The sequence below is a fragment of the Oncorhynchus mykiss genome, chromosome 3 (assembly GCF_057628025.1).
Source record: "Oncorhynchus mykiss isolate SJ-2025 chromosome 3, ASM5762802v1, whole genome shotgun sequence".
Classification (NCBI taxonomy): Eukaryota; Metazoa; Chordata; class Actinopteri; order Salmoniformes; family Salmonidae; genus Oncorhynchus; species Oncorhynchus mykiss.
In genome coordinates this window covers 78,664,680-78,953,037 of record NC_143024.1, presented here as the reverse complement: position 1 = coordinate 78,953,037, position 288,358 = coordinate 78,664,680, and the positions used below count along the sequence as shown (strand labels likewise).

General features: G+C 44.6%; 3 protein-coding genes across 4 annotated transcripts; 2 read left to right on the top strand and 1 right to left on the bottom strand.

Moving 5' to 3' along the window:
• The first annotated feature begins 47,674 nt into the window (after window positions 1-47,674).
• On the top strand, window positions 47,675-60,921 carry LOC110520437 (atypical chemokine receptor 3-like). 2 transcript variants are annotated; one of them, XM_021597757.3, is made up of 2 exons: window positions 47,675-48,132; window positions 58,942-60,921. In XM_021597757.3, the coding sequence occupies exon 2, from the start codon at window positions 58,992-58,994 to the stop codon at window positions 60,117-60,119; it is 1,128 nt and encodes a 375-aa protein (XP_021453432.3). In that variant the 5' UTR covers window positions 47,675-48,132; window positions 58,942-58,991; the 3' UTR covers window positions 60,120-60,921. The 2 variants fall into 2 exon arrangements, with proteins under 2 accessions (XP_021453432.3, XP_021453433.3); XM_021597758.3 differs by having other exon boundaries at window positions 47,940-48,106.
• Window positions 60,922-100,112: 39,191 nt separating this feature from the next.
• Window positions 100,113-105,614, top strand: rpe (ribulose-5-phosphate-3-epimerase). The gene is made up of 6 exons (XM_021597756.3): window positions 100,113-100,630; window positions 101,059-101,138; window positions 101,552-101,691; window positions 101,887-102,021; window positions 102,489-102,575; window positions 102,690-105,614. The coding sequence occupies exons 1-6, from the start codon at window positions 100,509-100,511 to the stop codon at window positions 102,810-102,812; spliced, it is 687 nt and encodes a 228-aa protein (XP_021453431.1). The 5' UTR covers window positions 100,113-100,508; the 3' UTR covers window positions 102,813-105,614.
• A 13,027-nt stretch (window positions 105,615-118,641) lies between these two features.
• On the bottom strand, window positions 118,642-273,889 carry LOC110520435 (immunoglobulin superfamily member 3). The gene is made up of 9 exons (XM_021597754.3): window positions 272,733-273,889; window positions 245,442-245,819; window positions 191,510-191,929; window positions 177,374-177,760; window positions 168,319-168,726; window positions 163,991-164,422; window positions 131,762-132,172; window positions 127,281-127,730; window positions 118,642-126,625 (listed from the first exon to the last, which is right to left on the bottom strand). The coding sequence occupies exons 1-9, from the start codon at window positions 272,770-272,772 to the stop codon at window positions 126,375-126,377; spliced, it is 3,177 nt and encodes a 1,058-aa protein (XP_021453429.2). The 5' UTR covers window positions 272,773-273,889; the 3' UTR covers window positions 118,642-126,374.
• Between the last annotated feature and the right edge of the window lie 14,469 nt (window positions 273,890-288,358).

The window sequence follows — 288,358 nt, the reverse complement described above, 5'->3', positions numbered from 1 at the left end:
AGGAGGGTGAGGCTGGGTGCTGCAGACAGTTCTTGTGTCCTTGCCAATTTGTTGATATATATGTTGAAGAGGGTGGGGCTTAAGCTGCATCCCTGTCTCAACCCCCAGCCCTATGGAAAGAAATGTGTATGTTTTTTGCCAATTTTAACAGTACACCTGTTGTTTTTGTACATGTGTACATGGAATGTGACATGTTTTTCCCCCAACAATTAGGATGTGTGGGGTGAATACATGGTCTGTGGTATGGTAATTTGGTAAAAAGCCAATTTGACATTTGCTCAGTACATTGTTTTCTCTGAGGAACTGTACGAGTCTACTGTTAATGATAATGCAGAGTATTTTCCCAAGGTTGCTGTTGACGCATATCCCCCGGTAATTATTGGGGTCAAATTTGTCTCCACTTTTGTGGATTGGGGTGATCAGTCCTTGGCTCCAAATATTGAGGACGATACCAGAGCTGAGGATGATGTTGAAGAGTTTAAGTATAGCCAATTGGAAATTTGTGCTCTGTATATTTTGTCATTAATTTAGGATACCATCAACCCCACAGGCCTTTTTGGGTTGGAGGGTTTGTATTTTGTCCTGTTCATTCAATGTAATTGGAGAATCCAGTGGGTTCTGGTAGTCTTTAATTATTGATTCTAAGATTTGTATTTGATCATGTATATATTTTTTTTGTTTGTTCTTTGTTATAGAGCCAAACGATTGGAGAAGTGGCTTATCCATACTTCATCTTTTTGGAAAGATAACTGTTCGTGTTGTTGTTTGTTTAGTTTTCCAATTTCCCCAAAAGTGGTTAGAGTCTATGGATTCTTCATTTACATTGAACTGATTTCTGACATACTGTTCCTTCTTTTTCCGTAGCGTATTTCTGTATTGTTTTAGTGATTCACCGTAGTGAAGGCGTAGGCTCAGGTTTTCTGGGTCTCTGTGTTTTTGGTTGGACAGGTTTCTCAATTTCTTTCTTAGGTTTTTGCATTCTTCATCAAACCATCTGTCATTGTTGTTAATTTTCTTAGGATGTCTGCTTGAATTTTTTTTTAGATTTGATAGATATTTTTGGTATTAGCTGAGGGAATCTGAGAGGTCAAATAAAAAGTTTACACCTTCGTTATTACCTTTTGTCCAGGAAATGATCTAGAAGGAATTTAATTTGTTGTTGCCTATTTGTATTTATTAATTATTCTTTTTTGGGGGGGAGGGGTAGAGTTCTGCACTATTTTCCCTCCATCTATAGCATTTCTTAATATTAATTAGTTCCTTTGGCTTTGATGCCTCATGATTGAGCATAGCTCTGTTCAAGTAGAGTGTGATTTTGCTGTGATCTGATAGGGGTGTCAGTGGACTGACTGTTAATGATCTAAGAGACTCTGGGTTGAGGTCAGTGATAAACTAGTCTACAGTACTACTGCCAAGAGATGAGCTATAGGTGTACCTACCATAGGATCCAACCTCGAAGCCTACCATTGTTAATCTGGCGCCAGAAAGAAATGGCAGCAGTTTTACGGGCACCTAACCAATTGTGCTATTATGTGTTTTTTTTAAAAAATTATTTGTAACTTATTTTGAACATAATGTTTCTGACACCGTATCTTATGGCATAAAATAGCTTCTAGATATCAGGACAGCGATCACTCACCTCTGATTAGACAAAGATTTTTTTCTTCAACTGCGAACACCCAACAAGGCCGACATCCCCGTTATTGGCAAGAGAAAGAGACTCAGGTCATGAGGACACAGAGCGGGGTGCCTCGTAAGGATCCGGAGAAGGCGAGTGGGAAAGCAGCCGTTACCATCAATATTACTCGCCAACGTACAATCATTGGACAATAAATTAGACGAAGTAGGCTCACGAATATCCCACCAACAGGACATCAAAAACTGTAACATCTTATGTTTCACGTAATCATGGCTGAATGATGACTTGGATATTCAGCTAGCAGGATATACGCTGCACCGGTAAGAACAGGGAGAGCTGTCTGTGCATATTTGTAAACAACAGCTGGTGCATGAAATCTAAGGAAGTCTCTAGATTTTGCTCACTTGAAGTAGAGTATCTTATGATAAACTGTAGACCACACTATTTGCCAAGAGAGTTTTCATCTATACTGTTCGTGGCTGTTTATTTACCACCACAGACAGACGCTGGCACTAAGACCACACTCAGTCAGCTGTATAAGGAAATAAGCAAACAGGAAACCGCTCACCCAGAGGCGGCGCTCCTAGTGGCCGGTTGACTTTAATGCAGGGAAACTTAAATCAGTTTTACCTCATTTCTATCAACATGTTAAATGTGCAACCAGAGGGAAAAATTCTAGATCACCTGTACTCCACACACAGAGAAGCATACAAAGCTCTCCCTCGCCCTCCATTTGGTAAATCTGACCACAATTCTATCCTCCTAATTCCCGCTTACAAGCAAGATTTTAAGCAGGAAGCACCAGTGACTCGGTCTATAAAAGGTCAGATGAAGCAGATGCTAAACTAGAAGAAGATATTAAATTAGAGGACTGTTTTGCTATCACAAACTGGAACATGTTCCAGAATTCTTTCGGATTGCATTGAGGAGTACATCCCATCAGTCACTGGCTTTATCAATAAGTGCATCGAGGACAACGTCCCCACAGTGACTGTATGTACATACTCCAACCAGAAGCCATGGATTGCAGGCAATATTTGCACTGAGCTAAAGGGTAGAGCTGCTGCTTTCAAGGTGTGTGACTCTAACCCGGAAGCATATAATAAATCCTGCTATGCCCTCCGACGAACTATCAAACAGGCAAAGCGCCAATACAGGGCTAAGATTGAATCGCACTACACCGGCACCGATGCTCGTCTTATGTGGCAGGGCTTGCAAACTATTACAGACTACAAAGGGAAGCACAGCCGCGAGCTGCCCAGTGACACGAGCCTACCAGACAAGCTAAATTACTTATATGCTCGCTTCGAGGCAAGCAACACTGAGGCATGTATGAGAGCATCAGCTGTTCCGGACGACTGTGTGATCCCGCTCTCTGTTGCCGACGTGAGTAATACCTTAAAACAGGTCAACATTCACAAGGCCACGGGGCCAGGCGGATTACCAGGACGTGTGCTCCGGGCATGTGCTGACCAACTGGCAGGTGTCTTCACTGAAATTTTCAACATGTCCCTGATTGAGTCTGTAATACCAACATGTTTCAAGAAGACCACAATAGTCCCTGTGCCTAAGAACACTAAGGCAGCCTGCCTAATGACTGCAGACCAGTAGCACTCACGTCCGTGGCCATGAAGTGCTTTGAAAGGCTGGTAATGGCTCACATCAATACCATTATCCCAGAAACCCTAGACCCACCTCAATTTGCATACCGCCTAAACAGATCCACAGATGATGCAATCTCTATTGCACTCTACACTGCCCTTTCCCACCTCGACAAAAGGAGCACCTACGTGAGAATGCTATCATTGAATACAGCTCAGCATTCAACACCATAATACCCTCAAAGCTCATCACTAAGCTAAGGATCCCTCTGCAACACCTCCCTCTGCAACTGGATCCTGGACTTCCTGATGGGCCGCCCCCAGGTGGTGAGGGTAGGTAGCAACACATCTGCCACGCTGATCCTCAACACTGAAGCCCCTCAGGGGTGTGTGCTCAGTCCTCCACTGTACTCCCTGTTCACCCACGGGTCAGGGTTCCATAGCCGCAGGCAGAACAGTTGTAACTGGAGCAGCAGCATGTTCAGGTGGACTGGGGACAGCAAGGAGTCATCGGGCAAGGTAGTCCTGAGGCATGGTTCTAGGGCTCAGGTCGAGAGAGGTCGAGAGAGAAAGAGAGAGAGAAAGAGAGAGAAAGAGAGAGAGGTGGAGAGGTCGAGAGAGAGAGATCGAGAGAGAGAGCTCGAGAGAGAGAGATCGAGAGAGTGGTCGAGAGAGAGAGAGAGAGAGAGAGAGAGAGAGAGGTAGAGAGGTAGAGGTAGAGAGGTAGAGGTAGAGAGGTAGAGGTAGAGAGGTAGAGGTCGAGAGGTAGAGGTCTAGAGGTAGAGGTCTAGAGGTCGAGAGGTCTAGAGGTCGAGAGGTAGAGGTCGAGAGGCAGAGGTCGAGAGAGAGAGGTCGAGAGGTAGAGGTCGAGAGAGAGAGAGAGAGAGAGAGAGAGAGAGAGAGGTAGAGAGAGAGAGGTAAATAGGTAGAGGTAGAGAGGTAGAGGTAGAGAGAGAGAGGTAGAGAGAGAGAGAGGTAGAGAGAGAGAGAGGTAGAGAGAGAGAGAGGTAGAGAGAGAGAGCGGTAGAGGTAGAGGTAGAGAGGTAGAGAGGTAGAGAGGTAGAGGGGTAGAGAGGTAGAGGGGTAGAGAGGTAGAGAGAGGTAGAGAGAGAGGTAGAGAGGTAGAGGTAGAGAGAGAGGTAGAGAGAGAGGTAGAGAGGTAGAGGTAGAGGTAGAGAAGTAGAGGTAGAGAGGTAGAGGTAGAGATGGTATAGGTAGAGAGGTAGAGGTAGAGAGGTAGAGAGAGAGAGGTCGAGAGAGAGATCGAGAGAGTGGTTGAGAGAGAGAGAGAGAGAGAGAGAGAGAGGTAGAGAGGTAGAGGTAGAGAGGTCGAGAGGTCGAGAGGTCTAGAGGTCGAGAGGTCGAGAGGTCGAGAGGTCTAGAGGTCTAGAGGTCGAGAGGTCTAGAGGTCGAGAGGTAGAGATTGAGAGAGAGAGAGAGAGAGAGAGGTAGAGGTAGAGAGGTAGAGGTAGAGAGGTAGAGAGAGAGAGAGAGAGAGAGGTAGAGGTAGAGAGAGAGAGAGACAAAAAGGCAGGATATAACCCCACCCACTTTGCCAAAGCACAGCCCCCACACCACTAGATGGATACATTCAACAACCAGCGTACCATCCTGAGACAAGGCCGAGTATAACCCACAAAGATCTTCGCCATGGCACAACCCAATTGGGGGTGCCATCCAGACAGGAAGATCACGTCAGTGACTCAACCCACTCAAGTGACGCACCCCTCCTGGTGACGGCATGGAAGAGCCCTAGTAAGCCAGTGACTCAGCCCCTGCAATAGGGTTAGAAGCAGAGAATCCCAGTGGAGAAAGGGGAACCGGCCAGGCAGAGACATTAAGGGCTGTTCGTTTCTCCAGTGCCTTTCTGTTCACCTTCACACTCCTGAGCCAGACTACACTCAATCATAGGATCTACTGAAGAGATGAGTCTTCAATAAAGATTTAAAGGTTGAGACCGAGTCTGCATCACTCACATGGGTAGACAGACCATTCCATAAAAATGTAGCTTTATAGGAGAAAGCCCTGCCTCCAGCTGTTTGTTTAGAAATTCTATGGACAGTTAGGAGGCCTGTGTCTTGTGACCATAGCGTACGTGTAGGTATGTACGGCAGGACCAAATCAGAAAGATAGTTAGGAGCAAGCCCATGTAATGCTTTGTAGGTTAGTAGTACAACCTTGAAATCAGCCCTTGCCTTAACAGGAAGCCAGTGTAGGGAGGCTAGCACTGGAGTAATATGATCAAATATTTTGGTTCTAGTCAAGATTCTAGCAGCCGTGTTTAGCACTAACTGAAGTCTATTTAGTGCTTTATCCGGGTAGCCGGAAAGTAGAGCATTGCAGTAGTCTAACCTAGAAGTGACAAAAGCATTGATTCATTTTTCTGCATCATTTTTGGACAGAAAGTTTCTGATATTTACAATGTTACATAGATGAAAAAAGCTGTCCTTGAAACAGTCTTGATACAGTCAGGAGGCCTGTAAACAGTAGCTATAAAAAGTGATTGAGTAGTCTGCATAGATTTCATGACTGGAAGTTCAGAAGACAAAAACGTCTTTTTTTTTGTAAATTGAAATTTGCTTTCATAAATGTTAGTAACACCTTTGCCTTTGTGGGATGCGCAGGGAATATGGTCACTGGTGTAACCAGGAGGTGAGGCCTCATTTAACACAGTAAATTCATCAGGCTGTTTCAGTCATGCCAATCACATCAACATTATGATCAGTGATTAGTTCATTGACTATAACTGCCTTGGAAGTGAGGGATCTTACATTAAGTAGCCCTATTTTGAGATGTGAGGTATCAAGATCTATTTCAATAATGGCAGGAATGGAGGTCTTTTTTCCAGTGAGATTACTAAGGCGAACACCGCCATGTTTAGTTTTGCCCAACCTAGGTCAAGGCACAGACACGGTCTCAATGGGGATAGCTGAGCTGACTACATTGACTGTGCTAGTGGCAGACTCCACTAAGCTGGCAGGCTGTTAGGGTGCGGGCCAGGCAGCAGGCAGGCTATCTCATTGTGGAGCTAGGGGAGTTAGAGCCCTGTCTATGTTCGTAGATAAGATGAGAGCACCCCTCCAGCTAGGATGGAGTCCGTCACTCCTCAACAGGCCATGCTTGGTCCTGTTCATGGGTGAGTCCCAGAAAGAGGGCCAATTATCTACAAAATCTATATTTTGGGAGGGGCAGAAAACAGTTTTCAGCCAGCGATTGAGTTGTGAGACTCTGCTGTAGAGCTCATCACTCCCCATAACTGGGAGGAGGCCAGAGACAATTACTTGATGCAGAAAAAACTTTCTAGCTGATTTACTCGCTGAAGCTATGTTGCGCTTGGTGATCTCTGACTGTTTCATCCTAACATCGTTGGTGCCGATGTGGATAAGAATATCCCTATACTCTCTACACTCGCCAGTTTTAGCTTTAGCCAGCACCATCTTCAGATTAGTCTTAACATCGGTAGCCCTGCCCCCTGGTAAACAGTGTATGATCGCTGGATGATTCGTTTTTAAGTCTAATACTGCGGGTAATGGAGTCGCCAATGACTAGGGTTTTCAATTTGTCAAAGCTAATGGTGGGAGGCTTCGGCGTGTCAGACCCCGTAACGGGAGGAGTAGAGACCAGAGAAGGCTTGGCCTCTGACTCCGACTCGCTGCTTAATGGGGAAAACCGGTTGAAAGTTTCTGTCAGCTGAATGAGCGACACTGTAACGGGAGGAGTAGAGACCAGAGAAGGCTCGGCCTCTGACTCCGACTCGCTGCTTAATGGGGAAAACCGGTTGAAAGTTTCTGTCAGCTGAATGAGCGACACCGTAACGGGAGGAGTAGAGACCAGAGAAGGCTTGGCCTCTGACTCCGACTCGCTGCTTAATGGGGAAAACCGGTTGAAAGTTTCTGTCAGCTGAATGAGCGACACCGTAACGGGAGGAGTAGAGACCAGAGAAGGCTCGGCCTCTGACTCCGACTCGCTGCTTAATGGGGAAAACCAATTGAAAGTTTCTGTCGGCTGAATGAGCGACACCTGTTGAGCATTCCTACAGCATTTCCCTCCAGAAGACATGAGAAAGTTATCCGGTTGCGGGGACTGTGCGAGGGAATTTGTACTACTGTCTGTACTTACTGGTGGCACAGACGCTGTTTCATCCTTTCCTACACTGAAATTACCCTTGCCTAACGAGTGCGTCTGAAGCTGGGCTGCAATTAGAAAGCATCATGTTAATGTTTCTACTTAGCTTCGGCTGGTGGAGGTCCTGACCAACCACGTCCAGATAAAGCATCATGTTAATGTTACTACTTAGCTTCGGCTGGTGGAGGTCCTGACCAACCACGTCCAGATAAAGCATCATGTTAATGTTACTACTTAGCTTCGGCTGGTGGAGGTCCTGACCAACCACGTCCAGATAAAGCATCATGTTAATGTTACTACTTATCTTCGGCTGGTGGAGGTCCTGTAGAACCATGTCTAGATAAAGCATCATGTTAATGTTACTACTTAGCTTCGGCTGGTGGAGGTCCTGACCAACCACGTCCAGATAAAGCATCATGTTAATGTTACTACTTAGCTTCGGCTGGTGGAGGTCCTGTAGAACCACGTCCAGATAAAGCATCATGTTAATGTTACTACTTAGCTTCGGCTGGTGGAGGTCCAGTAGAACCATGTCTAGATAAAGCATCATGTTAATGTTTCTACTTATCTTCGGCTGGTGGAGGTCCTGTAGAACCACGTCTAGATAAAGCATCATGTTAATGTTTCTACTTATCTTCGGCTGGTGGAGGTCCAGTAGAACCATGTCTAGATAAAGCATCATGTTAATGTTTCTACTTATCTTCGGCTGGTGGAGGTCCAGTAGAACCATGTCTAGATAAAGCATCATGTTAATGTTTCTACTTATCTTCGGCTGGTGGAGGTCCTGTAGAACCATGTCTAGATAAAGCATCATGTTAATGTTACTACTTATCTTCGGCTGGTGGAGGTCCTGTAGAACCACGTCCAGATAAAGCATCATGTTAATGTTTCTACTTATCTTCGGCTGGTGGAGGTCCAGTAGAACCATGTCTAGATAAAGCATCATGTTAATGTTACTACTTATCTTCGGCTGGTGGAGGTCCTGACCAACCACGTCCAGATAAAGCATCATGTTAATGTTTCGACTTATCTTCGGCTGGTGGAGGTCCTGTAGAACCATGTCTAGATAAAGCATCATGTTAATGTTACTACTTATCTTCGGCTGGTGGAGGTCCTGTAGAACCATGTCTAGATAAAGCATCATGTTAATGTTTCTACTTATCTTCGGCTGGTGGAGGTCCTGTAGAACCATGTCTAGATAAAGCATCATGTTAATGTTACTACTTATCTTCGGCTGGTGGAGGTCCTGTAGAACCATGTCTAGATAAAGCATCATGTTAATGCTACTACTTATCTTCGGCTGGTGGAGGTCCTGTAGAACCATGTCTAGATAAAGCATCATGTTAATGTTACTACTTATCTTCGGCTGGTGGAGGTCCTGACCAACCACGTCCAGATAAAGCATCATGTTAATGTTACTACTTAGCTTCGGCTGGTGGAGGTCCAGTAGAACCATGTCTAGATAAAGCATCATGTTAATGTTTCTACTTAGCTTCGGCTGGTGGAGGTCCTGACCAACCACGTCCAGATAAAGCATCATGTTAATGTTACTACTTATCTTCGGCTGGCGGAGGTCCTGTAGAACCACGTCCAGATAAAGCATCATGTTAATGTTTCTACTTAGCTTCGGCTGGTGGAGGTCCTGTAGAACCACGTCCAGATAAAGCGCCCGGAGTGAAAAAGTTGAATGAAAAAAAGTGTTGTCAGGTAGCAAAGTAAGGTTTGCAGCAAAATGCTGGTTATGTTGGTTATGTTGTCGTAGTTGTGTCTAGGGGGGTGTCACGCCCTGACATTGGAGATCCTTTTTATGTCTCTATTTTGGTTTGGTCAGGGCGTGAGTTGGGGTGGGCATTTATATGTGTTATGATTCTATGATTTTCTATCTCTGTTTTGGCCGGGTATGATTCTCAATCAGGGACAGCTATCTATCGTTGTCTGTGATTGGGAACCATACTTAGGTGCCTTTTTTCCCACCTGTCTTGGTGGGAAGTTGACTTTCTTTATGGCACTTTGCCTTTGAGCATCACGTTTTTTTTTATTTTATTGTGTTGTCGGCGTCATTTTGATCATTAAAAGATAATGTACTCTCACCACCCGCACCTTGGTCCTCTCCTTCAAACAGCCGTGACAGGGGGCATATGGGGGAGGGAATGCTGTCACCTCCAGGTAGGTGTTTGTCCCCCTGTGTGCTGAGAGTGTAGGCTTCTTGTCCAGTTCTCGCATTTAGGTCGCCACAGACTAGTACATGTCCCTGAGCCTGGACATTGTTGATCTGCCCCGGTAGGGTGGAGAAGCTGTCATCATTAAAGTATGGGAATTCTTTGGGAGGATATAGGTAGCACCCATGAGGACATTTTTCTATGTTGAGATAATGTCCTTATAATTTTATAGCCAGATGTAATAATGTTCCTGTTTTGACTCATTTAATTGAGTGGGTTAGGTCTGCTCTATACCAATTTAGCATACGCCCTCTTCCCTGTTTCACACCTGGTAGTTTGGTGGATGGGACTACCAGCTCTCATAACCTAGAGGGAAACCAGTGGGTCTGTCTCCTTTATACCATATTTGATGACAATATATGTAATTCCAATTTATTTGATGAAGTCTGGGTTCCTGGTCTTTAGGCCAAAGGCAGATGACCTCAGACCTTGTATATTCAAATCAAATCAAATCAAATTTTATTTGTCACATACACATGGTTAGCAGATGTTAATGCGAGTGTAGCGAAATGCTTGTGCTTCTAGTTCCGACAATGCAGTAATAACCAACAAGTAATCTAGCTAACAATTCCAAAACTACTACCTTATAGACACAAGTGTAAGGGGATAAAGAATATGTACATAAAGATATGTGAATGAGTGATGGTACAGAGCGGCATAGGCAAGATACAGTAGATGGTATTGAGTGCAGTATATACATATGAGATGAGTATGTAAACAAAGTGGCATAGTTAAAGTGGCTAGTGATACATGTATTACATAAAGATGCAGTAGATGAGCTAGAGTACAGTATATACATATACATATGAGATGAATAATGTAGGGTATGTAAACATTATATTAGGTAGCATTGTTTAAAGTGGCTAGTGATATATTTTACATCATTTCCCATCAATTCCCATTATTAAAGTGGCTGGAGTTGAGTCAGTGTGTTGGCAGCAGCCACTCAATGTTAGTGGTGGCTGTTTAACAGTCTGATGGCCTTCCTGTGACATCGGGTGGTGTAGGTGTCCTGGAGGGCAGGTAGTTTGCCCCCGGTGATGCGTTGTGCAGACCTCACTACCCTCTGGAGAGCCTTACGGTTGTGGGCGGAGCAGTTGCCGTACCAGGCGGTGATACAGCCCGCCAGGATGCTCTCGATTGTGCATCTGTAGAAGTTTGTGAGTGCTTTTGGTGACAAGCCAAATTTCTTCAGCCTCCTGAGGTTGAAGAGGCGCTGCTGCACCTTCTTCACAATGCTGTCTGTGTGGGTGAACCAATTCAGTTTGTCTGTGATGTGTACGCCGAGGAACTTAAAACTTACTACCCTCTCCACTACTGTTCCATCGATGTGGATAGGGGGGTGTTCCCTCTGATGTTTCCTGAAGTCCACAATCATCTCCTTAGTTTTGTTGACGTTGAGTGTGAGGTTATTTTCCTGACACCACACTCCGAGGGCCCTCACCTCCTCCCTGTAGGCCGTCTCGTCGTTGTTGGTAATCAAGCCTACCACTGTTGTGTCGTCCGCAAACTTGATGATTGAGTTGGAGGCGTGCGTGGCCACGCAGTCGTGGGTGAACAGGGAGTACAGGAGAGGGCTCAGAACGCACCCTTGTGGGGCCCCAGTGTTGAGGATCAGCGGGGTGAAAATGTTGTTCTAGGATGAGATATTAAAAGCTTTGTGTTCCATAGTGTCTAGTTGTCACGCCCTGGTCAAAGTATTTTGTGTTTATCTTCATTTATTTGGTCAGGCCAGGGTGTGGCATGGGTTTTTGTATGTGGTGTGTTGGTATTGGGATTGTAGCTTAGTGGGTTGTTCTAGTTAAGTCTATGGCTGTCTGAAGTGGTTCTCAATCAGAGGCAGGTGTTTATCGTTGTCTCTGATTGGGAACCATATTTAGGCAGCCATATTCTTTGAGTGTTTTGTAGGTGATTGCCCTTAGTGTCCTTGTTCCTGTCTGTGTTAGTTTGCACCAGTTTAGGCTGTTTCGGTTTTCACATTACGTTTATTGTTTTTGTACAGTTCCTGTTTCATCATTGTTAAATAAACATGGATCGCAATAGCCACGCTGCATTTTGGTCCGACTCTACTTCACCCAAAGAAAGCCGTTACACTAGTGTTGTTTTTGTGTGGTTCATGCCCGGCCCTCTGTCTCGCTCTCTCTCCCTGTTTAGCTCTGTCTGTGTGCCAGTATCTCTCTCTCCCTGTTTCTCTCTACATGTCTGTATGTCTGTCTCTCTATCCCTGTTTCTCTCTGTCTGTTTTTCTGTCTGTCTCTGTCTCTCTGTTGGTCGGTCTGTCAGTCTAGCTCTCTCTCTCTCTCTCTCTCTCTCTCTCTCTCTCTCTCTCTCTCTCTCTCTCTCTGCTGATGCATATCACAACATAGTATAATACCACAAAACACTACGTTGTCCTTCATATCTTCTTTCTGTGAGTAATGGTTGCACGGTGGTATTACTGTATTTACAATTCAACATAAGTGAAGCGCTTTTTTTATATACAAGCCCAGAGGGAGGAACAGAGAGAACAGAGAAGAGGGAGGATGGATGGATGAATGGGAGTGTTAGCTTTCCTATCCCTCACTAGGAGCTCCATGCACACAGGGATTGACTCCAGATCGGGGTTGGGTTGCCATATCCTGGAAGTAATGCCCCCATAGCGCTGCGTTCGCACAGCGTGGACCATCAGAGGGTAAAACCGTGACTGGGAACTAAATGGGATGGAGAAATAGCCAGAGGTAACTTCCCATCGCATGATGTTGCCCTGGACTAGATTGTTCTGAAAACTGTGTTATTAGTACAGGTTTGGGTCCAGCTATATGATCCGTTCCCATAGCTGGGTGTATGCCAGCTGTATGATAAGTCCCCATAGCTGGGTGTATGCCAGCTGTATGATAAGTCCCCATAGCTTGGTGTATGCCAGCTGTATGATAAGTCCCCATAGCTGGGTGTATACCAGCTGTATGATCCCTCCCCATAGCTGGGTGTATACCAGCTGTATGATCCCTCCCCATAGCTGGGTGTATGCCAGCTGTATAATCAGTCCCCATAGCTGGGTGTATGCCAGCTGTATGATAAGTCCCTATAGCTGGGTGTATACCAGCTGTATAATCAGTCCCCATAGCTGGGTGTATACCAGCTGTATGATCCCTCCCCATAGCTGGGTGTATGCCAGCTATATAATCAGTCCCCATAGCTGGGTGTATGCCAGCTGTATAATCAGTCCCCATTGCTGGGTGTATACCAGCTGTATAATCAGTCCCCATAGCTGGGTGTATACCAGCTATATGATCCATCCCCGTCTCTGGGTGTATCCATTTCTTTATGTTATTTATTATATCCAGCTGTTCTGAGCCATGTAGGTTTATCCTGTATTTCCTATTAGCCTTCAGTGTTTTTATAGTCTATGTATGTTTATGTCAGCTGTTGCTAAACTTTCTGTTTGAATAAGGAATGTCCCGATTCACATCTCAAAGAAGAGATGGTCTCTTTGTTTGTACTTAGACAACATTCTGTTTAGATGCCTGTGTAGATGTTCATAACTCACCAGTGACTAGTTAGTTTATCCAGGCAATGTAACACAACCTTGAGCCCTCTGGGCTGTGGTGACATTGTATCTGTGGCTGTGAGCAAGGCTTATGATGTTTCTTCTGTCACTGTCAAGACAGTTAAGTTCTGTGGTGGTTCATTTCTCATTCACTGTTTGACAGCACAAAATAGCCACCTTATCCATGAACTCTCTCTGTCTGCAACATGGAAAGGAAAACTGGCTTTGTCAGGGGCAGACATCCGGATTAGGGAATTAGTGCCGTAAGCGTATGAGGAACGGTGTTTGAGCGTACTCCATGTCCTGTCCTGAGTCTGTCTGTCAGTGCTCACTCACTGATCCATAGTGGATACAATATGAGCCCTCAGGGAACACCTGTCCATGACCTATTATCTACATGGGCAGGATATCATATTGAGTTACAGATCATAAAGTTGTGTGTCTGTGTGTGCTTGTGTTTGGTGTGCGTATGCGGGGGCAATAAAGGGTAGGCTACACCCAGCTACGGGGATGGATCATTCCACCAATTCGGTGCCTTTTGAGAAGTGTACCTTAGTCATAAAAAAAGTGTGACTTCACCTAGGGCTGTTGCGGTGATTGTATTACCGCCACACCGCAGTCATGAGCCGTGACCGCAGTCAAATTCCACTTGACTGTTGAGTCACAGTAATCTCCTCTTATGCACTCCGGACATGCGTTGAAAGGACCCAACTCGCTAATGACAGTCCGGTCGCTAATGGCTTGGTACTCAACACTCTATTGTCCCTCTAACCACTCTGACATTAATGTCAATGAAAAATTCATCAAAACAGTACCAAGCTTTTAAAACTCACCTCACTGTGATTGATCAATTTGAAGAAAGAAGTTCAAAAACAGGATGAAACTGAATGGAAAACATGGTCGTTGTGGATGTTGTTTCAAAGCCAAACAATGAAATGGACAGCACTTTCAAAGGTGATGATTAATTCAAAACACCCATACACATATTACAGCTTAGAGCTTAGGCCTATATATGACCCCAAGCCCAAACCCCCCCAGAATTAAAGTAATGATTGTGCTAATGTATGTGCCTAGCACATACAGTGGCAAGAAAAAGTATGTGAACCCTTTGGAAATACCTGGATTTCTGCATAAATCTGATCTGATCTTCATCTAGGTCGCAACAATAGACAAACACAGTCTGCTTAAACTGATAATATACAAGCAATTATACATGTCCATGTCTTTATTGAACACACCGTGTAAACATTTACAGTACAGAGTGGGAAAAGTATGTGAACCCTAGGATTTAATACCCTCAACCAAACGTTTTCTGTAGTTGCAGATCAGACCTGCACAACGGTCAGGAGGAATTTTGAACCATTCCTCTTTACAAAACTGTATCAGTTCCGAAATATTCTTGGGATGTCTGGTGTGAACTGATCTCTTGAGGTCATGCCATAGCATCTCAATCGGGTTGAGGTCAAGACTGGGCCACTCCAGAAGGCGTATTTTTTTGCTGTTGAAGCCATTCTGCTGTTGATTTACTTCTGCATTTTAGGTCATTGTCCTGTTGCATCACCCAACTTCTGTTGAGCTTCAATTGGTGGACAGATAGCCTAACATTCTCCTGCAAAATGTCTTGATAAACTTGGGAATTCATTTTTCCATTGATGATAGCAAGCTGTCCAGCCCTGAGGCAGCAAAACAGCCCCAAACCATAATGCTCCCTCCACCATACTTTACAGTTGGGGTGAGGTTTTGATGTTGTTGTGCTGTGCCTTTTTTTCTCCATACATAGTGTTATGAGTTCCTTCCAAACCAGGTTCGCTGTCTCCTGCCTCCAATTAGCTTTTGGTGAAGTCATTAGCCTAGGGGTTAACATACTTTTTCCAGCCTACACTGTGAATGTTTAAATTATGTATTTAATATAGACAAGGAAAATTATGCATGGTAGACAAAAACATGGATTTAAGATGTCTTTGGCACATAATTGCTTTAGCCTATATTCCATAATTAAACCAATTCTAGTAATTACCTTTGAATGTGGACTGTATTATGCATACTGGATGGACTGGTTACCTTATGCTACGTTCTAAACGTTCTATCCATGAGTCTGTGAGAGAAAGCTGTTGGTTAATTGATTGTGCAGGGCAGCTTACAGAGTTCGCTACAACTATAGTGAATTTGCATTTGATTTTGAATAGGCTAGTAATGGGGCATTTTTTATATTTTCATAATGAATAGGCTGACATAACCTTTAGCTACAGAATATCTCACCACCGTGCGTTTATATCTCCTCTCTCTCCTTCATTCCTTTTTCGAGCGTGCAGTTCAAAATATATTTAAAGAAATATATTTTGTCGTGAGAAACAGATTTGTTCCCGAACTTTGTACCCAAACTAAACACTGGATAGCTGCAGGAACAGGGTTGGAGAGCCCATGGCATACAACATTTGGGTGAAATATCCAGCTAGGTCACCTGTGACACAAGAAACATGGATGAATGTCTAACTCTGACGTGAGTCTTTCAGAGCTGGTAGCAGCATCACCTGTGCTCAGTGAGGCTGCATGCTCCTCTAACAATGGTTGATACATTGAGTGAAATAAGTGTTCTTATAAGCCCAGACATTTCTATATGCAATTCTGTGTGAAAGCAGAGTTTTGAAGGTTTCCACTAAAAGAGGAGGATACCCGCCTTCTACTGCTACAATATTTATTTCTCAGCTTCTGATATTAAGCATTGTCCCGCTATAAAACCAGAGGAGCCTGGTTGAATCAAATCAAATCAAATCAAATTTTATTTATATAGCCCTTCGTACATCAGCTGATATCTCAAAGTGCTGTACAGAAACCCAGCCTAAAACCCCAAACAGCAAGCAATGCAGGTGTAGAAGCAAGGTGGCTAGGAAAAACTCCCTAGAAAGGCCAAAACCTAGGAATAATAATACGGCAGAACAGTTGAAACTGGAGCAGCAGCACAGCCAGGTGGACTGGGGACAGCAAGGAGTCATCATGTCAGGTAGTCCTGGGGCATGGTCCTAGGGCTCAGGTCCTCCGAGAGAGAGAAAGAGAGAAGGAGAGAATTAGAGAACGCACACTTAGATTCACACAGGACACCGAATAGGACAGGAGAAGTACTCCAGATATAACAAACTGACCCTAGCCCCCCGACACATAAACTACTGCAGCATAAATACTGGAGGCTGAGACAGGAGGGTCAGGAGACACTGTGGCCCCATCCGAGGACACCCCCGATGACGTGTACTTTTTCCCTACACCTGTTCTTGCCCGTTTGATAATGGGACATTCTAAATCAAAACGAATTGTATATATTAAATAGTTAAATTGAGAATAGTTGTATGGGGAAAAATATGACTGCTTGATGAGAAAACAGCGTGTGCAGCCTAAGGAAAGAGTAACAGTATTGCTTCGAGTGATGTCATCATTTGAAGCGCTATTAGCGTGCACCCCACTAACCCCCTTTGACCTGATCCTTTTCCGCGGCAACCAGTGATCCAGGTCAACAGTATCAATGTAACAGTTTCGCTTCTGTTCCTCTCCCCTAACTGGGCTCGAATCAGGGACCCTCTGCACACATCAACAACTGCCTCCCACGAAGCATTGTTACCCATCGCTCCACAAAAGGCACGGGAACTAACTACTTCAAGTTTCAGAGCGAGTGGGCGAGTGACGTCACTGATTGAAACGCTATTAGCGCGAACCCCGCTAACTAGCTAGCCATTTCACACCGGTTGCAGAAGGAACAGAGCGCAAGCCTTTTAAAAAGTTTTTATATCACTGGCATATAGTCGCATCATGCAGCCCATATTAGTTTGGATTTCTAAGACATTTCAGAGTTTGTATCATTCACAAATATATTTGCCAAGTAACTCTACATCTGGAGTATAGGACCCGTTTCAAATTATGACTTTTAGGCACAATATAGTTACTTCTTAAGCTAAACAGTAATGGACCAGTTTCAAATGATATACTTTTACGCTCAGCATATAGTCACTTCATATGCGCACCCACTCTGGAATGGGAAAAATTATATTTATATTTTATTCAGCTATGTTCAAGTATATTCTTCATACTATAAAGTCATATATTAATTAATGGCATGGGACTTATAAGCATACCTTGTCTGCTAAGTAAACTAGCCTACAGCCTATGGCATGGCACTTACAGTAGCCAGCATAGTCAGCTAACTCATATTCTGTTCTTCTGGAATACATTTCTTCATATCATAATGTTTCTTTAGACCAGTGGATGCACCTCAGAGGAGGAAGAAGGGAGGACCATCCTCCTCAGTCAATTTCATAAAAATAAAAATGGCAAAACATTTAAAAAGTTTTCCTTTTTTAGATAAAACTATACTAAATATAATCAAGTCACCAAATAATTGATTAAAACACACACTTTTGCAACAGCACTCTATAGGGTAGCACCATTGTGTCACCGGAGGACAGCTACTGTAACTACCGTCCCCCTCTGATTACATTGACTAAAATACAAAACCTAGGTGGCTCATGGTTCTCAGCCCCTCCCATAGATTTACAGAGTAATTATGAAAACATCCAGAGGACATCCTCCAACTTATCAAAGCTCTTGTAGCATGAACTGACATGTTGTGCACTCAATTAAAGGTGAGAATGAATCTAGTACTGAAAGTATAAGCATTCAGTACTAGATAGAACTGCAGTGCATAATATGTTTTTATTTTATTTTACCTTTATTTCACCAGGTAGGCAAGTTGAGAACAAGTTCTCATTTACAACTGCGTCCTGGCCAAGATAAAGCAAAGCAGTGCAACACAAACAACAACACAGAGTTACACATGGAATAAACAAACATACAGTCAATAATACAATAGAGAAGGTCTATATATACAGTGTATGCAAATGAGGTAGGATAAGGGGGGTGAGGCAATAAATAGGCCATAGTGGCAAAATTATTACAGTACAGCAAATTAAACACTGGGGTGATAGATGTGCAGAAGATGAGTGTGCAAGTAGCGACACTGGGGTGCAAAGGAGTAAAATAAATAACAATATGGTGATTAGGTAGTTGGATGGGCTATTTAAAGATTGGCTGTGTACATATGAAGTGATCTGTGAGCTGTTCTGACAGCTGGTGCTTCAAGCTAGTGAGGGAGATATGAGTCTCCAGCTTCAGTGATTTTTTTAGTTTGTTCAAGTCAAGGATGAATTGGCTTTGATGGTGACCAGTGAAATATACCTGCTGGAGTGCGTGCTGCGGGTGGGTCCTGCTATGGTGACCAGTGAGCTGAGATAAGGCGGGGCTTTATCGAGCAATGACTTTTAGATGACCTGGAGCCAGTGGGTTGGCGACGGATATGTAGCGAGGGCCAGCCAACGAGAGCATACAGGTCACAGTAGTAGGTAGTATATGGGGCTTTGGTGACAAAACGGATGGCACTGTGATAGACTGCATCCAATTTGCTGAGTGTTGGAGGCTATTTTGTAAATGACATCGCCGAAGTCAAGAATCGGTAGGAGAGTCAGTTTTACTAGAGTATGTTTAGAAGCATGAGTGAAGGATGCTTTGTTGCGAAATAGGAAGCTGATTCCTCCTTTGGTCGTCTTTTCTTCCAGTTCTCTGCTGCCCATGACTGGAACGAATTGCAAAATCTCTGAAGCTGGAGACTCACATCTCCCTCACTAGCTGTAAGCACCAGCTGTCAGAGCAGCTTACAGATCACTGCACCTGTACATAGCCCATCTGTAAACAGCCCATCTATCTACCTACCTCATCCCCATACTGGTATTTATTTATTTATTTTGCTCCTTTGCACCCCAGTATCTCTACCTGCACATTCATCTTCTGCCAATCTACCATTCCAGTGTTTAATTGCTATATTGTAATTACTTCGCCACCATGGCCTATTTATTTCCTTAACTTACCTCATTTGCTCTCACTGTATATAGACTTTTTGTTTTCTTTTGTTGTACTGTATTATTGACTGTATGTTTTGTTTATTCCATGTGTAACTTTGTGTTGTTGTATGTGTCGATTTGCTACGCTTTATCTTGGCCAGGTCGCAGTTGCAAATGAGAACTTGTTCTCAACTAGCCTACCTGGTTAAATAAAGGTGAAATAAATAAAATAAAAAAGCATACAAGTATTTCACACCATTTTAAATTAAAGATTAAATTATCGTTAATCCAGCCACAGTGTCTGATTTCAAAAATGCTTTACAGCGAAAGCACCACAAACGATTATGTTAGGTCACCACCAACTCACAGAAAAACACAGCCATTTTTCCAGCCAAAGAGAGGAGTCACAAAAAGCACAAATAGAGATAAAATTAATCACTAACCTTTGATGATCTTCATCAGATGACAATCATAGGACTTCATGTTACACAATACATGTATGTTTTGTTCAATAAAGTGCATATTTATATAACAAACTCTCATTTTACTTTGGTGCGTTACGTTCAGTAGTTCTAAAACATGCGGTGATTGTGCAGAGAGCCACATCTATTTACAGAAATACTCATTATAAATGTTGATGAAAATACAAGTGTTATACATGGAATTAGAGATATACTTCTCCTTAATGCAACCGCTTGTGTCACATTTAAAAAAACTTTACGGAAAAAGCAAACCATGCAATAATCTAAGTACAGCGTTCAGACAACAAAGCAGCCAAAAAGATATCCGCCATATTGGGTGGTCAACAATAGTCAGAAATAGCATTATAAATATGCACTTACCTTTGATGATCTTCATCAGAATACACTCCCAGGAATTGCAGTTCCACAATTAATGTTTGTTTTGTTCGATAATGTCCATCATTTATGTCCAAATAGCTTCTTTTGTTAGGGCGTTTGGTAAACAAATCCAAAAGTTCAGGTCCAGCCGAACATCGGAGGAAAAGTTCAAAAATGTCAGTTACAGCCCGTAGAAACTTGTCAAACTAAGTATAGAAACAATCTTTATGATGTTTTTTATCATAAGCCTTCTATAATGTTCCAACCGGAGAATTCCTATGTCTGTAGAAAAGCAATGGAACGAGAGCTAACAGAGAGCCTGTGGCACTCTGCCAGACACCTGGCTCATTCCTCTCTCATTCGGTCCCACCTCACAGTAGAAGCCTCAAACAATATATATAACCAATATCCCACTGTATCTACAATAGGGGCTGAGTTTAAAAAAACTACAAGCCTCAGATTTCCCACATCCTGGTAGGATTTTTCTCAGGTTTTGTTTATCTCAGGTTCTGTTATACTCACATACATCATTCAAACAGTTTTAGAAACTTCAGAGTGTTTTCTATCCAATACCATTGATATGCATATATTAGCATCTGGGACAGAGTGGCAGGCAGTTTTCTCCGGGCAGCTTATTCATCCAAGCTACTCAATACTGCCCCCCTGTCACCAAAAAGTTAACACAGTATCCAAAGAAGGGCCAAAAGGATATGGAATGATGTCGTATGTGTAGAGGTGGATCTGTCTGAGAAGTAGTTGGTGAACCAGGCAAGGCAGTCATTTGAGAAACGAAGGCTGTTGAGTCTGCCAATAAGAATGTGGTGATTTTAGGTCGATGAATATAGCTGAACAGTATTGTCTCTTATCGATGGCAGTTATGATACTGTTTAGGACCTTGAGCGTGGCTAAGGTGCACCCATGACCTGCTCGGAAACCAGATTGCATAGCGGAGAAGGTACGTGAGTAGTTTTGGTGAGTAGTTGACTCAAAGAGAGAGAAAGACAATAGTTTAACAGTTTTGAACAAATTCAATTCTTCCAAAATGAAGGAGAAGCAAGAGAGAGATAGAGAGAGAGTACATTTTTCCCACTTTCAGTTTCACTTACTTAGCTAGCAAATGCAGCTAGCTAGTTTAGCCTTCTCAAACAACCAGCTCAAACAAAGGGATGCTATGTTAGCTAGCTGGCTATGACTATCCAACACCGGAACTCTTCCAAGTCAAGGTAAGCTTTTGGTTTTACTAATTTATTGCCACCGGGGCCCACCGGTGTAAGTGCTAAACTACTTACACTGTAATGTTACTGCATGATTGTAGTGGGTTTACTAATGCGTTAGTTCTATTAGCTATGTTGACTATGACGTTACATTAGCTAATATGGTGACAACTATCTAGGCTGTGTGTAGTGGTTATGATATGGTTTGGCTTGAAAGGTTTTTTCGCCTGGTCACATACAGTTGATGTAAGTCCACAATCGAAGGGAAAAAGTGAGAGGAGGACAGTGCATAGATGCGAGAAGGCATACAACGAGGCTGCTATGAAAGTAAGCTGTGTTTACTCATGATCAGGGGTGTATTCATTCCGACGATTCTGTTGAAAAATGTTTCTTAAACGGAAGCAAACTATTTTTTGCAACTGTTGGAGTACTGATTACACCCTATATCAGCTAGATGCAAGCAAGAGTGTATTGAATATGTTACTGTCTGTCCATGTGTCACTGTCTGTCACCTTCGTGGTAAACTTTCTTTCATAGGCTAGGTTGTAGCATGATGGGTATAAAGAAAATGTTTGTATCATGTAGTAGCCTAAATCTATTACTGCTACATTGAACTGGGTGAATGGAATATGAATGACAGTCATTCAATATGCTGTAATAGAAATAAGGCCATGCTCATGAAAAAATAAAACTGATTTAGACCTGCCTAAAGAAAATAATGGATTTATTGTGATGGTGTAGGGCAGGCTATATTCAATGGATTTATTATACTTTTTAAATGAAGCTGTTCCAAAGTTCTGCATCAGCGGCTTTGGGGCATGGAGGCCTGGAGATGCTAAATGTGTTTATGCTCATTAATAGTAAATGACCATGAGACCGGCAGTCATTTTTAAAATAACTAGTTTTACCGTCTCAAGAGGTTAAATAAAAAATTACTATAGTAAGTGCCTATTAAGTGCCAAATAAAATAAAATAAAATTGAATTAAATACTTTTTTGTTTACATAGTTGAATGTGCTGACAACAAAATCACACAAAATTATCAATGGAAATCAAATTTCTCAACCCATGGAGGTCTGGATTTGTAGTCACACTCAAAATTAAAGTGGAAAACCACACTACAGGCTGATCCAACTTTGTTGTAATGTCCTTAAAACAAGTCAAAATGAGGCTCAGTAGTGTGTGTGGCCTCCACGTGCCTGTATGACCTCCCTACAACGCCTGGGCATGCTCCTGGTGAGGTGGCAGATGGTCTCCTGAGGGATCTCCTCCCAGACCTGGACTAAAGCATCCGCCAACTACTGGACAGTCTGTGGTGCAACGTGGCGTTGGTGGATGGAGCGAGACATGATGTCCCAGATGTGCTCAATTGGATTCAGGTCTGGGGAACGGACGGGCCAGTCCATAGCATCAATGCCTTCCTCTTGCAGGAACTGCTGACACACTCCAGCCACATGAGGTCTAGCATTGTCTTGCATAAGAGGAACCCAGGGCCAACCCGCACCAGCATATGGTCTCACAAGGGGTCTGAGGATCTCATCTCGGTACATAATGGCAGTCAGGCTACCTCTGGCGAGCACATGGAGGGCTGTGCGGCCCCCCAAAGAAATGCCACCCCACACCATGACTGACCCACCACCAACCAGTCATGCTGGAGGATGTTGCAGGTAGCAGAACGTTCTCCACAGCGTCTTCAGACTCTGTCACGTCTGTCACGTGCTCAGTGTGAACCTGCTTTCATCTGTGAAGAGCACAGGGCGCCAGTGGCGAATTTGCCAAGCTTGGTGTTCTCTGGCCAAACGTCCTGCACGGTGTTGAGCTGTAAGCACAACCCCCACCTGTGGACGTCGGGCCCTCATACCATGGAGTCTGTTTCTGACTGTTTGAGCAGACACATGCACATTTGTGGCCTGCTGGAGGTCATTTTGCAGGGCTCTGGCAGTGCTCCTCCTGCTCCTCCTTGCACAAATGCGGAGGTAGCGGTCCTGCTGCTGGGTTGTTGCCCTCCTACGGCCTCCTCCACGTTTCCTGATGTACTGGCCTGTCTCCTGGTAGCACCTACATGCTCTGGACACTACGCTGACAGACACAGCAAACCTTCATGCCACAGCTCGCATTGATGTGCCATCCTGGATGAGCTGCACTACCTGAGCCACTTGTGTGGGTTGTAGACTCTGTCTCATGCTATCACTAGAGTGAAAGCACCGCCAGCATTCAAAAGTGACCAAAACAACAGCCAGGAAGCATAGGAACTGAGAAGTGGTCTGTGGTCACCACCTGCAGAACCACTCCTTTATTGGGGGTGTCTTGCTAATTGCCTATAATTTCCACCTGTTTTCTATTCCATTTGCACAACAGCATGTGTAATTTATTGTCAATCAGTGTTGCTTCCTAAGTGGAATTTCACAGAAGTGTGATTGACTTGGAGTTACATTGTGTTGTTTAAGTGTTCCTTTTATTTTTTTGAGCAGTGTAGTTGCAGAGAGTCCCTGTAATCCTGGCTCCAGATCATTCACGCGAGAAAAAGCATCACCCAGATAGGCCAGTCATGTGAGAACTCGTCATCATGCAAGCAGTCAGACAAGTGAAAATGATGGTCAGTAAAGAAAACTTTAAGCTCGTCTCTCAATTTAAAAAAACATGTCAATACTTTGCCCCTTGATAACCAGCGCACTTCTGTATGTTGTAAAAGTCTTACATGGTTGCTGCCCATATCATTGAGCATTGCAGTAAATACACAAGAGTTCAGGGGCCTTGCTTTAATAGAGTTAACCATTTTCACTGTAGTGTCCAAAACGTCTTTCAAACTGTCAGGCATTCTCTTGGCAGCAAGAGCCTCTCGGTGGATGCTGCAGCGTACCGAAGTGGCGTTGGGAGAAACTGCTTGCATGCGCGTTACCACTCCACTATGTCTCCCTGTCATGGCTTTTGCACCATCAGTACAAATACCAACACATCTTGACCACCAAAGTTCATTTGATGTCACAAAGCTGTCCGGTGTTTTTTAAATATCCTGTTGTCCTAGTTTCCAATGGTTTGCAGAAGCGGATGTCTTCCTTAATTGACCCCCCATAAACGTAACGGACATATACCAGGAGCTGTGCCAGGCCCGCCACATCTGTTGACTCATCCAGCTGTAACGCATATAATTTACTGGCTTGTATGCAAAGCAGTAATTGTTTCAAAACATCTCCTGCCATGTCACTGATGCGTCGTGAAACAGTGTTGTTTGATGAAGACATTGTCTGTATAGTTTTTTTGCCTTTTCCCCCAGCATTGTTCCAGCCATATCCGCGGCAGCAGGAAGAATTAAGTCCTCCACAATAGTATGGTGCTTGCCTGTCCTAGCCACTCGGTAGCTCACCATATAAGACGCTTCTAGCCACTTCTTATGGTATCTGTTGCTTTTATAAATGTCTACTACTCGAAAGTCATCTTAATTCTTGCTCAAAAACCCACGTGGCTTATTTTTCATATTGGCATGTTTTGTTTCTAAATGTCTGGGCAACAGTGAAGGTTTCATTGAGTTGTGAGATAGTACTTTCCTCACTGTGGCTGAGGAAAGGCCCTACTCCCAATATAAGTGAACCCCAAATCAATGTAGTTCTCATCATATTTGCACCTCTTCGATGGCCCGACGTCTCTGTCTGTTGTTCGGTGCTTTCCCGGGTAAAGGACAGTTGCTCTTTGGCTGCATCAGAGTCACAACTGTCAGTGTCCATAATAGCTGGGCTACAACAACAAATGTAGCATTACTGATGCTAGCATTGGATGTACTCGTGGAAGCAAAACAACTTGTGTCTTTGACAGGTGCAGGTGTAGTACTGCTGCGAGTAGTAGTACTACTAGTAGAGCTGGTATGTGTCTCTATGGACATGGTCCTTACTTTTCTAAACTATTTATCCATTTTCGAGCAAAAGGAATGAGCAGCAGCTACGTTTGGCTACATTTGGCAGTGAAACGAGGCTACTCAGGAGCGGAAAAAAAACCTCACCCAAATGTATAGCTCAGTTTGGAAAATATAAATGAACTTTTCGAAAATGTGAAGACAAAAATAAATGTGAATCACATTTGTATTGGGTGTACCCCCGACGGCATTGCGCGTACCCCTCTCTTGTAACTTTCTCTCAGCCTCCTCTACCTCACTTCTCTATCAGCCCCTCTACTGTAACTCTCTCTCAGCCTCCTCTACTGCACTGCTCTATCAGCCCCTCTACTGTAACTCTCTCTCAGCCCCCCTTACTGTAGCTTTCTCTCAGCCCTACTGGTATACAGGGTGGGAGGACAATGGGGCGGCAGGGTAGCCTAGTGGTTAGAGATTTGGACTAGTTCATGTTCAAATCCCCAAGCTGACAAGGTACAAATCTGTCGTTCTGCCCCTGAACAGGCAGTTAACCCACTGTTCTTAGGCCGTCATTGAAAATAAGAATTTGTTCTTAACTGACTTGCCTAGTTAAATAAAGGTCAAATAAAAATAAAAATAAAAATGCTACGCTGAAGAGGGCTTAACATGAAGGACTCTTCACTCCTTCTCTTTCTGGTTTCTTTCTCTCGCTGTCTGTCCTCCATCTCTCCCTGTCTCTGTCTCTAAACCATGATGACCTTGAGCAGTGCCATATGAGGATAGTTTACAGTGACCACCCTGTCCACTGTTGAACATTACTAAACTACAAGATTGCAGATAAAAACAGCTCCTGTTGAACTAGTGTATAAGTAAACCCAAACTGGGAGAGAATGTCTTGTATGCCAGTTGAGAAATAAACAAACCTTTCCAGCCCGCAGGCCAACAGAAACAGGTGCCTGGGCTTAGACTGAGACACTACTTTGGATTTCCTTCTGTGTCCTACTGTCTCTAACTCTGTCTCTAACCCTGTCTCTGTCTCTGTCTCTAACAAGGTTGCATATTCAGAGGTGGAAACTTTCTGTGGGAATTAACGAGAATTAACGGGAATATATGGGAATTAACGGAAATATATGCAAATTAATATTATTACCATTTAAATGTCGATGGTTTTTGCATTGGATATATTTACCATATCATATGGAGACAGAAACATAAACCTTTTACCTTATCATAAGTAGACATAATTGCAAATGATGAAATCCTTCCAATAGACATTTTTAAAAACCGTTAAGTTATGAATTTAACTTCAATTAAATGAGTTGACTCTTTACATGGGATGATTTTACTGAACAACAAAAGAAAGGGAATATTGAATGATCCCCAAAGATCCACCGCGTCTCCCAAAAACGTTTTCAACATACATCTGTAAAATGATAGTCTAGAAACTAAATCTTTGGTTGTCTTCCTCTCAGGCTTCCAAGTCTTCTCCTTGGATCTCCTCAATGTCCACCTCTTGAACATCAGACTCTGAGGCCTCATCTTCACTGTCACATTCCAACCTTGTTGAGGATGGCTTGTTGTCAGGCTGAAAAAGCCTCAAATTTGCCCGGATGGCTCCAATTTTTCCACCCCTGTATTGGTCAGCCGTGTTTTGGTGTGTGTGTTCCCAAACAAGGACCAGTTACGCTCTGAGGCGGCTGATGTTGGTGGGATTTGGAGGATGATGGAGGCAACAGGGGAAAGAGCCTCAGATCCACAAAGTCCCTTCCACCAGGTGGCTGATGAGATGTGTTGGCACAACTGCCATATTGCATCTCCATCTCAAAGCCCTGGCTTGAAAGTGTACTTGGCCAGACTGCCAATAACCTTGCCCTCATCCAGGCCAAGGTGGCGAGACACGGTAGTGATAACACCATAGGCCTTGTTGATCTCTGCACCAGACAGGATGCTCTTGCCAGCATACTTGGGGTCCAACATGTACGCTGCGGCATGTATGGGCTTCAGGCAGAATACAACAGGTAGACCTTACAGTGAATTGCTTACTTATAGACAAAAATAAAACAACAGTAAAAAGACAGGCTATGTACAGTAGCGAGGCTATAAAAGTAGCGAGGCTACATACAGACACCGGTTAGTTAGGCTGATTGAGGTAGTATGTACATGTACTGTAGATATGGTTAAAGTGACTATGCATATATAATGAACAGAGAGTAGCAGTAGCGTAAAAGAGGGGTTGGCAGGTGGTGGGTGGCGGGACATAATGCAGATCGCCCAGTTAGCCAATGTGCGGGAGCACTGGTTGGTCGGCCCAATTGAGGTAGTATGTACATGAATGTATAGTTAAAGTGACTATGCATATATGATAAACAGAGAGTAGCAGCAGTGTAAAAAAGAGGAGTTGGGGGTGGGGGAGCCACACAATGCAAATAGTCCAGGTAGCCATTGCATTACCTGTTCAGGAGTCTTATGGCTTGGTGGTAAAAACTGTTGAGAAGCCTTTATGTCCTAGACTTGGCGCTCCGGTACCGCTTGCCATGCGGTAGCAGAGAGAACAGTCTATGACTGGGGTGGCTGGGGTCTTTGAACATTTTTAGGGCCTTCCTCTGACACCGGCTGGTGTAGAGGTCCTGGATGGCAGGCAGCTTAGCCCCACTAATGTACTGGGCCGTACGCACTACCCTCTGTAGTGCCTTACCAGGCAGTGATCTCTTTTTGATGTATTTCAGAACTGCAGTTTTCTCTGCTTGGAGCAACAGTGAAGTGGGCAGGGCAGTACGGATTTCTTCTCTTACATCTGCAAGCAGAGTCTGAACATCAGACAGGATGGCATTGTCTCCCTCATTCCGTGCAATGGCTACTGCTGTAGGTTTCAGGAGTTTCAGGCTGGTTATCACTCTCTCCCAAAATACATCATCCAGGAGGATCTTCTTGATGGGGCTGTCCATATCGACAGACTGTGATATGGCCATTTCTTGGAAAGACTCCTTCCCCTCCAGGAGACTGTCAAACATGATGACAACACCACCTCAACGGGTGTTGCTAAATACGGCTGCTAGAATCCTAACTAGAACCAAACAAATTTATCATATTACTCCAGTGTTAGCCTCCCTACACTGGCTTCCTGTCAAGGCAAGGGCTGATTTCAAGGTTTTACTGCTAACCTACTAGGATTACATGGGCTTGCTCCTATCTATCTCTCTGATTTGGTCCTGCCGTATATACCTACACGTACGCTACGGTCACAAGACGCAGGCCTCCTAATTGTCCCTAGAATTTCTAAGCAAACAGCTAGGAGGCAGGGCTTTCTCCCATAAAAATGGAGCTCTATGGAATGGTCTGCCTACCCATGTGAGAGACGCAAACTCGGTCTCAACCTTTAAGTCTCTGCTGAAGACTCATCTCTTCAGTGGGTCATATGATTGAGTGTAGTCTGGTCCAGGAGTATGAAGGTAAACGGAAAGGCTCTGGAGCAATGAACCGCCCTTGCTGTCTCTGCCTGGCCGGTTCCCCTCTTTCCACTGGGATTCTCTGCCTCTAACCCTATTACAGGGGCTGAGTCACTGGCTTACCAGGGCTCTTTCATACCGTCCCTAGGAGGGGTGCATCACTTGAGTGGGTTGAGTCACTGATGTGATCTTCCTGTCTGGGTTGGCGCCCCCCCTTGGGTTGTGCCGTGGCGGAGATCTTTGTGGGCTATACTTGGCCTTGTCTCAGGATGGTAAGTTGGTGGTTGAAGATATCCCTCTAGTGGTGTGGGGGCAGTGCTTTGGCAAAGTGGGTGGGATTATATCCTTCCTGTTTGGCCCTGTCCGGGGGTGTCATCGGATGGGGCCACAGTGTCTCCTGACCCCTCCTGTCTCAGCCTCCAGTATGTATGCTGCAGTAGTTTATGTGTTGGGGGGCTAGGGTCAGTTTTTATATCTGGAGTACTTCTCCTGTCCTATCCGGTGTCCTGTGTGAATTTAAGTATGCTCTCTCTAATTCTCTCTTCCTCTCTTTCTTTCTCTCTCTCGGAGGACCTGAGCCCTAGGACCATGCCTCAGGACTACCTGACATGATGACACCTTGCTGTCCCCAGTCCACCTGGCTGTGCTGCTGCTCCAGTTTCAACTGTTCTGCCTGTGATTATTATTATTTGACCATGCTGGTCATTTATGAACATTTGAACATCTTGGCCATGTTCTGTTATAATCTCCACAAGGTACAGCCAGAAGAGGACTGGCCACCCCACATAGCCTGGTTCCTCTCTAGGTTTCTTCCTAGGTTTAGGCCTTTCTAGGGAGTTTTTCCTAGCCACAGTGCTACACCTGCAATGCTTGCTGTTTGGGGTTTTAGGCTGGGTTTCTGTACAGCACTTTGAGATATCAGCTGATGTACGAAGGGCTATATAAATACATTTGATTTGATTTGAATGTGGTGCTCTTATTCTTCTCACTATACTTGGTGAGGTAGATTGCTGATGACCCTTCACATACCTAACCATTTCCTTGGTTTTCGTGTAGTGTATCCATTGTTCAGTGCCATGATGTCCTTCAGGAGCAGATTCAATGCATGAGCAGCACAGCCAATGGGTGTGATGTGAGGGTACAACTCCTCTACTTTAGACCAAGCAGCCTTCATGTTCGCAGCATGTTCTGTCACTAATACAAATACCTTCTGGGGTCCAAGGTCATTGATGACTGTCTTCAGCTCATCTACAATGTAGAGACCGGTGTGTATGTTGTCCCTTGTATCTGTGCTCTTTTAGAATACTGGTTGAGGGGTGGAGATGATGTAGTTAATTATTCCATGCCCACAAACATTCGACCACCCATCAGAGATGATTGCAAAACAGTCTGCTTTCTCTATTATTTGCTTGACCTTCACTTGAACTCTGTTGAACTCTGCATCCAGCAAATTAGCAGATAAAGTATGTCTGGTTGGAGGGGTGTATGCTGGGCGAAGAACATTCAGAAATCTCTTCCAATACACATTGCCTGTGAGCATCAGAGGTGAACCAGTTGCATACACAGCTCGAACAAGACATTCATCAGCATTTCTCTGACTGCATTCCTCAATTGACTCAAAAATAAATCTGTTTCCAGATGTTGCTATTGATAAGGTGTCTGATTCATCATTTTCACCTCGATTAGAAGTAGAGGGACTTTTGTCAGAGGTTGCTTGTTGTGAGCGCTGAGGGAACTTTATACACTTGGCCAGATGATTCTGCATCTTTGTTGCATTCTTCACATATGATTTGGCACAGTATTTGCAAATGTACATAGCTTGTCCTTCTACATTAGTTGCAGTGAAATGTCTCCACAAATCAGATAGTGCCCGTGCCATTTTCCTGGAAAGATTAGAAAACAAATGAGTAAAAAAAACAAACAAATACAATTCCCTGTACATATAAATAGTCAAGCAGTTAGATTAATAAACAATTAATTTGTAAGATAAATGTTTTAAAATGAAACATGTATGGAAACAGGTGAATTAACTCCTCAGTTAGCAAGCTCAAGCAAGCTAAAACCCACATGGTAGCAAAAACTAACTAGCAGAAATTGTTAACAAGTTCGAAATGATTTAAACACACTTTTCTGTAGGCTACTATCAACTTGATAATTAACAAAAAAGCATATATGTCATATACAATATATTCACCCCACCCAGTATTGTCATCAAAACTTACCAGAAAGCATGTTGTCCTTGGCTCAGACAGTGTAGTAGTGTGGGCTCAAAGCATCTCATTAGTGTGCAAGATCTTGAGAATCTTGTGATGTGATGGAAGAGTGCACTGCACATGTGATGGAAGAATGCACTGTGCATGCAGAGGGTTGCAATTCCATTGAATTGGGGATAGTTTAACCAAAACATGCCACAAGACCTAGAATTGCCTTATGTGTATCCCACAAAAAAAGGTTCACTGTTATAAGCTTAACTTCCAATGGAAAATGTCCTGCAAAATGTATGAAATTTACTGTAAATTTTCCGACCCTTTGCAAACCTAGTCTAACTCGGTCTCTAACTCTGTCTCTGTCTTTAACTCTGACTCTATAGCTAGTACATGGGGTTGGATAAATGGAGAGGCACCCTCTGAATGGAGATTTGTACCTCTTTCTCAGCCCCCCTTAATAATATTTTATTCAACTCTCTTTCAGCTTCCTTTACTGCACCGTTCTATCAGTCTCCTCTACTATAACTCTTTCTCAGCCTCCTCTACTTTACCGCTCTATCAGTCTCCTCTACTGTAACTCTCTCTCAGCCCCCTCTACTGTAACTCTTTCTCAGCCCCCCTCTACTACACCGTTCTATCAGTCTCCTCTACTGTACCGCTCTATCAGTCTCCTCTACTGTAACTCTCTCTCAGCCCCCTCTACTGTAACTCTTTCTCAGCCCCCTCTACTGCACCGTTCTATCAGTCTCCTCTACTGTAACTCTTTCTCAGCCTCCTCTACTGTACCGCTCTATCAGTCTCCTCTACTGTAACTCTCTCTCAGCCCCCTCTACTGTAACTCTCTATCAGCCTCCTCTACTGTAACTCTCTCTCAGTCTCCTCTACTGTAACTCTCTCTCAGTCTCCTCTACTGTACCCCTCTATCGGCCCCCTCTACTGTACCCCTCTATCGGCCCCCTCTACTGTAACTCTTTCTCAGCCTCCTCTACTGTACCGCTCTATCAGCCCCCTCTACTGTAACTCTTTCTCAGCCCCCTCTACTGCACCGTTCTATCAGTCTCCTCTACTGTAACTCTTTCTCAGCCCCCTCTACTGTACCGCTCTATCAGTCCCTCTACTGTAACTCTTTCTCAGCCTCCTCTACTGACCCGTTCTATCAGTCTCCTCTACTGTACCCCTCTATCGGCCCCCTCTACTGTACCCCTCTATCGGCCCCCTCTACTGTAACTCTTTCTCAGCCTCCTCTACTGTACCGCTCTATCAGCCCCCTCTACTGTAACTCTTTCTCAGCCTCCTCTACTGTACCGCTCTATCAGTCTCCTCTACTGTAACTCTCTCTCAGCCCCCTCTACTGTAACTCTCTCTCAGCCCCCTCTACTGTAACTCTCTATCAGCCTCCTCTACTGAAACTCTCTCTCAGACTCCTCTACTGTACCCCTGTATCGGCCCCCTCTACTGTACCCCTCTATCGGCCCCCTCTACTGTAACTCTTTCTCAGCCTCCTCTACTGTACCGCTCTATCAGCCCCCTCTACTGTAACTCTTTCTCAGCCCCCTCTACTGCACCGTTCTATCAGTCTCCTCTACTGTAACTCTTTCTCAGCCTCCTCTACTGTACCGCTCTATCAGCCCCCTCTTCTGTAACTCTTTCTCAGCCCCCTCTACTGAACCGTTCTATCAGTCTCCTCTACTGTAACTCTTTCTCAGCCTCCTCTACTGTACCGCTCTATCAGTCCCTCTACTGTAACTCTTTCTCAGCCTCCTCTACTGTACCGCTCTATCAGTCCCTCTACTGCACCGTTCTATCAGTCTCCTCTACTGTAACTCTTTCTCAGCCGCCTCTATTGTACTGCTCTATCAGCCCCCTCTACTGTAACTCTCTCTCAGCCCCCTCTACTGTAACTCTCTATCAGTCCCTCTACTGTAACTCTCTCTCAGACTCCTCTACTGTACCCCTCTATCGGCCCCCTCTACTGTAAATCTTTCTCAGCCTCCTCTACTGTACCGCTCTATCAGCCCCCTCTACTGTAACTCTCTCTCAGCCCCCTCTACTGTAACTCCCTCTCAGACCCCTCTACTGTACCCCTCTATCGGCCCCCTCTACTGTAACTCTCTCTCAGTCCCCCTTAATAATACTTTATTTAACTCTCTTTCAGCTTCCTTTACTGCACCATTCTATCAGTAACCTCTACTGTAACTCTTACTCAGCCTCCTCTACTGTACCGCTCTATCAGTCTCCTCTACTGTAACTCTCTCTCAGCCCCTTCTACTGTAACTCTTTCTCAGCCCCCTCTACTGCACCGTTCTATCAGTCTCCTCTACTGTACCGCTCTATCAGTCTTCTCTACTGCAACTCTCTCTCAGCCCCCTCTACTGTAACTCTTTTTCAGCCCCCTCTACTGCACCGTTCTATCAGTCTCCTCTACTGTAACTCTTTCTCAGCCTCCTCTACTGTACCGCTCTATAAGTCTCCTCTACTGTAACTCTCTCAGCCCCCTCTACTGTAACTCTCTCTCAGCCTCCTCTACTGTAACTCTCTCTCAGTCTCCTCTACTGTACCCCTCTATCGGCCCCTTCTACTGTACCCCTCTATCGGCCCCCTCTACTGTAACTCTTTCTCAGTCCCCCTTAATAATACTTTATTTAACTCTCTTTCAGCTTCCTTTACTGCACCGTTCTATCAGTATCCTCTACTGTAACTCTTACTCAGCCTCCTCTACTGTACCGCTCTATCAGTCTCCTCTACTGTAACTCTCTCTCAGCCCCTTCTACTGTAACTCTTTCTCAGCCCCCTCTACTGCACCGTTCTATCAGTCTCCTCTACTGTACCGCTCTATCAGTCTCCTCTACTGCAACTCTCTCTCAGCCCCCTCTACTGTAACTCTTTTTCAGCCCCCTCTACTGCACCGTTCTATCAGTCTCCTCTACTGTAACTCTTTCTCAGCCTCCTCTACTGTACCGCTCTATCAGTCTCCTCTACTGTAACTCTCTCTCAGCCCCTTCTACTGTAACTCTTTCTCAGCCCCCTCTACTGCACCGTTCTATCAGTCTCCTCTACTGTACCGCTCTATCAGTCTCCTCTACTGCAACTCTCTCTCAGCCCCCTCTACTGTAACTCTTTTTCAGCCCCCTCTACTGCACCGTTCTATCAGTCTCCTCTACTGTAACTCTTTCTCAGCCTCCTCTACTGTACCACTCTATCAGTCTCCTCTACTGTAACTCTCTCTCAGCCCCCTCTACTGTAACTCTCTCTCAGCCTCCTCTACTGTAACTCTCTCTCAGTCTCCTCTACTGTACCCCTCTATCGGTCCCTTCTACTGTACCCCTCTATCGGCCCCCTCTACTGTAACTCTTTCTCAGCCTCCTCTACTGTACTGCTCTATCAGGCCCCTCTACTGTAACTCTCTCTCAGCCCCCTCTACTGTAACTCTCTATCAGTCCCTCTACTGTAACTCTCTCTCAGACTCCTCTACTGTACCCCTCTATTGGCCCCCTCTACTGTAACTCTTTCTCAGCCCCCTCTACTGCACCGTTCTATCAGTCTCCTCTTCTGTAACTCTTTCTCAGCCTCCTCTACTGTACTGCTCTATCAGTCCCTCTACTGTAACTCTTTCTCAGCCTCCTCTACTGCACCGCTCTATCAGTCCCTCTACTGCACCGTTCTATCAGTCTCCTCTACTGTAACTCTTTCTCAGCCTCCTCTACTGCACCGTTCTATCAGTCTCCTCTACTGTAACTCTTTCTCAGCCTCCTCTACTGTACTGCTCTATCAGCCCCCTCTACTGTAACTCTCTCTCAGCCCCCTCTACTGTAACTCTCTATCAGTCCCTCTACTGTAACTCTCTCTCAGACTCCTCTACTGTACCCCTCTATCGGCTCCCTCTACTGTAACTCTTTCTCAGCCTCCTCTACTGTACCGCTCTATCGGCCCCTTATACTGTACCGCTCTATCAGCCCCCTCTACTGTAACTCTTTCTCAGCCTCCTCTACTGTACCGCTCTATCAGCCCTCTCTACTGTAACTCTTTCTCAGCCCCCTCTACTGCACGGTTCTATCAGTCTCCTCTACTGTAACTCTTTCTCAGCCTCCTCTACTGTACCGCTCTATCAGTCCCTCTACTGCACCGTTCTATCAGTCTCCTCTACTGTACCCCTCTATCGGCCCCCTCTTCTGTACCCCTCTATCAGCCCTCTCTACTGTAACTCTTTCTCAGCCCCCTCTACTGCACCGTTCTATCAGTGTCCTCTACTGTAACTCTTTCTCAGCTTCCTCTACTGTACCGCTCTATAAGTCCCTCTACTGTAACTCTTTCTCAGCCTCCTCTACTGCACCGTTCTATCAGTCTCCTCTACTGTAACTCTTTCTCAGCCTCCTCTACTGTACTGCTCTATCAGCCCCCTCTACTGTAACTCTCTCTCAGACTCCTCTACTGTACCCCTCTATTGGCCCCCTCTACTGTAACTCTTTCTCAGCCCCCTCTACTGCACCGTTCTATCAGTCTCCTCTACTGTAACTCTTTCTCAGCCTCCTCTACTGTACCGCTCTATCAGTCCCTCTACTGTAACTCTTTCTCAGCCTCCTCTACTGTACTGCTCTATCAGTCCCTCTACTGCACCATTCTATCAGTCTCCTCTACTGTAACTCTTTCTCAGCCTCCTCTACTGCACCGTTCTATCAGTCTCCTCTACTGTAACTCTTTCTCAGCCTCCTCTACTGTACTGCTCTATCAGCCCCCTCTACTGTAACTCTCTCTCAGCCCCCTCTACTGTAACTCTCTATCAGTCCCTCTACTGTAACTCTCTCTCAGCCCCCTCTACTGTAACTCCCTCTCAGACTCCTCTACTGTACCCCTCTATCGGCCCCCTCTACTGTAACTCTTTCTCAGCCTCCTCTACTGTACCGCACTATCAGCCCCCTCTGCTGTAACTCTTTCTCAGCCCCCTCTACTGCACCGTTCTATCAGTCTCCTCTACTGTAACTCTTTCTCAGCCTCCTCTACTTCACCGCTCTATCAGCCCCTTTACTGCACCGTTCTATCAGTCTCCTCTACTGTAACTCTCTATCAGCCCCCTCTACTGTAACACTTTCTCAGCCTCCTCTACTGCACCGTTCTATCAGTCTCCTCTACTTTAACTCTTTCTCAGCCTCCTCTACTGCACCGTTCTATCAGCCCCCTCTACTGTAACTCTTTCTCAGCCCCTCTATTGTAACTCTTTCTCAGCCCCCTCTATTGTTACTCTCTCTCAGCCTCCTCTACTGTAACTCTCTATCAGCCCCCTCTACTATAACTCTCTCTCAGCCCCCTATACTGTACCGCTCTATCAGCCCCCTATACTGTACCGCTCTATCAGCCCCCTCTACTGTAACTCTTTCTCAGCCTCCTCTACTGTACCGCTCTATCGGCCCCCTCTACTGTAACTCTTTCTCAGCCTCCTCTACTGTACCGCTCTATCAGCCCCATTCTACTGTACCGCTCTATCAGCCCCCTCTACTGTACCGCTCTATCAGCCCCCTCTTCTGTAACTCTCTCACAGCCCCTCTACTGTAATTCTCTCTCAGCCCCCTCCTGTAACTCTCTCTCAGCCCCTCTCCTGTAACTCTCTCTCAGCCCCTCTACTGTAACTCTCTCTCAGCCCCTCTATTGTAACTCTCTCTCAGCCCCTCTACTGTAACTCTCTCTCAGCCCCTCTACTGTAACTCTTTCTCAGCTCTTTCTCAGGTTCAAAACAATAAAGACATTACAAATGTCATATTATATACAGTATATATACAGTGTTGTAACAATGTACAAATGGTTAAAGTACACAAGGGAAAATAAATAAGCATAAATATGGTTTGTATTTACAATGGTGTTTGTTCTTCACTTGTTGCGCTTTTCTTGAGGCAACAGGTCACACATCTTGCTGCTATGATGGCACACTGTGTAATTTCACCCAGTAGATATAGGAGTTTATCCAAATTGGGTTTGTTTTTGAATTCTTTGTGGATCTGTGTAATCTGAGGGAAATATGTGTCTCTAATATGGTCATACATTGGGCAGGAGGTTAGGAAGTACAGCTCAGTTTCCACCTCATTTTGTCTTCTCTTGAGAGCCTTGTCTGCCTACGTTGTCTTTCTCAATAGCAAGGCTATGCTCACTGAGTCTGTACATAGTCAAAGCTTTCCTTAAGTTTGGGTCAGTCACAGTGGCCAGGTATTTTGGCACTGTGTACTCTCTGTTTAGGACCAAATAGCATTCTAGTTTGCTCAGTGTTTTTGTTAATTCTTTCCAATGTGTCAAGTCATTATCTTTTTGTTTTCTCATGATTTGCTTGGGTCTAATTGTGTTGCTGTCCTGGGGCTCTGTGGGGTGTGTGGTGTGTTTGTGTTTGTGAACAGAGCCCCAGGACCAGCTTGCTTAGGGGACTCTTCTCCAGGTTCATCTCTCTGTAGGTGATGGCTTTGTTATGGAAGGTTTGGGAATCGCTTCCTTTTAGGTGGTTGTAGAATTTTACAGCTCTTTTCTGTATTTTGATAATTAGTGGGTATCGGCCTAATTCTGCTCTGCATGCATTATTTGGTGTTCTACGTTGTACACAGAGGATATTTTTGCAGAATTCTGCATGCAGAGTCTCAATTTGGTGTTTGTCCCATTTTGTGAAATCTTGGTTGGTGAGCGGACCCCAGACAACACAACCATAGAGGGCAATGGGTTCTATGACTGATTCAAGTATTTTTAGCCAGATCCTAAATAGATCCAGCGAGCTGAGATAAGGGGGGACTTTACCTAGCAGGGTCTTGTAGATGACATGGAGCCAGTGGGTTTGGCGACGAGTATCAAGTGAGGGCCAGCCAACGAGAGTGTACAGGTCGCAATGGTGGGTAGTATATGGGGCTTTGGTGACAAAACGGATGGCACTGTGATAGACTGCATCAAATGTGTTGAGTAGGGTATTGGAGACTATTTTGTAAATGACATCGCCGAAGTCGAGGATTGGTATGATGGTCATTTTTACAAGGGTACGTTTGGCAGCATGAGTGTAGGATGCTTTGTTGCGAAATAGGAAGCCAATTCTAGATTTAACTTTGGATTGTAGATGTTTGATGTGGGTCTGGAAGGAGAGTTTACAGTCTAACCAGACACCTAGGTATTTGTAGTTGTCCACGTATTCTAAGTCAGAGCCGTCCAGAGTAGTGATGTTGGACAGGCGGGCAGGTGCAGCCAGCGATTGGTTGAAGAGCATGCATTTAATTTTACTTGTATTTAAGAGCAATTGGAGGCCACGGAAGGAGAGTTGTATGGCATTGAAGCTTGCCTGGAGGGTTGTTAACCCTTTCACACGTACCATCACACGGGTGTGATCGTTCTACAGTGGTCCCTGAAGCGTACGATCGCACCCGTGTGTTTAGAACACTCATTTAGAATGCTCGTTTAGAACGGTTTTCAGAAACTATTTACACAAACACAGTCTTTACAAAGTTATGTCCAGAATGTCAGCAGTTTATTTTTGGATGCATTGTTCAGATATTCACAGAAGTAAATATAGCATAACACAATCATCCTAACCGGAAAAATGTAGGCTACATTTGTCCTAGCGCTGAGGAAAGATTGACCCAACACAAGCAGTCATATTTTCTAACTCTCGGCTGACATAAACTACAATATGAATTAGCTAATAGCAATATATAATTAATCACATCACGGGTGAGCTCACCATTGATCGAAATAACTAGGTAAAACACTTTATAGAAATCGAAAGTAATCCGACGATTAGTTTCAGCGCGCAGCCATGCATTTTTTCCTCACAGAAACCGAAGATAATAAGAGAAGACGAGATGAGTTTGGTCTGTTTATAGTATGCATGTTGAAGGGGTGTGTCATCTATTTCCGGAAGTCCTCAAAAAAATTTGTGAACTCTTACTCACCTCATTTTCTTATAACATCTTTGGTCAAACAGACGTGAATCCCAGAATGCATTGTATGTCAACAAACATGGCTACACAGCTGGAATTAGCTTAGCTCATCATAACCAGTACAACCTTCAAAAAATTATTTTACACACATAATATGTGCCCATTACAATCTGTGCAAGAATCGGAATGCATGATTTGTCACCTAGAATTGAAAACATGTGAATAAAACCGTAAATACACAAATAATTGCCACACAAAACAGTTTCTGATGGTGATTTATTGATACAAGTGGCGCGTGCTGGCAGTCAACCACATAACCTCCCACTCTGCGCCATTCAGTGTTGTTGTTTATGTATGTTGCTAGTGAGCTAAGCTGTAGCATTAACAATGTCTTTCAAAAGGAGACAACTCACAAATGTGGAAATTCTGGAGATTTTTTAAAATTCTGACAATGAGTCTGAGTATGAAAGTCAGGAATCAGATTCTGACAGAGGAGCTGCCCCCCAACCTTGTAGTCATTGAGAACCCTGAATCTGAATTTCCCTTGTCCATTGAGGAAGTACCAGTTCCCTTTGAAGATGCTGGTGGTGATGGAGGCAGACCGACAGTGGATAAAGTACAGGAGTTCTGTGGTAGCTGGAAGGCCACCAGTCATTTCTCCCCTCCTGGCCCTGCTGTTTGCTTTGACGAGTCCCAGTCTGGAGTGCAACGCCCCTTGCCATTTCCAACTGAGGCAGAGTGCTTCAAGTTGTTTCTGACAGAGGAGCTGGTGGGAGACATAGTTGAGGAGACCAATCGCTATGCCTTAGAGCTACAGGAGAAGAGAGAGACAGGAGTGAGGGGGAAACTCGCTAAATGGGTGACAACCACAATTAGTGAAATGTATACCTTCCTGGTGACAGTCCTTCTCATTGGAATAGTAAAGAAGAACTCCCTAAAAGAATACTGGTTTACACAGGGTCCACCACTGACATCCAACATTATGAGGGGCTTGGGGTGTCCGGGTCCGTGGTGATGACCATGCTGGCTCCTCATCTCGGCAAGGGACACACTTTGTACGTGGACAATTGGTACAGCAGTCCCACATTCTTCCAGCATCTGCAGCAATAAGTGACTGACTGACCTGACAGGTGATCTGACATGTGACTTGCCATGATACTATGCCTTTAGAGATGGGGGTGGAAATGCAGTTGTTGTTCAGTCACTGCATGAATATTAAATATGGGTTATGCATATTCAGTTTTTTGTCCTCTAGTAAAACAAGTTGTTGAACCAACTACCAATACTGCAATAAAATAGATGACTATTACATATTGGCATGTGTTTTCTTGCTGTGTTTTCATCCAGTAAAACTGTTAAAGAGTGTACGTTAGCATACAAAAGCTGTCCTCATTCTTCAGCTCCAAAGATGTCCAGCTCCAGTTATAATATTGGCAAATAATGTTTCTGGTTTCTGAAAGTACAGAATAAAGAGGAATTATTCATTAGAATACAATATAAGGATATAGCAATAAAACAATACTACAAAGAAGTAACACAATAAACACTGCTATAAAAAATAGTTTATTGCATTGACAAAATCACAGATTTGAGTTATAACAGTAAGAAACTAACTTTTGAGCTCCACAAGGGGCAAGGCAGGGCAGAACAGAGCTATGCTGAATAGACCAAATAAACAAACCATGGTCATATTTTTATTTTATTTAACTAGGCAAGTAATTTAAGAACAAATTATTATTTACAATGATGGCCTACACCGGCCAAACTCGGACAACGCTGGGCCAATTGTGCGCTGCACTATGGGACTCCCAATCACAGCCAGTTGTGATACAGCCTGGATTTGAACCAGGGTGTCTGTAGTGCCATAGACCGCTGCGCCACTTGGGAGTCATAAGGCCAGGGTAGCTTCAAAATACAACACAAGCTAATAGTTTTCTGACGCAACTAGCATTGTTTTACAGAGCTAATAGAATAATGTAGCTAGGTAAGCATGATTGACAATAACACCACAAAGGTTATAAAATGTGTAACGTTACCTCACGTGTCCGCAGTTATAAGGAATATATTATGATCTACAGCTACAGCAGAAACGGCATACGGAAACTATAACTATTATAACGTAATAAGGCACTTACTTTGATAGAAACGCAGCCTGGATTTGAACCAGGGAGTCTGTAGTGACGCCTCTAGCACTGAGATGTAGTGCCATAGACCGCTGCGCCACTTGGGAGTCATAAGGCCATGGTAGCTTCAAAATGCAACACAAGATAATACTTCTCTGACGCATTTAGCATTGTTTTACAGAGCTAATAGAAGAATGTGGCTACATAAGCACGATTGACTATAACACCATAAAGGTTATACAATGAGTAACGTTACCTCACGTGTCCGCGGTGATAAAGAATATACACAAATATATTATGCTCCATACATACAGTACGCTACAATAGAAATGTGGAATGGAAAATGTGAACACGTGTGCAGATCCTGTTCTGACGGGAGATGAGCTGCAGACGTGAACTGCACAAACAATTGGGAAGTGCTTGGGGAATTTTGTCCGTGTCAGAAATGTCCCAAAAATGTAATTATCCGCAAAAGTAAAAATGACTATTTTTATGTGAATGAATGAGGAGGCGGAACACACCTAAATTCAAACTGTTTTTAGAAAATAAAAACTTGTTAGAAAATCATTTGAAATTGAAGTTAAAACAACCTATACATATAAACAGTCTGCGTGCTTTAGTTTGAGGGCAGCGCGGATAAAATGTACTGTTACGTATCAATCACATTCTGGAATGGAGAGGACATTCTAACATCACGTGCATAAAAAAACTCACGCTGGGGTGACCGCTAGAGATATTTGGAACTCACGCATGAAAGGGTTAATAACACAGTGTCCAAAGAAGGGCCAGAAGTATACAGAATGGTGTTGTCTGCGTAGAGGTGGATCAGAGACTCACCAGCAGTAAGATCGACATCATTGATGTATACAGAGAAGAGAGTCGGGTCCAAGAATTGAACCCAGTGGCACCGTCATAGAGACTGCCAGAGGTCCGGACAACAGACCCTCCGATTTGACACACTGAACTCTATCAGAGAAGTAGTTGTTGAACCAGGCGAGGCAGTCATTTGAGAAACCAAGGCTGTCGAGTCTGCCGATGAGGATGTGGTGATTGACAGAGTCGAAAGCCTTGGCCAGATCAATGAATACGGCTGCATAGTAATGTTTCTTATCGATGGCGGTTAAGATGTCGTTTAGGACCTTGAGCGTGGCTGAGGTGCACTCATGACCAGCTCTGAAACCGGATTGCATAGCAGAGAGGGTATGGTGAGATTCGAAATGGTCGGTAATCTGTTTGTTGACTTGGCTTTCGAAGACCTTAGAAAGGCAGGGTAGGATAGCTATAGGTCTGTAGCAGTTTGGGTCAAGAGTGTCTCCCCCTTTGAAGAGGGGGATGACCGCATCTGCTTTCCAATCTTTGGGAATCTCAGACGACACGAAAGAGAGCTAGGCTAGTAATAGGGGTGGCAACAATTCCGGCAGATAATTTTAGAAAGAAATGGTTTGTAGGGGTCCAGATTTTGCAGCTCTTTCAGAACATCAGCTGACTGGATTTGGGAGAAGGAGAAATGGGGAAGGCTTGGGCGAGTTGCTGTGGGGGGGTGCAGTGCTGTTGACCGGGGTAGGGTTAGCCAGGTGGAAAGCATGACCAGCCATAGAAAAATGCTTGTTGAAATTCTCAATTATAGTGGATTTATCAGTGGTGACAGTGTTTCCTATCTTCAGTGCAGTGGGCAGCTGGGAGGAGGTGTTCTTATTCTCCATGGACTTTACAGTGTCCCAGAACTTTTTTGAGTTAGTGTTGCAGGAAGCAAATATCTGCTTGAAAAAGCTAGCCTTGGCTTTTCTAACTGCCTGAGTATATTGGTTTCTAGCTTCCCTGAAAAGCTGCATATCACGGGGACTGTTCGATGCTAATGCAGAAGTAGTAGGGTGAGGGAAGGGTGAGGCCGGGTGCTGCAGACTTTTCTAGTGCCCGCGTCAATTCGTTGATATATATGTTGAAGAGGGTCGGGCTTAAGCTGCATCCCTGTCTCACCCCATGGCCCTGTGGGAAGAAATATGTGTGTTCTTTGCCTATTTTAACCGCATACTTGTTGTTTGTGTACATGGATTTTATAATGTCGTATGTTTTACCACCAACACCACTTTCCATCAATTTGTAAATCAGACCATAATGCCAAATTGAGTCAAAGGCTTTTTTGAAATCAACAAAGCATGAGAAGACTAAGCCTTTGTTTTGGTTTGTTTGGTTGTCAATTAGGGTGTGCAGGATGAATACATGGTCTGTTGTGCGGTAATTTGGAAAAAAGACAATTTGACATTTGCTCAATACATTGTTTTCATTGAGGAAATGTACGAGTCTGCTGTTGATGATAATGCATAGGATTTTCCTAAGGTTGCTGTTGATGCATATCCCACGGTAGTTATTGGGGTCAAATTTGTCTCCACTTTTGTGGATTGGGGTGATCAGTCCTTGGTTCCAAAAATTGGGGAAGATGCCAGGGCTAAGGATGATGTTAAATAGTTTTAGTATAGCCAATTGGAATTTGTTGTCTGTATATTTGATCATTTCATTAACGATACCATCAACACCACATGCCTTTTTGGGTTAGAGGGTTTTTATTTTGTCCTGTAGCTCATTCAAGGAGAATCCAGTGGGTTCTGGTAGTCTTTAATAGTTGATTCTAAGATTTATATTTTATCCTGTATATGTTTTTGCTCTTTGTTCTTTGTTTTCGAGCCAAAAAGATTGGAGAAGTGGTTTACCCATACATCTCCATTTTGGATAGATAACTGTTTGTGTTTTTGTTTGTTTAGTGTTTTCCAATTTTCCCAGAAGTGGTTAGAGTCTATGGATTCTTCAATTACATTGAGCTGATTTCTGACGTGCTGTTCCTTCTTTTTCCGTAATGTATTTCTGTATTGTTTTAGTGATTCACCATAGTGAAGACGGAGACTCAGGTTTTCTGGGTTTCTATGTTTTTGGTTGGACAGGTTTCTCAATTTCTTTCTTAGATTTTTGCATTCTTCATCAAACCATTTGTCATTGTTGTTAATTTTATTTGTTTTTCTATTTGAGATTTTTAGATTTGATAGGGAAGCTGAGGTCAAATATACTGTTAAGATTTTCTACTGCCAAGTTTACACCTTCACTATTACAGTGGAACGTTTCACCCAGGAAATTGTCTAAAAGGGATTGAATTTGTTGTTTCCTAATTGTTTTTTCCCCGTAGGTTTCCAAACTGCATTCCTTGCATCTATAGCATTTCTTAATGTTACTCAGTTCCTTTGGCTTTGATGCCTCATGATTGAGTATTGCTCTGTTCAAGTAGACTGTGATTTTGCTGTGATCTGACAGGGGTGTCAGTGGGCTGACTGTGAATGCTCTGAGAAACTTTGGGTTGAGGTCAGTGATAAAGTAGTCTACAGTACTACTGCCAAGAGATGAGCTATAGATGTACCTACCTACTAGGAGTCCCCTCGAAGCCTACCATTGACTATGTACATTCCCAGCGTGCAACAGAGCTGCAGGGGTTGAGACCCATTTTTGTTGGTTATGTTGTCATAGTTGTGCCTAGGGGGGCATATGGGGGAGGGAATGCTGTCACCTGCAGGCAGGTGTTTGTCCCCCTGTGTGCTGAGGGTGTCAGGTTCTTGTCCGGTTCTGGCATTTAGGTCGCCACAGACTAGTGCATGTCCCTGGGCCTGGAAATTATTGATTTCCCCCTCCAGGATGGAGAAAGTGTCTTCTCCATCCTGGGGATTCTAGTGAGGGGATATAGGTAGCACACAGGAGGACATTTTTCTCTGTTAAGATAATTTCCTTTTGAATTTCTAGCCAAATGTAAAATGTTCCTGTTTTGATTAACCTCTCTGGGATATGTGGGACGCTAGCCAAAAGCCAGGGAAAATGCAGAGCGCCAAATTCAAATAAATTACTATAAAATCTAACTTTCATTAAATCACACATACAAGATAGCAAATTAAAGCTACACTTGTTGTGAATCCAGCCAACATGTCAGATTTCAAAAAGGCTTTTCGGCAAAAGCAAATGATGCTATTATCTGAGGATAGCACCTCCGTAAACAAAGAGAGAAAAGCCTATTTCAACCCTACAGGCGTGACACAAAACGCAGAAAAAAAATATAATTAATGCCTTACCTTTGACGAGCTTCTTTTGTTGGCACTCCAATATGTCCCATAAACATCACAAATGGTCCGTTTGTTCGATTAATTCCGTCAATATATATCCAAAATGTCAATTTATTTGGCGCGTTTGATCCAGAAAAACACTGGTTCCAACTTGCACAACGTGATTGCAAAATATCCCAAAAGTTACCTGTAAACTTTGCCAAAACATTTCAAACTACTTTTGTAATACAACTTTAGGTATTGTTTTACGTAAATAATCAATCAAATTGAAGACGGGATGATCTGTGTTCAATACAGCAGGAAAACAAACTGTATCTAGCTTTCTGGCCACGCGCCTCTATCTAACAGTACACATCAAGTGACCCTCGTTCAAGATGGCCGTACTTATTCATTACACAAATGAAAAACCTCAACCAATTTCTAAAGACAGTTGACATCCAGTGGAAGCGATAGGAACTGCAAAAAGGTCCCTTAGAAATCTGGATTCCCAATGAAAACCCATTGAAAAGAGAGTGACCTAAAAAAAAAAAAAATCTGAATGGTTTGTCCTCCTGCCAAATAAGTTCTGTTATACTCACAGACATGATTCAAACAGTTTTAGAAACTTCAGAATGTTTTCTATCCAAATCTAATTATATGCATATCTTATCTTCTGGAGATGAGTAGCAGGCAGTTGAATTTGGGCATGCTTTTCATCCGGACGTGAAAATACTGCCCCCTGTCACCAAGAAGTTAATTTAATGGAGTGAGTTAGGTCTGCACTATACCAAATTAGCATACCCTTTGAGTCCCTTCCCTGTTTCACACCTGGTAGTTTGGTGGATGGGACTACCAGCTCTCTGTAACCTAGAGGGCAACCAGTGGGTCCGTCTCCACTATATCAGGTTTCTTGCAGGATGACAATGTCTGTATTACCGATTTCTTTGGGGAAGTCTGAGTTCCTGCTCTTTAGGCCAAAGGCAGATGACCTCAGGCCTTGGATATTCCAGGATGATATAGTGAAGGCTCTGTGTTCCATAAAGTGTCCAATGTTGTTGGTCGTGTGGTTTGGCCTCAGGCCAGTAAGTGTGAACAGAGCCTGCTGAGCATCTGGTACATGCCATTGGCTTGGGCTAGTGTAAGAGTGGGGTTTGGGCCTGTTTGCCCTCTCACTGCCTGCGCATATGTGTGACTTCTAAGTTGAGTCCCTCTTTGCGGGGGTAGGGTGCATGGGGTGGGCAGGACAGGCATAGGTCTGAACTGAGGGGGCCTAAATAGTGGGGGTGTTTATTGGTTGGAGTGGGGGTGTGGATGTGGCTGGTGTTGCTGTGGTCTGGATGTAAGTCCTCTTGGCGTGGGTCCTCTATGTGTAGGTCCGCAGATCTGGGTGGGTGTCTCGCTCGTCTGGGCGGGATGTCTATTGATCTTTTGCGCCTGTGTGAAGTGTTGGTGATACGTATGAGAGCGATGTCCTTTAGAGTCCGGGCAAAGGTGGGCACTGCTGCCTTGTAGAGGTGGACCTGGTCATAGAGGCTATTCAAGTCCAGGGTGGAGTGGTGGGCCAGGAGAACATTTGGTTTTGAGGCACAGTCACGGGAAATACTTGCCTTTACCCGCTGTATTGTGGCAGGGTGGAACTCTTTTCGTGGTAGCAGGGTGGAGATAACCACTTGTGCGTTGGGGAAAGTAGAAGAAGCTTTTTCAATCACTCCCTTCAGTGTTGTGGCCACCCTTTCCTGCTGTGCTCTCAGGCCGTTTGTCCCTGTGTGTATTATTATGTGGCTGGGTGACCCTAGTTGGTCCTCAGACAGAAGGACTAGGGCGCGCTGGGTGTTTGGACACCAGAGTTTAGACACTGTGTTTGGGAAAAAGTGTTATCTTGTATATATTTCCCATTTCTCTGTCTCTTTCTCTAACTCTGTCTCTAACGCTCTCTGTCTCTAACTCTCTCTGTCTCTAACTCTGTTTCTTTCTCTGTCTCTAACTCTGTCTGTGTCTCAGTCTCTGTTTTTGTATCTAGCTCTGGCTCAAACTCTCTCTTTCTCTAACTCTGTCTCTAACTCTCTCTTTCTCTAACTCTGTCTCTAACTCTGCCTCTAACTCTCTCTGTCTCTGTCTCTAACTCTGTCTCTGTCTCTAACTCTGTTTCTTTCTCTGTCTCTAACTCTGTCTGTGTCTCAGTCTCTGTTTTTGTATCTAGCTCTGTCTCTAACTGTCTCTGTCTCTAACTTCTTCTCTGTCTCTAACTCTGTCTCTGTTATTTACTCTGTCTCTGTCTCTAACTCTGTCTCTAACTCTGTCTCTGTCTCTAACTTTCTCTGTCTCTAACTTCTTCTCTGTCTCTAACTCTGTCTCTGTTATTTACTCTGTCTCTAACTCTGTCTCTGTCTCTAACTCTGTCTCTGTCTCTAACTTTCTCTGTCTCTAACTTCTTCTCTGTCTCTAACTCTGTCTTTAACTCTTTTTGTCTCAGTCAATGTTTTTTGTGATATTTTGTCACATGATTTTGCCAGTGTTTCTTGACTATACCACATCCACTGCGTTTGACATTGTACTCAGGATGTCAGACAGACCTCAAAGTAATAGAACGTTTATAATTGCCATACATTTTTTTCAGTTGGTACATCTTTTAATCATATTGGGTGGTTTTGGTCTCACATGTCTGGGGAGGCTTGGTTGAGACGATCTTGTGGTTGCTCTGAGTGAGTGGAGGGCTGTGGGTGTGAGTCTATGGGTAGCTTTATGTTGTTGAACTCAGTTTCATAAATAGTCACTAACAGTTGAGAGGAACTGAGAGAAGACGGGTGTGGACTGTGAACTTTATTTGTGTGGAAGGGAACACATTTTCATACTCACAACGGAATAACACAGTTTAAATACACTATTCATGGTATAGGGTACAACCACAAGCTTGAATTGGCAAATGCAATACATGTTATATGAAGTTAGATGGGTCTATCACCTAAACCACAAGAATGAAAATGACAACAAAATCAGTCTAGTTGCTATACATTTTGAAATAAGGAATGTGCACACAAAAAAGTGTAAATTTCTATCATAAACATATCTAGGATGATATATGAATACTATTAGCGTATCTCTTTGGCAGTCTCTGCACACCAAAAATGCAGCTTTGTACAAAGCACAAACAAACGTGTTTCAGTCTGTTGGGCAATTGTTTGTGGGATGTAAAGTGGAAGGAAATCTGACGCCTTTTCCACTCTTGTAAGAAACATCAATGAATGTGTTGACTTGCCTTGAAAGGCGTATCACTCACTACGCAGTATATTAATAAGTGCAGTGGGAGGTATGAGGCCAGGTTCACTATCGCTGGGAGGAGACCGGACACTCACCCACTCAGTCAAGCCAGATATCGGAGAGCTCACAACCACCATCTCTCCCCATCTCGGACAAAGCATAACATAACTGGACATCACTTCGCACTAGAGACACTGTGCCATTTCTTCGAAGAGGCAACAAGTAAGGGATGTTTTTCTCAATTACAAGTAAGGCATTTTACATACATGTTAGTTTATTTTGCTAACCACTTGACTAACCACTAACCATCTCCATAACAAGAGGCTGCGGACCAAAGAGCTGCACTCCTAAAATGTCGGTTCCAGAAACACTTTTTGTTTAACCAAATGCCCAATACGCAAGTTTTATGTTTCAGCAAACACTGCATTTGTTAGCCTAATTGTGTATTGTTGCAGCGGAGTTTTTGGTAACATATTAGCCTAATGTGACTACTGGCCTCTGAAACTGTTCAAGTCATTCTAGTCATAGATAGAGACATCCTCTTTCGCAGCGTGGCGCGCGGATTAGCTGTGCGCATTCAATGAGCGCCGCCAATTTACTACACCGAGTCCCCTGGTATTTGATAAGGATTGTGGTTTGTTGTTATGGGACAGACAATGGGACTGAATTGAATGTGCACTCAGATAGGCTTCAGGTCGTGTGTAAATGTGTCGTTCCACGAAATGAGTCCCTTTTGCGAACCGTTAATATTTTGGGGGGTAGAAATTGTGCACCAATATTGCATTTTAAAAGCCTGTCATATTAAATGTGAAGTGCCCGTTAATATACATGGACAATTCTATAAATCAGATTTATAATATGAACAGACTTCATAAAGTGCAAACATTTTCTCCCTGTGCAACCTCTGTGACTTCTAAGATTTTAACCCACTCAACCCCAACATTTCTCCAATCATTTTAAAGCCCAATAATATTTTTTGCTTTGTCAAAGTCATTTCTGAAGATTATTCTTTTTTTCATGCAGTTAATAATTCATTTAAAACTGTCACTAATTTTGCAAACTGGTCTCAGTGCATTTTGTATTATTCTGTACGTAAATCCGAGACACACCCTTTAGTATGATATGAAGGGTTGGGGAGTAACGGATTACATCTAAGGGATTACAAAAATTACCCCCACATTTTTTACTGTAATCCGGTACGTTACCAACAAAAATATTGTAATCAGATTACAGATACGTTTGAAAAACTAGATTATTATTTCGAGGATTACTTTTAAATTCAGAAAGGATGTTTGCGAGAAAAAAAATACATTTGACACTTCTCTGTTTTCTGAAAGACATTCAAATCAGCATTGAAAAAAAGCGCAAATTTAAGTTTGTTCCGCCTGAGCGAGTTTGACCACAAGTCAGAGACCACTATAATGACACACCAATTTGAATAAACGCTTGGAGGTAAGGAAGACAGTAGTGGTGTAGTCTACGGCGATACAGATATCACTTATTATTGATATCTACATAGCGCATTGATGTAAATCATTGCTGCGCTCTCATTTAGCTATTTGCGATTTACGGACTGTGGTTGTTGTGGATAGCTGTTCACAAATCTAAATGAGTATTTGAAACCAATAGTCGTTGAATTCAAGAAGTTTAAGCTGCCTATCAATCATGGTTTTTGAAATCAGTGGACAGCCAATGAAAAATGCGCTCTTATAACAGCTGCATAGTGCGGATCCAAGCCTGTGGAATAAAAGTGGGGCTTTTATTGCTCCATCTAATTCATGCTGATCAAATAAATAAATCCATAGGACTAATGGACACATGCTCAAACTCGCACACTTTTGATAGACTTAAATTGGCAATCTGTAGTTGCTACATCAATTTTTGGAGTAATAAATATCTATTGATTGCTGAAGAATATAACTTAGAAATGCCTCATGAGCTTAGTTCAACTGTCACACTCCATGAGAACCCAAAATATAAGCTTGTTTTTCTCCAATGTTTGTAAACACTGCAAATGTAAACAAACACTGTATAGCCTCATAACATGGTTAAAACAATAATTTTAATATCATGGATGGTCAGTCCTCGCATCCATAGCTCTGACTATTAATCTGAGAGTGAATACATTTCTCCAGGCCCATCCCTCAGTTTTTTACCAAAACAAAGGCGGGGCAACTGTTTTGTTATTGTTTCATCTGTGGATTTGCCCTTTAAACAGCTGCATATTATCAAGATATCAAAGTGTCACCAACAAAAAGATTAACAATAGACCTATAGCAATTGCAGCATATGGCATTCATTTTTCACATGTAAATAGCACTTTTCAGTGGTGCTCAAAGCATGCCACTCCATGAGCACAGCATTTATTTTTCAACTCGATTCAATGACCCCAATCAGTCCTCCATGACAACAAAATCATAAACAACAGAGTAGGGCTGGCTCATAAGTCCTTAGTTTTGGGGTCATACTCAGGTAAAACAATTAGGCTAATCTATACTTCCTTATGTCCAAGTCCTATTATTGAAGATCAAGGGATATAACATTTATACGAATGACTGGAGTTCTGATAGATAGTTTTTAATGTAAAGATAACATTTAATCAAATTATTATATGTAGTAAAAAGCCATGGGTTAGAAGAAGCCAACATAACCAACCCATAAAGTCAAATGAATCATCCATATATGGCCAGCTATATGAAGTTTAACATTGATTTACCCTGCAATAGATACCGTTCAATTAGTAACATACATTTGTGTCTTCTTCTAATGCCTCTTAAGGGGAAAGTAATCTAAAGTAACGGAATGTAATCAGATTAAGTTACTGAGTTTGGGTAATCCCAAAATTACGTTACTTATTACAATTTTGGACAGGTAACTAGTAACTGCAACGGATTACATTTAGAAAGTAACCTACCCAACCCTCATGATATGTTACGTTTGGCATGGTTACATAAAACAGATGGTTACTTAAGGCAAAATCAAAAGTAGGGTGGTTGGTCGGATTGTATGGGTAGGTGTATAATGCAAACGTCTAGCAACCCAAAGGTTGCGAGTTCAACTCTCATCACGGACAAATCCTAAACTTAACCTTAACTCCCAGCTACCGTTAGGCACCTAGCTAGAATTTGTAACATATCATATGGTATGCAAATGTATAACATTGTATGTTTCGCAAATTTGTTACATATTGTACGTTTTGCAAATTCGTAACATCCTGTTATGTGAACTGAACTCTCGTTTTAATATGATGACACTAACGCTTAAAATAAAAAATCTAAAGAAGCATTGAACTTCTGTTAATCAAATGTAAAAGCAGGTGAACTGTTTTGCCATTTTCTGGTGTTTTGTGGTGGAAAACTGAGTGGGTTAAGCATAATATGTCAACCCTGTTACCCATAGAATGACGGGCTAGAAATGTTTGAACAAGAAAAAAACATTGTGAGCCTTGCATTCAATTACTGCTGGCTGTTGCACACAAGCTTCCATTCCCCTAGTCACAAGGGGCATGTTCACATCGTACCTTAGCCCAGGACTAAGAGCCTCACCAGCCCTGGACTAACGGAGATTTTATGCCGTGGCTAATGCAAGTGTTCACACTTTCACATTCTAATGTGGGATAGCACCAACCCTAGCCCAGAAGCATGGTGCCAAAGCAGCCCGTGTGAAACGCGGTCAAGAACAACACATACAATGTTCTCTGTCCAATCACAAACACATAAAATGTTCTCTGTCTAATCACAAACACATAAAATGTCCTATGTCTAATCACAAACACATAAAATGTTCTCTGTCTAATCACAAACACATAAAATGTCCTATGTCTAATCACAAACACATAAAATGTTCTCTGTCTAATCACAAACACATAAAATGTTCTCTGTCTAATCACAAACACATAAAATGTTCTCTGTCCAATCATAAACACATAACATGTTCTGTCCAATTACAAAAGCTGCACTTAATTTGCACATCCTGTGATGCGTTCCTCACACTATTTTAATAAGTCAATGTATACGATTTCCTCCTTCCATCTGACAAAAACTTGACAAAAAAACAAAATACTTTGTCCATGCAAAACATTTGTTGCTATGGTTAACAAAACGGTTGCTATGCAGGCTGGCTGACATCTTCTAATTTTTCTAGCCAACTGCTCAACAAACTCTACAGCTGAACGGGCAGAAAACTCTCAATTGTCATCAGTTTTCATAGTTTTTCTATTGATATTTAATTGGATATATGCTAGCAAACCATTATAATAATATTGTTGCATGATTTCGCATAGATCTGAAAAGTTTATGTCTCGTTCATGCACAGCATTCTCTGTACAGGGGCAACATCATATTTCAAAAGCGAAACATTGTTTCCGAGGTCTGACAGGCAGACAGGAAGGTTTATACAAACCATCGCTGTTGGAAATCGAAGTCTAGAAGCAAGACGAAATAATGGGTTAATAAATGCCTTAATGCTTATAACATTGGTCGCTTGGTAGAGATAGAATGTTGGTTGCATGTGTGTTCGTCTGTTAGCCCAGGACTTTGGTATAGAAGTGTGAATCCTTAGCCCAGGGCTAAAGTTTAGCCCGGGTTAATAAATGCTTATATGTACAGGTTAAGCTTGGGGCTATGAACAATGCAGTGTGAAAATGCCTAAAGGGATTTATGGCTGATTTAAGATGAAAACTCCAACCCTGTTACAGTCAACCCTGTTACTTTATTTGGCAATTAATAGGCATGTGTTATAGTCCTTTTTTATTTATTTAACCTCTTGGTGGGATGTGAGATGGGAAAACATGTTTCTTATGATTATTTTTTAAAATCCACCAAGTTACACTACCCTCAAGGGACTCATGTCATGGAATTACCCAAGACAATTTTGTGTTTTACTCAACATAAGTGTGTGTGTGTCTCACTGATTAAAATGTAGTAGTTCCCTTGCCTATGAACAATTATTTTCTGATAGAATTATAAGGCATTTATAAAATAATAATTGTGACATGGATAATCTATTAGCATAGTAAAAAGGTAAAAAATGTGATTCGATTTGAGGTGCTTGGGTACTAAAGGTTCCCAATATAGCAAATATATAACTAAAACTAAAGAGTTCCTCTTCCTCTTCCTCATCTCATTTTGCTTTAGCAGCTACACTATATATACAAAGTATGTGGACACCCCTTCAAATTAGTGGATTTGGCTATTTTAGCCACACCTGTGGCTGACAGGTGTATAAAATTGAACACCCCGCCATGCAATCTCCAGAGACAAACATTGAATGGCCTTACTGAAGAGCTCAGTGACTTTCAACGTGGCACCTCTATAGGATGCCACCTTTTCAACAAGTCAGTTCGTCAAATTTCTGCCTCGTTAGAGCTGCCGCGGTCATCTCTATGTGCTGTTATTGTGTAGTGGAATCCTCTAGGAGCAACAACAGCTCAGCCGCAAAGTGGTAGGCCACATAAGCTCACAGAACGGGACCCCTGAGTGATGAAGTGCGTAGGGCGTAAAAATCATCTGTCCTCGATTGCAACACTCACTACCGAGTTCCAGTTTGCCTCTGGAAGCAACGCTAGCACAATAATTGTTCGTCGGGAGTCTCATGAGATGGGTTTCCATGGCCGAGCAGCCGCAAACAAGCCTAAGATCACCATGCACAATGCCAAGTTTCTGCTGGAGGGGTGTAAAGCTCGCTGGCCTGCACAGAGCCCTGACCTCAACCCCATCGAACACCTTTGGGATCAATATGGAACGCTGACTGCGAGCCAGACCTATTCGCCCAACATCAGTGACTAACTTCACTAATGCTCTTGTGGCTGAATGGAAGCAGCAAAGAGGGGACCAATTCCATATTAATGGACATTATTTTGCAATGAGATGTTCGACGAGCAGATATCCACATACTTTGAGTAATTTAGTGTATATGGATGTTTGTGGGCCCTCCCATGATCCCTCTCCTTTGAGTCCTTTCTTTTACAACACAAAAGCCTAAACCAACAGGAGAGAACTCTTCCAGCAAGAGAGACCGTTAATCTTTTAATGTCGCACCTGCAGCATTCTCTGGTCTTGGGTTAACACAGGTAAACAGCTTTCATTGCTCCCTTTTTGTCTTGTATTGCAATGCATCTTCGGCCCTGCATGCTGCTTGCCTAATGTGTAATCATCAGCGATAATAAGATACAGCCACCCTTACAGTGGTGCCAAATATAATAACATAATGCTCAAGTTCATACATACTGGCTTTGATGCAGGGCATAACATTAACTTTTTGGCCTTACTTACCGTGTCAGTTAGATTTAAAAATGACACAAACGAAACACAAACTGATGATCATGCTTTGTAATGTTTCTAGAACAATAACTGTGTTACTAGTAAGAAGTAATGTGGTATATTGTTTCATTTCATTAAAAAACATTTTGTTTAAACAAAATATCATAGAAAATATATTTGTGTAATGTAACTCTGTGTTGTTGTTTTTGTCGTACTGCTTTGCTTTATCTTTGCCAGGTCACAGTTGTAAATGAGAACTTGTTCTCAACTGGCCTACCTGGTTAAATAAAGGTGAAATAATATATATTTTTTAAATCACAGATGAGACCAACATGTTCACCTGCCCCCTTAACTGCGGGAGGTTACCGTGGTAGCACGATTTGAGTCATGTTTGCACTTGTGAGATCGAGTCTGACTAGACTAGAGGCATTGTCTTCTCATCCGTAGCAGTTGAATCTCAAACCTAGAAAAACAAGCTAGCTTGTCAACAAAACAATGTAAATAGCCAAGAAACACAAGGACAAAATCTCACTTCTATAGACTTTTGTATCAAGTAAATTACACCAACTGTTATGCCTGTGCACAGCGCTTCTAAAAATCTTTCAATCAGCTCTTCACGTGTTCACAGCCGCCAGCCGCCAGTTGTAGTGCGATTCATTTATCAGCTATGAAACAAAACGGCAGAAATACTTTAAAAACAGCTACTGAGGCATTTCTTTAACTATAAATGTGATCTTACTTGACTATACATGTGATCACACTTGACTATTTTTATTCACAAAATAATGTGAGTGAAATTCTCGCAATGCCAGTGCTAAAATCTATCCGCATGTGGCAGGTGTTAATTTTAGGCCCTGCTAGCTCTCATGGTACGTAGTCTATCTATGTTGTAACCAGCTCAGCCTCATTGGGTGTTTGGAGTGTGGCAAAACTAAAGGTTTGTGATCTGAATATTCCCCTTTTGCTTTGGGGGGCAGATGAAAGGGGGAGTAAGGAGAAAGAGCAAGAGCAAGAGAAAAGTGTGCAGCTGCTGCTATTAGGGAGAATGACAAAACTACTGAAGTAAAGGGCATGATGTCACGGACACCGACGTCTCACTTCCAGACAAACTAAACACCTTCTTTGCCCGCTTTGAGGATAATACAGTGCCACCGACGCAGCCTGCTACCAAGAACTGTAGGCTCTCCTTCTCCATGGCCGACGTGAGTAAGACATTTGAACTTGTTAATCCTCGCAAGGCTGCCGGCCCAGACGGCATCCCAAGCCGCGTCCTCCGAGCATGCGCAGACTAGCTGGCTGGTGTGTTTATGGACATATTCAATCTCTCTATATCCCAGTCTGCTGTTCTCACATGCTTCAAGATGGCCACTATTTTTCCTATACCCAAGAAAGCAAAGGTAACTGAACTAAATGACTATCGCCCCGTAGCACTCACTTCTGTCATCATGAAGTGCTTTGAGAGACTAGTCAAGGATCATATCACCTCCACCTTACCTGTCACCCTTACCTGACCCACTTCAGTTTGCTTACCGCCCAAATAGGTCCACAGACGATGCAATCGCCATCACACTGTACACTGGCCTATTCCATATGGACAAGAGGAATACCTATGTAAGAATGCTCTTCATTGACTATAGCTCAGCATTCAACACCATAGTACCCTCCAAGCTCATCGTTAAGCTTGAGGCCCTGGGTCTCAACCCCGCCCTGTGCAATTGGGTCCTGGACATCCTGACGGGCCACCCCCAGGTGGTGAAGGTAGGAAACAACATCTCCAATTCACCAATCCTCAACACTGCGGCCCCACAAGGGTGCGTGGTCAGCCCCCTCCTGTACTCCCTGTTCACCCATGACTGCGTGGCCATGCACGCCTCCAACTCAATCGTTACGTTTGCAGATGACACAACAGTAGTAGGCTTGATTACCAACAATGACGAGACAGCCTACAGGTAGGAGGTGAGGGCACTCGGAGTGTGGTGCCAGGAAAACAACCTCTCACTCAACGTCAACAAAACAAAGGAGATTATCGTGAATTTAAGGAAACAGCTGAGTGAGCACCCCCCTATCCACATCAACAGGACAGCAGTGGAGAAGGTGGAAAGCTAAGTTCCTTGGCGTAAACATCATGGACAAACTGAAATGGCCCACCCGCACAGACAGTGTGGTGAAGAAGGCGCGATAGTGCCTCTTCAACCTCGGGAGGCTGAAGAAATTTGGCCTGTCACCTAAAACCCTCACAAACCTTTACAGATGCACAGTTGAGAGCATCCTGTCGGGCTATATCACCACCTGGTACGGCAACTGCACCGCCCACAACTGCAAGGCTCTCCAGAGGGTGGTGCAATCTGCACAACGCATCACTGGGGGCAAACTACCTGCCATCCAGGACACCTACAGCACCCGATGTCACAGGAAGGCCAGAAAGATCATCAAGGACAACAACCACCCGAGCCACTGCCTGTTCACCCCGCTACCATCCAGAAGGCAAGGTCAGTACAGGTGCATTAAAGCTGAGACCGAGAGACTGAAAAACAGCTTCTATCTCAAGGCCATCAGACTGTTAAACAGCCATCACTAACACAGAGAGGCTGCTGCCTACATACAGACGCAAAATCATTTTCCACTTTAATAACTGGATCACTAGTCACTTTAATAATGCCACTTTAATAATGTTTACATGTCTTGCATTACTCATCTCATATGTATATACTATATTTTATACCATCTATTGCATCTTGTCTATGCTGCTCTGCCATTGCTCATCCATATATTTATATGTATATGTTCGTATTCCATTAATTTACTTAGATTTGTGTGTATTTGGTAGTTGTTTTGGAATTTTTAGATTACATGTTAGATATTGCTGCACTGTCGGAACTAGAAACACAAGCATTTCGCTACACTCGCAATAACATCTGCTAACCATGTGTATGTGACCAATGCAAATAATTTGATTTGAGGTTGTGTGCCAGAGGTGAAGGGGTCAAGTGCCAAATAGCAATGAAAGGGGCTATCGATTGAATAGCGCCACTATCGCTGAAAGAATGAGCTGAAACCACAGGCAGCCCTAACATAACACACACATGTCTGTTGGCCACTGCTCCAGGTACATGCACTAACACACTCAGTCACAGATATCGCAGACCGCTTGGCGTGGGCAACGTGGTATTCTGCGGTCACACACTCTCACACAGCTCTCACACAGCTCTCACACAGCTCTCACACACTCTCACACAGCTCTCACACAGTTCTCACACAGCTCTCACAGCTCTCACACAGCTCTCACACACCCAGCTGCTCTAAGCGGTCCCGTTTTAATGCACTTTAACACGCTGTATCGCCCAGCGGCGCTGATTGTCTTTGACCGTGACTGGACCGGGTCTAAAGTAGTTAAACCCCCTGGTAACCCAGTGTTTTCCAGAAGCACACAGAGTAGCCAGCCAAATAGAAAAAGTAGCCAGCCAGGATCCTGAAAATGTATTCATTCAGTGTATTGTTTGTTTTTTTGGGATATCTTCTAGGCTTATATGATCAGGACTATTTTCTAGGTAAGAAAACATAAACCTTTTTTAAACAATTAACCTGTCCTCTCTTGAGATGAAAGTATTTTATAGCAAGATATGAATTTCCACAATTATGTCTCCCCCGTGGGTGGGCCTGGCTGCCAAGTGGTTGGGCCTATGCCCTCCCAGGCCCACCTATGACTGAACCCCTGCCCAGTCATGTGAAATCCATATACTAAGGCCTAATGAATTTATTTCAATTGACTGATTTCCTTATATGAACTGTAACTCAATAAAATCTTTGAAATTGTTGCATATTGCGTTTATATTTTTGTTCAGTATAAGTGGAAAATGTACCCGGCTGGAAATTAGTGTGTAACCGGTTGATATAGCCGACAGCTGGCGCTAGTGGCAAACACTGATAACCCGGCTCTGATGTCTCCCCATGTCTCAGTCTGTGGACATATGTGCCAATCCAGAGGAAAAGGAGAGGTTATATTATTCATGGTTTTCATGTCTAGGGTTTGTTCTTCAATCCCTCACATCCCTCCCGTCATGTTGTGACTGTCAGGGGAAGAGAGACATACCTGAGTGTAAGAGGACCAATCATAATCAGACATACAGAGAGGTCAGAGGTTGTGCTGTAATAAAATAAAATATTGAGCTGTGTGTGTAAGTGTTCATGATGCATGTTGCATGAGTGTGTAGGATCCCTTTGTGTGTGTGTGTGTACTGTATGTGATCAGTCTCAAATGTTTTCAGATTACATAGTTGTGGTTATGACAGAGCTGTCCTTTGATCCTCTTGCGATGCGACCCTCTCTTAATCTGGATGTTGTGTTTTTTGGACTAATGGCAACATAGCTGGTGCTGCCCTATGACTGGATGGCAAAAGATAGCTTTGGCAGTCATTCCTCAATCATCCCAAAACAACAGAGCCATTATGAATTAATAAATAATTTTTTAAAGAGTTAACTACATGTAGATTTTTTTCAGATCTGGTGGCGTATAATAAAAAGTTATGTGTTTTGTTTTGTTAATTTCATTTGGGTGCCTATTAGATCTCATAACATACTGTAGAATGCAGGGCTCTGTGAAGAAGTTAATTGCTTTTCTGATCTAGCTCTGCCCCAGGAACAGAGTGAGGTCAGGACTGATGGGTTGAGATCTTAACAAAAGTCAAAGGAACTCAGGGCAGCGCTCTCTAAATATAGTTCAAACATTTACCGTGACATGGCAAACAGACAGATTGAGATCAGGACTGATGGGCTGCTGTCTTCTTGTCTTGTCTTCAGATCCCAGATCAGTGAGGTGTGCGTGATCGTTCCCAGCAAACGGCAGAAGGATGAACAGCTTCGATCTGGATGAGCTGTTCGACACGTGGGAGGACCTGAACCTCACAGGCCTCCTGGAGAACGGGACGCGCGTGGAGATGGGTGGCTGTCCCACAGCCTTCGACCGCAGCGCCCTGCTCCACTCCATGTGCATCCTCTACGTCTTCATCTTCGTGGTCGGTTTGGCCGCCAACAGCCTCGTCCTCTGGATCAACATCCGCGCCCAGCGCACCACCTCCCCTCGCCACGAGACCCACCTTTACATCGCCCACCTGGCGGCGGCTGACCTGTGCGTGTGCATCACGTTGCCCGTGTGGGTGAGCTCCCTGGCACAGCACAGCCACTGGCCCTTCAGCGAGTTGGCGTGTAAGCTCACCCACCTGCTCTTCTCCGTTAACCTCTTCAGCTCCATCTTCTTCCTGGCCTGCATGAGCGTCGACCGCTACCTGAGCATGACACGGCCGGCCGACAGTGAGGATGGGGGCCGGCGCCGGAAGCTGATTCGCCACGGCGTATGTATGGGGGTGTGGCTCCTGGCTCTGGTGGCTTCCCTGCCGGACACATACTTCCTGCGGGCTCTGAGGTCATCACAAGGGGAGGTAGTGCTATGCAGGCCGGTGTACCCAGAGGAACACCCTAGGGAGTGGATGGTAGGGGTCCAGCTGAGCTTCATCCTGCTTGGCTTCATCATCCCCTTCCCTGTCATCGCTCTGGCCTATGCCCTCCTGGCCAAAGCACTCTCCTCCTCCTCCTCTTCCTCCTCGGCAGTGGAGCAGGAGCGTCGTGTGAGCCGCAGGATGATCCTGGCCTACATAGTGGTGTTCCTCGGCTGCTGGGGGCCCTACCACGGGGTGCTCCTGGCCGATGCCCTCTCCCTGCTGGGCCTGGTTCCTCTGAGCTGTGGGCTGGAGAACGCCCTCTACGTGGCGCTGCACCTCACCCAGTGTCTGTCCCTGCTCCACTGCTGCGTCAACCCCATCCTCTACAACTTCCTCAACAGGAACTACCGCTACGACCTGATGAAGGCCTTCATCTTTAAGTACTCCACACGTACAGGCCTGGCCAGGCTCATAGAACAGACCCATGTCTCTGAGACAGAGTACTCTGCCGTCGCTGTGGAGAACACACCACAGATCTGAGACTGAACTCTAGAACACACTCTGGAACTCAAAAACACATCAAGGACATTTAGAACATAGTCTAGATCTGTGGTCACCAACTGGTCCATCTCCAAGGCTTTCCTAGTCGATCGCCAAACATTTCTGTAAAAAGCCCAACGAGAAAGCCTTGCGTTCTTAATTGTTTCGCTCTGTTTGCGGTAGGTGCACTTCATTCAGCTGCCCTGCTTGCCAGGTAGTCGAAGTGTTCCCATTTTTAATAATTTAAGGTACAAACTCTGCCAACCCAGTGGTCGTGGAGATCAAATCAAGTACACCTATAGGCCTACCACTGGCCAATCAGATATACTATATATACAAAAGTATGTGGACACCCCTTCAAATGAGTGGATTCGGCTATTTCAGCCGTTGCTGACAGGTGTATAAAATCAAGCACACAACCATACAATCTCCATAGACAAACATTGGCAGTAAAATTGCCTTAATGAAGAGCTCAGTGACTTTCAATGTGGCTCCGTCATAGGATGCCATCCTTTACAACAAGTCAGTTAGTCAAATTTCTGCCCTACTAGAGCTGCCCCAGGAAAATGTAAGTGCTGTTATTGTGAAGTGGAAACGTGTAGGAGCAACAACGGCTTAGCCGAGAAGTGGTAGGCCACACAAGCTCACAGAACGGTCTGTCCTAGCATTGCCTGTATTTGAGCTGCAGCAATGATTGTATATAGAGTTCACCCAATAGCTGCATTATTTTTTAAACTGCTAGGGGTGTGTGTGTGTGTGTGTGTGTGTGTGTGTGTGTGTGTAGATATCTTTTTTCACACACGCACACACACACACACACACACACACACACACACACACACACACACACACACACACACACCCCTAGCAGTTTAAAAAATAATGCAGCTATTGGGTGAACCTTAAAGTCCACTTTGTAAATAGTTAGAAGGGCATTGAAATACTGTACAATAATTATCATTATGAGATTGTTATTGTTCAACTTTAGATATCTTTTTTGTACATATTATAACATATTTATGGTATGCTTCAACTTTCCAATTTTATATTTTGTATGTTTTTAATCATTGTGTTGTGGATTCAAAAGTCCATTTCAGTAATGTCTATGCGTTCATAAAGCTGCCTCGTTGTAAATGAGAGTCCCTTGCTCTGTGACACCAGTCCTGCTGTCTACTTCAATTTCATAATACTTTGAACCAGCTCCCTTTCCTCTTCTCCCTCCTTGTGTGACCCCTGACCTAGAATGACCAGAGATGTCCCGGAATTGTCTCAGAAAATGTTGAGTTTTCAGAACAGTGATCATTTAAGGAGAGGCGACAAGGAAAGGAAGCTAGGTAGGAGTGTTGACAAAGCCTCGATGTCTCTATCACCACATATAGCATAGCTGTAACTATACAATACGTTATGGCTACTATTAGCATTAGAGATCATAGTGAGACACGTGTGCTTCATATGGCAACAGGGACGCTGCATCAGCACACAGACCACACCACAGCACAGACAGTGAGGGCTTTATGACCAATAACCAAACACAGCTTTACTGCATCCATGTGTAGGCAGCCACAGCCACAATGCTGGACAGATGTGTATAAATGCTGCAGTCTATCAATACGAAAAAGAGGAACTACATTCTGAATCTTTTATTGGGATATATCCTGTGTGTGTCTGTGTATGTCTGTGAGTGCGAGAGAGACAGAGCTCGTATGTGGGCGTGCATGTGTCTGTGTGCGCGTGTGTGTCTGTCTTCATGTTGTGCGCCACGGTCCAAACAGTGTGACACACAGTGTTCCATGCCAAATGATGATGTTGGATATAGAGATGAGCATGATTATTTAAATATTCAAATATCCGAACGGATGTTAGTATTTGAAAACTTGTGTGAATATACATTTCTGATAGAAAACAAATGTATAGGTCTATTTTAAACACCCACAACAGTAGAAATCAACTTCTCGAGCTGAAAGACAATGACCAGAGCTTACCCGTGATGTTGCACAATGATGTAAATAATTCATCTTTTTAGTCATAGTACATTATGATATATTTGTGCTTGAAATGCCAAATCCAAATGTGTGACTTTGGATGTTTCTGTGAGTCTTGTGCCTTTTTTCTTATGGGATGACGTGCAAATTCTTTACAGCCTATGTTTTGTTTCAGAGCTGGGTTTTATTTAAATGTTACCACCCACCAACATGGCAATGTTAATTAATCAGAAACACCTGCTGTAAAGTTCTCCCTATTCGCAAGTCATCTGAGAGCCTAACAGCTTTTCTATGTAGCAAAAACATGGGTTTCTACTAGATAAAACAGCCACAAAGTCAAAATTGTCGATATTATACAAATTTGTGAAAACAAAAATGTGCTTTTTGGTCTTCATTTAAGGTTAGGGTTAGGCTAAGGTTAGGAGTGTGGTTAATGTTAGGGTTAAGGTGAGAGTTAGGTTAAAAATCAAATTTTAAGATGTGAAAATGTAGAAATAGATGGGGTTCATGACTTTGTGGCTGTGTTAACTAGTGACGACCCTACACTTGGCCGCCTTGCCAAGGAGCAAATTAAATTAAAACAAATTCATGTTTTTGCATCTCCCCTTTTTTTTACAAGCAAATTATCATAATCCATTGGATAATTTGTCAAGTTTCACTTATTTTTCTGCATTCCAGTTCCACCTCAGACACCGCCAAAACAACCACTATGCGGATGCCAGCTAAAGCGGAACTGATTGAATAGAGTCCTTAAGTTAAAAAAACACAAGTATTTTCAATATCCGGATATCCAACAAAAATGACTGATACTATTCAAATATTGAACAGATGTCAAACCCCTATCCCTAGTTGGATTTGTCCTAAACATTTATGTGTACAATGCTATTTCTGTCTGTCGTAGAAAACAGATTTATTTTGATACGTTGTCATGAGTCATCGTGTTATCTGATTGGATGCATATGTATCCTATTACATTGTAAGGGTTCCAATCCTAGCAGTGATTATTAAAACAAAGAAACAAAGACCGACATGTCTACAAGAAGAGGCATTCCAATATATTTTATAGAGATATTTTCTGTTTAATGTATGTTATGGATTTTGTTACTCATTAAATACCTAAAATTAATACAATGTCTGAATATCTTTTGCTTATAGCAGTATAGCAGCTCTGACTGGACACCTCCGGTGGATAAGGTGAGCTATATTTGAGCAATAAGGCTTGAGGGGGTGTGGTACAGTGCATTCGGAAACTATTCACACCCCTTGACTTTTTCCATATTTGTTTACGTTACAGCCTTATTCTAAAATTGATTCAATTGTTTTTTTCCCTTCTCAATCTACACACAATACCTCATAAAGACAAAGCAAAAACAGTTTTTTAAAAATGTTTACACATTTGTAAAATAAATAAAAAACTGAAATATCACATTTACAAAGGTATTCAGACCCTTTACTCAGTACTTTGTTGAAGCACCTTTGGCAGCGATTACAGCCTTGAGTCTTCTTGGTTATGAAGCTACAAGCTTGGCACACCTGCATTTGGGGAGTTTCTCCCATTCTTCTCTGCAGATCCTCTCAAGCTACGTCATGCTGGATGGAGAGTGTCACTGCACAGCTATTTTCAGGTCTCTCCAGAGATGTTTGATTGGGTTGAATTCCGGGCTCTGGCTGGGCAACTCAAGGACATTCATAGACTTGTCCCGAAGCCACTTCTGCGTTGTCTTGACTGTGTGCTTAGGGTCTTTGTCCTGTTGGAAGGTGAACCTTCACCCCAGTCTGAGGTCCTGAGCGCACTGGAGCAGGTTTTAATCAAAGATCTCTCTGTGCTTTGCTCAGTTAATCTTTGCCTCGTTACTGACTAGTTTCCCAGTCCCTGCCACTGAAAGACATCCCCACAGCATGATGCTGCCACCACCATGCTTCACCATAAGGAGAATCTTGTTTCTCATGGTCTGAGAGTCTTTAGGTGCCTTTTGACAAGCTCCAAGCAGGCTGTCATGTGCATTTTCCTGAGGAGTGGACCTGTAGAACAGGTTGATATGCAGTTTTTCAGAAAAACCAGGTTAATATATACAGATCGGTGCTCAGTAAGACAGTAACACAGACACATACGTCACACACACACACACACACACACACACACACACAGTGTAAAACATGGTCGTAAGGGGTGTGCCGACATGGCCATACTTGTATTCGTAAACGTATTTGTAAATTGACAGTTGATAGTCAGATCGGATTATACTCATGATCAGATTAATTTATTTAAGGCCTAAGTAGATGTTGGCAAAATAACTCTCTCCCTGCATGTTTATAGACTTAACAAGCTGAAGATTAGGAGCCGTGGAGGGGTGTGTGTATGTGTGCTCAACTTGCAGCGGGCAGACAAATTTGCTATCTGTCAGAATGCGTTTCTGTGTTTCAGATTTTTCATTACCCTCGCCCCGCTTGTTAGATACAGTGCCTTGCGAAGTATTCGGCCCCCTTGAACTTTGCGACCTTTTGCCACATTTCAGGCTTCAAAACATAAAGATATAAAACTGTATTTTTTGTGAAGAATCAACAACAAGTGGGACACAATCATGAAGTGGAACGACATTTATTGGATATTTCAAACTTTTTTAACAAATCAAAAACTGAAAAATTGGGCGTGCAAAATTATTCAGCCCCTTTACTTTCAGTGCAGCAAACTCTCTCCAGAAGTTCAGTGAGGATCTCTGAATGATCCAATGTTGACCTAAATGACTAATGATGATAAATACAATCCACCTGTGTGTAATCAAGTCTCCGTATAAATGCACCTGCACTGTGATAGTCTCAGAGGTCCGTTAAAAGCGCAGAGAGCATCATGAAGAACAAGGAACACACCAGGCAGGTCCGAGATACTGTTGTGAAGAAGTTTAAAGCCGGATTTGGATACAAAAAGATTTCCCAAGCTTTAAACATCCCAAGGAGCACTGTGCAAGCGATAATATTGAAATGGAAGGAGTATCAGACCACTGCAAATCTACCAAGACCTGGCCGTCCCTCTAAACTTTCAGCTCATACAATGAGAAGACTGATCAGAGATGCAGCCAAGAGGCCCATGATCACTCTGGATGAACTGCAGAGATCTACAGCTGAGGTGGGAGACTCTGTCCATAGGACAACAATCAGTCGTATATTGCACAAATCTGGCCTTTATGGAAGAGTGGCAAGAAGAAAGCCATTTCTTAAAGATATCCATAAAAAGTGTTGTTTAAAGTTTGCCACAAGCCACCTGGGAGACACACCAAACATGTGGAAGAAGGTGCTCTGGTCAGATGAAACCAAAATTGAACTTTTTGGCAACAATGCAAAACGTTATGTTTGGCGTAAAAGCAACACAGCTCATCACCCTGAACACACCATCCTCACTGTCAAACATGGTGGTGGCAGCATCATGGTTTGGGCCTGCTTTTCTTCAGCAGGGACAGGGAAGATGGTTAAAATTGATGGGAAGATGGATGGAGCCAAATACAGGACCATTCTGGAAGAAAACCTGATGGAGTCTGCAAAAGACCTGAGACTGGGACGGAGATTTGTCTTCCAACAAGACAATGATCCAAAACATAAAGCAAAATCTACAATGGAATGGTTCAAAAATAAACATATCCAGGTGTTAGAATGGCCACGTCAAAGTCCAGACCTGAATCCAATCGAGAATCTGTGGAAAGAACTGAAAACTGCTGTTCACAAATGCTCTCCATCCAACCTCACTGAGCTCGAGCTGTTTTGCAAGGAGGAATGGGAAAAAATGTCAGTCTCTCGATGTGCAAAACTGATAGAGACATACCCCAAGCGACTTACAGCTGTAATCGCAGCAAAAGGTGGAGCTACAAAGTATTAACTTAAGGGGGCTGAATAATTTTGCACGCCCAATTTTTCAGTTTTTGATTTGTTAAAAAAGTTTGAAATATCCAATAAATGTCGTTCCACTTCATGATTGTGTCCCACTTGTTGTTGATTCTTCACAAAAAAATACAGTTTTATATCTTTATGTTTGAAGCCTGAAATGTGGCAAAAGGTCGCAAAGTTCAAGGGGGCCGAATACTTTCGCAAGGCACTGTATTATGATTTATCATGGTATCAGGCTAACAGAAGGTAGTAGCAGTCTAAATGATCACACCAAAACAGAAGTGAACACGATCGGGTGAGATTACGAAGTGAGTGGACAGAGAAGTACAGCTTCACTCTATCCAATCAGAGAAGCAGGATCAACGTACAGCCCGCTCTTCTCTTTACAGACAGGCAAACTACCAAATGGAGTTATTTAGACCACCTAGCACCTCACTAGACTGACTGACAGAAGAAAGATGGTGACACAAACATTTTTTTTTCTATCACAGATAATTACAAAAAATACTCTGATCACAACCTTATCCAGAAAATTGCCCGTTATGATACTTGTTTTGTCCGACTACTCGGCACAACTCTAATAGACATTGTTCTCTGCACCACCACCAGAATTATGATGACAATCGTAACATTTACTGTAGCTATAAAATCTAGGTGGAGTGATACCTCTATGGTTTAAAAAGTCCATCAACATTAGTAGAGAACAGAGGGCCTCCATGTGGTTCTACAGCATGTGTTCAGCCTCTCATATGGTTCTGATTCTTCAGGCAGGGCCGGAAACACACTGATTGGGCTAAACTGCAGTAACACACAGTAACACACAAACTCCTGCTGCTTCACAACTCTGACTGAAGAGCATGTGCTTTCTTTGGCTCGCACTGTGTCGAGAAGTGTTTTTGCTTCCCTTCACGATTCGTCAGTTCTGATTCACTTTTGATTTTCTAACATGTGCCGTTGGATGTGCTTAGTGCTTACACAGGACGAGGCAAAGTGTAATATTCCAGATCCAGCCATCATTACATAACTAAACACATTGATTCTCGGTAACATACGCAGACCATCCACTCTGGGGGCAAACTCTGTCAAGTGTCCTGTCAGAGATGTCTACTTTAGAGACAGCACGCTCGCTTATAAGCAGGCTTCTGTTCTCACCATTATGAAAACACACAGGAAATATCTGTGAAATACTCCTCTATTCACATGGCTCACCCACAGATAGAAAGGATATACAGCACAGTCACAGTACATAAAGCACAGCAAGGAGGCTGAGTACGGTACTGGAAGTGCCACATATGGTTTGTATATGTTGAAATCATCTGTTGTTTGACTTGATGTAAGCCATTCTCTGTGTGTGTGTGTGTGTGTGTGTGTGTGTGTGTGTGTGTGTGTGTGTGTGTGTGTGTGTGTGTGTGTGTGTGTGTGTGTGTGTGTGTGTAAGACTTACAGTACAGCCTGTTTGATTTAATATGGACAGATAATGGGTCAGATAAGATATTGGCGGAGGGAGGTTTATTTTACATAGCTATGGAGCAATAGATATCATGGTTCATGCCCTGCTGATGCCCTGCATATGTAAGGGATACTTGATTAGTTAGGATTGCCTCTTCGCTGACCCAGTCAATCAGTTAACAGAACCAAGACATTCTAAGGAAGGTCCAATAAACCTCCTTCCGTCTGGCCACTCTACCGTAAAGGACTGATTGGTGGAGTGCTTCAGAGATGGTTTTCCTTCTAGAAGGTTCTCCCATCTCCACAGAGGAACTCTGGAGCTCTGTCAGAGTTCTTGGGTTCTTGGTCACCTCCCTGACAAAGGCCTGACCAAGGCCCTTCTCCCACAATCGCTCAGTTTGGCCAGGCGGCCAGCTCTAGGAAGAGTTTTGGTGGTTCCAAACTTCTTCCATTTAAGAATAATGGAGGCCATTGTGTTCTTGGGGACCTTCAATGCTGCAGACATTTTTTTGGTACCCATCCCCAGATCTGTGGCTACAAAATCCTGTCTCGGAGCTCTACGGACAATTCCTCATGGCTTGGTTTTTGCTCTGACAAGCACTGTCAGAGCAAGTGTTGGACCTTATATAGACAGGTGTGTGCCTTTCTAAATTTTGTCCAATCAATTGAATTTACCACAGATGGACTGCAATCAAGTTGTAGAAACCTCTCAAGGATGATCAATTGAAACAGGATGCACCTGAGCTCAATTTCAAGTATCATAGCAAAGGGTCTGAATACTTATGTAAATAAGGTATTTCTGTTTTTATCTTTACTAAATTAGCAAACATTTCTAAAAACCTGTTTTCGCTTCGTCATTATGGGGTATTGTGTGTAGAATGATGAGGAAAACATTTAATTTAAACCGTTTTAGAATAAGGCTGTAACTTAACAAAATGTGGAAAGTAGTAGTACGTATCAGTTTATTACTATGCATACTACCTCTTATTACGTGTTATTTATTATTATTGATATTGGTTATTGTACTGCAATGTTCAGGAAACTAGCACACAAGCATTTCACTGCACCTTTTATACCTGCTGTAAACTGTGTATGTGATGAAGCAATCATTTGATTTGATGCACGCACGCACAAACAAACCACTTTAGACCTACATTACTTCTGGCTGAGATCCAAGAATTTACCTTAGATTCAATTCTCAGTCAAGCCCATACTTGCTTCAGTGGGTCCGGGATGAATTCCACATGAGAATGTATGGCTGTGGAAGGTCTTGAATTATTAATGATGTTGAAGAGGATTTTGTGGTGTGAATTTGAGGAGAAGAGACTATTGCGATAGGGGATAGGGATAGTTTAGCATCCCAGGATGCCTCACTCCTCCAGGAGAGCAGAGGATGTCCAGTCATACTGCCAGGCAGATGTTGGACAGATGTTCTGCAGAGAGAGACAGGGAAATGAGAGGTGAGAGACCATGAAATCCTGAGTGTTATCAAACATCAGTAATCATGCATATTCATTTACACAGCCACGCTTCATTTAACCTCCTGATCAGGCTTTATAGCATTTGATTGGTAGTGCCTAAATGTTTTTGGCTGAGTACGCTTGGAGGTGGAGGACTGCAATACTTTTATTGAGATGACCTTGTCCACACCTTTAGACTTTGGGATTAGTGAGAGTAGACTAGTGAGAGTAGTGAGAGTAGTGTGTAATTTCCTAATTTGTATGTCAGCATGATTTACTTTGTATCCAGAGAAGGTAAGGGGAAGGAAAAGGGGGATAACTAGTCAGTTGTACAACTGAATGCATTCAACTGAAATGTGTCTTCTGCCTTGCAGAATCAGAGAGGTGCTGGGGGCTGCCTTAATCGACGCCCGGGGAACAGTGGGTTTACTGCCTTGCAGAATCAGAGAGGTGCTGGGGGCTGCCTTCATCGACGCCCGGGGAACAGTGGGTTTGCTGCCTTGCAGAATCAGAGAGGTGCTGGGGGCTGCCTTAGTTGACGCCCGGGGAACAGTGTGTTTGCTGCCTTGCAGAATCAGAGAGGTGCTGGGGGCTGCCTTAGTCGACGCCCGGGGAACAGTGGGTTTGCTGCCTTGCAGAATCAGAGAGGTGCTGGGGGCTGCCTTAGTCGACGCCCGGGGAACTGTGGGTTTGCTGCCTTGCAGAATCAGAGAGGTGCTGGGGGCTGCCTTAGTCGACGCCCGGGGAACAGTGGGTTTGCTGCCTTGCAGAATCAGAGAGGTGCTGGGGGCTGCCTTCATCGACGCCCGGGGAACAGTGGGTTTGCTGCCTTGCAGAATCAGAGAGGTGCTGGGGGCTGCCTTAGTCGACGCCCGGGGAACAGTGGGTTTGCTGCCTTGCAGAATCAGAGAGGTGCTGGGGGCTGCCTTCATCGACGCCCGGGGAACAGTGGGTTTGCTGCCTTGCAGAATCAGAGAGGTGCTGGGGGCTGTCTTAGTCGACGCCCGGGGAACAGTGGGTTTACTGCCTTGCAGAATCAGAGAGGTGCTGGGGGCTGCCTTAGTCGACGCCCGGGGAACAGTGGGTTTGCTGCCTTGCAGAATCAGAGAGTTGCTGGGGTCTGCCTTAGTCGACGCCCGGGGAACAGTGGGTTTGCTGCCTTGCAAAATCAGAGAGTTGCTGGGGGCTGCCTTAGTCGACGCCCGGGGAACAGTGCGTTTGCTGCCTTGCTCAGGGGCAGAACAACAGATTGTTTGTCACCTTGTCACAACTATCCTGCACATTATCCTGTTTCACGTCTTTTTCTCACATTAACCACTGAATTGTAAACTGATTGTACCATCCTTCTTTATCCCATTAGCTATAGCCTACCAGCTGTGCACCATACCCAGTGCTTCATCCCCTCATAGATATCGTCACGTCTCATGTATGTGTAAAGTATGAGCTTAACCAGATCAAAAGGCTATGGTGTGGACAGGACACATGGTTTTGAAAGCCCGGGCTAATAATGTTGATATATATTGCTCATATGTGCAGAGGCTATGGATCCTGTATTTAGACATCGCTTAATTCACCCGACCCCCCCATTCCACTATAAAGCTCTACTGGCACTCTCATACACTTTCTGTCACACCCTGATCTGTTTCACCTGTCCTTGTGCTTGTCTCCACCCCCTCCAGGTGTCACCCATCTTCCCCATTATCCCCAATGTACTTATACCTGTGTTTTCTGTTTGTCTGTTGCCAGTTTGTCTTGTTTGTCAAGCGTACCAGCGTTTGTCCTGTCAGCTCCTGTCTTTTCCCAGCCTCTCTTTTCCTCGTCCTCATGGTTTTTGATCCTTGCCTGTCCTGACCCTGTACCTGCCCACCTGACTACTCTGCCTGTCCCTGACCCTGAGCCTGCCTGCCGTCCTGTACTTTTGTCTCACCTCTGGATTACCGACCTCTGCCTGACCTGACTCTGATCCTGCCTGCTGTCCTGTACCTTGGCCTCTACTCTGGATGATCGCCCCTGCCTGCCTTGACCTGTCGTTTGCCTGCCCCTGTTGTTACAATAAACATTGTTACTTCACACAGTCTGCACTTGGGTCTTATCTTGATTCCTGAAACTTTCCCTCTTGCACTCTATCCTGCACACCCACACATTGTCAGAGCAGCATGCTAGTGTCAGGTTTAATGACGGAACTTCAGTTTCAGCGCCTGTGAAGAGATGGTAGCTGTTTAAACCTTTAAGAAGACACGAAACTTGAGCAAAACCATTTATATGATACTCTTCCATCACATTATCAAAAATGTAATTTTGACTATTGCCTATTTTACTCATCCAGCTTATTCTTCGTTATATTTTATTTTGGATAGAAAGAGATAATGGGAAATATATTAAAAGTCATATTAATGAAGGGACAGTAGGGGACGGATAGAGACCATAAGTGAGCTGCCAGCCAAACTCATATAACCCCTTTCCCCTCACACCATAGTAACCCTATGCGATTCCATATTCTTTATCTAAAACATTTTTTTTTTAATTCAAACAACTTCAGCCACTAAGATTGACACTTAATGTAACTGTTACAGTATAATGAATGGCCTACCTGGTGTGCTGGAAGTCTTTGTGTGACAGCGATACTAGAAATAGAGCACAGAACAGTGTGAAAATGACAGTGAGGTTTATGTTTAACTTCGGACTCATAACTCTTGGGTATGTGGAAACAGACTTTGAGTGACATGACGTCCGTGGTGAAAAACAACACACTGTATTTTATGGGCTCCTCTGAAGTCTTTAAAGAAACACAAAGAGATGTTTGGCTTACGTTCACACATCAGTCGGGTCCATAACAATATTTAAGCAGACAAATGTCCTCCTCTCTTGCTGTGTTCCTGTCTGGGACAGGGTTTGGTTTCCCCCAGTAAAAACAGCTCTGTTTGCTGAGACACACACAGACAAACAGGCCAAACCATGCAGTGTGCAGACAGATTTTCTTTCTGAAAAAGGTCTGAAAAACAGCCAAGCCATAGAAGAGAAGTGTCTGTCCCGCTCACACTGTTACACAGAGTTACTCACACCAGCAGGCCCACACACACCATCAGCATGGTAAATGAAACCAACAGAGTTACATGTACACTAACACTGACTCCTGTAGAGATAACCTGATTACTGTTGGTGATTACATATTCTCCTATGGATGCTTTGAGTCACGTTACAAGAATTTACACACTAACAATTTACAATTTACATGGTGCTCAGATAGGAATGAATGCCAGTATCCACTTTGGAATAAAGAAATGCACATCCAATGCCAGAAACCTCATTCATGTTATTGGCATTTTGCCTGGAAATGATTACACATATTTAAACCACTAGAAACATCATGTAAATCAATTGCTTCCCAAATCAGGCGGGTCGGAAAAACGCTAATGTTATTGACCTTATAACACGAGGGCAATAATTACAACCTAGGAAGATGATCCCTGGTATTCTGGTGAGATGTACCCCTCCCAGTTACTGATAGTTTCCCCAGATTCCCTCCTCAAGCCTCTTTTGTCTTGCACTCAAGCGTCCCTCTATTCTCATGTTGTTGTCGCAGCTCCACACTCGCCGAGGCGCTCAGTGTTACACCCTGTGCACCCCACTGTGATAAGATTGTGCGCAAACACACACACACATGCCCGAGTGAACGCACACACATACACACAGAGAATAAAGGCTGAACCCCCTGTAGTGTGGTTTCCTCCTGTGCTCATAATAAAAGGGACTATTTCCTCTCCACTGTTGCTGTGGGCTTAATATCTGAGGAAGTAAAAGTTAGACAAATTAGTTTGCAAAAATCTCCATAGAAATAACAGTGAATTGAATTGAGATGAATGGAGCGGAAGCTGTAGTTTTTGGGGAGGGGGAAGGGGGATGGGGGGTTAGAGTGGGGGAGCCGTGTATTTGGATGGTATGTTACACCCAACACATCCGACACCGAACGCTATTGAGATAGGTTAAAACACACATCACTGTTGGAATCTTCGATATAACAGGTTATTAATCAAGCCTATGGTACAGTATCTTAACCCCAACCACATCTCTATGTTAAGTTATATCTCTCCACTCTACACACACACAGTGCTTCACACAGGTCGGACACGTGATTCCCAGTATTCCGACTTAGAGGAATTAGATGAGTGATCGTGATAACCCGTAGTGTTTCCCTGCCAACAGTTACCAGGGCTACCCAGCACATCAAAGGCCCTCCGGTGACCAGAGCCAAGAACTGTCGGAGACAAAGGAAAAGAAAGATGGAGGGAATGAGAGATGGAAGGAAAGTAAGCCCTTATCTTTCCCTACAGAGTCCATATGGGGAGTCTGCTACTGAGAACCCCTTTGGGGAAAAAAACAAATAATTAACTATCCTGAAAGCACAATTTAATTAAAGGACAGTTCAGGAAGTAGTTTGAACCTGGAAACTTTAATTCCAAGCTTGAACCTAGAATGATGTACTTCACCACTTCCTTATTGTGAAGATTCTTTAGGAAATAAAATCTCCATTATTACTCAGAATGACACTGGTATTCTTTGGAGTCCATGGTCTCCTGGCCTTGTCATCTTGCATACCAACAGGATCATCACAAAGCCAGCTAATGAGGCAAACGGGAACACCTACAAACAGTCCCTTGTTCATTGTTGTGGGCTGTAAAGTCATACCTGCCTCTGTGTCTCTGTCTCAGTCATGATGAATGACCACTACCTGCTCTCTGCTCTCTCCATCCTGACCTTGCTCTTGATTCATGATCAAGCGGTGTTGCAGTAACCGTATCTGAGCAGAGATGATTGGGACAGACACCAGTGTGTGTGCTACCTCCATGTCTCCCAGTGATTAATGGGCTTCCTTCACGTGTGTGTCACCTTGGGTTTCGATATAGCCAGAATCACAGCGTCCACAGTACAACGGTCATCAATAATTTCACACACATATTACAACACACACACACACCATCAATAGGCCTGACTTACCTGCCAACTATGACAAAGTCCACTACTGACTCTCCCAAACACAATCATCCATAACTGTCTGCCAACAGCACACCTACAAAACACACAGCTCCAGAACCTCAGGGCATCATTCAGCCAAAACCTTTGATACGGTAGATCATTCCATTCTTGTGGGCCGGTTAAGGAGTATTGGTGTCTCTGAGGGGTCTTTGGCCTGGTTTGCTAACTACCTCTGTCAAAGAGTGCAGTGAATAAAATCAGAACATCTGCTGTCTCAGCCACTGCCTGTCACCAAGGGAGTACCCCAAAGCTCGATCCTAGGCCCCAAGCTCTTCTCAATTTACATCAACAACATAGCTCAGGCAGTAGGAAGCTCTCTCATCCATTTAAATGCAGATGACACAGTCTTATAGCTGGCCCATCCCTGGATTTTGTGTTAATAAACGCTCTACAACAAAGCAGTCTTAATGTCCAACAAGCTTTCTCTGCCCTTAACCTTGTTCTGAACACCTCCAAAACAAAGGTCATGTGGTTTGGTAAGAAGAATACCCCTCTCCCCACAAGTGTGATTACTGCCTCTGAGGGTTTAGAGCTTGAGGTAGTCACCTCATACAAGTACTTGGGAGTATGGCTAAACGGCATCCCTAGCCTCGTCCTCCTGTTTACGGACATATTGAATCTCTCCCTATCCCTATCCCTATCACCTCTACCTTACCTGTCACCCTAGACCCACTTCAATTTGCTTACCGATCCAATAGATCCACAGATCCCATCACACTGCACGCTGCCCTATCCCATCTGGACAAGAGGAATACCTATGTAAGAATGCTGTTCATTGACTACAGCTCAGCATTCAACAACATAGTACCCTCGAAGCTCATCATTGGGGTCAAGGCCCTGGGTCTGAACCCCGCCCTGTGCAACTGAACCTGGACATCCTGACAGGCCGCCCCCAGGTGGTGAAGGTAGGTAACAACACCTCCACTTCGCTGATCCTCAACACTGGGGCCCCACAAGGGTGCGTCCTCAGCCCCCTCCTGTACTCCCTGTCACCCATGACTGCGTGGCCATGCACGACTCCAACATCATCATTAAGTTTGCTGACGACACAACAGTGGTAGGCCTGATCACAAACAACGATGAGACAGCCTACAGTGTGGTGCCAGGACAACAACCTCTCCCTCAATGTGAGCAAGACAAAGGAGATGATCGTGGACTGTAGGAAAAGGAGGACTGAACAGGCCCCCATTAACATCGACGAGGCTGTCATGGAGAGGGTAGAGAATTTCATGTTCCTTGGTGTCCACACCAACAAACTGTCATATTTTTAACACACCATGACAGTCATGAAGAGGGCAGACAACACATTTTCCCCCTCAGGAGACTGAAAAGATGTGGCATTGGTCCCCAGATCCTCAAAACGTTCTACAGCTGCACCATCGAGAGAATACTGACCGGTTGCATCACCTCCTGGTATGGCAACTGCTTGGCATCCGACCGTAAGGCGCTACAGAGGGTAGTGCGTACGGCCAAGTACATCACTGGGGCCAAACGTCATGGCATCCAGGACCTATACACTAGGCGGTGTAAGAGGAAGGCCTAAAAAATTGTCAAAGACTCCAGTCACCCAAGTCATAGACTGTTCTCTCTGCTACCGCGCAGCAAGCAGTACCGGAGCACCAAGTCTAGGTCCAAGAGGCTCCTTAACAGCTTCTACCCCCAAGCTATAAGACTGCTATGCAATTAATGAAATAGTCACTTTACCCCTACCTACATGTACAAATTATCTCGACCAACCTGCACCCTCGCACATTGACTCAATACCAATACCCCCTGTGTATAACCTTGTTACTGTTGTGTAATTTTATTGTTTTACTTTTCATTATATTTTTTACTTTAGTTTATTAAGTCAATGTTTTCGTAACTCTATTTCTTGAACTGCATTGTTGGTTATGGGCTTGTAAGTAAGCATTTCACTGTAAGGTCTACACGTGTTGTATTCGGCACATGCAACAAATACAATTTGATTTGAACAACAAATACAATTAGGTTTATTTTTCTTCTGTTCTTGTTCTTACATTCCCTATCTCCCTCTCTCTACTCTCAGTATATACATCCTGCTCTCCTCTCCTTCCCTATCTTCCTCTCTCTACTCTCAGTATATACATCCTGCTCTCCTCTCCTTCCCTATCTTCCTCTCTCTACTCTCATTATATTCATCCTGCTCTCCTGTCCTCCCTCTCTTCCTCTCTACACTCTCATTATATACATCCTGCTCTCCTGTCCTTCCCTCTCTTCCTCTCTCCACTCTCATTATATACATCCTGCTTTCCTGTCCTTCCCTCTCTTCCTCTCTCCACTCTCATTATATACATCCTGCTCTCCTGTCCTCCCTCTCTCCCTCTCTCCACTCTCATTATATACATCCTGCTCTCCTGTCCTCCCTCTCTCCCTCTCTCCACTCTCATTAAATACATCCTGCTCTCCTCTCCTTCCCTATCTTCCTCTCTCTACTCTCAGTACATGCATCCTGCTCTCCTCTCCTTCCCTGTTTTCCTCTCTACACTCGCATTATATACATCCTGCTCTCCTGTCCTCCCTCTCTTCCTCTCTCCACTCTCATTATATACATCCTGCTCTCCTGCCCTTCCCTCTCTTCCTCTCTACACTCTCATTATATACATCCTGCTCTCCTGCCCTTCCCTCTCTTCCTCTCTACACTCTCATTATATACATCCTGCTCTCCTGTCCTTCCCTCTCTTCCTCTCTACACTCTCATTATATACATCCTGCTCTCCTGTCCTTCCCTCTCTTCCTCTCTCTACTCTCAGTATATACATCCTGCTCTCCTCTCCTTCCCTGTTTTCTTCTCTCCACTCTCATTATATACATCCTGCTCTCCTGTCCTTCCCTCTCTTCCTCTCTACACTCTCATGATATACATCCTGCTCTCCTCTCCTTCCCCATCTTCCTCTCTCTACTCTCATTATATGCATCCTGCTCTCCTCTCCTTCCCTGTTTTCCTCTCTACACTCTCATTATATACATTATGCTCTCCTGTCCTTCCCTCTCTTCCTCTCTACACTCTCATTATATACACCCTGCTCTCCTGTCCTTCCCTCTCTTCCTCTCTCTACTCTCAGTATATACATCCTGCTCTCCTGTCCTTCCCTCTCTTCCTCTCTCCACTCTCATTATATACATCCTGCTCTCCTGTCCTTCCCTCTCTTCCTCTCTACACTCTCATTATATACATCCTGCTCTCCTCTCCTTCCCTCTCTTCCTCTCTCCACTCTCATTATATACATCCTGCTTTCCTGTCCTTCCCTCTCTTCCTCTCTCTACTCTCAGTATATACAACCTGCTCTCCTGTCCTTCCCTCTCTTCCTCTCTACACTCTCATTATATACATCCTGCTCTCCTCTCCTTCCCTCTCTTCCTCTCTCCACTCTCATTATATACATCCTGCTCTCCTGTCCTTCCCTCTCTTCCTCTCTACACTCTCATTATATACATCCTGCTCTCCTATCCTCCCTCTCTTCCTCTCTCCACTCTCATTATATACATCCTGCTCTCCTGTCCTTCCCTCATTTCTCCCCTGCTCTCCCAGCTATGTGGACTATGTCTGCAGACTGGCTTACAAATAGAGCTGAGGAGGTGCTGTCATAATGGAAACACTGATATAGTGATACCAAAGGCTTCCCCCCTCACTCTCACGCTATACTCATTCATCAATTGAGGGAATATATATTGTAAAAGTGTGTGTGTTTGTGTATGTGTGTGAAAGTATGTGTGTTTTATGTGCTCATTGCACCTCGTGTGTGTGTATGCGTGTGTGTGTATATGTTATCCAAGCGGGTGAGAACATTATGGCTGGACTGTTTACACTTTCTCACACAGGCAGATTGGCTAAAAGCCTCTGGTGGGCCCTTAGCTGTGACACATTTTAACAAACGACCCAGAGTGCTTTGGGGCCTCTCGCTCATTACTGACTTCCCTGAACTACAATATGAAGTTAACCCCAACTCTGTAATCTTAAGATACCACAATGTCTTACTTAGTGGATCATAGGTAAAGATGTATGTGATGAATAGCACTGTGTTGGATAGAGAACAAGCGCTTTGTTGCCATTAGTCATGGTGGGAAATGAACTGTATTATTAGACCCTGTTAACCTCTCTCCTCTCTGCTTCCCATGTTCTGTTTCTCCTAAATCCCATACTGGCCTGTCACTCTGATCATCTGACATTTTTACAGTCTGTGTGAAAAACTGTCTCCTTTAGATAGATGAAGATACGCTGAGATATACCGAGATACGCTGAGATATACCGAGATACGCTGAGATATAGCGAGATACGCTGAGTTAGGATTTAGATGCCACTGGGGTCTAATTGGAGTTCAGCAACGGTGTAGTTTAACTGTCTATCATCCACTGTTCTGCCTGGGTCAGGGCTCAGGCTGACGTGTGTCAGTCACCTACTGCAGCACTGCTCTCTGGGTCACTACTGGGACCTTTAAACACAGACCAGAGAGCAGAACAAATAGTCTACCAGAGTCTTTATGGGCAGTGGGTCGCATTGTGTTCATTGTTCATTGTGTCCATTGTGTGTGTGTGTTCTCGCTCTCCAGGCCACATGGAGGGCCTGTAAAGTTCTATAAAGTTTGATTGACAAAGACAGTGACTTTGTGAGGTACCTTTGTGCGTCTTATTCCTTCTGCTTCTACACCTGCATTGCTTACTCTTTGGGGTTTTAGGCTGGGTTTGTGTATAGCCCTTTGTGACATCAGCTGATGAATACATTTGATTGATTGATTGATTGCTTACGTGTGTGTGTGTTTGTGTCCCAATCATGCTTAGATGTGTGTGTTTGTGCGTGTGCACTGTCTGGACTCTTGGAGAGCCAGCAAAGTCTCACACAGTGAGATTGACAGGAGCAGTAGTGACATGGAGGTCTGGAGTGTGTGACGAGGAGGTCAGGCGTGTGGGTTCAGGGACGGGTCACTTGACCTCACCACAGTGGTAGTCTCTCTCTGACTCTATCAAGTAGCTAGCGGGGTCCTGAAAGAGCTGCCTTCTGTTAACTTTGTGGTGCCTGATGAAAAATAGCCTATCAAGAAAGAGAAGGTGTCATGATTCAATAAGCAAACAAGAACCACATCAGTACATTTCACTGCTTTTAACATGGTTTGTGATGTTGTTAGTTTCACCCTTGGTATTGCATAATGTTTTGTTTCTGCTCTTCTGGGGTTGATTTATATGGGCAAATCTTGGCAAAGCACTTCTAAAGTGTGTAGTGGCTGAAATTTGCTGCTATAAATTGCTTTATTCGAGTGTTGGGGTGATAAAGCGGTGCCATAGAGAGCTGGTAATGCTGGGGAACAGTGGTGATGGACTAGCAATAACCTCAGCTACACAGACAGAGAGCTAAGGCAAGGCTTTCATCCTTATATCGGCGTGCCCTAGTAACTATCCAATAGCTAAATATCAAACAAAGTCTTTATGGTCTTTATGGTGTTCATATATGTCTCACTTCCCTGCCTCTGTGGAACCAATAGGATAATCCAATATGAGGCCCCTCTCCCTCCAAGTTCTGTTATAATCTCCACCCGGCACAGCCAGAAGAGGACTGGTCACCCCTTATAGCCTGGTTCCTCTCTAGGTTTCTTCCTAGGTTTAGGCCTTTCTAGGGAGTTTTTTCTAGCCATCGTGCTTCTACACCTGCATTGCTTGCTGTTTGGGGTTTTAAACTGGGTTTCTGTACAGCACTTTGAGATATTAGCTGATGTAAGAAGGGCTATATAAATACATTTGATTTGATTTACAGAGAGAGAGAGAGAGAGAGAGAGAGAGAGAGAGAGAGAGAGAGAGAGAGAGAGAGAGAGAGAGAGAGAGAGAGAGAGAGAGAGAGAGAGAGAGAGAGAGAGAGAGAGAGAGAGAGAGAGAGAGAGAGAGAGAGAGAGAGAGATATGCATGCATATGTAGATATGCATGCATACACACACCCACACATAATCCACACACGATGGAGAAGAGCATCTAACACAATGCCCTAACCGGACATGTCGCAAGTTACTTACCCAAGTGTTGCAAAATAAATATACACATGCATGTTATTCAATCATTGCACCCACACTGCTCGCGCACGCCAACGAGTATCTGCGTTGCCAAGCGCAAAAATATTATATTTGTGACGCAGAACGCGTTGCAAGTCCTGACTTTCCCATCTCCTCATTGGTTTTTAGAAGCAAATACCCACTTGGGTGATTAAAAGATGAACTGAGGTCGGTTGTGGTAATGCACCTTATTATGAACGTTAGTTGCCAATCACCATATAAAGACCAAAGAAGAAAAAGAAGCCTGGAAGGAAGAAGCTTTGTCCTAAATAGGATAAATTAGCTAGCAACTGCAAGCTAGCTATCAAAATTGCCATAAATGTTTAATGCTTCTCGACTTGTCCCCAAATTAATGTCATTGGTTCAGAGTTTGATTTGATACTTCAACTTGCATGTCATGATCGCATTTGGTGTGGGGGGACAAAATCAATTTGCACGAGGACGCACACGCGCGTCCGGTTTGGGCATTGTAAAAGAAAGAAAAATACATGCAAATTATAAGATTCCCTTTCAGATTCCAGATTTGGTAGGGATAACTATCCCTCAACCACAGGAAAAGTAGAAACAGGTCTAGATGGATGATTGGTTGTGTTTTATCTCAGTTCCTGTACCCAAATAGAATAGAATGGCGTAGGTTAAGACTGTTGCTGTGTCGCATGTTGCATCAACTAACAACTCCTGCTCGTTGATTAGAGTGAAATCTCCTAGGAAGCTTTCGGCTCTCCCTTCCCTCCTTCCTGTACTGTTACACTGCTGCCCCAACACACAGCTACACACACACACACACACACACACACAACACTGTCATGTCTTTACTATCATTAAATTGAAGACTTAGTTTTTTATCAAAGATTCTCTGTTATTAGTATTACGCGATCAAACTGATTAATCATGTAACTGTAATTAACTAGGAAGTCGGTTATCATTTCCTAATAACTTTTCAGATATTTTATATCTGATCAACTAGTCTTTGAATTATTGAATTATTTACTTTACCTCACATTAGTCTCATTCCAAACGTCGTAAATTGTTGGTTATCTGCACGAACCCAGTCTTCACTATGAGTCAACCATACATCAATTGTCTTAAATAATTTATTTATTAACCAACTAAACAATCACAAAAGTGCACACACAAACAAACAAAGTAAATATGGTTACAAGAAATGATAGGAGAATGTGCCCTAGTGGGCTAAACTGGCATGGCGGCTTGTTAGACAAAAGGGGAAGTGAGGGTCGACTGAGAAATCACTACAGAGTTAATAATTATAGCAATTGAAATGCTAATCCTTTGCACATGAACGCTCACTCATTCGGTAACAATTGCAATCAATATATATATTTACGCTCAGTGTGTCGTCTTGATCGCTGTTGAAAAGTTTGTTTCTTTTGTAGAATTATCCGTCTCTCGCTCTCTCTCTCCGTCTGTCGTGGTTAGATGGGATAGTTCAGAGCGACATTCATGTTGTTGTAGAATGGATGTTTCGACAGTTGTCGTTCTTTGCGTTCGATGATACCGAATTCCTAGCTGCAGATCAGTAATTAGTAAAAGACTTGTTCTTATTCTGTCGGTATCGATAGTATAAGAGTTTAACGACGTGGGATGGTTAAAAGATTCAGCAATGGTCTGCAACCTTTGTCCCCTCGTGATGGAGAAAAACATGGTCTGGTGAGAATTTCTCAAAGTTGGGGTTTTATTTGGAATTGCAGAAAAGGGCCTGTCCCAGGATGCCTGACCCTAACTGGGCTCTGATTTAGTTAAACTCAAAAGGGAATTGTATTTTCCTTCATTAAACAGTCCAAAATCACATTACACAATTTTACAAACAGTGTCATCCTCACTCATTCATCTTATACAACAATTAGATGTAAACCTCATATCTGAGGGTATTATATAAACAGCGTTATGGTAATGTGGCCGCACAAACGGACCAGTTCGTAGCTTGATTCTTCACCGATCTTTTATACCTTCTCCGGAACATAAATGTTGTTCGGACCTCAAGTTCTGTGAGGTGGAAGAAATTCCTTTGTTCTCGATGAAAATTCACTCTGTCTCTATACTGTGTGGCCATGAGGCAGGGTCTTCCCTAGGAATTTACGACCTCTCTGACCACAGCAGCCTGGTTGTAGGAGCAGAGAGAGGGGGATGGTGCTCGCTGTACCCAAAGAGGGCAACGTCATGACAATGGATATCCCCATCAGATGAGAGAACAGGGCCCAGTACCATCACCAGTAGTGTCCAGTGTGTCACGCACTAGACAACCAGTTCTTATAGCCTTTAGCGTACATACTGATCCTCTGTTCCTCTGGTGATGTAGAGGTTAACCCAGGCCCTGCAGCCCCCAGTTCCACTCCTATTCCCCAGGCGCTATCATTTGTTGACTTCTGTAATCATAAAAGCCTTGGTTTCTTGCATGTGAACATCAGAAGCCTCCTCTCTAAGTTTGTTTTAGTCACTGCTTTAGCACACTCCGCCAACCCTGATATCCTAGCTGTGTCTGAATCCTGGCTTAGGAAGGCCAACTAAAACATTTTCCGCCAAGATAGAACTGCCAGGGGGTGGAGTTGCAATCTATTGCAGAGATAGCCTGAAGAGTTCTGTCATGCTATCCAGGTCTGTGCCCAAACAATTCAAGCTTCTACTTTTAAAAATCCACCTTTCCAGAAATAAGTCTCTCACTGTTGCCACTTGTTATAGACCCCCCTCAGTCTCCAGCTGTGCCCTGGACACCATATTTGAATTAATTGCCCCCCATTTATCTTCAGAGTCTGTACTGTTATGTGACCTAAACTGTGATGTGCTTAACACCCCGGCCGTCCTACAATCTAAACTAGATTCCCTCAATCTCACACAAATTATCAAGGAACCTACCAGGTACAACCCTAAATCTGTAAACACGGGCACCCTCATAGATATCATCCTGACCAACCTGCCCTCTAAATACACCTCTGCTGTCTTCAACCAGGATCTCAGCGATCACTGCCTCATTGCCTGCATTCGTAATGGGTCCGCGCTCATGCGGTCACCCCTCATCACTGTCAAACGCTCCCTAAAACACTTCAGCGAGTAGGCCTTTCTAATCGACCTGGCCCGGGTATCCTGAAAGGATATTGATCTCATTCTGTCAGTAGAGGATGCCTGGTTATTCTTTAAAAGTGCTTTCCTCACCATCTAAAATAAGCATGCCCCATTCAAAAAATGACGAGCACAAAAACATCCTGTGTTGTACTGCATTAGCATTGAATAGCCCCCCCATATACACAGTTAGTTAGGAAAGCAAAGGCTAGCTTTTTAAAACAGAAATGTGCATCCTGTAGCACAAACACCAAAAAGTTCTGGGACACTGTAAAGTCCATGGAGAATAAGAGCACCTCCTCCCAGCTTCCCACTGCGCTGAGGCTAGGAAACACTGTCACCACCGATAAATCTACGATAATTGAGAATTTCAATAAGCATTTTTCTCCGTCTGGCCATGCTTTCCACTTGGCTACCCCTACCCGGTCAACAGCTCTGCACCTCCCACATCAACTTGCCCAAGCCTCCCCATTTCTCCTTCAAACAAATCCAGATAGATGATGTTCTGAAAGAGCTGCACAATCTGGACCCTACAAATTAGCTGGGCTAGACAATCTGGACCCTGTCTTTCTAAAATTATCAGTTGCAATTGTTGCAACCCCTATTACTAGCCTGTTCAACCTCTCTTTTGTATCGTCTGAGATCCCTAAAGATTGGAAAGCTGCCTCAGTCATCCCCCTCTTCAAAGGGGGAGACACTCTAGACCCAAACTGTTACAGACCTATATCCATCCTGCCCTGCCTTTCTAAAGTATTCAAAAGCCAAGTTAACAAACAGATCACTGACCATTTCGAATCCCACCGTAACTTCTACACTATGCAATCTAGTTTCTGAGCTGGTCATGGGTGCACCTCAGCCACGCTCAAGGTCCTAAATGATATCATAACCACCATCGATAAAAGACAATACTGTGCAGCCGTCTTCATCGACCTGGCCAAGGCCAGGCTTAACAGCCTTGGTTTCTCAAATGACTGCCTCGTCTGGTTCACCAACTACTTCTCAGATAGAGTTCAGTGTGTCAAATCGGAGGGCCTGTTGTCCAGATCTCTGGCAGTCTCTATGGGTGTGGCACAGGGTTCAATTCTCTAGCCGATTCTTTTCTCTGTATACATCAATGATGCCGCTCTTGCTGCTGGTGATTCTCTGATCCACCTCTACACAGATGAGACCATTATGTATACTTCCGGCCCTTCTTTGGACACTGTGTTAACAAACCTCCAGATGAGCTTCAATGCCATACAACACTCCTTCCGTGGCCTCCAACTGCTCTTAAATGCAAGTAAAACTAAATGCGTGCTCTTCAACCGATCGCTGCCCGCACCTGCCAGCCCGTCCAGCATCACTACTCTGGACAGTTCTGACTTTGAATATGTGGACAACTACAAATAACTAGGTGTCTGGTTAGACTGTAAACTATCTTTCCAAACTCACATTAAGCATCTCTAATCCAAAATTAAATCTAGAATCAGCTTCCTATTTCGCAACAAAGCATCCTTCACTCACGCTGCCAAACATACCCTTGTAAAACTGACTATCCTACCGATCCTTGACTTTGGCGATATCATTTATAAATAGCCTCCAAGACTTTACTCAGCAAATTCGATGCAGTCTATCACAGTGCCATCCGTTTTGTCACCAAAGTCCCATATACTACCCACCACTGCGACCTGTTTGCTCTCGTTGGCTGGCCCTCGCTTCATATTCGTCGCCAAACCAACTGGCTCCAGGTCATCTATAAGTCTTTGCTAGGTAAAGCCCCGCCTCATCTCAGCTCACTAGTTACAATAGCAGCACCCACCCGTAGCACGCGCTCCACCAGGTATATTTTACTGGTCGTCCCCAAAGCCAACTCCTCCTTCGGCCGCCTTTCCTTCCAGTTCTCTGCTGCCAATGACTGGAACGAATTGCAAAAATCACTGAAGATGGAGTCTTATATCTCCCTCACTAACTTTAACCATCAGCTGTCAGAGCAGTTTACCAATCATTGCACCTGTACACAGCCCATCTGTAAATAGCCCACCCAACTACCTCATCCCCATATTGTTATTTATTTTTTGCTCCTTTGCACCCCATGTCTCTCTACCTGCACATTCATCTTCTGCACATCTATCACTCCAGTGTTTAATTGCTAAATTGTAATTATTTCACCACTATGGCCTACTTATTGCCTTACCTCCCTAATCTTACTACATTTGCACACACTGTATATAGATTTTACTACTGTGTTATTGACTGTACGTTTATTTATCCCATGTGTAACTCTGTGTTGTTTTTGTCGCACTGCTTTGCTTTATCTTGGCCGGGTCGCAGTTGTAAATGAGAACTTGTTCTCAACTGACCTACCTGGTCAAATAAAGGTGAAATTAAAAATAAATTTAAAAATGATGACCCCCCTGCCTGTTTTAGTGACCCTCAGGCCATAGGGACGATAGGTGTTAATGCTTCTGTACATCTCATGTCTGCAGTGGATTAGTTGAATTCCCCCCACACATTATAAAGCACCCTGAGACATGACGAGAGGAGCTATATAAATGTAGTCCATTATTACACCGTTATAAATATTGGACCTCTGCCAGCTCCAATTTGGCAGCTGGCTCGCCGCGGTCAGGGCGAGCCAAAGCCTTCAGCTTTCCCATGCCAAACAAAAACACATCAGCAAAGTTAATATTAGCCTTTTATACTGCCAACCAGCAGGAGGAGAACCAGTCAATATTAGCCTTTTTTACTGCCAACCAGCAGGAGGAGAACCAGTACAAAAGGATGGTGAATACCTCATAGGATAATTAAATCAGCAGGAGGAGAACAAGTACAAAAGCATGTTGAATAGCTCACAGGAGGTGAACCAGTACAAAAGGATGGTGAATAACTCACAGGATATTTAAACCAGCAGGAGGAAAACCAGTACAAAAGGATGGTGAATAACTCACATGATATTTAAACCAGCTTCTGTCTATTCTCTGGCTAATTGGACAGAGAGAGCCACTGTCTGTCTGTGTGTGAGTGAGTGAGAGAGACAGAGGATGGAATCACTCGCTGAGGACCGCTTTAGTTTAACAGGCAATTTTCTCTGATAACAGCAATCCAGTGGTGTCCATGGTGATGTTTCCACCAGAGAGTAGGGTACAGTTGACTCTACACTACTTCACCTCTACAGGGTGCCGGCAGAGATTAGCGTTTTCCCGCCACACCACAGACATACCCTTTCCTTTCCCACTCATTCTCCCTGCAGATGGATATTATGGTGTGTGTATCATGTGTTAGGGTAGTAGACATGATTTGGCCTAGCAGATGGATATTGTGTGTGTTTATGTCCCAGTGCATGCGTGCAACCCTGTACAAGCAGCAGACCCTGGCCCACAATCCAGCAGAAGGATAAGGTCTGTGTGCTATAAGAACAGGCCCAGGGAGGACCCATTGCGTGTCTGAGTGTGTCTGGACAGCCAGCTGCAGGAGTTCATTACAACCTTGCTAGCCAAACTAGACACAGCTGCTGTTGCACCCTGGGATAGAGCTCCACAGATGTGGAGTTCCCTGCAGGCAGGAATTACACACATACTGTTGTATATGTACAGCTCATAAATGCTTGTGTTATTATGATGGTTAACACGACTGTGTGTGAGAGGGTGGCCTACCATGAACATTATTGAGACACATTTGTGTGTATGAGTGGTTAGGTAGTTGTGAGAGGCAGTGTGTGTATATGATGTGTGTATGAGTGGTTAGGTAGTTGTGAGAGGCAGTGTGTGTATACGATGTGTGTGTATGAGTGGTTAGGTAGTTGTGAGAGGCAGTGTGTGTATGCGATTTGTGCGTATGAGTGGTTAGGTGGTTGTGAGAGGCAGTGTGTGTATACGATGTGTGTGTATGAGTGGTTAGGTGGTTGTGAGAGGCAGTGTGTGTATACAATGTGTGTGTATGAGTGGTTAGGTAGTTGTGAGTGGCAGTGTGTGTATACGATGTGTGTGTATGGTGTGATTATATGGGTAGCCTAGTGTGTGTGATTTGTGGCTTCGTTGGGAAAACCCTCTGCTTTCTGTCATCCCCAGAGGGTCATAGTGGACAGATCCTACACGGAGACTATTACAGTCCATCTCAGGGACAGGAAGATAGACTATCAAGGCAAGTTAAGCGAATGTGTGTGTGTGTGTGTATATGCGTGTGTGCGTGCTTAAACTCACAAGTCACACAAAGAGAGATTTAGGCTACTACACTTGACGGGGCAATGCTTTCTATGACATCTGCAAGCTTGGCTTGAACATTAGTCAACAGTAACAGTTAGTTACATTTAGTTACAGTACTACACCTGTGGGTGATCCAATAGCTTCTCTGACGTGGACACAGTACAGTCAGCATTCAGACATCCTCTACCATTAATGCTGTTATGAATTGGTGCCTAAATGAATCATTTGTTAATGTTGTTAAAGCCTCTATAGCTCATCACAGTGGGTCTACAACAGCTGGTTAAGCTACGTGGGGCTGGGAACTACTCCTCTCACTACATCATGTGATACTAATAACATTTTACCTCTGCAAAGGCGGTTCACTTTTGCACCCAGTTGGTTCCCGACATGTTTCTGCTGAGCTATGGTGGCTGATATCAGTCTCCCTCTCAGAACTACCAGGTCTAACAGAAGATCAAACCCCCATTGTTTTGACTTGAACCTGAAGAATGGTAAAGGCCTGACACGCATTGAAGTGTTTGTAGAGGAAGGCTTCAAAGGGATGTGTACGTGTACTGTGTGTGTGTGTCTCTGTGTCTGTGTGCACATGAGTGAGAGCGAGAGGGAGATTAGAGATCAGAGATTGAAAGAGATGTCAAATGAAAGTAGGAACGGAGACGTATTCATAAAAGTCTTGAGTGTGGAAGGCTGTGAGTCTGTGAGTCTCTCCGCAATCATTTGACCTGTAAGGATTTTATGAGACCTGGATTTTCTCTCCTTTCATAAACAACCCTTCAGTATCCAGAGTCCCTGCTGGGAGTTTAATATGAAGACTGCCCGAGTGTGATATTCAGTAGATTGTTCTAATTAGTGGGAAAATGCCAAAGGGTTATTCAGTTGGATTAACATTCTACTAAGAAAAGGGGTTATAAAAATGCATGACAATCCATTGTGGCTTGAAATATATATTTTTCCACCAATAATTTAACTAGGGGGATTTACAAATACAAGGTTCAAAAGATCGCCCTAGTAAAGTCTGTATGAAGCTTAGCTCACCCTAACTAACCCTATAATGCAGGATTTTCTGAGCTGATGTACACAGGAAAAGCAATGAATTCACTTGACGGACACAGGCTGAATGAAGCAGCAGCTCTTATTCATTTTAATCATTTAGATGTATTTGGAGTAAATGCCCATTCAGCAATAATTTGGCAATGTATCATTTGAGACCAGCACTAAATCCTTTCTCATTCATACCCTCCCTTTCCGCCTCTTTGAATGACACATTCCAGTGCTTAAAGTGAGTAGAGTTATGACTCATGGAACAATCCATTTCTCCCTGGAGGGGGTTTACACAGATGATTACATGCTGGGCCACAGCAGCCCTGTGAAGTGGTGGGGGACAGTCAGGGCAGTTTAAACTGGAATGTAGATGTTCTGGTCACGTTGAAAGAAGCAATGAGACGGACCGTGACATGACCCGGTCATGATTTAGGGTCCTTGCAATGACCACTGAGTAAATAATCCTTAAGATACACAGTGGGAGATATATCGGCCCTATAACTGGTACAAACACAGACTAAATCTTACTAGAGAGACTCAGTGCATGTAAACTTAAAACTTAGGAGAAAAGAGCTAATAGGTCAAATGGCTCAAATTCCACTACTTAGTCCAAAGTGAAAACTCATACTGACAGGAGAAGAGAGGAGGAATATCAGCAATATCACAATATTCATCATTCATTCCCTTTATCTCTATCTGTCTCCCTCCCTCTCCTCCCAGTAGCCTCTACAGGATGTGGTGACACCCCTCACACAACCCGCCCTGTGCATCCTGCCAATCTTCATGGATATCCCCTAATCAAGAACACTGCTAACGAACGCCTCACAAGACTCCTCCGTAACGAGGGCTTCCCTAACGAGCGTCTCATTAACGAGAGAAAATCCCAGCGCAGGCCTCATCAGAACATACGCCCAGGAAGACAAACATAAGATAAATCTGGACAATCAGACTTGGGGAGGGAGATATGATATCTCCCATTCCATCTCCTCTGTCTCTTCCCCCTCCGGGCCCCCGACAGGGTTGATACTCCTCGAGACCTTCTGAAGACGTAGATCCATCTCAGGCTGTTTGCTCAGGAGGCTGGAGTCAACCCCAGCAGGAAACCCGGAGGAACACACTGATCAACCTGATTGTACAATAAGTCAGATGACGACTGTACATTGTTTGATCATTAAATCAACCACCATCCAGAAGGTACAGTAAAGAACACTGTTGCTGTTCCTGTTCCTGCATGGAGAATGGTAGGGGTCAAAGGTCAGATAAGCCCCACGCTGGACATATCTGTGTAACATCACATAAATCAAACACATCTTGAGGAACACTTATTGTAGTGTTAGCAGAGCCTGAACAGCTTCACTTCACTGTTATTACTGGAATTACTTGGAAGACAATGCAAATCTTATTCTTTTTCCCCATCTAATATTTTTTTTAAGTCTGGCTTCTATCCTGGGAGGTCTGATATGTCTGTTTTCACTGAGACTGCCTCTGTTGTTTCAGGCTTCACATTTGGAGAGAGTTTGGAAATAATATGCCAGCTGAGTTGAATTAATAGCCAATAAATCAATGTGCTTTAGAGGCGTGTAAAATGAGTTCAAACCCATCCGACATATATGCTGCTGTTTAGACCTTAATAAGCCACCTGTACCATGTTAACGTGGAGCCGAAGTGATAAAAGGGAAGTGCTGACGTGTAGATATCTACTGCAGCCTCAAAGTTGGTTTGAAATAACCACTGAGACCCGATAGGAGAAACATCCCATCTGAAACCATAATATTGTATTGGAGAAAAATTCCCATCCAGATTTTGATCTGGAAAAATAAGCATCAATGTATATTGACTAATATTGTGTACTTAAAAGGGTTTGATTGTATTGGTAAAGCTCAATGTTTTTAAAGAGCCAGAATAATCAGACATAACAGAATCCATTGAAAAACCTAATGAAGTCGATATAGGGGGTATGGGCTGAATTAGACTCCCAATTCTATCGATGCCGATAAGCTTTTCATTCCCCTACGCTTGCAGTCAACAGGGAGTCACCTCATTTTGTCCCGACAAATGACAGAGAACCAAGCACTCATTTAACAAGGAGCTCTTTGTTTTCAGCTGATTACGATAGTACACTATCGTAAGTCACGGATCACAGAGCAACAAGCCTTATAGCTAGTTTTTACTATATTACCCACATACCTCCCTCCATCCCTGCATCTGATATCCTTATACTACCCTTGTGTGGTACGTTAGGAGGACTAACAGAAGACTATAGGCCAAGCACCAATCTCCTCCACCTGCACCTGGTCTACTAGCAAGATAGAAGGATAGAAGATATTGCTTATAACAATCAAGCCCTTTCTGATCTGCGAAGTGAAGCCAACACGGCCTTAGGGATGGGAGTGAGTGGTTGGATTAAAACCAAAGGACATGCCATGCCATCATTAGTAGAGTGAAAGATATCTTGGCAGACTAACCGCGCCTATAAGTGACCTCAGAGAATTTGGGCCAGAGGAAGAATGAGCTGGACTGAGGGCTGGAAAGTGAAGTGAAGGCAAAAACATCACAGCCACATTCCAGAGCTAGTCCACCTGGGGTAAACAAACAAATGAAACAGGGATTTTTATAAAGACAACCAGTCACCAGTACCAGATGTTGACTGAGACAGGGCTTCAGTGTTGCTTATGAGGTAGTAAAATATGTTTACAGTAAAGGTAAGGAATGTTGAGGCGTATGAGTTCCAGTAATAATATGTTAATAATAATAACAGTTTTGCATTCAGACACATTACAATGACTTACGTATTTGTATTTATTATTATTATTATTATTATTATTATTATTATTATTATTATTATTATTATTATTATTATTATTATTATTATTATTATTATTAAGGATCCCCATTAGCTACTGCCAAGGCAGAAGCTACTCTTCCTGTGGTCCAAACAATATGGTTTTCACCACTTCCGAATTTGTCAGATGAAGATCCTCTCCCATTCATTTTCAACGTGAGCACGCGGATCAAGGGGATTATGGGAAGGTGAGCGGTGCGAACCCTACTAGTGGAGCGATAGAAAAAGACAGCTCTGCTCTACTTTACGCAAATTGCAAGCAGCCACCGCTGCCATTATCCAATCAGCTAAGGAGCAGATGTTTGCTTGAAAATCTTCCATTCGTGAAACATAGTTGCGCGTGTCATTAGTTCCCGGGCAAGCCCAATCAAAAAAGATGGTGGAGAGCCAATAATCGCTGTGTCTGATTTTCCAATTGTGTATGATGTCGCTTTGCTAGAATACAGAGACAAAATCAAAAAAAGTAAATGGCATGGAGAAGGATTACAAGGAATGTTGATGTTGATGGTGAGTGAAGAGAGATTTGCACAACAATGTTTGCTTGTGCTGCTAGCTTGCTATGAACATCAATCAACCTCAAAACTGATATCAAAGCCACCATTTGTGAATGTGTTGACTAAATTAAATTGTGACATTTGCCCACCAAAATATATAAATCACCAGTAACATTATAACATTGTAAATGATACATTGAGCATTGCATTTCCCATGTAATAAGCTACCAATTGGATTATGGTATCTTAACATTATTATTCTCATATATTATAGTTTATTATACCTGTGTCATGACATTGATGATTATAGCTCACTAAAAATTGACTTTTTCCACATTTTCTGTGTTACAGCCAGAATTTAAAACAGATTAAAAATATAATTATTTTTGTCACTGGGCTACACACAATACCCCATAATGTCAAAGAAGAATTATGTTTTTCAATTTTTTTACAATATAATTAAAAAGGAAAAGCTGAAATGTCTTATGTCAATAAGTATTCAACCCCTTTGTTAAGGCAAGCCGAAATAAGGAGTACAAATTTGCTTAATAACTTACATAATAAGTAGGGTGAACTCACTAATAGTGTTTAACCTGATTTTTGAATGACTACCTCACCTTTGTATCCCTCAGTCGAGCAGTGACTTTCAAACACAGATTCAACCACAAAGACCAGGGAGGTTTCCCAATACCTCGCAAAGAAGGGCATCTATTGGTACTGTAGATAGGTTGCCCAGCAACAGCCCCAAAACATCACTGCTCTAGAGGAGATCTGCATGGAGGAATGGGCCAAAATACCAGCAACAGTGTGTGAAAACCTTGTGAAGATGTACAGAAAACGTTTGACCTCTGTCATTGCCAACAAAGGGTATATAACAAAGTATTGGGATAAACTTTTGTTATTGACCAAATACTTATTTTCCACCATAATTTGCAAATAAATTCATAAAAAATCCTACAATGTGATTTTCTGGATTTTTTTCTCTCATTTCGTCTGTCATAGTTGAAGTGTACCTATGATGACAATTACAGGCCTCTCTCATCTTTTTAAGTGGGAGAACTTGCACAATTGGTGGCTAAATACTTTTTTGCCCCACTGTAAGTACACATACATCCCATGGCATACAAGGATGTGCCAGCAGTCTCTTGGGACATTCGTTTATTATTTTATTTTACCCTTATTTTACCAGGTAAGTTGACTGAGAACACTTTTTCATTTACAGCATTTAAAAAAAAAACATAGATACAATTTGGCTACATAAGCCTACAAACATTTACAATAGCAAAATCACAATAATCACAAGAATGGCTTCAGATCAAAGTCTACGTTGAGACCGAAGGGAGCAAGTGTCACGCCCTGACCTTAGAGCTTTTTACGTCTCTATTTTGGTTTGGTCAGGGTGTGATTTGGGTGGGTATTCTATGTTCCTTTTTCTATGTTTTTGTATTTCTTTGTTTTGGCCGAGTATGGTTCTCAATCAGGGACAGCTGTCTATTGTTGTCTCTGATTGGGAACCATACTTAGGTAGCTTTTTCCCACAGGGTTTTTGTGGGTAGTTCATTTCTGTTTAGTGTTTTGCACCTTTCAGGACTGTTTCGGTGATTCCCTTTGTTATTAGTGTTCAGTTTTAATGAAGAAAGCATGAACACTTACCACGCTGCGCTTTGGTCCGATGATTCCTCATCTTCCGACGACGAATACCGTTACAGCAAGGGTCTTTAAATTAAAGATCCAGGCAGCCACTTGTTTTAACAATACATTGTCGAGGTCACTCCCTCTCCTAGGGAGGGTGACATGTTCGATGCCAATATAACGTAGAGACGAAATCGAGTGGTTTTCTTCCAAAAAGTGGGCCGCAACTGGGTAAGTCGAGTTTTTGCACCTAATGGTGCTACGATGCTCTGCGATACGTACTTTTAATTCGCGCTTTGCTTAACCCGGTGTCCTGGCTAAATTCCCAATCTGACCATCACGGTCACCTAATAATCCCCAGTTTACAAATGGCTCATTCATCTCCATCCTCTCCCCTGTAACTATTCCACATGTCATTGCTGCAACTGAGAATGTGTTCTCAGTCAACTTACCTGATAAAATAACGGATATATTTCTTTTTTTTATAAAAAGAAACACGTAATTTTTACCACAAGGACAAGATATAAGATAAAGAACTGCCTTAGTGGAGCACGTAATAACACCTTTGATTGGGATCTGTTTCCCTGTTTGGGGGTGTTTGAAGGATCAACATTTACAGTATAAATGCCATTGAATTGAGCACAGCCATTACACTTGTAGTTTCCATCCAGTAGGGGCGCAAATACATTGTGCAGGGATATCTTGGGGTGGTAAATCAGTTTACCAATTGATCTCTGAGGTTTCTGCCCCGGGAGAATATGACCAAGGGAAGGTCACATTACCGATACTATCACCGGATCTTAGAATGTGCCAATGTTTGTGAACGATTCCCTTAATTTGTTCAGAGCTCTTTGAATAGCGGGTAGTTAGAACGCAAGAATGTGTCTTTTTGCGAGACTGACCTTGAAAAAGGTCATGTCTCGTTTTGTTTTGAATTTTCTCAATAGCAGTATTAATCTGACCATTTTTGTACCCCCTCTCCTTGAATTTTCTTTGCGTCTCAGCCATACTTCGAAATCTGATTTTATTTACAAATTCTTATGATTCGACAAAATTGGTTGTATGCCAAACTGTTTTTCAAGGGAAGTGGGTGACAATTATCAGCCCTCAAACTGTTACGATCAGTAGGCTTCCTGTAAAGATCAGTGTATAGAACATTTTCTTCACACAAGATCAGAAGATCAAGAAAACTGATTTGATGTGTATCAGATTGCATAGTAAATCTCAGAACATGTCACCCTCCCTAGGAGAGGGAGTGACCTCGACAATTTGTTAAAACTATTTATTGTTAGTCATTCTTGTGATTTTTCTATTGTAATTGTTTGTAGGCTTATGTAGCCAAATTGTATCTATGATCGTACGCTATCCATTTGTTTTTTGTATGCTATTTTAATATGAGAATTAACCAATGATATCAAGCCACACCCGGCCATGGTTACAGACACCTGTGTGTCTTTTGACACTATATGAATGAGTCATCCCACAGTGTTTTCATTATATCCTGATGAAGACAGCTTGTCTGTCGAAACATTGGACATAAATATTTTTGCATCTAAGCTCCTAGAGTGTGCGGCTCTGCTTTATTTTTTAAAAAGTCTTCCACTCTGCTAGCCAGCACCTCGCCTAAATAGGTGTGCGTTTCTTTCGCCTCTAGATTACACAGCATGGTGGCAACACCACATGACAACATGGTAGCAGCACAAAACATGGTACAAACATTATTAGGCACAGACAACAGCACAAAGGCAAGAAGGTAGAGAAAACAGCGAAGCAGCCACAACTGTCAGTAAGAGTGCAGCTTTTCCAATCGCTAGCTGCAGCGAACTGAGAAGAGCAGCGACCATAGGATGTGTGTGCTTTGGGAACATTTAAAAGAATGTGACCGCAGAACAGGTGTTGTATGTGGAGTATGAGGTCTGCAGTAGATATCTCAGATAAGGGGGGGGGGGGGGGGTGAGGCCTAAGAGGGTTTTATAAATAAGTAGTATTGGATATAAGGAGTATTAAGAGTAATAAGGAGTATTGGTAGGCAAATAGAAAAGAGGGAGGAGCATAGGGGCTAGTCACATTAGAAGGATTGGGAGTTGAGGAAATGTTGGACATTCAATGAGGCATGGATGAGTCACAGGGGCTGGAGGATGGGGGATGAATGAGCCAGTTGGAAACTAGGGATGATTAGGTGGCCATGATGGTATGAAGGCCAGATTGGGAATTTAGCCAGGACACTGGGGATGACACCCCATGGGATCTTTCTTGACCGCAGAGAGTTAGGACACCCGTTTAACGTCCCATCTGAAAGACGACACCCTACACAGGGCAATGTCCCCAATCACCTCCCATACATACAGTTGAAGTCGGAAGTTTACATACACTTAGGTTGGAGTCATCAAAGCTAGTTTTTCAACCACTCCACAAATTTCTTGTTAACTAACTATAGTTTTGGCAAGTCGTTTAGGACATCTACTTTGTGCATGACACAAGTAATTTTTCCAACAATTGTTTACAGATTATTTCACTTGTAATTCACTGTATCACAATTCCAGTGGGTCAGAAGTTTACATACACTAAGTTGACTGTGCTTTAAACAGATTGGAAAATTACAGAAAATGATGTCATGGCTTTAGAAGCTTCTGATAGGCTAATTGACATCATTTGAATGAATTGTAGGTGGACCTGTGAATGTATTTCAAGGCCTACCTTCAAACTCAGTGCCTCTTTGCTTGACATCATGGGAAAATCAAAAGAAATCAGCCAAGACCTCAGAAAAAAAATTGTAGACCTCCACAAGTCTGGTTCATCCTTGGGAGCAATTTCCAAATGCCTGAAGGTACCACGCTCATCTGTACAAAAAATAGTACTGTCAGAGTCGTGTGTATAGAAGTCAGGCACAGGAGACTCAAACTGAGTGTAATGGAGTTATTTAATAACAATAAACAAAACATACTCCGAACACGAAATGTAACAATAAACAAAGTGGGTACGAGGACCCGTCGCGCACCAATACAACACAACACTGAAAAACAAACAATCTCTGACAAAGACATGAGGGGAAACAGAGGGTTAAATAAAAAACAGGTAATGAATGGGATTGAAACCTGGTGTGTAGGAAGACAAGACAAAACCAATAGAAAATGAAAAATAGATCAATGATGGCTAGAAGACCGGTGACGTCGACCGCCGAGCACCGCCCGAACAAGGAGAGGCTTCGACTTCGGCAGAAGTCGTGACAAGTACACAAGTATAAGCACCATAGGACCACGCAGCCATCATACCGCTCAGGAAGGAGACGCGTTCTGTCTCCTAGAGATGAACATACTTTGGTGCGAAAAGTGAAAATCAATCCAAGAACAACAGCAAAGGACCTTGTGAAGATGCTGGAGGAAACAGGTACAAAAGTATCTATATCCACAGTGAAACGAGTCCTATATTGACATAACCTGAAAGGCCGCTCAGCACTGCTCCCAAACCACCATAAAAATGCCAGACTACGGTTTGCAACTGCACATGGGGACAAAGATCATACTTTTTGGAGAAATGAACTATTTGGCCATAATGACCATGCTATGTTTTGAGGAAAAAGGGGGAGGCTTGCAAGCTGAAGAACACCATCCCAAACGTGAAGCATGGGTGTGGCAGCATCATGTTGTGGGGGTGCTTTGCTGCAGGATGGACTGGTGCACTTAACAAAATAGATGGCATCATGACGAGGGACAATTACGTGGATATATTGAAGCAACATCTCAAGACATCAGTCAGGAAGTTAAAGCTTGGCTGGAAATGGGTCTTCCAAATGGACAATGATCAGGCATACTTCCAAAGCTGTGGCAAAATGGCTTAAGGACAACAAAGTCAAGGTATTGGAGTGGCCATCACAAAGACCTGACCTCAATCCTATAGAAAATGTGTGTGCAGAACTGAAAAAGCGTATGTGAGCAACAAGCATACAAACCTGACTCATTTCCAACAGCTTTGTCAGGAGGAATGTGCCAAACTTCCCCCAACTTATTGTGGGAAGCTTGTGGAAGGCTACCTGAAATGTTTAACCCAAGTTAAATAATTTAAAGGCAATGCTACCAAATACTAATTGAATGTATGTAAACTTCTGACCCACTAGGAATGTGATGAAAGAAATAAAAGCTGAAATAAATAATTCTCTCTACTATCATTCTGACATTTCACATTCTTCAAATAAGGTGGTGATCAGGTCTTTCCTGCATGCTTTCCTGGTTTCCTGTTTCTCAAGTGTTGTTTCCTAGTTTTCCCGGTTCTGACAATTCTGCCTACCCGTCCTGTATCTGCCTGACTCTGACCTGATTACAAACCTATGCCTGCCCTGTCCCCAAGCCTGCTTACAGTCCTGTATCTGCCTGACTCTGACCTGACTACAAACCTCTGACGGTCCTCGACCTGCCCTTTGCCACGTGCTATAATAAATGATTGAGAACTGTACTTTCCGCCTCCTGTGTCTGCATCTGGGGCGTATCCTGAGGCGTGATACCAAAGCGCTTCCTAGAACTAGCTGCCCAGCCAAACTGAGCAATTGGGGGCGAAGGGCCTTGGTCAGGGAGGTGACGAAGAACCCATTGGTCACTCAGACAGAGCTCCAGAGTTCCTCTGTGGAGATGGGAGAACCTTCCAGAAGGACAACCATCTCTGCAGCACTCCACTAATCAGGCCTTTATGGTAGAGTGGCCAGATGAAAGCCACTCCTCAGTAAAAGGCACATGACAGCCCGCTTGGAGTTTGCCAAAAGGCACCTAAAGAACTCTCAGACCGTAGGAAACAAGATTCTCTTGTCTGATGAAACCAAGGCTGAACTCTTTGGCCTGAATGCCAAGCGTCACGTCTGGAGGAAACCTAGCACCATCCGTACGGTGAAGCATGGTGGTGGCAGCATCATGTTGTGAGGATGTTTTTCAGAGGAAGGGACTGGGAGACTAGTCAGGATCAAGATACAGATGATCGGAGCGAAGTACACAGAGATCCTTCATGAAAACCTGCTCCAGAGCGTTCAGGAACTCAGACTGGGACGAAGGTTCACCTTCCAATAGGACAACGACCCTAAGCACACAGCCAAGATAACATAGGAGTGGCTTTGGGACAAGTCTCTGAATAGCCTTAAGTGGCCCAACCAGAGCCCAGCCTTGAACCAGATTAACATCTCTGGTGAGACCTGAAAATAGCTGTGCAGCGACGCTCCCTATCAAATCTGACAGAGCTTGAGAGGATCTGCAGAGAAGAATGGGAGAAACTCAGGTGTGCCAAGCTTGTAGCTTCATACCCACGAAGACTTGAGGCTGTAATCGCTATTTTTAATCAATTAGCAAACCTTTTTAAAAAACTGTTTTTGCATTGTCATTATGGTGTATTTTGTCTAGATTGATGATAAAAAAATATATTGTAATCCTTTTTAGAATAAGGCGGTAATATAAAAAAAAATGGAAAAAGTGAATGGGTCTGAATAATATCCGTATGCACTGTAACAGTCTGATGGCATTGAGAACAGAGGCTGGTTTTCAGTCTCTCAGTCCCAGCTTGATGCACCTTTACTAACCTCTCCTTCTGGATGATAGCGGGATGAACAGACAGGCTCGGGTGTCCTTGATGATCTTTTTGGCCTTCCTTTGACATCAGGTGCTGTAGGTGTCCTGGAGAGAAAGCAGTGTGCCCCCGATGATGCGTTGGGAAGACCGCTCCGCCCTCTGGAGAGCCCTGCCCTTGTGTGTGGTGTAGGATGTGTTACTCTTTCAATTTGTCATCCTGTTGTTTTTGTTGTAAATACACGTACAAAAAGCTTTCAATCTGGGCATTGCACCAGGAATCTTGTCTGCCTTCCCACTAAAACCTCCACCGCCGAGTGCACCATTTTACAATGTCACCTCATGTAAAGTCAAGAACATTAACTGACTGGGCAAACACTAACGTTGTTTCCACGTCATTTCATTGCAATTGAAACTATGTGGAATAGTCGTTGAATTGACGTCTGTGCCCAGTGGAAACCCTCTTAACCTCAGAGAAACAATATATATTATAGAGCAGACAGGTAGATTTGTATTCGTGACAAGCCTATCTGGGCTCTTTACAAATGGCCTTCATTGTACCCTTGCAGGACACTACTTTATCACATCTAAAGCTCTCAAGATGGCGTCTGAGAGAGAGAGATGTTTTAGACGGAGTGATGATATGGCGGCCTGTCAGTGACGTGTGGACAGACAGACATCTACAACAAACACTGTTAAGTGTATCAACCTTGCTGAGGGCCTGTGTGTGTGTGTGTGTGTGTGTGTGTGTGTGTGTGTGTGTGTGTGTGTGTGTGTGTGTGTGTGTGTGTGTGTGTGTGTGTGTGTGTGTGTGTATAGCGAGGCTGTCATATCCTAAGTCTTTACAGCTCTCCCTCAGGAGCTCTTACTTAAGGCTCCCATTCACCATGACAACCACACTTACTCTAACTCAAGCCAACTTGAGGATAACATATTACCTTCCTGTCCCCTGGTGCATACCATGCCACCACAGCTCACCATCATCTCTACAGCAGAAACGCAACCCGCAGCCCAAACCCATTAATGTCACATTGGTGTTTACCCTCATGGATGTGACTGGGTCTGTAGTGGCCACAGAAAATGCTGCTGGAACTACCAAGGATTCATTTTTCACATTCTTATAAATCATTAAAAGTTGGAGGTTGGACTGCGGATGAACTCTTCATAACTTTTAAACCACTCCAAAAGCAAGCCTCTGACCACAGAAAGGCACAGAGTCAAAACCCTTTCTACAAAAAAAGTGTGTGTGAGAGAGAGAGAGAGAGAGGGAGAGAGAGAGAGAGAGAATAAGAGGCAGAGGTCTATATAGAGGTAGTATTGGTCTCTCCCACAGTACTTTGTGTGACCATTGACCTCGGTCCTGTCTTGCCCTGCCTCCTGTTCTCAAGTGGCTGCCAATACTCACACACACTGATACGGTCCCCCACATTTTCAGGGATTGGACCCAACCCAGCTCATCTCTTCCTGTCAACCTTCAGTCAAATGCCCTGCCCACTAAATCTTACAGCCAGCTAAGAAAATATATGAGCTGTGTGGGCAATATAAAGTATTTTTTCAACACAGGAAAATATGTGAAAGTGGTGTCACTTCAGTATGATTTATACGCCATCCAGTGGCAACATTTGGAACAGAAATTATTTTGAAAGCAGCGTTGAACACGGAAGTAGCAAACTCGCACGTTGGAGTACTTCTTGAACTGCAATCGAGCACACAGAGCAGAGACCTTCAACATGTCTTACAGCGCAAAGATAGGCCCGTCCATCCTCAGCAGTGACCTCGCATGCCTGGGCAGTGAATGCGTCCGAATGATGGAGTGCGGAGCTGACTACCTGCACCTCGACGTTATGGACGGGTGAACAAATCCAGAGAGCACGCTAGCTAACTAGCATAGCCTCAGTCCAATAGGATTCACAGTCAGGCAGTTAACTAACGTTAGCTAGCTGTAACACTGTGAATGTATGCACATTTTAGTTAACGTTAGCAATCACTGCTGTTTTTGTTGACTTGTGTTAATATATTGTTAGAAGTCAAGCTAAAAGTCATTATGGGTGATGTCAACATCACGGCAGATTGCAATACCAGTCCACATTGCATAACATTCTGCAACTCTGTTTACGACATCCACAGTTTACTTATCTTTTTTTCAGTTTTAGTTTTATTCAGCACTGATAGTTAGCTAGCACATAGCACGTTTTGTTATTGATCAGCCTGCCTTGCATCAGCGTGACTGGAGTAGAATCAGTCACATAAGGATAATGATTGTATCTTGTTCCCTTGAAGTAATTTTGTCCCCAACATCACCTTTGGCCACCCGATGGTGGAGTGCCTAAGGAACTGCGTGGGGCCAGACCCTTTCTTTGGTCAGTAACACAACCTTACTCTGATATGGTTACAATATGTCCCTGTTGTTTTTTTTTTTTACCAGGCAAGTCAGTTAAGAACAAATTCTTATTTTCAATAAAAGCCTAGGAACAGTTTGTTAGCTGCCTTGTTCAGGGGCAGAATGACAGATTTTAACCTTGTCAGCTCGGGGATTTTAACTTGCAAACTTTCGGTTACTAGTCCAACACTCTAACCACTAGGCTACCTGTATGACAACACATTGACCAGTACCTATTTATTCTAGCTGAACGTGCTGACCACAGCTACCATTATTACTGACACTGGTGCCACCATAATACTTTGTTCTAAGTAGGATTATGGTTTGTTCAGCTTTGCATAGAAGCCATCTCAAAAGTGTGTGTGTGTGTGTGTGTTTGTGTTTCTCTTATAGACATGCACATGATGGTGTCGAGGCCGGAGCAGTGGGTGAAACCCATGGCAGCAGCAGGAGCTAATCAGTACACGTTCCACCTGGAGACCACTACTAATGCTGGAAACCTCATTAAGGAGATCAGAGAGAGTGGCATGAAGGTGAGACAGAGAGGCATAGTTGACTATAGAGAGAGACCAGAGGTGAGGTCCTGATATGGGAGGTCAGAGATTGCGAGAAGTGGATGGTCACAGATTCACACACAGTCAGAGAAAGTTCACAACTATGTGTTGTCTAACAGTTGTGCGTCTTCACCCATGTACGGTAATGTAACACTGTGTGTGTGTGTGTTGTAGGTGGGCCTGGCCATAAAGCCCGGGACCACAGTAGAGGAGTTGGCCCCATGGGCAGGACAGATTGACATGGCACTGGTCATGACTGTGGAGCCTGGCTTTGGAGGCCAGAAGTTCATGGAGGACATGATGCCCAAGGTAGTGTGTTGTGTTTGTGTGTCTGTCTATCAGGCTGCATTTACACAAGCAGCCCAACCAATTCTGTTATTTTTTTGCCACTAGTTGATCTTTTGACCGATCAGATCAGATCTGTTGGCCATAATTGGGCTGCCTGTGTAAACACATCCTATGTGTTATTTTGTGGCTTATGTTTTTCTCGCTAGAGAGCATGTGTCTGATAAGCTGCATGAAAAAGATTCTTTGTCATCTGTGATCTGTTTTATACACAAGGTCAGTTTATTTTGAATGCAGAGGTTTGTTACAATATCTTCAGTTGACATTGTGTCATCTGAGTAATGTGTTAGAGGGGTTCTCTGTGTGTCTCTCTGTTTTGTTTGATTCTCACGGTCTGTGGATTTGTGTGGTTTGATTATATATTTGCCGTGTCTGTTTTGGACATGTGGGGCATGTCATTGACATTTCATTGTCTGTTTCTGTGTGTCTAGGTTAGCTGGCTAAGGAGTCAGTTTCCCTCTCTGGACATTGAGGTGGACGGAGGAGTGGGTCCCTCTACCATCCACAAGTGTGCTGAGGTGTGTACATGCCTCCCCATACCATGCACCCGTGGGCCCTGGTGCTTAACTACGTTGTCTCGTTGCTTGTGTTCACTGTGTGTGTGTTTATCTTTCTGTGTGTGTCTCTGGTAGGCGGGCGCTAACATGATTGTGTCGGGCAGTGCGGTGGTGAGCAGCGACGACCCTCGCTCTGTCATCACAATGCTGAGGACTGCCGTCTCTGAGGCCATACAGAAACGCTCACTGGACCGTTGACACGCCCCCTGCCTGGCGATCATCACAGTAATTCCTCACACCAGAACGCCATAGCAACATGCTAATACACCCTAAAGTGGGACAGTCAAAATATGTTTCTCTTTGGTGGTCAGGGAGGGGTGGAAGTTGGTGCTCTGCAGACGGGTGTGCTGATGTCACAGTTTGATCCAGTGAAGCTGCGTCCCTGCCCCTCAATACCCCAGAACATCAGAACCAACCCCAAATCCCCACACTCAGCCAGGATCACTACTCAACCAATGATTTACCCACCACCCAGCTTAGGCCTGTGGATAAATTAACACTTTAACGAGAGTGGAACAGTGGTTACGTTGATTGCACACAATAATTGTAAACATTCCTGAATATTTTTTGGAATACTGTTATGTCGAACTAATGATAAAGATATGTCTGACCAAAAAATGTAACTGAATTGAAGGTCTTTTTTTTTTTTTGCTAGTGCTGAGAGAGAGAGTGAGAGGTGTTAGATACAGGACTGCAGAATTAGAGGCCATATGATGAACAAAGTTTCTTTGGACAGGCTAGTATTTTGTCACTGCCGGGGTGAAATACCTGTTACTATTTCACCCAGACACATGAAGCATGGAATCCCTCCTCTTGATCTGCCAAGCAGTATTTTACTCAGCGTTGTAGTACTCAACACCACATTGAGAGTCTCTGTGTCAGATACATTTTTACTCGGTCTTGGACATTGAGGACTCGTAACTTCTTCCCGAGACCAGCGGAGTAAAATAGCCTTTTCATAATTAAAAGTTTCCATTCAGTCAGTGTATAAAACCACGTGAAATATATACAGTCCTTTTTTAAAACAATATCTTAATGCCTATTGGTATCTGGGATATCTATTTTATTCTTAACATTAGTCTTTTTACTTTTGTTGAAAAAAATTCTCAAACTTTGTCAGAATTTCCAAAACACAATGATATCTTTTCAATTTAGTCATTTTTAACTACCAATTAATCCAATAGCAAACAATGCAAGATATGCGTTTCAAATCGCCCTTAGAAGTGCTGAAAGTAATATGCTACAGTACTATAAATTCGTTTTCACATTATATACACTTACATGACATTGCCCAGCAAAATTGACAGAAAATCTATCATTTGTGATCAATGAAGACATCCTCTACCTTTTATTTTTATTAAATCATAGAAATAAATATTTTTCAGATATAATTGCAACAATCTAGGTGGCGGTGATACCTGGCCATAATTGGGCTACAATCTTCGGCAAAATCATTCGCAAGGAGATTCCTGCAAAAATATTATTTGAAGATGTATCTGACACATTACTGTCTGTAATCAAGTGTAAGAAATGAAATGAAACAAGTTAAAGGAATGAAAATGAAACAACCTTTAACACGTATTCATTTGCATCAAGCCTGTCTTGAGCATTTGGCCATACATTCTAATCCACATCACAGTGAATGTCCTCATTGTTCATGCACCACGGGAAACACCTTTTGGCATGGCAAATCCAAGCTTGACATTGGTTCTGCATTGATGTCATCGCATGCCTCATCCATGGCCAGAAGAATAGTGGCACGCTCATTGGGATGGCGATCGTACATCTTCCACCTCTATACTGAAAAGGTCCTCAGTAGGGTTGAGGAAAGGAGAGTATGGGGGCAGGTATAGGGTCAAGAATCAGGGATGGGCCTGAAAACTATGCCTGCATGATGGAACCTGACATTGTCCCTCAAAATGACATAGGTGACCCTTTCACCTTGATAGGCCTGCTCAATTGTATTGAGAAACACAATGAGGTGTGCAGCTTTGTTGGATTCAAGTAATGGCTTACATCCTACCACACCATCTTCAGAGATAGCTGCGCACATGGAGCTGTTTCGCCCATGTTTTCCAGGCACTTGAACGATCTCCCCTTGGCCGATGAGGTTTGGCCAGGTTGAAGCCCGCGTCATCAACAAAGATATACTTGTGACGGTTCACAGCAGCATCAAGCACCATCACCCTCTAAAAACACATTTTGGTTAGTTATTGTTTACAGTATAGTTGTGATATATTGTGAAGTAGCATGTGGATTAAATAGTAACAGTAATACAGTATATAGTGCTGTACTTGAACATATGCACCCCGCCGTTGTATCACCCAGTCATTGTTCTTCTCAAAATGCACCAGGTAAATGTGTTTGGCAAAATGTTTCATCGTTCTCCTCAATGGCAATGTCATTCCTGGCCCTCACAATTGCCCACTCCTGCTGCTCGGTCAGCACATGGCCACCACCATGGGGTCTTCTGTCAATTCTGAGGTTAGAACAGAGTATACTGTCAATAGATCATACTGGAAGAATGAATTTACGTGCGTTACAATATTGTTTACTGTAAATGTAGTGGTAAAGCATAGTGCATATCCTGCAGAGTTACCGCTTTTCTTGGCAAAGTTCTCACGATCGAATTGACAGTCGATCTTTTCAGATTGGGGTGAACTAATCTGGCAGCCTCTGGTAAGGCCTCTGTTTACCACATGGTCAAGGACGATGGCCGGACTTCATTAGACATCTGCTCCCCTCTCTAGAAGCTGTGTCTAGACTTGGCATTTCATGCAGCTTTAGTATTCTGATCGTAGAGTTCTGATCATGGAAATCCAAATGCGTCATGAATCTACACCTACAGTACCAGTCAAAAGTTTGGACACACCTACTCATTCAATGGTTTTTCTTTATTTTTACTATTTCCTACATTGTTGAATAATAGTGAAGAAATCAAAACTATGAAATAACACATGGAATCATGTAGTAACCAATAAAGTGTTAAACAAATCCAAATATATTTGAGGTTCTTCAAAGTAGCCACCCTTTGCCTTGATGACAGCTTTGCAACCTCTTGGCATTCTCTCAACCAGCTGCTTTTCCAACAGTATTGAAGGAGTATTCACATATGCTGAGCACTTGTTGGCTGCTTTTCCTTCACTCTGCGGTCCAACTCATCCCAAAGCAGCTCAATTGGGTTGAGGTCGGGTGATTGTGGAGGCCAGGTCATCTGATGCAGCACTCGTATCACTCTCCTTCTTGGTCAATTAGTGAGCGTTGCATATATGAAATGCATTTCTAGATGAAAATAGTACCAAAGCTATTGCTGAAAGGACAGCTACTGTAATACCATCATGTGGGTGAGGGCACCTTTTGTAATACACAAAGGGCCAGTGGTGTAGAGGAGGCTATAGGCAGGTACAGTGTATTCAGACCCCTTGAATTCAATTGCTTTTTCCCCCCTAATCAATCTACACACAATACCCCATAATGATAAAGCAAAAACAGGTTTTCAGAAATGTTTGCTAATTTATAAAAAATGAATACTGAAATATTACATTTACATAAGTATTCAGATCCTTTACTCAGTACTTTGTTGAAGCACCTTTGGCAGTGATTACAGCCTTGAGTATTCTTGGGTATGACGCTACAAGCTTGGTACACCTGTATTTGGGGAGTTTCTCCCATTCTTCTCTACAGATCCTCTTAAGCTCTGTCAGGTTGGATGGGGAGCATCGCTGCACAGCTATTTTCAGGTCTTTCCAGAGATGTTCCATTGGGTTTAAATCCAGGCTCTGGCTGGGCCACTCAAGGACATTCAGATACTTCTCCCGAAGACACTCCTGCGTTGTCTTGGCTGTGTGCTTAGGGTCGTTGTCCTGTTGGAAGGTGAACTGCCCCAGTCTGAGGTCTGCCTCCACCATGCCTCACCGTACGAATTGTGCCAGGTTTCCTCCAGACGTGTTGCTTGGCAATCAGGTCAAAGAGTTCAATCTGGTTTCATCAGACCAGATAATTTTGTTTCTCGTGGTCTGAGTCCTTTAGGTGCCTTTTGGCAAACTCCAAGCGGGCTGTCATGTGCCCTTTACTGAGGAGTGGCTTCCATCTGGCCACTCTACCATAAAGGCCTGATTGGTGGAGTGCAGCAGAGATTGTCGTTCTGGAAGGTTCTCCCATCTCCACAGAGGAACTCTGGAGCTCTGTTAGAGTGACTGGTTCTTGGTCATCTCCCTGACCAAGGCCCGTCTCCCCCGATTGCTCAGTTTGGCTGGCGGCCAGCTCTAGGAAGAGCCTTGGTGGTTCCAAACTTCTTCCATTTAAGAATGATGGAAGCCACTGTGTTCTTGGGGATCTTCAATTCTGCTGAAATGTTTTGATACCCTTCCCCAGATCTATGCCTCGACACAATCCTGTCTCATAGCTCTACGGACAATTCCTTCAGACCCCATGGCTTGGTTTTTGCGCCTTTTTATAGACAGGTGTGTTCCTTTCCAAATCATGTCCAATCAATTGAATTTACCACAGGTGGACTCCAATCAAGTTGTAGAAACATCAAGGATGATCAATGGAAACAGGATGCACATGCGCTCAATTTCGAGTCTGAATACTTATGTAAATAAGGTATTTCAGTTGTTTATTTTTAATACAATTGCTAAAATAAAGTGACTGTTTTCGATTTGTCATTATGGAGTATTGTGTATAGAATGATGATTTATTTTTTTGAAAAATTCAAGAGGTCTGAATACTTTCCAAAAGCACTGTATATGGCATATACCCACTTTTTTATTATTATTTTTTATTTTCCCAGAGGGCATTGCCTATACCCACTTCTTAATCCCTACTGTTGCATATCACATTAGTGTAGTGGGGTATAAGATTTATGTATTGTACTATTGTACTTATGTAGTACAATAGGGAAATCATGCACAAAGTAGCCAACATAACTGCAAAGCATGTGAAGTACGCTGTATATACCAAAGTATGTGGATACCCCTTCAAATGAGTGGATTTGGCTATTTCAGCCACACCCGTGGCTAGGAAAGACGTTTCAATTCATGATATCTACCATTAAATGCTAACTAAGGCAACAATGGGTATGCAAAACAGATATTGATAAAGTTTGATCTTGGTCTTGTCTTGGTTAGTAGGCTATTTGCAATGCTCAATTCAGTCATCATGGGCTGTCTGTATGAACATTTCTAAAGGCTTTCCCCCAAAAAACATACAAAAAAAATGGACTGCAATGTAGGCCTACCTGACAGTGATATAATCTGATTTGTATCATGTGAGGGCATTTCTTTTACACAATTGAATTAAAGGGAAACTACACACTTCAAAAATATTTTTTTCCCAGACCTCAAAATGGTCTCCTGATGTGGTGTAAGCATTGTTGTGGACATAGAACATCATATTTTTTTATAAAAAAAAAAAAAAGTGTGATTTTGAATAAAAATCTGTACAATTCGTCGGAAAACGTACTGCATAGCGCCGATGGAAAGACAGCAGTCACACACAGCATGACGTTGAAGAATAAGTAGCCCATTCACTCAGACATACTGCTAAGCCAGTTGGTCCCAATCACAATAATACAAAAACACAACCTTTATGCTAAGTATTTTCCAATTGAAATGTATAATTATTACTTCCCATTGCAAAAAACATTTCACATTTAGCACTCAAAGTAACCGGTGATCTAAAGTTTAAATGCAACCATGTTTCACACACACAAGTTATTTTCAAAGAGATGGCTAACAACAGCATGTGAGCTGCAATAAAAAACACAGTTCCACTCAATGGATGAGTTATTCATGAAAAGGGAGAAGCTAATAAATTAGCAACAGCATCCATCCTCTTTGATAACACCTGCTGCAGTTGCTGTAAACTAGCCTACAACAAAAGCTAGCTAGCTATACCTACTAATGCTTGCTATACCTACTACTTCTTACTGGAAGCCACTCCTCAGTAAACGGTCCCCCCCATTATAAGTCAATGTGATTGGTTAATTCCAATGGCACTCCAAAATGTTGCTTTAATACAGATGAATGGCAGATGCCTTCTATCAAGCTTATGATGGCCTAGCCAATGGCTTACTTAAATAGCTAGATTTATCTCCCCAGAGATCACCAAAGATAAATCCTGATTGGATCATGTTCTCTTCAGCGTTAACCCTTTCCTTTCTAACAAAACTGAAGAGTAAATCAAAACATAATTAAAAACAATATAATTAGAATTATTTTATAAATCCGTAGCCCTTCTCTGAAGGCTTAGAAGGCCCTCGTTGTTCCCCACTGTGTTTGGGTTAGTAATAATTTGTAGAGTGGCTCTATTTTCCCTTAGCATACATTTTTTTTACAATTCTGAATGTCTAAAGAATCCATATGTTGTTCTGAAATATGAACACAGAAATACTGGACATTTTGAACTCTTATTATGGTGCTGATTTGACAATTACAATCATGGTCTTGTATTGGACTTTTATGACTTGAATTTGACATTTTTCTGGTTATGGTCTTGACTTAGTCTTGCCCTTCCCAAAGGCTTCTGGTCTTGGTCTTAAGTCGGTCTCACTTTAGGTGATCTCGAACACAACACTGATTTTAATACTTAGACACTAGAGGGCAAGCTTGCTCAAACTATTCATCCTGATGTTTGTAAGCCGGAGACTGTCATTCTTATTTTTTTCAGCTCCCTGTTTTATGTATTATCTTGTTTACTTGTGATTTATTACCAAGGTTGAGGAGTAATGGATTACAAGAAAAAAGGTAACTGTAATCGGTTAAATTACTAGTAAAAATATTGTAATCAGATTACAGATACTTTTGAAAAACTAGATGATTACTTCGAAGATGACTTTTAAATTCAGAAAAGATGTTTGTGAAAATAAATATGACACCTCTGTTTTCGCAATGACATTCAAATCAGCATTGAAAAAAGGCGCAAGTTAAAGTTTTTTTTATCATCTGAGCGAGTCTGATCACAAGTCAGAGACCACTATGATGACAAACCAAATGTGTTTGATGGATTACGGGAAAAGAGCAGGAACAGGCTTTTGTAGGCTACAGTCCAAGCTATGTCTTCCAATGATGCGGCTGCTATCGGCATGCAAAGATTATCCAATTTGAATAAACGCTTTGAGGTAAGGATGACAGTAGTGGTGTAGTCTACGGCGATACGGATATCACTTACTATTGATATCTACATAGCGTATTGATGTGAATCACACTGCTGCTCTCTCATTTAGATATTTGCACCTTAAGTATTGTGGTTGTTGTAGATAGCTGTTCACAAATCTAAATGTTTATTTGAACCCGATAATGGTTGAATTCAAGAAGTTTAAGGTGCCTATCTATCAATCATTGTTTTTTAAACCAGTGGACAGCCAGTGAAAAATGCTCTCTTGTAACTAAATGCTCTCTGATCCAAGCCTGTGGAATAATAGTGGGGCTTTTATTGCTCCATCTAATTCATGCTGGTCAAATAAATAAACCCGTAGGACTAATGGACACATTAGTTGCTACATCCATTTTTGGACTAATAAATATCCATTGATTGCTGAAGAATATAACTTAGAAATGCCTCATGAGTTTAGTTCAACTGTCAAGCTCCATGAGAACCCAAAATATAAGCTTGTTTTTCTCCGATGTTTGTAAACATTGTAAATGTAAACAAACACTGTATAGCCTCATAACATGGTTAAAACAATAATTTTAATATCATGGATGGTCAGTCCTCGCATCCATAGCTCTGACTATTAACCTGAGAGTGAATACATTTCTCCAGGCCCATCCCTCAGTTTTTTATCAAAACAAAGGCGGGGCAACTGTTTTGTTATTGTTTCATCTGTGGATTTGCCCTTTAAACAGCTGCATATTATCAAGATATCAAAGTGTCACCAACAAAAAGATTAACAATAGACCTATAGCAAATGTAGCATATTGCATTCATTTTTCACATGTAAATAGCACTTTTCAGTAGTGCTCAAAGCATGCCACTCCATGAGCACAGCATTTATTTTTCAACTCTAATCATAAACAACAGAGTAGGGCTGGCTAATTAGTCCTTAGTTTTGGGGTCTTGCGCAGGAAAAACAAATAGACTAATCTATTTTTCCATATGTCCATGTCCTATTTTTGAAGATCAAGGGGTATAACATTTATTGGAATGACTGGAATTCTGATTGATAGTTTTTAATGTAAAGATATAATTTAATCGTATTATTATATTATATGTAGTAGAAAGCGATGGGTTAGAAGAAGCCAACATAACCAACCCATAAAGTCAAATGAATCATCCATATATGGCCAGCTATGTAAACTCTAACATTGATTTATCCTGCAATAATGTCATTCAATTGGTAACAGACATTTTTGTCTTCTTTTAATGCCTCTTGAGGGGAAGGGAAAGTAATCAGATGTAATGTAATGTAATCAGATTACGATACTGAGTTTGGGTCATTTAAAAGTTACGTTACTGTTACAATTTGATAGTTAACTAGTAGGGGATTACATTTAAAAAGTAACCTACCCAACCCTGCTTATTACCTACTGATATTAAGTCATGAGATTATTGATAACAGTGAATTATCCATAAATGACTAACATGTGCCATAGGTGAGCATTAGTGATCTTCTTGATCCATATGTAATTTTAATGATGTGATGTAAAGTTAACACCTGGCTTTGAATGCATAAACCAACAGAGCGTTAGGCTGAGACAGGGGTTTATTTAATCACAACAAATAGTTGCAGGATAAATAGAAAAACAATCCTCTCCCTGCCCTGATAGGAAGACTCTTTGTATTTAACACTATTTAACTCTGACAATATTTTTTTCCAGTTAGTAACGCAAGAAGTATGTCAGGTGTTTTCCCCCCTTTAGTTACCTGTTTTTACTGAATAGTGCTCACTGCTCAAAGCCCTTCTACCGCCAGCAGTCATTTTGTCTGAGAGATAGAGGTCATCTCTACATCTCTATGCCCACTGGGACAAACGTCTTGGCAATGAGAATCACACATGACATACTTTAAGCTGCAAGCCGCTTGTTCTAAATAATGCAACATGTCTGGAAGATGATTCAATTTCTCCTGCAATATTGATTTCAGAATTCTGTATTTCCATTTCAGTGTCACATATCACACAAGACAGAGGTTCATATGAGACAGAGAACAGATAGTTTATTTACAGAAATGGTAATACCGGGTGGCTTTTGAGGTCTATGTGTGTGTGGTAGGGACATGTAAGAGGGTCACCTGTGTCTATTTTTCTCTTAATAGATCCTGACAAGGTTTATCCTACAGTTGGATCTCTGCTACGTCTCATCATTAGTCATGATAGTATCTGGGGAGAATGCTGTGAGTCATACGTGAACACTATTCTCTACATGTATTTATGAGACACTGCACATTTATGTTTGATGAAGTGCTTGTCATCTTTAAGAGAGGAAAACTGAGAAGTGTGATGATGCACTATAACTTCCATTCTATAAATTGCCCATTAACAAGGGAATCATAGATACAGGTAGGAAAACTCTTGACAAAAGGGAAAATGTGAAATTCCACAAGGTTTAACCAAACCAGACTTACACAAGGTTTAACCAAACCAGACTTACACATGGGCAAATTCACACCAAGCAGACTTATACATAGGCCTACTGTCCTACTGTGCTGTGCGTATAGCCAATGCTACTCAAGGGAATGGAAGAGTTATGCCACTGGTGCCATAGCAACCATATCCAGATGCTGCCATTTACTGAGAGAGAGTGAAAGATTATGTAGCGTTGGTTGGAGCCTTATTCTGACGCGTCCTCTCCTCCTCCACACTCGATCAAGTCAGGGTGAGCTGCCTACTGTACATGTTCCACTGTATGTCCGCAGGCACTCACAGGGGAGAACATTGATTGTTGGGTACACATACACAGAAGCTTATTATAACCCCAGTAACGTGTACACACATACATGTATGCCATACACACACACTGGCAGCTGTCATGTCGTGGAGTTTTTGATCCTGTCTTCAGAGACCTGCAGTCTGAGTCTGGCTGGGTTGCTGTCTCTGGTGTGAAGGCTGGAACAGAGTAGTACACGGAGGACACGACCCCGGAGGACACAACCCCGGAGGACATGACCCCAGAGGACACAACCCCAGAGGACACGACCCCGGAGGACACGACCCCAGAGGACAGGACTCCGGAGGACACGACCCCGGAGGACACAACCCCGGAGGACATGACCCCAGAGGACACAACCCCAGAGGACACGACCCCGGAGGACACGACCCCAGAGGACAGGACTCCGGAGGACACGACCCCGGAGCCCTGCAGAGGGCCCTACTGTGCAGGGTTTAGTAGTCAGAGCCTACATTACACATTGGAACACACTATCACTGCTAAACCAGAAACCAGGGTTGTATTGATTACGTCTTACAACAGAAGCTGTTTACTGTTTACCAAAAAGGAAACAAAACGGGGCGGGACCTACCAGAATTTGTCCAATAGAAACTCTTGTTTTTGTTGGCAAAAAACAGATGAAACGTTTTTCAACAGAATTGACGTAACGAATACATCCCTGCTCTTCTCATAAACACTATCTACTGGGAGGAAGTGGCATCCAATGCTTCGAATTCCAATGTGAATTAGATTTAATCACATTCATGATCATCTAAATCAAAACTTATTGATATGTAGACTAGAGATGTAACATTTCTCATCCATCATGCAATCACATTAAATTGATTATTCAAAACCATCGGTCCAAAGATAGGCTAGTGTATAATGAATCTGTTAATGTAAGAGAACATGGTGCTGCATGCATTCTCCTTTATTATGTCCCCCTTTCATCTTCCCTTTTTATTCTCCCTCTCGCTTTCTTCACCTTTCCCACTACTCTTCATCTATCTCTTTCTGGTGGCTAGAGGTGATATCTCTGCCCTCCTCTTCTCCCTGTCCTATTCAACACCAAAAGCACATTACTTCACTCGTCGCATCGCATGTTCAGCTTATTCATAATCACCCACAATCCCACAGGAGGCAGGAAGTGTGGCGCTGATTAGCTTACTGTTGTCAGTCGGAACTAGGAAACTCAAAAATGTCCGACTTGCTAACTGGCTGAACGGGGCACGTGTATAACTACAACCACTCAGAAACAAGTCGGAAATGTCCAAGTTTCCAAGTTCTAACTAGCCCACGAACACGGCATTATTTATGCATAAACTCCTCCCCTCTGATACAGTGTGTGTGCTAGCTCCATCTAATTAACAATTAAAACATGCAACTGTAATTGCTTAGAAAAACATTACAAAATATCTCTCTGCTTTGCCCCTGGGGAGTGAGTGTGCAGTGATTCATGGTAGGCGGTGATTGTAATTTGCCGAGGGAGGCGCAGTGACATGGGGTGCCTGTTTGTTATGGTTGCTCCATAGTTCCCCTCTGTTTTCAGTTGTTTTAGGAGAGGGTCTACAGTAATGTATGCCATTTATGCATACAGGGCAAGCACACCGTAGCAGTGATATTATGAGCCCACAATTCGTGAGAGGATCAATTTCCATTTAGTTCCATGACAGTACAGTAAAGTCAAGCACGGAGCAATAACATTGCTTGAATAGAGCAGTGGAGGCTGGTGGGAGGAGCTATAGGAGGATGGGCTCATTGTAATGGCTGGAATGGAATTAATGGAACGGTGTCAAACGTGGTTACCATGTTTGATGGGTTTCATACCGTTCCATGAATTCCATTCCAGCCTTTACAATGAGCCCATCCTCCTATAGCTCCTCCCACCAGCCTCCACTGGAATATAGGTATTGTAAAAGTAGCAGCTTTGTCAGGTAATCAGAGCTATTTAAGGCAGGCACATGGAGTAAGATTAAGTTGTCCCTAGGCACTGATCTAAGGTCAGTTTCACATTTCCCCCCTAACAGGTAAGGATAGATCCTAGATCTGTGCCAAAGGGCACCCAAAGCCATTAAGAGGTTTTTTCATAGACAATAATGGGACTGCAGTGTTGAATGAATGCAGAGTTGTTGTCATGGGGAGCTGCCTTAGTAACGACCCCATCACAGGCAGAGAGCCAACGGAAGAACATACAGGACTTTAAGTGTTTATCTATAATAGATAGGCCAAGACTTATTGATGTCTCTGTGCGCGTGTGTTCGTGTTTTCTAATTCATAATGGATGAGATCGCGGCATTGCGGTTTTCGCCGTGCACAAAGCTGTGAGAGCTCAGCTTAGATAAGGAAGAGAGGGTGGGTGTTTGGTTCATTTGCCATGACGCCAACAATGTCACCTTCTCCTCTTCACAGTAAATCGTTTTTGTTCAATGGTTCTTTATTTGTCTATCAACAGGAAAACCGAGACATTGTAAGTAGTCTTTGTTCAATGGTCTTTATTTGTCTATCGGCAGGAAAACTGAGACATTTCTCCAATGATCCGGTCCTAACCAATAGGCCTTTAATACAGCTATTGATCCCCAGCCTCCTGGCAGAGAGATTTAACACAGAGAGCAACACTCAGGAGACCAACTGATACAGCAGACAAATCAATAGACTAACTCAGTCTCCAAACCTCAGGACACCCAACCTGAACAGTGTATAGTATTAGTACATGAGTCAGAACAGTTACTGTGGGAACTCTCATGTGTAACACCACACTCGCCACACTCACACGTAAAGTCACTACAACCTCAGGTGCTATGCTAAAAACAAAAGCTCCAGGCATAATCAATGGTCACGTTATGATGGCGCCACTAATTGCCTATGGGACATCCATTCCTGTTATTCTTCTTGTACATATTTTATCATTGTTATGCTGTTCTGAATACTGCCCCCCAACTAGCTGAAGTATAACCTGGAGAGATGTCCTGCCTCTCATTCTATATTCTGCTCCTCTCTCACTGATGATAAATCCTCATCTACTAGCATGTCTGCTGCTTCTCTGCTCTGGATCGTTAAGTGCTGTCTGCCCATGTTTGCCCTCTGGTGTCTGTGTCCTCTGTGAGCATGTATTTGCGTATTTTATTATTTACTGTTATTGAAAATAGCCCTTGTCGTGTGTGTGTTTGGGGAGAGGGAGAGAATGAGTTTGAGAGTGAATGAGTGAGTGAGTGAGTGAGTGAGAGAAACAAAGAGAGCAACAGAGGGAGAGAGCGAGATGAGAGAAAAATATCCCCCACTGAGCACCATTTCTTTGTCTCCACCAGAGTTGTGAAAGAGCACATTGACAACAGCATCAACAATGTCATCAGTGAGCCTCCCGGGTGGCGCAGTGGTCTAGGGCACTGCATCGCCGTGCTAGCTCTGCCACCAGAGAATCTGGGTTCGAGCCCAGGCTCTGTCGCATCCAGCCGCGACCGCGAGGTCCATGGGGTGACGCACAATTGTGTCGTCTGGGTTTGGCTGGTAGGGATATCCTTGTCTCATCGCGCACTAGCGACCCCTGTTTCCTCCGACCATATTGGTGAGGCTGGCTTCAGGGTTGGATGTGCACTGTGTTAAGAAGCAGTGCGGCTTGGTTGGGTTGTGTTTCGGAGGAAGCATGGCTTTTGACCTTCGTCTCTCCTGTACGGTTGTAGCGATGAGACAAGATAGCGATGAGACAAGATTGGATACCACGAAAAGGGAGTCTTTTTTTTTTTAACAACAAAAAAACAATGTCATCAGTGGCACACCATCAGTGTAGTGCTGTGTGACAGATAGGAGATAGTTTCCCATAGAGCCTGCCCTACAGGGTACCACTGGGCCCACGATATGATCCACTAACCCTGCATGCATCAAGTTGACACCAAGGAATATAATTTCTGCTGTAGTAAATGTTATTTTTCCTCTGTGTCACTGTGAGTTATGGAGAGGGTGATAGGATTTGGTCTGGCCCCCACTGGTCATGGTGTGTGAGTGTGTGTGGAAATGGGAAAGTTTGTGAGTGTGTGTTTGGAATATTAAGGGCTTATTAATGGGGTGGTCTGAGCAATAGTGGACACGTGTGTGTGTTAGATAGAGGGAGAGAGAGTGTGTGTCAGAATGAGTTATGAAGGGTGTGATGTGATTTGCTGAGGCCGTCAGAAAGAGGCTGCTTAGCCAAGGGGAGACCTGTGAGCACCATTTATCCCTGTGACAGGCTGACACACACACCATTTTGACCCTCCTGGCCATGTGGTATAAAGGCAGAAACGGATTCACATTTTGCCAAAGGGTCACAAGAGCAGCATCTTACACTCACTCAGTACCCCAGAGCATCATGGGTATTAACCCTCACTACAGAGCTGAAGAAACAAACTATGTAATGGAAGGATCAGATATACAGTGCCTTGCGAAAGTATTCGGCCCCCTTGAACTTTGCGACCTTTTGCCACATTTCAGGCTTCAAACATAAAGACATAAAACTGTATTTTTTTGTGAAGAATCAACAAAAAGTGGGACACAATCATGAAGTGGAACGACATTTATTGGATATTTCAAACTTTTTTAATAAACCAAAAACTGAAAAATTGGGCGTGCAAAATTATTCAGCCCCCTTAAGTTAATACTTTGTAGCGCCACCTTTTGCTGCGATTACAGCTGTAAGTCGCTTGGGGTATGTCTCTATCAGTTTTGCACATCGAGAGACTGATTTTTTCCCACTCCTCCTTGCAAAACAGCTCGAGCTCAGTGAGGTTGGATGGAGAGCATTTGTGAACAGCAGTTTTCAGTTCTTTCCACAGATTCTCAATTGGATTCAGGTCTGGACTTTGACTTGGCCATTCTAACACCTGGATATGTTTATTTTTGAACCATTCCATTGTATATTTTGCTTTATGTTTTGGATCATTGTCTTGTTGGAAGACAAATCTCCGTCCCAGTCTCAGGTCTTTTGCAGACTCCATCAGGTTTTCTTCCAGAATGGTCCTGTATTTGGCTCCATCCATCTTCCCATCAATTTTAACCATCTTCCCTGTCCCTGCTGAAGAAAAGCAGGCCCAAACCATGATGCTGCCACCACCATGTTTGACAGGGGGGATGGTGTGTTCAGCTGTGTTGCTTTTACGCCAAACATAACGTTTTGCATTGTTGCCAAAAAGTTCAATTTTGGTTTCATCTGACCAGAGCACCTTCTTCCACATGTTTGGTGTGTCTCCCAGGTGGCTTGTGGCAAACTTTAAACAACACTTTTTATGGATATCTTTAAGAAATGGCTTTCTTCTTGCCACTCTTCCATAAAGGCCAGATTTGTGCAATATACGACTGATTGTTGTCCTATGGACAGAGTCTCCCACCTCAGCTGTAGATCTCTGCAGTTCATCCAGAGTGATCATGGGCCTCTTGGCTGCATCTCTGATCAGTCTTCTCCTTGTATGAGCTGAAAGTTTAGAGGGACGGCCAGGTCTTGGTACATTTGCAGTGGTCTGATACTCCTTCCATTTCAATATTATCGCTTGCACAGTGCTCCTTGGGATGTTTAAAGCTTGGGAAATCTTTTTGTATCCAAATCCGGCTTTAAACTTCTTCACAACAGTATCTCGGTCCTGCCTGGTGTGTTCCTTGTTCATCATGATGCTCTCTGCGCTTTTAACGGATCTATGAGACTATCACAGTGCAGGTGCATTTATACGGAGACTTGATTACACACAGGTGGATTGTATTTATCATCATTAGTCATTTAGGTCAACATTGGATCATTCAGAGATCCTCACTGAACTTCTGGAGAGAGTTTGCTGCACTGAAAGTAAAAGGGCTGAATAATTTTGCACGCCCAATTTTTCAGTTTTTGATTTGTTAAAAAAGTTTGAAATATCCAATAAATGTCGTTCCACTTCATGATTGTGTCCCACTTGTTGTTGATTCTTCACAAAAAAATACAGTTTTATATCTTTATGTTTGAAGCCTGAAATGTGGCAAAAGGTCGCAAAGTTCAAGGGGGCCGAATACTTTCGCAAGGCACTGTAGTAGACTAACTCAGTCTCTAATTCCTTTAATCAAAATAAATACAAAAACTAAGAGTATCTTTGTATTAGAGAAACAGTCTGTCAGGAGGTTCATAGAAAGAAACATGGAAGGGTCAGGAGTAATGTCAACACTGAAGGTTGCACTTAACATGTTTTTATTGCAATAAACTGACAGAATAGCAAAGTGCCTTTCTAATGACAGCTATGGTTACTATTCAATAGAATATAATGTCACATCTCAATGTATTGGCACCCTTGATAAAGATAAAATACCTATATTGTGTCATCATCAAAATGGAACATTTTATTTCATACTAATACATTTGCTCAGAGAAGGATTGTTTAACAAGTAAAAAAAACTCTAAAAATGACACTTGTGAAAATGTTTGCCACCCCTAAAGATTCTTATATACTATTTAAAATTCTAATACATGTATCTGCATTAACAGTCTACTTTTTAAAGTTAATCTCAGTTTAAGGAACTGTATGTTGGCCTTCCGTGGCTTCCTGTTTCACTGGGGTATAAAATAAGGTAACACACATGTAAAATTCCATTGTCTTCCATCACCCTGGGGAAAGGCAAAGAACTCATGAATGGAGACAAATGGTTTTAGACTCATAAATCAGGCAATGGGTACAAATAAACTAACAAACAAAAAAATATACCAGTTACCGCTGTTAAAGCAAAAATGAAGAAACTTTAAAACAACTGGAACACTACTAAACTTGCCTGATAGAGCACCCAAGTGTATCTTATCCCCACGCACAGTGAGGAAGATGGTTCAGGAGGAAAATAAAGGTCCACAGTTGAAGAATTAAAGAACTTGGTCGGGGTTACCAAGTCTCTAAATCTACAATTAGACAAAAAAAGCCTCCATTGAGAGCAACCAACATATGTAAATGCTTTGTCTGAATAATTGTATTGGCACTTGGATTGGAACCGTGAGCTATGGTCAGTTGAAGCACAGCAGTGGTGGGTTTGGCCTCCTCGTATGAAGGATGGATATGCAGAAAATAACCTAATACCTACCGTAAATGATGGTGATGGACCTTTGATGTTATGGGGTGGTTTTGCTTCCACTGGTCCTGGGGCCCTTGTTAAGGTCAACTTTATCATGAACTCTACCAAATACCAGGACATTTTAGCCAAGACAATAACCCCAAGGGCACAGTTATCCTCGCCAGGGGAGGGTGCACAACGTATTGTAAAGAAAAGCTAGTACTTGTTAAACAAAAATCTGACCAACTGTATTAGTATAAAATAATATAATTAAAATAAATAAATAAAGCATACAATGTAGCTCAGTATTTGTATTTATTTTATACAGTATATTGCTAATCTTTATCAAGGGTGCCAATAATTTGGGATGTGACTATATATACACAAAATAAAAATCTACAAAAACATGTCATACAACAAAAAACACAAGCATTTAAAAAAGCTATGGCCTTCCTTTTAATTTCAGTGCACTGTTTCTCATAGATAAAAAAATTAACATAAAATACATCACTGGAGAAAAGCAGCACTGGCTGAACTGAACACATCACCAAAAGTTATTTTACAGCTAAATCTGTAGCCAGCACACAGCCACTACATGCAGCCCTCGTAACACAGCTACAACACCGTCAGAACGTCTGGATAACGTTGAGGAGGCGTCTATGGATGTTGATTACTACAAAAACACCATTCAGAGTACGACTGTACAGCTTCAATCACGGTGGCACTGTGACATCACACACCAACCCTCCACTTCGTGGTTCAGAGTCAGAGATCCTGGGATTGTCAAATTCCTTTATGACGGAATTGTGGCAAAACCAATTAAAAAGTGAAGTTTAAGATGGAGGGTCCACCTCTGATGTTGGACCAGGTAACTGGGTTCAGGCCAGGGTCATGCACAGTTGCCTTGAACTACTCTTTCAACTGGCATCTAACTCAGTGATGCATACATCTAACCTAGAGTCGGCAATATGGTAACAATGTGCTGCTGACCTAACTAGGTAGCATATCCTAGTTCTAAACACCCATACGCGGTCTTTCTATAAACAAGGGTACCAGTGAGGATTTCCTACACTGGACAACTTGTTACAGCTGTTGATAAGCCAATGATAATAATCTGCCAATTCATTTCATGTCATTACATTAAGATATAAGGGGGATCATAGCCATCTACTAGCTATGGGTATCTACTAGCATGCTAGTAGATACACATAGACTTCCAGTCATTGTGCTAATGCTAGCAAACTTCCTTCAGACATACACATGGTTTCCATGAGTTCATCTGACTCTGGGGAAGAAGATAAAGGGATCTCATTGCCAACATCCCGAAGTATCCCTTTAACCCACGTGTGACTCATTCCACAGAGGGTCGAGTGTCTGCGGGATTTCGCTCCACCATTGTACTTGATTGATAAATGAAGGTCACTAATTAGTAAGCAACTCCCCTCACCTGGTTATCTAGCTCTTAACTGAAAGGCAAAACCAAAAACCCGAGTTTGACACCCCTGCTTTAACCCTTTATCATGGTTGGTGTCTTGATGGAATTTTCAAAAATTTTGTGACATAAAACATACATTTTCTGTCCTTGCATTTATGGCAGTGTAAGTTGTCGTTATATACATTTTATGCACTAATTATTCAGTTAAATTAGACATTGAACTTGAGCCCTGTAAGAATCTAACTGTCAGTTTTGTATGTAGAGATCTCAGAAATGCAGTGTAACTACGTAACATTTTTTGTCCTTATGTTCTGGGGTGAAAACAGTTTAAGGGCACACATATCCAAAATAATGTATGCACTGCAAAATAGAATTCTTCTAACCGAAAGAGTCACATTACCTTGATACTTAAAACCTAAAATCGATACTGTCATTAACATGGTTCTTCAATAATTATGCAAAATACTTGAGGGGATGCGCATTTGGTGTCCAGCTGATTAGTTACGTGATATTTTCACACATCATCAACTGATCCAGGTAGGAATTTTCTGAATGACAGTCAAGTGATGAACAGCTGTTGTGATGGGCATGTGTTCAATATTTTCAACTTGTGCGTTGCTTTACTGTGCAGTAGTATAAATGGAAGCACACAGACAACAACTAGCTAGCTTTTAGCTAGTTGAAAAGTGAAGCACATGTACAGTACCTCAAGTATGGAAAATGTGGGAAAGATATCCAGAAAATACTGTATGCATCTGGTGGACATCGTGTGTAACACCTCGATCACACCTACAGCATCATTGCATTTTGGTACACCAGAAGTACATTCATTTCCAATGGAACTCTGCATTTGCCTTGCAGCATTGCATTGCAGTGCATTCGGGGTTGTGCATACTTTGGATAAATCGAACATATGCATCAAACTGTATGCGTAGACAGCTTGACAGAAACGGTAGCAGAAGGTGAATGTTGATCTTTGTTGTATACACATCCAGGTGATGCTGCGTACCATTTTGCGCAATGGCCCTGTAGGTGTGAACAAGGTGCAAGTGCTCGAAAAAAGGTAATTGCAAAGAATGTCCAGAATATTTTTCTGTCTTTTTTTAACTAGGCAGGTCAGTTAAGAACAAATTCTTATTTACAATGACGGCCTACCCAGGACAAACCCTCTCCTAACCCAGACGACGCTGGGCCAATTGTGCGCCGCCCTACGGGACTCCCGATCACGGCCGGTTGTGATACAGCCCGGGATCAAACCAGGGTCTGCAGTGACGCCTCTAGCACTGAGTTGTAATGCCTTAGACCGCTGCGCCACTCGGGAGCTCTCTTTCATTATGCTTTTGAAGACAGTTGTGTCTGTATTGTCTGCTTGATTTACAGCAGGGTCTCTTTAGATTTAACAGAGGAAGCATCAAGGTAATGTGTTCATGTTTTCAGATGTTTTTGTGCATACAGTGCGCGAGTCTACACCCCACTCTATTCATATTCATTATTCTGGATATAATGACAACAAATGACATAGCCAAGTGATGTTGCACCTGCAATTTTAAGTAGTAGCCTACTTGAATTTGGAGTTCAGAAATTAAAGTACTGGAATAGGCCTGCCTACCTTGAAAATCAGTTTGGCTCTTGAAAAGTTATTGTAATTATTATAGCCAATTTATAAGATCTCCTGGTCCCTTATAATGATCTATGATTTAATAAAAATGTTTTTGTGAGATATCAGTTTTTGTGAGAGAGAGGCCACTTTTGTTAGTTTCCTACAGCTTAATTTGATGGGTGTTGCACTACTCTGTTGTGGTAATTATGCGGAGGACAACGTCTAATGTTGGCTACAACTTGGCTTTCCATACAATTCCTTCCATTAAAAAAGAAACCTGTTTTTTGGTCACTTTCTCATGATAAAAACAGTGATGGGGAGATTCAAATGGAGAGATTAATGCTACCGCTATTCATGGCTTTATTATGTGAGCCTGCGTCGGCCACATAGACTACAGAAACACGGCCATGCAACCCATCTATTTAGTCAGGAAATGTACACATTCTCTCATATTCTCGAATGCAATAATAACTTGAATATGTTTGATCTACCTTTTTGACACCTGTTGCACGCTTTTTGGGGGTTGTGTATTAGGCCTTATATGTACATTATTACATTATACAGTTGTATAACGTTGAGATCCTTAAAAATTACCATTAAGTGCTTAAAAAAGTATCTGAAAGTCCTTGAATTTGAATTGCCATGCTTATACAGTCATGTTGTTGTATAGGGCCAATTTGCTTCTATTCACGTTTATTCCTCTAAGTACACATGTGGAACTGCCTGAACATAATTTTTATCACGTCACACATCGTCCCCATTATTTATAGAAAACCCACATACACTTTGAATGCACTGTTCTATAGCTGTCAACCAACACGTGTGATGAGGGATTTAGCCATCTCAGGATTTGAATGGCAAATATAAATACATTTAAAAAACTCCCCCATAAACCTACAGTTGAAAGTAACTTCCTCTTCTATAGATCCATCTGACACTTGGCACAGGAAGTGGAGGGCTTGGCATTGTTCTGTTACACAAACACAACGCTCAAGAGTTCAAAGGTTACAAAACATCAAAATGCCTCCTGCAATATTGTCATGCAATATACATTTTGACACGATTGAGAAGAGAATGACGAGAGCTTTCAGTCGGTCTGGCAGTGAAAGGGTTATTTTACGGAACAGGAATGTCACACTTCCATACTTTGGGAATGTGACACAGATTCTCAACCCTTCTGCCATGTGCACTGCAGGTCAGGGGGAACCAGAGAGCATGCTCTCCACCCAGTCCACAGTCCAAGAGAGGACGGTTTCCATCCAGTCCACTCCAGAGTCTATGGCCGTTTGTCTAATGCATTTCTATGGAGCTCACACATCCTAACTAGGTGCCACGGTACACTTCAATAAATAAACAAGATGAGAAAAAGCTTCAAGTGGATCCATTGTGTGACTCTTGCTGTTAATCTACTGTATATACTACTATAGTGAAGCTGCTAGGTTTCCAATACAGGTATAGAGCAGTTAGTTAGTTCATTAATACAGTGTTGACACTGGCCCATTCATGACAATCTTCAATGTGATGCCACTGAGCGTGCAGAACAAATCTAGCATTTCTATATCTACGACATTTCGGTGCCTGTTACTATGGACACACAGCAAAAGGGTTATCATGATTTTGTATCTGTGTGGTGCGGTTGCCTGGCAACGCAAGTAGAAGAGCAGTTCTTGGAGAATTTCAAAACAAAAAGAAAATGTACATAAACTATGCAAAACAGTATAAAATAAAACATCTAAATAAAATTGCCCACTTGAAATTCTTTTGAATGGTGTGTTGGTATTGTTAATCTGCTGTTTTTGGGGGGATGTTTCTCTCTGTGTCTGTGTCTGTGTCTGTGTCTGTGTCTGTGTCAGTGTCAGTGTCTGTGTGTCTGTGTGTGTGTGTGTGTGTGTGTGTGTGTGTGTGTGTGTGTGTGTGTGTGTGTGTGTGTGTGTGTGTGTGTGTGTGTGTGTGTGTGTGTGTGTGTGTGTGTGTGTGATGTACTTCTACACCCCTCTAGTGATGATATGCGTTGTGTCTCACCGCCCCTCTACAGGAATTTCTGAGAGCTGAACAGCTTGTTTCCATTAATTAAAGTCTATTAAAGATTGCATGGGGTAGTAATAGCAGACAACGTTTAAAATGGCAGAGAATTTCATTTCAGTCAATAATTTCCACTGTGTCAACACATTTATGCCAAAAACGGCTCAACTGGTTTAACATAAGCGTAAAAATCTCACTTTATGCCTACAAGGCCCATAATCCTCCAGCAGGGGGTCGGTAGCCATATTTACAGAGTGCCTCAGAGCCAATCGGCTTTGCTCGCCCGCTTTAAACTTCAAACACTTGTTGCAGAGGGAAGAGTGTAATAAGAAGGTATTGGCACTAAAATATCCTTCATGTCAAAAGTATGCCCTCAGCAGGACTGAGAAGTTAATTTATCCTCCTCCCTTTTCTCTCTCTCTCTCTCTTTCTTTCCCTCCCTCATTCCCTCGTTCTCTCTCTGTTTGGAGAGGAGGAGCAGTGCATTCACACTGATGCCTGGTGCCTGGCAGTGTTCAATGGGTTGGCCAGGTCTGTCTCTGTCTGCCAACGCAAACACACTGAGGAAACAGATGGGTGAACACACACACTCTCACACATTGTCTCACACACACAGTTCACTTCCAAGCCACAGGGAGTGTCTTTGTGTTTTAGTGTTTCTGTGGCATTCCAGTCCACAGCTCTGAAGTCGGTGGGAGGAGGGCCTTCGCTAAGGTAACTAACGTATAAGGCCAAGCAGTAACTGCTCTGAGATCAGTGCTAAGTCCACTGAGCACAGAGAGAGACATGTCTTATCATCCTCACCAGGTCCACAGTACAGAACAGTACAGTATGCACCTATACTATAGGATCCTTGACTTGTCATTTCCCTGTTTCCAGATTGTTCCATTCTAGAGTGATCTTCACATCTTTTGAAAAACAGATCACTGTTTCTGAGAAATAAAAAGAATAAAGTATAGCTATGAAATCCGGTTTTCCACTGGACAGGGAGAAAAGAGAAGGAGAGAGAAAGGGAAAAAAAAGAGAGCAACTTCCATACTTCCAAACCACACACATGTCCTGCATACACACATGTCCTGCATACACACATGTCCTGCATACACACACGTCCTGCATACACACATGTCCTGCATACACACATGTCCTGCATACACACATGTCCTGCATACACACACGTCCTGCATACACACATGTCCTGCATACACACATGTCCTGCATACACACATGTCCTACATGCATACACACATGTCCTGCATACACACATGTCCTGCATACACACATGTCCTGCATACACACATGTCCTGCATACACACACGTCCTGCATACACACATGTCCTGCATACACACACGTCCTGCATACACACATGTCCTGCATACACACATGTCCTGCATACACACATGTCCTGCATACACACATGTCCTGCATACACACACGTCCTGCATACACACATGTCCTGCATACACACATGTCCTGCATACACACATGTCCTGCATACACACATGTCCTGCATACACACATGTCCTGCATACACACACGTCCTGCATACACACATGTCCTGCATACACACGTCTGCACATTCCAAGCACACACACTTTTCCACATGCTCACACACCCACCCACACAACAGAGCTGCTACAGGGTAACTCACAGACAGGCAGACAGGGGGGTGGGATTATACATGGATGGACGGATTGATTGACAGCTTGGACACAGAAGTGATTAGACAGGTGGAGGTCCGGAGTAGCCCCTCCCTGGCGTGGTATTAGTTGGGTCCGCGATGAGGACTATGGGATGAGGCCTATGGATCTGTCCCTTAGTCCACTGAGCCGGGGTGCAGGCTGAGGACGGGTGGGTCCAGGCAGGTGGGGGAGTAGCTGAGGTGGGGTTCTTTGATCCACAGTAAGGGGGCGCCGTTCTTGCTCTCCTGGGATTTGCTGTGTCTGTGGCTCTTGTAGCGCACCAGGAGCACGGCGATGATGAGGATGCCGAAGATGGGGAACGGGTAGAAGAAGACAAAGTAGAAGAGAGAGTCGTTGGAACATACCACCGACTGCAGGGTGGAGACTGTGGGGAGAGAGAGAGAATGGGGGGAGAGAGAGATAGGGAGGGAGGGCAGAGAGAAGAGAGAAAGAGAGACAGGAACGGTGGGCGGAGAGAAGAGAGAACAAGAGAGCGAGATAGGGAGGGAGGGTGGAGAGGAGAGAGAAAGAGCGGAGAGAAGAGAGAACGAGAGAGAAAGAGAGAGAGAGAGAGAAAGAAAATAGGGAGAAGGGCAAGGCAGAGAGAACAGAAAATAGGATGTGAGTGTGATATGGATGAAGAGATGACATCAATGGAGAGCATTCCATTATGGTGTAGTTTGATGTTTGTTTGGCATGTTACTTTTAGCAGCCTACACAGTAGCTGTGACTGTGTAAGTACTACCTCAAACACCAGAATCATCAGTAAGATCAGCACAAGCCAATGATCTTATATTTGGTCTCTAGAATAATAATGATACAAATGGGAGGAGTTGGTTGGCCAGGGTTGCTGTTAAACACTTTGTGAAAAAAACACTTGTCTTAGAAAAACACTTTGCAGCTGAAATGTCAACAACAATAATACGTCTCCATTCTATGGCATTGCCTTTGTTTTTCTAGCCCCAGGACATTGTCATTCGCCATGTGGCACTATCTGTTTTATTCCTAAAAGCACTACAGAAATGTATTCATTGATTTACCCTGCTGGATCACGTTGACGATGGTGACATCAGAGTTGTTGGTTGCCAGGCGATACCAGGCGTTGCGGGGGTTGAGCAGCCACTCCTCCACATGACAGTAGTAGCGCCCAGCGTCAGCGAGTCGCGCCCCCTGGATTGTCAGACTGTAGAGGTCAGAGGTCGTCCTCTCAAACTGCAGGCGTGAGTTAGGCCCCGCCTCCTCGATTGGGCTACAGTTCCCGTTCCCGAACACGGCGTCGTGTCCGATGGAGAACACACAGGCCCGGTTTCCCTCGTCAACATCCCCCTGGTCTTCCTCCTCAGAGAGCATGGAGGAGCGCTCCACATACCAGGACACGGAGAAGCGGGAGTCTCTGGAGGACTGGGAGGGGATGCTACAGCCCAACCGGATGGAACTGGACTGGGACACGGTGATATTAGACTCGGACTCCTCCACCTGTAACCGCACCTCTGTACAGAGAGAGGGAGGGGGGGGATAGAAGAAAATTACAATTTAAAGCCATTTATTGTGGCAGAACAGCAAAATAATTGTCCTGCCTTGAAACAGAAAACATTACACTGAACGATAGATGTCGATGTGCTTCAAAACATTATGTACTTCAAAAATTCAATACACATAATTGACAGTAGATAGCAACATCTCTTTCGCTGTCAATTTTACGTTCCCAACTACCCCCAGATGCCCAATCCAAAATCCTTGAAAATTAGACTAACAGGGTTAGTGACCCCACCAGCTGTCCGTGGCCTTTCCAGTTCTTGGTTCCCCTCCAGGGCCGGGCCTGCCTCTTAGAGGCTTCTAGCCCAGGGGGAGAGTGTCTGTAAGGGATGGCTGCACTCCTACAGGGCCTGCACACTGACCCAGTTACAACAAGTAAAAAAGTACTGAACTTAAAAAGACTGATAGATCAGGCTGTTCACAGACTGTAATGTTTCCTCTGGTTAAAAGAGGAGAGGAAGCTGGCAGACAGACAGACAGACAAGGGGAGAACTGGCATCTCGATCTCGTCTTATCTCCCTGTTCTTCTGACAGAGAACCATTTCCGTCTGACTTCCTGGGTGACTGCATTCTTTAGCACCTTAATGAGACTCTCCTAACGGCCCCCTGGGAAATCAAGCCTGGAAGTTTGCCACCCACCTTTATATATTTATATAGCACATGTATAACTATATATGGAATAAGAGCTCCCTGATATGGTGTTTGATAATAATAACCCAATCCCCTGGTGAGCCTTGGGATCCCGAAAGGCACATCTTACCTCTGAGAAACACAGAGGTAAGATACAACACAAAAAAAAACATCAAAGTGATTCACTGATATACACACACACGCAATCATGCATACACACACACAGTCACACACATGCACAAGCACACACTTGGGTCGCTGTGAGTTGAAAGCGACAAACAGATATATGTATGTGTGTCAGTGTGTGTGTGTGTGTGTGTGTGTGTGTGTGTGTGTGTGTGTGTGTGTGTGTGTGTGTGTGTGTGTGTGTGTGTGTGTTTTTCAGCATTAATGTAATTGGGGGAGTAGTGTCCACTTTGCTGCTTAAATAAAAGATGAGCACTGTTGCTCCCTGCCCAGCTTCAGCCCTTCTGTCTGACCTTCATGTTGCAGTCGGGCAGATGCCACGGACACCCACACATTTCACCCTGCATGTATAATGCCCTGCTCACAGGACCCCTGGCACAACAGATGCTTTCAGAGATGTTACGGGGAGGGGTGGGGAAAGGGGGGTTACCCATGTTTGTTTGTAAACAGTCAAATAAAATAAAATAGTATTTGTCACATGCGCTGAATACAACGGGTGTAGACTTTGCCATGAAATGCTTGTTTATGAGCCCTTCGCACTGATGCAGAGCTATATACAGGGAGTACCATTACCAGATCAATGTGCAGGGGTACGAGGTATTTGAGCTAGATATGTACATGCAGGCAGAGTAATGTGACTAGGTATCAGGATGGATAATAGTATGAGGAAAATAAAGAATGGTGTCGCAGTAGCAAATGATAAGTGTAAAAAGTATGTGTGTATGCTTTGTGTCAGTATGTAGGGCAGATAGTCCAGAGTGTGAGGGGAGGAGTATGGGGGGCATGGGGTGTAGACAGTGGGAGGGGGACTTGGAGAGGAGTAGAGGACATGATGAGGTTAGGGTTAGTGGGTTGGAGGTGAGTAGAGGACATGCTGGGGTCTGGGTTAGTGGGTTGGAGGTGAGTAGAGGACATGCTGGGGTCTGGGTTAGTGGGTTGGAGGTGAGTAGAGAACATGCTGGGGTCTGGGTTAGTGGGTTGGAGGTGAGTAGAGGACATGGTGGCGTCAAGGTTAGTGGGTTTGAGGTGAGTAGAGGACATGGTGGGGTCTGGGTTAGTGGGTTGGAGGTGAGTAGAGGACATGCTGGGGTCTGGGTTAGTGGGTTGGAGGTGAGTAGAGGACATGCTGGGGTCTGGGTTAGTGGGTTGGAGGTGAGTAGAGGACATGCTGGGGTCTGGGTAAGTGGGTTGGAGGTGAGTAGAGGACATGGTGGGGTCAAGGTTAGTGGGTTTGAGGTGAGTAGAGGACATGGTGGGGTCTGGGTTAGTGGGTTGGAGGTGAGTAGAGGACATGGTGGGGTCTGGGTTAGTGGGTTGGAGGTGAGTAGAGGACATGGTGGGGTCAGGGTTAATGGGTTGGAGGTGAGTAGAGGATATGCTGGGGTCTGGGTTAGTGGGTTGGAGGTGAGTAGAGGACATGCTGGGGTCAAGGTTAGTGGGTTGGAGGTGAGTAGAGGACATGGTGGGGTCAAGGTTAGTGGGTTGGAGGTGAGTAGAGGACATGGTGGGGTCAGGGTTAGTGGGTTGGAGGTGAGTAGAGGACATGGTGGGGTCAGGGTTAGTGGGTTGGAGGTGAGTAGAGGACATGGTGGGGTCTGGGTTAGTGGGTTGGAGGTGAGTAGAGGACATGGTGGGGTCTGGGTTAATGGGTTGGAGGTGAGTAGAGGATATGCTGGGGTCTGGGTTAGTGGGTTGGAGGTGAGTAGAGGACATGGTGGGGTCAGGGTTAGTGGGTTGGAGGTGAGTAGAGGACATGGTGGGGTCAGGGTTAGTGGGTTGGAGGTGAGTAGAGGACATGGTGGGGTCTGGGTTAGTGGGTTGGAGGTGAGTAGAGGACATGCTGGGGTCTGGGTTAGTGGGTTGGAGGTGAGTAGAGGACATGGTGGGGTCTGGGTTAGTGGGTTTGAGGTGAGTAGAGGATATGCTGGGGTCTGGGTTAGTGGGTTGGAGGTGAGTAGAGGACATGCTGGGGTCTGGGTTAGTGGGTTGGAGGTGAGTAGAGGACATGGTGGGGTCTGGGTTAGTGGGTTTGGAGGTGAGTAGAGGACATGCTGGGGTCTGGGTTAGTGGGTTGGAGGTGAGTAGAGGACATGGTGGGGTCAGAGTTAGTGGGTTGGAGGTGAGTAGAGGACATGGTGGGGTCTGGGTTAGTGGGTTTGAGGTGAGTAGAGGACATGCTGGGGTCTGGGTTAGTGGGTTGGAGGTGAGTAGAGGACATGCTGGGGTCTGGGTTAGTGGGTTGGAGGTGAGTAGAGGACATGGTGGGGTCAGGGTTAGTGGGTTGGAGGTCTGTAGAGGACATGGTGGGGTCAGGGTTAGTGGGTTGGAGGTGAGTAGAGGACATGGTGGATCATGGTTAGTGGGTTGGAGGTGAGTAGAGGACATGGTGGGGTCTGGGTTAGTGGGTTGGAGGTCAGTAGAGGACATGGTGGGTCAGGGTTAGTGGGTTGGGAGGTGAGTAGAGGACATGGTGGGGTCTGGGTTAGTGGGTTGGGGGTGAGTAGAGGACATGCTGGTGTCTGGGTTAGTGGGTTGGAGGTGAGTAGAGGACATAGTGGGGTCAGGGTTAGTGGGTTGGAGGTTTAGTAGAGGACATGGTGGGGTCTGGGTTAGTGGGTTGGAGGTGAGTAGAGGACATAGTGGGGTCAAGGTTAGTGGGTTGGAGGTGAGTGAGGGTGTGTGGTCGCAGTTCTGTTGGGGAGACAGAGGCATAACATTGATGGGCATTAGGGGTTGGAGGGGTGGACAGGTGGGTTATCCCCCTCGGCTCTAGTGCCAGGCTATGCCCATCTGTGCCAGCTGGCCACAACGTCCGCTCTGCCACCTGAGCTCTGCCCAGGGCTGTTGATGTGGTCATCAGAGCGAGACGGCCTTGAGGACAGGGGGAGAGTAGAGAGGGGAGGGTTGTTAGGCACAGCTGGTCACTGCTAGGAGGTGACTGAACCACATGGGCAAAGAACAGCTACTGTTAACCACAGAGAAAGACACAGAGATAGAGAGACAGTGACCGAGAGAGAGAGAGAGAGAGAGAGAGAGAGAGAGAGCGAGAGAGACTGGGCTCTTGCTATATCTTTTGGGAAGATATCTGTGTGTGAAGGCTGAGGAGTCCTGTGCTAGTTTGTACCAGCCTCCCTCCCCTGATCCCTCCTTCCCTCCTCTTTCTCCTCACCTGGCTGTCTGACGAGGACCTGTGTGAAGCCCGAGGAGTCCCGTGCCAGTCTGTACCAGGCTCCGTCTGGATCTGTGAGCCACTCCTCCACCAGGCAGTAGTAAGTCCCAGAGTCGCTGCTCTCTGCCCTGTTCAGTGTCAGCGCATACAGCTGTGGCGACATCCTCTCTGCCTGCACCCGCCGCCTCAACCTCTCCTCGTCTGCGTACGCGCCATACTCAAATGCACCTGAGCGCTCAATCCTCAGCAGGAGCTCGTCGGCCTCGGCGCCCGTTGCGCGGCGCACGTACCAAAGCATGGCATGCTGTGAGTCGGTGCTGGTCTGAGAGGCCACGGAGCAGTTGACGCGCACACGGCTGTCCTCCAGGTAGACCAGGGACTGGTTGGTCTTCTGCACACGCAGCTTAGACACTGTGGAGAAAAGGGGAGGGAGGTGGAGAGGAATGGAGGAAGAGGGGTAGATAAAGGAGAGAGAGAAGTTATTTCAACAATCATTTCCCTATTTATAGAAACAAGTGAATGCTGGTGACAGGTATACAATGCAATTTCTGTTTGACAGACGTGTCGAGGCTGTCTTCATTTCCTGCTGAACAGGAGAGGATATTAGTGTGTGGGCAGAGAACAGAGAGAGACAGGGGGAGGGAGGGAGGGAGGGAGGGAGGGAGGGAGGGAGGGAGGGAGGGAGGGAGGGAGGGAGGGAGGGAAAGGATGGCTGTCAGTGTACGACAGAGCGAGGGAGGAAGAGAGGCCTTGAATAAGTTGAAGGGAGGAGTAGGGAAGATTCAGTTTAATAGTGAGAGGGGGAAAGATGGATATAGGGAGAGATGAAGGAATCCAGGCTTTGGGAGAAAGAGAAGAGATGGTGAGAGGGCGAGATGAAGGAATCCGGGCTGTGGGAGAAAGAGAAGAAGAGATGGAGAGATGAAGGAATCCGGGCTGTGGGAGAAAGAAAAGAAGAGATGGAGAGAGGGAGAGATGAAGGAATCCGGGCTGTGGGAGAAAGAGAAGAAGAGATGGAGTGAGGGAGAGATGAAGGAATCCGGGCTGTGGGAGAAAGAGAAGAAGAGATGGAGTGAGGGAGAAAGGAAGGAATCCGGGATTTGTGGGTAAGATACTTGTGGGAGTTAGAGGGAGGAAGAGAGGGAGATATGGAGGGAGTACTAGAATAAGATGTCAGGGAGGTACAGTAGTGGATAGGTTACTGGGATGTCAGGTGTTTTATTAGATTAGCTACAGGTACATCAGGTATGACCAACCAGGTGTGTCTCACAGTGGGAGAGGCTTTAGGAGAGGAAACACAGCTTGTACACACAAACACACACCTTGACTGAGCTCCATTCTATCACTTCATGTGCCCTCAAATTCTCAAACATTTCAACAGCTGCACCATCGAGAGCATCTTGACTGGCTGCATCACCGCTTGGTATGGCAATAGCACCGACCTCAAACACATGGCGCTACAGAGGGTGGTGCGGACAGCCCAGTACATGACTGGGGCCGAACTTCCTGCCATCCAGGACCATTATATCATGTGGTGTGAAAGGAAGGCCTGGAAAATCGTTAAAAACTTTCTTTCCGAGCCAACGAATGCTCCCTCTGCTTCCGCATGGCAAGTGGTACCATCAAGTCTGACATCAACAGGCTCCAGAAAAGCTTCTAAGACTGCTAAATAGCTAAATAAATAGCTAACAAAATGGCTACACGGTCTACCCTTGTATTTTTGCACTGTCTCTATGCACACTCACAGGGCAGTGCACACTCAAACAAACACAAACACTCACTTCACAATTTGCTCTCACACATAATATGCTTTACATTTATACTGACTCTACACTCATGCACGCCCACTCACATACAATCCTCATATACGCTGCTGCTAGTCTGTTTATTATATATCCTGATGCCTTGTCACCTTACCCCTCCCTATACATACAGTTGAAGTCGGAAGTTTACATACACTTAGGTTGGAGTCATTAAAACTCGTTTTTCAACCACTCCACATATTTCTTGTTAACTAACTACAGTGCCTTGCGAAAGTATTCGGCCCCCTTGAACTTTGCAACCTTTTGCCACATTTCAGGCTTCAAACATAAAGATATAAAACTGTATTTTTTTGTGAAGAATCAACAACAAGTGGGACACAATCATGAAGTGGAACGACATTTATTGGATATTTCAAACTTTTTTAACAAATCAAAAACTGAAAAATTGGGCGTGCAAAATTATTCAGCCCCCTTAAGTTAATACTTTGTAGCGCCACCTTTTGCTGCGATTACAGCTGTAAGTCGCTTGGGGTATGTCTCTATCAGTTTTGCACATCGAGAGACTGACATTTTTTCCCATTCCTCCTTGCAAAACAGCTCGAGCTCAGTGAGGTTGGATGGAGAGCATTTGTGAACAGCAGTTTTCAGTTCTTTCCACAGATTCTCGATTGGATTCAGGTCTGGACTTTGACGTGGCCATTCTAACACCTGGATATGTTTATTTTCGAACCATTCCATTGTAGATTTTGCTTTATGTTTTGGATCATTGTCTTGTTGGAAGACAAATCTCCGTCCCAGTCTCAGGTCTTTTGCAGACTCCATCAGGTTTTCTTCCAGAATGGTCCTGTATTTGGCTCCATCCATCTTCCCATCAATTTTAACCATCTTCCCTGTCCCTGCTGAAGAAAAGCAGGCCCAAACCATGATGCTGCCACCACCATGTTTGACAGTGGGTATGGTGTGTTCAAGGGTGATGAGCTGTGTTGCTTTTACGCCAAACATAACGTTTTGCATTGTTGCCAAAAAGTTCAATTTTGGTTTCATCTGACCAGAGCACCTTCTTCCACATGTTTGGTGTGTCTCCCAGGTGGCTTGTGGCAAACTTTAAACAACACTTTTTATGGATATCTTTAAGAAATGGCTTTCTTCTTGCCACTCTTCCATAAAGGCCAGATTTGTGCAATATACGACTGATTGTTGTCCTATGGACAGAGTCTCCCACCTCAGCTGTAGATCTCTGCAGTTCATCCAGAGTGATCATGGGCCTCTTGGCTGCATCTCTGATCAGTCTTCTCCTTGTATGAGCTGAAAGTTTAGAGGGACGGCCAGGTCTTGGTAGATTTGCAGTGGTCTGATACTCCTTCCATTTCAATATTATCGCTTGCACAGTGCTCCTTGGGATGTTTAAAGCTTGGGAAATCTTTTTGTATCCAAATCCGGCTTTAAACTTCTTCACAACAGTATCTCGGACCTGCCTGGTGTGTTCCTTGTTCTTCATGATGCTCTCTGCGCTTTTAACGGACCTCTGAGACTATCACAGTGCAGGTGCATTTATACGGAGACTTGATTACACACAGGTGGATTGTATTTATCATCATTAGTCATTTAGGTCAACATTGGATCATTCAGAGATCCTCACTGAACTTCTGGAGAGAGTTTGCTGCACTGAAAGTAAAGGGGCTGAATAATTTTGCACGCCCAATTTTTCAGTTTTTGATTTGTTAAAAAAGTTTGAAATATCCAATAAATGTCGTTCCACTTCATGACTGTGTCCCACTTGTTGTTGATTCTTCACAAAAAAATACAGTTTTATATCTTTATGTTTGAAGCCTGAAATGTGGCAAAAGGTCGCAAAGTTCAAGGGGGCCGAATACTTTCGCAAGGCACTGTATAGTTTTGGCAAGTCGGTTAGGACATCTACTTTGTGTATGACTCAAGTAATTCTTCCAACATTTGTTTACAAACAGACTATTCCACTTATAATTCACTGTATCACAATTCCAGTGGGTCAGAAGTTTACATACACTAAGTTGACTGTGCCTTTAAACAGCTTGGAAAATTCCAGAAAATGATGTCATGGCTTTAGAAGCTTCTGATAGGCTAATTGACAGAATTTGAGTCAATTGGAGGTGTACCTGTGGATGTATTTCAAGGCCTACCTTCAAACTCAGTGCCCCTTTGCTTGACATCATGGGAAAATCAAAAGAAATCAGCCAAGACCTCAAAAAAATTGTAGACCTCCACGAGTCTGGTTCATCCTTGGGAGCAATTTCCAAACGCCTGAAGGTACCATGTTCATCTGTACAAACAATAGTACGCAAGTATAAACACCAGGGGACCATGCAGCCATCATACTGCTCAGGAAGGAGATGCGTTCTGTCTCCTAGAGATGAACGTACTTTGGTGCAAAAAGTGAAAATCCCATAACAACAGCAAATTACCTTGTGAAGATGCTGGAGGAAACAGGTACAAAAGTATCTATATCCACAGTAAAGTGAGTCCTATATCGACATAACCTGAAAGACCGCTCAGCAATGAAGAAGCCTCTGCTCTAAAACCGCCATAAAAAAGCCAGACTACGGTTTACAACTGCACATGGGGACAAAAGATCGTACTTTTTGGAGAAATGTCCTCTGGTCTGATGAAACAAAAATAGAATTGTTTGGCTATAATGACCATCGTTATGTTTGGAGGAAAAATGGGGAGGGTTTCAAGCCAAAAAACACCATCCCAACCGTGAAGCACAGGGGTGGCAGCATCATGTTGTGTGGGTGCTTTTCTGCAGGAGGGACTGGTGCACTTCACAAAATAGATAGCATCATGAAGAAGGACAATTATGTGGATATATTGAAGCAAAATCTCAAGACATCAGTCAGGAAGTTAAAGCTTGGTCGCAAATGGGTCTTCCAAATGGACAATGACCCCAAGAATACTTCCAAAGTTGTGGCAAAATGGCTTAAGGACAACAAAGTCAAGGTATTGGAGTGACCATCACAAAGCCCTGACCTCAATCCTATAGAACATTTGTGGGCAGAACTGAAAAAGTGTGTGCGAGCAAGGAGGCCTACAAACCTCACTCCGTTACACCAGCTCTGTCAGGAGGAATGGGCCAAACTTCCCGCAACTTATTGTGGGAAGCTTTTGGAAGGCTACACGAAACGTTTGACCCAAGTTAAACAATTTAAAGGCAATGCAACCAAATACTAATTGAGTGTATGTAAACTTCTGACCCACTGGGACTGTGATGAAAGAAATAAAAGCTGAAATAAGTAATTCTCTCTTCTATTATTCTGACATTTCACATTCTTAAAATAAAGTGGTGATCCTAACTGACCTAAGACAGGGAAATTTTCACTAGGATTAAATGTCAGGAATTGTGAAAAACTGATTTGAAATGTATTTGGCTAAGGTGTAGGTAAACTTCCGACTATCACTCCAGTATCCCTGACCATTGTAAATATGGTACTGAAACTGACTGACCCTGTATATAGTATGCTTACTTACTTTATCATGTTCTTATTATTTTTATTTCTCGTGTTTTTGTTCAACTTTGTTATTTTTAATATTACATTGTTATTGATTGGCTTTAGAGCTTGCAAACGCATTTCACAGTACTTGAAACCATTGAAACATAACACATTAATAACTGACAAGTCACACGAAAAGGTACGTTATTAATGTAAAATAAAACCAACCTCACTTGAACACTAGGGCATGAAGCCACTTCAACACAGATATAGGCTTGTTAGTAAGACACACCTCTCTATTGCCTGTGCTAAGCCTTGATAGAACCGACTGCCTGGAGTCACAACCATCTGCCTACAGAATTTCACCCGTACTCACAGATTGGTGAATGCGCTCGTGTGTGTGTGTGTGAGCTAGCATTTGGCCACACTCTTAGTATTTTCACAGCTAAAAGGCATCTCCGGGCCCTCTCCCCTCTCCACAGTGTCGGGCCCTCTCCCCTCTCCACAGTGCCGGGCCCTCTCCCCTCTCCACAGTGCCGCATCCTCTCCCCTCTCCACAGTGCCGGGCCCTCTCTCCTCTCCACAGTGCCGGGCCCTCTCCCCTCTCCACAGTGCCGGGCTCTCCAGTGAGTTCTGAAATTAGTCATCATTAGCTGGCTCCACACTGGAGAGACTCGTCTGAACACCGACAATCACTCCAGCCAGAATTACAGTCAAACCCCCCGGAATCCTGCCAATCATCCTCCGAGAGAGAATAACCTCAGTACCTCCGGGAGTGGAACCGTGCTGGATTTGATTGGCACAGGACAAAGCACAGCGCTGTTTATTCCCATTTGAAGTTAGCCTCCATTAGGAAAAGAGGAGACTGTGAGGGTTGATAGCCTGTTGCCTTGGACCAGTCTTTACAGAAAGGCCTGTTCAAAGCCTGACAAATTACTAGCCATTCAAGCCCATTATGGCACATTATAACCCCTTATGAAGGCATTATAAGTCATCATGAATGTTGAAACGGGTCCAATGACTCCATAGGAAGAAATCCATGTGTGCTCTTTAGAAGATCAGGGCTACTGAAAGCCTTTTCTCACTGCAGAGAGAGAGGGAGACTACGCACCAGGACCAGTCTCTCTATCACACACACACACACACACACACACACACACACACACACACACACACACACACACACACACACACACACACACACACACACACACACACACACACGCATTTAAAATGAGGTTGTCTTCAACAGGAAGAGGCAGAGAACAGGGCTGTAGAGTACATGGACTGGTAACATATGCATACTGTACGTGTGAGGCTCTCTCCCTCTCTCTGTGTGTGTGTGTGTACCTGTTTTCCTACCTCATCAGGAACCGAATGTCCGAACAATTCACCCGAATGTCCTGACAAAGTAGGGAACAATAACTTTTTTTGTCCTGAATGTCCTGAATTTATTCAAATGCTATTTTAAGCCTAAAAGTTAGGGTTAAGGTTAGAGTCTGTGTGTGTGTGTGCGTGTGTGTGTGTGTTAATGCTTTGGGAATAGAGCATGCTGTTCAATCATGCATATGTAACAAGGCCATACATCATGTATGGGTACTGCCAATTCCCTTTACAGCTGAATTCTTACATTTATCTGTATGTCTGTGTGTGTTTCAGAGAGTCAATGTCTATGTTAAGTGTGTTTGGATGTTCTGCGCGAGTGTGTTTCTTTAATGAGTCTCGTGGGTACCAAACCAAAGTAAGACAAATCCATAATTGGAAACACTTGTCATCTCCTTTCTGCATTAGCTGGTGTGTCACTCAAGCCCAGGCCCTATGCCTTTATGTGTTTATGTGCTCAACAGGCTCTGAGGTTTGTTCTCCTCTCCCTCTCAGCTCTGTGTGATCTCTCCCCAGTGCAAGAGATAGTGAGTGCAGCTGAGATCCTGTGTATGATTTATGCCCCTCCGAGACCGCCGTACTTTTTACTACTGTCAGTGAAAGGGGCGGATTCTGGCAATTGGGAGCCAATCCGATGCTAGATGGTGTAGATGAGGAAGGATGATCATATTAGAAGTTAACCTTGAACTTTAATGCTGCCATAGCACTTCCCTCCACGCTGGTTTCCAGGGCAACCCCATCTCCCAGGGCGACCAAGGGTGTGGCCAGAATACCTGAAGGAGTCCTGCTGGGTCTCCAAGTCAGGGAGCAGACCCAATTAAACACTGCCATCGCCAGGCACGATTAAACAAACAGTTAATTAACATTCAGCCCCTGACTCTCCAAAAACAGAGTGAGTGTTCTCTCTTTGTTGGAAAATTAAACAAGCAAGTAAACAACTGTTTGAAAAGCCTACCCCCTCCCTGAGTGTGTCCAGTTTGTCGTCAGAAGGCGTTAATTGTGGCGTGTTGCTGCAGAGCCCAGATAAAGCTTACTTTTATTCCCCCTTATTTATCAGTGGCATAAAGCACACAATGACCACAATCACAGAACCATTCACATCCTGAAAAAGGCAGGAAAACAAGCTTTGTGACCGACGCATCCACGCATTCCCTCTTCCCTCTCCTCAGCTATATGCCACAACGCGGCTTTGCAGAGCCAAGTGCAGGAACAGAAGAAAACGTCTTGGGGAGGTATTTTACGGTCCAGGGGGTGGGGAGGAAAGTGTACTGTAAAGGCTGTGCTCTGCAGTATCTCTCCAACCTCTCACCATCACTCACTAGCAGTCTAATCAGAACACCGCCTATCTGTCTGTCTGCCTGAACTGAATGACACAACATCAATTACAATTCTCAGACCGATGCAAAACAGCCCAACTATAGGGATGTGGAGTATTAAATACTACGCAGGAAAGAAACCTTCCAGCATTCATCCAGACGGCAAACTCACTCCATCTCGCTCTCCTTCTCTGTCTGTCTGTCTAACTCTCTCTCTCTCTAACCCCTTCCTCTCACTCCATCTCGCTCTCCTTCTCTGTCTGTCTGTCTAACTCTCTCTCTCTCTAACCCCTTCCTCTCACTCCATCTCGCTCTCCTTCTCTGTCTGTCTGTCTAACTCTCTCTCTCTCTAACCCCTTCCTCTCACTCCATCTCGCTCTCCTTCTCTGTCTGTCTGTCTAACTCTCTCTCTCTCTAACCCCTTCCTCTCACTCCATCTCGCTCTCCTTCTCTGTCTGTCTGTCTAACTCTCTCTCTCTCTAACCCCTTCCTCTCACTCCATCTCGCTCTCCTTCTCTGTCTGTCTGTCTAACTCTCTCTCTCTCTAACCCCTTCCTCTCACTCCATCTCGCTCTCCTTCTCTGTCGGTCTGTCTAACTCTCTCTCTCTCTAACCCCTTCCTCTCACTCCATCTCGCTCTCCTTCTCTGTCTGTCTGTCTAACTCTCTCTCTCTCTAACCCCTTCCTCTCACTCCATCTCGCTCTCCTTCTCTGTCGGTCTGTCTAACTCTCTCTCTCTCTAACCCCTTCCTCTCACTCCATCTCGCTCTCCTTCTCTGTCTGTCTGTCTAACTCAATTCAATTCAATTCAATTCAAGGGCTTTATTGGCATGGGAAACATGTGTTAACATTGCCAAAGCAAGTGAGGTAGACAACATACAAAGTGAAAATATAAAGTGAAAAACAACAAAAATTAACAGTAAACATTACACATACAGAGGTTTCAAAACAGTAAAGACATTACAAATGTCATATTATATATATATACAGTGTTTTAACAATGTACAAATGGTTAAAGGACACAAGATAAAATAAATAAGCATAAATATGGGTTGTATTTACAATGGTGTGTGTTCTTCACTGGTTGCCCTTTTCTCGTGGCAACAGGTCACAAATCTTGCTGCTGTGATGGCACACTGTGGAATTTCACCCAGTAGATATGGGAGTTTTTCAAATTTGGATTTGTTTTCGAATTCTTTGTGGATCTGTGTAATCTGAGGGAAATATGTCTCTCTAATATGGTCATACATTGGGCAGGAGGTTAGGAAGTGCAGCTCAGTTTCCACCTCATTTTGTGGGCAGTGAGCACATAGCCTGTCTTCTCTTGAGAGCCATGTCTGCCTACGGCGGCCTTTCTCAATAGCAAGGCTATGCTCACTGAGTCTGTACATAGTCAAAGCTTTCCTTAATTTTGGGTCAGTCACAGTGGTCAGGTATTCTGCCGCTGTGTACTCTCTGTTTAGGGCCAAATAGCATTCTAGTTTGCTCTGTTTTTTTGTTAATTCTTTCCAATGTGTCAAGTAATTATCTTTTTGTTTTCTCATGATTTGGTTGGGTCTAATTGTGCTGTTGTCCTGGGGCTCTGTAGGGTGTGTTTGTGTTTGTGAACAGAGCCCCAGGACCAGCTTGCTTAGGGGACTCTTCTCCAGGTTCATCTCTCTGTAGGTGATGGCTTTGTTATGGAAGGTTTGTGAATCACTTCCTTTTAGGTGGTTGTAGAATTTAACGGCTCTTTTCTGGATTTTGATAATTAGTGGGTATCGGCCTAATTCTGCTCTGCATGCATTATTTGGTGTTCTACGTTGTACACGGAGGATATTTTTGCAGAATTCTGCGTGCAGAGTCTCAATTTGGTGTTTGTCCCATTTTGTGAAGTCTTGGTTGGTGAGCGGACCCCAGACCTCACAACCATAAAGGGCAATGGGCTCTATGACTGATTCAAGTATTTTTAGCCAAATCCTAATTGGTATGTTGAAATTTATGTTTCTTTTGATGGCATAGAATGCCCTTCTTGCCTTGTCTCTCAGATCGTTCACAGCTTTGTGGAAGTTACCTGTGGCGCTGATGTTTAGGCCAAGGTATGTATAGTTTTTTGTGTGCTCTAGGGCAACAGTGTCTAGATTGAATTTGTATTTGTGGTCCTGGTGACTGGACCTTTTTTGGAACACCATTATTTTGGTCTTACTGAGATTTACTGTCAGGGCCCAGGTCTGACAGAATCTGTGCATAAGATCTAGGTGCTGCTGTAGGCCCTCCTTGGTTGGTGACAGAAGCACCAGATCATCGGCAAACAGCAGACATTTGACTTCGGATTCTAGCAGGGGGAGGCCGGGTGCTGCAGACTTTTCTAGTGCCCGCGCCAATTCGTTGATATATATGTTGAAGAGGGTGGGGCTTAAACTGCATCCCTGTCTAACCCCACGACCCTGTGTGAAGAAATGTGTGTGTTTTTTGCCAATTTTAACCGCACACTTGTTGTTTGTGTACATGGATTTTATAATGTCGTATGTTTTACCCCCAACACCACTTTCCATCAGTTTGTATAGCAGACCCTCATGCCAGATTGAGTCGAAGGCTTTTTTGAAATCAACAAAGCATGAGAAGACTTTGCCTTTGTTTTGGTTTGTTTGGTTGTCAATTAGGGTGTGCAGGGTGAATACATGGTCTGTTGTACGGTAATTTGGTAAAAAGCCAATTTGACATTTGCTCAGTACATTGTTTTCATTGAGGAAATGTACGAGTCTGCTGTTAATAATAATGCAGAGGATTTTCCCAAGGTTACTGTTGACACATATTCCACGGTAGTTATTGGGGTCAAATTTGTCTCCACTTTTGTGGATTGGGGTGATCAGTCCTTGGTTCCAAATATTGGGGAAGATGCCAGAGCTAAGTATGATGTTAAAGAGTTTTAGTATAGCCAATTGGAATTTGTTGTCTGTATATTTGATCATTTCATTGAGGATACCATCAACACCACAGGCCTTTTTGGGTTGGAGGGTTTTTATTTTGTCCTGTAACTCATTCAATGTAATTGGATAATCCAGTGGGTTCTGGTAGTCTTTAATAGATGATTCTAAGATCTGTATTTGATCATGTATATGTTTTTGCTCTTTATTCTTTGTTATAGAGCCAAAAAGATTGGAGAAGTGGTTTACCCATACATCTCCATTTTGGATAGATAATTCTTCTTGTTGTTGTTTGTTTAGTGTTTTCCAATTTTCCCAGAAGTGGTTAGAGTCTATGGATTCTTCAATTGCATTGAGCTGATTTCTGACATGCTGTTCCTTCTTTTTCCGTAGTGTATTTCTGTATTGTTTTAGTGATTCACCATAGTGAAGGCGTAGACTCAGGTTTTCCGGGTCTCTATGTTTTTGGTTGGACAGGTTTCTCAATTTCTTTCTTAGATTTTTGCATTCTTCATCAAACCATTTGTCATTATTGTTAATTTTCTTCGGTTTTCTATTTGAGATTTTTAGATTTGATAGGGAAGCTGAGAGGTCAAATATACTGTTAAGATTTTCTACTGCCAAGTTTACACCTTCACTATTACAGCGGAACGTTTTACCCAGGAAATTGTCTAAAAGGGATTGAATTTGTTGTTGCCTAATTGTTTTTTGGTAGGTTTCCAAACTGCATTCCTTCCATCTATAGCATTTCTTAATGTTACTCAGTTCCTTTGGCTTTGATGCCTCATGATTGATTATTGCTCTGTTTAAGTAGACTGTGATTTTGCTGTGGTCTGATAGGGGTGTCAGTGGGCTGACTGTGAACGCTCTGAGAGACTCTGGGTTGAGGTCGGTGATAAAGTAGTCTACAGTACTAATGCCAAGAGATGAGCTATAGGTGTACCTACCATAGGAGTCCCCTCGAAGCCTACCGTTGACTATGTACATACCCAGCGTGCGACAGAGCTGCAGGAGTTGTGACCCGTTTTTGTTGGTTATGTTGTCATAGTTGTGCCTAGGGGGGCATATGTGGGAGGGAATGCTGTCACCTCCAGGCAGGTGTTTGTCCCCCTGTGTGCTTAGGGTGTCAGGTTCTTGTCCGGTTCTGGCATTTAGGTCGCCACAGACTAGTACATGTCCCTGGGCCTGGAAATGATTGATTTCCCCCTCCAGGATGGAGAAGCTGTCTTCATTAAAATATGGGGATTCTAGTGGGGGGATATAGGTAGCACACAGGAGGACATTTTTCTCTGTTAGGATAATTTCTTTTTGAATTTCTAGCCAAATGTAAAATGTTCCTGTTTTGATTAATTTAATGGAGTGAGTTAGGTCTGCTCTATACCAAATTAGCATACCCCCTGAGTCCCTTCCCTGTTTCACACCTGGTAGTTTGGTGGATGGGACTACCAGCTCTCTGTAACCTAGAGGGCAACCAGTGGGTCCGTCTCCTCTATACCAGGTTTCTTGCAGGATGACAATGTCTGTATTACCGATTTCTTTGGTGAAGTCCGGGTTTCTGCTCTTTAGGCCAAAGGCAGATGACCTCAGGCCTTGGATATTCCATGATAATATAGTGAAGGCTTTTTGTTCCATAGAGTGTCCAATGTTGTTGGTCGTGGTTTGGCCTCAGGCCAGTAAGTGTGAGCAGAGCCTGCTGAGCATCTGGTACATGCCATTGGCTTCGGCGAGTGTGAGAGTGGGGGTTGGGACTGTTTGCCCGCTCACTACCTGGGCGTATGTGTGGCTTCCATGTTGAGGCCCTCTTTGCGGGGGTGGGGTGCATGGGGTGGGCAGGAGTGGCATAGGTCTGACCTGGGTGGGCCTAAATGGGGTGTGGGCATGGTTGACGTGGGGGGGTGTTGATTGGTTGGGGTGGGGGTGTGGATGTGTCTGGGTGTACTGTGGTCTGGATGTAATTCCTCTTGGCGTGGGTCCTCTATGTGTAGGTCCAGGGGGGGGTCCTGCAGATCTGGGAGGGTGTCTCGCTGGTCTGGATGGGGTGTCTATTGATCTGTTGCTCCTGTGTGAAGTGTTGGGGATACGTTTGAGAGCGATGTCCTTTAGAGTTCGGGCAAAGGTGGGCACTGCTGCCTTGTAGAGGTGGACCTGGTCATAGAGGCTGTTCAAGTCCAGGGTGGAGTGGTGGGCCAGGAAAACGTTTGGTTTTGAGGCACAGTCACGGGAAATACTTGCATTTACCCGCTGTATTGTGGCAGGGTGGAAGTCTTTTCGTGGTAGCAGGGTGGAGATAACCACTTGTGCGTTGGGGAAAGTAGAAGAAGCCTTTTCAATCACTCTCTTCAGTGCTGTGGCCACTCTTTCCTGCAGTGCTCTCAGGTCGTTTGTGCCTGTGTGTATTATTATGTGGCTGGGTGAGCCTAGTTTGGCCTCAGACAGAAGGTCGAGGGCACGCTGGGTGTTTGGACACCAGAGTTTAGACACACTGTGTTTGGGAAAAAGTTTTTTTTCTTCTATATATTTCCCATTTGAGTCCATAAGTAGTACAATCTGTGTCTTGTGTTTGTCCTCAGTGGGTGTGGGGGGGTTGTCAAAAGGGCTATCAGGGTGGCTGACAGGGGGGGTGCTCAGAGGGGGTGAGAGCCTCTGGGCTTGGGGTTCTTCATTTGTCTGTTCTGCTGTGATTTCGACTCTATGGTCAGGGTCTGGTGTGGACTGTTCTGCTGTGGTGTCGACTCTATGTTCAGGGTCTGGTGTGGACTGTTCTGCTGTGGTGTCGAGACTTTTGTTGGGTGCTGAAGTGGGCTGTTCTGCTGGCTTCTCTGTGGGGGTGGCCACCTCTCTAGTGGGTTGTTCTCTGTCACACGCCGTCCCCATCAACTTCTCCTCCATCCCCCTCAACCTCTCCTCCACCAGCAGTCTGATACTCTCCTCTAGTGCTCTGTTCTGCTCCTCTTTCTCCTGTTGTATTTGTCTCACCACTGTCCAAAGTGCAGATATGTCTCTGTCCACCTCCAGCTCTCCGGGTCTGGTTAAGGGGCTGTTGTTGTGCTGGACTGTTGTCTGGGTCTGCGCTGACTGAAGTGTAATCACCTGCTGTTCCAGCTCCACCTGTCTTACCTCCAGCTGGGTGAATTTGTCCTTCATTTCAATGAGGGAGTGGTAATCTGTGCTGGGAGGTTGACTCTCCACTGGGGGTTGCTCATCTGTGGGGTTACATAATGAAGAGGTCTGGTCTGACCCGCTCTGTGTGGGGGTATCATTATCAAGGCAGAGCTTCTCCTGCTGGGCTAATTCTTTGATTAGGTGAAAGTCCAGCTGAAACTGTTTGTGGTTATTCTGTACCATTACTGATCCGGATTTATAGATATTTATATTACTTAACTCAGAGTCCTCGTTATCAAGTATTCTGAGTTTCCACCCCTCGTTAATCCCCCCTCTCGTAACAAAGGGGTAGTGTGCTAATATAGCACTGTGCCATGCCAGGGGATGGTTTGTGTGGAAGATGAGGTTGCTGATGTTCCCATTTTTGTAATAGTCAGCAAAAAGTGTCTCTTGATTTCCCATAAGGAGCTTCTTCTTGTGGTCTTTCCTTGCCTTATCATTCTTTACATGCAAAGGGTACTGTATTTTAATTACCTCTGAACAGCGGGAGGGAGCTTCTAAGGCCTCTCCATTTGGTTGGGGTAGACTGTGTGACTCTCCTGCCATTGTTGGGCTAATGAGCTTTGACACCTCTCACTTGACACGTCAGTGCTAGTTGAAGCTGTATCAAGCTTGGCAGAATTATGTTAGAATTCAGTCCTTATAAAGTAATGTTGTGTATTTTTCTTCTTGGCTTTTGGAAATAAAATATTGTTTCAGACTAAACATTACTCACTCAGTTCCAGGTTGGATGGTGTTTTCAGGTTTCTGTTGTTTTCCAGAGAATTTGCTGTATAGGGTAAAAAATCCTTGGTTGTTGTGAACTTTCCAGGTGATTCCGTAATTCCGTCCAAAATGAGGTTGTAGGTTTTAAGTTTTGATTTGAAGTAGGGGTTATGTTGAAGAGGGTAGAATCCAGTATGTGTTCCTGACCAAAAATCCAAGTTTATCTAACTCCTAACCTATCTTTTTTAAAGAAAATGCTGAAAAATGCAGGAGCTCTGATCCTGACCTCTGCTGTCTCTCTCTCTCTCTCTCTCTGAAAACTCTCTCTCTCTCTCTCTCTCTCTCTCTCTAACCCCTTCCTCTCACTCCATCTCGCTCTCCTTCTCTGTCTGTCTGTCTAACTCTCTCTCTCTCTAACCCCTTCCTCTCACTCCATCTCGCTCTCCTTCTCTGTCTGTCTGTCTAACTCTCTCTCTCTCTAACCCCTTCCTCTCACTCCATCTCGCTCTCCTTCTCTGTCTGTCTGTCTAACTCTCTCTCTCTCTAACCCCTTCCTCTCACTCCATCTCGCTCTCCTTCTCTGTCGGTCTGTCTAACTCTCTCTCTCTCTAACCCCTTCCTCTCACTCCATCTCGCTCTCCTTCTCTGTCGGTCTGTCTAACTCTCTCTCTCTCTAACCCCTTCCTCTCACTCCATCTCGCTCTCCTTCTCTGTCTGTCTGTCTAACTCTCTCTCTCTCTAACCCCTTCCTCTCACTCCATCTCGCTCTCCTTCTCTGTCGGTCTGTCTAACTCTCTCTCTCTCTAACCCCTTCCTCTCACTCCATCTCGCTCTCCTTCTCTGTCTGTCTGTCTAACTCTCTCTCTCTCTAACCCCTTCCTCTCACTCCATCTCGCTCTCCTTCTCTGTCTGTCTGTCCAACTCTCTCTCTCTCTAACCCCTTCCTCTCACTCCATCTCGCTCTCCTTCTCTGTCGGTCTGTCTAACTCTCTCTCTCTCTAACCCCTTCCTCTCACTCCATCTCGCTCTCCTTCTCTGTCGGTCTGTCTAACTCTCTCTCTCTCTAACCCCTTCCTCTCACTCCATCTCGCTCTCCTTCTCTGTCGGTCTGTCTAACTCTCTCTCTCTCTAACCCCTTCCTCTCACTCCATCTCGCTCTCCTTCTCTGTCGGTCTGTCTAACTCTCTCTCTCTCTAACCCCTTCCTCTCACTCCATCTCGCTCTCCTTCTCTGTCGGTCTGTCTAACTCTCTCTCTCTCTAACCCCTTCCTCTCACTCCATCTCGCTCTCCTTCTCTGTCTGTCTGTCCAACTCTCTCTCTCTCTAACCCCTTCCTCTCACTCCATCTCGCTCTCCTTCTCTGTCGGTCTGTCTAACTCTCTCTCTCTCTAACCCCTTCCTCTCACTCCATCTCGCTCTCCTTCTCTGTCTGTCTGTCTAACTCTCTCTCTCTCTAACCCCTTCCTCTCACTCAATCTCGCTCTCCTTCTCTGTCGGTCTGTCTAACTCTCTCTCTCTCTAACCCCTTCCTCTCACTCCATCTCGCTCTCCTTCTCTGTCTGTCTGTCTAACTCTCTCTCTCTCTAACCCCTTCCTCTCACTCCATCTCGCTCTCCTTCTCTGTCTGTCTGTCCAACTCTCTCTCTCTCTAACCCCTTCCTCTCACTCCATCTCGCTCTCCTTCTCTGTCGGTCTGTCTAACTCTCTCTCTCTCTAACCCCTTCCTCTCACTCCATCTCGCTCTCCTTCTCTGTCGGTCTGTCTAACTCTCTCTCTCTCTAACCCCTTCCTCTCACTCCATCTCGCTCTCCTTCTCTGTCGGTCTGTCTAACTCTCTCTCTCTCTAACCCCTTCCTCTCACTCCATCTCGCTCTCCTTCTCTGTCTGTCTGTCTAACTCTCTCTCTCTCTAACCCCTTCCTCTCACTCCATCTCGCTCTCCTTCTCTGTCGGTCTGTCTAACTCTCTCTCTCTCTAACCCCTTCCTCTCACTCCATCTCGCTCTCCTTCTCTGTCTGTCTGTCTAACTCTCTCTCTCTCTAACCCCTTCCTCTCACTCCATCTCGCTCTCCTTCTCTGTCGGTCTGTCTAACTCTCTCTCTCTCTAACCCCTTCCTCTCACTCCATCTCGCTCTCCTTCTCTGTCGGTCTGTCTAACTCTCTCTCTCTCTAACCCCTTCCTCTCACTCCATCTCGCTCTCCTTCTCTGTCTGTCTGTCTAACTCTCTCTCTCTCTAACCCCTTCCTCTCACTCCATCTCGCTCTCCTTCTCTGTCGGTCTGTCTAACTCTCTCTCTCTCTAACCCCTTCCTCTCACTCCATCTCACTCTCCTTCTCTGTCTGTCTGTCTAACTCTCTCTCTCTCTAACCCCTTCCTCTCACTCCATCTCGCTCTCCTTCTCTGTCGGTCTGTCTAACTCTCTCTCTCTCTAACCCCTTCCTCTCACTCCATCTCGCTCTCCTTCTCTGTCGGTCTGTCTAACTCTCTCTCTCTCTAACCCCTTCCTCTCACTCCATCTCGCTCTCCTTCTCTGTCTGTCTGTCTAACTCTCTCTCTCTCTAACCCCTTCCTCTCACTCCATCTCGCTCTCCTTCTCTGTCGGTCTGTCTAACTCTCTCTCTCTCTAACCCCTTCCTCTCACTCCATCTCGCTCTCCTTCTCTGTCTGTCTGTCTAACTCTCTCTCTCTCTAACCCCTTCCTCTCACTCCATCTCGCTCTCCTTCTCTGTCGGTCTGTCCAACTCTCTCTCTCTCTAACCCCTTCCTCTCACTCCATGTTGCTCGTGCTCTCCACCTCCCTCTGCTGTCTCCATCTCTCTTTCTCATCCCTCCATCTCTCAATCTCTCACCACTCCTCTCTCCATCTCTCACCCCATTCTCTCTCTCTAACCCCTGCTGCTGTCTGTCCCAGACACCGTGCCCCTGCCAATCACAGCCAGTCTCATCACCTGCCAGGACATGAATATTCAGAAGGCTCACCTACAGGGTCATGCATATTCATGAGGCTCCGATGAAGAGCTCATACAGGAGGTGGTGTCAGTCCCTGGTTCACATTTTGCTGCTCAGTCTTAAATAGTGTTTTCTGCGCTTTATGATCATTCATCTGAACAGACTTGACAGCTGGAAACATTGGATACATAATTCAGAGGGGTTGGGTTAAATGCGGAAGACACATTTCGGTTGAATGCATTCAGTTGTGCAACTGACTAGGTATCCCTTTTCCCAATATTGCACCACTATATAGAAAATAGGGTGCCATTTGGGACAAAGACAATATGACTCCCCACTCAGCCTAGGGGCCTGCTAGCATCTCTCCACCTACACAGGCCTTTTGATGAGTGATGCTTCAGTCACAGTTTCTAAAGTCAAGAGGCGCAACATCGTGAGACTTCTGGGAACGCTTGCGAAATAGACCATCAGATCAGTCAGCGATTTGGGGTTTGAGAAGTCAACGAGAGAAGTGACAAATTATTCTTTAGTTGTTAATTTTCTCGAAATCAACCTAGAGTCGAGCCAATGTCTTAAGTAGTTGAACATGTTATTTCTCCAACCTTGTGAAAGTGACAAAGTGACACGTTTTCATTTTCGTCAAAAGCAGTTAGACCAGATGATGTGTTTCTGCACATGAGCATAGCTAGCCAACGTCGCCATGATACATACACGCATGATCTGGGACTTCTATTGGCGAAGCAGTTCCTGCCTATCTTCACACTGTACTGTCTTTGCTTCACTATTTCAGGCCTACAAGTCCTCATGTCATTGTGGCAGTGGGGAAGAATCAAGTCAGAGAAAAGAGACAGAGGACATGAAGATGAGGATTAGAAAATTAATGAAAAAAGGTAGATGAATGAAAAAATAGGAGAGGAGCAGCACAGGGTGAAGAGAGGAGTGAGAACAGGAGAGAGAAGCAGCACAGGGTGAAGAGAGAACAGGAGAGAGAAGCAGCACAGGGTGAAGAGAGAACAGGAGAGAGAAGCAGCACAGGGTGAAGAGAGGAGTGAGAACAGGAGAGAGAAGCAGCACAGGGTGAAGTGAGAAGAGGAGAGAGAAGCAGCACATGGTGAAGAGAGGAGTGAGAACAGGAGAGAGAAGCAGCACAGGGTGAAGAGAGAACAGGAGAGAGAAGCAGCACAGGGTGAAGAGAGAACAGGAGAGAGAAGCAGCACAGGGTGAAGAGAGGAGTGAGAACAGGAGAGAGAAGCAGCACAGGGTGAAGTGAGAAGAGGAGAGAGAAGCAGCACATGGTGAAGAGAGGAGTGAGAACAGGAGAGAGAAGCAGCACAGGGTGAAGAGAGAACAGGAGAGAGAAGCAGCACAGGGTGAAGAGAGGAGTGAGAACAGGAGAGAGAAGCAGCACAGGGTGAAGAGAGAAGCAGCACAGGGTGAAGAGAGAACAGGAGAGAGAAGCAGCACAGGGTGAAGTGAGGACAGGAGAGAGAAGCAGCACAGGGTGAAGAGAGAAGAGGAGAGAGAAGCAGCACAGGGTGAAGAGAGAACACGAGAAAGAAGCAGCACAGGGTGAAGTGAGGACAGGAGAGAGAAGCAGCACAGGGTGAAGTGAGAGGAGTGAGAACAGGAGAGAGAAGCAGCACAGGGTGAAGAGAGAACAGGAGAGAGAAGCAGCACAGGGCGAAGAGAGAGGAGTAAGAACAGGAGAGAGAAGCAGCACAGGGTGAAGTGAGGACAGGAGAGAGAAGCAGCACAGGGTGAAGAGAGAAGAGGAGAGAGAAGCAGCACAGGGTGAAGAGAGAACACGAGAAAGAAGCAGCACAGGGTGAAGTGAGGACAGGAGAGAGAAGCAGCACAGGGTGAAGTGAGAGGAGTGAGAACAGGAGAGAGAAGCAGCACAGGGTGAAGAGAGAACAGGAGAGAGAAGCAGCACAGGGCGAAGAGAGAGGAGTGAGAACAGTAGAGAGAAGCAGCACAGGGTGAAGAGAGAGGAGTGAGAACAGGAGAGAGAAGCAGCACAGGGTGAAGAGAGAACAGTAGAGAGAAGCAGCACAGGGCGAAGAGAGAACAGGAGAGAGAAGCAGCACAGGGTGAAGAGAGAACAGGAGAGAGAAGCAGCACAGGGTGAAGAGAGAACAGGAGAGAGAAGCAGCACAGGGTGAAGAGAGAACAGGAGAGAGAAGCAGCACAGGGTGAAGAGAGAGGAGTGAGAATGAGAGAGAAGCAGCACATGAGAGAGAAGCAGCACAGGGTGAAGAGAGGAGTGAGAACAGGAAAGGGAATCAGCACAGGGTGAAGAGAGAGGAGTGAGAATGAGAGAGAAGCAGCACAGGGTGAAGAAAGAGGAGTGAGAACAGGAGAGAGAAGCAGCACAGGGTGAAGAGAGAACAGGAGAGAGAAGCAGCACAGGGTGAAGAGACGAGTGCCAACAGGAGAGAGAAGCAGCACAGGGTAAAGAGAGGAGTGAGAACAGGAGAGAGAAGCAGCACAGGGTGAAGAGAGAACAGGAGAGAGAAGCAGCACAGGGTGAAGAGACGAGTGCCAACAGGAGAGAGAAGCAGCACAGGGTAAAGAGAGGAGTGAGAACAGGAGAGAGAAGCAGCACAGGGTGAAGAGAGAGGAGTGAGAACAGGAGAGAGAAGCAGCACAGGGTGAAGAGAGAACAGGAGAGAGAAGCAGCACAGGGTGAAGAGAGAGGAGTGAGAATGAGAGAGAAGCAGCACAGGGTGAAGAAAGAGGAGTGAGAACAGGAGAGAGAAGCAGCACAGGGTGAAGAGAGAACAGGAGAGAGAAGCAGCACAGGGTGAAGAGAGGAGTGAGAATGAGAAAGAAGCAGCACAGGGTGAAGAAAGAGGAGTGAGAACGAGAGAGAAGCAGCACAGGGTGAAGAGAGGAGTAAGAACAGGAGAGAGAAGTAGCACAGGGTGAAGAAAGGAGTGATAATGAGAGAGAAGCAGCACAGGGTGAAGAGAGGAGTGGGAACAGGAGAGAGAAGCAGCACAGGATGAAGAGAGGAGTGAGAACAAGAGAAAAGCAGCACAGGGTAAAGAGAGGAGTGAGAACAGGAGAGAGAAGCAGAACAGGGTGAAGAGAGAGGAGTGAGAACAGTAGAGAGAAGCAGCACAGAGTGAAGAGAGAACAGGAGATAGAAGTAGCACAGGGTGAAGAGAGAGGAGTGAGAACAGTAGAGAGAAGCAGCACAGGGTGAAGAGAGAGGAGTGAGAACAGGAGAGAGAAGCAGCACAGGGTGAATAGAGGAGTGAGAACAGGAGAGAGAAGCAGCACAGGGTAAAGAGAGGAGCGAGAACAGGAGAGAGAAGCAGCACAGGGTGAAGAGAGTAGCGAAAACAGGAGAGAGAAGCAGCACAGGGTGAAGAGAGAGGAGTGAGAACAAGAGAGAGAAGGAGGACAGGGTGAAGAGAAGAGTGAGAACAGGAGAGAGAAGCAGCACAGGGTGAAGAGAGGAGTGAGAACAGGAGAGAGAAGCAGCACAGGGTGAAGAGAGAACAGGAGAGAGAAGTAGCACAGGGTGAAGAGAGGAGTGAGAACAGGAGAGAGAAGCAGCACAGGGTGAAGAGAGGAGTGAGAACAGGAGAGAGAAGCAGCACATGGCGAAGAGAGAGGAGTAAGAACAGGAGAGAGAAGCAGCACAGGGTGAAGAGAGAGGAGTAAGAACAGGAGAGAGAAGCAGCACAGGGTGAAGAGAGGAGTGAGAACAGGAGAGAGAAGCAGCACATGGCGAAGAGAGAGGAGTAAGAACAGGAGAGAGAAGCAGCACAGGGTGAAGAGAGGAGTGGGAACAGGAGAGAGAAGCAGCACAGGGTGAAGAGAGAGAAGTAAGAACAGGAGAGAGAAGCAGCACAGGGTGAAGAGAGGAGTGAGAACAGGAGAGAGAAGCAGCACAGGGTGAAGAGAGGAGTGAGAACAGGAGAGAGAAGCAGCACAGGGTGAAGAGAGAGGAGTGAGAACAGGAGAGAGAAGCAGCACAGGGTGAAGAGAGGAGTGAGAACAGGAGAGAGAAGCAGCACAGGGTGAAGAGAGGAGTGAGAACAGGAGAGAGAAGCAGCACAGGATGAAGAGAGAACAGGAGAGAGAAGCAGCACAGGGTGAAGAGAGAGAAGTGAGAACAGGAGAGAGAAGTAGCAAAGAGAAAAGAAAGGAAGCAAGAAGGAGCATGGGGAAATAGTGGATGAAGGGAAGCTAAAAAAATTAATAATAATAAAAATGAAAAAACTGGGAGAGAGTTCTCCTGGGAGGATTTGGGACCAGTGGGGGGCTCTTGAGTCTCCACTCAGGGAGGCTTAACTTTTTAAACCCAGCCCGCTCCTCCGTTAGCATTAGTCTAGCCACAGGCTGAGTCCCAGAGGGATGTAGGGGGTCAAAAGCTCAGACGCATTCTCATCCCCCAGGACGGCTCACCAGCTGGGCTACTCCTCCCTGCTGCTCAGCCTTGGCCCGGAGCACCATCTCTGGGGAGAGGTCTGAGCGGGTTCCCTTCTGGAAGGGATGAGGGATGGGGCTAACCCCTGGCTGTGGAGTGGCTGCTACTCTGTTCCTCTGCTATAATGGGGAGCTTATTTCTACGCTAATGATGTCGATGTATCTCTGATCCTTTTGTGTCGAAGGGAGATTTACCCCCCCCACCAACCCCCTTGACCCCCCCCCCCCCCTGATGTCATTACGATTGGGGTAATTAAGGGGATCTGCACACACCCAACGGCAGCATCACACACAAAAACACGTACTTATGTGAACACACACATCCGGCAGCCTTTCTCCTCTGCCTCCTGCTTGCTGTCTCAGAGATGGATCACTGAACTCTGCCTGGCCTAACGGGAAAGGGAGAGTTGAGGGAGGGAGGGAGGGAGGGAGGGAGGGAGGGAGGGGCGAGGGGAGGTGAGGAAAGAGGCGAGGAGGGTCATGGCAAGGGAACTCTGGGTAGTGTTTAATGACCCACCAGAAGCAGGCAGGGAAATGGGAGAATAAAGTCATACCAGGCAGGCCTGCATGCGTGTGTGTGCGTCCTTGCATGTGTACACGCTGCGTATGTGTGTGTGTGTGCCCACAAGTGTGAGTGTGTACACAAATGTTTGTTAAGGGAAAGGGGGTCTGCCAGTAAACATCAATGATGTCCATTAAACCAGTGGTGGACTGTGGTCGTAGATATTGTTGAGAGAAGCCAGTGCTGACTGCAGACACCCCCCTCCCTCGAGCTATCTCTATGTATAGTGGGGAGAACAAGTATTTGATACACTGGCGATTTTGCAGGTTTTCCTACTTACAAAGCATGTAGAGGTCTGTAATTTATATCATAGGTACACTTCAACTGTGAGAGACGGAATCTAAAACAAAAATCCAGAAAATCACATTGTATGACTTTTAAGTAATTCATTTGCATTTTATTGCATGACATAAGTATTTGATCACCTACCAACCAGTAAGAATTCCAGCTCTCACAGACCTGTTAGTTTTTCTTTAAGAAGCCCTCCTGTTCTCCACTCATTAACTGTATTAACTGCACCTGTTTGAACTCATTACCTGTATAAAAGACACCTGTCCACACACTCAATCAAACAGACTCCAACCTCTCCACAATAGCCAAGACCAGAGAGCTGTGTAAAGACATCAGGGATAAAATTGTAAACCTGCACAAGGCTGGGATGGGCTACAGGACAATAGGCAAGCAGCTTGGTGAGAAGGCAACAACTGTTGGCGCAATTATTAGAAAATGGAAGAAGTTCAAGATGATGGTCAATCACCCTCGGTCTGGGGCTCCATGCAAGATCTCACCTCGTGGGGCATCAATGATCATGAGGAAGGTTAGGGATCAGCCCAGAACTACACGGCAGGACCTGGTCAATGACCTGAAGAGAGCTAGGACCACAGTCTCAAAGAAAACCATTAGTAACACACTACGCCGTCATGGATTAAAATCCTGCAGTGCACGCAAGGTCCCCCTGCTCAAGCCAGCGCATGTCCAGGCCCGTCTGAAGTTTGCCAATGACCATCTGGATGATCCAGAGGAGGAATGGGAGAAGGTCATGTGGTCTGATGAGACAAAAATAGAGCTTTTTGGTCTAAACTCCACTCGCCGTGTTTGGAGGAAGAAGAAGGATGAGTACAACCCCAAGAACACCATCGCAACCGTGAAGCATGGAGATGGAAACATCATTCTTTGGGGATGCTTTTCTGCAAAGGGGACAGGACGACTGCACCGTATTGAGGGGAGGATGGATGGGGCCATGTATCGCGAGATCTTGGCCAACAACCTCCTTCCCTCAGTAAGAGCATTGGAGATGGGTCTTCCAGCATGACAACGACCCGAAACACACAGCCAGGGCAACTAAGGAGTGGATCCGTAAGAAGCATCTCAAGGTTCTGGAGTGGCCTAGCCAGTCTCCAGAACTGAACCCAATAGAAAATCTTTGGAGGGAGCTGAAAGTCCGTATTGCCCAGCGACAGCCCCGAAACCTGAAGGATCTGGAGAAGGTCTGTATGGAGGAGTGGGCCAAAATCCCTGCTGCAGTGTGTGCAAACCTGGTCAAGAACTACAGGAAACGTATGATCTCTGTAATTGCAAAGGTTTCTGTACCAAATATTAAGTTCTGCTTTTCTGATGTATCAAAAAGTAGGGAAAACCTGCAAAATCGGCAGTGTATCAAATACTTGTTCTCCCCACTGTATAAGAAAAAAAGCAACAAAAAATTGTCCATTAAAATAACATGAAATTGATCAGAAATACAGTGTAGACATTGTTAATGTTTTAAATGACTATTGTAGTTGGAAACAGCAGATTTTTTCAATGGAATATCTACATAGGCGTACAGAGGCCCATTATCAGCAACCATCACTCCTGTGTTCCAATGGCACATTGTGTTAGCTAATCCAAGTTTAACATTTTAAAAGACTAATTGATCATTAGACAACCCTTTTGCAATTATGTTAGCACAGCTAAAACCTGTTGTTCTGATTACAGAAGCAATAACACTGACCTTCTTTAGACTAGTTGAGTATCTGGAGCATCAGCATTTGTGGGTTCGATTACAAGCACAACATTACTCTTGGATGCTGGCCTTCTAGGCAGAGTTGCAAAGAAAAAGCCATATCTCAGATTGGCTAATAAAAAGAAAAGATGGGCAAAAGAACACAGACACTGGACAGAGGAACTCTGCCTAGAAGGCCAGCATCCTTGGGTCGCCTCTTCACTGTTGGTGTTGAGACTGATGTTTTGCGGGTACTGTGTGTGTGTGTGTGTGTGTGTGAGAGAGAGACAGAGAGAGGTAGTGAGAATATAGGAGAGCAGTATAGTGTAGGGTAGTGCTAAAGAACCATCACGGCAGTCAAGCTGCATCCCACACACTACTGCTCCTTGTATTAGACACTGATTTACATGAGGAGCACCCGTGCTGCGACTCCCCTGAGTTACAACTTCAATTACAGCTGCAACACACACACACACAAACACGTGCACAAACACATTCACACAGCCAGATTAAGGAGCATAGCTAGAGATGGAGGTAGACAGGGTAACCCTACACAGAGGTGAGGGATGGATACAGAGGAAAGGACAAGGAGATAAAGAAAATACAATTAGGTCTGCAGATTTGGAGAAGACAGAGGTGTCTCTGTGTGTGTGTGTGTGTGTGGGGGGGGGGGGGGTAGAGATTGTGTTTCAGTGTCAGGAGCAGTGGGAGTGTGTGTGGTGGTGCAGTCTGTGAGGAAGGCACAGAGAGATCAGAGCTTCTCAGAAAAATGCTCTTAATTTATCACCTACTGTGTGTGTGCGCGCAAGAGAGAGAGAGTGTGCGTGTGCGTGCACACGTGTGTTTGTTTGAGTTTATAATATATATGAGGGAGAGAGAAAGTGTGTGTGCGTGTTTATAATATATATGAGAGAGAGACAGACCAGATAAAGAAAGGAGAATGGAAGAAGAAGGAAAGAGCAGGAGGCAACCCTAACCCTTTTCAGACACAGCTTTATATACATCACATCAGCTACTAAGACCAGGTCTTCCTTAAATACTGTATGCCTGCATCCCAAATGTCTGCAAAAGGCTCCTTATTCCCAATGAAGTGACCTTCTTTTGACTCTAGTGCAGTGCACTACTTTTGATCAGGGATCTGGTCAAGTAATGGCCAGCATAGTGTACTGTATGTAAACTATTTCCAGTAATGACCAGCATACTGTACTGTATGTAAACTAGTTCCAGTGATGATCAGCATACTGTACTGTATGTAAACTAGTTTCAGTAATGACCAGCACACTGTACTGTATGTAAACTAGTTCCAGTGATGACCAGCATACTGTACTGTATGTAAACTAGTTCCAGTAATGGCCAGCATACTGTACTGTATGTAAACTAGTTCCAGTAATGACCAGCATACTGTACTGTATGTAAACTAGTTCCAGTGATGACCAGCACACTGTACTGTATGTAAACTAGTTCCAGTAATGACAAGCATACTGTACTATATGTAAACTAGTTCCAGTAATGATCAGCATACTGTACTGTATGTAAACGAGTTTCAGTGATGACCAGCATACTGTACTGTATGTAAACTAGTTCCAGTAATGGCCAGCATACTGTACTGTATGTAAACTAGTTCCAGTAATGACCAGCATACTGTACTGTATGTAAACTAGTTCCAGTAATGACCAGCATACTGTACTGTATGTAAACTAGTTCCAGTGATGATCAGCATACTGTACTGTATGTAAACTAGTTCCAGTGATGATCAGCATACTGTACTGTATGTAAACTATTTCCAGTAATGACCAGCATACTGTACTGTATGTAAACTAGTTCCAGTAATGACCAGCACACTGTACTGTATGTAAACTAGTTCCAGTAATGGCCAGCATACTGTACTGTATGTAAACTAGTTCCAGTAATGGCCAGCATACTGTACTGTATGTAAACTAGTTCCAGTGATGACCAGCACACTGTACTGTATGTAAACTAGTTCCAGTAATGACCAGCATACTGTACTGTATGTAAACTAGTTCCAGTAATGATCAGCATACTGTACTGTATGTAAACTAGTTCCAGTGATGACCAGCATACTGTACTGTATGTAAACTAGTTCCAGTGATGATCAGCATACTGTACTGTATGTAAACTAGTTCCAGTGATGATCAGCATACTGTACTGTATGTAAACTAGTTCCAGTAATGACCAGCATACTGTACTGTATGTAAACTAGTTCCAGTAATGACCAGCATACTGTACTGTATGTAAACTAGTTCCAGTAATGATCAGCATACTCTACTGTATGTAAACTAGTTCCAGTAATGACAAGCATACTGTACTGTATGTAAACTAGTTCCAGTAATGATCAGCATACTGTACTGTATGTAAACTAGTTCCAGTAATGATCAGCATACTGTACTGTATGTAAACTAGTTCCAGTAATGACCAGCATACTGTACTGTATGTAAACTAGTTCCAGTAATGACCAGCATACTGTACTGTATGTAAACTAGTTCCAGTAATGACCAGCATACTGTACTGTATGTAAACTAGTTCCAGTAATGATCAGCATACTCTACTGTATGTAAACTAGTTCCAGTAATGACAAGCATACTGTACTGTATGTAAACTAGTTCCAGTAATGATCAGCATACTGTACTGTATGTAAACTAGTTCCAGTAATGATCAGCATACTGTACTGTATGTAAACTAGTTCCAGTAATGACCAGCATACTGTACTGTATGTAAACTAGTTACAGTAATGACCAGCATACTGTACTGTATGTAAACTAGTTCCAGTAATGACCAGCATACTGTATTGTATGTAAACTAGTTCCAGTAATGACCAGCATACTGTACTGTATGTAAACTAGTTCCAGTAATGACCAGCATACTGTACTGTATGTAAACTAGTTCCAGTAAATATCCGCATACTGTACTGTATGTAAACTAGTTCCAGTAATGACAAGCATACTGCACTGTATGTAAACTAGTTCCAGTAATCATCAGCATACTGTACTGTATGTAAACTAGTTCCAGTAATGACCAGCATACTGTACTGTATGTAAACTAGTTCCAGTAATGACCAGCATACTGTACTGTATGTAAACTAGTTCCAGTAATGACCAGCATACTGTACTGTATGTAAACTAGTTCCAGTAATGATCAGCATACTGTACTGTATGCAAACTAGTTCCAGTAATGACCAGCATACTGTACTGTATGTAAACTAGTTCCAGTAATGACCAGCATACTGCACCATATGCAGGCTAGAGTGGAGGTGTGGACACCGCAGATCTCTCTCTCTCTACAGTAAGTAGGACATATCCCTCTCCCTCGATCATCTCTCTTCCTATTCCACCACAGCCCAGGAACCAGAGAACGTTAATATCACGTTCCTCAAACCACGCAGACAGACACACACACGGCGCTCTCGTTCACACACACGCACTGATGAGAAAATCTATTCAATTCCCCTAACCGTCATTAATCTGAGCCCCGGCTCCATTACGGAGATTCAGCATAATGAGATGGTGTGTGTGTGTGTGTGTGTGTGTGTGTGTGTGTGTGTGTGTGTGTGTGTGTGTGTGTGTGTGTGTGGGGGGGGGAGAGAGTTATGAGGAGCTGGTATTAGATTGTGTAGTGCTATGACTGAAGCGTCCCTGCTGATGTGCAGGACAATGTGTTTGTTTTACATTTTACAGAGACAAAAAGAAAACGCATCTAATATTCCTTCTGTCATTGTGTGCCGTGAGTCCTGTGTGTGTGTGTGTCTGTGTGCGTATGTCTGTCTGTGTGAACGCTAATAAAGAAGTGTGTTCCGATCTAAGATAATTACACTCTTGCACAGGGACAGAATCCAGGAGTGTGTGTCTGATGGAAATCTCCTGCATGCAGCCTCTAGTCTAGGGGCTAATCTGAGTCAAAGTTCAAGGCATCGGAGCTCCCAAAGAAAGCACAAGAGAGAACAGACTCTGCCTCCTCGTGCAGCAGCAAAGCTCTTCATGTTCCAGGAGAAGAAGACCAGAGCACACCAGCCACAGGGGCTGAGGTTGGGGCTCTGCAGGGAGATGGTTTGGAGCTGAGAATGGTGCTGGGTTATGCCGGTCCAAAGCCCTGGAGCCGCACATATTCCAGAGGCACCGTCCCATCACAGGGAGGGAGCTGCAAACTGTATGTATGAATGCAGAGTATGTATATGAGTAGCATTATGCAGACTCATATGCAGATGGAGATGCACACACACACGGTAATGGTGAGGAAGCTCATACATATTGAGCAGGCCAGTGGGTACAGGCACATCTGGAAGCATGATTTAAACTTTCTTAATAATGTATTAGGTCAGATGCTGTGTGATGCTCTCACACGTCATTACCCCAGCTCTCCTGTCCCGCTCGTTTCTGCTTCTTTGAGAGAGAAAGTGGAAATGGCAAATGCCAGCCACTCATTTAGCCAGGAGTGGTTAACATTTAGGAAAACAGAGCGGGGAAAACAGGGACAGCCTACATTCTGACAGATGAATCACAGCTCTAAAAGGAGCCCTGTGACGTGTAAATGTGTCTATGTGTGTCCATGTGTCTGTGCGTGTCAGGACTAGTTAAGGAGGAAAACAGGATTTGACTGAAACAATAGAAATAAAGGATGGAATATGGAATATGGAGGAGCCAATAGGGGAGCTGGATTAGTCCACCTCACAGCCAATTAAACACTCCCGTTAAACACTCCCCATCGTAACTGATCACTTCGCCATGGTAACTCATGACATTGTCAAGGTAAATGATCATATCATCACGTTAACTGATAGTTTTACCAAGGTAAATGATCATATCATCACGGTAACTGATAGCTTTACCAAGGTAAATGATCATATCATCACGGTAACTGATAGCTTTACCAAGGTAAATGATCATATCATCACGGTAACTGATAGCTTTACCAAGGTAAATGATCATATCATCACGGTAACTGATAGCTTTACCAAGGTAAATGATCATATCATCACGGTAACTGATAGCTTTACCAAGGTAAATGATCATATCATCACGGTAACTGATAGCTTTACCAAGGTAAATGATAACGTCATCATGGAGTTGGTGCGGAGCTAGAGAAGATAGCTCCATGGTTTTCTCTATTGTACTGTACAGCACTCAAAATGTGTGTGTGTGTGTCTGTGTGTGCGTGTGTGTCGTTGGTTCCCTTCACTAGCGGTAAACAAAGTAAAGTGCACATCAGGGAAACTAAACAAGCGTTCAGGATGATAAGTCGATTGCCAAATCACTCCTGAATGGTCTGGTGAGTGTTTCTTCAGCTGGAGTGGCTGAGGCCAGAGAGCCAGCCAGCCAGTTGAGCAGAACACTGTAGATTGTGTAGTGCTATGCTGCTGTGCTGCTGTGTGTGTGAGTGAAAGTGTGTGAGGGAGTGAGCCAGTCTAGTAGTGGTAGATAGTAGTGGTAGAACCCCACACAGCCAGTCTCAGTGATAGTAGTGGTAGAACCCCACACAGCCAGTCTCAGTGATAGTAGTGGTAGAACCCCACACAGCCAGTCTCAGTGATAGTAGTGGTAGAACCCTACACAGCCAGTCTCAGTGATAGTAGTGGTAGAACCCCACACAGCCAGTCTCAGTGATAGTAGTGGTAGAACCCCACACAGCCAGTCTCAGTGATAGTAGTGGTAGAACCCCACACAGCCAGTCTCAGTGATAGTAGTGGTAGAACCCCACACAGCCAGTCTCAGTGATAGTAGTGGTAGAACCCCACACAGCCAGTCTCAGTGATAGTAGTGGTAGAACCCCACACAGCCAGTCTCAGTGATAGTAAAGTGATGGAACCCCACACAGCCAGTCTCAGTGGTAGAAGCCCACACAGCCAGTCTCAGTGATAGTAAAGTGATGGAACCCCACACAGCCAGTCTCAGTGATAGTAGTGGTAGAACCCCACACAGCCAGTCTCAGTGATAGTAAAGTGATGGAACCCCACACAGCCAGTCTCAGTGATAGTAAAGTGATGGAACCCCACACAGCCAGTCTCAGTGGTAGAAGCCCACACAGCCAGTCTCAGTGATAGTAAAGTGATGGAACCCCACACAGCCAGTCTCAGTGATAGTAAAGTGATGGAACCCCACACAGCCAGTCTCAGTGATAGTAGTGGTAGAACCCCACACAGCCAGTCTCAGTGATAGTAAAGTGATGGAACCCCACACAGCCAGTCTCAGTGATAGTAAAGTGATGGAACCCCTCACAGCCAGTCTCAGTGATAGTAAAGTGATGGAACCCCACACAACCAGTCTCAGTGATAGTAGTGGTAGAACCCCACACAGCCAGTCTCAGTGATAGTAAAGTGATGGAACCCCACACAGCCAGTCTCAGTGATAGTAAAGTGATGGAACCCCACACAGCCAGTCTCAGTGATAGTAAAGTGATGGAACCCCACACAGCCAGTCTCAGTGATAGTAAAGTGATGGAACCCCACACAGCCAGTCTCAGTGATAGTAAAAGTGATAGAACCCCACACAGCCAGTCTCAGTGATAGTAAAGTGGTGGAACCCACTACTGGCTTCACAGGCAGCATGAAAGAAACACCCCAGGAAACACCCCAGGTCCACGGTGAAAGGGTGTGTCCACGGTTATCAGTGTGTTGTTCAGTGTGTGTGTATGTGTGTGTGTGTGTGTGTGTGTGTGTGTGTGTGTGTGTGTGTGTGTGTGTGTGTGTGTGTGTGTGTGTGAAAACAGAGAGCATCCCAGGGCATGCACACACTATAATGAGGCAGTGCACAAACACTCCTCAGCTCAGAGTGACAGCAAGGTCAGAGTGCAAGTCTGAATGACTTCAGTTTCCTCACAGAGAGAATACATAAACAGCCTGGGAAGCCAACACAAGCACTGACATTAACTTCCTCACCACACAAACTCTGCCTCAACATTATCAGTGTGTGTGTGTGTGTGTGTGTGTGTGTGTGTGTGTGTGTGTGTGTGTGTGTGTGTGTGTGTGTGTGTGTGTGTGTGTGTGTGTGTGTGTGTGTAAAGGCCTATTATTGCAACAGTGTGTGAGGCCACTGGGGGTATAGTTAGTGAATTGTTGATGAGGGAAAGAGTTCAAGAACATAGCTCTATGTCTTCCATCTCTTTTGTTCTATCTCAGTCCCCACCCATTTTCTTTGTCTCTCTAATCACTCTCTCTAGTGGGGGATATTAACGATCCATCGTTACTCTACTCTGCTCCATTAGGAGGTTCCGCCCTAGCCCAGTGCTTCGCTACACACACACAGTCTGTAAACCAGAGAGTGAGAGCAATTAGAGCAGAGAGAGAGCGAGAGAGAGATTCTAATGCCCATATATCCTAGGCAACACAGGCCTAATGGGCAGAACAAACACTGCTCATACAAGACACACTCCTCAGACTGAACACGGCTCAGCCAGAACACAGCAGGGCAGGGAGGCAGCGAGGAAAACCCCCTGTTGCAGCATATGTTCACCTCTAAACATTGCCTGACCTCAGGCCTACCGCAGTCATTCTCTGTGTTTCTCCCTGTTTTGTGTGTTAATTGATGCCCAGAAGGTTAGAAGTGTGTTTGTTTGGCCACATGGCTCCAGGTGTGTGTGTGTCCCACCTGGCTGTAACACGCTGATCCCCAGCAGGTTGGACGTCCTGTTGGCCACTTTGCTCCAGGTGTTGTCATAGTTCCTCCTCCACAGGAGGGCAGAGCACTGATACGTCCCCGCCTCCTTGCGCCCAGCGCGCGTCACAGACAATCTGAAGTTGGTGTTGGAATGGGAACGGTCCACGGTGGTGCGGGTGCCCAGGCCCAGCAGCTGCTCGCCCCACTGCAGCGTGCCCTCGCGGGTAAACGTCACCAGGTCTCGGAACATGCCTGCTGTGCCAACCTCCCCAGAAGAGCCCGAACTGGCGGGCATGAAGCGCCAGGTGACAGAGGCAGGCACACGAGGGTTATGGCGGGGCTTCACCAGGCACTGGAGGTCAAACGAGTCGCCAAATGTCACGCTGGGCGTCCGCGACGACGCCGAGACCACAAAGGAGGATTCTGGGAAAACAGGAAGAAATGCATTACTGTTGGGGAGTAAGGGTAAATCCAAACTGACCCCTAGCTGCTATTTTTTTTATTTAACCTTTATTTAACTAGGCAAGTCAGTTAATAACACATTCTTATGTATAAAAGACTGCCTATCCCGTCAAAACCCAGACGACGCTGGGCCAATTGTGCGCCGCCCTATGGGACTCCCAATCACAGCCAGATGTGATGCAGCCTGGTTTTGAACCAGGTACTGCAGTGATGCCTCTTGCACCGTCTTAGACCACTGTCCCACTCGGGAGTCCCTATCCTATTCCCTAACTCCTATTCCTTAACTCCTATTCCCTAAGCACTTTACTATTTAAAAAAAAACAAAAAACATTTTAGTCATTTAAAACAGCAATTGGGTTAAGTGCTTTACTCAAGGGCACATTGACAGATAATTCACCTAGTCGGTTCTGGGATTTGAACAAGCAACCTTTCGGTTACTGGCCCAATGCACTTAACCGCTAGGCTACCTGCCACCCACTTGATGTACATGTGAAAGGATTGGAGAGGTAAGCAGTGGGGCAGGCCAGGCAGCATAACAGAGGCCATGGTGGTGACAGACTGTGATGGAGAAACCCTCTACTTTAATACACGGACAAAGGGGGAGTGAAGGAGAAGGGATTGCAAGACTGAGTTGCATTCAGGGAGAGTTGATGTAACTTGCCTTTGATCAACAAGTTAGCCGTTAGAATCCATTCACTGTCCTCTGAAACACAACATTATGGAGAGGTTGTATAAATGTGTGTTTGTAGAAGATGTACTGCATTTATAGGGTTAATGCTAACACACAGATCCCCCCTCTCTCACGGTGGGCACAGGTCGGTGGGTGGGTGGGGGAAGGATTCACCTGCTGAGATTAACACTGACAACACTTACCCAGGGTGCACAGGGGCATAGTTCCAGAGCAGAGATCGATTTCTCATGACTCCCCGGGGTGGCCACAGACAGCCATTTGCCCAGCAAAGGGAGTGTGTGTGTGTGTACGTGTGTAAGAGCAGAGCTGAAAACCATTGGTGATGCACCACCAGGAAAGGCTCCAGGGAGAGATTTTCTCTAAGAGCTGATGTTCGATCTGCTTGCTTCTCTAGCCAATCCAAACTTTCCTCATTAAGATAACAACAGTCACCCTGGTTCAGATAATAGGGTCAACATACACCTACACCACACCACTTAGAGAGAAGAGAAAGAGGTGGGAGAGGTTCCCCGGTACTTCGGTCCACCATCAGGTATCCTGCTGTAATATCCTTCATTCCAAATGTCAACAAAAGAAAATACGCTAGACGAGGTGGGATCTTTTTGTGTCTGTAAAATGAATTATGCAAGAAATGTCAGTGGAAATGCTTATGTACAAATATTGATATAATAACCATCATATCGAAGTAAACTTGGAGTCACACGATGACATGTTGTGTGGTCCTCCCACTACGACTCGCAGTTTACCAGGCTACAGATGAAATCAGCTCCCTGTCAACACTCAGAGCACACTATCACTAATCCCCACAGGGCAGACAGCCACAGTAGAAGAAGACGCATTGTGATAAAGGGAAAATGCAAGGCCAGGTGGAGGATCATCTTGAAGACACATGTACACGCTAGGGATGGGGTTGATTATTTGAATATTTGAAGATCTGAACAGATATTAGTATTCGATTACTTGGGACAGTATTTATTTTTGAGAAGAGTGCAGCCCATAAAAAAGACATACAGGTAGCCTACACACGTTTCACACATGTAGCTTGTTGTTATTGTCGGTCAATTAAAATGGCACCACAGTCAGAGGCTCCATGTCTAGCAAGTGAAGTGGTAGATTTCTGGAATAAAAATGAGGGAATTAAGTTAGTTAAATGTGAAGTAGTAGGCTAGAATGATCAATCAACAGGTAGGCTGTTGTTTCATATGAATGGAGTTGATTTAGACGTAGAGTGCAGCAGAATAGCGTCAATTAGCCTTGCTACATTAGATAGATAGCTGGCTAGCTTAGCTGGCTATATGTTTCACTTAACCTTTATTTAACATTTATTTAACTAGGCAAGTCAGTTAGGAACAAATTATTATTTACAGTGACGGCCAACCAAAAGGCCTCCTGCGGGGAAGGGGGCTGGGATTAAAAATAAAAATATATGAAATAAAAATATAGGACAAAACACATCTACTGTAGCTTCTTTACAACAATGCAGTCAAAAAGGGCACTACCTGATGGTATGATAGATAACCTATGGCAGCAACATGTCTCTCTAACAAGCGAGTCGGTTTGGCTACTTTCTCCCTCCCCATCTCCCTCTCTGCCACACACATCTCACCCATCTCACACATCTCACCCACCCACCCCGACTCTCTCGAACAAGGGGCCAGGGTTCCAGTCTAGAAGCACGGTTTCGACTGCTCCTATAGTTTTGCTTCGGTACTGCAGTTTAACTGACACCCGGCCCAGAATTTATTTTCTTCCATAGACGGCCACAAGTCAGATTAGAAAATTCCTAATAAGACACTTTAGTCATCACTTTTGTGGACAAAACATCCATTGAATTATTCAAATTATTGTCGATGAGGCTGTTTTACCCCCCATTTTTCCCATCACTCACACTTTCATATCCAATATCAGCCATGTTTTTGGATGACGTCGTCACTGCTCACTCGAGCACATGTGATGTTGGTCTGTATCAACCGGAAGCAATCCGGATATAGACGGTCCATGAATCGGCATATGCGACTGTGAGTAGATAACCTTAAAAACAATGGTCAGACATCTTGGACACAGTTTCCAGTTCTTATTACGATCCACACGGATCTCCCCCAGTGCTCGAGCTGCGAAAGCAAGTCTCCATTGAAGTTTTTAAAAAGATGTGTTTTTCTGTAAAAACACATGTATTTCGACTATCCAGATATCATGATATTGTAAGAATACTGAAATTATTTAAAATGCCCATCCCTAGTACACACAAACAGGCATGAGCGCACACGCACACACACACACAAATGAAAATAAACGTGTCGGAACGATAACAAACCCCAAGATCTACATAGTCTACATAATTCATCAGTTGCTAAAACACAACAAATGACCAGTTAAAAAGCTGACACCAAAGGGACTAATCCCTCTGCTGTGTGTGCTGAGCCCTTGGCTCCCCAGTGCCTCAGTCAGTGCTTCGCTCCAGTGCGCTCAGTCAGCCTGTACCAGGGATGTTCAGCTTAACTCAGCACTGACAGAGAAAAGCCTGCCCACTGCTAAACACATTTACAACTGCATTTACATTATAATAATTCTGGCTAATCTGTGTGTATGCAAGTAGTGGAATGTGTGTCTCAAGTCAAGATTGTGTGTTTGGTGTCCATTGAGCATAATATCATAAAAAAGTAAAACTACATTTGAAATCAGCATGGTGTGTGTATGTATGTGTGTGTGTGTGTGTGTGTGAATGTGTTGTAGTGGCACATACCCCTTGGGGGGATATTCATACCTACATGAATAAAGCGTGCTTTGTTTTCCAGACCCTAAATGAGCTAGTCATCACAATCTCTTACAGCATAAACTGTTCTCTGTGTGTTCCTGACATCCCTCTGCACACGCTTACCAATTGTCTACACACTGATGGCCTGACGTGTGTGTGTGTACTCGTTCCAGGGAAAAGCTAAAGAATTTTCTTCACAGCTATGCTCGTGTGTATGAGGGTATGTTAGCCTGTTGCAAAAGCTTACAACTTGTCATGACAAAATTACCTTGATGTGTGTGTGTGTGTGTGTGTGTGTGTGTATACTGTACTCTGTGTGAGGGTCCCTTGCATAATGTTGTGACAGTGATGGTGTGTGTGAGTATATGTGTTTGTATCTTCCTGAGTCACGGCGCCATGCTACACACTCACCCACGGTCTTAACAGTGATGGCCTTAGTAGCTGACTTCTCCCCTATCTTCTCCCAACTCTGCTCGGACTCTGTCCCGGCCTCCACCCACTCTGTGGCCGTGCACCAGAACAGCCCTTCGTCCCCAGGCAGGGCGTTGTAGAGGGACAGGGTATAAATGTCCTCCTGTACCCTCTCCACACGGATCTCCCCGTAGCTGGAACGCTCACGGTACCCAGGGCCTGGTCGGACAGTCCCGTCGCGGTCTACAGAGGCCAGGTTCTGGGGAGGGGTGGAGCCCTGCTTCTCACTCCACTGCCAGACCACAGAGAGAGGACCCGCGGTGGAGTGGATGGAGCAGGTCAGCTGGACCACGTCCCCCTCCTGGACCTCCGACGAGTTACTGGACAAAGACACTGTGACATTACTCTCTGGTGGAGGGAGAGAGGAGTGGGGGGAGAGAGAGATAATTCAGAGGGAGGGAGGGAGGGAGGGAGGGAGGGAGGGAGGGAGGGAGGGAATGGAGAGAGAGAGGGAGGAGAGTGGAGGAATAGGGAGAGGGAGTGAGAGAGGGAGGGGGAGAGTGGAGGAATAGGGAGAGGGAGGGAGGAGAGTGGAGGAATAGGGAGAGGGAGGGAGGAGAGTGGAGGAATAGGGAGTGAGAATGAGAGAGGGAGGGGGAGAGTGGAGGAATAGGAAGTGAGAGAGAAAAAATAAACAAATCAGTCAAAATTGATCCAAACCTCAGAAACAAAATGTTGAATAAAAAAATGAAATAATAGACCCAGGCCTCTTATTTTGAAAAATTCATAGAAGACGGGCACAGTGATGCTGAAACACTGGTGGTTAACCCAATAAATTACTGGGAGCTTGCTGGTGGTTTACCCAATAAATTACTGGGAGCTTGCTGGTGGTTTACCCAATAAAATAGTGGGAGCTTGCTGGTGGTTTACCCAATTAATTACTGGGAGCTTGCTGGTGGTTTACCCAATTAATTACTGGGAGCTTGCTGGTGGTTAACCCAATAAATTACTGGGAGCTTGCTGGTGGTTCACCCAATAAATTACTGGGAGCTTGTACACTCTGATCTGTTTCACCTGTCTTTGTGATTGTCTCCACCCCCCTCCAGGTGTCGCCCATCTTCCCCGTTATCCCCTGTGTATTTATTCCTGTGTTCTCTGTTTGTCTGTTGCTAGTTCGTCTTGTTTGTTCAAGTCAACCAGCGTTTTGTGTCTCAGCTCCTCCTTCCAGTCTCTCTTTTCTCACCCTCCTGGTTTTGACCCTTGCCTGTCCTGACTCCGAGCCTGCCTGCCTGACCTGCCTGCTTGCCGACCTATACCTTTGCCCCCCTCTGGATTACTGACCTCTGCATGCCGCCCGGTATGGATGCCCCACCTCTGGTTTACTGACCCCTGCCTTCCTTGAACTGTCTATTGCCTAGCCCTGTTGGAATATTAAACTATTGTTTATTCGACATGGTCTGCCTCTGGGTCTTACCTTCATACCTGATAGGAGCTAGCAACTCTATTTTTATAGCATACAGTTTACTCGTCGTTAGTCTGCACCTCTACCAACTTTTTGAGGTGTGCGCCAGCTCATGCTTTTAAAAAAATAAATAAATAAATCATAGACACGAGCAGTATTGTATGTACCGGTATTGGCATCTAGAGTATATTGACTATGCCTGTACAGTGCTGTGAAAAAGTATTTGTCCCCTTACAAATTTTCTCTACTTTTGCATATTTTTTATACTGAATGTCATCAGATCTTCAACCAAAACCTAATATTAGATATAGGGAACCTGACGTTACAAATAACAAATTACATACTTATTTCATTTATTTAATAAACAAAGTTATGTAACACCCAATTATCCTGTGGGAAAAAGTAATTTCCCCCTTACTCTCAATAACTTTAGCTGCAATGACTCCAACCAAACACTTCCTGTAGTTGTTGATTAGTCTCGCGTTGCTGTGCAGGACTTTTGGTGTGCACTTTGCACACTTTTGAACTATTTTAAATCAGCTACAACATCTCAATTGGGATTAGGTCTGGACTTAGACTAGGGCATTCCAAAACTAAAAATGTTTTGCTTTTTAACTATTTTCATGTAGACTTGATTTTGTGTTTTGGATCATTGTCGTATGTATGTATGTGTGTGTGTGTGTGTGTGTGTGTGTGTGTGTGTGTGTGTGTGTGTGTATGTATGTATGTATGTATGTATGTATGTATGTATGTATGTATGTATGGCAGGTAATCCGGCAGGGTCCGCAGCGGTTAGAACATTGTGCCAGTAACCAAAAGGTTGCTCATTTGAATACCCTGTTGATGCCTCGATGAGCATGGCATTTAACCCTAGTTTGTAAAACAACTACACTTCAGTGTACAGTGGCAAGAAAAGTATGTAAACCCTATAGAATTACTTGGGTTTCTGCATAAATTGGTCATAAAATTTGATCGGATCTTCATCTAAGTCAAAACAATAGACAAACAGTCTGCTTAAACTAATATCACACAAACAATTATACGTTTCCATGTCTTTATTTATCACACCGTGTAAACATTCACAGTGCAGGGTGGGAAAACTATGTGAACCCTAGGATTTAATAACTGGTTGACCCTCTTTCGGCAGCAACAACCTCAACCAAATGTTTTCTGTAGTTGCGGATTAGACCTGCACAACGGTCAGGAGTAATTTTGGAATATTCCTCTTTACAAAACTGTTTCAGTTCAGCAAAATTCTTGGGATGTCTGGTGTGAATTGCTCAAGGTCATGCCATAGCATCTCAATTGGGTTGAGGTCGGGAATCTGACTGGGCCACTCCAGAAAGCATATTTTCTTCTGTTGAAGCCATTCTGTTTTTGATTTAATTCTGTGTTTTGGGTTGTTGTCCTGTTGCGTCACCTAACTTCTGTTGAGCTTCAATTGGCGGACAGATAGCCTAACATTCGGCTCCCTCCACCATACTTTACAGTTGGGATGAGGTTTTGATGTTGGTGTGCTGTGCCTTTCTTTCTTCCACACAGTGTTGTGTGTTCATCAACGTTTTAGTTTCATCTGTCCACAGAATATTTTTCCAGTAGCACTGTGGAACATCCAGGTGCACTTTTGCCAACTTCAGACGTGCAGCAATGTTTTTTTTGGACAGCAGTGTCTTCTTCTGTGGTGCCCTCCCATGAACACCATTCTTGTTTAGTGTTTTACCTATCGTAGACTCGTCAACAGAGATGTTTGCATGTTCCAGAGATTTAGCTGACACTAGGATTCTTCTTAACCTCATTGAGCATTCTGCACTGAGCTCTTGCGCAGAGGACGGCCACTCCTAGGGAGAGTAGCAACAGTGCTGAGCTTTCTCCATTTAAAGACAATTTGTCTTACTGTGGACTTCTGTGGACTGATGAACATCAAGGCTTCTAGAGATACTTTTGTAACCCTTTCCAGCTTTATGAAAGTCAAGTCAACAATTCTTTATCTTCTTAATCTTAGGTCTTCAAATTGTATGACCAATTTATGCAGAAATCCAGGTAATTCCACAGGGTTCACATACTTTTTCTTGACACTGTGTGTGACAGTAAAACGCATATATACACTGAACAAAACTATGACCGCAACATGTAAAGTGTTGGTCACATGTTTCATGATCTGAAATAAAAGATCCCAGAAATGTTCCATATGCACAAAAAGCATATTTCTCTCAAATGTTCTTCACAAATTGGTTTATATCCCTGTTAGTGAGCATTTCTCCTTCGCCAAGAAAATTCATCCAGCTGATAGCTGATGAAACTGAGAAGTATTTCTGTCTGTAATAAAGCCCTTTTGTGGGGGAAATCTCATTGTGATTGGCTCTCAAGTGGGTGGGCCTATGCCCTTCCCAGGCTCACCCATGGCTGGGCCCCTGCACAGTATTGTGAAATTCATAGATTTGGACCTAATGAATTAATTTAAATTGACTGTATCCTTATATGAACTGTAACTCAGTAAAATTGTTGAAATTATTGCATGTTGCGTTTATATTTTTGTTCAGCAAATACAGTACCAGTCGAAAGTTTTCAAGGGTTTTTCTTTATTTTTTTTTACTATTTTCTACATTGTATAATAATAGTGAAGACACCAAACTATGAAATAACACATAAGGAATCATGCAGTAACCAATAAAGCATCAAAATATATTTCATATTTGAGATTCTTCAAATAGCCACCCTTTGCCTTGATGACAGCTTTGCACACTCTTGGCATTCTCTCAAACAGCTTCATGAGGTAGTCACCTGGAATGCATTTCAATTAACATGTATGCCTTGTTCATTCGTGGAATTTCCTTCCTTCTTAAGCGTTTGAGCCTATCCGTTGTGTTGTGACAAGGTAGAGGTGGTATACAGAAGATAACCCTATTTGGTAAAAGACGAAGTCCATATTATAGCAAAGAACAAGTCAAATAAGCAAAGAGAAATGACAGTCTATCATTACTTTAAGACATGGAGGTCAAATTTCAACAACTTTGAAAGTTGCTTCAAGTGCAGTCGCAAAAACCATCAATCGCTACGATGAAACTGGCTCTCATGAGGACCGCCACAGGAAAGCAAGACCCAGAGTTACCTCTTCTGCAGACGATAAGGTACCAGCCTCAGAAATTGCTGCCCAAATAAATGCTTCACAGAGTTCAAGTAACAGACACATCTCAACATCAACTGTTCAGAGGAGACTGCGTGAATCAGGTCTTCATGGTCAAATTGCTACAAAGAAACGACTACTAAAGGACACCAATAATGAGAAGAGACTTGCTTGGCCCAAGAAACATGAGCAATGGACATTAGACTGGTGTCCTTTGGTCTGATGAGTCCAAGTTTGAGATTTTTTGTTCCAACCGCTGTGTCTTTATGAGCGCAGAACAGGTGAACAGATGATCTCCGCATGTGTGTTTCCCACCTTGAAGCATGGAGGAGGTGTGATGGTGTGGGGTGCTTTGCTGGTGACACTGTCTGTGATTTATTTAGAATTCAAGGCACACTTAACCAGCATGGCTACCACAGCATTCTGCAGCAAAACGCCATCCCACCTGGTTTGTGCTTAGAGGGACTATCATTTGTTTTACAACAGGACAATGACCCAATACACATCCAGGCTGTGTAAGGGATATTTTACCAAGAAGGAGAGTGATGGAGTGCTGCATCAGATGACCTGGCCTCAACCCAACTGAGATGGTTAGGGATGAGTGGAACCGCAGAGTGAAGGAAAAGCAGCCAACAAGTGCTCAGCATATGTGGGAACTCCTTCAAGACTGTTGGAAAAGCATTCCAGGTGAAGCTGGTTGAGAGAATGCCAAGCGTGTGCAAAGCTGCCATCAAGGCAAAGGGTGGCTACTTTAAAGAATAAAAAATATATTTTGATTTGTTTAACAATTTTTTGGTTACTATGAGTAGGTGTATCCAAACTTTTGACTGGTACTGTATGTATGACACAGCAGCATGTGTGTCTCTGGAGATGATCCCTCTACTTTAGCCTAGGGGCACCTGAGCAGAGAGCGAGAGAATGTCAGACACACACAGACCCCAGTGGACTGATGCGTGGGGGTTAGCAGATCCCACTTCTGAAACCAAATGTAATGCAGCATCTACCCCCGGTCCACCCGGGGCCGGCCCTGAGATCACACGGCTCAGCGTCTGAGGGATTCCGCCTCAGAAGAAAGTGCAGGATAGAAGGATAAAAGTGTTCAGCCGTCCGTCCTCTGTGCTTTAAAAAGCCCCTCACTCCTTCTCGCATCACATCAAGTTCTTTCACACACGGCAGAGCCTGGTGGAGCGCTGCCCAGCCAAAACACCCCCTTAACCCTCGGGGTGATGGGCTTAGTCTCCAGAGACACAGGGAAGGCTTCTTTCCCTCTCCCTCTTTCTCTCTCTCCCTCGTTCTCTCCATTTCGTTCTCTCTGCCATCAGAGGTTTTCTCAGAGCTAACCACCCCTCCTAACAAGCTCTTGGGAGAATACAGAATGAAGCAGCCTTTCACACTTCGATGAACAAAAGGAATGCCTCCATCCGTTTCTCTTCCTCCCTCCGTCTTTTGATTTCAACCCAGCTTTTTTCGGTGTTAAATACATTATACATTCTCTCCGTCTCTCAGCTCTAAGTGTCAATGTGGATGTGCGTGAACATCACACATGGTTAAGCAGGCAGAGGGCAGCTTCTCTCCTCTTCAAACCTGCCTGTTTTTCTCCTTCTCTCTTCAAATCTCAGATCTTTTTCCTCTTTTTATGTCTCCCACTTGTAACTTGTCTCCCCCATCTCCCTTTCTTCATTCTTCTCTTTTCACCTATATCTTTTCACTGTGTGTTTTTCCTCCCCCCCTCCTCTTTAATCCCCTCTCTATCTCCGTTCCTTTCCGTCTACTGCCCCACTCTCACTCGCTCGCTCCCCCCATCTCTCTCTCTCTTTCTCTCTCTTTCTCTGTGTGTGTTTGTAATTCATAGCAGCGCTTCAGGACCCCTCTCCCCTGCAAGGTAAACTCATCCATCAGGACTGATTTGTCAGCACTGTTTACAGCTCTCTGTTCCCTCTGCCTGCCCTCCCGCTCTCAGCCCTCTCTAACCCATACTCCCCCATCACCCATCCCCCCAATCAGGGCCACACAGAGGCCACTGTCTAATTGGCCCAGATGCAAGTGGTGGTAACTAGAGGTAGGTGCGTCGGGGGTGTTGTCTGTATAGGGGAGTCACCTTGACCCCATACCTCTCTTCTCGCTGCCTGCAGCCCGGTACATTTTGACCTCCCTCCCTGCTGTAATCATGGTTATTACACTGTAAAAACTCCATAAAATGCTTATATAGAACATTAAACCTCTGTTAGGGAAACAAAAGGTCCCATTAGGCAGCATTTTGGGGATTACTGGAGCCATGCCGAGGCCAGAGGGGCTTTGTTTGGGGACAGTTTTGGGCGGGAGTGGGATGAGGTTGGGGGTGCTTGCTTAAAGGAGTAGTTCACTATTCACAACTTGATGTTAGATGGTCCCTCATCCTGAAAGTAGTCTTTGGGCCAAGACAAAACTGTAATCCATGGTTCAGCCACTACAAACTTCAGCTAACCTTAGCTACCACAAGCTAACAACAAATTGAAGTGATGGAAGAATGTGTGTTTACAAAAAATATGTCCAAATCACCTGAAATCAATTCAAATCTACTCCATATTTGGTTTGATGTTACTTAAAAGGTCAATTGGCCATAAAAAAATGCTCACATGCCCCTATTACTTCCATTGATTGTTAGGTTGTGGTGGCTAAAGTTAGCTGAAGTTTGTAGTGGCTGTTTAAAGAAAACTGAACGATAGAAGCATTTCGCTACACCCGCAATAACACCTTAAACATGTGTATGTGACCGATAAAATGTGATTTGATTACATTTTATTTTCTCCTGCTCCATAGACTACTTTCAGGGTGAGCAACCATCTTACAAGATGTAAAATAGTGAACTACTCCTAAAAATAGTGAACTACTCCTAAAAATAGTGAACTACTCCTAAAAATGGCGCTGATAGATAGTTGAGCCGTGCTTCTAGCCCCTAGGCAACTTTGCAGTTTTTTTTATGTGTTACTTCTTACATTATTAGCCCAGAATGTTTTTGTGTTATTACCGTATTACAAAAAAGGTAATAAAAACATTTCGCTACACCTGCAATAACATCTGCTAAACACGTGTATGTGACCAATACATTTGATTTGATTTATTTAGGGTGAGTTGGGGTGGGTTGTTATTGTGTTTTAATGCTGGTAGCAGCTGGATTTAGGATTCAAGACCAGCCCTTATAGTGAAAGAAAGAGTGAGGGATAGAGAGGAGGGATAGAGAGGAGGGATAGAGAGGAGGGAGGGTGCTGTAGAGGGGTTATAGAGCTGAAGACCAGAGGGGAGTTACTTCACTAGTAAACAGAAAGAGAGAGGAAGAGAACATTGTGCCCTGCAAGTTTTTGTGGGTGTTGTATTAGCTTGTGCTCCAGCATGTCCCTAGCGGCCACCCCTCTGAAAGCCCAGCTGAGTCCCTCGAACCCAGCAGAACACAGTAATTTAGCCCAGGGATCCATTAGTGGGCCCTGGAGAGGTAGGCCCCATTCTCTCTCTCTCTCTCCCTCTCTCCTTCTCCACACACTCATTTCACGCCTGTTAGCTCAGCGTCCTCCATCCTCCTCGCCAGCTTTCTCCATTATCCAAGCTAGCAGCTTTCGCTCGCAGCCCCGAGCTGAGGGAATGTGAAGGACCCTAATACTGCATTACCTAACTTTAGCAATCCACTGACACAGAAAATAATGGTAGAATAAAGAATGCCTTTATTCTCAGAGTGACTCAGGCGCTGCTGTTCTCTGGGAAGAAAGGTATCTGACCGAGAGACAGAGGGGGCTCTGGGAGAATACATCATGCATATCATTAAAAAGGAATACTATTATCAAAGGGACAATTAGATGCTGGGACCTCATGCCCAGGCAAACCGGCAACCCAGGGACACTCATCATATGTTATCAAAAAATAAAAAAGGTCACATCTTGTCTTATCATCAGGTGAATGATAATGGCAAGGAGAAGTAATCAACATTAAATTAATAGATTTGGTAGACAGTTTCATTATTTTGACCTCCCCACAGTTCATTGGAAGAGGAAGTGTAAACTCTTAACATATTCTATTAGCTACAAAGAATCTTGGTGGCGTAGAGAACATTTTCGATTCTCCCTATATATATATATATATATATATATATATAGTTCAATTTCTTTTCTGCATGCTTTCTCTCTGGTTTTGGTAGTTTAAGTTGACACATTGTTTTTACATCCCGGAAATTACCACTTTATACAGTAAAAAAACTATAATTAGCTCCAATGACTGCAATTTCCTCCTATGACTGCAATTTCCGAGAATTTCACAATGAAGCCATTTATCTACTTCCACAATCACTGGGCTAATGTTAGTTAGCATTTTCCACATATGACCCCCCCCTGCAGAACCTCAGTGGACCCAGGTTTGAAAATCTCTGGTTTAACTGACCAAGTGGTTACTGGGAGGCCTGGTTACTAACCCAGGGGCCAATAGGGTGCCGTGTTGATACTCACTGATGGGCTGGACGGTGATCTGGACGTTGCGTGACCTCTTGCTCCGGTCTATAAAGTCCCCGGTGGGTGTCTTCTCCCTCTCCGTGACCCTACAGATGTATTTCCCAGCATCCTCTGGTCGGAGGTGCTGCAGCTTAAGCAAGTGCACAGTGGGGCTCTCCTTGCGCACAGTCATGTGACCAGCGGCCTCGCGCGCCACGTAGTCGAGTCCCAGGACGGGCACAGCGCTGGGCCCTATCACGGCCACCGGCGAGCTGCTGAACACCCACGACACCGAGAAGAAGCGCTCGGGCACGCTCTGGGCATCGATGGTGCAGCGCAGCTCCAGCGGCTCGCCCGCTGTGAAGGACCGACGCTCCGTGCTCACCTGGATAGAGAAGTCCCGATCTGGGGGTGGGAGAGGGGGATAAAAGAGAGAGAGATAAAATGAGTTGCAAAGCAGTTTAAGCAGAGTTGAGCTCCTCCTGTCTCCAGAGAGCACATGTCAATGTGTCAACACATCTTTATACTTCAGTCCCTAATCAAAAGAGAATGTTAATGGATGCTGAAGTCCCAATATGGGGGAGGGAGGGAGGCAGGTTAGAAGCGAGTGGGGGAAGGAAGGGGCGAAGGGATAGGAGAAAATTGTCATCCCTACTAACCCCCAGATCCCCACCCCCAGATCATGGCGGCTCGTGTACAACGCAAGGCTCGGTGTGTGCCCAGATTTTGCGATTTTACAACTTCCACTGGAGATCGCGAAAACGCCCAGGGAGACTGAAACATCGCCGAGAGGAAGTGCCCGGAGACGGCGTCAAGATCGTAAACAAAGGCGAGGGAAGCGGGGTGGCAACCTGGTCCTCAATGCAAAGAAAACCAAGAAAGGATTACAGGAAGACTAAAAGCTGCCCAGCACATCACTGGTGCCCAGCTCCCTGCCATCATAGACCTCCAGCACAAGCTGTGTCTGCGTAGGGCGCGCGGCAAACTGTTTGCATTCCCACACTAGCAGGCTCAAGAACAGCTTCTTTCCAGCTACTGTAACCCTGCTGAACTCTGTGACATGGCACTGGGGTGGAAGGTATCCTAGTGGTTAGAGCGTTGGACCTGTCACCGAAAGGTTGCAAGATCAAATCCCTGAGCTGACAAGGTAAAAATCTGTCATTCTGCCCCTGAACAAGGAAGTTACCCCACTGTTCCTAGCCTGTTACTGAAAACATGAATGTGTTCTTAACTGACTTGCCTAATTAAATAAAGATAAAATAAAAAAACTAGCCATATCCTACCACTAGTACTCCCTCTCAGGGACCTTGTTGCACTGCACTCTTTCGCTGTACTATTTGACTATGATATTTTTTTGCAAAGTCTGATTAAGGACATTATTCAGTTGTATGTTAACCTCGGTAACCTCATTGCTGCTATCCCTGTATTTCAGTTGCATGCCTCCTTGCACTTTCAATTTACCTTCATTGCACATTTAGACTTGCCATTTGCCTTCATTGCAAATTTATACATACATTGTACATAATTGTTTCTCTTTTATTTGCACTTCTGGTCAGATGCTAACTGCATTTCATTGTACTGTACTTGTTCAATGACAAAGTTGAATCTAATCTAAAAAAAAAAAAAACATTTGGCATCAGTATAGTTTAAGCTCTGCCAGTCTCACTCACTCACAGACAGACAGACAGACAGACAGACAGACAGACAGACAGACAGACAGACAAACAGACAAACAGACAGACAAACAGACAGACATTCATCAACTGATTTAGGCTGTTCCCTTATCCTCATATAACGCATGAGGGCTTGACTAGCTGCTTGGGCTAGAGACCTGCTTTAAATAAGAGCATATAACATTCATAGCATTACACCACCACATCCTGTTCTTTAATGTAGGTTGCCTCACATTGGAGGAATAGAGAGAGAGAGAGAGGCAAGAAGAGAGAAAGGGGGAGTAACACAACTAGTCAGCTATGCCCACAGTAAAGCACAGCTCCTCCAGCCTCCTCCTCTCCCCTTGGTTTCACCTCCAAGACAAAAACACAGCCAATTAAGATTCTCTCCAGCAGACGAAAAAAGCATTGCCTCTCCCCTCCCTCGCTCTTCCTGTGCTGTTTGAGAGAGAAGAGAGAGAAGACGGCAAACATTGTTAGCACAGCCTTCACTGCCTACACCTCTGACTGGGCTCCCAATTACAGATGCACTCCGCATACGGCGACGCTGGCGTTTTATTTACAGTACTCATTTCCACACGACGAGCGGCGGTGAGCTCTGTGCATCTCTCCCGCTCCGCTCCTCTTTGCCTGGCTCACTCAGAGAGGTGCTAGCCTCCAGCTGTAATAAAGACTTTAAGCAGACTTCCTGAGAAAACACAGTCATGAGGCAAAGTTCAAAGACTGCTATTTGCCTGGGTATGATTAGTTATGTGGGGAAGTGTTATGGGAATAGGGGAGGGGGTGTAATGTCACATGCTTCAGGTGTAATGGTTACTGACGGGCCCTTCCCAACAATGCAGAGAAACAGAAATAGTGCTAGAATAGGAAAGTAAAACACGTAATAATAAAAGTAATAATAAATACACAATGAGTCATGATAACTTGGCTTAATACACGGGGTACCAGTACCAGGTCGATGTGCATTTAGATATGTACATTTAACTAGGAATAAAGTGACAGATAATATACAGTAGCAGCAGCGTATGTGAAGAGTCCAAAAACAAGCTATTTGGTTAACTATGTAGCAGCCTTATGGCTTTGGGGTGGATGGGGGGACTGTTTACACGCACAAACAGTGAGCTTTCATGCTGGCCGCTTGTCTGTAAATAACACTGAGCCTAACAGCTAACAGTCTGGCACTAACTGGACAGATCCACGCATACTTACACACAATTCACACACACATTGCATCACCTCCCAAACACACACACACACACACACACACACACACACACACACACACACACACACACACACACACACACACACACACACACACACACACACACACACACACACACACACACACACAGCTCATCCCTAATAGAGTGGAAAGCAGATGCCAAAAAAAGGCCAGTGGCAATCTGGCCCTCGCTGACCAATGAAGCGGCAGTATATTGCATTGTGAAATCAGAGATGGGCTGACTGTAAACTCAAGGAGCTGTGCCCTGCTTTATAAGGACACTGCCTCAACTTAGATTTCAACAACAAACACAGCCAGGTCGTATTCACTAGGCACGAAACTGAAGCAATCAGGTCAAAATGGGGAGGTACTATATTCTTCCAATTAGAAATACTCGTTTACGTTTTCCTTGGTACAACTGTTTGAAATGTTTTGCTATGATTGGTCCTAAAAAATACAACCTGAACTGTGTCAGGGCAATGTTGACGGGTGAGAGACATGGAGGAAGAGAGAAGGTAAAAGTGGAGACGTACCCGTCAATGTTTGCAACAAATTAAACATGTAAAGAAAGTGAGAGAAAATAGACAATGAGATGTAGAGAGAAAGGAAAACAAGATAGATAGAGATATGTCTTAAATGCAGGAGTTCGGAAGTGAGAGAGGTGGGAAAAGAGACAAGGAGAAAGGGGCAGAGATGGAGCGAAAGCAAAAAATTTGACGTTTTAGAGAGAGAAAGATAACATGAGGGATGTGTAAAGAGGAATGAGATAGAGAGAGATGGAAAGAGAAGGAGAGGTCCTTTGTTCCAAGATGGTGAAGCAGTCGGACATGTGTTTTGACTTGCCCCGTCCTGTCCCGTGTAAATATTGTTTTTTCCGTATAAATGTAATATATATTTTAATCTCACTTTCCATCTACGGACTGAATATACTCTCCTGCAACCCGCCTCACCCAATGTGGTACGGATCTTCTATTTTTACACTTAAGAACTTTACAACCGGAACCCCCATCAGAGGCTAGCCAGCTAACTAGCTACTAGCTAGTAGTCAGTTAGCCACTTCACCGTTAACTCGGACACCAGCAAGCCTCAGCTCGGTCAATACTTGCCAGTCTGCACAGCGCGATTACAACCCAGAGCATATTGGACTGCTTTTTCTCTATCACATCTCTGGATTCCTACCGCAAGTTTGAACCTTTACACCGGATCATCGCAGGTAGCTAGCTGCAATCCTAGTGGCTACTCCTGGCTAACGTCTCTGTCCCGAAGCAAGCACCAATTAGCCTTGAGCTAGCCTCGAGCTAGGCCCATCTCCTGGCTAGCGGAAGAGGTCCACCAGCCAATTCTTGGTCTACAATACCTCTTTTGCCAATTGGCCTGGACCCTTTACTGCCGTCATGGAGCCCCGCCGATCCATCACGACTGGTCTGCCGACGTATTCGTCCGAGGTGGTTTCAACAGGCTCTTCCGTTGCGATGCCACCGGAGGCCAATCTGCTAGCCCCGGCCCACTAGCTGTCAGAATCGCCGTGTCTCCAGCTCGCCTAACGTAGTAGCAACTACTGAATCGGCTCCTTGACTCATCTCTTGCTACACAATGGACCCTATGAACACTCGGCTTCACATGCCTCTCCCTAATGTCAATACGCCTCGTCTATTGCTGTTTTGGTTAGTGATTAGTCTTATTTCACTGTAGAGCCCATAGCCCTGCCCAATACGCCTTACAAATGTGGTAACCTCACCTGGCTTAACTGGTGCCTCCAGAGACAAAACCTCTCTCACTGTCACTCAATGCCTAGGTTTACCTCCACTGTACTCACATCCTACCATACCCTTGTCTGTACATTATGCCTTGAATCTATTTTTTCCACGCCCAGAAATTTGCTCCTTTTACTCTCTGTTCCAAACGCACTAGATGACCAGTTCTTATAGCCTTTAGCCGTACCCTTATCCTCCTCCTGCTCTGTTCCTCTGGTGATGTAGAGATTAACCCAGGCCCTACAGCCCCCAGCACCACTACCATTACCGAGGCGCTCTCATTTGTTGACTTCTGTAACCGTAAAAACCTTGGTTTCATGCATGTTAACATCAGAAGCCTCCTCCCTAAGTTTGTTTTAGTCACTGCTTTTAGCACACTCCGCCAACGCTGATGTCCTAGCTGTGTCTGAATCCTGGCTTAGGAAGACCACCAAAAATCCTGAAATTTTCATCCCCAATTTCAACATTTTCCGACAAAATAGAACTGCCAAAGGGGGCGGAGTTGTGTTCTGTCATACTATCCAGGTCTGTGCCCAAACAATTTGAGCTTCTTCTTTTAAAAATCCACTTTTCCAGAAACAAGTCTCTCACCGTTGCAGCTTGTTATAGACCCCCCTCAGACCACAGTTGTGCCCTGGACACCATATGTGAAATGATTGTCCCCTATCTTCAGAGTTCAAAATGTTAGGAGACCAAAACTGGGATATGCTTAACACCCTGGCAGTCCTACAATCTAAGCTAGATGCCCTCAATCTCACACAAATTATCAAGGAACCTACCAGGTACAACCCTAAAGCCGTAACCATGGGCACCCTCTTAGATATCATCCTGACCAACTTGTCCTCTAAATACACTTCTGCTGTCTTCAACCCGGATCTCAGCGATCACTGCCTCAATGCCTGCGTCCGTAATGGGTCCACGGTCAAACAACCACCCCTCATCACTGTCAAATGCTCACTAAAACACTTCAGCGAGCAGGCCTTTCTAATCAACCTGGCCCGGGTATCCTGGAAGGGTATTGACCTCATTCCGTCAGTAAAGGATGCCTGGATGCTCTTTAAAAGAGCTTTCTTCACCATCTTAAATAAGCATGCTCCATTCAAAAAGATTTAGAACTAAGAACAGATAAAGCCCTTGGTTCACCCCAGACTTGACTGCCCTTGACCAGCACAAAAATATCCTGTGGCGTTCTGCATTAGCATCGAATAGACCCTGCGATATGCAACTTTTCAGGGAAGTCAGGAACCAATATACACATTCAGTTAGGAAAGCTAAGGCTAGCATTTCAAACAAAAATGTGCATCCTGTAGGATAAACTCCAAAAAGTTCTGGGACACTGTAAAATCCATAGAGAATAAGAGCACCTCTTTGCAGCTACCCACTGCACTGAGACTAGGAAACACTGTCACCTCCGATAAATCTATGATAATCGATAATTTCAATAAGAATTTTTCTACGGCTGGCCATGCTTTCCACCTGGCTACCCCTACCCGGCCAACATTTCAGCACCCCAAGCAGCAACTTGCCCAAGCCCCCCCCCCCCCTGCTTCTCCATCACCCAAAGCCAGACATCTGATGTTCTGAAAGAGCTTCAAAATCTGGATCCCTACAAATCAGCTGGGCTAGACAATCTGGACCCTCACTTTCTAAAATTATCCGCTGAAATTGTTGCAACCCCTATTACTAGCCTGTTCAACCTCTCTTTCATATCATCTGAGATCCCCAAAGATCGGAAAGCTGCCATCCCCCTCTTCAAAGGGGGAGACACTCTAGACCCAAACTGTTATAGACATATCTATACTGCCCTGCCTTTAGAAAATTTCAAAAGCCAAGTTAACAAACAGATCACCGACCATTTCGAATCCTACCGTACCTTCTCCACTATGCAATCTGGTTTCCGAGCTGGTCATGGGTGCACCTCAGCCATGCTCAAGGTCCTAAACGATATCATAACCGCCATCGATAAAAAACAGTACTGTGCAGCCGTCTTCATCGAACTGGCCAAGGCTTTTGACTCTGTCAATCACCGCATTCTTATCAGCAGACTCAATAGCCTTGGTTTCTCAAATGACTGTCTCACCTGGTTCACCAACTACTTCTCAGATCGAGATCAGTGTTTAAAATCAGAGGGCCTGTGGCTGGACATCTGGCAGTCTCTATGGGGGTGCCACAGGCTTCAATTTGCGGGTTGACTCTCTTCTCTGTCTTCTCGACACCATTCTGTATACATCCGGCACTTCATTGGTCAATGTGTTAACAAACCTCCAAACGAGCTTCAATGCCATACAACACTCCTTCCGTGGCCTCCAACTGCTTTTAAATGCTAGTAAAACTAAATGCATGCTCTTCAACCGATTGCTGCCTGCACCCGTCCGACCAGCACCATTACTCTGGACGGTTCTGACTTAGAATATGTGGACAACTAGGTGTCTGGTTAGACTCACATTAAGCATCTCCAATCCAAAATTAAATCTAGAATCGGCTTCCTATTTCGTAACAAAGCCTCCATCACTCATGCTGCCAAACATACCTAAAACTGACTATCCTACCGATCCTTGACTTCGGTGATGTCAGCTACAAAATAGCCTCCAACACTGTACTCAGCAAACTGGATGTAGTCTATCTGTTTCGTCACCAAAGCCCCATATACTACCCACCATTGTGACCTGTATGCTCTCGTTGGCTGGCCCTCGCTACATATTCGTCGCCAAACCCACTGGCTCCAGGTCATCTATAAATCTTTGCTCGGTAAAGCTACGCCTTATCTCAGCTCACTGGTCACCATAGCAACATCCACCCGTAGCATGCGCTCCAGCAGGTATATTTCACTGGTCATCCCCAAAGCCAACACTTACTTTGGCCACCTTGCCTTCCAGTTCTCTGTTGCCAATGACTGGAACCTAATTGCAAAAATCACTGAAGCTGGAGACTTATATCTCCCTCTCTAATTGTAAGCATCAACTGTCAGAGCAGCTTACCGGTCACTGTACCTGTACACATCCAATCTGTAAATAACACACCCAACTACCTCATCCCCATATTGTTATTTATCTTCTTTCTCTTTTGCACCCCAGTATCTCAACCTGCACATCATCATCTGCACATCTATCACTCCAGTGTTAATGCTAAATTGTAATTATTTTGCCTCTGTGGCCTATTTATTGCCTTACCTCTCTAATCTTACTACATTTGCACACACTGTACATATACTTTTTCTATTGTGTTATTGACTGTACGTTTGTTTATCCCATTATCGGGGCGGCAGGTAGCCTAGTGGTTAGAGTGTTGGACTAGTAACCGAAAGGTTGCAAGATTGAATCCCAGAGCTGACAAGGTAAAAATCTGTTTTTCTGCCTTGAACAAGGCAGTTAACCCACTGTTCCTAGGCTGTCATTGAAAATAAGAATTTGTTTTTAACTGACTTGCCTTGTTAAATAAAGGTAAAATATAAAACAATGTGTAACTCTGTGTTGCTGTCTTTCTCGCACTGCTTTATCTTGGCCAGGTCGCAGTTGTAAATGACAATGTCAACTGGCCTACCTTGTTAAATAAAGGTGAAATAAAATAAATAAATAAAAATTAGGATTCTGTCCATGTCTGGCCTCTCCTCTTTGTTTGTGGGTGATTAGCCAGTGATGGGGCTGTCTCTGGATCCTCTTTCTCTCTCTCTTCAATACACACAGCTTAATGAAGGAGACACACATGCACACACACACGCAGGTGTACACACGCACACGCCTTGATCTACACCTTTTGTCACGTTACAACACTATCATCCATTATGGATTATAGGAGAGAGAGAGAGAAAAGAGAGAGAGAAGAGGGGGGTGTAAGAGGCAGAGCTCTTTGTGCCTCTCCTGGCTGACTTAACACTCTTCTGAGACACAGAGAGCCTTCATATCCAACATCCTCTGATCACCATTTGAGGCGGCATCAACCACCGGAGGTTCAGAGCGTTCACTGCTCACAGGAGGAAAACAAAAATGTTTCCATTGTTGCAAATGCTTAAGAATCTATTAATAATTCTACCGTCATTCTGCTAATAATCAGTCATCATATAGATCTGCTGGAATAGTGTTCCTGGAACTGTAGAAAGACACCATTGTTCTGTAGCGTACAGGGGCCCTGTATTTCATGTTGTGTGTTTCAGTGTGTGTGTGTAGCTAAGACTCTGCTCTTGTTCCCGGTCTGCTGGGTTGGAGAGGTCGACAGCTTATTATCAGATCATTATAACAAGAAGCTATCTCCACACATCTCCCTAGGGCTGTGACAGTAATTGGATAACCGTGACATTGACGGTTTTGGATGAAGACCATCATGAAAATAGAATTTCTTTAAAAAATGTTTGAACAACTTTATTTTATTATAGAAATACTTTACCCACAGCGGGAGTGTTAACTATTGATTATATGGTATTGTTTTGAGAATTTAGTCTGTCTATTAAACTGTATACATCTCCTCCTCTTTCCAACTATCTGTTGATGCGAAATCAGCAAATCCACAATATGCGTGAATAGGAGAGAGTCTGAAGGTCAAGTGGGGAGGTTGTGGGGTGAAAAGTGGGGACCAGGGGTACCTATAAATCCTATAGCCTACAGGGTGGCGGTGAATGGTGTTGGATTCTAGCTTGAAATACACTTATTCATGTTACCATACCAGAACTTATTGATTACTTTACATGTAAAATGAATGTATATATTGGGGTCAATGGAGGGGGGATAAGGACTAGGTGTATGGAAAGTTAATCAGTGGATCCTATGGAAGGAGGCAAAGAGCAACAGTCTGGTTTCAGCCACTGATAAGGTTGGACAGTCGTGGATTAGGGAGGAGTTAGGAATTTGGCCTGAGGTCAGGTCAGATGAAGTGAGGGGGAACAGTCTTGTCACACATTTATACTTGCATGCCCACAAAGTTTCTAGCAGGAGGCGGGGCCATGACTACACCAGTGAGTGAGAGGAACCAATGAAGTTCCTGACTAGCAACAGACATGTTGGCTATCTAGATGTGCAAGGAGGTGACTCCTCCTAGTAGGAGGGTATAAATATATGTGCTTGTGTAAACATGTCTTTGTCTTTTCACCCAGTGGTTGAATACCACACGGAACCACACTAATCTACAGATGGAAATGCACGAGGTGGCTAAAAACACACCTCCATCCTCTGCCAGCTTGCTACCGATGGCCCGGGTAGCTGTCTGAATCGGCGTGACCCCAACCAACCTCACTACTCAGTGGACCCTTATGATCACTTCGGCTAAGCAGGCCTCTCCTTAATGTCAATATGCCTTGTCCATTGCTGTTCTGGTTAGTGTTTATTGGCTTATTTCACTATAGAGCCTCTAGCCCTGCTCATTATACCTTATCCAACCTTTCAGTTCTACCACCCACACATCCGATGACATCACCTGGTTTCAATGATGTTTCTAGAGACAATATCTCTCTCATCATCACTCAATGCCTAGGTTTACCTCCACTGTATTCACATCCTACCATACCTTTGTCTGTACATTATACCTTGAAGCTATTTTATCGCCCCCAGAAACCTGCTCCTTTTACTCTCTGTTCCAGACGTCCTAGACGAACAATTCTCATAGCTTTTAGCCGTACCCTTATCCTACTCCTCCGTTCCTCTGGTGATGTAGAGGTGAATCCAGGCCCTGCAGTGCCTAGCTCCACTCCTATTTCCCAGGCGCTCTCTTTTGATGACTTCTGTTACTGTAATAGCCTTGGTTTTATGCATGTTAACATTAGAAGCCTCCTCCCTAAGTTTGTTTTATTCACTGCTTTAGCACACTCTGCCAACCCGGCTGTCCAAGCTGTGTCTGAATCCTGGCGTAGGAAGAACACCAAAAACTCTGAAATCTTCATCCCTAACTACAACATTTTCTGACAAGATAGAACGACCAAAGGGGGCGGTGTTGCAATCTACTGCAGAGATAGCCTGCAGAGTTCTGTCCTACTATCCAGGTCTGTAACCAAACAATTTGAACTTCTACTTTTAAAAATCCACCGCTCTAAAAACAAGTCTCTCACCGTTGCCGCCTGCTATAGACCACCCTCTGCCCCCAGCTGTGCTCTGGATACCATATGTGAACTGATTGCCCCCCATTTCTCTTCAGAGCTTGTGCTGCTTGGTGCCCTAAACTGGGACATGCTTAACACCCCAGCCATCTTACAATCTAAGCTTGATGCCCTCAATCTCACACAAATTATCAAGGAACCTACCAGGTACCACCCCAAAGCCGTAAACACGGGCACCCTCATAGATATCATCCTAACCAACTTGCCCTCTAAATACACCTCTGCTGTTTTCAACCAAGATCTCAGCGATCACTGCCTCATTGTCTGCATCTGCAATGGGTCAGCGGTCAAACGACCTCCACTCATCACTGTCAAACGCTCCCTGAAACACTTCAGCGAGCAGGCCTGTCTAATCGACCTGGCCCGTGTATCCTGGAAGGATATTGACCTCAACCAGGCATCCTCTACTGATGGAATATATTTTTTAAATGCCTTCCTCACCATCTTAAATAAACATGCCCCATTCAAGAAATTTAGAACCAGGAACAGATATAGCCCTTGGTTCTCTCCAGACCTGACTGCCCTTAACCAACACAAAAACACCCTATGGCATTCTGCATTAGCATTAAACATCCCCCGTGATATGCAACTTTTCAGGGAAGTTAAAAACCAATATACACAGGCAGTTAGAAAAGCCAAGGCTAGCTTTTTCAAGCAGAAATTTGCTTCCTGCAACACAAATTCAAAAAAGTTCTGGGACACTGTAAAGTCCATGGACAATAAGAACACTCTGTCACCACCGATACATCCACTATAATTGAGAATTTCAATAAGCATTTTTCTACGGCTGGCCATGCTTTCCATCTGGCTACCCCTACCCCGGTCAACAGCACTGCACCCCCCACAGCAACTCAACCAAGCCTTCCCCATTTCTCCTTCTCCCAAGTCCAGTCAGCTGATGTTCTGAAACAGCTGCAAATTCTGGACCCCTACAAATCAGCCGGGCTAGACAATCTGGACCCTTTCTTTCTAAAACTATCTGCCGAAATTGTTGCATCCCCTATTACTAGCCTGTTCAACCTCTCTTTCGTGTCGTCTGAGATTCCGAAAGATTGGAAAGCTGCCGCGGTCATCCCCCTCTTCAAAGCGGGTGACACTCTAGAACCAAACTGCTACAGACCTAAATCTATCCTACCCTGTCTTTCTAAGGTTTTCGAAAGCCAAGTTAACAAACAGATTACCGACCATTTTAAATCCCACCGTACCTTCTCTGCTATGCAATCTGGTGTCAGAGCTGGTCATGCATGCACCTCAGCCATGCTCAAGGTCCTAAACGACATCATAACCGCCATCAATAAGAGACATTACTGTGCAGCCGTATTCATCGACTTGGCCAAGGCTTTCGACTCTGTCAATCACCACATCCTCATCGGCAGACTCAATAGCCTTGGTTTCTCAAATAATTGCCTCGCCTGGTTCACCAACTACTTCTCTGATAGAGTTCAGTGTGTCAAATCGGAGGGCCTGTTGTCCGGGCCTCTGGCAGTCTCTATGTGGGTGCCACAAGCTTCAATTGTTGGGCCGACTCTCTTCTCTGTATTCTTCAATGATGTCGCTCTTGCTGCTGGTGAGTCTCTGATCCACCTCTACGCAGACGACACCATTCTGTATACTTCTGGCCCTTCTTTGGACACTGTGTTAACAACCTTCCAGATGAGCTTCAATGCCATACAGCTCTCCTTCCGTGGCCTCCAACTGCTCTTAAATACAAGTAAAACTAAATGCATGCTTTTCAACCGATCACTGCCTGCACCTGCCCGCCCGTCCAGCATCACTAATCTGGACGGTTCTGACTTAGAATATATGGACAACTACAAATACCTAGGTGTCTGGTTAGACTGTAAACTCTCCTTCCAGACTCACATCAAACATCTCTAATCCAAAGTTAAATCCAGAATTGGCTTCCTATTTCAAAACAAAGCATCCTTCACTCATGCTGCCAAACATACCCTCGTAAAACTGACCATCCTACCGATCCTCGACTTCGGCAAAGTCATCTACAAAATCGCTTTCAATACCCTACTCAATAAATTGGATGCAGTCTATCACAGTGCCACCCGTTTTGTCACCAAAGCCCCATATACTACCCACCACTGCGACCTGTAGTACGCTCTCGTTGGCTGGCCCTCGCTTCATACTCTTCGCCAAACCCACTGGCTCCAGGTCATCTACAAGACCCTGCTAGGTAAAGTCCCCCCTTATCTCAGCTCGCTGTTCACCATAGCAGCACTCACCTGTAGCATGCACTCCAGCAGGTATATCTCTCTGGTAACCCCCAAGGCTAAATCCTCCTTTGGCCGCCTCTCCTTCCAGTTCTCTGCTGCCAATGACTGGAACGAACTACAAAAATCTCTGAAGCTGGAAACACTTATCTCCCTCACTGGCTTTGGATGCCAGCTGTCAGAGCAGCTCACAGATTACTGCACCTCTACATAGCCCATCTATAATTTAGCCCAAACAACTACCTCTTCCCTTACTGTGTTTGTTTGTTTGTTTTCCTCCTTTGCACCCCATTATTTCTATTTCTACTTTGCACATTCTTCCACTCCACTGACCTTTTTCGATGTTACTGTAGATTGGAGTAGTGAGGTGAAGAAGATGGCTCTCATAGCATCAAAAGAAAACGTAGCATCACTTATTGAGGCAATTTTCGATTTCAAACCTAACGACAATGGAGAACCAGATAACTTGGACCAGTCTGCTTGCATAATATGCGCAAAAACTATAAGAGATCTACTAAGACTTCCAGCACCACAAAAGGGACACTGATAAACGGGACACTGACAAATGGGACACTGATAAATACCTGGCCGAAGCCCTGCGTTCGGGATTGCTTGACTGGGCCTTTGACAAAAATAAAGTGTCCTGTATCACCACAGACAAAGGGGTCAACATTGTGGCTGAAGTGAGGCAACTAAACTGGCCTTAGCTAAATTGCTTTGGCCACAATCTTCATCACTTAAAAACAATTCTGCTAATCTCTCCAGTCATATAAAGTGTAGAAGAATTGCATGAACTGTTTTTAAAAAAGGCCATATTTTTCCTGTGCAAAGAAAAGAGAAGAAACATATTTGATAAAGCCTAGTCAAGGCCAATACTCTACCACGCGCTGCATTGAAAAGTATTTTTTGCAAATAGTGATTGAGTTATATTAACCTAAATTATGACTATCCAATTTACTAATGACATTAGGAATAGTCATCTGTCTTACATAAGTCTGCAAATGTGATGATGCATCAATGCTTTATATTTTTGACGGTGAAAATGTGCTTCCCCAAACTTGAGACTCACACGCTTATGAGCAAGACAATTAGGTCTAAATGTGCTAATGTTGTTCCTTTGCTTAGTGGGAGATAGTGATCTTCACTCAAAAAGAGTCTGTGTGTGTGTCACACCTCCACACTCCCATCTCCCCCTACTCACCAATGGGCTGTATCCGTAGCTGGGTCTTATCAGCCTGCTTGCGGGTCATGGTGAACCAGCTGCGGTCGGGGTCCTGGATCCACTCTGCAGCCTGGCAGTAGAGCAGGCCCTGGTCAGCAGGCTGCAGCCGGTGGATGGTCAGCCTGTAGGACGTAGGGCTGGTCTTATCCAGTCTCAGGTCTCCTGCAGTCATCCTCTGTTTGTAAGGCGCACCGGCCCGGAGGACAAAGTCTCGGGACAGAGTGAGGATCTCCTGGGGCGACATGGTAGCGTCCTCAGGGGAACGCAGGTACCAACCCACAGACAGGTGTGTGTGCTGCTCTGTCGCCCGGGAAACCTCACAGGTGAGCTGGAGCGTGTCACCCTCCACCTGGGAGAGGGTCTGTGGCGGCGCAGTGACAGCGAGGGAGTCGGGGATGACTGCAGGAGGAGAGGAGGAAGAAGAGAGAAGAGATGAGTATCACATCAGTGGTTCTATGGCATATGATGACTCACAGGTGGAGCACATAGTTTGGTAGGAGGATGGATCAGAGTTGTGGCTTTCATTCCCATATGTCAACTTTAAGTGGCTTTATATGAAAGCATCTGCTATATGACCTTATTGTTATATTTCTATTACATCAGTTGACACCTGCCCCAGGTGTATAGCATAACCCTCTCAGACATACAGAGCACGCACGCACACACCACACACACAGTGTTCAACCAGCCAGGGCACGTTCTCCTAAATGACAGCCTAACACTGGAACCTCAAACAGAGCATTTCCCTGCAGATCACACACTCAAAATATACAGACAATGCATTTGGAATGAGAACACATTTCAGAATGAGCTACTATGTATAGCTGACAACAGAAGCAAACAAACTCTTCCGGTTAAAAACAGAGAGGAAAAGCGGGAGAAGTGGTAAAAACCCTCTATACAGAGACGGGGCTCGGTGGGCGGCAGGATTATTCTGGGATGGAAGATGATGACATGTCCCAGCAGCAGTCCAGAGGATGTGTGTGTGTTTCTCTGAATTGCCTTGTGAAGCCTAACACTGTAATATCGTATTTTATAACTTAGCTAGGCATGTTGGCAATAGAACAAGCTTTTAAATTATGCCCAACTGACCCAGATTACAATTTTTTATGGGCCGTTTTTGGATCGCGTAAACAACAGTAATTGTGTGATGGCGGTGATGCAGGGTTGCGTTCCAAACAAACAAATCTACAAGTGTGTTTGCACTAGTTCCTCAATGGCACAGCTAGGAGAGCTTAAAACAGCACCTTATAGTTGCATTGAAATGACTTAGGAACTGTGCACACTTTGGAGAGGTGTGTGGCCACTTGGAGACGCCAGTTAGTCCTCTTACTTGATCTGCCTTGTGTTGCACCTACCCCACATTCTCCAGGAATATTCTTATCATGTTAGTGAATGTATCCAGAGTATTTTCAGACTGCGTTATCAACAAATGTGGCAAAAAATTGTAAACGGTCAATACATCCTGTCTGAATGTCTGTCAGTTGGATTCATATCCTGTTCAGGTTCTATTATCTCAGTGGGAAAAGGCTCATCTAACCGGTTAGGGGCAGTGGGGACTGTGATGTGGTTTAGATCTAATGACAGAGACCACAGCGAAGACACACACACACACAGCCCTAGATTGTGTAAAGACATCAGTGTGTAAGACACAATGGGTAGCAGCAGCAGTCATCCTTTTAGCTGGCCTGGACAAATGAATGGAGGATTGAGTAGGCTTTCCAGTAATACAGTGTGGTATTGTTAAGCCCTGGTTAAGATGCTTGGCCATTCAAGGTCTTTGTCAAGATGTATGGTATTGTCAAGCCCTGGTTAAGATGCTTGGCCATTCAAGGTCTTTGTCAAGATGTATGGTATTGTTAAGCCCTGGTTAAGATGCTTGGCCATTCAAGGTCTTTGTCAAGATGTATGGTATTGTCAAGCCCTGGTTAAGATGCTTGGCCATTCAAGGTCTTTGTCAAGATGTATGGTATTGTTAAGCCCTGGTTAAGATGCTTGGCCATTCAAGGTCTTTGTCAAGATGTATGGTATTGTCAAGCCCTGGTTAAGATGCTTGGCCATTCAAGGTCTTTGTCAAGATGTATGGTATTGTTAAGCCCTGGTTAAGATGCTTGGCCATTCAAGGTCTTTGTCAAGATGTATGGTATTGTCAAGCCCTGGTTAAGATGCTTGGCCATTCAAGGTCTTTGTCAAGATGTATGGTATTGTTAAGCCCTGGTTAAGATGCTTGGCCATTCAAGGTCTTTGTCAAGATGTATGGTATTGTCAAGCCCTGGTTAAGATGCTTGGCCATTCAAGGTCTTTGTCAAGATGTATGGTATTGTTAAGCCCTGGTTAAGATGCTTGGCCATTCAAGGTCTTTGTCAAGATGTATGGTATTGTCAAGCCCTGGTTAAGATGCTTGGCCATTCAAGGTCTTTGTCAAGATGTATGGTATTGTTAAGCCCTGGTTAAGATGCTTGGCCATTCAAGGTCTTTGTCAAGATGTATGGTATTGTTAAGCCCTGGTTAAGATGCTTGGCCATTCAAGGTCTTTGTCAAGATGTATGGTATTGTTAAGCCCTGGTTAAGATGCTTGGCCATTCAAGGTCTTTGTCAAGATGTATGGTATTGTTAAGCCCTGGTTAAGATGCTTGGCCATTCAAGGTCTTTGTCAAGATGTATGGTATTGGAGTGTATAGTGCACCAGGTGCATGGTATTGAAGTGGTTTGTAGATTTTAAACATTGTAATTGTTGAGATGTCACATGGGCTAGTTTCAAGCCTGGTGGTATCCATATATCCTGAAGTTATCCTGGTATGACTGAGCACAGATGCTAAAAACAGCTTGATCCCAATCTCTTTCGCTTTGTACGTGTGCGTGCGCGGGCGTGTGTGTGTATGTGTGTGTAGATTGAGATTCAGAGAGATATCAGGAACAACAGAGACAGCCACCACTAATGAAATGAGAGAACAAAGAGATCAGAGAAAAGACATACAAGAGGAGGAGGATCTGTGTTCAACATCAGGTTACTGCAGTTTATCAAGGCACTGGGAAGAATGACAACATGAGAGAGAGATGGATGAAAGACCACAGGAAATACAGGAATTTGTTTGATTTCTATCCCACTGAAATTGTGGCTATGTAACTCCGGAAATGGAATGCAATATTTAGCATACCAGTATCGAGATTTGGGTTGTATTGAACTGAAATTACTTTGAATTGAACTGAAATTGGTTCAAATTGATCTGAATTAACAATAAATGAGTTACAGTATAAAAGAAATAGAGCCCACACACTCAAAATCTCCACCACTGGTTATACAGTCATAACATAGTATATGCACGCCGTGTACAAAACATGAAGAACATGACAGACTGACCAGGTGAAAGCTATGATCCCTTATTGATGTCACTTGTTAAATCCATTTCTATCAGTGTAGATGGAGGGGAGGAGACAGGTTAAAGAAGGATTTTTAATTAAGCTTTGAGACAATTGAGACGTGAATTGTGTGTGTGCAATTGAGAGGTTGAATGTGCAAGACTAAATATTTAAGTGACTTTGAATGGGGTATGGTATTGTTTGTGTCAAGAACTGCAACGCTGCTGGGTTTTCACTCTCAACAGTTTCCTGTGTGTTTCAAGAATGGTCCACCACCCAAAGAGCATCTATCCAACTTGTCACAACTGTGGAAAGCATTGGAATGCTTTCGACACCTTGTGGAGTCCATGCCCCAACGAATTGAGGCTGTTCTGAGGGCAAAAGTGGGGTGCAACTCAATATTAGCTTTTTATACACTGTTTTTGTGTTGCCCTTTTCAACTTAAATATGTATAGACTGCCTTAATTGGTGCTTGTTTTATGTCTATCAATATGGGTGTGGTACACTCCTGGTGAAACGACCTGACAAACATCCCTGCAGGATGAAAACGCTGGTTGTTTATTCATTAAAACTGTGTGGTGGAGCTTATGACTGTGTGGGCTCTATTTCTTTTACACCAACTTTTTTCACCCCACTAAAGGATGTGTGTTTGATCACACTTTACTATTAAATGAGTTATAGGCAATCCCTGTCACTAAGGGGAAAGTCTCTTATGACAAGTCTCTGAGTCTGAACGATGAAGGCTTGATATGGGAGTCTCCAAATCATGTCTGTGATACAGAGCGTTCAGACAGAATCTGAAATGCCCTATGTAGGGAGAGAAGGTTCAAAGGCATGACGGAGGACTCATTTGGTGAGTAAAAAGCCTAGTAGAGATCACCTCTCATACACGGAGAGACCACACTACTAGCCTAATCAATACGAGGGCGGGGAAAAAGGGAGGAAGAGAGATTTCTAACACAGGAGACAGGAGTGGTAAAAAGAGAGAGGGAAAAAGAAGAGAGAGCCTACTCATTCCACAACAACCCTCCTATGCTACAGCCTCCTGTTGCCATAGCAACCCACCCACTCTACACTACCAAGGTCACCCCTAAAACAGCCTACACCTCCCGTATATCTCTCACCTGATCCCCCTCTCCCTGTCCCCCTCCCCCCAGAACCACCCAAACAGTCTGAATAACTGCAAAACAGAAACTTGCTTCGCTTCTCTACATCCCCTGGGTTGGCACATGTCCACAAAACAGCTGGGATGGCATGACACAGACAAAAACATATCCCCACCTACGCTACTGTCCCCAAGGCCAATCAAATCCAGTCTGGAATGCATTTAAACAATCAGACATGACACACTGGGGTCATGGTGTGAGGGTCCGATTAGGGCTGTACGAAACAGAACAAACTCTTTGGTCCTTTACAAACCTGCTGTATGTAAAATATTGTGTGCTATAGCTTGGAAAATAACTAAATGTGACTCTGGATGGCAACATAATGATGTTTGTTTCCAACATTAGGGCTGTTTGCCTAAAGAAATTAAATCTACTTTGTGTTTTGCAAAACGCTAGTTAGTTGGTCCATCTGAGTAAAACGAAATGTATGCACTTCAACCGATTGTTGCCCGCAACCGCCCTGCCCGACTAGCATCTCTACTCTGGACGGTTATGACTTAGAATATGTGGACAACTACAAATACCTAGGTGCCTGGTTAGACTGTAAACTCTCCATCCAGACTCACATTAAGCATCTCCAATCGGCTTCCTACTTCGCAACAAAGCATCCTTCACTTGTGCTGCCAAACTTACCCTAGTAAAACTGACTATCCTACCGATCCTTGACTTCGGTGATGTCATTTACAAAATAGCCTCCAACACTCTACTCAGCAAATTGGATGTCGTCTGTCACAGTGCCATCCTTTTTGTCATCAAAGCCCCATTTACTACCTGCCATTGCGACCTGTATGCTCTCGTTGGCTGGCCCTTGCTACATATTCACCACCAAACCCACTGGCTCCAGGTCCTCAATAAGTCTTTGCTAGATAAAGCCACACCTTATCTCAGCTTAGTGGTCACCATAGCAACACCCACCCGTAGCACGCGCTCCAGCATGTACATTTCACTGGTCATCCCTCTTTGGCAGCCTTTCCTTCCAGTTCTCTGCTGCTAATGACTGTAACAAATTGCAAAAACCACTAAAGCTGGAGACTTATATCTCCCTCTCTAACTTTTAGCATCAGCTGTCAGAGTAGTGTACCTGTCCACAGCCCATCTGTAAATAGCCCACCCAACTACCTCAACCCCATATTGTTATTTCTTTTTTGCTCTTTTGCACCCCAGTATCTCTACTTGCACATCATCATCTGCACATCTATCACTCCAGTGTTAATGCTACATTTTTATTATTTTGTCTCTATGGCCTATTTATTGCCTTACCTCCCTAATCTTACGACATTTGCACACACTGTACACATATTTTTCTATTGTGTTATTGACTGTGCATTTGTTTATCCCATATGTAACTCAGTGTTGTTGTTTTTGTCGCACTGCTTTGCTTTATCTTGGCCAGGTTGCAGTTGTAAATGAGAAGTTGTTCTCAACTAGCCTACCTGGTTGAATAAAGGTGAAATATATTTTAAAAAATAAGCCGCCTCAAATGCCGTTTCAGAGAATATGGCAGTATGTCCAAGCGGCCTCACAACCGCAGACCACGTTGTAACGCTCGTCGGAAGAAGTGGACCAAGGTGCAGCGTGGTACGTGTTCATAATTCTTCATTTAATCCGAACACCAAACAAAGAACAACGAACATCATGTTCTGAAGGCTACACAGAGCTAACAAAAAACAACATCCCACAACCTAAGGTGGCAAAACAGGCTGGCTAAGTATGATTCCCAATCAGAGACAACGATAGACAGTTGTCCCTGATTGAGAACCATACCCGGACAAAACATAGAAGGACAAAACATAGAAATAAAGAACATAGAATGCCCACCCAAATCACACCCTGACCAAACCAAATAGAGACATAAAAAGGCTCTCTAAGGTCAGTTTTAGAACACCTACTTATTCAAGGGTTTTTCTTTATTTTTACTATTTTCTACAATGTAGAATAATAGTGAAGACATCAAAACTATGAAATAACACATGGAATCATGTAGTAACCAAAAAAAGTGTTAAACAAATCAAATATATGTTACATTTGAGATTCATTAAATAGCCACCCTTTACAATGATGACAGATTTGCACACAGCTTCACCTGGAATGTTTTTCTAACAGTCTTGAAGCAGTTCCCACATATGCTCAGCACTTGTTGACTCCTTTTCCTTCACTCTGCGGTCCGACTCATCCCAAATCATCTCAAATAGGTTGATGTCGGGTGATTGTGGAGGCCAGGTCATCTGATGCAGCACTCCATCACTCTCCTTCTTGGTAAAATAGCCCTTACACAGTCTGGAGGTGTGTTGGGTCATTGTCCTGTTGAAAAACAAATGATAGTCCCACTAAGCCCAAACCAGATGGGATGGCGTTTCGCTGCAGAATGCTATGGTAGGCATGCTGGATAAGTGTGACTTGAATTCTAAATAAATCACAGACAGTGTCACCAGCAAAGCACCCTACACCATAACACCTCCTCCATGCTTTACGGTGGGAAATAAACATGCAGAGGTCCTCCGTTCACCCACAACACGTCTCACAAAGACATGTCGGTTGGAACCATAAATCTCAAATTTGGACTCATCGGACCAAAGGACAAATTTCCACCGGTCTATTGTCCATTGCTCGTTTTTCTTAGCCCAAGCAAGTCTCAAAAAAAATAAATAAATAAAATCAAATTTTATTTGTCACATACACATGGTTAGCAGATGTTAATGCGAGTGTAGCGAAATGCTTGTGCTTCTAGTTCCGACAATGCAGTAATAACCAACAAGTAATCAAATCAAATCAAATCAAATCAAATCAAATTTTATTTGTCACATACACATGGTTAGCAGATGTTAATGCGAGTGTAGCGAAATGCTTGTGCTTCTAGTTCCGACAATGCAGTAATAACAAGTAATCTAACTAACAATTCCAAAACTACTGTCTTGTACACAGTGTAAGGGTATAAAGAATATGTACATAAGGATATATGAATGAGTGATGGTACAGAGCAGCATAGGCAAGATACAGTAGATGGTATCGGGTACAGTATGTACAAATGAGATGAGTATGTAAACAAAGTGGCATAGTATAGTATAAAGTGGCTAGTGATACATGTATTACATAAGGATACCGTCGATGATATAGAGTACAGTATATACGTATGCATATGAGATGAATAATGTAGGGTAAGTAACATTTATATAAGGTAGCATTGTTTAAAGTGGCTAGTGATATATTTACATCATTTCCCATCAATTCCCATTATTAAAGTGGCTGGAGTTGTGTCAGTGTGTTGGCAGCAGCCACTCAGTGTTAGTGGTGGCTGTTTAACAGTCTGATGGCCTTGAGATAGAAGCTGTTTTTCAGTCTCTCGGTCCCAGCTTTGATGCACCTGTACTGACCTCGCCTTCTGGATGATAGCGGGGTGAACAGGCAGTGGCTCGGGTGGTTGATGTCCTTGATGATCTTTATGGCCTTCCTGTGACATCGGGTGGTGTAGGTGTCCTGGAGGGCAGGTAGTTTGCCCCCGGTGATGCGTTGTGCAGACCTCACTACCCTCTGGAGAGCCTTACGGTTGAGGGCGGTGCAGTTGCCATACCAGGCGGTGATACAGCCCGCCAGGATGCTCTCGATTGTGCATCTGTAGAAGTTTGTGAGTGCTTTTGGTGACAAGCCGAATTTCTTCAGCCTCCTGAGGTTGAAGGGGCGCTGCTGCGCCTTCTTCACGATGCTGTCTGTGTGAGTGGACCAATTCAGTTTGTCTGTGATGTGTATGCCGAGGAACTTAAAACTTGCTACCCTCTCCACTACTGTTCCATCGATGTGGATAGGGGGGTGTTCCCTCTGCTGTTTCCTGAAGTCCACAATCATCTCCTTAGTTTTGTTGACGTTGAGTGTGAGGTTGTTTTCCTGACACCACACTCCGAGGGCCCTCACCTCCTCCCTGTAGGCCGTCTCATCGTTGTTGGTAATCAAGCCTACCACTGTCGTGTCGTCCGCAAACTTGATGATTGAGTTGGAGGCGTGCGTGGCCACGCAGTCGTGGGTGAACAGGGAGTACAGGAGAGGGCTCAGAACGCAACCTTGTGGGGCCCCAGTGTTGAGGATCAGCGGGGAGGAGATGTTGTTGCCTACCCTCACCACCTGGGGGCGGCCCGTCAGGAAGTCCAGTACCCAGTTGCACAGGGCGGGGTCGAGACCCAGGGTCTCGAGCTTGATGACGAGCTTGGAGGGTACTATGGTGTTGAATGCCGAGCTGTAGTCGATGAACAGCATTCTCACATAGGTATTCCTCTTGTCCAGATGGGTTAGGGCAGTGTGCAGTGTGGTTGAGATTGCATCGTCTGTGGACCTATTTGGGCGGTAAGCAAATTGGAGTGGGTCTAGGGTGTCAGGTAGGGTGGAGGTGATATGGTCCTTGACTAGTCTCTCAAAGCACTTCATGATGACGGATGTGAGTGCTACGGGGCGGTAGTCATTTAGCTCAGTTACCTTAGCTTTCTTGGGAACAGGAACAATGGTGGCCCTCTTGAAGCATGTGGGAACAGCAGACTGGTATAGGGATTGATTGAATATGTCCGTAAACACACCGGCCAGCTGGTCTGCGCATGCTCTGAGGGCGCGGCTGGGGATGCCATCTGGGCCTGCAGCCTTGCGAGGGTTAACACGTTTAAATGTCTTACTCACCTCGGCTGCAGTGAAGGAGAGACCGCATGTTTTCGTTGCAGGCCGTGTCAGTGGCACTGTATTGTCCTCAAAGCGGGCAAAAAAGTTATTTAGTCTGCCTGGGAGCAAGACATCCTGGTCCGTGACTGGGCTGGGTTTCTTCCTGTAGTCCGTGATTGACTGTAGACCCTGCCACATGCCTCTTGTGTCTGAGCCGTTGAATTGAGATTCTACTTTGTCTCTGTACTGGCGCTTAGCTTGTTTGATAGCCTTGCGGAGGGAATAGCTGCACTGTTTGTATTCGGTCATGTTACCAGACACCTTGCCCTGATTAAAAGCAGTGGTTCGCGCTTTCAGTTTCACACGAATGCTGCCATCAATCCACGGTTTCTGGTTAGGGAATGTTTTAATCGTTGCTATGGGAACGACATCTTCAACGCACGTTCTAATGAACTCGCACACCGAATCAGCGTATTCGTCAATGTTGTTATCTGACGCAATACGAAACATCTCCCAGTCCACGTGATGGAAGCAGTCTTGGAGTGTGGAGTCAGCTTGGTCGGACCAGCGTTGGACAGACCTCAGCGTGGAAGCCTCTTGTTTTAGTTTCTGTCTGTAGGCAGGGATCAACAAAATGGAGTCGTGGTCAGCTTTTCCGAAAGGGGGGCGGGGCAGGGCCTTATATGCGTCGCGGAAGTTAGAGTAACAATGGTTCAGGGTCTTTCCTCCCCTGGTTGCGCAATCGATATGCTGATAAAATTTGGGGAGTCTTGTTTTCAGATTAGCCTTGTTAAAATCCCCAGCTACAATGAATGCAGCCTCCGGATAAATTGTTTCCAGTTTGCAGAGAGTTAAATAAAGTTCGTTCAGAGCCATCGATGTGTCTGCTTGGGGGGGGATATTTACGGCTGTGATTATAATCGAAGAGAATTCTCTTGGTAGATAATGCGGTCTACATTTGATTGTGAGGAATTCTAAATCAGGTGAACAGAAGGATTTGAGTTCCTGTATGTTTCTTTCATCGCACCATGTCACGTTAGTCATAAGGCATACGCCCCCGCCCCTCTTTTTACCAGAAAGATGTTTTTTCCTGTCTGCGCGATGCGTGGAGAAACCTGTTGAGCGCACCGCTTCGGATAGCGTCTCTCCAGTAAGCCACGTTTCCGTGAAGCAAAGAACGTTACAGTCTCTGATGTCCCTCTGGAATGCTACCCTTGCTCGGATTTCATCAACCTTGTTGTCAAGAGACTGGACATTGGCAAGAAGAATGCTAGGGAGTGGTGCGCGCTGTGCCCGTCTCCGGAGTCTGACCAGAAGACCGCCTCGTTTTCCTCTCTTTCGGAGTCGTTTTTTTGGGTCGCTGCATAGGATCCACTCCGTTGTCCTGTTTGTAAGGCAGAACACAGGATCCGCGTCGCGAAAAACATATTCTTGGTCGTACTGATGGTGAGTTGATGCTGATCTTATATTCAGTAGTTCTTCTCGACTGTATGTAATGAAACCTAAGATGACCTGGGGTACTAATGTAAGAAATAACACGTAAAAAAACAAAAAACTGCATAGTTTCCTAGGAACGCGAAGCGAGGCGGCCATCTCTGTCGGCGCCGGAAGTATTCCAAAACTACTGTCTTGTACACAGTGTAAGGGGATAAAGAATATGTACATAAGGATATATGAATGAGTGATGGTACAGAGCAGCATAGGCAAGATACAGTAGATGGTATCGAGTACAGTATATACATATGAGATGAGTATGTAAACAAAGTGGCATAGTTAAAGTGGCTAGTGATACATGTATTACATAAGGATACAGTCGATGATATAGAGTACAGTATATACGTATGCATATGAGATGAATAATGTAGGGTAAGTAACATTATATAAGGTAGCATTGTTTAAAGTGGCTAGTGATATATTTACATCATTTCCCATCAATTCCCATTATTAAAGTGGCTGGAGTTGAGTCAGTGTCAGTGTGTTGGCAGCAGCCACTCAATGTTAGTGGTGGCTGTTTAACAGTCTGATGGCCTTGAGATAGAAGCTGTTTTTCAGTCTCTCGGTCCCAGCTTTGATGCACCTGTACTGACCTTGCCTTCTGGATGATAGCGGGGTGAACAGGCAGTGGCTCGGGTGGTTGATGTCCTTGATGATCTTTATGGCCTTCCTGTGACATCGGGTGGTGTAGGTGTCCTGGAGGGCAGGTAGTTTGCCCCCGGTGATGCGTTGTGCAGACCTCACTACCCTCTGGAGAGCCTTACGGTTGAGGGCGGAGCAGTTGCCGTACCAGGCGGTGATACAGCCCGCCAGGATGCTCTCGATTGTGCATCTGTAGAAGTTTGTGAGTGCTTTTGGTGACAAGCCGAATTTCTTCAGCCTCCTGAGGTTGAAGAGGCGCTACTGCGCCTTCTTCACAATGCTGTCTGTGTGAGTGGATCAATTCAGTTTGTCTGTGATGTGTATGCCGAGGAACTTAAAACTTGCTACCCTCTCCACTACTGTTCCATTGATGTGGATAGGGGGGTGTTCCCTCTGCTGTTTCCTGAAGTCCACAATCATCTCCTTAGTTTTGTTGACGTTGAGTGTGAGTTTATTTTCCTGACACCACACTCCGAGGGCCCTCACCTCCTCCCTGTAGGCCGTCTCGTCGTTGTTGGTAATCAAGCCTACCACTGTTGTGTCGTCCGCAAACTTGATGATTGAGTTGGAGGCTTGCGTGGCCACGCAGTCGTGGGTGAACAGGGAGTACAGGAGAGGGCTCAGAACGCACCCTTGTGGGGCCACAGTGTTGAGGATCAGCGGGGAGGAGATGTTGTTGCCTACCCTCACCACCTGGGGGCGGCCCGTCAGGAAGTCCAGTACCCAGTTGCACAGGGCGGGGTCGAGACCCAGGGTCTCGAGCTTGATGACGAGCTTGGAGGGTACTATGGTGTTGAATGCCGAGCTGTAGTCAATGAACAGCATTCTCACATAGGTATTCCTCTTGTCCAGATGGGTTAGGGCAGTGTGCAGTGTGGTTGAGATTGCATCGTCTGTGGACCTATTTGGGCGGTAAGCAAATTGGAGTGGGTCTAGGGTGTCAGGTAGGGTGGAGGTGATATGGTCCTTGACTAGTCTCTCAAAGAACTTCATGATGACGGAAGTGAGTGCTACGGGGCGGTAGTCGTTTAGCTCAGTTACCTTAGCTTTCTTGGGAACAGGAACAATGGTGTCCCTCTTGAAGCATGTGGGAACAGCAGACTGGTATAGGGATTGATTGAATATGTCCGTAAACACACCGACCAGCTGGTCTGCGCATGCTCTGAGGGCGCGGCTGGGGATGCCGTCTGGGCCTGCAGCCTTGCGAGGGTTAACACGTTTAAATGTCTTACTCACCTCGGCTGCAGTGAAGGAGAGACCGCATGTTTTCGTTGCAGGCCGTGTCAGTGGCACTGTATTGTCCTCAAAGCGGGCAAAAAAGTTATTTAGTCTGCCTGGGAGCAGGACATCCTGGTCCGTGACTGGGCTGGATTTCTTCCTGTAGTCCGTGATTGACTGTAGACCCTGCCACATGCCTCTTGTGTCTGAGCCGTTGAATTGAGATTCTACTTTGTCTCTGTACTGACGCTTAGCTTGTTTGATAGCCTTGCGGAGGGAATAGCTGCACTGTTTGTATTCGGTCATGTTACCAGACACCTTGCCCTGATTAAAAGCAGTGGTTCGCGCTTTCAGTTTCACACGAATGCTGCCATCAATCCACGGTTTCTGGTTAGGGAATGTTTTAATCGTTGCTATGGGAACGACATCTTCAACGCACGTTCTAATGAACTCGCACACCGAATCAGCGTATTCGTCAATGTTGTTATCTGACGCAATACGAAACATCTCCCAGTCCACGTGATGGAAGCAGTCTTGGAGTGTGGAGTCAGCTTGGTCGGACCAGCGTTGGACAGACCTCAGCGTGGAAGCCTCTTGTTTTAGTTTCTGTCTGTAGGCAGGGATCAACAAAATGGAGTCGTGGTCAGCTTTTCCGAAAGGGGGGCGGGGCAGGGCCTTATATGCGTCGCGGAAGTTAGAGTAACAATGATCCAAGGTCTTTCCACCCCTGGTTGCGCAATCGATATGCTGATAAAATTTGGGGAGTCTTGTTTTCAGATTAGCCTTGTTAAAATCCCCAGCTACAATGAATGCAGCCTCCGGATAAATTGTTTCCAGTTTGCAGAGAGTTAAATAAAGTTCGTTCAGAGCCATCGATGTGTCTGCTTGGGGGGGGATATATACGGCTGTGATTATAATCGAAGAAAATTCTCTTGGTAGATAATGCGGTCTACATTTGATTGTGAGGAATTCTAAATCAGGTGAACAGAAGGATTTGAGTTCCTGTATGTTTCTTTCATGTCACGTTAGCCATAAGGCATACGCCCCCGCCCCTCTTCTTACCAGAAAGATGTTTGTTTCTGTCTGCGCGATGCGTGGAGAAACCCGTTGGCTGCACCTCCTCGAATAGCGTCTCTCCAGTGAGCCACGTTTCCGTGAAGCAAAGAACGTTACAGTCTCTGATGTCCCTCTGGAATGCTACCCTTGCTCGGATTTCATCAACCTTGTTGTCAAGAGACTGGACATTGGCAAGAAGAATGCTAGGGAGTGGTGCACGGTGTGCCCGTCTCCGGAGTCTGACCAGAAGACCGCCTCGTTTCCCTCTTTTTCTGAGTCGTTTTTTTGGGTCGCTGCATGGGATCCGCTCCGTTGTCCTGTTTGTAAGGCAGAACACAGGATCCGCGTCGAGAAAAACATATTCTTGGTCGTACTGATGATGAGTTGACGCTGATCTTATATTCAGTAGTTCTTCTCGACTGTATGTAATGAAACCTAAGATGACCTGGGGCACTAATGTAAGAAATAACACGTAAAAAAAAAAAAACTGCATAGTTTCCTAGGAACGCGAAGCGAGGCGGCCATCTCTGTCGGCGCCGGAAGTACTAGTCTCTTCTTATTTATTGTGTCCGTTAGTAGTGGTTTCTTTGCAGCAATTTGACCATGAAGGCCTGATTCTCCTCTGAACAGTTGATGTTGAGATGTGTCTGTTACTTGAACTCTGAAGCATTTACTTGGGCTGCAATTTCTGAGGCTGGTAACTCTAATGAACTTATCCACTGCAGCAGCGATAACTCTGGGTCTAACATTCCTGTGGCAGTCCTCATGAGAGCCAGTTTCATAATAGCGCTTGATGGTTTTTGTGACTGCACTTGAACAAACTTTAAAAGTTCTTGAAATTTTCCGTATTGACTGACCTTCATGTCTTACAGTAATGATGGACTGTCTCTTTGCTTATTTGAGCAGGTCTTGCCATAATATGGACCTGGTCTTTTACCAATTGGGGCTATCTTCTGTATACCACCCCTACCTTGTTACAACACAACTGATTGGCTCAAACGCATTAAGAAGGAAAGAAATTCCACAAATTAACAAAATTAGCACACCTGTTAATTGAAATGCATTCCAGGTGACCTCATGAAGCTGGTTGAGAGAATGCCAAGAGTGTGCTAAGTTGTCATCAAGGCAAAGAGTGGCTATTTGAAGAATCTCCCTTTTTTGGTTACTACATGATTAATATAAGAGTTATTTCATAGCTTTGATGTCTTCACTATTATTCTACAATGTAGAAAATAGTAAAAATAAAGAAAACCCCTTGAATGAGAAGTAGTGTAACCACGCCAGTCCAGGACCTCCACATTTGGCTTCTTCACCTGCAGGATCGTCTGAGACCAGCCAACTGGACAGCTGATGAAACTGAGGAATATTTCTGTCTGTAATTAAGCAATTTGGTGATGATAAACTCATTCAGATTGCATGTGCCTGGCACCCAAATATACAAATATATTTATTTATCACCACCTTTTCTGGTGATAAACTCATTCGGATTGGCACCCATGTCTGCGCACCTGCCCAGTCATTTGAAATCCATAGATTACGGCCTAATGAATTTATTTAAATTGACTGATTTCCTTATATGAACAGTATCTCAGTAAAGTTGTTAAAATTGTTGCATGTTTAGTTTATATTTTTGTTCAGTATAATTAGGGTCCCATGGGAAACACTGACCAGCACTTTGGTTCCTACTCTGTCACAACCATCTCCACCCTTACTTTTAAATAATTGTCATGCCAAACAAAACTGCATTCCAAGTGTCGACTGTATTTCAACTGACAAATTAAAATGATTTATGTATTTTTATGATTTCAACAGTTTACCCAAGTGTTTTGATCTATTATCGTAATTAAAATCGTGGTCACAAAAAAAAAGTAAATTCTATTTTTTTGCCCTTATCGTGCAGCCCTGGTAAACACAGACGTGATCTCCTTGAGATTCTCCCAGTCGCTCTTTGACCTCAATCTGAGTAAGATTAAGGATGAGGCGATGGACACATGCACGATGTGTATGCCTGCGCACATACACTACAGGAGTGTGGACTTGGCCTAAATCTGGGAGAGAATTCAAGGACAGGCACCTGGCCAAGCCCATACTACTGCTGCTAGTAGTGGACTTATTTTCTCTTCAGTAAGATATAGTACTATGATGAGCAGTCTAGAAACAGGCTACAATCACAACATGCTTACATGAAATTTTATGGTTATAATTTATGCCACCCACCAGATTTTCAAAAGGCATCAGCAGGTGCGTTAAATAACAGTGGGTGTGTGGACTGGAATCTCTCCCCTCCCCCTTGCTTTCTCCCCTCATTATTCTGACCCATCTCTATTCCACCCCCTCATCACCCTCTCTGCATCACTTTCACCCCATCTACCCCATCCTCCTCTCTCCATCTCTCCCATCCTCCTCTCTCCATCTCTCTTCTACCCCATCCTCCTCTCATCTACCCCATCCTCCTCTCTCCATCTCTCTTCTACCCCATCCTCCTCTCTCCATCTCTCATCTACCCCATCCTCCTATCTCCATCTCTCTTCTACACCATCCTCCTCTCTCCATCTCTCATCTCCCCCATCCTCCTCTCTCCATCTCTCATCTCCCCCATCCTCCTCTCTCCATCTCTCTTCTACCCAATCCTCCTCTCTCCATCTCTCATCTACCCCATCCTCCTCTCTCCATCTCTCTTCTACACCATCCTCCTCTCTCCATCTCTCATCTACCCCATCCTCCTCTCTCCATCTCTCTTCTACCCCATCCTCCTCTCTCACATTTCCCTCTCTGAAGTGTTGTCGCTGGTCCCTCTGGCTGGCCTTTCATGTAGAGTCCCACAACATCAGAGAAAGATGTGACATGGCCAGATAAACGAGGGAGGAAAAGAGAAATGGAGTGACAGAATGGGAGGTAAAGATGAAAACTTGAGCAGTGTGATCTGCAATGTCAACTTCAAACCCCCTATCTTAACATCAAACCTTTATTTAACCATTGAAGTTACACTGAAGAAATTCTCTTTTTGAACAAGAACAGAAAGAGTAGATTAAAGTAACGTGTGTGTGTGTGTGTGTGTGTGTGTTTTCCTATCGACTGTGATGGTCAACTCTCATTATCAGATGTCTTGTAATGGGAACGGCATATTACAAGACTTAATGGCAGCACTGAGTCACTAAGTGCCCACTGACACACAAGTATTAGTAATAATCCATACATTAAGTTACCGTCAATAGGTTATTATCAATAAAATGTCACAATACGGCAGGTTGAACAAAAAATCTCACATTTGGACTCATCAGACCAAAAGGACAGATTTCCACCAGTCTAATGTCCAGTGCTTGTGTTTCTTTGTCCAAGTAAGTATCTTCTTATTATTGGTGTCCTTTAGTAGTGGTTTCTTTGCAGCAATTTGACCATGAATTCCTGATTCGTGCAGTCCCTTCTGAACAGTTGATGTTGAGATGTGTCTGTTACTTGAACTCTGTGAAGCATTTATTTGGGCTGCAATCTGAGGTGCAGTTAACTAATGAACTTATCCTCTGCAGCAGAGGTAACTCTGGGTCTTGCTTTCCTGTGGCGGTCCTCATGAGAGCTAGTTTCATCAAAGTGCTTGATGGTTTTTGCAACTGCACTTGAAGCAACTTTCAAAGATATTGAAATGTTCCGTATTGACTGACCTTCATGTCTTAAAGTAATGATGGGCTGTCTCTCTGCTTATTTAAGCTGTTCTTGCCATAATATGGACTTTGTCTTTTACCAAATAGGGCTATCTTCTGTATACCACCCCTATCTTGTCACAACAAAACTGATTGGCTCAAATCCATTAAGAAGGAAAGAAATTCCATGAATTAACTTTTAACAAGGCACACCTGTTAATTGAAATGCATTCCAGGTGACTACTTAATGAAGCTGGTTGAGAGAATGCCAAGAGTGTGTAAAGCTGTCATCAAGGCAAAGGGTGACTACTTTGAATAATCTCCCTTTTTTGGTTACGACATGATCTATGTGAGTTATGTCATAGCTTTGATGTCTTCACTATTATTCTACAAAATAAAGAAAAACCCTTGAATGAGTAGTAGGGTAACCACGCCAGTCCAGGACCTCCACTTGTTCCTTCTTCACCTGCAGGATCATCTGAGACCAGCCAACTGGACAGCTGATGAAACTGAGGAATATTTATTTCTGTGATTAAGCAATTTAGTGTTGATAAACTCATTCAGATTGCCTGTACCTGGCACACAAATATACAAATATATTTAGATTTGTTTAACACTTATTTAGCTACTACATGATTCCATGTGTTATTTCATAGTTTGGATGTCTTCACTATTAATCTACAATGTAGAAAAGTGTAGGTGTAGTAGGTGTGTCCAAACTTTTGAATTGTACTAATAATCATACAGTTGAAGTCGAAAGTTTACATACACCTTAGCCAAATACATTCAAACTCAGTTTCACAATTCCTGACATTTAATCCTAGTAAAAATTCCCTGTCTTAGGTCAGTTAGGATCACCACTTTATTTTAAGAATGTGAAATGTCAGAATAATACTATAGAATGATTTATTTCAGCTTTTATTTCCTTCATCACATTCCCAGTGGGTCAGAAGTTTACATCCACTCAATTAGTATTTGGTGGCATTGCCTTTAAATTGTTAAACTTGGGTCATACGTTTTGGGTAGCCTTCCACAAGCTTCCCACAATAAGTTGGGTGAATTTTGGCACATTCCTCCTGACAGAGCTGGTGTAACTGAGTCAGGTTTGTAGGCCTCCTTGCTCGCACACGCTTTTTCAGTTCTGCCCACAATTTTTCTATAGGATTGAGGTCAGGGCTTTGTGATGGTCACTCCAATACCTGGACTTTGTTGTCCTTAAGCCATTTTGCCACAACTTTGGAAGTATGCTTGGGGTCATTGTCCCATTTGCGACCAAGCTTTAACTTCCTGACTGATGTATTGAGATGTTGCTTCAATATATCCACATAATTTCCCTTCCACAAGCAGCCATCTATTTTGTGAAATGCACCAGTCCCTCCTGCAGCAAAGCACCCCCACAACATGATGCTGCCAACCACGTGCTTCACGGTTGGGATGGTGTCTTCGGCTTGCAAGTCTCCCCATTTTCTCTACAAACATAACGATGGTCTTTATGGACAAACAGTTACATTTTTGTTTCATCAGACCAGAGGACATTTCTCCAAAAAGTACGATCCCTGTACCCATGTGCAGTTGCAAACCGTAGTCTGGCTCTTTTATGGCGGTTAAGGAGCAGTTGCTTCTTCCTTGCTGAGCGGCCTTTCAGGTTATGTCGATATAGGACTCGTTTTACTGTGGATATACAGTGGTGAGAACAAGTATTTGATACACTGCTGATTTTGCAGGTTTTCCTACTTACAAAGCATGTAGTGGTCTGTAATTTCTATCATAGGTACACTTCAACTGGGAGAGATGGAATCTAAAACAAAAATCCAGAAAAATCACAGTGTATGATTTTATAGTAATTAATTAGCATTTTATTGCATGACATAAGGATTTGATAGATCAAAAAAGCAGAACTTAATATTTGGTACAGAAACCTTTGTTTGCAATTACAGAGATCATACGTTTTCTGTAGTTCTTGACCAGGTTTGCACACACTGCAGCAGAGATTTTGGCCCACTCCTCCATGCAGACCTTCTCCAGATCCATCAGGTTTCGGAGCTGTCGCTGGGCAATACGGACTTTCAGCTCCCTCCAAAGGTTTTCTATTGGGTTCAGGTCTGGAGACTGGCTAGGCCACTCCAGAACCTTGAGATGCATCTTACGTAGCCACTCCTTAGTTGCCCTGGCTCTGTGTTTCGGGTCGTTGTCATGCTGGAAGACCCAGCCACGACCAATCTTCAATGCTCTTACTGAGGGAAGGAGGTTGTTGACCCCATCCATCCTCCCCTCAATACGGTGCAGTCTTCCTGTCCCCTTTGCAGAAAAGCATCCCCAAAGAATGATGTTTCCACCTCCATGCTTCAAGGTTGGGATGGTGTTCTTGGGGTTGTACTCATCCCTCTTTTTCCCCCAAACACGGCGAGTGGAGTTTAGACCACAAAGCTCTATTTATGTCTCATCAGACCACATGACCTTCTCCCATTCCTCCTCTGGATCATCCAGATGGTCACTGGCGAACTTCAGGCGGGCCTGGACATGCGCTGGCTTGAGCAGGGGGACCTTGCGTGCGCTGCAGGATTTTAATCCATGACGGCGTAGTGTGTTACAAATGGTTTTCTTTGAGACTGTGGTCCCAGCTCTCTTCAGGTCCTTGACCAGGTCCTGCCGTGTAGTTCTGGGCTGATCCCTCACCTTCCTCATGATCATTGATGCCCCACGAGGTGAGATCTTGCATCTAGTCCCAGACCGAGGGTGATTGACCGTCATCTTGAACTTCTTCCATTTTCGAATAATTGTGCCAACAGTTGTTGCCTTCTCACCAAGCTGCTTGCCTATTGTCCTGTAGCCCATCCCAGCCTTGTGCAGGTCTACAATGTTATCCCTGATGTCCTTACACAGCTCTCTAGGTCTTGGTCATTGTGGAGAGGTTGGAGTCTGTTTGATTGAGTGTGTGGACAGGTGTCTTTTACACAGGTAACGAGTTCAAACAGGTGCAGTTAATACAAGTACTGAGTGGAGAACAGGAGGGCTTCTTAAAGAAAACCTAATAGGTCTGTGAGAGCCGGAATTCTAACTGACTGGTAGGTGATCAAATACTTGTGTCATGCAATAAAATGCAAATTAATTACTTAAAAATCATAAACTGTGATTTTCTGGATTTTTGTTTTAGTTTCCGTCTCTCACAGTTGAACTGTAACTATGATAAAAATTACAGACCTCTACATGCTTTGTTAGTTGGAAAACCTGAAAAATCAGCAGGGTAACAAATACTTGTTCTCCCCACTGTAGATACTTTGTACCTGTTTCCTCCAGCATCTTCACAAGGTCCTTTGCTGTTGTTCTGGGATTGATTTGCACTTTTCGCACCAAAGCACGTTCATCTCTAGGAGACAGAACTTGTCTCCTTCCTGAGCGGTATGAAGGCTGCGTGGTCCCATGGTGCTTATACTTGCATACCATTGTTTGTACAGATGAACGTGGTACCTTCAGATGTTTGTAAATTGCTCCCAATGATGAACCAGACTTGTGGAGGTCTACAATTATTTTTTCTGAGGTCTTGGCTGATGTCTTTTGATTTTCTCATGATGTCAAACAAAGAGGCACTGAGTTTGAAGGTAGGCCTTGAAATACATCCACAGGTACTTATAAGTGAAATAATCTGTCTGTAAACAATTGTTGGAAAAAGTATTTGTGTCATGCACAAAATGTCCTAACCGACTTGCCAAAACTATAGTTTGTTAAAAATAAATGTGTGGAGTGGTTGAAAAACTAGTTTAAATGACCCCAACCTAAGTGTATTTAAACTTGTGACTTCACCTAACTACCTACCGACCTATCTACCTACCTACCTACCTACATACAGTGCCTTGCGAAAGTATTCGGCCCCCTTGAACTTTGCGACCTTTTGCCACATTTCAGGCTTCAAACATAAAGATATAAAACTGTATTTTTTTGTGAAGAATCAACAACAAGTGGGACACAATCATGAAGTGGAACAACATTTATTGGATATTTCAAACTTTTTTAACAAATCAAAAACTGAAAAATTGGGCGTGCAAAATTATTCAGCCCCCTTAAGTTAATACTTTGTAGCGCCACCTTTTGCTGCGATTACAGCTGTAAGTCGCTTGGGGTATGTCTCTATCAGTTTTGCACACCGAGAGACTGAATTTTTTTCCCATTCCTCCTTGCAAAACAGCTCGAGCTCAGTGAGGTTGGATGGAGAGCATTTGTGAACAGCAGTTTTCAGTTCTTTCCACAGATTCTCGATTGGATTCAGGTCTGGACTTTGACGTGGCCATTCTAACACCTGGATATGTTTATTTTTGAACCATTCCATTGTAGATTTTGCTTTATGTTTTGGATCATTGTCTTGTTGGAAGACAAATCTCCGTCCCAGTCTCAGGTCTTTTGCAGACTCCATCAGGTTTTCTTCCAGAATGGTCCTGTATTTGGCTCCATTCATCTTCCCATCAATTTTAACCATCTTCCCTGTCCCTGCTGAAGAAAAGCAGGCCCAAACCATGATGCTGCCACCACCATGTTTGACAGTGGGTATGGTGTGTTCAATGGTGATGAGCTGTGTTGCTTTTACGCCAAACATAACGTTTTGCATTGTTGCCAAAAAGTTCAATTTTGGTTTCATCTGACCAGAGCACCTTCTTCCACATGTTTGGTGTGTCTCCCAGGTGGCTTGTGGCAAACTTTAAACAACACTTTTTATGGATATCTTTAAGAAATGGCTTTCTTCTTGCCACTCTTCCATAAAGGCCAGATTTGTGCAATATACGACTGATTGTTGTCCTATAGACAGAGTCTCCCACCTCAGCTGTAGATCTCTGCAGTTCATCCAGAGTGATCATGGGCCTCTTGGCTGCATCTCTGATCAGTCTTCTCCTTGTATGAGCTGAAAGTTTAGAGGGACGGCCAGGTCTTGGTAGATTTGCAGTGGTCTGATACTCCTTCCATTTCAATATTATCGCTTGCACAGTGCTCCTTGGGATGTTTAAAGCTTGGGAAATCTTTTTGTATCCAAATCCGGCTTTAAACTTCTTCACAACAGTATCTCGGACCTGCCTGGTGTGTTCCTTGTTCTTCATGATGCTCTCTGCGCTTTTAACGGACCTCTGAGACTATTACAGTGCAGGTGCATTTATACGGAGACTTGATTACACACAGGTGGATTGTATTTATCATCATTAGTCATTTAGGTCAACATTGGATCATTCAGAGATCCTCACTGAACTTCTGGAGAGAGTTTGCTGCACTGAAAGTAAAGGGGCTGAATAATTTTGCACGCCCAATTTTTCAGTTTTTGATTTGTTAAAAAAGTTTGAAATATCCAATAAATGTCGTTCCACTTCATGATTGTGTCCCACTTGTTGTTGATTCTTCACAAAAAAATACAGTTTTATATCTTTATGTTTGAAGCCTGAAATGTGGCAAAAGGTTGCAAAGTTCAAGGGGGGCCGAATACTTTCGCAAGGCACTGTACATCTAATGCAAACACCAGGGTTACAATAATCAGTCCCGCACAAAGAACCAGGCGGGCCGGCTGACTAATAAAGCCTCTCTAATTATAACCAACTCAAAACAGGTGTACTCAATAAACACATAAGGAGGGGGAGAAAATAATCAGTGGCAGCTAGTAGGCCGGCAACGACGACCGCCGAGCGCAACCCGAATGGGAAGGGGAGCCACCTTCGGTCGGAGTCATGACACAAACGAAACGTGAAGCAATAATAATGCTCACAGGCAACTATACATAGATAAGATCCCACAAAGCACAATGGGGAAATGGCTACCTAAATATGATCCCCAATCAGAGACAACGATAAACAGCTGCCTCTGATTGGGGACCATACCAGGCCAACATAGATATACAATTCCCCTAGATATAACCCACCTTTAATCACACCCTGACCTAACCAACAGAGAATAAACAGCTCTCTATGGTCAGGGCGTGACAAAAAGGTACAGGGATTGGACAGCTGAGGACTAGGGTAAAGTCATTTTCTCTGATGAATCCCCTTTCCGATTGTTTGGGGCATCCAGAAAAAAACTTGTCCGGAGAAGACAAGGTGAGCGCTACCATCAGTCATGTGTCATGCCAACAGTAAAACATCCTGAGACCATTCATGTGTGGGGTTGCTTCTCAGCCAAGGGAGTGGACTCACTCACAATTTTGCCTAAGAACACAGCCATGAATAAAGAATGGTACCAACACATCCTCCGAGAGCAAATTGCAGAGGTCTTGAAAAAGAAGGGTCAACACTGCAAATATTTACTCTTTGCATCAACTTCATGTAATTGTCTATAAAAGCCCTTGACACTTATGAAATGCTTGTAATTATACTTCAGTATTCCATAGTAACATCTGACAAAAACATCTAAAGACACTGAAGCAGCAAACTTTGTGGAAATTAATATTTGTGTCATTCTCAAAACTTTTGGCCACGACTGGTTGGAGAAAAAAGTACATTAGGTCTACTTACCGCTATGTTTAGCCAATTGTACAACGTTTCTACCTGTAGCTTGCAAAGTAAACATTATCAGCTACTGTAATAGTACATCGGCAAATGTGCCCTTCTGCTGCTTGACAGGCAGAACCCACGAAGGATGGGAAATGAACCTAAACTCATGTCAGGTACAGTTATTTTATTTAATATTACTCAAATATCCAATTAATGGTGGCCTATATGGAGAGATATCCTGAGGCTACCCTCTGAAACGACATGATCAATTTATGTTTACTGACCATGAAAAGCATGCAGTTACTAGCTGTATATCTACGATGATAGAGCTAAATGTGAGCAATTGTTTTGCATGGAATAATGGGACGTGTAGTTGTGACTATGCTCTTCATGAGGTGACGATATTACAACCAAATAGTTAACACTTATTTAACAATCCATTGAAAACTGGACGCAGTTGTCAATGGTTTTAGCAGAGCTGGGAGTCTCCTTGCCCCCAAGCAGGCAAATCGAACGCTCTGCACATTATTGTGACATTTTATTGATAACCATCTATAGGCATTGAAATGTGAAGAGGGGCAAACAAACATTACAGAAGAGAAGGAGAATGGCCAAGGACACGGAAGGCTCATTAGCAATAATTGCTCTGTGAGAAATGGAGATTACTGCTGAGAGGAAAATGGAGAAGATGGGTGATACTTCAACACTACTGTAAGTGTGTGTGTGTGTGTGTGTGTGTGTGTGTGTGTGTGTGTGTGTGTGTGTGTGTGTGTTTGAAGGAATTGTATACGAATCCAGTGATGACTAGAGGAATGGACAAATGTCTCCTCTCTCTGTCTTCCCTCTTCCTCCTCCTCTCCTCCTCCTCTCTGAGCTGGTGGTGAGAGAGGGATGAATACATTCTGAGGGTTAGCAAGGAGGGAGGAGAGGGCGAACGAGGATGATGATGCAGATGGTGATGAAGATCAAAGAGAATATGAAGAGAAGATTGAGGAAGAGGATGATGAGTGTTCCTCATGCACACACAGCAGGATGCCCTGAGAGATGTTGAGCCTCACAGCTGGAAGTGCAAAGACTGCTTTAGATGTTGAGTGAACATTCTCTCTCCCTCCGTCTCTCTCGATGCATCTCTCTCCCTCCGTCTCCCTCCGTCTCTCTCGATGCGTCTCTCTCTCTTCGTCTCTCTCGATGCGTCTCTCTCCCTCCGTCTCTCTCGATGCGTCTCTCTCCCTCCGTCTCTCTCGATGCGTCTCTCTCCCTCCGTCTCTCTCGATGCATCTCTCTCCCTCCGTCTCTCTCGATGCGTCTCTCTCGATGCGTCTCCCTCCCTCCGTCTCTCTCGATGCGTCTCTCTCCTCATCTCAGTCTGTCTCTCTCCCTCCGTCTCTCTCGATGCGTCTCTCTCCCTCCGTCTCTCTCGATGCGTCTCTCTCCCCATCTCAGTCTGTCTCTCTACCGCCGTCTCTCTCGATGCGTCTCTCTCCCCATCTCAGTTTGTCTGTCTGTCTCCCTCTCGATGGGTGGTTGTCTGTCTGTCTGTCTGTCTGTCTGTCTGTCTGTCTGTCTGACACACATACACACACTTTCTTCTATCACGGTTGACTAGAGAGCTTTTAACATAGAACACACTTGGAACAATGAGAAAAACAATCCCCCCATCACTAGAGCTGTGAAGAGAAACACAACCTCAAATATGACTGTGTGTGTAGAGATGAGAGAGAGAGAGAGAGAGAGAGAGAGAGCGAGAGGAGAAGAGTTATTGGATACAGAAATCAGGAGAGTTGAGGGGGAGAGAGGGAGTAACGGAGAAAGAGGAAAGAGGGATGACAAGAAATGAGAGGAACATAGAGGAGAAAAGAGAACACAGCCTCGGTAGAGAAGAGAGGACAGGGTGGTTGGTGTAGGGTCTCATCAGGGGGCACATTCATAATATAACACTACAGATAAAGGCATGAGCCATACTGCCTGTAAAACACTGTGTGTGTGTGTGTGTGTGTGTACTCTTAATAACTTATCCCAAGCCATCTTTTAAGTAATGCTTTTTGCAGCCCACATGAAGTCTTTGACACGTTGCTATAAAAACACTGTCAAATTATCTCAAATTTGAACATAAGAGACCGAGGGAGGGAGAGAATGAGGGAGGAAAAATAAAGAGGTGGAGAAAGGATGACAAGCCACTGCAGGAAATGGGTCTGAGCTATTCAATATGAGACATCTCGCTTCCTGCTAATGGAGTAACCACATACAGGTAGTGTGTGTGTGTGTGTGTGTGTGTGTGTGTGTGTGTGTGTGTGTGTGTGTGTGTGTGTGTGTGTGTGTGTGTGTGTGTGTGTGTCACTGACTTCAGCCCACATGACGTGGAGGCTGTACTGTTAAATAAGGGCCTCTGAATCATCCTCTCCTCTCTCTCTGGCTTTCTTTTTCACACTCCTCTCACTCACCAAAATCTCTGCATTTTCACTCACAATTTACTCCTTCACTCTCTCCACACTCTTTCTGCCCTTTTTCTCTCACATTGTCTTATGGTTTTCTCTTTCGTTAGCCAAGCTGCTTGTCAGCACCCAATTATCACTTCTATGTTGTTCTCACTCTCCTCTCTCTATCTTCCTGGCTAATACTTCTACTGTACAATGTATTATAGTTACACTCTTTATAAACACTGCATATGTATTTATATACCGGATTCTTTACATAGCTCACTCTGGTATTTCTACTGCTGTACAAAATTCATCATCAGGTGTATATACACGTATAGATTGCATTCGGATTACAGTTACAGTGTTATTTGGGATGTTCATTGGATTCATTCCAACATTTCTTGATTTGTGTTTTTGTTAAATTGTCATATTTTCGAATATTTGTGTACTTGATTGACATTTTACTGCATTGTCAGGAGCTAGTAACATAAGCATTTCGCTGCACCTGCCTTAAGACCTGGTAAATCGTGTACACGACCAATAAACTTTGATACTGATGCTGTGCTGTCTCATTCACGCTGCTAACCTGTCTCTGGCTCTTCCTCACTCTTTATTCAGAGATGATTTAGCATTTAAGTTTTAAGTTATACAATCACATCTAGCCCTCTGGTGGATCCAGATGTGGTAGTGTGTGTGTGTGTGTGTGTGTGTGTGTGTGTGTGTGTGTGTGTGTGTGTGTGTGTGTGTGTGTGTGTGTGTGTGTGTGTGTGTGTGTGTGTGTGCGAGAGAGAGAGCAGACCCCCTGTGGATATTACTGCTCATTATACCTGCAGGCAGATGGCGGAACCGAGATGGAAATCTCTGTGACACACATACACAGCGGCACACCTAACACAAACACAAAAAAGAAACACAGAACCACACACACAGCGGCACACACGCCAGCCTGATAGCCCTGAAGGGACAGCTGCTCTCTGACACACAAAGGACTAACTGAGCTAAGAGAGACTACTAGCCCATCCCCCACCCCTGTCCCCTCCCCCGCCCTTCCGGTGCCGACAGAGATGGCCGCCTCGCTTCGCGTTCCTAGGAAACTATACTGTATTTTGTTTTTGTACGTGTTATTTTTTACATTGGTACCCCAGGTAATCTTAGATTTCATTACATACAGTCGAGAAGAACTACTGAATATAAGAGCAACGTCAACTCAACATCATTACGACCAGGAATACGACTTTCCCGAATGGATCGGATCCCAGCTGGCGACCCAAAACAACGATGTAGTAAAAGAGGCAAACGAAGCTGTCTTCTGGTCAGGCTCCGGAGACGGGCACATTGCGCACTGCTCCAGAGCATACTACTCGCCAATGTCCAGTCTCTTGACAACAAGGTTGATGAAATCCGAGCGAAGGGTAGCATTCCAGAGAGACCTCAGAGACTGTAACGTTCTTTGCTTCACGGAAACATGGCTCACTCGAGAGACTCTATCGGAGTTGGTGCAGCCAGCTGGTTTCTTCACGCATCGCGCCGACAGAAACAACCATCTTTCTGGTAAGAAGAGGGGCAGGGGGGTATGCCTTATGATTAACGAGATGTGGTGTGATCATAACAACATACAGGAACTCAAGTCCTTCTGTTCACCTGACTTAGAATTCCTCACAATCAAATGTCAACCGCATTATCTACCAAGGGAATTATCTTCGATTATAATCACAGCCGTATATATTCCCCCCCAAGCAGACACATCGATGGCCCTGATCAAACTTTATTTGGCTCTATGCAAACTGGAAGCCACATATCCTGAGCCTGCATTCATTGTAGCTGGGGATTTTAACAAGGCTAATCTGAAAACAAGACTCCCTAAATTCAGCATATCGATTGCGTAACCAGGGCTGGTAAAACCCTGGATCATTGTTATTCTAACTTCCGCGGCGCATATAAGGCCCTCACCCACCCTCCTTTTGGAAAAGCTGACCATGATTCCATTTTGTTGCTCCCAGCCTACAGACAGAAACTAAAACAAGAAGCTCCCACGCTCAGGTCTGTTCAAAGTAGGTCCGACCAATCTGATTCCACGCTTCAAGACTACTTCGAAAGTGTTCATTAGAAAGTACATTGACAATGTCGTACCCATAGCAACGAATAAAACATTCCCAAACCAGAAACCGTGGATTGATGGCAGCATTCGCGTGAAACTGAAAGCACGAACCACTGCTTTTAACCAGGGCAAGGTGACCTGAAACATGACCGAATACAAAGTGTAGCTATTCCTTCCGCAAGGCAATCAAACAAGCTAAGCTTCAGCATAGAGACAAAGTAGAGTCGCAATTCAACAGCTCAGACACAAGAGGTATGTGGCAGGGTCTACAGTCAATCACGGATTACAAAAAGAAAACCAGCCCCGTCGCGGACCAGGATGTCTTGCTCCCAGACAGACTAAATAACTTTTTTGCCCGCTTTGAGGACAATACAGTGCCACTGACACGGCCTGCAACCAAAACCTGCAGGCTCTCTCTCTCATTTAAACGTGTTAACCCTCGCAAGGCTGCAGGCCCAGACGGCATCCACAGCCGCGTCCTCAGAGCATGCGCAGACCAGCTGTCTGGTGTGTTTACGGACATATTCAATCAATCCTTATCCCAGTCTGCTGTTCCCACATGCTTCAAGAGGGCCACCATTGTCCCTGTTCCCAAGAAAGCGAAGGTAACTGAGCTAAACGACTACCACCCCGTAGCACTCACTCATCATGAAGTGCTTTGAGAGACTAGTCAAGGACCATATCACCTCCACCCTACCTGACACCCTAGACCCACTCCAATTTGCTTACCGCCCAAATAGGTCCACAGACGACGCAATCGCAACCACACTGCCATAACCCATCTGGACAAGAGGAATACCTATGTGAGAATGCTGTTCATCGACTACAGCTCAGCATTTAACACCATAGTACCCTCCAAACTCGTCATCACCCTGGGTCTCGACCCCGCCCTGTGCAACTGGGTACTGGACTTCCGTAAGGCTCTCCAGAGGGTAGTGAGGTCTGCACAACGCATCACCGGGGGCAAACTACCTGCCCTGCAGGACACCTACACCACCCGATGTCACAGGAAGGTCATAAAGATCATCAAGGACAACAACCACCCGAGCCACTGCCTGTTCACCCCACTATCATCCAGAAGGCGAGGTCAGTACAGGTGCATCAAAGCTGGGACCGAGAGACTGAAAAACAGCTTCTATCTCAAGGCCATCAGACTGTTAAACAGCCACCACTAACATTGAGTGGCTGCTGCCAACACACTGACTCAACTCCAGCCACTTTAATAATGGAAATTGATGGAAATTGATGGAAAAATATATCACTAGCCACTTTCAACAATGCTACTTAATATAATGTTTACATACCCTACATTACTCATCTCATATGTATATGTATATACTGTACTCGATACCATCTACTGCATCTTGCCTATGCCATTCTGTCCATCACTCATTCATATATCTTTATGTACATATTCTTTATCCCTTTACACTTGTGGGTATAAGGTAGTAGTTGTGGAATTGTTAGGTTAGATTACTTGTTGGTTATTACTGCATTGTCGGTACTAGAAGCACAAGCAGTTCGCTACACTCGCATTAACATCTGCTAACCATGTGTATGTGACAAATACATTTGATTTGATAGAGACTACTAGCCCAACCCCTACCCCTGTCCCCTCCCCCAGGGCAGTGAGAGAGACTACTAGCCCATCCCCCACCCCTGTCCCCTCCCCCAGGGCAGTGAGAGAGACTACTAGCCCATCCCCCACCCCTGTCCCCTCCCCCAGGGCAGTGAGAGAGACTACTAGCCTCTCCATCACCCCTGTCCCCTCCCCCAGGGCAGTGAGAGAGACTACTAGCCCATCCCCCACCCCTGTCCCCTCCCCCAGGGCGGTGAGAGAGACTACTAGCCCATCCCCCACCCCTGTCCCCTCCCCCAGGGCAGTGAGAGAGACTACTAGCCCATCCCCCACCCCTGTCCCCTCCCCCAGGGCAGTGAGAGAGACTACTAGCCCCTCCCCCACCCCTGTCCCCTCCCCAAGGGCAGTGAGAGAGACTACTACTTTTTTATTGTTTATTTCACTTTTGTTTACTATCTATTTCACATGCTTTGGCAATGTTAACATATGTTTCCCATACCAGGAGAATGACTGCTCCTCGTGTCATCACAACACTGAGACACAGACAGAAGGAGAGAGCACTCTTTTCAGATGGATATACGGCCAACTGCAAGCCTGTCTGTGTGTGAATGTAGAAAGAAATAAATAATTTTTATTGTAGCAGCTGAATGGTGACATGGAGAGAGTAGGCTGACTGTGGTGATGTGAGGTATTCATGGAGATAGTAGGCTGACTGTGGTGATGTGAGGTATTCATGGAGATAGTAGGCTGACTGTGGTGATGTGAGGTATTCATGGAGATAGTAGGCTGACTGTGGTGATGTGAGGTATTCATGGAGATAGTAGGCTGACTGTGGTGATGTGAGGTATTCATGGAGATAGTAGGCTGACTGTGGTGATGTGAGGTATTCATGGAGATAGTAGGCTGACTGTGGTGATGTGAGGTATTCATGGAGATAGTAGGCTGACTGTGGTGATGTGAGGTATTCATGGAGATAGTAGGCTGACTGTGGTGATGTGAGGTATTCATGGAGATAGTAGGCTGACTGTGGTGATGTGAGGTATTCATGGAGATAGTAGGCTGACTGTGGTGATGTGAGGTATTCATGGAGATAGTAGGCTGACTGTGGTGATGTGAGGTATTCATGGAGATAGTAGGCTGACTGTGGTGATGTGAGGTATTCATGGAGATAGTAGGCTGACTGTGGTGATGTGAGGTATTCATGGAGATAGTAGGCTGACTGTGGTGATGTGAGGTATTCATGGAGATAGTAGGCTGACTGTGGTGATGTGAGGTATTCATGGAGATAGTAGGCTGACTGTGGTGATGTGAGGTATTCATGGAGAGAGTAGGCTGACTGTGGTGATGTGAGGTATTCATGGAGAGAGGCTTTAGCATGAGGTTCTGTTTACACAATGACATGATGGATTTAACACACACATACACACACACGTGCACCTCTTTTTGTCACACACACACATGCACACACACATTCACACTCCCTTGCAAACACACACACACACACACACAAATCTCTCTCCCTCTCTCTCTTACACACACAGAGCACAGGAAGCAGGTTGAACTCTTTAAACATACTCTCTCCCTCTATGACACCATTCCTCCCACAGGCCATGCCAGCAAAGGAGCTTGAGAAAGAGAGCGAGAGACAGTGATATAGGGAAGAGAGAAAAGCAAGAGATTAAAAGGAGAGAGGCATGAGAGGAGAGGTAGTTTGAAGAGAGAGCTGTCTGTATGAAAGACAAGTATTCTTAAAAAGAGCATGTGAGAAGTGTTCACGCTAAGTTATTGCTAAATAAAATCCTTGGGTGAAACAAAGACACACACATGGTGCTTTTAAAACATTAGAAAATAACTGTTTCCTGCTAAATCACTTGCTTTTAATCACACTCCCTCGTTCTTTACCTCCATTTCTCTTTCTATCACACTCAAATCAAGTGTATTTATATAGCCCTTTGTACATCAGCTGATATCTCAAAGTGCTGTACAGAAACCCAGCCTAAAACCCCAAACAGTAAGCAATGCAGGTGTAGAAGCACGGTGGCTAGGAAAAACTCCCTAGAAAGGCCACTCCCTTGTTCATTACCTCTATTTCTCTTTCTATCACACTCTCTCGTTCTTCACCTCCATTTCTCTTTCTATCACACTCCCTCGTTCTTTACCTCCATTTCTCTTTCTATCATACTCCCTCGTTCTTTACCTCCATTTCTCTTTCTATCACACTCTTTTGTTCTTTACCTCCATTTCTCTTTCTATCACACTCTCACTCAGTCTTTCCCTCTCAATTTTTTCCTCCCTCAATTTGTTCCTCCATCTCTCACTCCATTTCTCCCTCTCTCCCTATGTCTCTTATTCCCTCTCTCCATTTCTCAATACCTCCGTCTCTCCATCATGCATCTTACCATACTGACTAGTGTACTGTAACAGTCTAGTGAACTGATTCAGGCTGTATATTATCTATGTCACAGGCTCACTAGTGAGTCTGTATAGAGTAGAGTGGTAGTGAACCTGTATAGAGTAGAGTGGAAGTGACCCTGTATAAAGTACTGTAGAGTGGTAGTAAGCTTTATGTAGTACTGTAGAGAGCTAGTGAGCATTTATAGAGAACTGTAGACTCTACAGTACTCTATACATCCTCATTACCACTCTACAGAACTCCATACAGGCTCACATTCACTCTACAGAACTCCATACAGGCTCACTACCTCTCTACAGTACTATATACAGGCTCACATTCACTCTACAGAACTCTATACATCCTCACTACCACTCTACAGTACTCTATACAGGCTCACATTCACTCTACAGAACTCCATACAGGCTCACTACCACTCTACAGTACTCAATACAGGCTCACTACCACTCTACAGTACTCTATACAGGCTAACTACCACTCTACAGTACTCTATACAGGCTCACTACCACTCTACAGTACTCTATACAGGCTAACTACCACTCTACAGTACTCTATACAGGCTCACATTCACTCTACAGAACTCCATACATCCTCATTACCACTCTACAGTACTCTATACAGGCTCACTACCACTTTACAGTACTCTATACAGACTCACTACCACTCTACAGTACTCTATACAGGCTCTACAGGACTCTATACAGGCTCCCTACCACTCTACAGTACTCTATACAGGCTCACTACCACTTTACCGTACTCTATACAGGCTCACTACCAATCTACAGTACTCTATACAGGCTCACTACCACTCTACAGTACTCTATACAGGCTCTACAGGACTCTATACAGGCTCCCTACCACTCTACAGTACTCTATACAGGCTCACTACCACTCTACAGTACTCTATACAGACTCACTACCACTCTACAGTACTCTATACAGGCTCTACATGACTCTATACAGGCTCCCTACCACTCTACAGTACTCTATACAGGCTCACTACCACTCTACAGTACTCTATACAGGCTCACTACCAATCTACAGTACTCTATACAGGCTCACTACCACTCTACAGTACTCTATACAGGCTCTACAGGACTCTATACAGGCTCCCTACCACTCTACAGTACTCTATACAGGCTCTACAGGACTCTATACAGGCTCCCTACCACTCTACAGTACTCTATACAGGCTCACTACCACTCTACAGTACTCTATACAGGCTCACTACCACTCTACAGTACTTTATACACGCTCACATACCAGCCCCCTCATCCTACTCTTATACAATGCAGCACACTCAAACAGACATCCACTCAACTAAGAAGAAAACATGTACAAAGAACATTTGAATTTACAAACAGAATGACACCGGAATAAAAGCAGGCATTAATGCAACCTCTTTTTCTCCAAGGCCTCACCTCCCTCTCTCCGTCTCCGCTTCTCACACCTAGAGAAGCAACCCTCCCTCTCGTTTCATCGCTCCGTTTCTCTCTCGTCAATCTCTCCCTCTCTCCAGCCCCAGATGGTCAAGTACTGTGACCAATTAAAGACAGCCCCAGGGACAGGGCCAGTTATAGCCTCAGCCATCTGACCACCACTACCGTGTGTGTGTGTGTGTGTGTGTGTGTGTGTGGATCACTGCATGAGAGCTTTTTCTTTTTGCCACTCCCAGGTGGTGCTGCTTTTCAAATTGGCCCGTGTGTATGTATGAGTGTGAATAAACATAAGCAGGAAAATAAGCCTATCTCCAGAAACAAGTGCAGAGCAATGGGCTGGTCTGTGTAACAGGGCCAGTCCCTCCTTTAAATCAGACGAAGACCCATTCACACACAGAACCATCCAGCCACCCATCAATCAGCCATATGGAGACACACCCAGACAGAGACATGGGTGGAGGCAGAGCGTGGTGTCTGGTTGGTGGCAATGGGAGGGGTGCTGATTGTGGTGATGGGGCAGGGGAATAGGAAGCTGAGGGTTTTGTGTGCGTGTGTGTGTGTGTGTCTTCAGGGTGGGGATAATGCATCCCGGTGTATGTGTAGGAGGGGCTGGAATATACAGTCCCTGGTGTATGTGGGGCGGGGGGGGGGGGGGGGGGGGGGGCTGGAACATGCAGTCCCTGGTGTGTGTAGGGGGGCTGGAATATGCAGTCCCTGGTGTGTGTAGGGGGGCTGGAATATGCAGTCCCTGGTGTGTGTAGGGGGGCTGGAATATGCAGTCCCTGGTGTGTGTAGGGGGGCTGGAATATGCAGTCCCTGGTGTGTGTAGGGGGGCTGGAATATGCAGTCCCTGGTGTGTGTAGGGGGGCTGGAATATGCAGTCCCTGGTGTGTATAGGGGGGCTGGAATATGCAGTCCCTGGTGTGTGTAGGGGGGCTGGAATATGCAATCCCTGGTGTGTGTAGGGGGGCTGGAATATGCAGTCCCTGGTGTGTGTAGGGGGGCTGGAATATGCAGTCCCTGGTGTGTGTAGGGGGGCTGGAATATGCAGTCCCTGGTGTGTGTAGGGGGGCTGGAATATGCAGTCCCTGGTGTGTATAGGGGGGCTGGAATATGCAGTCCCTGGTGTGTGTAGGGGGGCTGGAATATGCAGTCCCTGGTGTGTGTAGGGGGGCTGGAATATGCAGTCCCTGGTGTGTGTGTCTGTGTGGGGCGATGCTGCATTGTCTGGAACAATCTGGTGCCTCATGGGAAGAGGGTAGTGTGGGTGAGAAAATACCAGTCGGTGTGTGATATATATATATATATATATATATATATACACACACACACACACACACACACACACACACACACACACACACACGTATATAAATTCAGCAAAAAAATAAACATCCTTTTTCAGGACCCTGTCTTTCAAAGATAATTCGTAAAAATCCAAATAACTTCACAGATCTTTATTGTAAAGAGTTTAAACACTGTTTCCCATGCTTGTTCAATGAACCAGGTAGCCTAGTGGTTAGAGCGTTGGACTAACAACTGAAAGTTTGCAAGATTGAATCCCCGAGTTGACAAGGTTAAAATCTGTCATTCTGCCCCTGAACAAGGCAGTTAACTCACTGTTCCTAGGCTGTCATTGAAAATAAGAATTTGTTCTTAACTGACTTGCCTAGTTAAATAAAGGTAAAAAAATAAATATATATATATATATATACAGTGCCTTGCGAAAGTATTCGGCCCCCTTGAACTTTGCGACATTTTGCCACATTTCAGGCTTCAAACATAAAGATATAAAACTGTATTTTTTTGTGAAGAATCAACAACAAGTGGGACACAATCATGAAGTGGAACGACATTTATTGGATATTTCAAACTTCTTTAACAAATCAAAAACTGAAAAATTGGGCGTGCAAAATTATTCAGCCCCCTTAAGTTAATACTTTGTAGCGCCACCTTTTGCTGCGATTACAGCTGTAAGTCGCTTGGGGTATGTCTCTATCAGTTTTGCACATCGAGAGACTGACATTTTTTCCCATTCCTCCTTGCAAAACAGCTCGAGCTCAGTGAGGTTGGATGGAGAGCATTTGTGAACAGCAGTTTTCAGTTCTTTCCACAGATTCTCGATTGGATTCAGGTCTGGACTTTGACTTGGCCATTCTAACACCTGGATATGTTTATTTTTGAACCATTCCATTGTAGATTTTGCTTTATGTTTTGGATCATTGTCTTGTTGGAAGACAAATCTCCGTCCCAGTCTCAGGTCTTTTGCAGACTCCATCAGGTTTTCTTCCAGAATGGTCCTGTATTTGGCTCCATCCATCTTCCCATCAATTTTAACCATCTTCCCTGTCCCTGCTGAAGAAAAGCAGGCCCAAACCATGATGCTGCCACCACCATGTTTGACAGTGGGGATGTTGTGTTCAGCTGTGTTTCTTTTACGCCAAACATAACGTTTTGCATTGTTGCCAAAAAGTTCAATTTTGGTTTCATCTGACCAGAGCACCTTCTTCCACATGTTTGGTGTGTCTCCCAGGTGGCTTGTGGCAAACTTTAAACAACACTTTATGGATATCTTTAAGAAATGGCTTTCTTCTTGCCACTCTTCCATAAAGGCCAGATTTGTGCAATATACGACTGATTGTTGTCCTATAGACAGAGTCTCCCACCTCAGCTGTAGATCTCTGCAGTTCATCCAGAGTGATCATGGGCCTCTTGGCTGCATCTCTGATCAGTCTTCTCCTTGTATGAGCTGAAAGTTTAGAGGGACGGCCAGGTCTTGGTAGATTTGCAGTGGTCTGATACTCCTTCTATTTCAATATTATCGCTTGCACAGTGCTCCTTGGGATGTTTAAAGCTTGGGAAATCTTTTTGTATCCAAATCCGGCTTTAAACTTCTTCACAACAGTATCTCGGACCTGCCTGGTGTGTTCCTTGTTCTTCATGATGCTCTCTGCGCTTTTGACGGACCTCTGAGATTATCACAGTGCAGGTGCATTTATACGGAGACTTGATTACACACAGGTGGATTGTATTTATCATCATTAGTCATTTAGGTCAACATTGGATCATTCAGAGATCCTCACTGAACTTCTGGAGAGAGTTTCCTGCACTGAAAGTAAAGGGGCTGAATACTTTTGCACGCCCAATTGTTCAGTTTTTGATTTGTTAAAAAAGTTTGAAATATCCAATAAATATCGTTCCACTTCATGATTGTGTCCCACTTGTTGTTGATTCTTCACAAAAAAATACAGTTTTATATCTTTATGTTTGAAGCCTGAAATGTGGCAAAAAGTCGCAAAGTTCAAGGGGGCCGAATACTTTCGCAAGGCACTGTATATATAAAAAATAAAACAATTAATGAACATGCACCTGTGGAACAGTCGTTAAGAAACTAACAGCTTACAGATGGTAGACAAATAAGGGCACAGTTATGAAAATGTAGGACACTAAAGAGGCCTTTCTTCTGACCTTGGCTAAGGTGTATGTAATCTTTAGACTTCAACTGTATATGTATGTATGTAGAGTTGAAGCGGAAGTTTACATACACCTTTGCCAAATACTTTTAAACTCAGTTTTTCACAATTCCTGACATTTAATTCCAGTAAAAATTACCTGTCTTAGGTCAGTTAGGATCACCACTTCATTTTAAGAATGTGAAATGTCAGAATAATACTAGAGAGAATTACTTATTTCAGCTTTTATTTCTTTCATCACATTCCCAGTGGGTCAGTAGTTTACATATACTCAAATAGTATTTGGTAGCATTGCCTTTCAATTGTTTAACTTGGGTCAAAAGTTTTGGTGTAGCCTTCCACAAGCTTCCCACAATAAGTTGCGGGAAGTTTGGCCCATTCCTCCTGACAGTGCTGGTGCAACCGAGTCAGGTTTTTTGGCCTCCTTGCTCGCACACGATTTTTCAGTTCTGCCCACAAATATTCTATGGGACTGAGGTCAGGGCTTTGTGATGGCCACTCCAATACCTTGACTTTGTAGTCCTTATGCCTTTTTGCCACAGCTTGGGGTCATTGTCCATTTGGAAGACCCATTTGCGACCAAGATTTAACTTAACTGATGATTTAACTGATGTCTTGAGATGTTGCTTCAATATATCCACATAATTTTCCTCCCTCATGATGCCATCTATTTTGTGAAGTTCACCAGTCCCTCCTGCAGCAAAGCACCCCCACAACATGATGCTGCCAACCACGTGCTTCACGTTTGGGATGGTGTTCTTCGGCTTGCAAGCCTCCCCCTTTAGGGAGCAGTTGCTTCCTCCTTGCTGAGAAGCCTTTCAGGTTATATTGATATAGGACTCGTTTTACTATGGATATTGATATTGATACTTTTTTGTTTCCTCCAGCACCTTCACAAGGTCCTTTGCTGTTGTTCTGGGATTGATTTGCACTTTTCACACCAAAGCACGTTCATCTCTAGGAGACAGAACGCGTCTCCTTCCTGAGTGGTATGACGGCTGCGTGGTCCCATGGTGTTTATACTTGCGTACTATTGTTTGTACAGATGAATTTGGTACCTTCAGGTGTTTGAAAATGACTCCCAAGGATGAACAAGACTTTTCTGAGGTCTTGGCTGATTTCTTTTTATCTTCCCATGATGTCAAGCAAAGAGGCACTGAGTTTGAAGGTAGGCCTTGAAATACATCCACAGGTACACCTCCAATTGACTCAAATTATGCCAATTAGCCAATCATAAGTTTTGCAAGCTGTTTAAAGGCACAGTCAACTTAGTGTATGTAAACTTCTGACCCACTGGAATTGTGATACAGTGAATTATAAGTGAATAATCTGTCTGTAAACAATTGTTAGAAAAATTACTTGTGTACATGTCCTAACCGACTTGCCAAAACTATAGTTTGTTAACAAGACATTTGTTGAGTGGTTGAAAAACTAGTTTTAATGACTCCAACCTAAGTGTATGTAAACTTACGACTTCAACTGTATGTGTATGTGTGTATGTGTGTGTGTGTGTGTGTGTGTGTGTGGGGGGGGGATATGCATATGCAGTCCAGGGTGAGAGTAGGTTGAACAGAACCACAGGGCACCAGTCCAGCAGGGTATCAGATAAGAGGAGCAACTGTCTGTCTGAGCTAGAACAACACCAGGGGGGCTTAGACACAAACTGTCCCCTCCGGCAGAGCTCGACCCTGGAGTGGGGCACAGGTGGCAGCACATGTCTGCTGTCTGCACCCGCCTGTTCCGAGGGAGAGTGTGGTGTGTGTGTGTGTGTATGTACAGTGCCTTGCGAAAGTATTCGGCCCCCTTGAACTTTGCGACCTTTTGCCACATTTCAGGCTTCAAACATAAAGATATAAAACTGTATTTTTTTGTGAAGAATCAACAACAAGTGGGACACAATCATGAAGTGGAACGACATTTATTGGATATTTCAAACTTTTTTAACAAATCAAAAACTGAAAAATTGGGCGTGCAAAAGTATTCAGCCCCTTTATTTTCAGTGCAGCAAACTCTCTCCAGAAGTTCAGTGAGGATCTCTGAATGATCCAATGTTGACCTAAATGACTAATGATGATAAATACAATCCACCTGTGTGTAATCAAGTCTCCGTATAAATGCACCTGCACTGTGATAGTCTCAGAGGTCCGTCAAAAGCGCAGAGAGCATCATGAAGAACAAGGAACACACCAGGCAGGTCCGAGATACTGTTGTGAAGAAGTTTAAAGCCGGATTTGGATACAAAAAGATTTCCCAAGCTTTAATCATCCCAAGGAGCACTGTGCAAGCGATAATATTGAAATGGAAGGAGTATCAGACCACTGCAAATCTACCAAGACCTGGCCATCCCTCTAAACTTTCAGCTCATACAAGGAGAAGACTGATCAGAGATGCAGCCAAGAGGCCCATGATCACTCTGGATGAACTGCAGAGATCTACAGCTGAGGTGGGAGACTCTGTCTATAGGACAACAATCAGTCGTATATTGCACAAATCTGGCCTTTATGGAAGAGTGGCAAGAAGAAAGCCATTTCTTAAAGATATCCATAAAAAGTGTTGTTTAAAGTTTGCCACAAGCCACCTGGGAGACACACCAAACATGTGGAAGAAGGTGCTCTGGTCAGATGGAAACCAAAATTGAACTTTTTGGCAACAATGCAAAACGTTATGTTTGGCGTAAAAGCAACACAGCTGAACACACCATCCCCACTGTCAAACATGGTGGTGGCAGCATCATGGTTTGGGCCTGCTTTTCTTCAGCAGGGACAGGGAAGATGGTTAAAATTGATGGGAAGATGGATGGAGCCAAATACAGGACCATTCTGGAAGAAAACCTGATGGAGTCTGCAAAAGACCTGAGACTGGGAGGGAGATTTGTCTTCCAACAAGACAATGATCCAAAACATAAAGCAAAATCTACAATGGAATGGTTCAAAAATAAACATATCCAGGTGTTAGAATGGCCAAGTCAAAGTCCAGACCTGAATCCAATCGAGAATCTGTGGAAAGAACTGAAAACTGCTGTTCACAAATGCTCTCCATCCAACCTCACTGAGCTCGAGCTGTTTTGCAAGGAGGAATGGGAAAAAATGTCAGTCTCTCGATGTGCAAAACTGATAGAGACATACCCCAAGCGACTTACAGCTGTAATTGCAGCAAAAGGTGGCGCTACAAAGTATTTTAACTTAAGGGGGCTGAATAATTTTGCACGCCCAATTTTTCAGTTTTTGATTTGTTAAAAAAGTTTGAAATATCCAATAAATGTCGTTCCACTTCATGATTGTGTCCCACTTGTTGTTGATTCTTCACAAAAAAATACAGTTTTATATCCTTATGTTTGAAGCATGAAATGTTGCAAAAGGTCGCAAAGTTCAAGGGGGCCGAATACTTTCGCAAGGCACTGTACGTACGTGATTTCTCACGCCGTAGAGATTGAGGACGTAGTTATCCACACAGGGGCCTTCAAAGTGGAATTCTGTCATAGAGAGACATGTTAAGAGAATACTCTGCAGAGCTCCATCAGGCCTTCAGATTTCCTTGCTACTGTGTAGTACCGTGTGGTGTATACGTGTAGTGTGTTCAGAGTTGGTTTCCCCCCACTTCCACACAGACAGACAGCCTGGGGCTCTAGAGCCCACACTGAAATCCATTATAGTAGACATTCAAAATAAATCACTGTTTCTCATTCCAAATAATGAGGGGCTGATTAGCATGCTAATGAGGCGGGCACGATGTTAATCTCTTTAAATTGATACCAGCACTACCTCCACACACATACAGACACAGACCGACAGAGACACTATGGAACACAAAGCTTTTACTATCTCTTCCTGGAATATACAAAGTTGGAGGTCATCTGCCTTTGGCCAAAAGAGCAGGAACATAGATTTCACAAAATAAATCAGAAACACAGATATTATCATACTGTAATAAACATGGTATAGAGAAGATGGACTCACTGGTTGCCCTCTAGGTTACAGAGTGCTGGTAGTCCCATCCACCAAACTACCAGTGAAGGGACCCAGAGGGAATGCTAATTTGGTAAATTAACCAAAAACAGGAAACATTTTGCAATTAGGTAGGAATGAAAAATGAAATAATAGTACTGTGGTCTCTCAGAGCATACCAAGTCAGCCAACTAACACCACTATCAAACCCCAACAGAGAAATACTCAACCATGAGGTATTGAAGCCCAACCAACGGCATGATATTAAGAAATTCTGTAGGCAGAAGAAAGGCAGTGTAGAAAGCTACCAAAAACCACCGGGCAACCACAAATCCAATCCCTCCTAGACAACTTCCAAGACAAAATGTTTCCCTGCAATAGCGATGGTGTAAACTTTGCAGTAGGAAGCCTGAACAGTATATTTGACTTATCAGCAAACATATCAAATCAAATACAAATCTAGCAGAAAACTAACAACAACAACAAATGGTTTCATGAAGAATGCAAAAAGCTAAGAAAGAAATTGAGAAACCAATCCAACCAAAAACACAGAGACCCAGAGAAGCAGAACGAACTCCCTATGTTGAAACACTAGAACAATAGAAAAATACACCAAGAAAAAAGGAACAGCATGTCAGAAAACAGCTCAATCTGATTGAATAATCCATACAGTCCAATCACTTCTGGGGAAATTGGAACACACTAAACAAACAACAACATGAAGAGCTATCTATCCAAAATGGAGATGTATGCATAAAGCACTTCTCCAACATGTTTGGCCATATAACAAAGATCCAACAGCAAACACATACACAGTGCCTTCAGAAAGTATTCACACCCCTTGACATTTTTCAAATCTTGTTGTCTTACAGCCTGAATTTAACATGTATTCAATTAAGATTCACTGACCTACACACAATACCTCAGAATGTCAAAGTGGAATTATTTTTTAAAAACTTTTTACAAATTAATAAAAAATGAAGAGCACTAAAGTAATACCGCAAAAAATGTGACAAAGAAAATAATTTTTTATGCTGAATACAAAGTGTTATGTTTGGGGCCAATCCAATAGAACACATTAGTGAGTAACACTCTCCATATTTTCAAGCACAGCGGTGGCTACATCATGTTATGGGAATGCTTGTAATCGTTAAGGACTGGGAAGTTTTTCAGGATAAAAAAATAATGGGAAAAATCCTAGGGGAAAACCTTGTTCAGACTGCTTTCCACCAGCCACTTGGAGATCAATTCATCTTTCAGCAGGACAATAACCTAAAACACAAAACCAAATCTACAATGGAGTTGCTTACCAAAAAGGCAGTGAATGTTGCAGTGGCCACAGTTTCGACTTAAATCTATTGCAAGACCTGAAAATGGTTGTATCACAATGATCAACCCCCAATTTGACAGAGCTTGAAGAATTTTTAAAAGAATAATGTAAATATTGTACAATCTAGGTGTGGCAAGCTCTTTACACAGATTTACACAGAAAGACTCACAGCTGTAATCGCTGCCAAATGTGCATCTATAAAGTATTGACCCAGCAGTGTGAATACTTATGAAAATTAGATCATTCTGTATTTTATTTTCAATAAATGTGCACCAATTTTTTTTAACATGTTTTCACTGTGCCCAATTATGTTTGTACCATGTTTTGTCCTGCTACCATGTTGTGTTGCTACCATGTTGTTGTCATGTTGTGTTGCTACCATACTGTGTTGTCATGTGTTGCTGCCTTGCTATGCTCTTGTCGTGATGTGTGTTTTGTCCTATATTTATGTATTTTTAATCTCCACCCGTCCCCAAGGAGGCCTTTTGCCTTTTGGTAGGCCATCATTGTAAATAAGAATTTGTTTTTAAATGACTTGCCTAGTGAAATTAAGGTAAAATAAATAAAAAATACAATTCACTGTCATTAAGGGATATTGTGTGTAGATGGGTGATATAAAACATATATTTAATCCATTTAGAATTAAAGCTAACTGCAAAATGTGGAATAAGTCAAGGGGTATGAATACTTTCTGAAGGCAACTTATATTTGTAGACATTTGACATAATTTTATGAAAACTGAGCTGCAGTTCCTTACCTCCTGCCAAAGGTAGGGTACGGTACAATTACTACTGGTGACATATGAGCAAACAATTCACATGAAACAATGAATGCGCAAAAATTGTCCTAAGACAACTGAGTGGATTCTGGAGAGCTGAGTGGATTCTGGAGAGCTGAGTGGATTCTGGAGAGCTGAGTGGATTCTGGAGAGCTGAGTGGATTCTGGAGAGCTGAGTGGATTCTGGAGAGCTGAGTGGATTCTGGAGAGCTGAGTGGATTCTGGAGAGCTGAATGGATTCTGGAGAGCTGAGTGGATTCTGGAGAGCTGAGCACATGCATTCTGGAGAGAGACGTGCCTATAGGCTATCTTCGCCACATTCACCTCCCCTTGTGCTCAAGACAAATTATCTTCAAAACATATTGTAGATGTTTTTCACTGATAGCCGCAACTCAATAATCAGCTAAGCCTTTTGCCACGCGGTGCCTATGAAAGACTTCCTAATTTCTCTCCTGTTCTTTTGGTTTTCATATCAACTTTAATTCATTGTCCAGAAGCCAAATGCACAATCCTATAGTCATCCCATCCTAGCTGGTGCATCTCTAGATCACCATCTGTCATACCGCTCGCATCAGGTGAGCTGTTTATAATGGCCTTTTTCCCACAAAATGCATTTTGGCAAATGTTTGAAAATTATGTTTTATTGGCTGTTTCATTACATGAGTTGCATGTTGTGTTAAAATGAATTACCATAATCTAAATGTGATTTCTGTCATTCTGAGCACCATGGTTAGACACCCTAATGGGTTATACATCCAATGCTTATGGGTCCAGTACATTTCTCAAATGGTCGGCAAATAAATGAAAATCTTCCGGGTCACGTTGTCCACATTTTCCTAACGTAAACCCTGGTGTGTGTGTGTGTAGCAGACTGAGCGGGGTTATCAGCAGTTCCACCGAAAAAGTGGAAATACAAGCACCTTGAGCTGTTCCTTTTCTGTGGAGATGAGACTTCAAAGCAACACAATGTCACACACACACAGAGACGCTCCTAGCTTGTTCCAGGGCTTCAACAACAGCTGGCTTCATCCTCGCTTTCGTCTCCTGCCTGTTTTATGAGAACCAGCTGACTAACCTACACATGTAGCATGAGCATTCTCCTATTCATATACATATTCATGTAGCGTTAGCATTCTCCTATTCATATACATATTCATGTAGCATTAGCATTCTCCTATTCATATACATATTCATGTAGCGTTAGCATTCTCCTATTCATATACATATTCATGTAGCGTTAGCATTCTCCTATTCATATACATATTCATGTAGCATTAGCATTCTCCTATTCATATACATATTCATGTAGCATTGGCATTATCCTATTCATATACATATTCATGTAGCCTAGCTGCTGCATTGCATTGATCTCACACAAAGAAGAGGCAGCGCACCTTTGAGGGTTAGCGCTTAGCTAAGCTAATTTTTAATCTAATTAAAACGGAGGCACGGTAGTGCTTCTTTGGCCCATTTCCCCACCCCCTACCCCACACACACACACAATGCTAACACGATAAACCCTCTCGCATTAACCTAGCTCGTTAGTGTGGGCGGCAGCTAACAGCAGCACTCACTCGTGCGTTGACATTTATTCCATTATTGTATGGGTAATAAACAAGATTGTCAACGTGTGTACTATGCGTGTGTGTCTGTCTGTATCGTCTCTTGCTCTCCATTGAGAGGGATGTTTGTATATTTTCTCATTCTCCGAATAGTGTGTGTGAACTGCACTATGATCTCCTCAGACTCGAGCTCGCAACTCCGAAAAACACTTCATGCCATTGCATAAGTGCAAATGAATGAGAGGCAGGTGACGAGGAGGCAGCCACTTCAGAGTACTGAGATGGCCCCTATGCCCTCCCTGTCACACTGTGTCCTGTTCAGAGTACTGAGATGGCCCCTATGCCCTCCCTGTCACACTGTGTCCTGTTCAGAGTACTGAGATGGCCCCTACGCCCTCCCTCTCACACTGTGTCCTGTTCAGAGTACTGAGATGGCCCCTATGCCCTCCCTGTCACACTGTGTCCTGTTCAGAGTACTGAGATGGCCCCTATGCCCTCCCTGTCACACTGTGTCCTGTTCAGAGTACTGAGATGGCCCCTATGCCCTCCCTGTCACACTGTGTCCTGTTCAGAGTACTGAGATGGCCCCTATGCCCTCCCTGTCACACTGTGTCCTGTTCAGAGTACTGAGATGGCCCCTATGCCCTCCCTGTCACACTGTGTCCTGTTCAGAGTACTGAGATGGCCCCTATACCCTCCCTGTCACACTGTGTCCTGTTCACTCCATCTCCTCCTATTCCATCTACCATCTTGTTCCACTGTGCAGTGGCTATTCTATTCCTGCTGCAGGTTCTATTGTGTGGTTCCATTGCACCTGTGTGTAACGTTGGGTTGTGTTCCGTAAGAGACGTCACGTAATGTTCTGCGCTGCTGTTCCTGGTTCCACTGACACACTCTCACCAGAGTCAGTTACCTGACTGAGAGAACAACGCCCGGGCTGAGATTGTGTGTGTGTCTGAGTGGCAGTAAATGTCATTTAGCAGGAGGCCCTGTCTCTGGAGGACATGAGATTGGCATGGAAATGGCAGAGTAGACAGTGATAAAATCTCTCTCTCCCTCTCTTTTTCGTTAAGACCCATGCCCATTCACTAGCTCAGAGAACCTACACTCACATACTCACAGTGAGTCAAACTCAGTGCCAAATAGGAAAGAGAGAAGAGTGATTGTAAATTAAATGGAGAAAAGGATAACGGTGAGAGAGAGTGAGAGAAGGATCGAGGGACAGAGAGCTAATGCCACTGTGAAAAGGAACAGGAAGCCCAGAGCGCCCAATCAATACCAAGAGAGTGGATACAGCCGTCCTCCAGTAACTCTCGCTCTCTGGGCATCCCTCTCTTTCTCACTCTCTAGCCATCCCTCTCGCATCCCTCTCGCTCTAGCCATCCCTCTCTCTAGCCCATTATCTGCATCTCTTTCCATCACGCTATCTCTTTGTAAATCCACCTTGTTTCTCCTTTTCATCTAGTACTCCTCTCAATCCCTCCTGTTCTTGCGTCCATCTCTACCTTCATTCCTAAATCACTCGCCCTTCTCCTCCTCACTGTTCTCCTCCTTCAATCTGATAAGGCTGGAGAGCCAAGACTTTTATTGACTAGGCCATAGACCTGCTTCTTAGACAGCCAAAGAGGGGAGAGGACAGGGGGAAAGAGATGGAGAGAGTGAAGGAGGGAGGGAGGGAGCGAGCGAGCGAGAGAGGAAAAGAGAGAGGGGGGTATGGATAGATGGGTGACTCTCAGTGCAGCATTACACCATAGTCTTGCTGGGTGAATCGATCATTGGTAGAAAATTATTTCAGAAGACACCGCCACCTTTATTCAGTCTTGACCCAATCTGTCTCAAATCAAATTTTATTGGTCACATAGACGTGTTTAGCAGATGTTATTGCAGGTGTAGTGAAATGCTTGTGCTTCTAGCTCTGACAGTGCAGCAATATCTAACAAGTAATATCTAACAATTTCACAACATACAGTGGGTGTAAAGATTTTCCTCCTCTTCGTCTGAAAAGGAGAGGCGAGAAGGATCGTAGGACCAATATGCGGCGTGGTAAGTGTCCATGGTTCTTTTAATAAGAAATACTCAACATGAACACAACTGATACAAAAACAATAAACGCGAAACAAACGAAAACCAAAACAGTACCGTGTGGTGAAAAACACAAACACGGAAACAAACACCCACCAACAAACAGTGAAACCCAGGCTACCTAAGTATGATTCTCAATCAGAGACAACTGATGACACCTGCCTCTGATTGAGAACCATACTAGGCCGAAACATAGAAATCCCAAAATCATAGAAAAACAAACAGACTGCCCACCCCAACTCACGCCCTGACCACACTAAATAATGACAAAACAAAGGAAATGAAGGTCAGAACGTGACAGCACCCACCCCCCCCAAAGGTGCGGACTCCAGCCGCAAAACCTTAACCTATAGGGGAGGGTCTGGGTGGGCATCTGTCCGCGGTGGCGGCTCTGGCGCGGGACGCGGACCCCACTTCACCACAGTTTTTCTCCGCCTCACTGTTCGCCTCCGTGGCCTCCTAAACACAGCGACCCGTGTCTTGCAACCTTGCAGTTAACTAGTCCAACGCAATAACGACCTGCCTCTCTCTCATTGCACTCCACAAGGAGACTGCCTGTTACGCGAATGCAGTAGGCCAAGTTAAGTTGCTAGCTAGCATTAAACTTATCTTATAAAAAACAATCAATGATAATCACTAGTTACCTACACATGGTTGATGATATTACTAGATATTATCTAGCGTGTCCTGCGTTGCATATAATCTGACTGAGCCTACAAGTATCTAAGTATCTGACTGAGCGGTGGTAGGCAGAAGCAGGCGTGTAAACATTCATTCAAACAGCATTTTCGTAAGTTTTGCCAGCAGCTCTTCGTTGTGAGTCAAGCGCTGCGCTGTTTATGACTTCAAGCCTATCAACTCCCGATATGAGGCTGGTGTGACCGGTATCGGCTTTTATGGTCCTCCAATAATCGGTATCGGCATTGAAAAATCATAATCGGTCGACCTCTAAAACAGACAATTTCTCAACTGGCAGCTTCATTAAATAGTACACACAAAACACCACTCTCCACATAAACAGTGAAGAGGCGACTCCGAGATGCTGGCCTTCTAGGAAGAGTTGCAAAGAAAAAGAATCATAGGCAGTAGGCATGGCATTAACCTTAATAGTCATATCAGGCACAGACTATTTAAAACGCGCCCCTATAGCACCAGCTGCATTGTAGGTAGTACCCGGCGGGATCTAACCAATTAGACTGAGCCAGGAAGAAGGGCTCATCATTTCTCCATCACACACGGTTTTTCCCCCATATCTCTCTCTCTTGCGCTCTCCATTTCCCTCCTCTATCTTTCCCATCAAATCATTCTCTCTATCAGTCACACTCTACATACTATAACTAGCCCCTTCAGCCAATGGGTAGATAAGATAAAACAGGCACATGTGAGTGAGAGAACGTGCTACATTCATGTCCAGCAAATTAAGCAAATGTAGTAAAGGAGCGATCTGTCATACTCTGCTCTGTGCCTGTGAGAGCACTGTAATGATCCACTCTATAGAGGAGTACAGTAGATGTGTGCATGGTCTGTGTCTGTGAGAGCACCGTAATGATCCACTCTATAGCGGAGTACAGTAGATGTATGTATGGTCTGTGTCTGTGAGAGCGTATGTATGGTCTGTGTCTGTGAGAGCACCGTAATGATCCACTCTATAGAGACCTTAGTGCTGCTTTTGATACCATCGATCACCACATTCTTTTGGAGAGATTGGAAACCCAAATTGGTCTACATGGACAAGTTCTGGCCTGGTTTAGATCTTATCTGTCAGAAAGGTATCAGTTTGTCTCTGTGAATGGTTTGTCCTCTGACAAATCAACTGTCAATTTTGGTGTTCCTCAAGGTTCCGTTTTAGGACCACTATTGTTTTCACTATATATTTTACCTCTTGGGGATGTCATTCGAAGACATAATGTTAACTTTCACTGCTATGCGGATGACACACAGCTGTACATTTCAATGAAACATGGTGAAGCCCCAAAATTGCCCTCGCTAGAAGCATGTGTTTCAGACATAAGGAAGTGGATGGCTGCAAACGTTCTACTTTTAAACTCGGACAAAACAGAGATGCTTGTTCTAGGTCCCAAGAAACAAAGAGATCTTCTGTTGAATCTGACAATTAATCTTAATGGTTGTACAGTCGTCTCAAATAAAACTGTGAAGGACCTCGGCGTTACTCTGGACCCTGATCTCTCTTTTGAAGAACATATCAAGACTGTTTCAAGGACAGCTTTTTTCCCATCTACGTAACATTGCAAAAATCAGAAACTGTCTGTCCAAAACTGATGCAGAAAATTTTATCCACGCTTTTGTCACTTCTAGGTTAGACTACTGCCATGCTCTACTTTCCGGGTACCCGGATAAAGCACTAAATAAACTTCAGTTAGTGCTAAATATGGCTGCTAGAATCCTGACTAGAACCAAAAAATGTGATCATATTACTCCAGTGCTAGCCTCGCTACACTGGCTTCCTGTCAAGGCAAGGGTTGATTTCAAGGTTTTACTGCTAACCTACAAAGCATTACATGGGCTTGCTCCTACCTATCTCTCTGATTTGGTCCTGCCGTACATACCTACACGTACGCTACGGTCACAAGACGCAGGCCTCCTAATTGTCCCTAGAATTTCTAAGCAAACAGCTGGAGGCAGGGCTTTCTCCTATAGAGCTCCATTTTTATGGAATGGTCTGCCTATCCATGTGAGAGACGCAAACTCGGTCTCAACCTTTAGGTCTTTACTGAAGACTCATTTCTTCAGTGGGTCATATGATTGAGTGTAGTCTGGCCCAGGAGTGTGAAGGTGTATGGAAAGGCTTCTGGAACAAGGAACCGCCCTTGCTGTCTCTGCCTGGCCGGTTCCCCTCTTTCCACTGGGATTCTCTGCCTCTAACCCTATTACAGGGCTTGAGTCACTGGCTTCCTAGGGCTCTTTCATACCGTCCCTAGGAGGGATAAATCACTTGAGCGGGTTGAGTCACTGATGTGATCTTCCTGTCTGGGTTGGCGCCCCCCTTGGGTTGTGCCATGGCGGAGATCTTTGTGGGCTATACTCTGCCTTGTCTCAGGATGGTAAGTTGGTGGTTGAAGATATCCCTCTAGTGGTGTGGGGGCTGTGCTTTGGCAAAGTGGGTGGGGTTATATTCTTCCTGTTTGGCCCTGTCCGGGGGAGTCATCGGATGGGGCCACAGTGTCTCCTGACCCCTCCTGTCTCAGCCTCCAGTATGTATGCTGCAGTAGTTTATGTGTCGGGGGGCTAGGGTCAGTTTGTTATATCTGGAGTACTTTTCCTGTCCTATCCGGTGTTCTGTGTGAATTTAAGTATGCTCTCTCTAATTCTCTCTTTCTCTCTTTCTTTCTCTCTCTAGGAGGACCTGAGCCCTAGGACCATGCCTCAGGACTACCTGACATGATGACTCCTTGCTGTCCCCAGTCCACCTGGCTGTGCTGCTGCTCCAGTTTCAACTGTTCTGCCTTTGATTATTATTATTTGACCATGCTGGTAATTTTGAACATTTGAACAACTTGGCCATGTTCTGTTATAAACTCCACCCGGCACAGCCAGAAGAGGACTGGCCACCGCTCATAGCCTGGTTCCTCTCTAGGTTTCTTCCTAGGTTTTGGCCTTTCTAGGGAGTTTTTCCTAGCCACCATGCTTCTACACCTGCATTGCTTGCTGTTTGGGGTTTTAGGCTGGGTTTCTGTACAGCACTTTGAGATATCAGCTGATGTACGAAGGGCTATATCAATAAATTTGATTTGATTTAGAGGAGTACAGTAGATGTATGTATGGTCTGTGTCTGTGAGAGCACTGTAATGATCCACTCTATAGAGGAGTACAGTAGATGTATGTATGGTCTGTGTCTGTGAGAGCACTGTAATGATCCACTCTATAGAGGAGTGCAGTAGATGTACAGTATGAGTGGGCTGTGTTTAGACAGGCAGCCAAATTCTGACCTATCAGATCAGCTCTGAAAAATATCTGATGTGATAGTTCAAAACTCGTGTTGTTGGAAAAAAGGATTAGAATTGGGCTGCCTGTGTGAACGCAGCCAGAGTGACTAAGACTACCGTGGTCTTGAATGTGAGTGTTTTTGAGCCACATGGCTGAGTAGGAGAAGAGCAGTCTGCTGTTTGTCCCTGTTCTCACACAAGTGCCTTGGACACACTCACACACAGGCTGGTGCGTGGGACATGCATGGGAACACACACACACACACACACACACACACACACACACACACACACACACACACACACACACACACACACACACACACAGTAGGACCAATGTTCCCTCAATTTTTTTTTTTATCACTGAGCAAATTTCTGGTCTGCTGAGAGCAAACTGGAAAGTTGTGAAAATTCTGTGCAACTTCCGGCATGTGTTTACTGTGACCACTAAGGCTGTACCCTCTTTAACTTTGTTTTAACAGTGGTCAAGTAGGCTACTGTGGCTATTTGATTATAATGTAGGCCTACCATCAAAAACAATGGAGAAAATGCATCCCATAACATTTTAAAATGGAAATAACTGTTATATCATTCAGCCTACAGTAGCAGCCAATGTGTGGTGTTCAATGCAGGCTTACATTCAGTGAGAAAAAAACCCATGCAGGGTTTGACATCAACCTGTTTATCCACTTGTCCTTCAGACAAGGAGGTGACTGAAAATGTTGTTGTGTTTGATGCAAGAAACCACAAAATAAGCTACCCTCCGCCTTTTGGCTACTTAGCTTATTCAAGCCTTTCTCAAAATACAACACTGCCCCTTTAAGACAAAAACAAGCTCTTTACCCAACTGGCTTTTCAAAGATTTTGTGCTCTCGTAGGAAGCAATCACTCCCCTATTGCTGACTACAAAATGATCCAGAACTGGGCTAACTCATTAACTAGAAAAGGATATGAACAAATGTACAAACGTCGCAACATGCATCTCTGGCTTTGATCTCAAAACAAGCGCATCTCCTCACAACCGCTGATGCTGTAAAAACAGTCCAGTTCAAAGTGAATGGCACAGATCCATATATGGCAATGGTCTATTTGCATACAGGCCTGATTGGTTATGGCACACAGGTCTGTGTAGAGTTTGTGCTGTCAATGCAATAGAATCCTACTCCTATTCCTTCTCTTGAGTGGTTAGTTTTGCATACTAAGTCTTGCGTAGTTCGTTTTGTTTCAGTATGTTGCATTGAAAGTAGCAAATATTACGTTGGTTCATCACAATTCCCACAGTAAAGGGAAATGTTGATTGTGTAAAGGCGGAAAACTATAGAAATTACAGTGAAGTTCAATCTCGTGCTTCTCTGCGCGCTGATATTTATTCTGTGTGGCAGTCCCGTGGAGCAGCATGTACTCATGCAGCTTAGAGGGGACATTGGGTAGGACCATTCCACGCTGTTGGATTTTTATCATGAGCTAATGTGTAGGATACACACAATCTGGCTACACACAATCTGGCACATGGAACAAACACGGACGCGCATGCGCACACAGACACGCACACACTCACACTGGTGTATGGAACAAACACACAGACAGGCTGGTACGTCCACACTCCGAAAGTCAAAAAAGTTACTAATATTTTGAATTTATTTCCAGTTATTTTCAATAACTTGTTGGTGCTTTGATGAGTTGATTAGAAATTGGGCGCCAGTTTGTTCAGTTAGCCCACGCAACACAGTCACATGTAGACTCATGTCTCATTAGAAAAGGTGTGAGAGACACACAGTGTGGTATCATCTTTCTGAACAATCAGCCACACACACGGCCCAGGTGATATATTCTACTGCACACACAATAGACACACCTCACTCAAACAACGTTGATCAAGTATCAGACAGGCCAGGTGCGCTGCAGATAACCTTCCCCGTGGACAGAGAGGATACATTGTTCTACTTGCATAAATCAGTCTCACAGAGCCAATTGTGACAGAGAGGACACTGATCACTGTGTGTCACCGTCCTTTACTTAGCAACCACACTGATTACTCAGTTTTCCTCCTATCAACTTATATCCCCCACTTATCCCTCCCACCCTCACTCTCTCCAATACTTCCTCCTATTCTCTGATTAGATAGCCAACTTCCCTCCTGTCCTGTGACATCACTGGTGAGATACACACTTCCTGCTTCGAGACGAGAATGTTCTTCGTTCCCAAACAGTGAACTGATACAGAGAGAGGGTGAGAGAAAAAGAAGGAGTTTGAGAGAGAGTGAAAGAGGGGGAGGCAGTGGGTAGAAGACAGGGTATTGCGTATCTGGACGCGTGCAGCTGCTGAGAGACGGGCATGAGGGGAGGGAGGGATAAGAACCCTGTAACATCCCCCTGACCATGGGGAACTGGGCTAAGATTATAGACACACACTCTATAAATACAGTATGTTATCAGCAGCACCATTTTGCAGTGCTTTACGCCTGAGCCTTGCCCCACATTCAAAGCATACCGTGCATACTGCTGCAAGGCCACCAATGTACTATAGTTAGTACAGGGGCTTTTACGCTGCTGCCCCACCCAACACATATTCAGAGGGAAATGATGAAAAATACTGATAAATATAAGTCTGGGTCTATTAAGCAATGTACACCCGGCTAACAGTGACAAACTAAAATCAGATATAATGGCACATCAACTACACTTCATTAGTCTATCAACTCTCTATTAACATAACTGAGGTTACTCCCATGAGCGCCTGGCGTGACCTCTGACCCCTTTCTCAGTGCAAGGCCACCAGCATCAGGGATGAAGACATGACGGGAACCAGATTCCGACCTGGGAGCGGAATTCTCAACCATACCAGCTGTGTGTGTGTGTGTGTGTGTGTGTGTGTGTAACAGAGGAACAGATGCTGGTGACAGACACACACACACACAGAGTGTGCTAATAAAACAATGCACAGAGGGAGGGGATGTGGGGGTGAGAGTGGGGCGAGGCACGACTTTCCCTGACCAAAGACTCGCTGATCCAGCCAGCCACACCCTCAATGACTAGGCCTACCCCATCTAAAATCAGTCCCTGATTACAGGGGAACAATGAAAGAAAACGCAGTGAAATTGTTGTCGAGGTCCAGAGTTGAGTTTGAGGGCTCTAGGGGATAGTGTGCCATTTAGAACACAGCCGTGTGATGTAACATGGACTCACCGGTGAGGTTGGTGCGGGCGCTGTAGGAGCCGAGGTACTGTCCATCTGTGTTGGGGGTGTAACACTCAAACAGCCCCTGGTCTCTGGCCTGGACCTTGGTGATGTGGAGCAGGGCTGAGTCCCTGGTCAGCCTCTCGACCCAGATCTCCTTACTGTTGACCCTCTGGGCGTACACCGCATACGCATAGTTGGACTGGGCCGTGCTCACAATGCGGATCTCGCGGTCGGGCACCGAGGTCAGGTACATGGACCACTCAAAGTCCTGCTCCACGCCCTCCTTGTAACCAGTCACGTTGCACCAGATGGTCACGTGACTGCCCTCCGTCCGTACAAGTGGTCCGCTCTGAACGGTCACTACCCTTTGGGCCACGCTCACGCCTGATAGGGGGGCGAGGGGGAGACAGAAGGAGAGGGGAGACAGAAGGAGAGGGGGAGACAGAAGGAGAGGGGGAGACAGAAGGAGAGGGGGAGACAGAAGGAGAGGGGGAGACAGAAATAACATTAGTTACAAAACTGCTGTTAAAACATTTCGCATCCTGGGAGCTTCAGTTCCAGCACTCTCCCAAGATGAACAGAGTCAACATGACAGGTCCACTCAGTGTCCTGAAGAAAGCCCTGTAGTGCCAGACAGTCTACTCACACAGCCTAGCATTAGAACAGCTGTAAAAGAGGTCAGTGGCAGGTTGTTAAAACACTGACAAGCAGCCCATGAACCACACATTACCGGGTTGAGGAGATCACGTTCCACACACACACACACACACACACACACACACACACACACACACACACACACACACACCAGGGGGTGATGCTGTGTAATACAAGGATGCTATTTCAGTTCTTGGTGGAGGACATGGATGTCTGTAAACATCTGTGGTCAGTTTCAGCTGGGGAAGATCACAGTACAGTCCAGACACAGCATTGAGAGAAAACATAGAGCAGACAACACATAAAATCACAAACACACACACACACACACACACACACACACACACACACACCGCAGACAGAGGCGGAAAAAGACACTGCCTCCTGTCTGAATGAACAACTGGGGAACACAGCAGTGTGTGTGTGTGTTCAACAGAGTGGATGAGAGTCTGAGAGGATGTGTGTCTGTAGACACAATGGACTGCATTAATATTTCAATAACTTCCTCTCTCCCTTGTTCCAACATCCTCTCTCCGTCTCAGTAATTTCTCTCACACTTTCATTCCGCCCTTTTTTTAACTGTCATGACTGCGTGTGTGTGTGTTGCCTATAAAAGGTTATCTAGTTGAAAATCAACAAACCTCAGTGAGTGCTCAGTGAGTGGGCAAAATGAGAGAAAATGGACAACATTTATTTCTGTGTGTGTGTAATATGTGTGCGTGTGGGTTTGCTTCTGTTTTCCTCATCTTGTTTCCATCCTTCCTGAGCTTGGTGTTGTGATCCTTTGTCTTTTCTTCCCATTTGGCCTCATGAAAGGGTTACATATGTCTGATTTCTTAAGAACAGCTTTAGCTTTATTAAGAACAGCTTTTCAGAAGAAAAAAAATATATGTCAAAATGTATCACTCCAAGGCTTCACATATCCAATGGACCCCAATAAGATAGATCTGCCCATGAATGTACAGGCAGGAGATTTAAACACAGCCCGGGAGGGAGGGAGGGAGAGAGAGAGAGGGAGAGAGGGAGAGAGGGAGAGAGGGAGAGAGAGAAAGAGAGAGAGACAGACAGACAGACAGACAGACAGACAGAGAAAGAGAGAGACACACACACAGACAGAGAAAGAGAGAGACACACACACAGACAGAGAAAGAGAGAGAGACACACACAGACAGAGAAAGAGAGAGACACACACACAGACAGAGAAAGAGAGAGACACACACACAGATAGAGAAAGAGAGAGACACCGAAATAGAGAGAGGACCAGAGAGAGAGGGGGATGCCTCCAGGAACTAACCCATCTTGTCAAAATAATCTTCAATAAATGTGTGATCATGGAATAAGTCACTGGTTTGAAAGTGAGAAGTTGTTGTCGTCGCCCTACATTTATCTGTTCCCCTCCTCTTTCTGTCCTCTCTCTTGCACTCTCTGTGGCTGTGTTGGCTCTCAGTGAGACATTAACATTATAGTGGAGCATTAGTGACCAGGGCACCGTCATGGTCCTGTATCACTGATCACTGTATCACTGATGCTCACATTACTACTGCCCTGGTCCTGTATCACTGATGCTCACATTACTGCTGCCCTGGTCCTGTATCACTGATGCTCACATTACTGCTGCTCTGGTCCTGTATCACTGATGCTCACATTATTGATCATGATTAGGCTGCCCTGGTCCTGTATCACTGATCATGATTAGGCTGCCCTGGTCCTGTATCACTGATCACTGTATCACTGATGCTCACATTACTACTGCCCTGGTCCTGTATCACTGATGCTCACATTACTGCTGCTCTGGTCCTGTATCACTGATGCTCACATTACTGCTGCCCTGGTCCTGTATCACTGATGCTCACATTACTGCTGCCCTGGTTCTGTATCACTGATGCTCACATTACTGATGCCATGGTCCTGTATCACTGATGCTCACATTACTGCTGCCCTGGTCCTGTATCACTGATGCTCACATTACTGCTGCCCTGGTCCTGCATCACTGATGCTCACATTACTGCTGCCCTGGTCCTGCATCACTGATGCTCACATTACTGCTGCCCTGGTTCTGTATCACTGATGCTCACATTACTGCTGCCCTGGTCCTGCATCACTGATGCTCACATTACTGCTGCCCTGGTCCTGTATCACTGATGCTCACATTACTGCTGCCCTGGTCCTGCATCACTGATGCTCACATTACTGCTGCCCTGGTTCTGTATCACTGATGCTCACATTACTGCTGCCCTGGTCCTGCATCACTGATGCTCACATTATTGATCATGATTAGGCTGCCCTGGTCCTGTATCACTGATCATGATTAGGCTGCTGCTACTCATACTGTTTGAGCACCAAACTATTATTCACCTTCCCCACCCGTCCCTCTGTTTCATTCTGTCAGGCTCTCCCTCTTTCTCCTCCTCGCTCCCTCTCGTCACTCTCTACCTCTCTCCTCATACACCCTCTAGCCTTCCTCCCTCTCATCACTCTTTACCCTTCCTCATTCCCCCTCTAGCCTCGCTCCCTCGTGTCACTCTCTACCTCTCTCCTCATACACCCTCTAGCCTCGCTCCCTCACGTCACTCTTTACCTCTCTCCTCATACACCCTCTTGCCTCGCTCCCTCTCGTCACTCTCTACCTCTCTCCTCATACACCCTCCAGCCTCCCTCCCTCTCGACCTCTCCTCTCATACACCCTCCATCCTCGCTACCCCTTCTCGATTCTCTCACTCCCTCCAGTCTCTCTTCCTTGTTTCTCTCTCTCGGATTCCTGTCTCTCCTCTGTGCCTCGCGGTTCTCTGCGTCTTTTCAGGCAGGGTTTAAGCGGCTCTGTGATACTTCAAAGCAGCCCGGCGCTCTGCAGGCTGTTTTGAGAGGCTGACAATGACATACCAAAACCTCCAGAATTCTAACTGATCACTCCATCCCTCCAACCTAATCCCTCTGTACCCACTATCTGGCTGTCTCTTCACCTCTGGCTGCCTCTTCACCTCTGGCTGCCTCGTCTTTATCACTAACTGCCCCTGGAACTGCTAGCCTTCATCTATAAGCCTTATATAGCTGTGTCTCTACCCCTCTGACAGCTCTGTTTGTCTGTCTGTCTGTCTGTCTGTCTGTCTGTCTGTGTCTGTCTGTCTGTCTGTCTGTGTCTGTCTGTGTCTGTCTGTCTGTGTCTGTCTGTCTGTCTGTCATCCTCTCAAGTCTGTTCTCTGTTCAGGCGAAGGCAGGTAGTCACACATTCTTGCAGGCAATGACACTAAAAAGCTTTGAAACATCAACTAACATGCGCACACACATGCACTAAAAGAGGAAGCTGTAAAGAGGATTATATTGGTAGAGGGGGGGTTATACACTAATCCAATCATTTGTGGCTGGTGTCTTATCCACAGTGAAAGCATCATCTCACAGAACTGTACTGTTAACACTCACACACCACCGACTTACTCCAACCCTCACAGGATAATCTCACACACACACACACACACACACACAAAGGTGACACATCCATTCCACACCATAAATACAAACACGTTACGGCTGATCATATTTGAAGCAACATATCTTTTGTCATCCTGCTGGCATCAGTGGAGCCATAAGATGGTCCCGCTATCTCTCTCTCCTCCCTCAAGCAACATTTGTCACGTTTCCTAAACAACAGGTGTAGACTAACAGTGAAATGTTTACTTATGAGCCCTTCTCTACAATGCAGAGCGAAAAATATATGTTTTTTCCTATATGAATAAATACACAATGTGTAACAATAACTTGGCTATATACACAGGGTAGCAGTACATCAATCCCTGGCCATCATTCCTCACTATGCCCAGGTGAATCTATTTCTGTCACAGAATGGACCACACCACGGACTAATGATCACAACACAATCCCAGTCCCGTCTCAACTCCTCCATCAAACACTTCTAGGGGTAAGAACAATTAGAGGAAATGTGGGGTAAAGGCAACTGGAGGCAGTGTGAAAAAGGAATATATTATTATAGAACAGAGATAAATCAATCAATGGGCTCTGCCTCAATCAGTGTCCTCAATCTCTCAACAGGGAGCCTCAGTCTCATCTGAAAGATCTGGAATCCTGTGAACATTCTCAGACAGAGAGAGGGGGGAGGGAGAGAGGGATGGGTGGATGGATGATAGAAAGAGGGGGATGAAGAGAAGGAGAAAGAGCAAAGAGAGGCCAAAAAGTCTCCAGGGACTTGATGGAGGCACACTGAAACATGATACGTTTACTTCACCGTGTGCTGGGGGTGTGCATATGTAAGTCTCACACTAAACTTGGGTTAAACCTTCTCCAAAATCAATCTGCCTCCCTCTCCCTATGGATCCCCTCAACATCATGCCCCTTTAACACCCATTAACACAGAGAAAGAGAGTGTGAGAGAAGGAAAGAGGGAGGGAGAGCGAAAGGGTGATTTTCATTTGAAAGAAATGGACCATGTCAGGCATCAATTCATTTCAGAGGACTGCAGAAGAAAGTCCTATTTCTCTCCATATTACATTTATATGGCCCTGGGTCCATATTAAGACGGCTCTTACATTACATCTATCCTTTCACCAGCACTACTCTGTGAGAAGCTGTGATGGAGACGGACAGGCAGGCAGGGACAGACAGACTCTCTCCGAGTCAGTATGGCACACACACACACACACACACACACACACACACACACACACACACACACACACACACACACACACACACACACACACACACACACACACACACACACACACACACACACACACACACACACACACACACACACACAGTGTAGAAGTGAGCGTAAAGCCAGGTGTACACAACTTTCTAAATCCTAATATCGCTTAGCCTCGCACATTAAACCACTGTCTTTCCTGTAGTTTGTTGTTGTGCCAACGTAGGGGTGGTGCGCACACTAAACGATGTGGCACAGACATTTTGAATTGAATAACATTGCTTGTGAACTTCCGAGCTCGAACAATGACACTTTGGCTTTGGTTAAAGGCAAGTATAAACACATACTAGTTGTAGTCATGACTCATGCTGGAGTGCATTCTGGGTGATGTGAACCATCATCATCTGCATTCTTCTCTGGCGAGCTCTCATTGGCTATTGCTGATCACCGTTCTCAAAACTTGTTGTTGCACATCTCACACTACAGGAACATTGCAGATTTTGTGCCGATTAAATAAAAAATTTTGAACATTTTGGGACGTCTGAAACTGCTCAAATGAGATTGAGTCTTAAAATGAGCATCGGTGATGGCCGCGAGCCCCAAGTAGGGAATGACATGGGGATTTTGTCACTGATCTCAAAAACTTGTCTGGGACAGCTAAAATGGGGCCAAAATCGTGTAGTGTACACCCGGCTTAAGAAAGAGTAGGAGGTGGCCTCCCGGGTGGTGCAATGGTCTACGGCTCTGCATCGCAGTGCTAGCTGTGCCACCAGAGACTCTGGGTTCGAGCCCAGGCTCTGTCGCAGCCGGGCCACGACCGGGAGGTCCATGGGGCGACGCACAATTGGCCTAGCGTCGTCCGGGTTAGGGAGGGTTTGGGCGGTCTCATCACGCACTAGCAACTCCTGTGGCGGGCCGGGCACAGTGCGCGCTAACCAAGGCTGCCAGGTGCACAGTGTTTCCACAGTGTTTCCTCCATATCTCTAGCCACTTTAAACAACGCTACCTAATATAATGTTTACTTACATTATTCATCTCATATGTATACTTATATACTGTACTCTATATCATCTACTGCATCTTTATGTAATACATGTATCACTAGCCACTTTGTTTACATACTCATCTCATATGTATATACTGCACTCAATACCATCTACTGTATCTTGCCTATGCCGCTCTGTACCATCACTCATTCATATATCTTTATGTACATATTCTTTATCCCCTTACACTTGTATCTATGAGGTAGTAGTTTTGGAATTGTTAGCTAGATTACTTGTTGGTTATTACTGCATTGTCGGAACTAGAAGCACAAGCATTTCGCTACACTCACATTAACATCTGCTAACCATGTGTATGTGACAAATACATTTTGATTTGATTTGATTTGATTTGACATTGGTGCAGCTGGCTTCCGGGTTGAATGCACGCTGTGTTAAGAAGCAGTGCGGCTTAGTTGGGTTGTGTTTCGGAGGACACATGGCTTTTGACCTTCGTCTCTCCTGAGCCCGTACGGGAGTTGTAGCGATGAGACAAGATAGTAAGATACTAACAATTGGATACCACGAAATTGGGGAGAAAAGGGGGTAAAATTCAACAAGAAAAAAAGAGAGAGTAGGAGATGAGATCTTAACTTTAGCCTTTACATGACTCATAATTTATCATCCACATCCATCTGAGTGGTAATAATTATGTCTATCAGGGTCTGGAAGTAATGTCCTGGGTCCACCTGCCAAGTTGGCAAGGGAATGTTCCCTACCTGCCAAAGAAACTCACCCAGGTGGTACAGAGGCAGCTAAAAGCTTTGGGAAAAATGTATGTAAATTCACATGTATGAAAAAATTATACCCATTTTTTAAAAATCAACCACACAACTTTACCCTTATCAAAACCATGAAAATCCTAGCCTAATTGACATCTGTTCCCAAAGATTTGGAAGAGAGAGATAGGCCATAGGTATGGCAAAGCTGTAAATGGGCATTATGTGTGTTTATGAGGAAGCCAAATGATCACAATCCAACTGAGATATCTCAGCTGCAGAGTTTCGAAACCAAGAGGCGCAGCATCGTGAGACTTCTGGAAAGCTAGCGAAGCAGACACGGCAGACCGGACCATACCAGTTTGAGAAGTCAATGGGAGAAGTAAAACAAATATTCCTCAAAATCTACTGGCAGAACAAAGATTGGAGCGAATGTCACTTCCTATCGAGTGGCTCCCAAAACTCCCATGAAGTTCTGCGACCCAAGTTGCAACTAACTGGCCTAGTTAAATAAAGGTTAAATTGACAAATAAATGAATGGGGATCCTAATAAAATACATACTTTATAGTATTTTGTGTGTGTGTGACTGTGCAGCAGTGCTTGATGTTCCTTGTACCCTCTGGCTGCTGTCTCTGTTCTTGCTCAGAGGTTGGACCTCAGCCACAACACAACTGGTTATCAAAACTCATCCTCAGCCTTTCTCTCCCTCGCTTTCTCTCATCTATCCTTCCTTTCTTTTTCTTGCCCCCCTTTTCTCTATACCCTTGTCTTTCCCCCATTTCCTCTCTGTGCACCATGTTGAGATAAGGTAATGGCAGACATGATGATCTGGTCCTCTCTCTCAGCCTGGCCTTGTTGGTGGCTGCAGTAAGCCGGAGGGGGCGAGAGGGAGGGACTGGGGATTGCTCAACGGACTGAAATTACTGAGCTGAAACACAAAGGCCCTTTCCCTTCCCTCTCTGTTTCCCCTCTCCATTAGCTCAGGAAAAGGCTGTAATGGTTAGGGGTGAGGGTTAGTAGTCAGTCAACACAGTGCTCTGCCCGCTTGTCTTTAACTGGCCTGTGATGTTGGGTAAATAACACATAGTGTGCTGCTGGACTGCTCTGCTGTGGGCCTCAAGTGCTTTGAAGCTGGCTGTGAAAACACCCTCTCAGTCCCACACTGAGGCTCAATCCCAATACCCCTGCCCCATCCTTATCCCTCCCCCTCATTTTCAAGTGCCCCTTGGTGGGACAGTGTCCCTCAAACTGAGCAACTATTGGTAGGGAGAGAACCCTTTATTTTTTTTATTTAACTAGGCAAGCCAGTTAAGAATAAATTATTATTTACAATGACAGGAGCAGAATGACAGATTGACAGATTTTTACCTCAGCTCAGGGATTCAATCCAGCAACCTTTTGGTTACTGGCCCAATGCTTTAATCACTAGGCTACCTACCTTAGCTGACCCCAATGGCGACAGATATTCTTACTAGGGTCCGACGCAACATAAAATACATTACAGACAAGACGACAATTTCCATACATTTAAAAACATTGACATGTAGTGCGCATGTGTGTGTGTTTCTGTGTTGGTGCATCTAACAGTTACACACACAATGCCTTCCGAAAGTATTCATACCCATTGGCATTTTGTTGGGTTACAACCTGAAATCAAAAATCGATTCTCACCCATCTACACAAAATACCCCATAATGACAAAGTGAAAACATGTTTAGAAATGTTTGCAATTTATTGAAAATGATATACAGAAATCTCGTTTACACTGAACAAAAATATAAAACGCAACATACAACAATTTCAAAGATTTTACTGAGTGACTACATCCAATTTGCTGAGTAGAGTGTTGGAAGCTATTTTGTAAATGACATCGCGGAAGTCAAGGATCAGTAGGATAGTCAGTTTTAAGAGGGTATATTTGACAGCATGAGTGAAGGAGGCTTTGTTGCGAAATAGGAAGATGATTCTAGATTTAATTTTGGGTTGGAGATGCTTAATGTGGGTCTGGAAGGAGATTACAGTCTAACCAGACACCTAGGTATTTGTAGTTGTCCACATATTATAAGTCAGAACCGTCCAGAGTAGTGATGCTAGTTAGGTGCGGGCTGTGATCGGTTGAAGAACATGCATTTAGTTTTACTAGCATTTAAGAGCAGTTGGAGGCCACAGAAGAAGTGTTGTATGGCATTGAATATAATTTGGATGTTTGTTAACACAGTGTCCAAAGAAGGGCCAGTGTTCTCTGACACTGCCTGGTATAGAAATCCTGGACGGCAGGTAGCTCGGCCCCAGAGATGTACTGGGCCAAACGCACTACCTTCTGTAGCGCCTTGCGGTCAGATGCCAAGAAATTGGCTTAGCAAGCGGAGATGCAGCCAGTCAAGATGCTCTCAATGGTGCAGCTGTCTTCTTGAGGATCTGAGGGCCCATGCAAAACCTTTTCAGCCTCCTGAGGGGGAAGAGGCATTGCCATGCCCTCTTCACAACTGTGTTGGTGTGTGTGGATCATGATAATTCCTTAGTGATGTGGACACAGAGGAACTTGAAGCTCTTGAAGCTCTTGAGCTCTGCTCAACTACAACCCCATCAATGTGGATGGGGGAGTGCTTGGCCCTCCGTTTCATGTAGTCCATGATCAGCTCCTTTGTATTGCTGACATTGAAGGAGTGGTTGTTGTCCTGGCACCACACTGCCAGATCTCTGACCTCCTCCCTGTGGGCAGTCTCATTGTTGTCAGTGATCAGGCCTACCACCGTCATGTCGTCTGCAAACTTAATGATGGTGTTGAAATCGTGTGCGGCCACACAGTTGTGGGTGAACAGGGAGTACAGGAGGGGACTAAACATGCACCCGAGGGGCTCCCGTGTTGCGGATCAGCATGGCGGATGTGTTGTTGCCTACCCTCACCACCTGGGGGAGGCCCGTCAGAATGTCCAGAATCCAGTTGCAGAGGGAAGTGTTTAATCCCAGGGATTTTAGCTTAGTGATGAGCTTGGAGGGCACTATGGTGTTGAACGCTGAGCTGTAATCAATGAACAGCATTCTCAAGTAGGTATTCCTTTTATCCATGTGGGAAAGGGAAGTGTGGAGGTCAATAGAGATTGTGTCATCTGTGGATCTGTTGGCGCAGTATGTTAATCGGAGTGTGTACAGGGTGTCTCGGATGATGGTGTCGATGTGAGCCATGACCAGCCTTTCAAAGCATTTAATTAATGGCTACAGATGTGAGCGCTACAGGGCGGTAGTCATTTAGACAGATTAATTTGACGTTCTTGGGCACAGGGCTATTGTGGTCTGCTTGAAACATGTAAGTATTACAGACTGGGTCAGGGAGAAGTTGAAAATGTCAGTGAAGAAACTTGCCAGCTGGTCAGCGCATGCTCAGAGTAGGTTTTCTGGTAATCCATCTTGCCCTGAGGCCGTGTGAATGTTGACCTATTTAAAAGGTCTTACTCACATCGGCTACAGAGAGTGTGATCACACAGTCGTCCGGAACAGCTAGTGCTCTCATGCATGGTTCAGTGTTGCTAGCCACAAAGCGAGCATCGAAGGTATTTAGCTTGTCTGGTAGCCTTGCGTCACTGGACAACTCGTGGCTGGGTTTCCTTTTGTAATCCATGATAGTTTGCAAGCCCTGCCATATCTGACGAGCATCAGAGCCGGTGTTGTGGAATTTGATATTGGTCCTGTATTGACGCTTTGCCTGTTTGATGGTTCGTCGGAGGGCCTAGCAGGATTTCTTATAAGCGTCCGGGTTAGTGTCACGCTCCTTGAAAGCAGTAGCTCTAGAATTTACGGAATGATTTATGCCAAATACAATATTCTTAGTTTTAGAGATGTTCAGGACCAGTTTTTTACTGGCCACCAATTTTCTGCCGAATGGTGTTGCAACAATGCATTTTGTGTGAAGAAAACCTTGTTGAACGCACCTTATAACTTTACTGAAGCAAAACACCACTGTTGACTTTCAATATAAAATGCTGTTGAAATGGTTTAAAACACAGATTTTTTTAATGGTCTGTGTTTGGAAAATGCAGATTTCTGAAAGCTAATGCGATGCCTGGTAAGTGTAAGCATTTGTCCATGCCTCTACCCATCCCATCCCAGAATGAATGAATAATTGAGAGAGATGGCAGGGAAGGATATGGTAATACATTTAGTGTTTATGGCCAACTCACTCACCCATATAATAACACCTACTGTAGCACACAGGCGGTGTCTCAAACACACACCCACTTCTTTCTCTGCCCCCTGTCCTGTCAAGGCTGAAGCATCCCCCTCTGCCCTCCTTCCCCCAGTCCATTAATTCCATATATCCACCTGCTCCCCTGCCCTACAACACCATGGCAAAGAGATGGACTTAAAACGCTCCCTTTAACTCACAAACACACATACAGAACATCTACAAAAACAATTAAAGATTCAAACACATCTGCACAGTTTTGCTATCCAGGAACACACACACCCTCATCTGACGTGTATGTACAAACTCCAGAGAGCTGCTAAAGTTAATGTAAAACTACACATCCCATCTTCAATCTTTTATAAGTATACAAACCCACACATTTAGCTGTAGATGTAAGTGTGTGTGTTAGAGATTGACAGCTTGCTCTCTAACTCCCTATGTTTGTGCATTAATCCACAGATTGGAAAGGAACCCAATTAACTATTAATTAGGCTCTTCAAACAGACTTCTCTACTATTGTTCGTCATTCCAGCATTCAGGATGAAAAGTTAAGCAAAACCACACACACACACACGTTTTCCTCTTGAGTTTCAGGGAGAATCAGATCGGATCCCTCCATCCCTGTGGGTTAGTTTAGCTCACGCCTATACTGACTATCTTCTTTTGTTTTCATCTGAAAACAGCAATGGCTGCCATGGGCATGTGTGTAAGTGTGGGGCTAACACTGGAGGGAGGTGTGTGGGATGGTGTGTGTGTGTGTCAGCGTCTGTGGATGTGCAGCAGGGGAGCTGTCTCCATAGTAACGCTGACGTCTCATGTGCATCCAACTGAGGCTGTGTTTGGGTGGAGAATCCAGCGAGGAAGAGAGAGGAGTCTGGGTATGTAAACCCAGAGCATTGTGGGTGGATCTGGAGGAGTGGAATCTGGGCTACCCTGTTATCTAACAGAGCCCTGAGTAGGAGTTGCACATTTCTACTATTAGCTTACCCCCCTATAAATCCTAACCTTACCCATCAGAGGCAAACTGATCTTGGATCAGTATCTAGGGGACAACGTCATCCAACGTACCTATCTAAACCAGGGAGGAGAGAAGGGAGATCTTCAAAGAAGATGGTAGCTTATTGTGGTCTTTAAAGTACAGCAGGGGATGGGAGAACAGGGAGCTATTTATGCAAACCAGCCAAATCCATCAACATACCAGTTAAGACGTCCGCATGCTTCCCAACTGAAACAGTATGGAAAAGTTTGTGCATATGTAACCCACAGCCTCGAATCGATCTTATGTAATGGTGTTTTTTACAACAGAGAGTAGAGACTCCGAGCTACAAAATGGAAAATCACACACACTGCAGTTGAGGAACAATGGGAAAGTAATTATGCTTTGAAAGTTGATAAACTTGTAACCCCACTTTTGAGAGAATGGTCCTTTAAATGTTTTGGTACACCTACTGGAGAGCTCTTCTTTGTCTACACCTATTCAGCATCATTCACACGCTCTTAAGCCTTAGCCCAACCATCTCTTTAAGGATTCACATGTGAGGCCATGTGCTAAACAGAGTGAGTTAGAGCAAACAACCAAAGATTGCAAGACTAAGAGGTGAAAGTAGTAGCCTACAATGAAGAAAAACACCAGGTAAAAATACACTTCATCTAGTCCTTGGCCTATATCCTAATCTGACTTTGAAAGTGTCCAGATAAAAATATTTTTGAAATATTTTAGAATTATGATGCTTACCCAGACACGTCTAAATTGATGGTTCATGGGAAATAAATGCTACAACCAAGCCCCAGCCACATCTAGCTAATTGTATGGGTCACTATGGTCTAGACATGTACACATGTTCATGAAATACAATAGATGGCCATAATCACCCCCAACACACATGGCTAACTTGATGGGTCATGTAATCCTTCTCTTGTGAAGTGACTCTTTTGTTTAGACATATAGCTAGCTAGCTAAACAATGAAACATAATCCTAACCCATAGCTACAGTACAAACGGATTGTCATAGCCAGCCACTATGCATGAAATGCTTGAGTATGAATCTGCAGGTAGCTAAAGCTAACCAACTGTGTTCATTAGGCTTTAACTAGCAATGCAAATGGATTTCTGAGATGCGAACAATATTACTACACAGATCGCATACACGTAATGTTAGCTAACGAGCCAGAAAGCTAACATTCGCTAGCCAGCTAACATTCGCTAGCCAGTTAACAGTACACTCCAACATGCAATGAAAACAAAACAAAAACATTTGAAATTAATATCTGAAAACATAGCTAGACTTCCCTGTATACATGGATTAACACTTCACGGCAGCCTGTCTTTACTGTTTGGTTTGTCGCTAGCTACAGCTTGTTTGCCCCATTGTTGTGTCAAGTCAATCCGATTCACACTGACCTTGTGCATAAAGTCCATCACAACTTTTTCCCACTGGTCTTCGCCTGCAAAATTCTGGGCAGCAATGCTATCGAGAGCAGTAGCAACACTTTTACAGATCTCCATGGCTAATGTTATGTCTTTAAAAAAAGCTGCGGTAACAAAGATTATCAACACATACTGAGCAGCTCATGTTATAGACAGAAACGTGCGACATGGCAGCCCAATCTGAAGTAATCTCTCGGCATGTCCAGCCCATCCATTATCTCAGCCAATCATGACAAGCGGGAAGGTTTCTGACTTCAACTAGGTTCGTAATTTAACAACTGTATTTACAGTTGGCATAGAAGTTTGTTATTAAGGCACATGAAAGTTCACAGGCTCCAGAAGGAATTTATGCCAAAAAACACATACAAAAATAAAATAACAAAATAAATAAAACTTTCATATGCTTCTCCTGTGAAGTAGTGATGTGTGACATGCACATAGCTTCTTGAAACGGGTCACATATTATAACATTTTGTGACGTTTCTGTTACTTTTGGACTTTTTTCATTGAGAAATACCGCACCAAACATCTTAGTTAGATGTAAAATTGCGCGACTAAGATCTCATCAACAAAAACATCTGAATTAAATACATTTCTTGAGTCATCTTTAATTCTGACTATTTTGAAGAAGTGTATACTGGTTACGGGCATCTCAAAATGGACAAACAGTACTATTGCAGCTTTTTCTCATTTTTCAAGAGAAGGGAGCACGCGAGAAAACTCATTTGATTCTCTAGCCGCAAGCCGAACTGAAGCATGCTTTACACTGCCTTAGATCTTATCTGAGTAAGGGTACCTCAGTCACAAACACATCTATGTCTTATTATACTTTTTGGGGACCAACAATTGATTCCCATTCATTTCCCTAACCCTTAAACCTAACCATAACTCTAACCATAACCCCAATTCTAACCCTAAAATAGTATTTTTACAATTGAGGACTAACTAAAATGTCCTCACTTCTCTGAATTGTAGTTGGTTTATTATTCTTGTGGTGACTTCTGGTACTAACAAGTATAGTAAAATGTGCACACACACACACCTAAACACATTTGTGTTTACTGTAAAATATCTAGGTCTACAATCACAACTATAAAACCATCAACAGCTGTTTTGGAAATCTGGTAAGCAATTATTTTATTTTCATTATTATTATTCATTTATTTTAAAACAACTATTTGACCAACGTCTGTTTTCTTTCTTTCTGTGAGCTCAATACATACATTGCACAGCTTCTCTAGAGATAAATCCTGAACTGTGCAACAGGCCAATATTCTAAATAGTTTAGAGCAGAAAACGTGACAATGAACTACAATGACCATAATCCATTGCGCTTTACTTGTCCGGGCTTTGTGTTTCTTTTACGCCTGCTACCTTAGGTTATTGTGGGGTAGACATGGAGAGAACAGACAGAAGAATTCGCGATTAAAAGGGAGAGAGAGCAGTTGCTTCACAAGGTCTCTTTCTATCTGGTATTCAGCAGTCATAAACGTATGCCTCATTTACTTTGAAGAACTACTAAAATAGTGATATTGTCAGACAGCATAGGCAGCAGCTCTATAGAGATGAGATGACTTGAAATTAAAAAGTCATTAAATAAACAAATGTAAAGAACAACTGAAATATTTTATTAAAGTAATGTTAATAAATTATGTTTACTAAGTTATAAGCAATAATGGGCAGTCACTACCATCATAGGACTTTTAATAATTGTTTTATTCTGCATTCAATCAACCCGTTCAATCAACCCACATAATGCAGAATAATCTAAACCAAAATCGAAAACCGTGATAATTTTTTAATAATCGAAACGAACTCAAAAAGCACTTATCGCTCAGCACAAAACTCTGGTGGTCAGCTCTAAGGTCAAAGAGTTAATGACCTCCATTATGAGGTGCTGCTATACAGAGTTCACCACTACAGAAACTAACAGACCACAGTACAGAGTTACTCCATCCAGAGAAAAAAAACAGATGCTGCAGACAAGCACCTGATTCATTTAAGCAGGACGTCCCTAAGGAGTTTAAAAATAACACAGCAGGCTATTTTCCAACTGGTCTTTAACGTGTCCGGGGAATGAATGCTAAATTGTGTGAAGAGAGCAGCACCAGTTTTTTTGCTGTGTAACAGCAGATCGCCGTGCTCTTGTAAAACTGATTGTTAAAACTGGCACTTAAACTATATGAGGCTATAAACATGCAGGAAAACTTACATCCGGAGGCTGCCTTTCTTGTTGCCGGCGATTTTAATTCCGTGTCATTAAGACATGTGATGCCCAACTTCCATCAGCATCAGTCTCCACAGGGGTGATAAAGTCCTAGACCACTGTCACTCTACCCAGCAGCAAGCATACAAGGCCCTCCCTCGTCCAACATTCGGCAAATCTGATCCTGACCATACAAGCAGAAGCTCAAAACAGGATGTACCCGTGACTCGCTCCATTGAGAAATGGTTATGCTACTGGACTGCTTTGCTAGCACTGAATGGAATATGTTCCGCCGATAACGTCGACAAGCTAACCACCTCCGTCACCAGCTTCATAAGGAAATGCATCCGCGACATTGTCCCAACAGGGAAGGTTCGCCGCTTTGCCAATAAAAAGACATGGATTAACACAGAGGTTTTCGCAAAGCTTATGGACAGGGCTAACACATACAGCGCATTCACAGACAACCCTGAGGCTACGGCTGAGGACAGGAACAATTACAAGAAGTCCCACTATGACCTCCACAGAGTCATCAAAGGAGCAAAAGGACAATATAGGAATAAGGTGGAATCATTTTACACAGGCTCTGACGCCAGCTGCAAGTAGCTGGGGCTACAGTCCATTACAAATTACAAAAGGAAGACCAAACCGTGATCTGCTCAACGATTCCCCTCTTCCAGACGAACTCAATGCATTTCATGCATGCTTCGACAGTAACTCCGTACAGTGCGTGAGTGCCCCCACCGACCCAGAGGACTGGGTGATTTCACTCTCCGAGGCTGATGTGAGTAAGGTCTTTAATCAGGTCAATACACGCAAGGCTGCAGGGCCGGACGGTATTGTAGGGAGTGTTATCAGAGCATGCACAGAATAGATGGCAGCCACATTCCTGGTCATTTTCAACCTCTCCTTGTTCCAGTCTGTAATCCCCATGTCTTAAAATGACTACCATCATTCCTGTTTACATGAACTCTACGGATTCATGACACAATGACTACCACCCTGTAGCTGGCTATGGCACACATCCACTCAATCATCTCAGACCCACTCCAATTTGCATACCGCCCCAACAGATCCATAGACGACACAATCTCAATTGCACTTCACACTACCCTCACCCACCTAGATAGGAATTACTCTGAGAGAATGGTGTTCATTGACTACAGCTCTGCGTTCAACACCATTGTCCACTCCAAGCGCACCACCGAGCTAGGGACCCTGGGACTGAACACCTCCCTCTGTAACTGGATCCTGGACTTCCTGATGGCCCGACCCCACGTGTTGAGAGTAGGCAATGTCACTTCTGCCATGCTGGCCCTCAACATGGGGGCTCAACAGGGGTGTGTGCTTAGTTCCCTCCTGTAGTCCCTGTTCTGCCACAACTGCGTGGCCACGCATAACTCCAACCCCATCCTCAAGTTTTCTGACAATACGATGGTGGTAGGCTTGATCATGGCGACGTTGAGAATACAGAGAGGAGGTCAGTGAGCTGGCAGTGTGGTGCCGGAACAACCACCTCTCCCTCAACTTCGGTAAGACCAAGGAGCTGATCGTGGACTACAGGGAACGGGGGATGGGGGGAGAGAGCACACCCACATCGATGGGACTGCAATGGACCGGGTCGAGAGCTAAAAGTTCCTCTGTGCCAAATCACTAAGGATTTAAAATGGTCCACTCATACGTGCACAGTTGTGAAGGCGACACGACAGTGCCTCTTCACCCCTAGGGAGATTGAAAAGGTTTGGCATGGGCCCTCAAATCCTCAAAACGTTCTACAGCTGCACCACTGAGAGCATCTTGACTGGCTGCATCACTATATGGCAACAGCACCGCCCTCAATCGCATGGTGCTACAGAGGGTGAAAAGGACAGCCTGTCACGTTCGTCATAATGATGAGACCAAGGTGCAGCGTGAGTAGAGTTCCACATCATTTCAATAAAACAAAACAACAAACAACCAAATGAAACATGAAGCTACTGATGTGCACTAAGGCAACTATACATAGACAAGATCCCATAACACAAAATGAGGAAAATGGCTACCTAAATATGATCCCCAATCAGAGACAACGATAAACAGCTGTCTCTGATTGGGAACCATATCAGGCCAACATAGACCCCTAGACATACAAAGACCCAAGACATTCAAAAACTAGAGTACCCACCCTAGTCACACCCTGACCTAACCAAAATATATAGAAAAACAGAGATATCTAAGGTCAGGGCGTGACACAGCCCATTACATAACTGGGGCCAAGCTCCCTGCCATCCAGTACCTCTAGATCAGGCAGTGTGAAAAGAAGGCCTGTACAATTGTTAAAGACTCCAGCCACCCAAGCCATAGACCGTTCTCTCTGCTTCCGCACATAAACGGTACCGATGCATCAAATCCGACACCAACAGGCTCTTGAACAGCTTCTATCCCCAAACCATAAGACTGCTAAATAGCTAACAAAATGGCTACATGGACTGAGTTGACCCTTGAATTTTGTTTTTGCACTGTCTCTATGCACACTCACAGTACTCTACAAACTTACACACACACACATACAATCATCATATACGCTGTTGCTACTCTGTTTATCATATATCCTGATGCCTAGTCAGGAAAGTATTCAGATGCATTCACTTTTTCCACATTTTGTTACGTTCCTGCCTTGTTCTAAAATGGATTCAATAAGTAAAACTCCCCAATCTACACACAATACCCCATAACAGGTTTAGACATTTTTGCAAATGTATTACAAATAAAAAACACAAAAACCTTGTGTACATAAGTATTCAGACCCTTTGCTATGAGACTCGAAATTGAGCTCAGGTGCATCCTGTTTCCATTGATCATCCTTGAGATGTTTCTACAACTTGATTGGAGTCCACCTGTGGTAAATTCAATTGATTGGACAAGATTTAGAAAGATACACATCTATCTATATCAGGTCCCACAGTTGACAGTGCATGTCAGAGCAAAAACTAAGCCGTGAGGTCCAAGGCCCAGACAGGATTGTGTCGAGGTGCAGATCTGGGGAAGGGTACCAAAACATTTCTTCAGCATTAAAGGTCCCCAAGAACACAGTGGCCTCCATTGTTCTTAAATTGAAGAAGTTTGGAACCACCAAGACTCTTCTTAGAGCTGGCTGCCCAGCCAAACTGAGCAATTAGGGGAGAAGGGCCTTGGTCAGGGTGGTGATGGTCACTCTGACAGAGCTCCAGAGTTCCTCTGTGGAGATGGGAGAACCTTGCAGAAGGACAACCATCTGTGCAGCACTCCAACAAACAGGCCTTTATGGTATAGTGGCCAGACAGAAGCCACTCCTCAGTAAAAGGCACATGACTGGCCCAGCCAGAGCCCGGACTTGAACCTGATCTAACATCTCTGGAGATACCTGAAAATAGCTGTGCAGCAACGCTCCCCATCCAACCTGATAGAGCTTGTGAGTATCTGCAGAGAAGAATGGGAGAAACTCCCCAAATACAGGTGTGCCAAGCTTGTAGCGTCATACCTAAGAAGACTCAAGGCTGTAATAGCTGCCAAAGATGTTTCAACAAAGTACTTACGTAAATGTGATATTTCTGTTTATTTTTTTTATAAATGAGCAAAAATGTCTAGAGGTCTGAATAGTTTCCAAAGGCACTGTATCTACCTCTATCACTCCTGTATCACTCCAGTATCTCAGCACATTGTAAATATCTTATTGTAACAGACCCTGTATATATATATAGCTTCTTACTTTCTTGTGTTCTTCTTATTTCTATTTCTGGTTTTGTTCTACCTTGTAATTTTTTGTGCTACATTGATATTGATTATTGCATTGTTGGGTTTGGAGCTTGCAAGAGATATTTCACTATACTTGTGCACATGACAATAACACTGTCCAGTCAGAGGAGTGTGTGACGGGGTGGAAGTTAACAGTAAGGTAGGGAGGGACATTCCGCTGCTAACTCTGCATTACATGATCCCATTAAGCCCTGAGGGCAGCTGGAACATGACCTCTGCTCTGGCTGCGAGCACAAGCATGCACACAACAAATGCCAACACACAAACCCTTGTCTGTGAATCCTTATCCTCAAAGGAAACAAACTATCCAAGCACTGACTGAGGCAGGTCATGGATCTGATTTCCACTTGTCCAAACTTCTATCGTCCCAGTCTATTGATCCTTGACCAATCACAAGGCTCTCCTCTCTCTCAGCCCGAAGCAGACGAATGACCTATCAATGACTTGTATCTCTGAATAGTGAGGAGTTGGGTATTACCATACAGGTAGAGCACAGTAACTGACTTCATTGGCCAGCCTTTTGTTTGTCGTTGTCTTCAGGGAAACAAGCCTCCAGATAGGGGAAACATATACATTCACTACTCTGCACAGTGCACACACACCACACACACACACACACACACACACACACACACACACACACACACACACACACACACACACACACAGGCATATTTTCAAAAAAACATTAAAGCAAAGTCAAAGACTTCAATATCAGAAATATCCTAAAAACATACAGACACACTCATCCCAGCCAGGCTTATGTAGACTGCAAACAGATGTATTGCCAGAGACATGGTGAGTGATTTCATTACAGGCAGTTAGGGCTGGGCGATATATCCTCTTTTAAGGTATACCAGTATGGATCCACCTACTGGTGGGAGTCATTCCATGTCATTTCAGCAAGCCATGCTTCAACCCAACTCTCCTTGAATAGTCCAACAAGTGGCAGCTCTCTGAGAGGACTATCCCTATGATGCAATTCTCATATAAAGACTGGTACAAGTCCAAAACGTTGATGGAGAAATGGGACAACAATGTTGGGACATCCCTAACAAAATAATACATTGCATGTCAGTCTTGTTTTTTTATGTCTCTGTATGCATTGTGAATAGTGATATTTACCATTAAACCTGACACAACCCAATAAAATAAAAAAACACTATACAGTGTGTGTTTGGGAGTTTTACCATTGAAGCCATGAGAACTGCTGTAGCCTAATAGGTTTGCTTGTTCACCAGGAATGGTTAAACAGCAACTAATCCAGACCTTTTTTAAGGGAATAAACCATACACAAAGGGGCCGTTTTCGTGGACACTGATTAAGCGCAAGAGAAGGACAAACTGAATTGCTGTCACGTTCGTCGTCAAGGAAATGACCGGACCAAGGTGCAGCTTGGTAAGGTTACATTCTTTTATTTTTTTAAATGTCGCCAACAAAATAATAAACAACAAAACGAATGTGAAGCTCTGTAAGGCTATACATGTCACGAACAAAGACAACCCACAAATGAGAAAAGGAAAAAGGGCTGCCTAAGTATGATTCCCAATCAGAGACAATGATAGACAGCTGTCCCTGATTGAGAATCATACCCGGACAAAAACAAAGAACCAGAAAGCATAGACCTTCCCACCCGAGTCACACCCTGACCAAACAAACATAGAGAATAAAAGGATCTCTACGGTCAGGGTGTGACAGTAACCCCCCCCAAAGGTGCGGACTCCAGCCGCAAACCTGACACTATAGGGGAGGGTCCGGGTGGGCATCTATCTTGGTGGCGGCTCCCTGCTTCACCTCTGGCTCCCCCAACTTTGGTGGCGCCTCTGGTGCGGGGACCCTCGTCTCCGACCCCGGACTGGGGACCCTCGCCGCAGGCCCCGGACTGGGGAGACCTACTGGAGGCCTGGTTCTTGGAGCAGGCACAGGACTCACCAGGCTGGGGAGACATACTGGAGGCCTGGTTCTAGGAGCAGGCACAGGACTTACCAGGCTGGGGAAACATACTGGAGGCCTGGTCCGTGGAGCAGGCACAGGACTCACCAGGCTGGGGGTGACATACTGGAGGCCTGGTCCGTGGAGCAGGCACAGGGCTCACCAGGCTAGGGGAGACATACTGGAGGCCTGGTCCGTGGAGCTGGCACAGGTCGAAAAGGGCTGTGGGGGAGCACTGGAGATCTGGTGCTTAAAGCTGGCACCACTCGTCCTGGCTGAATGCCCACTTTGGCCCGACACGTGCGGAGCGCAGGCACAGGACGCACTGGGCTGTGATAGCACACCGGAGACACAGTGTGCAGAGCCGGCGCAGGATACCCTGGGCCGAAGAGGCGCACCGGAAACCAGGAGTGCTGTGCTGGCACAATCCGTCCTCGCTGGATTCCCACAACACATGCGGAGAGCTGGCTCAGAGCGCACCGGGCTGTGAACACGCACTGGAGACACCGTGCACTTCACCGCATAACACGGTGCCTGACCAGTACCACACTCCCTACCGTGAGCACGGGAAGTTATCTCCGCCAACCTCCCATGTGCCCCCCCCAAACATTTTTTGGAGTGGCTTCCCGGTCTTCCTTGCCAGCCGTGACCCTGTGTAACGCTGGTCCCCTTTTCTCTCTGCTTCCGCCTTCATCGCTGCCTCTGCCTGCTTCCACGGCAGGCTCTCATGTCCTGACATCACCTCCTACCAGGTCCATGATGTCCTCCACTCTGTCTGCCCCTCCTGGCCACGCTGCTTGAGAATAAAATGATCTCTACGGTCAGGGCGTGACAATTGCTTTCATGGAGGACTTGCTTGAATTGTGAGGATGACCACACAATTTATTTTCACCATGAGCCAAATCTACTAGTTGTTTTCTACCCAAAGTTGTGATCTGTTTAAAACAAATCAGAATGGAGAAAGCCCACTAAAACCAAATTGGTTGCCATCCTCATTACATTTACATATTTAGAAAACGCTCTTATTCAGAGCAACTTACAGGAGAACTTAGGACACATCAACAAATTTCTCACCTAGTCAGCTCAGGGGTTCAAACCAGCGACCTTTCAGTTATTGGTCCAACGTTCTTATCCGCTACGCTACCTGCTGCCCTCCCATAAAAAACATTTAAAACTTGTATTATTCAGAAACATCAAAATATTGTGATATGGCAGGCACAGCTCCTGGCATAGGTCTGTTACGTTTATGGGGAGTCAATTAACCTCTTTGGGCTAGGGGGCAGTATTTTGACGTCTGGATGACAAGCGTGCCCAAAGTAAACTGCCTGTTACTCAGGATATGCATATAATTGGTGGGGAGAACAAGTATTTGATAACTTGCAAAATCAGCAGTGTTTCCTACTTACAAAGCATGTAGAGAGAGGTCTGTCATTTGTATCATAGGTAGATTTTGTTTAGATCATAGGTAGATTTTTAAGTAATTTATTTATTATATTACTATTTAGTATTTGATACATCAGAAAAGCAGAACTTAATATTTGGTACAGAAACCTTTGTTTGCAATTACCGAGATCATACGTTTCCTGTAGTTCTTGACCAGGTTTGCACACACTGCAGCAGGGATTTTGGCCCACTCCTCCATACAGACCTTCTCCAGATCCTTCAGGTTTCGGAGCTGTCGCTGGGCAATGCGGACTTTCAGCTCCCTCCAAAAATTGTCTATTGGGTTCAGGTCTGGAGATTGGCTAGGCCACTCCAGGACCTTGAGATGCTTCTTACGGAGCCACTCCTTAGTTGCCCTGGCTGTGTGTTTCGGGTCGTTGTCATGCTGGAAGACCCAGCCACGACCCATCTTTAATGCTCTTACTGAGAGAAGGAGGTTGTTGGCCAAGATCTCGCGAGACATGGCCCCATCCATCCTCCCCTCAATACGGTGCAGTCGCCCTTTGTAGTAAAGCATCCCCAAAGAATGATGTTTCCACCTCCATGCTTCATGGTTGTTCTTGGGGTTGTACTCATCCTTCTTCTTCCTCCAAACACGGCGAGTGGCGTTTAGACCAAAAAGCTCTATTTTTGTCTCATCAGACCACATGACCTTCTCCCATTCCTCCTCTGGATCATCCAGATGGTCATTGGCAAACTTCAGACGGGCCTGGACATGCGCTGGCTTGAGCAGGGGGACCTTGCGTGCGCTGCAGGATTTTAATCCATGACGACGTAGTATGTTACTAATGGTTTTCTTTGAGACTGTGGTCCCAGCTCTCTTCAGGTCATTGACCAGGTCCTGCTGTGTAGTTCTGGGCTGATCCCTCACCTTCCTCGTGATCATTGTTCCTAGGCCGTCATTGAAAATAAGAATTTGTTCTTAACTGACTTGCCTAGTTAAATAAAGGTAAAATTGAAAAAAAAATTGATGCCCCACGAGGTGAGATCTTGCATGGAGCCCCAGACCGAGGGTGATTGACCGTCATCTTGAACTTCTTCCATTTTCGAATAATTGCACCAACAGTTGTTGCCTTCTCACCAAGCTGCTTGCCTATTGTCCTGTGGCCCATCCCAGCCTTGTGCAGGTCTACAATTGTATCCCTGATCTCCTTACACAGCCCTCTGGTCTTGGCCATTGTGGAGAGGTTGGAGTCTGTTTGATTGAGTGTGTGGACAGGTGTCTTTTATACAGGTAACGAGTTCAAACAGGTGCAGTTAATACAGGTAATGAGTGGAGAACAGGAGGGCTTCTTAAAGAAAAACAAACAGGTCTGTGAGAGCCGGAATTCTTACTGGTTGGTAGGTGAATAAATACCTGTCATGCAATAAAATGCTAATTAATTACTTCAAAATCATACAACGTGATTTTCTAGATGTTTGTTTTAGATTCTGTCTCTCACAGTTGAAGTGTACCCATGATAACAAAAATTACAGGCCTCTACATGCTTTGTAAGTAGGAAAACCTGCAAAATCGGCAGTGTATCAAATACTTGTTCTCCCCACTGTATGTGAGAGTGAATTCTCGGCCCTTACATGCATGAAAACTAAATACAGGCACAGACTGTGTGTGGAAAATGATTTAAGACTGAGATTCTACAACCTAACCTTGCACAGTTATGTGCCTCCTTTCAAGCACACCCTTCTCATTAACCTGTGGTGAGTTATTCACAATTGTTGATGAACAAATAAGGTTTAAATGTAAGATGGCTAAATAAAGAGAACAATTATTGATTGTTATTATTTGTGCCCTGGTCCTATAAGAGATCTTTGTGACAAAAACTCACTCATTCTTGTGTTTAATAAATGTATCATATAGTGTGTGTTGTGGAGGCTTACAATGACAGCAGAAAACAACATTTGAGAGTGTGCTGACCCTGGTGCTGGAGGGGGTACGCAGCTGAAGGTTGAATGTTTGAAGGGGTATGGGACTATAAAAGTTTGGGAACCACTGCTCTAACCCATTCAATGTCCTCCAAATCGCAGGGGTCTGTTTTCACCACACACACATCCGTCCCGTCCCCCCGGCAGCATTAACATACCTCCCATCTAGGAACAGAGCAGCCATCTGGTGTTTGTTTGGGGCAGACCACTCTGTCTGTATGTGTATGTGTGTGTGTGTGTGTGTGTGTGTGTGTGTGTGTGTGTGTGTGTGTGTGTGTGTGTGTGTGTGTGTGTGTGTGTGTGTGTGTGTGTGTGTGTGTACAGTACTAGTCAGAAGTTTGGGCACATCTACTCATTCAAGGGTTTTTCTTTATTATTTTCTACATTGTTGAATAATAGTGAAGACATTACAACTACAAAATAACACAGATGGAATCATGTAGTAAAAAAGTGTTAAACAAATAAAAATATATTTTACATTCTTCAAAGTAGCCACCCTTTGCCTTGATGTTAGCTTTACACACTCTTGGCATTCTCTCAACCAGCTTCACCTGGAATGCTTTTCCAACAGTCTTGAAGGAGTTCCCACATATGCTGAGCACTTGTTGGCTGCTTTACCTTCACTCTGCGGTCCCACTCATCCCAAACCATCTTAATTGGGTTGAGGTCAGGTGATTGTGGAGGCCAGGTCATCTGATGCAGCACTCCATCACTCTCCTTTGTCAAATAGCCCTTACACAGCCTGGATGTGTATTGGGTCATTGTCCTGTTAAAAAACAAATGATAGTCCCACTAAGCACAAACTAGATGGGCTGGAGTATCGCTGCAGAATACTGTGGTAGCCATGCTGGTTAAGTGTGCCTTGAATTCTAAATAAATAACAGACAGTGTCACCAGTAAAGCACCTCCTCCATTCTTCACGGTGGGAACTGCGTCTCACAAAGACACGGCGGTTGGAACGAAAAAATCATAATTTGGACTCGTCAAACCAAAGGACAGATTTCCACCGGTCTAATGTCCATTGCTCGTGTTTCTTGGTCAAAGCAAGTCTCTTCTTATTATTGGTGTCTTTTAGTAGTGGTTTCTTTGCAGCAATTCGACCATGAAGGCCTGATTCACGCAGTCTTCTCTGAACAGTTGATGTTGAGATGTGTCTGTTACTTGAACTCTGCAAAGCATTTTTTGGGGCTGCAATTGGAGGTGCAGTTAACTCTAACAAACTTATACTCTGCAGCAGAGGTAACTCTGGGTCTTGTTTTCCTGTGGCGGTCCTCATGAGAGCCAGTTTCATCAAAGTGCTTGATGGTTTTTGCGACTGCACTTGAAGAAACTTTCAAAGTTCTTGAAATTATCCGGATGGATTGACCTTCATGTCTTAAAGTAATGATGGACTGTTGTTCTCTCTGCTTATTTGAGCTGTTTTTGCCAAAATATGGACTTGGTCTTTTACCAAATTTAGCTATCTTCTATATACCACCCCTACCTTGTCACAACACAACTGATTGGCTCTAACACATTAAGAAGAATAAAGAATAAAGAATAAATTCCACAAATTAACTTTTAACAAGGCACACCTGGTAATTGAAATGCATTCCAGGTGACTACCTCATGAAGCTGGTTGAGAGAATGCCAAGAGTGTGCAAAGCTGTCAGAAATGCAAATGGTGGCTACTTTGAAGAATCTCAAATATATTTGCATTTGTTTAACACTTTTTTGATTCCATATGTGTTACTTCATAGTTTATGTCTTCACTATTATTCTACAATGTAGAAAAAATGAAAAATAAAGAAAAAACCTGGAATGAGCAGGTGTGTCCAAACTTTTGACTGGTACTGTATATGTGTGTGTGTAGGCTATGCTACAGTATGTGTCTGAAAGAGTATGTCATTTGTTTGACAGAGAGATAATAGCAGTGGCCCAGGGTGTTATGCAAAGTGAAAAATGGAAGGTGGTTACACATAGTAATAAGGGGATGTGGTCTCTGTTATCCAACTCATCCACAAACACAGCTGTTCAAATGCATCTGTTATTAGTGACAAATACAATGCCCTCTCCCATGGACTCCTAATGAGGTGGTACTAGCACACTCACTCCTACAAACACAAACACACACACACACACACACACACACACACACACACACACACACACACACACACACACACACACACACACACACACACACACACACAGTGTTGGGATCTGTCGTGCAGGTGTGCTATGACTCAGGAGTGGTAGTCTGAAAACTCGCTCTGTTTTTTAATAAACGGACGCTGAGAAAGATTGCAATGTGTCCAATGTAAGAAATGGAGCACAGGAGTGACTTACCAAGCAGCGCACATGCAATAAGGAGCGTGTGGATGCCCATTGTCTCCCGTTTCTCGCTCTCCGCAGAAACCGTTCCTATAATCCGTTTGGAGGCGCAAAACTTCGGTCTATTGAAGGGGAAATGAGGGGTCTGCGGCCGACTCGGTATCCGGCGTCGGGCAGCTCTGGTACACCCCGAGGATCGAAGCTTCTGGGCTGGCTTGAGAGTAAGATCCCCTCCACCTACTGCCTATGGGATGCCCTCACCTATCTCCCGTATCCTGCTCTGAGATGCGGGGCTCGGTATACTCGGGTGTCGCTTGTCTCTACTATCGCCTTCAGCGATTTCTCATATTGTCAATGAAATGCGCCCATAAAAGACGCCTAGGCGACCCAGCCCATTCTCCCTTGCGGAGGCGCTTCGCTGTAGGATGACAAACCACCTCAGCAGGGAGTCCTGAGTCCAGCGTTGTGTGTGTATGTCTTGCGTTCTTGGTGCGCAATTTAGAATTTAGCCAACATCATGATGTTCGGATCAATACGAAAAATCTGTATGCAAAGTCCTTTGGTGAGAAAGTAAATAAATACTTCCTCCGGCGGCAATAGCTCTACCCAAACGTATGCAGGTCGTGCACACTCCACGGCTGCTCCAGTAAAATCAATCTCCTTTCACTGCTCTGCTAGGAGAAAAAGTCGATGGGCGGGCGCTGTCGCCGCAGAGCACGCAGTGCAATATTACATAGGAAGGACCTCCGCACGAATTCGTCAATAGGTCGAGTCCATCGCAAGTTAACCACACTACTTATTGTATTAGCTACGTGTTTATAATAGTCACATAAATGTCTATTCCCGTTGATCAGAGAGTTGAGTGTTGTGCATCGCCTACACAATGTGCTGTTCGGGCACAAATACAGTATATTGATACATCCACACCGGCGAAAATAGCCTCAAACGTCACACGTGTTTCTGATCAATACCTTAGAATAACGGTACTCAGTTGCTGCTCATCAACGGCTCCGAGTCAAGTCTCTTTGCAAGTTCAGTCAAAGTCAATGAAAGTCTTTTGGAATATTCCCACGGTTTATTCCATGTAGTTCATTCTCTAGTTGGAAGAATAGACTTTGAGAGAAGCAGTTTTGTATTCCTTGCAAACGAACCAGCGTGCCACACAATCCCACACCGGGTACCTTCTACAATTCACCCAATAAGGACTGACACCGACTTGAAGACCCACTCAATTGGTCAAAAGGCATGGCTTAATCGATTCTTTTTTTCCCAATCACTCCCTAAATGAAAATGTCTAAATGTTTTCATTTGCAGTTCAATTGGATTGAGCATAAACGTGTTATGGGCATGGGATATTACATGCCCCCTTTTATTGAGTAATATGATACAATTAATAATAGTCTTGACATTTAACTGATAGCATGTGTTTTTACTTTTACATTTCTCTCTCCATCTATCTCCAAAACATACAGAGCCATGGATGAATCCCATGAACTGAGAATGAACACAAAGCCTTATGATTTCTATAAGTAGTTTATAACATGTACATGTTTGGTGGTTACTAGTGAGCCTGCACTAGTTACCACAGCAAAGTCACAAACCCCAAATATTTCCCCAAATATCTTTTAAAAATGTGATATTAAACCTAACCTTAACCATAACCTTAACCACACTGCTAACCTTATGCATAACCCTAACCTTAAATGAAGACTGAAAAGTTATTTTATGTTTTAATTAATTTTTACGATAGCCAAATTTGACTTTGCGGCTATGGTAACTAGTGGAAACCTATAGGTCTCAGCACTTCAGTTAGAGAAACTTGAAATCGAGGGGGCTGCCAAAATATTTGGGTTTGGCATGGTTTGGCGGGGTTTGGCGGGGTATACCTGGCCGCTGGGTATACCTGAGCGCTGTTTGGCTGTTTTGACACTGTGAATAAACCACAATGAAAATACAGCTGAATATCTTTATTCAAAACACTTCAACATATCTGCCTAGGCCTAGGATTTTGTCTTAAAAATAAGTTGTGGAGTAAATGTGAAAGAGAGACAGCTTTGAGAGGTAATATCTGTGTTTTTGCAGGGGAAAACAAAGGCTTTAGTGGTTGTCTGCAGAGCCATAGTAATCCAGTCACGGATTAGATAGTGATATGATGGAATGTGGGACATTCCTGCCATTGGGCACCTTATAATGCACCTTATAATGTCATCCTCTTTACATTCTTTTCCCAAAACAAGTAACGGTATCCTCATCTACATGTAGACTTAGGTGCGTAAAAAGCATCTATAACCCATGAGTTACACACCCTGTCTCATAAATAATGGTCTCTATAATAATCATTTGTCTGGTTGTTATCCACTGCGTCTTGTCTGTATGCATCTATCTAGCCTCAAAACTACACAGACTTGCAATTTAGAGACAGAGTATGTCTTCTGACATGTCATCAGAGTTTGTGACCTGTGTCGTTAAAGGTGAGACCGTTGACAGGTATAGGTGTCTTGATATCAGGTACTCTGATCAGAGAAATAGCAGTCTCCTTGGAAACAGAGGAGTGTTAAATTCCCTGCTGGTCTCATCCCATAATAAGCCATCCAGCCTTGCTATGACTCAGAACCACAGGAGGCTGCTGTGGGGAGGACAGCTCATAATAATGGCTGGATAGGAGCAATTGGAATGGCATCAAACACATGGAAACCATGTGTTGGATGTATTTGATATCATTCCACTGATTCCGCTCCAGCCACTACCGTGAGCCCGTCCTCCCCAATTAAGCTAAGGTGCCACCAACCACCTGTGCCCAGAACAGACTGTATTCCTTTGGATTTGTTCAATACTAATCATTACAGTAATAGTATGAAAACAGTCATTAGTAATCCCCTTCTATAGACTACATAGTTTTGGTGTTTTGATCTTGTAATGAACTTGAGTTGAATCTTCATGGTGAGCATGAATGGGGTTCGTTTGGGAGAAACCCTGCACTGGTATCACTTTAGGAGAGAGATTTGTCTACATATTTTTTCTGACGTTCACATATTTTCAGAGTGCATTCAGTAAGCAAATAAATTATTCATTTGTTTTCTTTTGGTTGCGTATCCTGGGCTTCACAGAAGTTTGTCAGTGTTACAGAGCAGGATGTGTGAGAGCAGTGTCTCTCCACATACATACGCACCCATGCACACACTCGCATTCACATAGTCACACACTTTAAAAACACACACACAAATGAGCACACACACACCATCAATGATCTGACTGCACATGGGGTGCTCTGAAAGACGGATCACTGGTCTGTGTCCACCCAGCATACACATGGTTAAAAAAATCCAGGCTGCATCTCAACCGCCCATGACTGGGAGTCCCATAGGGCGGCGTGCAATTGCCCAGCATCGTCCGGTTTTTCCAGGGTAGGCCGTCATTGTAAATAAGTGTTCTTAACTGACTTTTCTAGTTAAAAGGTTAAAAAAAATATATGTTTATGTAAAAATTAAAACCTGCCTTAATGACAATTGCCCTGTAGCACTCACTCATATCTGTAGTTATGAAGAGCTTTGAAAGGCTGGTCATGACACATATCAACACCATCATCCCAGACATCCAAGAGCCACTACAATTCACATACCGCCCCAACAGATCCACAGATGACACAATCTCAATTGCTCTTCACACTGCCCTCTCCCACCTGGAAAAGAGGGGAAATAACTTTGTGAGAATGCTGTTCATAGACTACAGCTCAGCGTTCAACACCATAGTCCCCTCCAAGCTCATCCCCAAGTTAGGGAACCTGGGACTGAACCCCTCCCTCTGAAACTGGATCCTGGACTTCCTGACAGGCCGGCTCCAGGTGGTGAGGGTAGACAACACCTCCGCCGTGCTGACCCTCAACACGGGGTCCCCTCAGGGGTATATGCTTATTCCCCTTCTGTACTCCCTGTTCACCCACGACTGCGTGGCCATGCACGACTCAAACACCATCATCAAGTTGGCTGAACACGCAACGGTTGTAGGCCTGATCACCAACGGCAATGAGTCAGCCTACAGGGAGGAGGTCAATGACCTGGCAGTGTGGTGCCATGATATCAACCTCTCCCTCAATGTCAGTAAGACCAGGGAGCTGATTGTGGAGTATAGGAGAAAGAGCGGAGAGGAAGCGCCCATCCACAACAACTGGGCTGTTGTGGAATGGGTCAAGAGCTTCAAGTTCCTTGGCATCCACATCACCAGAGCCCGGACTGGAACCCGATCGAACATCTCTGGAGAGACCTGAAAATGGCTGTGCAGTGACACTCCCATTCCAACCTGACAGAGCTGTTAGGCGGAGTGACACAGGGGAACCCAAGAGCAGACTCAGATGAGGAAACAGGGATGAATGAACCAAGATATTTATTGTAACACAGGGAGATATGGAGTGCAGATCCGGAGAAGCTCAGATGAGTTGTAGAAACCAGATGTGGAGACTGAGGTTGGAGTGAGCTGGGTAGAACTGGGTAAACAGGTCTGGAGGGGAATCCAAGGTGGTGGTGGTGAGCTAAATCCAGAACAGGGTAGTAGGGTGGTGAGATGTGGAACGGGATACAGGAATCCAGAGACAGAGCGGTAAATGAGCAGAGATTACGATCTGGCAGAGTGGAAGTGGGAGAACTATTTGTAGATGTCTTGATTATGGAACGAGTTGCAGCTGGTAGGGATCTGCTCTGACTCCAACACCTGTCTCAAACCACACAATCACACAGAGAGGGAGAGGGAGAGGGAGAGGGAGAGAGAGTACTTGGGGAGTAACTGCAGGTCAAAAAGACACCGGATGAACACAAGAGGGCGTAGCAGGAGCAGATGTGACAAAAGCTTTGTCGTTACGGGGTATTGTGTGTAGATTGATGAAGGAAGAAAACAATTTAATACATTTTAGAATAAGGCCATAATATAACAAAATGTGGAAAAAGTCAAGGGGTCTGAATTACTTTCCGAATTTCCACTGTTTAGAGAAAAGCATGGCAGTCAGAGGGGATACTACAAGAGTCCAGGTTCTCTAATGAGCTTGGTGTGGGTGACAGGTTATGATAATCAATGGAATCTCAGATACAGGTAACTGCCAAAATAAAGGAAACATCCTCATAAAGTGTGTTAATAAGCCATTGGGCCACCATGCGCCAGAACAGCTTCAATGCACCTTGGCATACATTCTACAAGTGTCTGGAACTCTATCGGAGGGATGTTACACCATTCTTCCTTGAGAAATTCCATTATTTGGTGTTTTGTTGAAGGTGGTGGAAAACGCTCTCAGGCGCCGCCCCAGAATCTCCCATAAGTGTTCAATTGGGTTGAGATCTGGTGACTGAGATGGGATATGGTTTACGTTGTTTTCATGCTCATCAAACCATTAAGTAACCACTAGTGCCCTGTGGATGGGGGCATTGTCATCCTATGGGGGCATAGCAGTGGTAGCCAAAATAATGGCCTGCTCAGCAATTTAATACATGACCCTAAGCATGATGGGATGTTAATTGCTTAATTAACTCAGGAACCACACCTATGTGGAAGCACCTGCTTTCAATATACTTTGCATCCCTCATATACTCAAGCCTTTCCATTATTTTGCCAGTTACCAGGAGAAGAGTGATCCCTCCTGCCGACCGCGATCAAGCGTCACCTACACGCAGGCTGCCATCTTCAAAACATGAATGTCAACAGAGGAGCTGCTGCTCATGTTAATGTGATTCAGTTTTATTTACATGCTGCTTCAGATGATAAACTGTGATTAGATGCAGCTAAAGCTGGTCAAGTCAAGGATGTAATTTCATTCTTCAGATACAGCCTGTTATAGTCAAGATGTTCTTATATTAGGTAATAGGCAGGATGTTCTGTAGACTCCTGTCACATGCATGCTCACAGGTGCCTGCTCACACACACACACACACACACACACACACACACACACACACACACACACACACACACACACACACACACACACACACACACACACACACACACACACACACACACACACACACACACACACACACACACACACACACACACACACACACCAACATACAGTGCATACATACATACTGTCTGCAGGCTAGCAACTTGATTTAACATTGAATTACCCTACACATACAGATACGTACACACTCTGACACTCGTAGCTTGATTTTAACATTACATTAACCCGCCGGGAGTGCAAATCACTACATTTTCCTGTAGATCAATTATTCATTAGAGAGGCTCTTACTGCAAAGTATTCATATATGACTATCTGAGCACCTCTTCTTTTAGACCTGCTGTTCCTCTCTCTACTATTTTTTCTCTCATTCTCCATCTCTCCCTTTCCCCCTCATTCCCTATCTCTCCCTTTTCCCCTCATTCCCCATCTCTCTCTTTCCCCCTCATTCCCCATCTCTCCTTTTCCCCCTCATTCCCCATCTCTCCCTTTCCCCCTCATTCCCCATCTCTCCCTTTCCCCCTCATTCCCCATCTCTCCTTTTCCCCCTCATTCCACATCTCTCCCTTTCCCCCTCATTCCCCATCTCTCCCTTTCCCTCTCATTCCCCATCTCTCCTTTTCCCCTCATTCCCCATCTCTCCTTTTCCCCCTCATTCCCCATCTCTCCCTTCCCCCTCATTCCCCATCTCTCCCTTTCCCCCTCATTCCCCATCTCTCCCTTTCCCCCTCATTCCTCATCTCTCCTTTTCCCCCTCATTCCCCATCTCTCCTTTTCCCCCTCATTCCCCATCTCTCCCTTCCCCCTCATTCCCCATCTCTCCCTTTCCCCCTCATTCCCCATCTCTCCCTTTCCCCCTCATTCCCCATCTCTCCTTTCCCCCCTCATTCCCCATCTCTCCCTTTCCCCCTCATTCCCCATCTCTCCCTTTCCCCCTCATTCCCCATCTCTCCCTTCCCCCTTCATTCCCCATCTCTCCTTTTCCCCCTCATTCCCCATCTCTCCTTTCCCCCCTCATTCCCCATCTCTCCCTTCCACCTCATTCCCCATCTCTCCCTTTCTCCCTCATTCCCCATCTCTCCCTTTCCCCCTCAGTCCACCTAGCCGTGCTCCTGCTCCAGTTTCAACTGACCTGAGCCCTAGGACCATGCCCCAGGACTACCTGACATGATGACTCCTTGCTGTCCCCAGTCCACCTGACCGTGCTGCTGCTCCAGTTTCAACTGTTCTGCCTTATTATTATTCGACCATGCTGGTCATTTATGAACATTTGAACATCTTGGCCATGTTCTGTTATAATCTCCACCCGGCACAGACAGAAGAGGACTGGCCACCCCGCATAGCCTGGTTCCTCTCTAGGTTTCTTCCTAGGTTTTGGCCTTTCTAGGGAGTTTTTCCTAGCCACCGTGCTTCTACACCTGCATTGCTTGCTGTTTGGGGTTTTAGGCTGGGTTTCTGTACAACACTTTGAGATATCAGCTGATGTACGAAGGGCTATATAAATACATTTGATTTGATTTGATTTGATTCCCCATCTCTCCCTTTCCCCCTCATTCCCCATCTCTCCCTTTCCCCCTCATTCCCCATCTCTCCCTTTCCCTCTCATTCCCCATCTCTCCCTTTCCCTCTCATTCCGCATCTCTCCCTTTCCCCCTCATTCCCCATCTCTCCCTTTCCCTCTCATTCCCCATCTCTCCCTTTCCCCCTCATTCCCCATCTCTCCCTTTCCCCCTCATTCCCCATCTCTCCCTTTCCCCCTCATTCCCCATCTCTCCCTTTTTCTCCCATTCCCCATCTCTCCCTTTCCCTCTCGTTCCCCATCTCTCCCTTTCCCTCTCGTTCCCCATCTCTCCCTTTCTCTCTCGTTCCCCATCTCTCCCCTTTTCTCTCATTCCCCATCTCTCCCTTTCTCTCTCGTTCCCCATCTCTCCCTTTCCCCCTCATTCCCCATCTCTCCCTTTCCCTCTTGTTCCCCATCTCTCCCATTCTCTCTCGTTCCCCATCTCTCCCTTTCCCTCTTGTTCCCCATCTCACCCCTTTTCTCTCATTCCCCATCTCTCCCTTTCCCTCTTGTTCCCCATCTCTCCCATTCTCTCTCATTCCCCATCTCTCCCTTTCCCTCTTGTTCCCCATCTCACCCCTTTTCTCTCATTCCCCATCTCTCCCTTTCCATCTTGTTCCCCATCTCTCCCATTCTCTCTCATTCCCCATCTCTCCCTTTCCCTCTTGTTCCCCATCTCTCCCCTTTTCTCTCATTCCCCATCTCTCCCTTTCCCTCTTGTTCCCCATCTCTCCCTTTCCCTCTTGTTCCCCATCTCTCCCCTTTTCTCTCATTCCCCATCTCTCCCCTTTCCCTCTTGTTCCCCATCTCTCCCCTTTTCTCTCATTCCCCATCTCTCCCTTTCCCTCTTGTTCCCCATCTCTCCCATTTTCTCTCATTCCCCATCTCTCCCCTTTTCTCTCATTCCCCATCTCTCCCATTCTCTCTCATTCCCCATCTCTCCCTTTCCCTCTCATTCCCAATCTCTCCCTTTTCTCTCATTCCCCACCTCTCCCTTTCTCTCTCGATCCCCATCTCTCCCTTTCCCTCTCATTCCCAATCTCTCCCTTTCTTTTCACACATTATTAATTTCTATTTGTATGCCAAGATTGAGAGACATAATTACAAGATGATTGTGCATATGTGTGTGCAACTGAGTGTGTGTGTGTGTTTATGCCTGTGTGTGTGTGGGTGTGTGTGTGCGTGCCTGTGTGCATGTGTGCGTGTGCATGTGGGTCTGTTCTCTCCCACCTGCAGTCAAGTATATTCCCTACAAAGCTGGTGTCCCCTGGGCCTGACTAGACCTGTTTCCCACCATTGACTGGTCTAGCAGATGTTCACACACTAACACTATCACCACACTCCCTGCCAGTACCACACTCCCTGTCAGCACCACACTCCCTGTCAGCACCACACTCCCTGTCAGCACCACACTCCCTGTCAGTACCACATTCCCTGTCAGCACCACACTCCCTGTCAGTACCACACTCCCTGTCTACACCACACTCCCTGCCAGTACCACACTCCCTGTCAGTACCACACTCCCTGTCAGTACTACACTCCCTGCCAGTACCACACTCCCTGCCAGTACCACACTCCCTGTCAGCACCACACTCCCTGTCAGCACCACACTCCCTGTCAATACCACACTCCCTGTCAGTACCACACTCCCTGTCAGTACCACACTTCCTGTCAGCACCACACTCACACTCCCTGTCAGCGCCACACTCCCTGTCAGTACCACACTCCCTGTCAGCACCACACTCCCTGTCAGCACCACACTCCCTGTCAGCACCACACTCCCTGTCAGCACCACACTCCCTGTCAATACCACACTCCCTGTCAGTACCACACTCCCTGTCAGTACCACACTTCCTGTCAGCACCACACTCACACTCCCTGTCAGCGCCACACTCCCTGTCAGTACCACACTCCCTGTCAGCACCACACTCCCTGTCAGCACCACACTCCCTGTCAGTACCCCACTCCCTGTCAGTACCACACTTCCTGTCAGCACCACACTCACACTCCCTGTCAGCACCACACTCCCTGTCAGTACCACACTCCCTGTCAGCACCACACTCCCTGTCAGTACCACACTCCTTGTCAGCACCACACTCACACTCCCTGTCAGTACCACACTCCCTGTCAGCACCACACTCACACTCCCTGTCAGCACCACACTCTCTTTCAGCACCACACTCACGCTCCCTGTCAGTACCACACTCCATGTCAGTACCACACTCCTTGTCAGCACCACACTCCCTGTCAGTACCACACTCCCTGTCAGCACCACACTCCCTTTCAGCACCACACTCCATGTCAGTACCACACTCCTTGTCAGTACCATACTCCTTGTCAGCACCACACTCACACTCCCTGTCAGGGCCACACTTCCTGTCAGAACCACACGTCCTGTCAGCACCACACTCCCTATCAGCAACACACTCCCTGTAAGCACCACACTCACACTTCCTGGCAGCACCACAGTCCCTGTCAGCACCACACGTCCTGTCAGAACCACACTCAAACTCCCTGTCAGCACCACACTTGTTGTCAGCACCACACTTCCTGTCAGCAACACACTCACATTCCCTGTCAGCACCACACTCAAACTTCCTGTCAGCACCAGACTCCCTGTCAGCACCACACTTCCTGTCAGTACCACACTCAAACTCCCTGTCAGCACCACACTTCTTGTCAGCACCACACTCCCTGTCAGCACCACACTCACACTCCCTGTCAGCACCACACTTCTTGTCAGCACCACACTCCCTGTCAGCACCACACTCCCAGTCAGCACCACACTCCATGTCAGTGCAACACTTCTTGTCAGCACCACACTTCCTGTCAGCAATACTCTCACATTCCCTGTCAGCACCACACTCACACTTCCTGTCAGCACCAGACTTCTTGTCAGCACCACACTCCCTGTCAGCACCACACTCACACTCCCTGTCAGCACCACACTCCCTGTCAGTACCACACTCCCTGTCAGCACCACACTCCCTGTCAGTACCACACTCCTTGTCAGCACCACACTCACACTCCCTGTCAGTACCACACTCCCTGTCAGCACCACACTCCCTTTCAGCACCACACTCACTCTCCCTGTCAGTACCACACTCCCTTTCAGCACCACACTCCATGTCAGTACCACACTCCTTGTCAGTTCCATACTCCTTGTCAGCACCACACTCACACTCCCTGTCAGGGCCACACTTTCTGTCAGAACCACACGTCCTGTCAGCACCACACTCCCTATCAGCAACACACTCCCCGTCAGCACCACACTCACACTTCCTGGCAGCACCACAGTCCCTGTCAGCACCACACGTCCTGTCAGAACCACACTCAAACTCCCTGTCAGCACCACACTTCTTGTCAGCACCACACTCCCTGTCAGCGCCACACTTGTTGTCAGCACCACACTTCCTGTCAGCAACACACTCACATTCCCTGTCAGCACCACACTCACACTTCCTGTCAGCACCAGACTCCCTGTCAGCACCACACTTCCTGTCAGTACCACACTCAAACTCCCTGTCAGCACCACACTTCTTGTCAGCACCACACTCCCTGTCAGCACCACACTCACACTCCCTGTCAGCACCACACTTCTTGTCAGCACCACACTCCCTGTCAGCACCACACTTCTTGTCAGCACCACACTCCATGTCAGTGCAACACTTCTTGTCAGCACCACACTTCCTGTCAGCAATACACTCGCATTCCCTGTCAGCACCACACTCACACTTCCTGTCAGCACCAGACTTCTTGTCAGCACCACACTCCCTGTCAGCACCACACTCACACTCCCTGTCAGCACCACACTCCTTGTGAGTACCACACTCCCTGTCAGCACCACACTCCCTGTCAGTACCACACTCCTTGTCAGCACCACACTCACACTCCCTGTCAGTACCACACTCCCTGTCAGCACCACACTCCCTTTCAGCACCACACTCACTCTCTCTGTCAGTACCACACTCCCTTTCAGCACCACACTCCATGTCAGTACCACACTCCTTGTCAGTTCCATACTCCTTGTCAGCACCACACTCACACTCCCTGTCAGGGCCACACTTCCTGTCAGAACCACACGTCCTGTCAGCACCACACTCCCTATCAGCAACACACTCCCTGTCAGCACCACACTCACACTTCCTGGCAGCACCACAGTCCCTGTCAGCACCACACGTCCTGTCAGAACCACACTCAAACTCCCTGTCAGCACCACACTTCTTGTCAGCACCACACTCCCTGTCATCGCCACACTTGTTGTCAGCACCACACTTCCTGTCAGCAACACACTCACATTCCCTGTCAGCACCACACTCACACTTCCTGTCAGCACCAGACTCCCTGTCAGCACCACACTTCCTGTCAGTACCACACTCAAACTCCCTGTCAGCACCACACTTCTTGTCAGCACCACACTCCCTGTCAGCACCACACTCACACTCCCTGTCAGCACCACACTTCTTGTCAGCACCACACTCCCTGTCAGCACCACACTCCCAGTCAGCACCACACTCCATGTCAGTGCCACACTTCTTGTCAGCACCACACTTCCTGTCAGCAATACACTCACATTCCCTGTCAGCACCACACTCCCTGTCAGCACCACACTCCCTGTCAGCACCACACTCCCTGTCAGTACCACACTCCTTGTCAGTACCACACTCTGTTTCAGCACCACACTCCATGTCAGTACCACACTCCTTGTCAGTTCCATACTCCTTGTCAGCACCACACTCACACTCCCTGTCAGGGACACACTTCCTGTCAGAACCACACTCCCTGTCAGCACCACACTCACACTTCCTGGCAGCACCACAGTCCCTGTCAGCACCAGACATCCTGTCAGAACCACACTCAAACTCCCTGTCAGCACCACACTTCTTGTCAGCACCACACTCCCTGTCAGCGCCACACTTGTTGTCAGCACCACACTTCCTGTCAGCAACACACTCACATTCCTTGTCAGCACCACACTCACACTTCCTGTCAGCAGCAGACTCCCTGTCAGCACCACACTTCCTGTCAGTACCACACTCAAACTCCCTGTCAGCACCACACTTCTTGTCAGCACCACACTCCCTGTCAGCACCACACTCACACTCCCTGTCAGCACCACACTTCTTGTCAGCACCACACTCCCTGTCAGTATCACACTCCCTTTCAGCACCACACTCCATGTCAGTACCACACTCCCTGTCAGCACCACACTCACACTTCCTGTCAGCAGCAGACTCCCTGTCAGCACCACACTTCCTGTCAGTACCACACTCACACTTCCTGTCAGCAGCAGACTCCCTGTCAGCACCACACTTCCTGTCAGCACCACACTCACACTCCCTGTCAGCACCACACTCACACTTCCTGTCAGCACCACACTCCCTGTCAGCACCACACTCCCAGTCAGCACCACACTCCATGTCAGTGCCACACTTCTTGTCAGCACCACACTTCCTGTCAGCAATACACTCACATTCCCTGTCAGCACCACACTCACACTTCCTGTCAGCACCAGACTCCCTGTCAGCACCACACTTCCTGTCAGTACCACACTCAAACTCCCTGTCAGCAACACACTTCTTGTCAGCACCACACTCCCTGTCAGCACCACACTCACACTCCCTGTCAGCACCACACTTCCTGTCAGTACCACACTCAAACTCCCTGTCAGCACCACACTTCTTGTCAGCACCACACTCCCTGTCAGCACCACACTCACACATCCTGTCAGCACCACAATCCCTTTCAGCACCACACTCACACTTCCTGTCAGCACCACACTCCCTGTCAGAACCACACTCCCTGTCAGCACCACACTCCCTGTCAGCTATACAATTCCTGTCAGCACCACACATCCTGTCAGCACCACAATCCCTTTCAGCACCACACTCACACTTCCTGTCAGCACCACACTCCCTGTCAGAACCACACTCCCTGTCAGCACCACACTCCCTGTCAGCTATACAATTCCTGTCAGCACCACACTTCCTGTCAGCAACACACTCACACTCCCTGTCAGCATCAGACTCTCACTTCCTGTCAGCACCACACTCCTATTCAGCGCCACAATTCCTGTCAGTGCCACACTTCCTGTCAGTACCACACTCAAACTCCCTGTCAGCACCACACTTCTTGTCAGCACAACACTCCCTATCAGCACCACACTTCCTGTCAGTGCCACACTTCCTGTCAGCATAACGCTCACACTCCCTCTCAGCACCACACTCAGACTCCCTGTCAGCACCACACTTCTTGTCAGCACCACAATCCCTGTCAGTACCACACTCCCTGTCAGTACCACACTCCCTTTCAGTACCACACTCCTTGTCAGCACCACACTCACACTCCCTGTCAGCACCACACTCACACTTCCTGGTAGCACCACACTCCCTGTCAGCACCACACTCCCAGTCAGCACCACACTCCCTGTCAGCGCCACACTTCTTGTCAGCACCACACTTTCTGTCAGCAACACACTCACATTCCCTGTCAGCACCACACTCACACTTCCTCTCAGCACCAGACTCCCTGTCAGTACCACACTCAAACTCCCTGTCAGCACCACACTTCTTGTCAGCACCACACTCCCTGTCAGCACCACACTTCTTGTTGCACCACACTCCATGTCAGCATCACACTACCTGTCAGCGCCACACTTCCAGTCAGTGCCACACTTCCTGTCAGCACCGACCACACTCCCTGTCAGCACCACACTCCCTGTCAGCGCTACACTTCCTGTCAGCACCACACTTCCTGTCAGCAACACACTCACACTCCCTGTCAGCATCAGACTCTCACTTCCTGTCAGCACCACACTCCTATTCAGCGCCACAATTCCTGTCAGTGCCACACTTCCTGTCAGTACCACACTCAAACTCCCTGTCAGCACCACACTTCTTGTCAGCACAACACTCCCTATCAGCACCACACTTCCTGTCAGTGCCACACTTCCTGTCAGCATAACGCTCACACTCCCTCTCAGCACCACACTCAGACTCCCTGTCAGCACCACACTTCTTGTCAGCACCACAATCCCTGTCAGTACCACACTCCCTGTCAGTACCACACTCCCTTTCAGTACCACACTCCTTGTCAGCACCACACTCACACTCCCTGTCAGCACCACACTCACACTTCCTGGTAGCACCACACTCCCTGTCAGCACCACACTCCCAGTCAGCACCACACTCCCTGTCAGCGCCACACTTCTTGTCAGCACCACACTTCCTGTCAGCAACACACTCACATTCCCTGTCAGCACCACACTCACACTTCCTCTCAGCACCAGACTCCCTGTCAGTACCACACTCAAACTCCCTGTCAGCACCACACTTCTTGTCAGCACCACACTCCCTGTCAGCACCACACTTCTTGTTGCACCACACTCCATGTCAGCACCACACTACCTGTCAGCACCACACTTCCAGTCAGTGTCAGCACCGACTCACACTCCCTGTCAGCACCACACTTCTTGTCAGCACCACACTCCCTGTCAGCACCACACTCCATGTCAGCGCCACACTTCCTGTCAGCACCACACTTCCTGTCAGCAACACACTCACACCTCCTGTCAGCATCAGACTCTCACTTCCTGTCAGCACAACACTCCTATTCAGCGCCACACTTCCTGTCAGTGCCACACTTCCTGTCAGTGCCACACTTCCTGTCAGTACCACACTCAAACTCCCTGTCAGCACCACACTTCTTGTCAGCACCACACTCCCTGTCAGCACCACACTCCCTGTCTGCGCCACACTTCCTGTCAGCATAACGCTCACACTCCCTCTGAGTACCACACTCACACTCCCTGTCAGCACCACACTTCTTGTCAGCACCACAATCCCTATCAGTATCACACTCCCTTTCAGCACCACACTCCCTGTCAGTACCACACTCCTTGTCAGTACCATACTCCTTGTCAGGAGCACACTCACACTCACTGTCACTACCACTTTCCCAGTCAGCACCACACTCCCTGTCAGCGCCACACTTCTTGTCAGCACCACACTTCCTGTCAGCAACACACTCACATTCCCTGTCAGCACCACACTCACACTTCGTGTCAGCACCAGACTCCCTGTCAGTACCACACTCAAACTCCCTGTCAGTACCACACTCCTTGTCAGCACCACACTCACA

Bases quoted from the DNA above. Each gene is read 5' to 3' on its own strand.
- LOC110520437 (XM_021597757.3), top strand. From the start codon at position 58,992: ATGAACAGCTTCGATCTGGATGAGCTGTTCGACACGTGGGAGGACCTG.
- rpe (XM_021597756.3), top strand. From the start codon at position 100,509: ATGTCTTACAGCGCAAAGATAGGCCCGTCCATCCTCAGCAGTGACCTC. The intron at 100,631-101,058 runs GTGAACAAATCC...GTTCCCTTGAAG, and splicing joins CACCTCGACGTTATGGACGG to TAATTTTGTCCCCAACATCA. The intron at 102,022-102,488 runs GTAGTGTGTTGT...CTGTGTGTCTAG, and splicing joins TGGAGGACATGATGCCCAAG to GTTAGCTGGCTAAGGAGTCA.
- LOC110520435 (XM_021597754.3), bottom strand. From the start codon at position 272,772: ATGGGCATCCACACGCTCCTTATTGCATGTGCGCTGCTTG. The intron at 245,820-272,732 runs GTAAGTCACTCC...CCCCCCTATCAG, and splicing joins TATTGCATGTGCGCTGCTTG to GCGTGAGCGTGGCCCAAAGG. The intron at 168,727-177,373 runs GTGAGTATCAAC...TCCCTCCACCAG, and splicing joins GATCACCGTCCAGCCCATCA to AGAGTAATGTCACAGTGTCT.